General features: G+C 42.9%; 2 protein-coding genes across 3 annotated transcripts; both read right to left on the bottom strand.

Moving 5' to 3' along the window:
• Positions 1–123926: 123926 nt before the first annotated feature.
• On the bottom strand, positions 123927–284185 carry LOC142759794 (A-kinase anchor protein 7-like). The gene is given in 8 exon segments (XM_075862384.1): positions 123927–125106; positions 266164–266311; positions 270380–270492; positions 272009–272169; positions 277157–277293; positions 278988–279121; positions 280509–280658; positions 283970–284185. Coding segments are annotated over 8 exon segments (1116 nt in total). The 5' UTR covers positions 284055–284185; the 3' UTR covers positions 123927–124918.
• Positions 125101–209883, bottom strand: LOC142759793 (A-kinase anchor protein 7-like). Of its 2 annotated transcripts, XM_075862382.1 has the most exons (3): positions 209746–209883; positions 209489–209527; positions 125101–126010 (listed from the first exon to the last, which is right to left on the bottom strand). In XM_075862382.1, the coding sequence occupies exons 1-3, from the start codon at positions 209792–209794 to the stop codon at positions 125823–125825; spliced, it is 276 nt and encodes a 91-aa protein (XP_075718497.1). In that variant the 5' UTR covers positions 209795–209883; the 3' UTR covers positions 125101–125822. The 2 variants fall into 2 exon arrangements, with proteins under 2 accessions (XP_075718497.1, XP_075718498.1); XM_075862383.1 differs by lacking the exon at positions 209489–209527 and having other exon boundaries at positions 209746–209875.
• Positions 284186–288358: the final 4173 nt, after the last annotated feature.

The following is a 288358-nucleotide window of genomic DNA, read 5'->3' as shown; positions in this document are numbered from 1 at the left end:
GGGCATTCTTTAATGAAATAATATATACTTACCCTCCTCATGTCTGGGCGCAGCGCTGGTTCGGACATCTTTCAGTGTCATGACATCACAACGCTTACAACGTCATGACGCCGTATGGAGTCAGTACCAGCGATGTGCCCGGAGCCGAACAGGGATAAGTAGAAGATTACACTGTCTGCTTGGACCCTGTATCTAAGCCTCGTGGTAGGCTTATCTACAGGGCCCAGCAGACAGTATCACACATGGGCATTGTAGCTAAGCCTACCATATGGTAGGTATAGCTACAGGGCCCAGCAGACAGCATTCCACATAGGCCCTGTATCTAAGCCTACCATGTGGTACGCTTAAATACAGGGCCCATCAGACAGGATTACACATGGTGTGATCCTGTCCGCTGGGCCCTGTATCTAAGCCTACCCTGTGGTAGGCTAAGATAGAGGGTACAACAGACAGTATCCCACATGGGCACTGTGTCTAAGCCTACCATGTATGGCACCCGTCACAGGTATATGTTAAATGTATACCCCATGGACAGTGACGTCGGGAGCAGAGCTGGGGCCCACGGGCAGAGAGCTACTGCCCAGTGGCAAATACAGGCCTGGATACAGGGCCGAACAAACAGTATCACACCATGTGTGATACTGACTGATGGGCCCTGTATCTAAGCCTACCACATGATGGGCTTAGATACAGGGCCCATGTGTGTTACTGTCTGCTGGACCCTGTATCTAAGCCTACCACATGGTAGGCTTAGATACAGAGCCTATGTGCGATACTGTCTGCTTTGCCCTGTATCAACGCCTACCACATGGTAGACTTAGACACAGGGCCCTTATGTGATACTGTCTGCTGGGCCCTGTATCTAAACCTACCACATGGTAGGCTTAAATACATGGCCCATGTGTGATACTGTCTGCTCGCCCTGTATCTATGCCTACCACATGTGGGCTTAGATACAGGGCTCATGTGTGATACTGTCTGTTGGGGCATGTAGCTAAGCCTTCCACATGGAGTCAGGACCAGCATGTCTTAAAAGCTTTGGTTGCCTCTTAGGGTATGTTCACACGTAGAGTCAAAAACGTCCCAAAATACGGAGCTGTTTTCAAGGGAAAACAGCCCCTGATTTTCAGACGTTTTTTGAGCAACTCGCGTTTTTCCATGTGTCACTCCTAAAACCTGTGGTCCTGAACAGTTACAGTAAATCTCCTGGTTCTACAGTTACTTCCAGCAGTTTTTCTGACGTCTTTGAGGTGAAGGAGATCCTGGACTATAAGAGGGTAGGAGGAAAGACGTTCTATCTGGAAGGGGTTTGGTCCTGAGGAGAGGTCTTGGGAGCCAGAAGGGAACATTGATGCCCCAGCTCTCAAGAGGTTCCTCCTACGCTCCTACGGACCTAACAAGAGGGGGCTTAAGGGGGGTACTGTTGTGCCCGCACGTCTGACTCCCCGGCATCAATTCCTGTAGGGTGTGTGCGCTCGTTCCCGGCCTCCTTAAAGGGCCAGCGCCAATGTAGTTGTCCCTAACCAATCCCTTCCTCCTTGCCTGAGCGTTGTTGTGTCTACCCATGTTTGTCTAGCAAATGGTTTCATAGCTGTATCCTGTGTTCCCATATTCTGTATCCCGTATCCAGTATCTGTGTCCGAGTCAAGTCGTGTCCGAGACGACCGCATTAACCGTGTTCCGTGTCCATGCCAAGTCAAGTGTCTGTGTCAAGTCAAGTGTCTGTGCCAAGTATCATCTGTGCCAAGTGTCTGCCACGCCAAGTGTCTGTCATGACAAGTGTTTGCCACGCCAAGTGTCTGCCATGTCAAGTGTCTGCCACGCCAATTGTTTGCCACGTCAATTCTTCTATCCAGGTACTCTAACCCTGAAACTTTCATTTACTCTTGTTTGGCCAGCTGCTACTCCGCAATGGCGGAGCATTCTATTGGGTCCACATACCCCACAGCCGTGACAGCAATTTTATACTTACCCCTCTTCGGCTCCGGGCGAATCGCTGGTCCTGACTACATAATAAAGTCCGGACGAGTGCTGTGCCCGGATGTGAGAAGGGTAAGTATTAATATTTAATCAAAGAATGCACTAGACTTGCGCCATCCCCCTTGTCGACCCAGCAGAAGAACCTGCACAATTTACTTCAGTGTCTTTTTACTGTCTGAATGCTTTATTTTGTGCTGCTTCCGGTTGGGATCCCTGTATTGTATTACTGCTAATTGTCCTGGTGTCAAGCTAGTGCTATTTCAAGCAGTGACCAAAATACATGGGCGGTCACCGTGACTCTATCTTGACTCGTCAGCAACCATGTGAGTGCTGGGAGATCTTAATGGAATCTGCCATGACAGAGCCCTTTGGCCATATGAGCCGACAGAGCAGTTTCTTTTACTAAAAAAAAATACAGGGTGTGGGGGGGGGGGCATCTTTTCAGAGCGCTATAGCAGCCAAAAAAAGTGCAGGAGCGGCGTTCTGGCTTTACTATACCGCAAGCCTATATCTATGACAGCACAAAAGCTAGATTATTGCCTAAAACAGAAAGCTGTGTTAGAAAGGCAGCTGTTAGACAAAGATGTAATTAGATGATTCACTGATATAATTTCATATCTGAAACACAGCTAATATAACATCTGTCCCATCATTGTACATTATGTAAGGAGGGTATGGTGACAAATAAAGAATTAAGATGGTTTTTACAAATGTTTAGGGTTGAGATTGAAGGAGAATGTATTACATTTTAACAGCATAATTGAGGAATACTTGTAATTGAAGTAAATTTACAAAAGAGCAACGTGTCAACGACTATTATCAAGCACATGATGGTGGATTATATCAGACTACTGTGACACTAGCGATTTTTATGTCGGGTATCGGCGGGGGGGCTGCTAGCGTCGCATCGGTGGCCGGTAGTGGCGCGGGCGGGCGCGATGGCGCGGGTCTGGCAGACTTAGTGGGTTGCTTGAGAGAGCTGGTCGGGCGCCTAGATAGGGCGGTGGCGCCGGTAGTCACGGAAGTGTCCCCGGCGGTAGTTTGGGAGGGTCCCAGGGAAGTGGGATTGTTACAAGCGCGGCCCGTAACGGCGGTTAGAGAGGCGGTCGCGGTGTCGGTACAGACCGAGGCGCAAAAAGATGGCGATCGGGTGCGTATTGATGATCGCGCTCGTGGGGAGGTGTATGTTTGTTTCGAAGGTCCGTTGGGGGCGCATTTAAAGCAGGAGGTGCGTGAGCGGATCTGGAAGGACGAATATGTTGAGATTTTTTCTCTCTTGCCGCTCGCTAAATTTAATTTGGATAAGAGCAAGCGGGACGAGAGTAAAAAGGACGAGGAGGAACGGCGGCGGTATAGGCTTATCCCGCAGACGTTCGTTAATTGGTCGCAGGCGTTCGCCATATTAGCCAGTGTGATAGGGGAAAAGGCGCCGGAAAATTGTTCGGCGTTGTTTTGTTATTTTGATGCTATTGGGGAGGCTCATAGGGCGTATGGGGGCCAGGCGTGGCTGCGATACGACGAGCAATTCCGTCAGCGTAAAGCGGTTCGGCCGGCGATTCGGTGGGACCAGAAAGATATTGCTCTCTGGTTACGGGTTACGGCTCCGGTTAGGCAGTCCTTTCCCGGGAGCGCCGGCCAAGGAGGCCAGTCTAGTCAGGTTGGACAAGGCGGCGGGGGAAAGGCAGGGTTTTGCTGGCAATTTAATGAAGGCCAGTGTAAGTTCGGGGCCACGTGCAAGTTCAAGCACGTGTGTTCCGAGTGTAATGGTGCATCACACGGGGCGGCGAAATGTATGCGAAAAAGGAGGTCAGAGAACCAGTCCTCCGCGGCTGGTCAAGGGGGTGTCACCGGTGAGGGTGGAAAAGATGGCCCCTTATCTAAATGAGTATCCGGACAGGGCGGCGGCTAAGTTGCTTTACGAGGGTTTTCGTGTTGGTTTCGTTATTCCCCCGCCTCCTTATGAGGTGCCGGTTACGCGGAGGAATTTAAAATCGGCTTACTTGCATGCCAAGGTCGTGTCGGACAAATTGTTAAAAGAAGTTTCGTTGGGTCGCATGTCAGGGCCTTTTGTTGATTCGCCAGTAAAAGATTTAGTTGTGTCCCCGTTGGGTATTGTTCCTAAGCGCGAGCCCGGAAAATTTCGTTTAATTCAACACTTATCGTATCCCAAGGGTTCGTCGGTAAATGACGGGATAGATCACGAGTTGTGCTCCGTAGTCTATACCTCATTCGATAAGGCGGTGGGTTTAGTGCGGGCTGCGGGTCCGGGCGCGCTGCTAGCCAAAACCGACATCGAGGCGGCGTTCAGGTTGTTGCCAGTGCATCCAGAAAGCCAACGGCTGTTGGGCTGTTTTTGGAATGGGGCTTTTTATGTGGATCGGTGCCTTCCGATGGGGTGTTCCCTTTCTTGTGCATACTTCGAGGCGTTTAGTAGCTTCGTGGAGTGGGTAGCGAGGGGAGTATCCGGGGTCGACTCGTTGATCCATTACTTAGATGATTTCTTGTGCGTTGGCCCGGGGGGTTCGCCGGTTTGCGGTAATTTGCTTTATGCACTACAGAAGGTGGCGAGGGATTTTGGGATCCCTTTGGCGACAGAAAAAACGGAGGGCCCAGTAGCGACGATTTGTTTTTTGGGAATTGAAATAGATTCGGTGGCAATGGAGTGTCGTCTCCCTGCGGATAAGCTGGGTGCTTTGAGGCTGGAGGTACGGCGGGCTTGTAGACTGAAGAAAATGACGCTGCGGGAGCTTCAGTCGCTGCTGGGGAAGTTGAATTTCGCCTGCCGGATTATGCCAATGGGGAGGGTGTTTGGTAGACGGTTGGCAGCGGCAACGGCGGGAGTGCGTGCACCGCAGCATTTTGTGCGGCTCAAGGAGGAGCACCGAGCTGATCTTCAGGTTTGGGATGACTTCTTTGGCCAGTACAATGGTCGCTCGCTGTGGATGGCCCCAGCGCAGGATACGAGTGATTTGAATATTTTTATGGATGCGGCTGGGGCGGGCGGTTTTGGAGCTTACGGGGGAGGTCCGTGGTGCGCAGGTCAATGGCCGGCTAGTTGGGTGTCCAGCGGACTCACGCGGAATCTGGCCCTGCTCGAGCTGTTCCCCATCGTGGTGGCGGCAACCATTTGGGGGGACAGGCTCAGGGATAAGAAGGTTCGTTGGCCATTAATAACATCACGGCGTCCTCTCCTCCGGTAGTTCAATTGTTGCGACATTTAGTGTTGGTATGTTTGTCGTTGAACGCGTGGGTGGTGGCGGTGCATGTGCCGGGGGTACGGAATTGTATCGCTGATGCTCTTTCTCGCTCGCAGTGGGATCGGTTTCGGCAATTGGCACCGGGAGCGGAACGTCTCGGTTTGGCTTGTCCGGAACATCTTTGGGATCTGGTCTCGGTCCCGTAGAACAACTGGTACAAAGGTCTTTGGCGCGCACGACGTGGAGTGCTTATTCTGCTTGTTGGAGGCAGTGGGAGGAGTGGGTAAGAGAGTTGGGTGACGTCAATACGGATAGAGACAGGTTGGTGGCACTTTTGTACTGGTTAGGGGACGCCTGGGAGGCGGGGTTTTCAGTGGCAAAGGTGAACCGGTTCATATCTGCGGTGGCGTTTGGTTTTAAGTTACGAGGCTTGCAGGATGTATCTAAGGAATTTTTGGTGCTACAGGCTTTGAAGGGGTTGCGCCGAGGTAGAGTGGAGGCAGATAGTAGAAGGCCTGTGTCGTTTGCGTTGCTTAGCTCGTTGGGCGGTTCATTAGCATCGGTTTGTCGTTCTTCAGACGAAAGGGATTTGTTTCGGTTGGCTTTTTCGTTAGCGTTTTTTGGGGCATTTAGAGTAGGTGAGTTGGTGTCGCCAAGTACAAAACAGGCAGGGGGGCTGAGATCTGGGGAAGTGAGCTTATTCGCAGATCGGCTGGAGGTATGGTTGCGTCGGTCAAAAACTGACCAATTAGGGAAGGGTAAGCTGATAGTTTTGTTCGCCCTTCCGGGGTCGGTTATGTGCCCCGTAGAGTGCATGCAGGGTTTTAAGCCGCGAGCGGGGTCTCCAGATTTGCCTCTGTTACGTCATATGGACGGGTCGTTTTTGTCAAGGTTTCAGTTTGGAGCTGTATTTAAAAAATGTCTGACGGCGGTTGGTGTCGCGGCGGGCTCATATTCATCTCATTCCTTCAGGATTGGCGCAGCAACTGAAGCGGGGCGCTGGGGGTTGGATGACGAAGGGGTGCGGCGCATTGGTCGTTGGGAGTCCAACAGATTCAAGTCCTATGTCCGCCCCCATTTGTTATGAGGTTTGTTGTTAACGCTTAAGAAATGTTATATGGTGGTGTCTAATTGTTTTTTCCGTTTCAGATTCGCCTCCGTGTTTGGTGTGGTTGCTGGGTCATTCTTACGTGCACTGGGGGGCTTTGAGGGCGGACGTCCGCCCAGACGGTCGCCAGTTGCGCATTCCGCGACAGGATGCGGTTGTGCATTGGCTGGGATTTAGAGGTATGTCATGGAGCAGGGTGTTGGCGGAATTCCAGACATATGCCCGGCTTGATAGGGTTCCGGAGGTCTTAGTGTTGCACGTGGGTGGGAATGACTTAGGAGTCCGCCCCTTTCGTGAGTTGGTGCGGGATATCAAACACGATATGTTGTGTTTGTGGGTTTCTTATCCCAAGTTGGTGATAGTGTGGTCGGACATAGTCCCGAGGAAACATTGGCGGTTGGCTAGGTCAGTGGAGAGAGTCAATAAGGCTTGCATTAAAGTTAATAGGGCGGTGTCCCGTTTTGTAGCAAGAAACGGGGGCATTTGTGTGCGGCACAGGGATTTGGAGTCAGGAGTGGGGAACTTCTGGAGGAGTGATGGGGTTCATCTGACCGAGGTTGGCATTGATCTTTGGAGTTTGGCGATAGCAGAAGGAATAGAAAGGGCGGTGGTGGTGTGGCGGAACTCACAGGCTTAAGGTGGTCAAGGCCTGTTTCGCTGTGGCGGGGGGAGTCCTTGAGGCCAGTCAGTACAAAATGGTGGGGGGGTCGCATCAGGGGTATGCGTCCCCCAAAAAAGGTACATGGTTGAAGACTTCATCGGGTGTTATCCCTTTGAAGTGGTCTTCTGGTGGAAGGTATATCACTTGAAGGCTTCATCGGGTGTTATCCCTTTGAAGTGGACTTCTAGTGGTCGGTATATCACTTGAGGGCTTCATCGGGTGTTATCCCTTTGAAGTGGACTTCTAGTGGTTGGAGCGATCTGCAGAGGTGAACGGTGCTTCCGAGCTGGTTTACGGCTGGAGGTAATTGGTGGTTTGCAGATGGCTAACTCGGTGTGTTCTTAAATAAAAGGAATAGATGAAAGGGCTTCAAGGACTTCCTCTGCTCGGGTTAATGTTAACGTTAAATTGTTATTTACGATTCTGACCCATGTTGGGTCATGTGAATTATTAGAAGGAATTCTCTGGTGGATTCCTAACTAGTTATCCGAAGGTTTCGGATTTAAATTGTTTTTATAAAACTGTGAAATTAATAAACGGCTGCTGTGGCCATTTCACATCCAACCTCGGTGTCATGTGTCTTTTCTAAAGGTGGGGGTGGAGGGATAGGATGGGTAAGGGAAGGTTCATTAATACACGACTCTACTTAGGCAGGTCAAGACGAGGCTGGACGCAGCCTGCAGGGCTTAGGGGGAAGCCTCCATGACCTCCCTGGTAGGGAAAGGGTTAAGAGGTGAGGGAGAGTTGAAGGGGAGGGACAAGGAGGAGTCAGGGGGCCGTTGCGGAGCTTCCCGCTGTTATCGGCATTGAGCCGGAAGCAGCGGGAGGAGTGACATAGGAAAATACAAGCTCCCACCCTCCCGCCCTTGGTTTGTTACCCTGGGGGGTCTTTATGTACGTCCGTCTATGAGTGTTGTGTTTTATTTGTGTGCTTATTTAACATGTTTTTCCTTTTTCCGGAGTAGGTTCTGTTGTCATGGCAGCTGGCGGGGGGAGTCCTTGAGGCCAGTCAGTACAAAATGGTGGGGGGGTCGAATCTTGGGTATGCGTCCCCCAAAAAAGGTACATGGTTGAAGACTTCATCGGGTGTTATCCCTTTGAAGTGGTCTTCTGGTGGAAGGTATATCACTTGAAGGCTTCATCGGGTGTTATCCCTTTGAAGTGGACTTCTAGTGGTCGGTATATCACTTGAGGGCTTCATCGGGTGTTATCCCTTTGAAGTGGACTTCTAGTGGTTGGAGCCATCTGCAGAGGTGAACGGTGCTTCCGAGCTGGTTTACGGCTGGAGGTAATTGGTGGTTTGCAGATGGCTAACTCGGTGTGTTCTTAAATAAAAGGAATAGCTGAAAGGGCTTCAAGGACTTCCTCTGCTCGGGTTAATGTTAACGTTAAATTGTTATTTACGATTCTGACCCATGTTGGGTCATGTGAATTATTAGAAGGAATTCTCTGGTGGATTCCTAACTAGTTATCCGAAGGTTTCGGATTTAAATTGTTTTTATAAAACTGTGAAATTAATAAACGGCTGCTGTGGCCATTTCACATCCAACCTCGGTGTCATGTGTCTTTTCTAAAGGTGGGGGTGGAGGGATAGGATGGGTAAGGGAAGGTTCATTAATACACGACTCTACTTAGGCAGGTCATGGATTTTATGCTCTTATTAAGTAGAAACATCCATTGTTTTATCATGCTTAAGTTGGTTTTGGTTTAAATCGTGTCGTGTAGTAAGTTTATACCCTCTGGTAACAAAATGTCTAGAAATAACAGGAGACCAATATGGCTGAATAGGTAAGTGCTGAATATAGGAAGACAAAAACAAGAAGCATTTAAAACATTGAAGGCTGAGGGTTTAGAAAAAACATTCCAGGCTTACAAATATCTCAATAGAAAATTTTAAAAATCAAATTAAGTTAGCAAAGTTATCTACAGAAAAACAAATTGCTAACGACATTAAAATGAATCCCCAAAAAATGTTCTAAATATGTAAGTGCCAAAAAATAATAATCTGATAATAGATGACCATGGGAATATAATTGTAAAGGTCAAAAGGAGAGCTGAGATATCATCAGGGTACAGTAATAATGGTTCTTCACGCAACATTACCTACTTTACACAGGAAGAAGTACAGCTGTATCTAAGCTGTATTTTAATCATATCCTCTTATTAATGAGCACAACAGATTGAACAAGTTTGTCATTTCCACTATAAGAATCATTTATAGAAACGATCTTACACTACATCTGTTTACCTTTTGCATCCAACATATTTATCAGTTTATCGTGGACCCTTTTTTTTGTTTGCCAGGGTGTAGCTTCAGAGAACTATTTTTGCTTTTTTTAGGCAGGAATATGTTGTAGTACAGGGCTCAGCAACCTTCGGCACTTCAGTTGTTGTCAAACTACAACTCCCGACATACCCTGACAGCCATAGGCTTTAGTTTCCAGTCAAAGGCTGTCAGGGCATGCTGGGAAATGTAATTTCACAAGTAGTATACTGGTATACTTGCCTAGAGCTGTCATACTGGTCTGGATTGCAACAATGTTCTGCTGAATGCAGAAGGTTAAAAACAAATGACTATATTTTTACAATTATTTAAAATTTCATTGTAAGAATTATTGTTTTGCATTAGGGTATGTGCACACACAAAATTAAAAATGTCAGAAAATACGGAGCTGTTTTCAAAGGAAAACAGCTCCTGATTTTCAGCCGTTTTTTAATCATACTCGCGATTTTTGATGCATTTTTTACGGACGTTTACGGTCCCGAAAAACTTCTGAAAACACTGCATGTGCACATACCCTTGATGTTTTGTATTAGGGTATGTTCACACGTAGAGTCAAAAACATCTCAAAATACGGAGCTGTTTTCAAGGGAAAACAGCCAGATTTTCAGACGTTTTTTGAGCAACTCGCGTTTTTCACTGCGCTTTTTATGGCCGTTTTTGGAGCTGTTTTCATTGGAGTCTATGAGAAAACGGCTCCAAAAACGTCCTAAGAAGTGTCCTGCACTTCTTTTGACGAGGCTGTAATTTTACGAGCCGTCTTTTGACAGCGACGCGTAAAAAGACAGGTCGTCAGCACAGTACATCGTAAGACCCATTGAAAGTAATGGGCAGATGTTTGCCGACGTATTGGAGCTGTTTTTTCAGACGTAATTCGAGGCGTAAAACGCCTCCAATACGTCTGAAAATAGGTCGTGTGAACCCAGCCTTACTGTTTTGTTAAAGGGATTGTCCATTTAGGAATACTCTAGCCAAATAAGAGGTTCCCTGATGCCAAGACATTCTGCTATCAACTGTTATCACCGGGAAAGCTTCCGACGAGTCCTCATTTACCCTACAGCGAACTACAGGAGAAATTATACTTGCACAGTGTCCATTGAAATAAATTGGCTGTCTCGATAATGCCAATTTTTGCATCTCCATTCTGACTAATAGAGGAGAGATCTGTTCTATTACATCCACATGTTCTAATAGGGCATTTGGATAGAAGTCTAAAACAGGGAGCCCTTTAAGAATTATACATTTTGACTATAGACGGGAATAAGTCTGGCTTGTGTTATTACTTTCTGCAAGCCAGAAGGTGACAGAATTTTCCAATGTTAATTTAATGTGCAAACAATACATTATTATTATAAATGAAAGGTTTGTCAGCTGTGCTTATTGGCATTACAAAATGCTGAACAATCCAGAGCAAACATCATAAAGGAGGAAGAGAACATGCAAATACTGGTATAAATATAGTGATGATTAAAGGCAGATTGCATTGTTTGTGCTATATTCTGGGAAAGTGTTATTTTAATAATATCCTTTGGTGTATTGCAGCAATACTAAACAATATTTTTCTATAACCTCTTGGCGTTAACATAAATATACGGTGCTGGGAGCTAGTACTTACTGCCCACCGATGTACATTTACGGCACTATAGTCACGGGACACATTAGTTGTGCTTACACGATCACCCGCTGGAAGGCGGCTGTAATTGACAGACACCATTGACGGGACAATGACCAGGATCACAGGAAACTTATATCCTGGCCATTTAACCCTTGTGATGTCACAAACAATCGTGGGAGAACTTAATGTGTTCGCTTATTGCCAGCCCTCTGCGATAGCGATCGATGGGGATGACTGTTTTAAGCAACAGACCTGGGCTTAACAGCTGCCTGTGCATATTATACAGGGCCCCCACCACCTTGCTGGATCTAAGGTGCATGAACAGCACTCCCTTCCCAGGCCACTTCACCCAACCGAATCCAATCTCCCAGCATACCCTTACCCAGGCCATAGTGGAAGTTGTACAGTTTTACACTGCCTTTCAAAAGTTTGCTTCGGGGACCAGCATTTTCTAGTTATGCCACTGACAATTACCATTTATATGTGTAGTGTGTACACTGTTCAACTCTGGAATCTCCTCCTCTCAGGAAAACAGGAGTCCCCTAATGGCCTATCCAGTCTATAAGATGTGGAGAGGTGGCCATGTATACATGTGGCTCTCTCCATTGAAGTGTAAGGCCGGGTTCCCACATAGAATAAACGCTGCGGAATTTCCACAACGGAATTCTGTGGGGAAATTCTGCAGCATTTACAGTAGCAGCAAAATGGATGAGATTCAGAAAATCTCATGCTCACGCTGCGGAAATAAAAACAAACGTAAACGTTAATAAATTAACCTGTGGTGCAGAATTTAATTCTGCAGCCTGTAAATTTATGCTGCATTTTTGTTGATTTTCCATTGCAGGTTTTCCCCATTGCAACAGAAAGCCCAGTGTTGCGACTTTTCGGCGTATTCGCAACTATGGAAAATTAAAAAAAACGTACTTACCCAGAACGCCCTCCTCCTTCCTACAGTCTGGTCTCCTGGGAAGATGTTGAATCCCATGTGACCGCTGCAGCCAATCAGAGGCTGAAGCGCTAGTCACATGGGATGATACGTCATCCCAGGAGGTCGGCCTAGATGACGTCTGAGGCCGGCCTCCTGGGACAACGTTACATCCCATGTGACCGCCACTGCAGCCAATCTCAGGCTGCAGCGATCACATGGGCTGCAGCATCATCCAAGGAGGCTGGACCGGACTTCGATGGAGGGATGCGTCGCCATAACAACGACCTACGTAAGTATGAGTGGTTTTTACCGCTGCTTTCCGCAGCGGAAATTCTGTCCGAAAAAACACACCACAATGGGGTGCAGTTTTTGGACAGAATGTACTGCGGGTTCTATGTCGAATACGCTGCGTGGGTTTTATGCAGCGTATCCGTCTAGTGGGAACCCGGCCTAAGGGAGTCACTTACTAGACTCTCTCCAATATGTGGCAGCAATAAGGAGTCAAGTGGGGTCTGAACCCCCACCAAACCTTGTGCCCCCACCAACCTTAATCCAATCCTTTATAGGTATTACAATGCATTATAATAAAAAAATTAAGTTGAAAAGTAAAAGTTCCCTTGTTGGAAAAGAAAAAAATAAATAAAGATGCACAAATAAAACAGTTTTGTTAAATAAGTTTTCAAACTTGAAAAATTTAATAATTTTATATCATCTTAACCGATACAACCCGCACAAGAAATTTAAAACAGAATTCAAGGTGTTCGAGTAACAAAGAAAAACAAAGGCGTATGTACATGTTTTGCACATTCTGATTAAAAAAAATTTAAGCAAATGAAAGGGTACATTTTATATACTGAAATATTATATAAAAAAAACAACGCAATAAACAAAACCTCACACAGCAATATTAGCGAAAAACAGAAATATATGCTGCATCCTTAAGGCTACAATGAACCAAGTCATTACAGTTTAATGCTCTTGATTAAATGCATTTCAGCCTGACATACTGTATTATATGTGTATATAATTCCATTTCTAAAATGCCTCCTGTCAGTTAGAGCCATTAGTAAGCGTATCATGTCTGTTCATGGACATATTAAATGGCAACTCATGTAATTAAGATTGCATGGCAACGTGGTTACAGATGTTCATTAGAGAAGTTAAAGGGCAGATTAAGTTTAAATGACTAATGTTGAATAGCTGATAAATCTAAAGATACAGAAATTTGATATATACTTTCATTAGCTTTTGAGCTCTGTTTATCTGTAGCATCCGTGATTTAAAACAAAATAAAATGTTAAAAAACGATCTCATATAATAAGAAAGGGCAGTAATGGTAGTAATGGTCAGTCTTTATCTGCTCCCTCTCATTTGCGTTGTACCCGAATTTGGTTGAAAATATGCTAATTAGACAGCAATAATTGTATAGGGTACCCATTCTTATATGTAAATTAGTCTGTAGGAAGCACCATTTAGACGAATACGAGGGTGGGCACGGTAGGGATCCAGATTACAGAGCCGGACTGCTGTTATAGGAGTTCAGTCAAAATTATACAGCATGACAGTCATTATTGGGGGAGTATTAGACTACAAAGTAAGATGGATGTTAAAGGAAGGTGATCTAGATCGGTGCGTATTAACTCAATTTTACAAGTACCCCCAACAAATAAAGTTTTCAGGGTTTTCTTATTAATAATCCGGAGATCTAATTATGGCCAGTTGATCTGGAATTACCACAGGTATTCTCTCTATGGAATTTCCTCAAACTCTGACTTGGTTGATTAGAGTTGAGAAACACTGGTCTAGAATACACAGCCAAGTGTCATAGGGTGGTGGTGTAAGCACGTGTTATAAGATCAGCCAAGTGTTTTGTTTTTTTTGTTTTTTTTAATTCATAGCTCTCAATCTAACAAGGGACTCTGAACAACAGGAAAATGCTTATTTTTATCCACACCATGTTACATATGCTGATGGTAATATTTGAATATTCATGACTAAGGCCCGGCATGCCCTTCCCACATTTGAATATATTAAAGGATATGTACACTTTTTGTAACTTCAATGCATGTAAAATGCTCTGAGCTGGAAATATCAGGCTATTGTTGCATTGCTTCTGACTTCACATTCCCCGATGACCGATGTCAGACATGATCGTTCAGATTCAGAATGCCTTTTTCAGAGCTTTCGTTATGTGTGAGCGTCTTTGTAAATACAATTATTATTATTTATTTGCCCTGTCCAACCTCCATCCCCCAACTTGTTCCTGATCAGTGAACATAGCCGCCTCTTTAGCCCCTCAATAAATGTATTATAAAATGTAGGGTTGATTCACACACTAGCCAATGGTTTCCATCATTCCACACAGTTACTTTTTACATATAAAAAATATCTCAGATGCATTCCCGGTGTATATGGCAAAAGTAGACTGCAAATGTGATATAAACAGAGTCTTATGGCAACTGTCACATGATAGCCACTTGGAGAAGTTTAGTGTATGTATGGAACACAATATTTACACATATGTTGAAAAAACATAATGTCTATCACAAGTTTAATTCACGACAGAAGAAGGTCCGTTTTAATCATAGGGCAAATGGAGCAGCTGCATTGGGCCCCCATTAGGCTTTGGCCCTGTGATGTCAGAGACCATATTTTTCTTCACCCCCTACTCAGTAGAAGGACTGCAGACAGACCTGTGAGGGACCAACAGAGAAAGTGTCCCTCACTTAACCCTTGCCTACAGAGCAGCCCAGTGCAATGCTGGACATTACTTTTAATGTTTGAATATAGTGTGTGTGTGCTTGTTTTACATCCCATTCCAAAACCATGGTTGTTAACAGTGGCGTAACTATAGGGGTCGCAGCGGTCGCAGTTGCGACCGGGCCTCTAAGCATGGGGGGCCCACGGGGCCCCCATTGCCATACAGATACATAACATACATTTTCTGTGCCGTGGAGCCGACACTTCCTGGTTACGGTCACATGGTACACTTAGTGTACCATGTGACCGTGACATCACGTGAGGGGCATTCCAGCCAGCGTGGAAGAGGACTACAGGTGAGCTACAGAGTCTGTACGGTATGGTACTGTACTGTATTGTGTTGTAATGTATTGTGTTGTGTTGTATTGGATTGTCTTGTAATGTATTGTGTTGTATTGTGCTCTCTCTGTTTGCGGTGGAGAGGGGGGGGACCTTAAATTATAGCCCCCATTCCTCTCGCCACCGCAAACTGCACAATACAAAACAATACATAACAAACTGTGGGTCGCGTCCCCCTGGGGGGCCGTGTGAAGACTTCCGGGGGGGGGGGTCGCAAGTCACTTACCGAGGTCCCGGTTCTATTCAATGCCGGAGCAAAGAACTGACAGCTGATCGCTTGCTCCAACATTCACTGTGCCCTGAGCGGCTTGATGCAGGCAGGCGGGATGTAGCAACATCTTCGCGCCTGTCTGCGCCGAGTCACTCATAGCACACACCGGAGGAGGCGAAGGATCCTCCACCCGGCGAGGGAACGGGGATAGGTAAGTAATTTATGTTATTTTTGTATTATTCACATATGGGGGCATTATACTGTATGGGGGGATTATATGGCAGGGGGCATTATATTGAATGGGGGGCTGATATAGTGGCGTGTATTATACTGTATGGGGGGCTCAAATGGCAGGGGTTATATACTGTATGGTGGGCTGATATGGCATGGGGGCTGATGAGGTGGGGGCATTATACTGCATGGGGGGCTGATATGGGGGCCATTATACTGTATGGTAGGCATTATACTGTATGGGGAGCTGATATGGGGGGCATTATACTGTATGGGGAGCTGATAGGGAGGGGCATTATACTGTATGAGGAGCTGATATGAGGGGCATTATACTGTATTGGCAGCTGATATGGGGCATTTTACTGTATGGGGGAGCTGATATGGGGGCATTATACTGTATGGGGGCTGATATGGGGGTATTATAGTGTATGGGGAGCTCATATGGGGGGCATTATACTGTATGGGAAGCTCATATGAGGTTCATTATACTTTATGGGAATCTCATATGGGGACATTATACTGTATGGATGAGCGGATATGGGGGGTATTATACTGTATGGGGAGCGAATATGGGGGGCATTATACTAAATGGGGAGCTGATATGGGGGCATTATACTGTATGGGGAGCTGATATGGGGGCATTATACTGTATGGGGGCTGATATGGGGGGCACTACTGTATGGGGGCAGCTATGTGGGGCATTATACTGTGGGAGCTGATATGGGGAGCATTATACGGTATGGGGCAGTTATGGGGGGGCATTATACTGTATGGGGCATTATACTGTGTGGGGGCAGATATGGGAGCATTATACTGTGTGGGGGCCTTATACTATGGGGCTGTTGGGCAAGGCGGATAGAGCATAGGCGCGCGCAGGGGTCTGGTGATCATGGTGTTGGGGAGGGGTAGGGGGGCCCAAACTGAATTCTTGCACCCGGGCCCATGAGCCTTTAGCTACGCCCCTGGTTGTTAATATGGTATTGGGCCCCTTTTGCAGCTATAACAGCTTCCACTTTTCTGGGAAGGCTTTCCATAAGACTTTGGAGTTCGTCAATGGGAATTTTTGCCCTCTAGCAATATTCAGCTTGGCAGAAGCTAAACGATCTACCTGTGTGGCTGTTAGCTATGCATTCCACTTCTATTCAGGTGAAACAATCACTCCAGTTTGGCTTGCCACTGCTTTTGCCAGCTCTGAAGCACTTGCTTGGCGATTCAGCATCTTTTTTGAATTTCTGTACTACTTTTGCTACTGTGTTTTGCTAATCTTCATGTACCCTTGTCCTTTTTTGTGCAGTAAAATAATTTTCTTTCTCATGTCTCGAGACAATTCTCTTCAATGTGGTGCCACTGTTATCTAGTCTGCATTAAGTGGGTTAAGTGCCACTTCTAATTGTCATATAATTACACTAGTTTCGAAGTGATGGCTAAACAGACTTATCTACTGATGTATTAATCTTGTCACGTAGGGTACGTGGACCCACTGGACCGTACCACCTTGACAGTATGGCAGCTGGCCAACAGGATGCAGGTCACAGTCTTTAGTTTGTGTAGTGTACCTGTGGCAGCTCGGACAGTGGCAAGACAGGCTCGGCTTGGACTAGGCACAGGCAGACGTCAGGCGTGGTGTAGCAGGACAGGCGTGGTATACAGCATAGCACGACTTCAGCTCAGCATGGCACTTGACCAGGATAGCACGGGATACGAGTACAGGAACGGGGAACACTGGGAACTGGAAAACACTAGGAGACCATTTGCTTAGACAAACTTTGGGTATGACAACAACACTCAGGCATTACAGGAAGGGGCTGGGCCCTTCTTTTAGTCCAGTGTGCTCGGAGAAGCGGAACTGAGCGCTGGCGTCTCCACGAGAGAGACACTTCTTCAGGAGGGTAGGAGCAATGAGGTTCTCTTCTGGCTCCCAGGACCTCTCTTCAGGAACAAACCCCATCCAATCCACCAAATAAAAGGTTCCTCCACCCACTCTCTTGGTCTCCAGGATCTCCTTTACCTCAAAAGCCTTAGATGAACTGCTGGGAGCCACTGCAGGAATGGAAGTCTTGGAGTAGCGGTTCAAGATCACCGGCTTCAGCAGGGAGACATGGAAGGAGTTGGGGATCTTCAGGGTATTGACCATAGACAGAATGGAATCTTAGCGGTGGACTCACTAGTATGGTTGTTGTAGGAGAACTCAGCCCAGGGAAGCAGCTGCACCCAGTCATCATGCTGCCCAGAGATAAAGTGTCGTAGATAGTACTCCATAATCTGGTTTATTCTCTCGACTTGACCATTGGACTGGGGATGGTAGGCAGAGGAAAAGTCCAACTTCACACCCAGGAGTATGCAGAGGGCACTCCAGAACGAGGTGAACTGAACCCCCCCCTCCCCGATCCGACACAATATGTAGAGGCAAGCCATGCAGGCGGAAGATTTGTTGGACGAAGAGCTTGGCCAGTCGGGAAGCAGACGGTAGGCCAGTCAGTGGAACAAATGAGCCATTTTGGAGAATCGGTCCACTACCACCCAGACCGTACTACAACCAGCAGAGAGAGGCAGGTCCGTGACAAAGTCCATAGCAATATGTTGCCAGGGAGCATCGGGCACCTGCAACGACTGGAGCAGGCCCGCCGGTTTGGAGTGAGCAACCATATTTGCTGCACACACCGTGCAGGAGGAGACAAAGTCCGTGATGTCTTTGGGCAGCGTGGGCCACCAGAACTGATGAGCGATCAGGTCTCGGGTCTTACGGACACCCGCGTGACCTGCCAATTTGGAACTGTGTCCCCAGCGGAGGATTCTTCTTCTGTCCGCCAGACGCACAAAAGTCCTCTCCGGGGAATGTCTCTAACTTGCAGAGGGTTGACAGGGATGATGCAGGATGAGTTAATGATACTCTGTGGAGACTCCATAGTGTCCTCTGTCTCGATTGACCTGGACAAGGCATTGGCCCTCACATTCTTGTCGGCGGACGGTAGTGGAGCTCAAACTGGAACTGGGCAAAGAACAGCGACCACCTGGCCTAACGAGGATTCAGTCGCTGGGCCGTTTGGAGATAAGTGAGGTTCTTTTGGTCCGTAAATAACAAGATGGGATGAATTGCGCCCTCTAATAGAAGTCTCCACTCCTCCAGAGCCAATTTGATGGCCAGTAGCCCCCGATCCCCAATCGAGTAGTTGCGTTCTGCGGAAGAGAAGAGCTTAGAGTAAAAGCCACATACCATTGACTTGCCCTTGGAACCTCTCTGGAACAGGAGTGTACCAGCACCGACAGATGAGGCGTCCACCTCCAACGAGAACTGTCGAGAAACATCTGGATGATGGAGGAGTGAAGGCACTCTTTAGGCTATTAAATGCGGACTCTGCTTCTGGAGTCCACACCTTGGCGTTCATGCTTTTCTTGGTGAGGTTAGAGATAGGAGATGTCAGTAAGGAGAAGTTTGGAATGAACTGTCTGTAGAAATTGGCGAATCTGAGGAAGCGCTGTATGGCCCTAAAGCCTTGAAGGCGTGGCCATTCCAGGATGGACTTTACCTTTTCAGGATCCATCTTGAGACCTTGATTCGAGATGATGTAGCCCAGGAAGTGTAGAGCATCTTTCTCAAATACGCACTTCTCCAACTTGGCGTACAGACGATTCTCCCTTAACCACAGCAAAACATGTCTCTGATGAGTCATTGGATCTGGAGAAAAAAATCAAGATGTCATGAAGATAGACCACAACACAAACATAGAGGAAGTCGTGGAAGATGTAATTAACGAACTCCTGGAAAACCGCGGGAGCATTACTCAGGCCGAAGGGCATTACTAGATATTCATAGTGTCCATCACGGGTGTTAAATGCAGTCTTCCATTGGTCACCCCGGCGAATACGGATTAGGTTGTACGCCCCACGCAGGTCTAGTTTAGAAAAAAATCTTGGCACCACGTATATGATCAAACAATGATCAATCAATGGCAATGGATACCTTTTTTTCACCAGGATCTGGTTGAGACTCCGGTAGTCGATGCAAGGACACAGAGAACTATCCTTTTTCTTGAGAAGAAGAACCCGGCTCCTGCCGGGGAGGAAGACCTCCGCATGAAGTCCCTCTCTAAGTTCTCTTTAACATAGGTGGACATGGACAGAGTCTCTGGCAAGGAGAGAGAGGATATACCCTACCACGGGGAAGGGAAGCACCAGGAACTAGGTCGAAAGGACAGTCATTCGCCCGGTGTGGGGGCAGCATCTCCGTCTCTTTCTTGCTGAAGACGGTCGAAAATACAGAATAATGACCAGGCAATCCTGCCAAGGACCGAAGCAGAGGAGGCTGAGCCGAACAAATCTGTACCAGGCAACGGTTGAGACACTCGGAGCCCCACTGGACAACCTCTCTAGAATTCCAGTCCAGGACTGGGGCATGTAGTCGGAGCCAAGGCAGACCCAGCAGCACGGGGTTGATGGCCTTGGGCAGGACAAAGAATGAGAGGAGCTCGGAGTGGAGGGCTCCCACTTGGAGCCTCAGCGGCTTGGTCACAGCTATAATTGGGTCTGGCAGAGGTAGTCCATTTACAGATACAACTATCAACGTCCTCTCCAGAGGGGTAGTGGGCAATTGGAGAAGATCCACCAGGTCTCTACGAATTAAATTAGCAGCGGTACCAGAGTCCAGATATGCAGAGACCTGATGCGTTTTCTCGCCGGACACTATGGTCACTGGAATGGACAATTTAGATGAAAGTCCTTCTTTACCCAAGGTTGTCTCTCCCGCCAACCCTAGGCTCTGGGGCTTTTGGGGACACAGACGCACAAGATGGCCTCCGATGCTGCAATATAGACAGAGTCCAGAGATGCGTCTGCGTTGTCTCTCCTGGGCAGATAGCTTAAACTGGTCTGTCCTCACCGACTCCTTAGGAGAATCGGCATCTGAGGACAGCAGGGGTTGCTGCAAAGTAGGGACAGGTCTAGGGAGTCCTTTCTCCCAACGAGCTTCTTGGAGCCGTTCTCGAATCCTTATATCAATCCGGGCGGCCAGACGGATGAGATTATCCAGGGTAGATGGTAGATCTCGGGCGGCAAGCTCATCCTTAATCTTAGGAGACAGTCTAAAGTGGATCTGGCACTGGTTAAAAAATCCACGGCGGGTGCTTGCGTCTCCATAATATCGGTCTGGAAGTGGCAAAGATCAGCACTGCCAGGAGGTGTAGTCAGAGGATCAGTACTGCCAGGAGGTGTAGTAGGAGGGTCGGCAGTTTGCACCTCCAGCCGACGTGCAATAATGTCCAAGGTCTGGAGAAGTTGGTCCTGTTGAGACCGGAAGTCTAGCATATCAGCCCGCGTCTCTTGTGACGTCATCATGGTCTTGGATTGACCAGCTGGGTCCATGGCCTGAGCATACTGTCACATAGGGTATGTGGAGCCACTGGACCGTACTGCCTTGATGGTATGGCAGCTGGCCAACAGGACGCAGGTCACAGTCTATAGTTCGTATAGTGTACCTGTGGCAGCTCAGACAGTGGCAAGACAGGCTAGGCTGTGACTAGGCAGCAGGCATACGTCAGGCGTGGTGTAGCAGGACAGGCGTGGTATACAGCACAGCACGACTTCAGCTCAGTATGGCACTTGACCAGGATAGAACGGGACACGGGTACAGGAACAGGGAACACTGGGAACTGGAAAACACTTGAAGACCATTTGCTTAGACAAACTTTGGGTACGACAACAATGTTCAGGCATTGCAGAAAAGGGCTGGCCCCTTCGTATAGTGCATGGTGCTCATAGGCTAATTTAGTACTAATTTCAGGTGCGCGCACGCTCGTGCCCGCTCTTAAAGGGATCCCGGCTTGGAGAAGCGGAAGTGAGCGCTGGCGTCTCCTGAGGAAGAGATGGGGACCAGCGCTCACAGTTCCATGGCTGCGGGCATGAGCCTGATGGCCAGCGGCCATGGGCATGACAAATCTTACCTAGCCCCAGGGAACATTCTTTTAAGTTGTATGATGTGATATATTTGGATTTTACAAAAGCATTTGATACTGTTCCCCACAACAGTCTTGTTCTGAAGCTACAGAGGCAGGGACTGGGGGACCATGTATGCACATGGGTAAAGAATTGGTTAAGGTACAGAAAACATAGGGTGGCAGAGCGACGGCATTACATAGTAACGTCACACCGTTTGCTCTTCCTCCTGCCCTGACTCTCCCCGGGCACCATGTTAGCAAGGCTGCCGCTTGCTCCATGTGATGGAGCGCTGTGTGGGGGATGCCGGCATGACTAACCATGAACCTGCGCCTCTCCTGACGTTTAGAAACTCGAACGCTGATCATACTGCAGATATTACTGCTGACTGTTAATGCTGCTGAGACTGCCGCTGCCACTGATGTTTGATATTTCTGCTGATACTCTTGTGGCCACTGTTGTTTGTTGCCTGATGTAGCTGCTAGCTTTGCAAGTGCTCCTGATTCCTGGTACTGCTCGATATTGCCTGGCCGCAGAGCCCTGAGTCCTGCCTAATATCATCTGATACCGCTGCTGTTATGGCTGCTGGCCTCCGGAGCTTAGTTTCAATCTTTATTTATCCATCCTTTATAATGGTGTATAAAGCTCTGGGGAGACACTACTGAGTGAGAACCTTGTGTTATGGGGCCTACCCCACTTTATAAAGTCTGTGTCTGCTGTGTTGCTGGAGAGTTGCTGGGGATATAAGCTTGCCCTATTTATTTTACCTGTTGAATGTTATGCAATTTGGTACGTTTGCCCGCCATGCAGTTCTGTGCTAGGCTAAAGTAATCATGTTAGCTACATCCCACATCCGCTTCTGTAAACTAGTGCATTCTGATCCGGTTATTTTGGAAGAGGAGTTTTCGAGATATTGCAGAGTTTGGGACAGCAAAGTTTCAATATGGCCCCTAAACCTGCCAGCAGAAAATCATTGAGAGGCAGATCTCCTAAAGATAAATTCACTAAGTCAGACTCTCAGGTTAGAACGGACAAATTTTGGAAATCCCCGCAGGGTAAAACCCGACTTTCTCAGAAAAAACATATTTTTGAGACCACACAGGAGCCCCCACAATGCAATGTTACAGGCTCTAGATATGCAGCGTTGGAGGTGGAGGAGGGTGAGCAGGGTGATCAGCCCAATTATATTCTTGGTGAAGGTCAAAAAAAGTAACTCTGCCCTGGATGATTTAATTGCACAAGTTGGAGTAGTTCGGAGTGATATCTCTTTAATTTGAGACTACTTAAATAAAATGCGTGACCGACTCAAAGACGTAGAAGGAAAAAATTTAGTGCTGGTCAAGGAATCAGAAAAGAAAGTTAATAAAGTAATGGAAGAAAATAAAGAACTTAAAAATAAAATTACCAACCTAGAGGACAGGTCAAGAAGATGCAATATCCATATGCTGGGTTTTGCGGAAGGCTCTGAGGGGGAAGATGTTGTTGACTTTGTCTCAAAATGGCTGCTTGAATTGGTCGGCAGAGAGGTGTTATCTTCGTTATTTGGTGTGGAACGCGCTCATCGTATTCCTGGTAGAAGACCGCTGCCAGGTTTTTCTCCAAGAGCTATTCTCGTAAAATATTATGCTCAAATGATCGGGACACAATTTTTAGGATAATGCGCAAGTCCGATGAGATTCAATATAATGGGTGTAAGATTGCTTTATACCCAGACTTTTCTAGGGCTACCCAACAAAAAGAGACGTAATTTCTCTGAGAATAAGAAGAGGCTAGCTCAGTCCCAAATTTTGTATACTTTACTGTTTCCACCTAAGTTGAGAGTGACAAGTGCGATTTTTTTTTTCTCTCTCCTGAAGAGGCTATGACTTGGTTGGATGGTCTTGGCCTGTGAAGGGGATGATATTTTTTGTTATTCTTTTTTTCTCCTGTTATGGCAAAGTTAATATGTTAAGCACCTTCGTAAGGGGCAGGGGTTGGGCCAGGTGGTCTGGTGGTTTGAGATTTGTTAATTTTCTTGGCAGGTCATGAAGGGGATTGGGTAGGGTTGGTTGGTGTGGATCTAAATCCAGGTTTTTTTGTTGTTTTTTTTGCCTTCACTTCATACTCTTCCAGATGTTCCTCCAATGCTTTTCTCCATTCAGCTGTATCTTCTCTATAATTAATACATGTCCACTAGAATAGTTTTTTGTAATGTAAGAGGGTTAGGGGAACGTTTTAAGAGATGTACTGTTTTTGACATGAACAGACATCTTTCTGTAATTATCTGTCTTATGGAGACACACCTTACATAAGAGAGCATTCCATGTGCCAGAAGGAAGTGGGCGCAGAAAGAGTTCCATGCTGTGTTCTCCTCATATATCCAGAGGGTGAGTGTGTATATTCACAGAAGTGTCAATTTTTTATATCACAAACCCCAGGGTTGATGTGGAGGGAAAATATTCTTCATGGTAAACTGGAGGAAGGGGGTCTATATTTTAGCATTTGCTTATATCTCCCCTGCATTCTCCATCAGCATCCTAAATCATTTGCTGAAATTTGTCGATCAAAAAGAATATTGCCTTCTTTTGATATTAGGTGATTTTAATTGTACTGTAGATGAGCGGTTAAACAGGGTGAGAATGAATGTAAATGACCAAAACAGAAGCGTGAAGGATAGGGGCTCCTCAGCTCTGTCTCAGTTTTGCACTGAAATGTGATTATTGGATGTTTGGAGAATTAAGTATGGGGATAAACAAATTTCCTCTTGCTTTAGTCGTACACATAAAATCGATGCCCAGAATCGACACAGCATTTATTAACAATGGCTTTGTTGATCACATTCAAAGAATGACATATGAACCCAATGGCATTTCCGATCGCTCGATTGTTATGGTAGTTTTGAAATCCATTGGGAATATGGGGGTATAAAATCTTTGTTTAGATTAAATCCGTACCGGTTTACCATATTGGATATAGGCATACTTGATAATATCCGCAGGGAAACCGCAATGTTCTAGAAGGTTAAGCTGAACTCTACTGATATCTATTTTTAGAAAGTAATTCCGGGAGCTGGAAATCAATTTGCTAAATCAGGTCTTGGATGTGGAGAGGGCCTTTCTGTCAGATCAATCTGAGGCATCCTGGGGGATATTGAATGGTAAACAGAAAGAGCAGGAGTCTTTCTTATTTAATAAAACTCAACACAAAATATTCTTTGCTATTCAAAATTATCATAGTAAGGCAGGTAAACCAGGTAAACTGCTTTCTCAAACGCTAGTCAATAATCATAGATCATCAAATAATATTATATGTATTAGACGTCAGTCGGGAGAATTGGTCTTTGATAAAGAGGATATTAAGGGGGAGCTTCAGGAATATTTCTCATGTTTGTATGGGTCCTCTGTTGGGACAGACCTCACTGCTCTGGATAGTTATCTTGATCAAATTCCATTCCCCACCCTCAGTACGGAGGGAAGGGAGATGCTCAATGCCCCTATAGTGATGGAAAATCTGAAAGAAGCATTACTCTCCTTTAGGGGTAATTCTTCCCCTGGAGCGGATGGATTGCCTGTTAAAATCTAAAGAAAATTTGAGGATGCCATTTTACCTCTGCTATTGGAAGTTTTCAAGATAGCAATAGGTGGGAGGGGGGACCTTTCAAAATGAATGTCGGAAGCCATTATAGTTCTCATTCCAAATAAAGATGTAAAGTTACATGCAAAAAATTGGCATATAGGCTTAAAAAGGTCATCAATACTTTCATCTATAAGGATCAATATGGTATTATCCCAGGCAGAAATGGGAGCAATAATATCCACAGATTGTTTACTAATATACAACTGGCCCGGGTGGAACCCGCTTTATCCTGTCTTTAGACGCTACTAAGGCATTTGACAGGGTGGAGTGGGTATTTCTCTGGAAGGTAATGGCAGAATTCAGGATTGGAAACAATTTTATAGATATGGTGAAGGCTATATATAGTTCCCCTACTGCTAGAGTCAGTGTAGGCGGGGATCTATCAAACCCTTTTGACCTCTCTAAAGTAACACGGAGGGGTGTCCCTTCTCTCTGCTCCTATTCGCTTAGTAATTCCAATAAGAGAGGATGTGTCCATATCTGGATTTGGCTGTGGCGGGATGAGGGATAAAATCCTTTTATATGCGGGTGATGCGTTTTTATGCTAGAACGATGCAGTGAGGTCTGTCCCGAGGGCTATTCATGTAATAGAAGAATTTGGTTCTTTCTCTGGATTAGCTATTAATTGGAATAAATCGACTCTGCTACCATTGGATGCAATAGATTTTGATTCATATGGAAAATTATCTGTCTTGAATCCCTCACAACATTTTGAATATCTGGAAATTAATATTGATGGAAATCTGGAAAATAATATTTCTTTGAATATTATGCCATTGATCTCGAAAAATAGAGTGAAGATACATATGTGGGCTAAACTCCCCCTATCAAGGAGTCACAGAATATTTTTTGTTAAAATGATCTTGCTAACTCAATTTTTATATGTATTATCATCTTGTCAGGTATGGATCAATAGTAAGATATTTAAGTTGATAGAAGTAATTATTAATGATCTTATTTGGGGCAGGAAAAGGGTCAGGATCAAACAGAAATACTTATGGATTAAGGTAAGAGTGGGAGGTTTAACCCTTCTTTGATTGCAGGGCTAATGTTTGGCCGCTCAACATAAATTTTTGGTCAGCTGGCAGGACTTTTTCTAAAAGCTGATGGATTTTAAGAGGCTGTGTGGGATTAGGGGCGATTGTATCTTTCACTCCGATTTGCAATAACAATAACTACAAACAGTTTATAACAATTCCTGACTATAATTTTTGGGAAAGTTTAGGTATTACACTGGTGGGACACATTAAGGAAGGGCAACTAAATTCTTTTGAGGATTTACAATCCGTGGATGGAATAAATAATAAATTAGGATGTGCTTGCCCTAAAACCGTGGAAAAAAACTTGTTCAAGATTCAAAAGCACTGTGCTTTAGAAGGTATTCTTAAAGGAACAGTGTCATCACAAATTATTTTTTTATATGTTAAAGATGTTAGTGCTTTATTAAAAACGTTTATATTCATTTGTTTGTTTGTGTTTTACTTTTTCTTATTTTTACACTTTTTCTTCCCTATGGGGGCTGCCATTTTTTGTTCCATTTCTGTCTGTGTCGATTAACGACACATACAGACATGGAATACGGCAGCCACAGTCCCATAGGGACTGCGAACGGCTCCCGTCCCATTGACTTCAGTGTACGGCGTCTGTGTGGGAACTGCGCATGCGCCGCTCCCACACAGTCCAATTCGAAATTGGCGCCGTCCGGCGCCATTTTCCTGTGGACCGGAAGTCGCGGCCGGACAGTAATATTACTACTTCCGGTCGCGGCTTCCGGATTTGTGCACTTGGACCAGCGGCAGCAAACGGAGCGGACGGGCCGGAGGGAGCCGCGGCGGCAGGAGCAGGTAAGAGATTTCAATGTATGTTCGTGTTTGTGTGTGTTTACTACTGTATGTAAACCTACTACACTGTGTGTTAGCTCAAAAAATGGCGACACACAGCGTAGGAGGTTACACCGTTCAAACCCCTCGTTTATCCCGGCACTAGCCAGGATAAAGGAGGGGGGGATGCTGAGAGCTCACTAGAGCGAGGGCCCATTGTTGCAATGCTGCAATTTTGGGAATAGCTCCATCTAGTGACCAAAAATGGGTAGTATTATAAATTAGAATTAATTTATAATATTTCCTGACTATTTCCTGACTCGTGAAAAAAATAAAAATGTTTAATCACCCACACACTAAATGTTTAATTTTTAAAAAAAAAACATGTTTTTCTGGCAACACATTCCCTTTAAGATGAATGCAGGTAATACTTCACTTTCAAGTGTATATATAAAATAATAAGTTTACATTCACGTAACACTTTTTACACAAGTCAAAGGTTTTGGAATAGGGATTTAGGCCCAATAAGTCAGGAGAAATGGGTGAATATTTATAAGTATGGGAAGGAGATCTCGGATAGTTCAAACCATCAAATGGTTTAGTTTAAAGGGAATGTGTTGCCAGCAAAACATGTTTTTTTTTTTTTTAGTTAAACAGTTAGTGTATAGGTGATTAAACATTGTTTTTTTTCACGAGTCAGGAAATATTATAAATTGGATTCAATTTATAATATTTCCCAGCACTGGCCACTAGATGGAGCCATTCCCAAAATTGCAGCATTGCATGTGGTAAAGCAACCACATTGCTTTATGCTGCAAAATTGGGTAAAAATCCCTCGCTCTAGTGAGCTCTCAGAATCCCCCCCTCCTTTATCCTGGCTAGTGCCAGGAGAAACGAGGGGTTTGAACGGTCTAACCTCCTACACTGTGTGTCGCCATTTTTTGAGCTAACACACAGTGTAGTAGGTTTACATACAGTAGTAAACACACACTGAAACACGAACATACATAGAAATAACTTACCTGCTCCAGTCGCCGCCGCTCCCTCCGGTCTATCCGCTCCGTCTGCTGCCGCTGCTCCATGTGCACAAGTCCGGAAGCCGCGACCGGAAGTAGTAATCTTAATGTCCGGCCGCGACTTCCGGTCCACAGGAAAATGGCGCCGGACGGCGCGCATTTCAAATTGAACTGTGTGGGAGCGGCGCATGCGCCGTTCCAACACAGCGGTGTACACGATAGTGGATGGAACGGGCCCCGTTCGCAGTCCCTATGGGACTGGAGCTGCCGTATTCCATGTCTGTATGTGTCGTTAATCGACACATATAGAAATGGAAAAAAAAATGGCAGCCCCCATAGGGAAGAAAAAGTGTAAAAATAAAAAAAAGTAACACACAAATACACAAATTAATCCAAACGTTTTTAATAAAGCACTAACATCTTTAACATATTAAAAAAATGTTTTGGGTGACACTGTTCCTTTAATATTAAGCATCGTCTGTATTAACTGGTTCCCGACCGCTGGCTGTGTTTTTGCGGCCAGCGGTCAGGGTCCTTAAAACCCGAGCAATAGACTTTTACGGCTCAGATTTTAACTTGCTGCCTGAGCGATTGGGCAGCTGAATGTCGGGTCTCCGGCTGTCAGTGACTGCCGGGGACACAGAGGAGAGGATAGAAGCAGCTTTCACACGGGCCGCGCTGCTGTCTCTATTCCTTCCGGTGTTCATGTGACTGGTCACATGATCGCCGGGTGCCGTTACTGACAGACTGCTGCTGGGTCTTACTAGACCCAGCACAGCCCTATTAGTGACAATCGTCACTATGAGAGGGCTGATTTCCCCTGTAACTGGGGCTGCTGTGCTCCAGTTACAGTGGAAAAACATAGTGTAAAAGAAAGAAAAAAAATATATAAAGTTCCCCAAAGGCTTTTTTGACCTTTGAGGGACAGACCATAGCAATAAAAAAATAGTAAAGTAAAGTGCAAAAAAAAATAAAAATAAATACACATAAAATACCCATGCCAAAAAAAAACGCTCCCCCCCCCCCCGCCAATCATTGTTGTAACGCTAGCACTGACCCAATTACCCTAATATAGACATGTAATATATTCAAATTTACAGTAGACAATGACGATCACAAATAAAAGGTCTATTTTAGCGTAAAACTATGTTATTACAAAAAAAATAGCTGAAACGTAAAAAAGCTTATTTTTTTTACTATTATTTTCAAACTTTAAGAATAAAAATTCTAAAATTGCAAAAAGGATGTGTATAGAAACGATAAAAAAAAGAAACCTGCATTGTCTACAGAAAAAAACAAAAATCACGTAGTTAGCCCAACAAATAAAAAAGTTAGAGCCATTTAACTAATGCGTGCTAAAAAGGGCTAAACGGTGTCTAGTTAAACTCCATCTTCACTTTATAAAATGGGCTTATCTGAGGATGCAAAATGCTATAGATGTCAATGCCCTGTGGCTGAGTTTTATCATGTAGTATGGGAATGCCCAACTATTAATTCATACTGATCTTTGATATTTAAAGAGGTCGCGATCAATCTTGATTGCTAGATTCCGAAATCTGTATAGTTCGCACTTCTGAATTGTACGGACGTGTTGTCAATGGCAGAGTTTCCGCAAACGCAAATTCGGCTCATGTTGTTTTTACTCACTAAATTAGTTAGAACACAAGAGAAGGAAGCAGTCAAAAACTATTGAAAAATATAAATTGCCAAATGCATAGAAAAATACAAATTTTATTGGACAATACAAATAACATGATTAAAAATTAGACTACAAATCAGAAGAACTGTATATCTCCAATGGTATAGGAGGGGAACTAGGGTCACAGTAGTTGAACAAATGACAGTACAGAGAACAACTTCTATCAGTCGCTTTAGGTAGTTGCAATGTAGTTAATACAAAAGGAACGAAGGTTGTCTACAGACATACACAGTGTTACTACATATCATCAAAAACGATACTTCTAATAACAGGTAGTGAGGAAGAAACACAGTGGTAAACAGAGAAAATCTCCATATAATCACACCTGTTATCTAAATAGACATAGGGTATTTAGACTGAGCCTGTCTTGAGCACAATCAGAAAATAAGTGTATCGATAGATATGTAGATAGTATTACAGGTATTGAGTTTGCAGTAAAACCAGCGCTAGTACTAACCCATATAGTTCCACGGATGTAGTGACTCCCAGGTGTGGAGAGACCCCAACGCGCGTTTCGCGTGGATGGCTTTTTCAAGGGGTGTTCTTAATCATTTAAATTACACCTCTTATGTACGATAGGTCGCGGAGTCAGCTGATCGCATCAGCCAATGGAAAGGTGGATTTGGCCGTGCGTGTCAAAAACAAGTATCGCGAGACTCATGCATCTGAGCCGTCAAGACCCGACCACGCATGCGCGGCTCCGGAAACCGCGCACGCGCAGACGCGTACAATCGACAGTCCAGGCAAGGTCCAGCGATGACAGGATCGACACGCAAGTACACCTCTTATGTACGATAGGTCGCGGAGTCAGCTGATCGCATCAGCCAATGGAAAGGTGGACTTTAGTGGACTTTAGTGATGAATTTAGCCTCCTTTTCCCTACCTTAGCTTGTTTTCATCCTTGCGTGTATATCCTGTCATCGCTGGACCTTGCCTGGACTGTCGATTGTACGCGTCTGCGCGTGCGCAGTTTCCGGAGCCGCGCATGCGTGGTCGGGTCTTGACGGCTCAGATGCATGAGTCTTGCGATACTTGTTTTTGACACGCACGGCCGAATCCACCTTTCCATTGGCTGATGCGATCAGCTGACTCCGCGACCTATCGTACATAAGAGGTGTAATTTAAATGATTAAAAACACCCCTTGAAAAAGCCATCCACGCGAAACGCGCGTTGGGGTCTCTCCACACCTGGGAGTCACTACATCCGTGGAACTATATGGGTTAGTACTAGCGCTGGTTTTACTGCAAACTCAATACCTGTAATACTATCTACATATCTATCGATACATTTATTTTCTGATTGTGCTCAAGACAGGCTCAGTCTAAATACCCTATGTCTATTTAGATAACAGGTGTGATTATATGGAGATTTTCTCTGTTTACCACTGTGTTTCTTCCTCACTACCTGTTATTAGAAGTATCGTTTTTGATGATATGTAGTAACACTGTGTATGTCTGTAGACAACCTTCGTTCCTTTTGTATTAACTACATTGCAACTACCTAAAGCGACTGATAGAAGTTGTTCTCTGTACTGTCATTTGTTCAACTACTGTGACCCTAGTTCCCCTCCTATACCATTGGAGATATACAGTTCTTCTGATTTGTAGTTTAATTTTTAATCATGTTATTTGTATTGTCCAATAAAATTTGTATTTTTCTATGCCTTTGGCAATTTATATTTTTCAATAGTTTTTGACTCCTTCTTTCTCTTGTGTTCTACTTAATATTGATTGAAGTTTCTATTGTTACTGGGGAGCTCAATAATCCGCACTTGCTGGTGACCTAGCCCACATATTTTATAGTCCCATGAGACATATGTTGACATTATTGTGTTGCTGTGTATTTTTCACAGCTGCTGGCTCTGGGCCAAAAATGGACTTCAGGACACGAGATCAGTCCTGGATCTCACAGTTAAATGAGGTTTTTAAGGATGACTCAAATCTGTTTTTAACCACAAATGGCAGAGATCATAAGGAATCTATTTTTAGGTTCAAAGATTTACACAAAAAGAGAACCAAAACTTGGTGGAATAGGGCCTTCTTGGAAAGATATCTTTCCAAGGGCCTAATACCAAGGGGCCTAAAGGTTCAAATTTTTCCCTCTTTCCTGATAGATGATTAGGCCTTTAAAACCAAATGGGAGGGTTTTGCTACTGATTGCTCTAGAGGTTTTATGCACCTGTTATCTCAGGCAAATCAAGTTACTCTGTGTGATTTGGAAAAAGAGATTGAGGAAATACAAACCATTTTGAAAAATGACCTCTCTAATACAGAGCTTGAGAAATTAAATGATGACCTTGACAGGGATTTTTCAAAGTGGGAGCAGGAAATTCTTTCTGTTAAATCTCCCAAGTTCCAGAGAGATAATAATGATTTCCAGGAGGGTAGAATGTACAGATGGCGCAGTGGGAGATCTAGATCCATTTCAAGATCAAGATCTACATCCTTCTCATCTGTGATATCCAGTGATAATCTTGGAAGATCAAAACGTAACAATGAGACAACCATCCCTCAAGAAACCACCTACCCCCGTAGAAACAGGGAGAGACAGGTGGCAAGACGTAAGGACAACCCGACATACCAACAGGGGAAGAAACCTAGGAACACACTAGAGGTGATTAATCTATCTGAGCATTCCCTCTCGGAGACACAATGTGATGTATTGAGCAAGGGACTGACATTCTCACCCTGTAATTCTTTTAACTTCTTTGCAGCTATGAAGGACCTATATCTATTCTCGCGAAAACTAATTCTTAAAAAGCTGCATAGTAGATCTGGAGTAGATGTGGGACTAAATAGTGCTCTGGAGAAAGAAGCACTTAAGGCCCTTGAGGACCTGTTACAAGAGCAAATTTCTACTGACCAAGGTAGGTTCCCAAAATCAGTGATACCCAGATCACTGAGGTTCCCACCCTTGTCCATATGCCCACAAGTCGAGATTTTTACCAAGATGGTAATAAACGACTTTAAATGCATCTCCTCGAATAGAAAATATGATAATTTAACCAAAAATCAACGTGATGCACTAAACGAACTAAAAGGATACGAGGATGTGGTATTCAAGGCGGCGGACAAGGGTGGGAACATCGTGATCTGGCCAATTGATAAATATGAAAAGGAGGCCTATAGGCAACTTAGAGATAAAAATACCTATCAAAAACTTGCCTATAACCCATTGGGGACTTTTTCAGTAGAACTATGCAAGATCCTTATTTTGGCCCATAAGCAGGGTATTATTCCAAAAAAATATACTGTCCGGATTAATGACACAATACCCAAAAATTCCGACTCTGTATTTTTTGCCCAAGGTTCATAAAGACATGACAGACCCCCCGGGACGCCCCATAGTGTCAGGGATAGGAGGACTTTGCGATCCCATCTGCAGGTTTATTGACCATTATTTAAAACCACTGGTCGAATGCTTACCATCTCACGTCAAAGATACAACGGACGTTCTAAAAAGGATTGATGGTGTCAATTTAGATGCTGATATGTTCCTGGTGACAGCGGACATTGAGTCGTTGTACACCAGCATACGACATAGTGACGGTTTAAATGCAGTGCGCTTCTTTTTGGGGACGAGCAGTTGGGACGGTCCCACCTGTCGACTGGTTGTGGAATTATTGGAATACATCCTTACACATAACTTTTTTGTCTTTAAGGATGTATTCTATGTACAAAAACAAGGCACGGCCATGGGGGCGGCGTGTGCGCCGTCATACGCAAACCTGTTTCTCGGTTTTTGGGAGAGGCAGGTTTTCCATGATGACGGTGCCCACGCCGGCGACCATGTGCTGTGCTGGATGAGATATATTGATGATGTCTTGTTTGTCTGGCAGGGGACGGAGATACAACTTACACACTTCATGCAGTGTCTTAACACCAATGATATGAACATAAAGCTAACCTATGTACATGATCAACATAGGGTTGACTTTTTGGACATTAGCATTGAGGTGGACAATACAGGATATCTCCAAACCGATGTGTTTAGGAAAAAGACGTCGGTTAATTCCCTACTCCATGCCACCTCTGCCCACAGCCAGTCGACGATTGGTGCCGTCCCCACTGGCCAGTTCCTGAGAATGCGACGTATTTGCTAATCAGAAGCAAATTTCGAGAAGCAGTCTTCAGATTTGAAAGAAAGATTCTTGGATAGGGGGTACAGCCATAGAAGCATTAAGAAGGGCTATAGACGGGCACAATCTACGAGCCGGAACTCGATTTTACACTCTTTGGGAACGAATAAAAAGAAAAGTGATGACATTAGTATCCGATATATTACTACATATAACAACCAATGGCATATGATGAGATCTGTGTTAGAAAAACATTGGCCAATTGTAATGGTGGGGGGGGGGTAGGGAAACGGACAAGTGAGCCCTAATCTACCCGCCACTCTGTCCCTGCCTACTTGCAACAACCCGCCCTAGGCGACGGGGTACAACTGGGCGGCGGTCCCTGCGCTCAGTAAGTGCATGACAAACACGACAAACAAACAAGGGAATACAAGCAAGGGAAATGGGCAGTTGCTCGCGGAAACACCGTGAGCAACAGAGTAGTGAACGAGCCGAGTCAAGCCAGGAGAGTGCGAGGTACAAAGCGAAAAGCAGAAGAGTAGTCGGTAAGCCGGGGTCTGTATGGAGCAGGATCAAAAAGTAGCAGGAGCTGTAGCTGGGCCAGGAAACCTCAAGGAAAGAATTCACAAGCACAGATGGACAGGAAGAGCAGGCTTAAATAGACCGAGGGCGGGAGCTAGCTGAGTCTGGCCAGGTTGCGATAGGCTCTCCCACTCCTAAGCCTGCCAGCCTGAGTGGAGGAAGCTGGTGTCTGTCTCAGGGATGTACACTCAGGTGTTGACTGATTAATTCTGGGAATTAACCCCGAAGCAGTGCCTGGCAGATCCTTTACAGTACCCCCCCTTTTATGAGGGGCCACCGGACCCTTTCTAAGTGGACCTGGCTTACTGGGGAAACGCAGGTGGAACCTCCTGACCAATACCCCAGCGTGAACATCCCGGGCGGGTACCCAAGTCCTCTCCTCGGGCCCGTATCCTCTCCAATGGACCAGGTACTGGAGGGAGCCTTGGACCATCTTGCTGTCCACGATCCTGGCCACCTCAAATTCCACCCCCTCAGGGGTGAGGACGGGAACAGGAGGTTTCCTCGAGGGGGCCAAGGACGGGGAGCAGCGTTTCAGGAGGGAGGCATGAAACACGTTGTGTATACGAAAAGACGGGGGTAACTCCAGCCGGAAAGAGACAGGACTGAGGACCTCAATGACCTTATACGGCCCAATAAACCGGGGAGCAAACTTTTTGGACGGAACCTTGAGACGCAAGTTCCTGGATGACAACCACACCAGATCCCCGACCACAAACAGGGGGTTAGCAGAACGTCTTCTATCGGCCTGAGCCTTCTGTATGCTCTGGGACGCCTCTAGGTTCTTCTGAACCTGGGCCCAGACTGTGCACAGATCCCGATGAACGACCTCCACCTCGGGATTGTTGGAACAACCAGGTGAAACGGAGGAGAACCGTGGATTAAACCCAAAATTACAGAAAAAGGGAGAGACCCCTGACGAGTTACTGACCCGGTTATTAAGGGAAAATTCGGCGAGGGGAATGAAAGAAACCCAATCAAATTGACAGTCAGAGACAAAACATCTTAAGTATTGTTCTAGAGACTGATTAGTCCTCTCCGTTTGGCCATTGGTTTCAGGATGGAAAGCAGAGGAGAAGGACAGATCAATCCCCAACTTATTACAGAAGGCTCTCCAAAACAATGAAACAAATTGTACCCCCCTGTCAGAAACAATATTGACGGGGACCCCATGGAGACGCAGGATGTGTTTGATAAACAAGGTAGCCAACGTCTTGGCGTTGGGTAGTTTCTTGAGGGGCACAAAGTGGCACATTTTACTGAAGCGGTCTACCACCACCCACACCACCGACTTGCCTTGGGATGGAGGCAAATCGGTGATAAAATCCATGGAGATATGTGTCCAAGGTCTCTGGGGAATGGGCAACGAACGCAGTAAGCCCGCTGGTCGGGACCTGGGAGTCTTGGACCTGGCACAAACCTCACAGGCGGCGACGTAGGCCTTAACGTCTTTAGGCAAACCAGGCCACCAATAATTTCTGGTAATGAGGTGTTTGGTACCCAGGATGCCTGGATGGCCAGATAGTGCGGAGTCGTGATTTTCCCTAAGTACCCTTAGCCGGAATTGCAGGGGAACAAACAGCTTGTTCTCAGGAAGGTTCCCAGGAGCTGAACCTTGATCAGCAGCAATTTCAGAGACTAAATCGGACTCGATAGAGGAAATGACTATACCTGGAGGCAAAATACAAACAGGATCTTCCTCCGAAGGAGGGCTGGCCATGAAGCTACGCGACAGTGCATCCGCCTTAATATTTTTAGACCCGGCCCTATAGGTAACCAAAAAATTGAATCTGGTAAAAAACAACGCCCATCGAGCTTGTCTCGGGTTTAGCCTCCGGGCAGATTCTAGGAAAACCAGATTCTTGTGGTCGGTAAGGACCGTTACCTGGTGCCTAGCCCCCTCCAGGAAGTGGCGCCACTCTTCAAATGCCCATTTAATGGCTAAAAGTTCGCGGTTGCCAATATCATAGTTACACTCCGTGGGCGAAAACTTCCTAGAAAAGTAAGCACAGGGGCGGAGATGGGTGAGGGAGCTGGTACCCTGGGACAAGACGGCCCCGACTCCCACCTCGGACGCGTCAACCTCCACAATAAATGGCTCCCTTTGGTTGGGCTGAACCAGCACGGGGCCGAGATAAAGCACTTCTTGAGGGTCTCAAAAGCCTGGACGGCCTCAGGGGGCCAATGGAGGACATCAGCACCCTTGCGAGTGAGGTCCGTAAGAGGCTTAGCGACGACCGAGAAGTTAGCAATAAATCTCCTGTAATAGTTAGCGAACCCCAAAAAACACTGTAGCGCTTTCAGGGAGGCAGGTTGGACCCATTCAGCCACAGCCTGAACCTTGGCAGGGTCCATGCGGAATTCATGAGGAGTGAGGATTTGACCTAAAAATGGTATCTCCTGTACCCCAAATACACATTTTTCGATTTTGGCAAACAGTTTGTTTTCTCGAAGGACCTGGAGCACTTTCCTGACATGCTCTATGTGGGAGGACCAGTCCCTGGAAAACACCAATATGTCATCAAGGTACACTACAAGAAATATCCCCAGGTAATTTCTCAAAATCTCATTTATGAAGTTCTGGAAGACCGCAGGGGCATTGCACAACCCAAAGGGCATGACGAGGTATTCGAAATGGCCTTCGGGCGTGTTAAACGCAGTCTTCCACTCATCCCCCTCTTTGATGCGAATAAGGTTATACGCCCCCCGTAGATCCAATTTAGAGAACCATTGGGCCCCCTGAACCTGATTAAAGAGATCAGGAATCAAAGGAAGGGGATACTGGTTCCTTACCGTGACCTTATTCAGGCCACGGTAGTCAATGCATGGCCTAAGACCCCCATCCTTCTTCCCTACGAAGAAGAAGCCAGCACCTACCGGAGAAGAAGAGGGACGAATGTAACCCTTGGCCAGGGATTCCTGGATATACTCCCTCATGGCTTCACGTTCGGGACAAGAAAGGTTAAATATCCTACCCTTAGGAAGCTTAGCTCCTGGTACCAATTCGATAGCGCAATCGTATTCTCTATGAGGCGGTAATACTTCGGAGGCCTCTTTAGAGAAAACATCAGCGAAGTCCTGAACAAACTCGGGTAGCGTATTCACCTCCTTAGGGGGAGAAATAGAATTAACAGAAAAACATGACGTACAACATTCATTACCCCATTTGGTTAGCTCCCCAGTATTCCAGTCAAACGTAGGATTATGCAACTGCAACCAGGGAAGACCTAGAACCAAATCGTACGATAATCCCTGCATCAATAGTACAGAGCATTGCTCCAAATGCATGGAGCCAACAAGGAGTTCAAAAACAGGGGTATGCTGTGTAAAATAACCATTAGCAAGAGGAGTGGAGTCGATACCTACTACCGGAACAGGTTTAGGCAAATCAATCAGAGGCATAGCGAGAGACATAGCAAATTCCACAGACATGATATTAGTAGAGGACCCTGAATCCACGAAGGCACTGCCGGTAGCAGACCTACCACCAAAAAAGACCTGAAAGGGAAGCAATATCTTAGTACGTTTCATATTTACGGGAAATACCTGTGCGCCCAAGTGACCTCCCCGATGATCACTTAGACGCGGGAGCTCTCTGACAGCATTCTTACGCTTGGGACAGTTGTTTACTTGATGCTTGACATCCCCACAGTAGAAGCAGAGACCATTCTTCCTGCGGAATTCTCTACGTTGTTGAGGGGACACGGAGGCCCCGAGTTGCATAGGTATTTCTGAGTCTTTAGGGGAGAAACGAAGCAACGGGACTTCGGGAGGCATCATGGGGGAGTCGGAGGAAAAAACACATAAACGTTCACGTTGTCGTTCCCTGAGACGTCGGTCAAGTCGTACCACTAAAGCCATAACCTGGTCTAAGGAGTCAGAAGAGGGATAACTAACTAGCAGGTCTTTCAGGGCATTCGACAGACCCAACCTAAACTGGCACCTTAAGGCAGGGTCATTCCACCGAGAAGCTACGCACCACTTCCTAAAGTCAGAGCAATACTCCTCAACAGGTCTCTTACCCTGACGTAAGGTCACCAGCTGACTCTCGGCAAAGGCAGTTCTGTCAGTCTCGTCATAAATAAGTCCGAGGGCAGAAAAGAAACAATCAACGGAGGAAAGTTCAGGGGCGCCAGGAGCCAAGGAGAAGGCCCACTCTTGGGGCCCTTCCTGGAGCCGGGACATAATTATACCCACCCGCTGGCTCTCAGAACCTGAGGAGTGAGGCTTTAAGCGAAAGTAAAGCCTACAACTCTCCCGAAAGGAGAGAAAAGCCCTCCGGTCACCTGAGAACCGGTCGGGCAACTTGAGGTGGGGTTCAAGGGGTGCGGTGAGGGGAACTACCAAGGTAGCATCAGGCTGGTTGACCCTCTGAGCCAGGGCCTGGACCTGTAGGGAGAGACCCTGCATTTGCTGAGCCAGGGTTTCACGGGGTTCCATAATGGTGTCAGGGACCAGGGTAGACTAGGTATAGGGCTTGTGAATTTGTAATGGTGGGGGGGGTAGGGAAACGGACAAGTGAGCCCTAATCTACCCGCCACTCTGTCCCTGCCTACTTGCAACAACCCGCCCTAGGCGACGGGGTACAACTGGGCGGCGGTCCCTGCGCTCAGTAAGTGCATGACAAACACGACAAACAAACAAGGGAATACAAGCAAGGGAAATGGGCAGTTGCTCGCGGAAACACCGTGAGCAACAGAGTAGTGAACGAGCCGAGTCAAGCCAGGAGAGTGCGAGGTACAAAGCGAAAAGCAGAAGAGTAGTCGGTAAGCCGGGGTCTGTATGGAGCAGGATCAAAAAGTAGCAGGAGCTGTAGCTGGGCCAGGAAACCTCAAGGAAAGAATTCACAAGCACAGATGGACAGGAAGAGCAGGCTTAAATAGACCGAGGGCGGGAGCTAGCTGAGTCTGGCCAGGTTGCGATAGGCTCTCCCACTCCTAAGCCTGCCAGCCTGAGTGGAGGAAGCTGGTGTCTGTCTCAGGGATGTACACTCAGGTGTTGACTGATTAATTCTGGGAATTAACCCCGAAGCAGTGCCTGGCAGATCCTTTACACCAATTCTGCATTTAGAACCCGCGTTGGCAGGAAATCTCTCAAAAAAACCTCTAATGACAGCTCGAAGGAGTATGAATTTGAAAGATATGCTAGTGAAAAGTCATTACGTACCAAGACAGTGCAACCCATTTACATCAAGCACCCCTAGACATGGCTGTTACCCTTGCGGTGACTGCTTGTCCTGTAAAAATTTCGTCCGCACAACTAAATTTGTGTCAATGATTGATAACAGGGAGTTCAAGATTCGATATTATATCTCTTGCAGTACAATGAATGTTATATATTACGCTACCTGTGCCTGCCAAAAAGTATACGTGGGTCTGAGTTCAAGACAATTACGTGTGAGAATACGAGAACACGTGCGTGACATAGTAGCTGCGAGAGACGTAGACGACCTTACACTCCTTAAAACCATCCCCTACGAACTTCGATCGCTGCACGGATGTGTTCATCATATCTCCTATTGTGAGATATAGGAGGTTAGCTTAGAGTGGGTTGTGGCAGGCGAGGCACAGTGTGGCCGGCAGCCAAGTCTTTGCATGAACTTAGATTGTTCGTGTGAAGCTGGCTGGCGGTCGCGGGGTGGATCGCCGCGTCACAACAGATACACGCCCCTCCAGACACGTCACAGGGAGGTGTGGGAGGTGGGTTGATCCCATGGGGGTGTGTCAGGAAATATAAAAAGCAGGGAATCCCTCAGTGCAGTGACGGCACACGCCAGGAACAGGCGTCTTTTTGTTTACCTCCAACTCGGAAGGACTAAACTTCTTGCCACTGCAAGAATGTTTTAAACAGGATACCCCTTGCCACTGCAAGCAGGCTCAGACTTATGAGCTTTTGTCTGATACTAATTGACAGCAATACTGATCTCTAGGCAGTTAAACCTCAAATCTGGATACAGCTGCTGCTTTGACCCATCTCCCCTGAGGAACTGCTTGGTCAGCAGGGAAACGCGTTGGGAGAAATACTTACCATCTATCACTTCAGGAGAAGCCATATAACCATCCTCGGACACATTGACCAAAAGGACTACCAACTGAAAATAAGGGGTAGGAGGGCAACTGCCCCAGGTCTTTTTACTCTAATCTATACATGTGGTCCTTGCAAGAGGATAAGATATTGGCTAAAACCTCCTGATGAAAGTGATTATAATACATTATAATACGAAGAAACCTTATTTAAGGCGGACTGATATTTTCTTGCTGTCTTCAGAAATTTTGTTTGATTTTTATATAAATCATTGAATACGAATTGGCATGCAGTATTGGCATTTGATATCCTTACTCATTGACACAGTTTTGTTATCTATTTTTAACAAGTTCAGTAAAAGTTATATTTTATTACTCCGGATCTATTTTCATTTCTTTCAATATTACGGAGAACTTATTTATCTCTATCCAGGTGGGGGATATACAATACCACGAATATATTATTGAAAATTACTAAAAGGATATGGCAAATTTCATTGTAAACGCTATTAACACAGAAGCATGGCTACATCAAGCTAAAGATGTCTTTTCCGAAAAAGAATTCTCTCAGAAAAAATATACACCATCTCTAAGATCGGCATTCTCCGAATTGACCAAATGCTACAAGGAACAAGCAACCTCATGGTGGGAAGTCCAGTCCTTTGAAAATTACCTGAAGAGTAATATAGTTCCAAGAGGCCTTAGAATTATGCTCTTGCCCGCAGCAAGACTACAGACTCCGGAATTGATGCACAAGTGGGAAATTGAGGCAACGAACAGTTCCTTGAGATTGATACAAATTTTGCTAGACGAAGAAAAAAGAGTTCTGGACATAACAACTAAAAATCTGAAAGAACAAATTGAGATAGTTTTGAAGTTCAAATCTGAACCGGAATACGCTGCAAAGGAGGTCATTTTGCAAAACACCTTTGAGAAATTTCAATTCAATCTTACAGAAAGAAAACACAACCAATTTGTTCGTGATCTACAAGACTTCAAAGATAATAAAATATATACTTTTGAAGCAAAGAAAGGGAGATCCAAAATTGAAACAGATCAATCGTCATCAGACACTGACCACACAGATCAGGAATCTAACTACCAAAATTGGTCCAGAAGTAGCAGAGGGAGAAATCCAACTAGATGGAATAGGGGGAGAAGTTCCCAGTCTAGCAGAAATCCTCAAAAACGATGGGACTTTCTACAAAATTCTGGTATCTCCAGTTTTGCAGGAAACAGTCAAAATTTGGGACAGAATACAGAAACAGCATCCTTTTTAGACCGCGAAGACGCACGAACTCCCTACCAACTACGGAACAAAACAAACAACCGGAAGTAGGAAAGAAGGAACTCACGGTCATCAATCTGTCTGAAAGGACACTAACCAACACAGAGATTTCCATTCTTAGTAGAGGACTTTCATTTGTACCGACTACAGGCTTCGATATCTTTAATTGGGTGAAGGACATTCATTTATTCACGAGGAAATTAAAATGGCATAAATTATACAGCATGAAGGATAAAAAAGAGTGTCTTGAGTTGGGAATAACACTTGAGGAACTACCACATGCAAGGGATTTAGCATGCTTGTTAGCTACAAATGACAAGCAAAGAGGGACAGGTCCCTTCACAAATTGCAAACTTAAGAGCCAGAAAATGCCACCTATTGGAGAGACATCAGTCATTGATGTGTTTCAAGAGTTGGTCATAAATGATCTGAAGAAGATCAATATACAAAGAAAATTTACCAACATAACTAGAAATGAGAATAACGCATTAACCTCCTTAGAAAAAGATGAAAACATAATAATTAAGTCATCAGATAAAGGGGGTAATGTGGTGATACTTGATAAAAAACGTTATGTAGAAATGTGTTCTAATATCCTAAATGACTCCGCTGGCTATGAGATCTTAACAGATGACCCTACTTCAAAATATAAGAAGGATCTCTCTGTAATACTAAACGATGCAATAAAAAATAACCTTATCAGTGAACATGAGTACAAATTCATGTTGATTGACAAACCAAGAACCCCCACATTCTATGCTCTTCCTAAGATACATAAGGGCATCAATCCCTTGAAAGGACGTCCAATAGTGTCCGGTATCTTGGGATTGACACAGAATGTGGGGGTTTATATTGATAAGGTCTTGAGAGGATTTGTTGAAACTCTGCCCTCATACACTAGAGATACTATGGATTTGCTGTCCAAAATTGACGGCTTACCAATTGAAAGAAATACCACCCTGTGTAGCATAGATGTAGAAGCCCTTTACTCGTCAATCCCCCATGAAATGGGACTTAAAGCCGTACGTCATTTTTTGGACACCAGAGGAACACACTTTGGGGACCATGGCGCGCTCACATTGAAGCTGCTGGAGTTTGTTTTAACGAGAAACTATTTCTTGTTCAACGGACGCATTTACCACCAGCTCAGAGGTACTGCTATGGGCAATTCATGTGCTCCTACATACGCAAATCTATTCCTGGGCTGGTGGGAAGAAACCATTGTGTTCACCGATGAACGACATCTTCTAAATCTACCAGCTTCAATGTGGGCGCGTTATATTGACGACATTTTCGTCCTGTGGACAGGATCCACTGAACAACTCAAGGAATTTGTTCAATCCATAAATCAAAACTATATAGGATTGAAATTTACCTTTGAGTTTCATGAGAATTCTCTTCCTTTTCTAGACATGCTAATATCCACAGACAACGATTGCAAATTAAAAACCTCAATTTACAGAAAACCCACCGCCACAAACAGCCTTCTGAGGTGGGAAAGTTATCATCCACCCCCACTCAAGAGAGGTATACCTAAGGGGCAATACCTCCGCCTCAGAAGGAACTGTTCTGACACACATGATTTTGAGGTGAAAGCCAAGGATTTGAAGGCAAGAATTGTTGAAAGAGGTTACCCGTCTAGAATTCTGAGCGAATCCTATAGACATGCACAGTCCCAAAAAAGAGAGGAATTGCTTATTCCAAAAAAGAGTGAAGTCATACAACAACCTATACGACTAATAGGAACATATGACATGGCGGACCACACAATTAAGAATATATTGGAAAAACACTGGAAAATTCTCCAGATGGATGCAGATCTAAGAGGGATAGTGACACCAAGGGCACAAGTCACTTATAGAAAGGGAAGAAGCATTGGGGATCAACTCATGCATAGTCACCTTAATACCACACAAAAAGAAGGGTGTTGGCTAAATCGTAAAATAAATGGGTGTTTCAGATGTGGACACTGCAGGGCATGCACATATATACAAACAGCGAAAGTGTTTAATAGTGCCCACACAGGAATACAATATCCAATTAAAAGTTTCTCCAATTGCAGTACCAATAATGTAGTGTACAAAATTACTTGTCCATGTCCTTTGGATTATATTGGGAAAACAACGAGGGATTTTAAGAAAATAATTTTGGAGCACATAGGTGATGTGCGACATAAAAGAGACAAACCAGTATCCCGTCATGTCCACCTTAAACACAAAGGTAACCCAGACTGTCTTAAATTCATAATAATAGAATGGCTAAGACCATCTATAAGAGGTGGAGATATAGATAGAAGTCTATTACAGAGAGAATCGAGGTGGATTTTTAAATTGGGCTCGATGGTACCAAACGGGTTAAATGAACAACTCGATTTTGGATGTTTCATTTAATCCACCACATATCCACTCCATAAAACAATTTGGATAATTAATCTATACAATATGAATCTTGTTATACAGTAACAGTGGAATATAATCTTAAATTAGTCTTGAAAGCCTATTTCAATTTCTTAGCTTACTTGATTGTCAATCTACATTTTGCTACTTAAATATCCTCATTTGTTAAGTCACATGACTACCTAAATAAGGTTTTTTCCTTAAAATAAACAAGCTTTTTTCCGTTTGCCCCTTGAGCATTTGTTGCGGTTCTTGGTTACTCTGTGTGCCGATGTATTTCATCTAGATCGGCGCCTTAGTACCGTTCGCGCAGCTAATGCCCTGTATCAGGGCCCCCCCTTATTTCCCCTAATCCAATCACCACTACTTGGTGTTATCCTCCTATTAATACATGGACACAGGGTCCATGTACTCTCTTGCTCACAGACCCGTGACGTCGTAATGGCGGCACGGATCTGTTTTGCGAGAGAGTTACCATGGTTACGTCACAGCCGAGCAGTGGCTGTCACGTTGCCTAAAGAGGGGTTATGTGTTCCCCTACATACATCCTGGCAGCGAACTTCGATCGCTGCACGGATGTGTTCATCATATCTCCTATTGTGAGATATAGGAGGTTAGCTTAGAGTGGGTTGTGGCAGGCGAGGCACAGTGTGGCCGGCAGCCAAGTCTTTGCATGAACTTAGATTGTTCGTGTGAAGCTGGCTGGCGGTCGCGGGGTGGATTGCCGCGTCACAACAGATACACGCCCCTCCAGACACGTCACAGGGAGGTGTGGGAGGTGGGTTGATCCCATGGGGGTGTGTCAGGAAATATAAAAAGCAGGGAATCCCTCAGTGCAGTGACGGCACACGCCAGGAACAGGCGTCTTTTTGTTTACCTCCAACTCGGAAGGACTAAACTTCTTGCCACTGCAAGAATGTTTTAAACAGGATACCCCTTGCCACTGCAAGCAGGCTCAGACTTATGAGCTTTCGTCTGATACTAATTGACAGCAATACTGATCTCTAGGCAGTTAAACCTCAAATCTGGATACAGCTGCTGCTTTGACCCATCTCCCCTGAGGAACTGCTTGGTCAGCAGGGAAACGCGTTGGGAGAAATACTTACCATCTATCACTTCAGGAGAAGCCATATAACCATCCTCGGACACATTGACCAAAAGGACTACCAACTGAAAATAAGGGGTAGGAGGGCAACTGCCCCAGGTCTTTTTACTCTAATCTATACATGTGGTCCTTGCAAGAGGATAAGATATTGGATAAAACCTCCTGATGAAAGTGATTATAATACATTATAATACGAAGAAACCTTATTTAAGGCGGACTGATATTTTCTTGCTGTCTTCAGAAATTTTGTTTGATTTTGATATAAATCATTGAATACGAATTGGCATGCAGTATTGGCATTTGATATCCTTACTCATTGACACAGTTTTGTTATCTAATTTTAACAAGTTCAGTAAAAGTTATATTTTATTACTCCGGATCTATTTTCATTTCTTTCAATATTACGGAGAACTTATTTATCTCTATCCAGGTGGGGGATATACAATACCACGAATATATTACTTCAGATTTGAAAGAAAGATTCTTGGATAGGGGGTACAGCCATAGAAGCATTAAGAAGGGCTATAGACGGGCACAATCTACGAGCCGGAACTCGATTTTACACTCTTTGGGAACGAATAAAAAGAAAAGTGATGACATTAGTATCCGATATATTACTACATATAACAACCAATGGCATATGATGAGATCTGTGTTAGAAAAACATTTAGAACATCTGCATTTAGAACCCGCGTTGGCAGGAAATCTCTCAAAAAAACCTCTAATGACAGCTCGAAGGAGTATGAATTTGAAAGATATGCTAGTGAAAAGTCATTACGTACCAAGACAGTGCAACCCATTTACATCAAGCACCCCTAGACATGGCTGTTACCCTTGCGGTGACTGCTTGTCCTGTAAAAATTTGGTCCGCACAACTAAATTTGTGTCAATGATTGATAACAGGGAGTTCAAGATTCGATATTATATCTCTTGCAGTACAATGAATGTTATATATTACGCTACCTGTGCCTGCCAAAAAGTATACGTGGGTCTGACTTCAAGACAATTACGTGTGAGAATACGAGAACACGTGCGTGACATAGTAGCTGCGAGAGACGTAGACGACCTTACACTCCTTAAAACCATCCCCAGACACTTTAAAATGCACCATGCCTGTGACCCAAAATCATTCAAGGCATGGGGTATTGATAGAGTTTTTTCTGGTATCAGAGGCGGAGATATCAAAAAACTGTTGGCTCAGAGGGAATGCAAGTGGATAGTCACCCTAGGTACTATGGCCCCTGTTGGTCTGAACGAGACACTAAGTTTTGTCTCATTCTTATAAACTTCCTGCCTATGTGTATTTTTAATTTGTTTTAACTGTATGTCTACTAATATATGTTCTTGTTCTGTTTAGTTATTTCCTGTATTTGCTGATCGCGCATGCCCTAGACCATCTGTGACTGCCCTTTCGGGATTCTGAGAGACTGGATTCATATTCAAGAGATTCTTCACTATTTTTATTCTGCAAATTTTTTTATTTCTTATTTTTGGTATCTCATTAATTGCTGCTATTTCTCAAATTGGTAGCATCTTACTACTGTTATTTTTGTTTGATACCATGATTATGTTTTTCTTTTCTTTTATTTTTTAATTTTAATTTTATTTATTTTTTATTATTTTTTATTTTTTATTGTTTATTCTTTTTTTCATTTTTATATTGTCACATTTATTAATACTTATCACCATTAATATTTTTTAGCTCATTTATTATGAGTTTATTATATGTCTATATAACACTTGTAATTGTATTAATTTTTCATGTTGGAGCACTTGGTTCTCTTTGAATCGACTATATTACTGTTCATTGTAGTATGGATTTGTCTAATTACAGTATTTGTTTCGATTATATCTGAATGATGTGTCTAAATATCTATATGGTAGATCACGGCCGGTATTTGAGTCGCTGCGATATCCTTACTATTTGTTTATAACGTAATTAGCACCTATTTGGGTACAGTTATCTCTTTAGTGATGAATTTAGCCTCCTTTTCCCTACCTTAGCTTGTTTTCATCCTTGCGTGTCGATCCTGTCATCGCTGGACCTTGCCTGGACTGTCGATTGTACACGTCTGCGCGTGCGCGGTTTCCAGAGCCGCGCATGCGTGGTCGGGTCTTGACGGCTCAGATGCATGAGTCTCGCGATACTTGTTTTTGAGACGCACGGCCGAATCCACCTTTCCATTGGCTGATGCGATCAGCTGACTCCGCGACCTATCGTACATAAGAGGTGTAATTTAAATGATTAAGAACACCCCTTGAAAAAGCCATCCACGCGAAACGCGCGTTGGGGTCTCTCCACACCTGGGAGTCACTACATCCGTGGAACTATATGGGTTAGTACTAACGCTGGTTTTACTGCAAACTCAATACCTGTAATACTATCTACATATCTATCGATACACTTATTTTCTGATTGTGCTCAAGACAGGCTCAGTCTAAATACCCTATGTCTATTTAGATAACAGGTGTGATTATATGGAGATTTTCTCTGTTTACCACTGTGTTTCTTCCTCACTATCTGTTATTAGAAGTATCGTTTTTGATGATATGTAGTAACACTGTGTATGTCTGTAGACAACCTTCGTTCCTTTTGTATTAACTACATTGCAACTACCTAAAGCGACTGATAGAAGTTGTTCTCTGTACTGTCATTTGTTCAACTACTGTGACCCTAGTTCCCCTCCTATACCATTGGAGATATACAGTTCTTCTGATTTGTAGTCTAATTTTTAATCATGTTATTTGTATTGTCCAATAAAATTTTTATTTTTTTATGCCTTTGGCAATTTATATTTTTCAATAGTTTTTGACTCCTTCTTTCTCTTGTGTTCTACTTAATATTGATTGGAGTTTCTATTGTTACTGGGGAGCTCAATAATCCGCACTTTCTGGTGACCTAGCCCACATATTTTATAGTCCCATGAGACATATGTTGACATCACTAAATTAGTTATTGCAAGGAAATGGAAGGCAGCGTCATCCCCCCTCTATTTTGGAGTGGAAAAGTATTGTTCTTAACCCCTTCCCGCACCTTGGCGTAAATGCAGGTCCAGGTGAGCAGTAACTTCGCGCACCTGGGCGTGCAGTTACGTCCGCGCTTTAACAGTTAACCGCCGCGCGGCGCTACACCGCAGCGGCGGTTAACTGTGCAGGGTGTCAGCCCTGCTCTCCCCGTTGCCTATCAGCGGCCTGTCGCCGCTGAAATCGGCAATTAACCCCTTCGATGCGGTGGTCGATTGCGATCACCACATCGAAGAGGTTTACAGCGGATCGGCAGCCCCCCACATGCATTTGCGGGGGCTGGCGATCTTTATCATGGCAACCAGAGGCCAGACAATGACCTCCGGGTTGCCATGTATGAAAGCCTCGGAGGAGTAGCCTCCGTCCGGCCCTCCGATGCTTCCTGTCAGTGTGACAGTTACGTCACAATGACAGTTAGAACACATTACACTACGTGTGTAGTGTAATGTGTTCCAGCAGCGATCAAAGCTGCAAGTCTAAGTGTCCCCTAGTGGGACAAGTAAAAGAAAGTTTAAAAAAAGATAATAAAAATGTTTTGAAAAAGTGTAAAAATAAAAGTTAGAAGTGACATAAACAAAGAATGCTTTTTTTCCTATTATAGGAAAAAAATTAACACGTTAAAAAAAGTACACATATTTGGTATCACCGCGTTCGTAATGACCCCATCTATAAAACGGTAGTATTATTATACCCGCACGGTGAACACCGCGAAAAAAATAAACGAAAAATAGTGCCCGAATCACAATTTTTTGGTCACTAACCCTCCCAAAATATACAATAAAAAGTGATCAAAAAGTCGCATGTATGCCAAAATGGTACCAATACAAACTACAACCCGTCCCGCAAAAACCAAGCCCTTACACCGCTTTTTTGACTGAAAAATAAAAAAGTTATCGCTCTCAGAATATGGTGACACAAAAAATAATTTATTTTATAAATAAGTGATTTTATTGCATAAACGCTGCAAAACATAAAAAAATTATATACATATGGTATCGCCGTAATCGTATCAACCCGCAGAATAAAGTAAAATGGTCATTTATAGCCTAGGATGAAGGCCATATAAAACATAGTCAGAATTGATGGTTTTTTGTCACCTTGCTTGCCAAAAAATGGAATGAAACGTGATCAAAAAAATTTCTGGTACCCAAAAATGGTACCAATGAAAAGTACAGATTGTCCCGCAACAAATAAGCCCTCACACAGCTCCGGTGGAGAAAAAATAAAAAAAGTTCTGGCTCTCAGAATATGGCGATGCAAAATGTGCAGAGTGTTCCAAAAGCAGATAAGATTGGGTGCAATTTATCAGTGCGACACCGGCCACATATCTGCGGATTATTATTTATTTACTGCATTATTATACCCTCTTATTATACCCTGATGTACCCCGCACAGATAACATATGCCCCCACATTATAAACCGAAACACCAGTAAAACCCCAAACAGAACAACTACCAAGCTACATCTGCGCCCCAAAAGCCAAATGGCGCTCTTTCCCTTCTGAGCCCTGCAGCATGCCTAAACACCAGTTTACGTTCACAGATATGGCATCGCCATACCCGGGAGAACCCGGTTAATATTTTATGAGGTATTTGTCTTCAGTGGCACAAACTGGGCATAACATGTAGTGCACTAAAATGGCATATGAGTGGAAAATTTTAATTTTCACTCTGCACCATCCGCTGCACATTAACCCCTTCACGCACCACGACATAGCATGTCGTAGTGTGGGGGTGATGTATGGAGCGTCTCACGTGAAAAATAAAGAATTTAAAACGGCAAAATCGCAGTTTTTTTGTCACCTTCGCTCTACCCAAAAATGTAATAAAAAGTGCTCAAAAAGTTGTATGTACCAAAAAATGGTACCAAAAAAAACGACCGCTCGTCCCTCAATAAATAAGCCCTCATACCGCTCTATTGACTGAAAAATAAAAAAGTTATGGCTCTTGGAACGCGGGGAGGAAAAAACTAAAAAGGAAAAGAAAAAAATGGATCAGTCCAGAAAGGGTTAATTACTTTCTAATGAAAAACCATTTATGACCACACGTGGGGTATTGCCGTACTCGGGAGAAATTGCTTTACAAATATTGGGCAGCTTTTTCCCCCTTTATCCTTTGTGAAATTGAAAAAATGCATCATTTTAGTGGAAGAAATGTTGATATTCATTTTCACGGCCTAATTCTAATAAATCCTGCAAAAGACTTGTGGGGTCTAAATGCCCACTATATCCCTAGATAGATTCTTTAAGTGGTGTAATTTCCACTTTTGGGGGGTTTCCACTGTTTTGGCCTCTCAGGGGCTTTGCAAATGCGACATGGCACCCAGAAACCATTTCAGCTAAATTTGAGCTCCAAAAGCCAAATAGCGCTCCTTCCCTTCTGAGCCTTGCTGTGGGTCCAAACAGCAGTTTATTACCACATATGGCATATTTCCGTAATCGGGAGAAATTGTTTTACAAATGTTGGGGTGCTTTTTCTCCTTTATTCCTTGTAAAAATTAAAAATGGCTACCTTTTTTTCAGAAAAAAAGTAGATTTTTACCTTTACAGAATAATTCCAATGAATTCAGCAAAACAACTGTGGGGTCAAAATGCTAAATTTACCCCTAGAAAAATTCCTTGATGAGTGTAGTTTCCAAAATGGGGTAACTTTTTGGGGGTTTCCACTATTTTGCTCCCTCCAGTACATTTCAAATGCGACACGGCACTGAAAACTATTCCAGCAAAATCAGAATTTCAAAATCCAAATGGGGCTCCTTCCCTTCTGAGTCCTGCTGTGGGTCCAAACAGCAGTTTATTACCACATATTGGGTATTGCTATAATCGGGATAAATTGCTTTACATATGTTGGGGTGTTTTTTCTCTTCTATTCCTTGAAAAAAATTAAAAATTTTTACGTTTTTTCAGAAAAAAGTAGATTTTCATCTTCACATACTAATTCAAATAAATTTAGCAAAAAAACTGTGGGTTCAAAATGCTAACTATACCCCTAGATACATTTCCTGAGGGGTGTAGTTTCCAAAATGAGGTCACTTTTGGGGGTCTTTATTGTTTTGGCCCCACAAGACCTCTTCAAACCTGACATGGTACCTAAAATATATGCTTAAAAAAAAGGAGGCCCCAAAATCCACTATGTGCTCCTTTGTTTCTGAGGCCGGTGTTTCAGTAAATTAGCGCACTAGGGCCACATGTGGGATATTTCTAAAAACTGCAGAATCTGGGCAATAAATAATAAGTTACATTTCTCGGGTAAACCCTTCTGTGGTGTAGAATTTTTTTTATTACAAATGAATTTTGTAAAAGAAAAATGAAATTTGTAACTTTCACCTCTACATTGCTTTAATTCCTGTGAAACGCCTAAAGGGTTAAAACACTTTCTGAATGCTGTTTTGAATACTTTGAGGGGTGAAGTTTTCAAAATGGGGTGATTTATGGGGACTTTCTAATATATAAGGCCCTCAAAGCCACTTCAGAACTGAACTGTTCCTTGTAAAAATCGCCTTTTGAAATTTTCTTGAAAATATGAGAAATCGCTGCTAAAGTTGTAAGTCTTGTAACGTCCTAGAAAAATAAAAGAATGTTCAAAAAACGATGCCAAACTAAAGTAGACATATGGGAAACATTAACTAGTAACTATTTTGTGTGGTATTACTATCTGTTTTACAAGCAGATACATTTAAATTTAGAAAAATGTTCATTTTTGCAAATTTTCTCCAAATCTTGGTGTTTTTTACAAATAAATATTGAATTTATCAACCACATTTTTTCACTAACATAAAGTACAATATGTCACGAGAAAACATTCTCAGAATCGCTTGGATAGGTAAAAGCATTCCGGAGTTATTACCACATAAAGTGACACATGTCAGATTTGAAATATCAGCTTCGTCCTGAATGCCAAAACAGGCTCAGTCCTGAAGGGGTTAAAATTAAAATGTATGAAAAAATAACAAAATAATTGCATAAATGGGATGAGCTTTGGGGTCTCTGGAACTGATGTGAAGGGGAGAGGTTGTTCTTTTTTGTTTTGTTTTTTTATTTTTTGGTTCTAGAGAATCTGGTGGGATTCTGCAGGACATTGTTTTAATTGTTATTTTGTATTGAATTCCATTGTGGCTGTACTGCACAAATTTGTTGAATAAAACAAAAACAAAGTGTCGTTATAAATGGTACTTATTCAAAATGGGCTGAAGTCAGCAGCGGGGTACCACAAGAATCGGTGTTAGGCACAATTCTTTTTCATCTCTTGATTAATGACCTTTTGGATGGGATTGATAGGAAGGTGTCCGTTTTTGCTGATGATACAAAGCTTTGTATGATACATAAAACTCAGCTTGATTATAAAATGTTATAAAATGACCAAGATAAGCTGGCAGCATGAGCAGATGAAATTTTATCCCTACCCACTTTGGCCACTTTTGACCTTCCTGACAGAGCCTCATTTTTCAAATCTGACATGTTTCACTTTATGTGGTAATAACTCTGGAATGCTTTTACCTATCCAAGCGATTCTGAGATCGATTTCTCGTGACACATTGGACTTTAAGCTAGTGGTAAAATTTGGTCCATACATTCAGTATTTAGTTGTGAAAAACACCAAAATTTTGCGAAAAATTGCAAAAATTAGCATTTTTCTACATTTAAATGTATCTGCTTGTAAGACAGGCAGTTACACCACACAAAATTGTTGCTAATTAACATCCCCATATGTCTACTTTAGAGTGTCATTGTTTTTTGAACATCCTTTTATTTTTCGGGGACGTTACAAGGCTTAGAACTTTAGCAACAATTTCTCACATTTTCAAGAAAAAAAGGCTATTTTTACAGGGGTCAGTTCAGTTGTGAAGTGGTTTTGAGGGGCCTATACAATACAAATCCCCCTGAGTCACCCCAATTTAAAAACGTCACCCCACAAAGTATTCGAAACAGCATTTAGAAAGTTTCTTCACCCTTTAGACTATTCACAAGAATTAAAGCAACGTAGAGGTGAAGTTTACAAATGTCACTTTTTTTTCAGAAATTCATTTTTAATCAATTTTTTTGTAACATAGGAAGTTTTACCAGAGAAACGCAACTCAATATTTATTGCCCAGGGTCTGCAGTTTTAGGAAATATCCCACATGTGGCCCTTGTGTGCTAATGGACTGAAGCACAGTCCTCCAAAGCAAGGGATCGCTTAAAGAATTTTGGGGCCTCCTTTTTATTAGAAAATATTTTAGGCACCACGTCAGGTTTGAAGGGCTCTTGTGGTGCCAAAACAGTGGAAATCCCCCAAAAGTGACACCGTTTGGGAACCTACACCCCTTAAGGAAATTATCTAGGGGTATAGTGAGCATTTTGATCCCACAGGTTTTTTTTGCAGAAATTATTGGATTTAGCCCGTGAAAATTAAAATCTAAAGTTTTTTAAAGAAAATGTAGGTTTAGCTAATTTTTTCTCATTTCCACAAGGACTAAAGGAAAAAAAGCACTGCTACATTTGTAAAGCAATTTCTCCCGAGTAAAACAGTACCCCACATGTGATCATAGACAGCTGTTTGGACACACAGCAGGGCTTAGAAGGGAAAGAGCGCCATTTGGCTTTTGGAGCTCAAATTTAGCAGGAATGGTTTGCGGAGGCCATGTCGCATTTGCAAAGCCCCTGAGGGGACAAAACAGTGGAAGCCCCCCACAAGTGACCCCATTTTGGAAACTTCACTGACCAATTCCATATCTTGAATATGGAATTTAGTTTTGGGCTCCACATAGTAAAAAGGATATAGGTGAACTTGAGGCGGGCGACTAGATTATTAAATGGGATGGGAGGTGTCACTTACAATCAAAGGCTAGAAAAATTGGGCTATTTCAGCTTGGAAAAAAGACGCTTTAGAGGTGATCTTATTAACCTGCATAACTATATGTGTAGTCAATACAGAGAACTAGCACATGATCTGTTTTTCCAAGGACTCTACTAAGGACTAGGGACCATTCATTGTGTGTGGAAGAAAGATGTTTCAGACATCAATATAGGAAAGGGTTCTTTAGGGTATGTTCACACGGCCTATTTTCAGACGTAATTCGGGCTCCATTACGCCTGCAAACATCTGCCCATTGCTTGCAATGGGTTTTACAATGTTTTTTTCAGACAAGGTGTAATTTTGCTCGTCGCTGTCAAAAGACGGCGCATAAAAAGACGCCCGCGTCAAAGAAGTGCATGTCACTTCTTTGGACGTTTTTGGAGCCGTTTTTCATTGACTTCATTGAAAAACGTCTGAAATTCAGGAGCTGTTTTCGCCTGAAAATAGCTCCGTAATTCCAGACGTAATTTGTTAAGGCGTGTGAACATTCCCTTACAGTTAGAGTAGTCAAACTTTGGAACGCCCTACCCCAAGAGGTAGTAATGGCCGATACTATGTTAGAATTTAAAAAAAGGCTACATGATTATTTACTGACAAATGGCATTGAGGGTTATAACTAATCTAGCAATGTTAGACGAGTAATTGATGGACAAAGGTTGAACTTCATGATCCGGTGTCTTTTTTTTCAACCTATGTAACTATGCAACTATGTATAGCTTTGTTGAAGGTGTACTCAGTTTTTTTGCAACTTGGCCCTATACCATTTTGATCAGAAAACCCTATTTTGTTTGTTTAGTATTGACATATTTCGGTTGCTAGAACATTATATCAAATAGGGACCACAAATATGTCTTATTTGTAAATAGAAATTGCTAAATTTATTAGGTTTCAGAGTAGATACTGCAGCACTGATTCTATATGCTAACAAAATGGATGTGTACAGTGAAGGAAATAAGTATTTGATCCCTTGCTGATTTTGTAAGTTTGCCCACTGTCAAAGACATGAACAGTCTAGAATTTTTAGGCTAGGTTAATTTTACCAGTGAGAGATGGATTATATATATAAAAAAAAAAAGAAAATCACATAGTCAAAATTATATATATTTATTTGCATTGTGCACTGAGAAATAAGTATTTGATCCCTTTGGCAAACAAGACTTAATACTTGGTGGCAAAACCCTTGTTGGCAAGCACAGCAGTCAGACGTTTTTTGTAGTTTATGATGAGGTTTGCACACATGTTAGATGGAATTTTAGCCCACTCCTCTTTGCAGATCATCTGTAAATCATTAAGATTTCGAGGCTGACGCTTGGCAACTCAGATCTTCAGCTCCCTCCATAAGTTTTCGATGGGATTAAGGTCTGGAGACTAGCTAGGCCACTCCATGACCTTAATGTGCTTCTTTTTGAGCCACTCCTTTGTTGCCTTGGCTGTATGTTTCGGGTCATTGTCGTGCTGGAAGACCCAGCCACGAGCCATTTTTAATGTCCTGGTGGAGGGAAGGAGGTTGTCACTCAGGATTTGACGGTACATGGCTCTATCCATTCTCCCATTGATGCGGTGAAATAGTCCTGTGCCCTTAGCAGAGAAACACCCCCAAAACATAATGTTTCCACCTCCATGCTTGACAGTGGGGACAGTGTTCTTTGGGTCATAGGCAGCATTTCTCTTCCTCCAAACACGACGAGTTGAGTTAATGCCAAAGAGCTCAATTTTAGTCTCATCTGACCACAGCACCTTCTCCCAATCACTCTCAGAATCATCCAGATGTTCATTTGCAAACTTCAGACGGGCTTGTACATGTGCCTTCTTGAGCAGGGGGAACTTGCGGGCACTGCAGGATTTTAATCCATTATGGCGTAATGTGTTACCAATGGTTTTCTTGGTGACTGTGGTCCCAGCTGCCTTGAGATCATTAACAAGTTCCCCCTGTGTAGTTTTCGGCTGAGCTCTCACCTTCCTCAGGATCAAGGATACCCCACGAGGTGAGATTTTGCATGGAGCCCCAGATCAATGTCGATTGACAGTAATTTTGTATGTCTTCCATTTTCTTACTATTGCACCAACAGTTGTCTCCTTCTCACCCAGCGTCTTACTTATGGTTTTGGAGCTCATTCCAGCCTTGTGCAGGTCTATGATCTTGTCCCTGACATCCTTAGAAAGCTCTTTGGTCTTGCCCATGTTGTAGAGGTTAGAGTCAGACTGATTAATTGAGTCTGTGGACAGGAGTCTTTTATACAGGTGACCATTTAAGACAGCTGTCTTTAATGCAGGCACCAAGTTGATTTGGAGCGTGTAACTGGTCTGGAGGAGGCTGAACTCTTAATGGTTGGTAGGGGATCAAATACTTATTTCTCTGTGCACAATGCAAATAAATATATATAATTTTGACTATGTGATTTTCTTTTTGTTTTTTTATATAATCTATCTCTCACTGGTAAAATTAACCTAGCCTAAAAATTCTAGACTGTTCATGTCTTTGACAGTGGGCAAACTTACAAAATCAGCAAGGGATCAAATACTTATTACCTTCACTGTATATGAACTTTTTGATGCGATTGTCAAGCATGACCTGAAACTATATCAAATAGTCCCATCCTTATACCCATTTGAAACAATATTGCATAGCAGTTCAGACCTCCCCACTCTCTTATTGGTAGTTGGATATGCCATACTCATTTTAAAATGTTAATGGTATGAAAATAATAGTATGAAAATAATCAGGAAAGGGGCCCCAATCTTTAAATCTTTTCACTGGGTACCCCAATGTATTAAAAAAAAACCTGGAGGCACGGTACTGAATAGCTTTACAATGTGGTAATCAATAGATTTATGGCTCCAGCTGATTGGCATATTACTGCTCCATAAATGACCTACATATCTAGATCCAATGACATGATTGGATCCTTTCTTTGGAAAAAACCTTTCTTGATCTCCAGGCACGAAATCCGATCCAGTCCTTGGCAGTAAATAAATGGCTCCTGCACATGTTATAATATGACCAGGTGCATGAGCTGGTTGATTGATTTTAAATGTCAGAATTTGGATAGGTTTTATTTTCTATTCAGAGCTTGAGTAGCTTAGAAAAACGAAAGATCTGTCAGGTTTAATAACATCCCTTCATTTTATACAGCTGCTGGAACTGACTGTGCTATGCTTGACTAGAATTCATTTCATTTGTTTTATTATAATTTCAATATCTATGCAAAATGTCTTGATGGAAATATGACTTTTAGGACCCCTTTTGTTAGATGAATCTGCAGTATATAAAGGCCAACCATACATCAGGGAAGAAAACTAGCAATAATTTATTTTTTTTTAGCAATTTACATGGTGGCTTTGCATCTACCATATTAGATTTCCTCCCTCATGTGTGCTTTGTACTTGAACCAGGGACCCTTCCCTCCAACCCTTCCCTGCGTTGGGTTTCCCATTGATTAGGAAGCAACATTTATGGACTGACGGAACATATTGGTACAAAATTGCTTTTTGTTTAGAACTTACTTCTAAATTGGGTTTAAAGGAGACTTGGACCAGCAGCTTCAAATCAGTTGAAGGGCATTTGTATAATGCTTCCATCTGTGCAGATTGGACTATTAGGAGGAGACAATTTAGGTCAGTTCACACTGACTTTATTGGCGCTGATAATGACACGGAATCAGGGCCAAAAGACTGCCAAACTTGCTACCCATTTATTTCAATGGTCGGCAGAGGTGTTTTTTTTCTCGGGATGCTTTTGGCCACTCTTGGGGAAAAAAAGAGGAATGCTCTTTCTTTGAGTGGACTCCGCATCTGACCTCCCATTAAAATCAATGTGCTTGTTTCTGGGTATTTTTGGTGGTGTTTTTTGCCTGCGGTCCTTGCATTAGATTTAACGGCCTCGAACAAAAAACACTGCAAAAAAGCGGGGAAAAAAAGTAAAACAACGCTGGCAGTTCAAAATCTGTCCAAAATTTCTAAAGAGAAAAAGCTTTTATTTGTATGTTTTATTTTGTTACTGTAGTTGAGAATATGAAAACTTAAATGGGTGTTCTGGCCAAAAAACATTTATCACCTATCCGAATTGTTGTGGATAATTTAACAGTGAAGCAGCAGCTCCATAGTCATGTATATTTATTTGCTTAAAGAGGCTCTGTCACCACATTATAAGTTCCCTATCTCTTACAGAATGTGATCGGCGCTGTAATGTATGTAATATCAGTGTTTTTTATTTAGAAAAACTATCTATTTTCACCAAGTTATGAGCGATTTTAGCTTAATGCTAATGACTTTCTTAATGCCCAACTGGGTGTGTTTTTACTTTTGACCAAGTGGGCGTTGTCACGATGCGGGTGTGGACCCACTGGGCCGTACCGCTTAGTGGGATAGCAGCTGGCCAACTAGGTACAAAACAATGTCTATAGTCCAGAAAGGGTACCTGAGGCAATGTGTACAGTAGCGGTGACACAACTTGACTTTCACTGTAGATGGCACAGTAGATGCAGCGGAAGACGCGACTTGACTTTCACTGTAGATGGCACAGTAGATGCAGCGGAAGACACGACTTGACTTTCACTGTAGATGGCACAGAGATACAGGGTACAGGCAAGAGGAACGGGTAAGACTGGGAACTGGAAAACACTGGGAGACCATTTGCAAGACAAACATTAGGAAGACAACAACGTTCAGCCAAGGATAAAGTGGGCAGAGCCCTTTTTATAGTCCAGCAGCATTCTGGGCTAATTACAGATTATTAACAACTGGATGGGTACTGGCCATTTAAGGCCGTGCACGCGCGGGCGTGCGCGCCATACGGGAAACAGTCTCAGAGAGTGCCCGCATCTCCCAGGAGGGAGATGCCGCCGAGAACATAGACGTCCATGGCTGGGGCCGTCAGTGGGTAAGTCTAAATGACGGTCCACGGCCATAGACGTTAGAGGCGTTATAAAAGCGTTTGTGCGGGACTTACAGCACAGCAAGCGTAATCTCGCGAGATCACGCTGTAAATGGCTGATTACAATTGCTGTGCTATAAGTCCCACACAAACGTTACCAAAGTGTCGGGATTGTGAATAGACATCCCGTCCTGGCTAGAGGTGATGTCTATTCGCTATCGAGACACTTCAGTAACGTTAATGTGGGTGTATGTGACAGCACATAGTGAACAACGCAGGATCACTATGTGTTGAATACATGAATGGAGAGAAGTGTAAGACGCTGATTGGTCAGCGTCATGCAATTCTCTTTTAAACGCCCCTTGGTCAAAAGTAAAAACACGCCCAGTTGGGCATTAAGAAAGTCATTATAATAAAGCTAAAATCGCTCATGACTTGGTGAAAATAGATTGTTTTTCTAAATAAAAAACACTGCTGTTACCTACATTACAGCGCCGATCTCATTATGTAAGAGATAGGGCAATTATAATGTGGTGACAGAGCCTCTTTAAGCAAGAGGGTTTACAGAGAAGTGACATATGTGTCATTTTGCATGTAAGTATATGGCTATTGCTCCTCAGAATAGGAGGGGTTTATATGGACTGAACATTTACATAATAGTTACAATATTTTCTTTTGAGCTTGCTAAAGAGAAAATGACATTATATACACAATATTTTTATGTGCTTGCAATTTCAAATGATATTCGTTAAATGTAGTCACCATCTTCTTATCTTTTGTTACAGAAGGGAATGGAGGGTGTGGAAGCCCACGACCCCCCCCCCCCTCCCCCGGCAGTCTTACAAAAGCAGCAGCTCTAACATGTAATTTACACGAGGAGGCCTGACGGACCTCCCAGTGGGACTCTGTAGAATCTTTTCACTCTTCTCCTGAGGGTCCCCAGTCTCTGCACTATTCCAAGAACTCAATCCTAACATCACTGCAGAGCGCAAAGAAATAGACATGGTGCAACAATCCATGACAGCCATGAAATTCAGGGGCCCTCCCCGGGATGTCATCACCAACCACCACTTCTATTGTACTAGAGAGGATCTATTGCAGGCTCCCTGCAATGCCACCTCCCCGACCTTACAGGGACATGCCTATCAGCTATTCTGAGACCCGGCCCCCACTATAATACGAAACCGACAGGCGCTTAAAGGAACAGTGTCATCACAAATAATTTTTTTATATGTTAAAGATGTTAGTGCTTTAATAAAAACGTTTATTTTCATTTGTGTGTTTGTGTTTTACTGTTTCTTATTTTTACACTTTTTCTTCCCTATGGGGGCTGCCATTTTTTGTTCCATTTCTGTGTGTGTCGATTAACGACACACACAGACATGGAATATGGCAGCCACAGTCCCATAGGGACTGCGAACGGCTCCCGTCCCATTGACTGCCGTGTACGGCGTCTGTGTGGGAACTGCGCATGCGCCGCTCCCACACAGTCCTATTCGAAATTGGCGCCGTCCGGCGCCATTTTCCTGTGGACCGGAAGTCGCGGCCGGACAGTAATATTACTACTTCCGGTCGCGGCTTCCGGACTTGTGCACATGGAACAGCGGCAGCAAAGGGAGCGGACGGGCCAGAGGGAGCCGCGGCGGCAGGAGCAGGTAAGAGATTTCAATGTATGTTAGTGTTTGTGTGTGTTTACTACTGTATGTAAACCTACTACACTGTGGGTTACCTCAAAAAATGGCGACACACAGTGTAGGAGGTTAAACCTTTCAAACCCCTCGTTTATCCCGGCACTAGCCAGGATAAAGGAGGGGGGGATGCTGAGAGCTCACTAGAGCGAGGGCTTTTAACCCAATGTTGCAATGCTGCAATTTTGGGAACTAGCTCCATCTAGTGACCAAAAATGGGTAGTATTATAAATTAGAAAAAATTTATAATATTTCCTGACTCTCGAAAAAAATAAAAAAAATTTGAACAATGTTTAATCACCCACACACTAAATGTTTAATTTTTAAAAAAAAAACATGTTTTTCTGGCAACACATTCCCTTTAAACCTTTCCTTGGAATCCTGCAAGAGAAAAACACAGACTTTTGCTTATAAGCATACGGCCCACACTATCCTCTCCCTTAGGTGAGCTAAAAATGGTTTGCCCAAATCTGACTACATACTGCCTGGGCGGCCTCTCCTTTATGGTCCCACACTTTGGATGACCCAGGCTGTGATTGATCTGCTGCTTCCCGACATGATGGACTGCTGAGCCCTGGATCCAGCGGCAGAAATTTTACTTCAGCCAGACATATCCCCTGATCTTTCTACAGATCGCCATCTCGATCCGGCTTAAATGGGTTCACCCAGCTGTCCGGCTGCAGATAAGCATTGACTTTTCTCTGTATTTTCAAAGTACCAGCACTTGAAGACATTGTTCTGGACTGTTTTTGCCTATTTATATGTTTTTTTCTGTATTATTCTTATGTCACCCGTCAGCCACATTTCACATGACTTATTTTAGACTTTAGTCCTTCTTCCTTGATATATTAGTGGGCTTATATCTCATACTGCATTTCATTTGCATTATAATTTAAATAAATCTGTACTAGTCATTACACCCTTGGTGTATTTTACAGCTGATCAGTGCCAGTTTTGCAATGCCATGGTTACGTTGCTTTACTGTGTTACTAATTTCTACCTATGTTATTTATGTTTTACTTAGTCTAGGTTGTTTACCTTAATCTACCTTTTCCCCTCCCCTGGGCCACTTAACTTTCACTGCTCAACAGTCTCCTAGTATATCTGGACCTACACTCCAATATACGGCCCACAATTACCAATTTTTCAGTATCCTCCTCACCTCGTTGTGCCCTATTACAATCAATAGGATTTAATGATTTATTGATTTATGGTGGTTTGTTTGAACTTACTGGATTTGCTTGTTTGTTTTTTCTAGGCCAGAAATTTATTTCCTGCGCAATATTATCTAGATGTGTGAATAACAGTCTCCTATAAGCCTTCATACATTTTCATATTAAATTTCTGCATAATCTAAAAAAAAAAAAAGGAAAAACTGAAAAGAAAAATATCCTCTTCTTTTTGGAATTTAGATGATTTTTTGATATACTGTACTGACCAGGGCCAGCGTCAGCACCCGGCATATCCGTGCAAGTTCCTGGGGCCCACTGCCCTTGGGGAGGGCCCACTTTGCTGCTCGGTGCTTTACGCTCCTGTTTTACATAGTGCTGGGCATTGTAGCAGACTGACCCACCAGAGGACCAAAGCATCTTCTAGTGGGTTAGGCCGCAGAACTGCATCAGTAAGCTTTGTTTACTAATGCAGAGCAGACGATCTGCCCCGCCGCTCATGCAAGGGTCATCAGCATCGCAACGCAAGTAACGTAATTACATCAGCATGATGTGATTACGTCACTGTGCTGGGTCACAGAAGACACAGACAGGGGTGACAGGACCCATCAGCTCATCTTGGGAATGGGTAAGGTGAGTTGTTGTTTTTTTTATTATTATTGGCGCAAAGGCGGCCTAACTTCTATATGGGGGCACAAACTGGGGGCGTAACTTCTATATGGGGACACAAACTGGGGGCCTAACTTCTATATGGGGCAAAAACTGGGGGGGCCTAACTTCTATATGGGGCACAAACTGGGGGCCTAACTTCTATATGGGGCAAAAACTGGGGGGCCTAAATTCTATATAGGGACATAAAGGGGGCCTAAATTTTATTTGGGGGCATAAAGGGGGCCTAGCTTCCATATGGGGGCACAAACTTGGTGCCTAACTTCTATATGGGGGCCGAACTTCTATATGGGGCACAAACTGCAGTTTTACTGCCACCGTGAGTTCCGCCACAATGGGGCCTACTAAGGCTCTGTCGCTAAAGGGTAAACCTGAAGCCAGCCCTGGTACTAACACATCCCTGGACCAATCTGATAAATTACTGTACATGTAAAGGGAAGTGTTTTATATATTTATATCTATGTACATGTGAATGTATATATATATATATATTTGTCCCTCCAGAAAGGTGTATATTCATCTCCCTACCGTGTAATCAGACACCCTGGGGGATGGAAGCCATAAACCGTGAACTAATCCAGGAAGCAGGAAGTTCCAACTGCCCTTCCGTCCCCCTACTAGATAATGGTATTCCATGAGGTAGCCATGAGGCCCAGGCCCCCCCCCTTCACGTACATGAGTTGTGATGTCACACAGATGTGCACGGACAGGGTATAAGAGGTCAAAGGCCTCACACTCTGTCTCTTGTTCCTGCTCCCTGGCTCCACTAAGGGTCTCCTCTTCCCTCCTGGCCTGCTCTTGCCTCATGGCCCTTCCTGAGAGACCACACCAACTTGTGCCACATGAAGCGCTAAGTATCTTCTCCCCTATACACCCTAAGTTAACCCTTGCTGTCCCTATTAGCTGATTAACCCTTAGTGCACAGGGATAGTTATTGCTAGTTGGAGGTGGGACAGAAACAGTGAGCATGTACATGTGTATTGTGTTGTAACGTAACTGTATTCATATGTATGTTTAGGTAAGTGGGTGGCGGTATAATTAGGACTGTGATACCGTCTTTATACTGTACTACGTATCATGTGAGTATACTCAGTATATATTAACGTGTTATATGTATTGGGCTATGCTGATACTATTCTGTGATCAGTTACTGTGTTCTGTGTTTAGTTGGTGTATTTTAGATGTAAGTGTGATTATTATTAGTAATAAATATTACCCTTTATTTACTATACATAACCCTAGTGTCCCTGATTATAAAGGAGGTAGTAATGGTGGGGGACACAAGTAGGTGAAACCCGCTATTATACCATGCCTTTTACACACGTGTGTGTGGTTGTGTTGTATATATATAGTCCTTTTTCAGTACAAATGATGTTTTTTTCTAAAACAATATGTTAAATAGCCTTGTATTAATAGTAGCTTAGTTGTTCTGTATTGGTCCTATCGGTATTGTCCCCAGTATTCCACTCATGCTTTTTAATTTCTATCATACAAATACATATATATATATACAGTGAAGGAAATAAGTATTTGATCCCTTGCTGATTTTGTAAGTTTGCCCACTGTCAAAGTCATGAACAGTCTAGAATTTTTAGGCTAGGTTAATTTTACCAATGAGAGATGGATTATATTTAAAAAAAAAAAACAGAAAATCACATAGTCAAAATTATATATATTTATTTGCATTGTGCACAGAGAAATAAGTATTTGATCCCCTACCAACCATTAAGAGTTCAGCCTCCTCCAGACCAGTTACACGCTCCAAATCAACTTGGTGCCTGCATTAAAGACAGCTGTCTTAAATGGTCACCTGTATAAAAGACTCCTGTCCACAGTCTCAATTAATCAGTCTGACTCTAACCTCTACAACATGGGCAAGACCAACGAGCTTTCTAAGGCTGTCAGGGACAAGATCATAGTCCTACACAAGGCTGGAATGGGCTACAAAACCATAAGTAAGACGCTTGGTGAGAAGGAGACAACTGTTGGTGCAATAGTAAAAAAAATGGAAGACATACAAAATGACTGTCAATCGACATTGATCTGGGGCTCCTTTCAAAATCTCACCTCGTGGGGTATCCTTGATCCTGAGAGCTCAGCCGAAAACTATACGGAGGGAACTTGTTAATGATCTCAAGGCAGCTGGGACCACAGTCACCAAGTAAACCATTGGTAACACATTACTCCGTAATGGATTAAAATCCTGCAGTGCCCGCAAGGTCCCCCTGCTCAGGAAGGCACATGTACAGGCCCATCTGAAGTTTGCAAATGAACATCTGGATGATTCTAAGAGTGATTGGGAGAAGGTGCTGTGGTCAGATGAGACTAAAATTGAGCTCTTTGGCATTAACTCAACTCGCCGTGTTTGGAGGAAGAGAAATGCTGCCTATGACCCAAAGAACACCGTCCCCACTGTCAAGCATGGAGGTGGAAACATTATGTTTTGGGGGTGTTTCTCTGCTAAGGGCACAGGACTGCTTCACCGCATCAATGGGAGAATGGATGGAGCCATGTACCGTCAAATCCTGAGTGACAACCTCCTTCCCTCCCTAGGACATTAAAAATGGCTCGTGGCTGGGTCTTCCAGCACGACAATGACCCGAAACATACAGCCAAGGCAACAAAGGAGTGGCTCAAAAAGAAGCACATTAAGGTCATGGAGTGGCCTAGCCAGTCTCCAGATCTTAATCCCATCGAAAACTTATGGAGGGAGCTAAAGATCCGAGTTGCCAAACGACAGCCTCGAAATCTTAATGATTTACAGATGATCTGCAAAGAGGAGTGGGCCAAAATTCAATCTAACATGTGTACAAACCTCATCATCAACTACAAAAAATGTCTGACTGCTGTGCTTGCCAACAAGGGTTTTTCCACCAAGTATTAAGTCTTGTTTGCCAAAGGGATCAAATACTTATTTCTCTGTGCACAATGCAAATAAATATATATAATTTTGACTATGTGATTTTCTGTTTTTTTCTTTATATAATCTATCTCTCACTGGTAAAATTAACCTAGCCTAAAAATTCTAGACTGTTCATGTCTTTGACAGTGGGCAAACTTACAAAATCAGCAAGGGATCAAATACTTATTTCCTTCACTGTGTATATATATATTGATGGCTTGAGAAAGGTTCCTGTTGAACCGAAACGTTGCTGTATTGAGGTGAATAAAATCCACTTTTTGCTTTCATCTACTCTGAAGCCCTGGTGCCGTTGCTGTGTTCTATGCTTCTATATATATATATATATATATATATATATATATATAAACCAAATGCAATGTCAGCCGCACAGCCTTGTAAATCGTATGTGGGTGCCGACCTGCCCAGGTCAGGGCTAACAGACCTGCCGCAGTAGAGTCCAAAAATCAGGCAGCACTCCAAGGTATAAGCAAAATAGAAAAAGGTGCTTTATTGGTCCATACAAACACGACGTTTCAGCTCAACACAGGAGCCTTGAGAAAGGCTCCTGTGATGAGCTGAAACGTCGTGTTTGTATGGACCAATAAAGCACCTTTTTCTATTTTGCTTATACCTTGGTGTGCTGCCTGATTTTTGGATTATATATATATATATATATATATATATATATATATATATATATATATATATATATATATATTCGTCCAATAAGAGACAGCACTCCAATTTGTGATAGAAAAACTGCTTTTTATTAGCCCATGTGCGACATTTCGGCTCTTTACATGGAGCCTTGCTCAATGCTTGAGAAAGGCTCCATGTAAAGAGCCAAAACGTTGCACAGGGGCTAATAAAAAGCCGTTTTTTCTATCACAAATTGGAGTGCTGTCTCTTATTGGACGAATATTGAGGATCTGGGAGCAGTGATCGGGCTCCTGGGACGTGCACCCACCTATATTCCTGACTGGTGCTGCTGGATGGTGGACATTCTATATATATATATATATATATATATATACATATATATATATATATATATATATATATAAAGGAAATCAGGTCAGCACCAAAATATTAATGGTCAATGGTGGGTGCAGAGCCCACAACTTGCAGCCCGCAATCCTTAGGTGTACAATAATAGGAATATAGGCAGTACTCCAAAAAAATAAGTGAAACTTTTGGACTTTATTATCCCACGTCCAGGACCTTTCTCAAGCTCTATATATTAGGAAATAGCACTAAAAAAATAATTTAGGGTGCTATGCTGACTTGACCTTGATCCAGGGTCCACCTGGTACACATATACAAAAAAAATCGCAGCACTCCAGTAGCGGTTTAAAGTACAAAAAGGGGTTTATTCATCCATGTAAATGCTACGTTTCAGTACCCTCCTAGGACCTTTTCTCAAGGCCTGCGATTTTTTTAGTGTATATATATCCATTTGTCCATCTATATATATGGAAGATATTTATTTATTTACGGAATACATTGCACTTCATTATGGTCGGGATGAGAATTTACTTTTGGATAAGCACTGCACTTTAATTATGTGTTTTTCATCCGTGAAATTGTAGGTTAATAGATATGTTTACTTTTATCATAGACGATGGGATAATGCGCTTCGATCCGTGTCTCCTGCATATATATATATTTGTAGATATTTTTGTTAGATAAGTACTGATCTTTGCATTAATTGTATATATGGGGAGATATATGCAAAGTCTTAAGATGTTATTGTTGTTAAATTATGGTATTATTCATCATTTTAATAATTTATATATATATATATATATATATATATATATATATATATATATATATATACACCGTATTTAATGAATTTCTTGACTGGAGCAACTTTGGGGGGACGTCGACAATTGCTTCTATGATTATACTTTTCAGCGTTGATATATCATAGCGACTAGAGTAATCCTTTTTATGGTGGGGTTGTTTACGTTTTTTTTACGCAGCTTACATGATTTGTTCCGCTAATACATTTGTTTGGCGTTTACATCCTATGTTGTGTGAATGCTCAGGAACTTTGACAATTTTTAATGGTACTGAATACACCTACACCACTATTGGGGAACACAAGTGCACCATTGTTTCCTCCAATGCACAGAGACAGTGGAATTCCGGGGATGCCGCAGTTATAACATGTAAGCCTTTTTTGTTTATTTATAATTATTATTGTTATTAGTGACTATTGGTATTAATATATGCAGTTGAATCTATTTGAGGGCTTTTTCACATATGTATCTTATAACGGAGCACTATTGTTTTTTCGTATACAGTGTTTTCAGTTATGTTTTGGTTCTAATTATCTCGATGTACATGCGCTTTAAATTTTGCCTAAACATTGTGTTGTTTTCGGTTTTATTGTATTTTGGGGCAAAGGCTTTGCACTCCTGGGGTTGTTAGTGTGCACCAGGGCCAATTCTAGCTCTTCTGCTGCCTGAGGCGAAAATTTAAATGGCATTCCCCAGATCTTGATTGACATCCCCCTGGCTGTTCTACATCACTACCAGACTCTTCTAACGCTTGCAGATGCATCGTTGCCTTCTACTCTCCTGGCATGCACGATGCAGCGATGAAGACAAACAGAGTATACCTTGCTGCAGCCCATGGAGTACAAGGCAATGGCACATTCAAGAAAATTGGAGGAGACTCTTAGTGATGTAGAACAGCAAGTAAGATGTCAAAGATGTCAATCAATCATGGAAAGATGGGTTGTCAGGACTAGGCGACTCTTCATGACCCTTTTAAGAGTAATTAGCATGCAGTGCGCCATTTTAAAAGTTTATTTGATAGATTTTGCTGCATCTGAAAAAAATATACAGGGGAATGTTTGGAAATATTGTCCACCTATAGACGAAGAAAATTATCATGGTGCCACACACTACGCCCCTAAATAGCGCCATACACTGCACCTCTAATTATAATAGCACCATACACTGTGTCCCTGATACTAATAGCACCATATACTGTGTCCCACAGACACAGTTCCCCCTGTACATAGAGCCCCTGTAGATAGGGCCCCTCATAGAGCCCCCTGTTGATAGTGCCCCCTGTAGATAATGTCCCTTATAGAGCCCCCTCTGGATAGTGCCCCTCATAAAGCCCCCTGTAGATAGTGCCCCTGTAGATAATGACCCTATACATAGTGCCTCCTGTACATACTGCTACCCATAGAACCCCTGTAAACAGTGCCCCCCATGGAGACCCTGTAGATAGTGACCCCCATAGAGCACCCTGTAGATAGTGCCCCCATAGAGCCCACCTGGAGATAGTGCCTTACATAGATTCCCTGTAGATAGTGGCCTCCATAGATCCCCTGTAGATAATGGCCCACATACAGTCCCCTGTAAATAGGGCCCCACCATAGAACCTTCTATTGTTACTGCCCCCAACGATATTTATACGGTCTCTCATGTATATAGGGCCCCATGTAGAGCCCCCTTTATATAACGCCACTCACACTTTTAACTGGGGAAAAAAAACTTTACATACTCACCTAATTCTGTTCCTGTGCCGTCCTCTAGCAACCCAGGTCTGGTCTCTTCTTACCAAATCTGCTAGAGCTGAACGACGCAAGGGTTGTAATTACATCATTGCGCTGCTTGAGTCATTGAAAGGCGTTGAATGGCAGGGCAACTAACTAATGTTCCTTGCCTTGCCAGTGTTAGTAATCCATTTAATTATATCTGCATCCTTTAGATGCAGATACAATTATAGTGCAGGAGGCGAGAAGCTCACCTCACCTCATGGATGGTGTACATACCTGTTTCTTGTTTGGTCCTTATTACAATCAATTCTTCTTGGCCAATGCCCCTAATAAAATCAGAGGGGTAGCCATTTCTTTAAAAAATGTGGTCCCATTTGTGAGAACCACAAAAAATAAAGACCGAGAGGACTACTTAGGATGATCATACATGGACAAAATACTGTGAATCCACCATGGTTTCTTGGGTTTAGTTTACACAGCGTTAACCGTGCGGTAAAAACAGCATATTAACTTTATTCTATGGGTCAATACGATTATGGCAATACCAACATGCAACTTTTTATTATGTTTTTTGTGGATCTAAGGTGACCACTAAATGCATTTCTGCATTTTTTTAAATTATTTTTTTTAAAAGCGTTCACCGTGCAGGTTAAATATTGTTATATTGTAATAGTTCGTACTTTTACAGATGCAGCGATACTAGTTATGTTAATTTTATTTAACACTCTGCAAAAAACTGGAAAAAGTAATTTTATTGAACCTTTAACATTATTATTTTTAATGTCCATTTTTTATGGACATTAAAAATAAAGTAATTTAACTATAATTTTAGTATTAGTCCCCCTAGGGGACTTGAACCAGTGATTATTGGATCGCTTGCATGATATACTGCAATACCAATGTATTGCAGTATATTGTGATTTTTACAGGCTCCTGTTAAGCCCTGCCTCGGGGCTTAAAAGGATACTAAGATGGCAGACCTGTGGCCACTGTTAGGCCTCCAGGCTGCCATGACAACCATCGGCACCCCGCGATCGCATTGCGGGGAGTTGACGGGCTCTTGAATGGTTCCATCCCCTGTTTTTAGCTGCTTAGATGCCGCCATTGCTATTGACTACAGCATCTAAGTGGTTAAACGGGCCTTAAACGCCCGTGAAAAATGGCTAAAAATGCAGGGGGGCTGAACACCTCCAAACATCTGCCAATTGATTTTAAAAAAACATTCCGTTCTCACAGGGCGTTTTTTACATGGCTGTTTTTAAAAACGAACGCATAAAAAAAGCCTTGTAGAAAGAAGTGCATGTCACTTCTTGAGACGTTTTTGGAGCCATTTTTCATTGACTCAATAGAAAAACAGCTCCAAAAACGTCTGTAAAAAATGCTGCAAAAAAACGCGAGTTGCTTAAAAAACGGCTGAAAATCAAGGGCTATTTTCCCTTGAAAACAGCTCCGTATGTAGAGCCGTTTTTTGTTAAGCATGTGAACATAGCCTAACATGTAGAGCCATTCATTTGCAAACTTAGAGCTGGTTGCTAATTCACCCAGCAAAATTAGCAGCTCCGATATTAACAGGTTCCCAACCACTGGCTGTGTTTTTACAGCCAGCGGTCAGGGTCTCTGAAGTCCGCCGTATAGACTAATTACGGCGGCACTTCAGAGACTGTGCACGCGCGATTGCTAACAGCCATGGGCACTGGGCAGAGTGTCAGGGGCCAATCTTTTAGTCCTTGAACATGTGATCACTGTGACAACCAATCACAGCGATCACATGCATTTCTATGCTAATTTTGTGTGCACGCGAGCCCTGTGCCTACGCTGTTACCAACAGCTCTGGGCACTGGGCAGAGTATCAGGGACCAATCTGATGGTCATTGAACATGTGATCACAGCGATCACATTTGTTTTTATTTTGGAATTTCTGGCAGCAAATCTCCTGCCTTTTTTCTTCTCCAAACACATTGTTTCAGTGTGAGGAGAAGAAGAGACTTGAGAGAATTGCTGCCAGAAGAATACTGTGGGGAAAAAAAATACTGTGTTACACTTCAATACACTATTTGTATAGATAGATTCCTATCTATCTATACAATCTATCCATCTATATTTTTTTCTATCTATCTACCTTTCTTTCTTTTATTCTATTAGAATAGGCAGGAAGGGAATATATAATTATATATATATATATATATATCCACATATATATATATAAAGAAACTTTGCAGCACTCCAATATGAAAAGAGTGGTGGTTTATTCACTCCAGATACATTGCTGTTGTATCTGGAGTGAATAAACCACCACTTTTTTCATATTGGAGTGCTGCAAAGTTTCTTTTTCTATACATTACATTACGTCCGAGGATCGGGACGTTTTGCTGGGCACCTGATCAACAATTTCTGTGTGAGTGCTGCTGCTTTCTTTTTTGCTATATATATATATATATATATATATATATATAGCAATAGCGGTTTATTTTTTTTGTTGGCGGTAGTGTAGATAGATATATAGACCAGTTAGTTTGTGTGTTTATAAAAAAAAAAAAAAAATTGTTTGATTAGTTAGTGTTAGTGACGTTATGGCGAGGAAGTTATTTAGCGCTGAGGAGGCATACGCCATGCTGTGGTCTAAGTCTGAGACCGCATCAGAGATGGCGTCGGAAATAGAACCTGTTGTAGGCAGTGACAATGATAGCGTCACTTCAGGTTCATCTTCAGGGGTCGTTATCCCTGACGCAGTTGAAACTGCAGAACATGAAAGCGCAGGGTCTAGTAGCGCAGTAGCACGGGACAGCCTGGTCCCTCCAGTTCAGGCTCTTGTATGGGCACTTGCTTCATCTTTTGGGCCTAGAATCCACGGATTTACTGGCACTCCCGGCACAACTGTGGACAATACAAATTTTGTCCAAATGGATTACTTCCATTTATTTATTACAGATGACCTCCTAAATATGATTGTCCACGAAACTTATTTATATGCCGCCCAGTATATAAGGCAGAAACCTTCATCCACCCATGCCAGAGATTGGATGGCCACCAATTTGCAAGAATGAAAAAAATTTTTGGGGCTCATCCTAAATGTGGGTATTGTCAAAAAGCCCTCCATAAGATCGTACTGGTCAACAAGACCCGACCCAAGCCACCCCAGTGTATTCTGCAGTAATGCCCAAGTCTCGTTACGAGACAATAATGAGGTTCCTCCACTTCAATGACAACGCACAGGCCCCCCCAAGTACCGATGCAAACCGTGATCAGTTGTTCAAAATAAGACCGCTATTAAATTCCCTCAATAATTTATTTCTGCAACTCTAAACCCCTGAGCAGAATGTAAGCGTGGACGAATCCCACCTCAACTTCCATGGAAGACAGCTTTCGCCAATATCTTCCCTCCAAAAGGGCAAGATATGGCGTTAAGCTCTACAAATTGTGTGGAAGCGGGTCAGGATATACCACCACCTTCAGGATTTATGACGGGCGGGAACGCACAATAAATGTTCCTGGATGCCCCCCTGATCTTTCCACCAGCAGTAAGATCGTGTGGGAGATAATGCAGCCTCTGCTTCACAAGCAGATAATTTTTATTCGAGTGTGCCCCTGTTTAGGCATTTGCATGCTGCAAGGACTGGGGCATGTGGTACGATGTGCAAACACCGAATTGGTTTTCTTCAGCAATTAGTGGGGAAGCGCATGGTAAAGGGGGACTCCTGTGCTTATGCATCTGAGGAATTGCTGGCGGTCAAGTTCAGGGATCGCAAAGATGTGTATGTGCTAAGCACGATTCATACCGCAGGAACAGTGGCAGTGAGGGAAAGAGGGGCAACATCGGACAAGCACAAACCGGTGAGCGTGTCCGAATATAACAAGTACATGGGGGGTGGATTTAAGCGACCAGGTTTTACAGCCCTATTTAGTAAAACGCTAAACTAAAATCTGGTACAAAAAAAGTGGCCATTTATCTGTTACAGGTGGCAATCCACAATTCATTTGTGCTCTATAAAAAAAAACAGAGGCAGAGACACATATCTGGATTTCCAGGAGAAAATTATTGAAGGCCACATTTTTGATGTTCAGGACACCAGAGAATGCCCCCAGTCTGAGGATATCATGCGACTGACTGAAAGACATTTCATCACTCGGATTCCTCCAAGACCAGCTAGAAGCAACCCTCAGAAAAAGAGCCGTGTCTGCAGAAAAGACGGGCACCGCAAAGATTAATTCTCATTACACCCCTAGATTAATATTTTGGGATTTCTGCTTCAAGGCCAGACCTGTTCGACTGACACCTTCTCCCACCAACCAGGGTGGCAGGCTCAGGAGTGGGAGAGCCTATCGCGGCCTGGTCTCTCGGAGTTAGCTCCGCCCCCTGCCCTTTATTACCTGCCCTGTGCTCTCCCTCAGTGCTTGTAATTCTTTTGGATTCCTGGCCCCACTGCTGCTTGCTCCAGCCTGCTTCTGCCGTGCTTCTGCCTTGCTGCAGTTCTGCTTGACCTGCTTTGCTTGCCCTGGCTTGCTTCTGTCTCCGTGTCCGCTCGGGTGTACTCACTTCGTCCTGGTCCTGACTGTTCGTTCGCCGCCCCGTTTCCTCGTGGCGTTCCGTGGCTACTGCCCCTTCCCTTGCGTGTTCCCTGTTTGTCTTCCTGTGCACTTAGCCAGCGTAGGGACCGCCGCCCAGTTGTACCTCGTCGCCTAGGGCGGGTCGTTGCAAGTAGGCAGGGACAGGGCGGTGGGTAGATTAGGGCTCACTTTCCCTTCACCTCCTTCCTGCCATTACATAATTACAAGCCCTTACCTAGTCTACCATTTCTCCTACGCTGACGCTTTCATGGACCCCCTTGAGACCCTGACCCAGCAGATGCAGGGCCTCTCCCTACAGGTCCAGGCCCTGGCCCAAAGGGTCAATCAGGGTGACGCTGCTTTAGTAGTACCCCTCACCTCACCTCTAAAACCCGACCTCAAGTTACCTGACCGGTTTTCAGGGGACCGTAAGACGTTTCTCTCCTTCCGGGAGAGTTGCAGACTGTATTTCCGCCTAAAGCCCCACTCCTCAGGTTCCGAGAACCAGCGGGTGGGTATCATCATATCCCGACTCCAGGAAGGGCCCCAAGAGTGGGCCTTCTCCTTGGCTCCTGACGCCCCTGAACTTTCCTCTGTTGATCGTTTTTTCTCTGCCCTCGGACTCATTTACGACGAGACTGACAGGACTGCTTTAGCCGAGAGTCAGCTGGTGACCTTACGTCAGGGTAGAAGACCGGTTGAGGAATACTGTTCTGATTTTAGGAAGTGGTGCGTAGCTTCTCAGTGGAACGATCCGGCCCTAAGGTGCCAGTTTAGGTTAGGATTATCTGACGCCCTGAAGGATCTGCTGGTTAGCTACCCCTCGCCTGACTCCCTTGACCAGGTTATGGCCCTAGCAGTACGACTTGACCGACGTCTCAGGGAACGTCAGCTAGAACGCTTCAGTGTGCTCCCCTCTGACTTTTCTGCGATTCCCCCCGAGGTCCCGTCTCCTCGCCCCTCCACGGAGGACTCGGAGGTACCTATGCAACTCGGGGCCTCCATGTCCCCTCGACAACGTAGGGAGTTTCGCAGAATGAATGGTCTCTGCTTCTACTGTGGGGACGACAAGCATCTACTGAACACCTGTCCCAGGCGCAAGAATAAGAAGCCGGAAAACTTCCGCGCCTAAGTGATCATCGGGGAGGTCACTTGGGCGCACAGGTATTTCCCGTTAATGTGAAACGCAATAAAATTTTGCTTCCCTTTCAGGTCTCGTTTGCTGGCCGGTCTGCCACGGGCAGTGCTTTCGTGGATTCTGGCTCATCTGCTAATATCATGTCTGTGGAATTTGCTATGTCTCTAAAGATGCCTTGTATTGATTTACCTTATCCTATCCCTGTAGTAGGAATCGACTCAACACCCCTTGCTAATGGTTATTTTACTCAGCATACTCCTGTTTTTGAACTCCTGGTTGGCTCCATGCATTTGGAGCAGTGCTCTGTACTGGTGATGCAGGGATTATCGTCTGATCTGGTTTTAGGCCTTCCCTGGTTGCAGTTGCATAATCCCACATTTGATTGGAATACTGGGGATCTCACCAAATGGGGTAATGAATGTCTGATGTCATGTCTTTCTGTTAACTCTATTTCTCCCCGGGAGGAGGTAAACACACTTCCTGAGTTTGTTCAGGACTTCGCCGATGTGTTTTCTAAGGAGGCCTCCGAGGTGTTGCCCCCCCATAGAGATTACGATTGCGCTATCGATTTGGTGCCTGGTGCCAAGCTTCCTAAGGGTAGGATATTTAATCTTTCATGTCCTGAACGTGAAGCGATGAGGGTGTATATCCAAGAATGCCTGGCCAAGGGTTTCATTCGCCCCTCGACTTCTCCTGTAGGTGCTGGCTTCTTCTTCGTGGGGAAGAAGGATGGTGGTCTTAGGCCGTGCATTGATTATCGTAACCTGAATAAGGTCACCGTAAGGAACCAGTACCCACTTCCTTTGATTCCGGATCTTTTTAATCAGGTTCAGGGAGCCCAATGGTTTTCTAAGTTCGATCTACGGGGGGCATATAACCTTATCCGCATCAAAGAGGGGGATGAGTGGAAAACTGCGTTCAACACACCCGAGGGTCATTTCGAATACCTGGTCATGCCCTTTGGGTTGTGTAATGCCCCTGCTGTCTTCCAGAATTTTATTAATGAAATCCTGAGAGAGTACCTGGGTAATTTTCTTGTTGTGTACCTTGATGACATACTGGTGTTTTCCAAGGACTGGTCCTCCCACGTGGAGCATGTCAGGAAGGTGCTCCAGGTCCTTCGGGAGAATAATCTGTTTGCTAAGACTGAAAAATGTGTCTTTGGGGTACAGGAGATACCATTTTTAGGGCAAATCCTCACTCCTCATGAATTCCGCATGGACCCTGCCAAGGTTCAAGCTGTGGCGGAATGGGTCCAACCTGCCTCCCTTAAGGCGTTACAGTGTTTTTTAGGGTTCGCCAACTATTACAGGAGATTTATTGCCAACTTCTCGGTCGTCGCTAAGCCTCTTACGGACCTTACCCGCAAGGGTGCCGATGTCCTCCATTGGCCCCCTGAGGCCGTCCAGGCCTTTGAGACTCTCAAGAAGTGCTTTATCTCGGCCCCCGTGCTGATTCAGCCCAACCAAGAGGAGCCATTTATTGTGGAGGTTGACGCTTCCGAGGTGGGAGTGGGGGCCGTCCTGTCCCAGGGTACCAGCTCCCTCACCCATCTCCGCCCCTGTGCTTACTTCTCTAGGAAGTTTTCGCCCACGGAGAGTAACTATGATATTGGCAACCGCGAACTTCTAGCCATTAAATGGGCTTTTGAGGAGTGGCGGCACTTCCTGGAGGGGGCCAGACACCAGGTAACGGTCCTTACGGATCACAAGAATCTGGTTTTCCTAGAATCGGCCCGGAGGCTTAATCCTAGACAAGCTCGGTGGGCACTATTCTTTACCAGATTTAATTTCTTGGTTACCTATAGGGCTGGGTCCAAGAATATTAAGGCTGACGCTCTGTCACGTAGTTTCATGGCCAATCCTCCTTCCGAGAAGGATCCCGCTTGTATTTTACCCCCTGGTATAATCGTCTCTGCCACGGATTCTGATTTAGCTTCTGATATCGCGGCTGATCAGGGTGCAGCTCCCGGGAACGTCCCTGGGGACAAACTGTTTGTTCCCCTGCAATACCGGCTGAGGGTACTCAGGGAAAACCATGACTCCGCTCTATCCGGTCATCCTGGCATCTTGGGCACCAAACACCTCATTACCAGAAACTATTGGTGGCCTGGGTTGCCTAAAGATGTTAGGGCTTACGTCGCCGCTTGTGAGGTTTGCGCTAGGTCCAAAACCCCTAGGTCCCGACCTGCGGGCCTACTACGTTCCTTGCCCATTCCCCAGAGACCTTGGACCCATATCTCCATGGATTTTATCACCAATTTGCCTCCATCTCAGGGCAAGTCGGTGGTGTGGGTGGTAGTCGACCGCTTCAGCAAGATGTGCCACTTTGTGCCCCTTAAGAAGCTACCTAACGCCAAGACGTTAGCTTCTTTGTTTGTGAAACACATCCTGCGTCTCCATGGGGCCCCAGTCAATATCGTTTCTGACAGAGGGGTACAATTTGTTTCCTTATTTTGGAGAGCTTTTTGTAAAAAGTTGGAGATTGATCTGTCCTTCTCCTCCGCCTTCCATCCCGAAACCAATGGCCAAACGGAAAGGACCAACCAATCCCTGGAACAATATTTAAGGTGTTTCATCTCTGACTGTCAATTCGATTGGGTCTCATTCCTTCCCCTTGCTGAATTTTCCCTGAATAACCGGGTCAGTAACTCGTCAGGGGTCTCCCCGTTTTTCTGTAATTTCGGGTTTAACCCTAGGTTCTCCTCCGTCTCCCCTGGTTGTTCCAATAATCCTGAGGTAGAGGAGGTTCATCGGGAACTGTGCACTGTCTGGGCCCAGGTTCAGAAGAACCTAGAGGCGTCCCAGAGCGCACAAAAGATTCAGGCGGATAGTAGACGTTCTGCTAACCCCCGGTTTGTCGTCGGGGATTTGGTCTGGTTGTCGTCCAGGAACTTGCGCCTTAAGGTCCCGTCCAGGAAGTTTGCTCCCCGATTTATTGGACCTTATAAGATCATTGAAGTCCTCAACCCTGTATCCTTCCGTCTGGAGCTCCCCCCATCCTTTCGCATACATGACGTCTTCCATGCCTCCCTCCTTAAACGCTGCTCCCCGTCCTGGTCCCCCTCGAGGATACCTCCTGTTCCCGTTCTCACCCCTGAGGGGGTGGAATTCGAGGTGGCCAAGATTATGGACAGTAGGATGGTCCAGGGCTCCCTCCAGTACCTGGTCCATTGGAGAGGATACGGGCCGGAGGAGAGGACTTGGGTACCTGCCCGTGATGTTCACGCTGGGGTATTGATCAGGAGGTTCCACCTCCTCTTCCCCACTAAACCGGGTCCCCTTAGTAAGGGTCCGGTGGCCCCTCATAAAAGGGGGAGTACTGTTAGGGATCTGCCAGGTACTTCATCTAGCTACACTCCTGGGATTAATCAATCCACACCTGAGGCCAGACCTGTTCGACTGACACCTTCTCCCACCAACCAGGGTGGCAGGCTCAGGAGTGGGAGAGCCTATCGCGGCCTGGTCTCTCGGAGTTAGCTCCGCCCCCTGCCCTTTATTACCTGCCCTGTGCTCTCCCTCAGTGCTTGTAATTCTTTTGGATTCCTGGCCCCACTGCTGCTTGCTCCAGCCTGCTTCTGCCGTGCTTCTGCCTTGCTGCAGTTCTGCTTGACCTGCTTTGCTTGCCCTGGCTTGCTTCTGTCTCCGTGTCCGCTCGGGTGTACTCACTTCGTCCTGGTCCTGACTGTTCGTTCGCCGCCCCGTTTCCTCGTGGCGTTCCGTGGCTACTGCCCCTTCCCTTGCGTGTTCCCTGTTTGTCTTCCTGTGCACTTAGCCAGCGTAGGGACCGCCGCCCAGTTGTACCTCGTCGCCTAGGGTGGGTCGTTGCAAGTAGGCAGGGACAGGGCGGTGGGTAGATTAGGGCTCACTTTCCCTTCACCTCCTTCCTGCCATTACAGTTATAGAAACTCTGTTGAGTTTTGTAAAACCAGATTTGAAAAAAGGTGATTTGTGAAATAAGCTTCTTCTATCGTAAGCCCTTCTACATCTCTGTGTGATAAATAAGGCCCACATATTTGGTATCCCCATGCACAGGAGAAGTGGCAGAATGTGAAAGAAGATGAATTTTGTCCGTGGTCTATACTGTGTGTGAAAAATGCTAGTCTAAACTGATGCATTTGCTAAAAAATTGCTAATTTTATTTTGTTTCATCTTATTCAAGAAACTTTCAGAAGAAAACTGGACTGTCTAAAAATATGATAAACCCCTTGAAGAAAACCTTGTGGGGTCTACTTGTGTGAATGAAGTCATTTATGGGGTGTTTCTAATGTTTCAGCAGCATTAGGCCCCCCAGAAAACAGTATACTGCTATAAAATCAAATGCAGAATTCCTGGACCGAACAGGCCAAAAAGCCTCCTTTTATGCCAAGCCTTGGCACATGCCCGCACAGTGAATAAAGCACACATATTTGGTATCCCCATGCACGGGAGAAGATTAATTTTGTCCGTGGTCTATACCGTGTGTGAAAAATGCTATCATAAACTGATGCAATTGCTAAATTCTTTAGAGAAAAAAATAAAAATGATATATACTGACAAATGACACTAAAATAAAGCCCTATCTGTCCTTTAAAAAGAGTGTAAAATTCAAAGATGAACTTTATTCACCTGCAGAGTTATAGTCATCTAAAGAAGCGCAAAGCAAAATTGTGACATTTGCTCTGGTCATTTAGCTGTAAAACAGCCTGGTCCTTAACCGGTTAAAGGAGTTTTCTGTGATGATAAAGCCCATTTAAGGGTCAGTTCACATGTTGCGAAAATACTGCGGGTTTTTCCACTATGGAATTTGATGCAGAAAATCAAACAAAGTGGATTAGTTAAAACAAATGTCATCCACACACTACGTAAATACTGAACGGAAAAAAGGCTCAGAAATTGACCTGCGGTGCGGAATTTCATTCCGCAGCATGTCAATTGCATTTGTGTAAATGCTGCTTATTTGTTGCGCTTTTTCCCCATTGAATTCAATAGGGAGATAAAACCCGCAACAAATAGCAGTTGCGGCAAGTTCGCCGCAATCCCACCACAAAAAAACGCAACTCAGAGAAAAAAAATCTCATACTTACCCAGAAGTCTGTGTTCCTCCCTCCAGCGTGGCCTCCCTGCATTACGTTTCATCCCATATGACCGCTGCAGCCAATCACAGGCTGTAGCGGCGGTCACATGGGATAAAACATCATCCCAGGACGCCAGCCTGGGTGACGTCAGAGGGCCGGCCTCCTGGGATGACGCTTCATCCCATGTGACCGCCGCTGCAGCCAATCACTGGCTGCAACAGTCTCCTGGGATGAAGCATCATCCCTGGAGACCAGCCTGCTAGCAAGCCGGCTAAGTGCTGCAACTTTCCACAGCGGACATTCCGGCCGAAAAACTGCACCAGTTTAGTACGCTTTTTCGCCTGGAATTCCCTGCGGCGCACAGGGCAGATACACTGCGTGCTATTACGCAGCGTATCTGCCCCTTGTGAGCACAGCCTGTGTGCTGTCTTTTCTTTTGTAATCAAGGCCAGCGCCCACCTACCCAGATGGGACAGGGTCGGGGCTCCCCCGTTCTGGAGATAGGTGCAGGTCCCATAGGTGGGTCCCATATTTATCAGATATTTATGGCAGGTGCAGTAGATATGTCATAAATGTATAAGATGCGTATACCCCTTTAAGCCATCCATGTATTTCATGGATGGTCATTCACTTGAATGCCTGGTATGGAATCCTACAGCCACTACAGGGAATATGAACATCCAGCAGCAACTTGGAAAAATCAGTTGTTTGCCTGGTGTGAGAAGCTGGACCCACAGCAATCAGCCATGACAACTTTAATCTGAAATGGAAAAAAAATAAAATCCGATTAGCATTTTAGGTGTCAATATTTTACTAAATTATATTAGTAAAGTTATTCATTACCCAAAGAATTATATCACTGTATTGAGGCTTTTTCACACGAACGTTGTATACGTCTGTGTGACGGCCGTTAAAACGTATTTCAATAGGGTCGTTCACACCGTGTGAAGGGTCCGTTGAGAAATAGAACATGTCCTATTTTCTTCCGTTTTAACGGATCCCTCCATATACTCGGACGGTTCCCGCATGGGTGAAACTCGGACGTGAAAAACTTCCACTTTTCATATCCAAGTTTCCCCACACTCGTGTGAATAAGCCCTTACAGACTACAATTTTTATGCCATTTTGTCTAACCTCTGCATGATTTAAACCATTGCATATCTAAATACTAAAACTGTATCTCTTATTTCATTTAAAGTAAACTAGTAGAATGGGAATTTTTTTTCTGAAAACCATGACATACAGTTTATTTTAAAATTGCACAAGCCAAATTCTAAATGTGCTGGATTCTCTTATAAAGTTATCAATAGCCGAGGTTTCCATAGTGATTCTCATTCGAGCAGGCAGTTGTGTTACTTTTTCTTTCTCCTTGAAATCGTCTGAGTTAAACTTATCTATCCTATCTGGTGCCAGTTGTTAAATAAATGATCCAATTGCTGAGGATCATACAATTATACATACTCAAGAGCCCCTTTCAAGAACCCAATGGTATTATAAATGGAAGGTAGTGATTTAGCAGTGGTCCCAAGAGCTTTAGGGCATGCCCCCACGTGGCGGATTTCCTCCGCAACTGTCCGCATCAATGCCACACAGAATCTGCGTTGCAGATTCTGCGGCGGATTTGCCCAAAATGTGCAGTAAATTGATGTGGACTAGCTGCTGCGGACTGCGGGAAAAGTGCTTCCCTTCTCCCTATTCAGTGCAGGATAGAGAGAAGGGCCAGCACTTTCCCTAGTGAAAGTAAACAAATTTCATACTTACCGGCCATTGTCTTGGTGACGCGTCCCTCTTTCGGCATCCAGCCCGACCTCCCTGGATGACGCGGCAGTCCATGTGACCGCTGCAGCCTGTGATTGGCTGCAGCCGTCACTTAGACTGAAACGTCATCCTGGGAAGCCGGACTGGAGACAGAAGCAGGGAGTTCTCGGTAAGTATGAACTTCTATTTTTTTGACAGGTTGCTGTATATTGGGATCGGTAGTCACTGTCCAGGGTGCAGAAACAGTTACTGCCGATCGCTTAACTCTTTCAGCACCCTGGACAGTGACTATTTACTGACGTCTCCTAGCAACGCTCCCGTAATTACGGGAGCCCCATTGACTTCCTCAGTCTGGCTGTAGACCTAGAAATACATAGGTCCAGCCAGAATGAAGAAATGTCATGTCAAAAAAGCAAGACGCATCCGCAGCACACATAACATGTGCATGACAGCTGCGGACTTCATTGGGGAATTTAGAATCTCCATTGAACTCAATGGAGAAATTCCGCCATGAGTCCGCAACCAGTCCGCCACTGGTCCGCAACAGACAGAGCATGCTGTGGACACCAAATTCCGCTCCGCAGCCTATGCTCCTCAGCGGAATTTTACGCCTCGTCTAAACGAACACTTCTAAATAGAAGTGGAAGTCAATGGAGAAACGGCTCCGCTGCGAATTAACGCTGCGGAGTGTCCGCAGCGGAATTCAAGTGAAATTCCGACACGTGTGAACCCAGCCTTAGGGTGTATTCAGATGTTGCAGTTGAGGTGCAGTCAGAACCAAATAGAAAAATCAAAAAACGCATCAATAACTATATCTGTTTTTACCTCATTGAAAAACGCATCAAATCACGGTGAAAACGCATGCAGTTTTGGATGTTTTTCTATGTGTTTTTTACAGCACCTCAACCGCAACATCTGAATACACCCTTAAAGGTGTTGGCTCATCAGGACCACCCCTGTCCATATGCCCATTAGGGAGGTCAGAAGCGAAGACTGCTTGAAGAAAGAGCACACCGCTTTTTTTTTCCGTGAGCGACTAAAAGCTACCCGGGAAAAAAAAAATGGCTCTGCCTCCATTTGAAATCAATGGGTTTCAGCCCCCCTTCACAGTAAAATGACCATCAGCCCCCCCCCCCCCACTCACAATAAAATGACCATCAGCACCACTCACAGTAAAATGACCAACAGACCCACTCACAATAAAATGACCATCAGCCCTCCACTGTGGACCCTTGGCGGTAAGGCAGCTGGCCAATAGGGAGCAGGTGAAAGTCTATAGTTCGTATAGGTACCTGTGGCAGCTCAGACAGCAGCAGGGCAGGCTCGGCTGGGACTAGGCAACAGGTAGACGTCAGGCGAGGTGAAGCTGGTCAGACGTGGATACAGCACGAAACGACTTTGGCACAGCACAGTGCTAGAAAAGGATGGTATGGAATGCAAGGAACAGGAATTGGAACTGGAATAGGTACAGGAACAGGAACTGGAACAGGTACAGGAACAGGAAACACACTAGGAGGCCATCACATAGACAAACTAGGAAACATCAACAACGTTCAGGCATAGAAGCAGGCTGCTGGACCCCTCTTATAGTCCAGGGTACTCACGGGTCAAAGTTCATCAAAAGGTCCGGTGCTCATGCTGCCCCTTTAAGTGCGGGCACGAGCGTGCGTGCGCACCCTATGGAATCCGACTGAGGTGAATGGACGCGACCGCGCTTGCCGACTCATGGCTGTGGCTGTCAGGAGGGGATTGGAGCTGACAGCTCGCAGCCACGGACATTACACACCCCCATTAAAGTGATTATCAGCCTCACCACTAAAGTGACCATCAGCCCTCAAGTAAAATGCACATCAGCCCCCCCAATAAAGTGAACATCAACCCCCTGTAAAGGGACCATCAACCCCTCCCAGTAAAGTGAACATCAGCTCCCCCCAGTAAAGTAGCCATCAGCCTCCCCCCACAGTAAAATAACCATCAACATGAACAACACCATCCCCCCACCCAACCTCACCTTTCGAGCACATGGCTTAGGGTAGGCCAAAAAAAGATCTCCACACCGGCGGCTCACCATTCAGCTTCACCTGGTCAACAGACAGAAGTTGATTCCTTCCCCCTCAGTAAGCACACTATAACATCGCTGCAATCACATCATGGAGATGTGATTGTAACAGTATAAAAGTGTGCTTGCTGCGGGGGAAGGATTTACATACTTACACTGCCCAGGACTACAGCGTTAATGGCCCCCGCACTCCTCTTCATCAGACTGGGGGGAAGAGGTGGGCGGTACTTGTAGCACACGTGCGTGCATCACATCTGCTACGAGCAAAGGATGAAAAAAAAATTGTACTACTTCATTCTGGTGGCAGTGGATTAGAGGAGGGATCACTGCTTTACATGGACGGCCATTCAATTGAATGGCCAGAATTAGTGGCGTAAATACCGCTATAGCAGCCGTAGCGGCTGCTACGGGGCCCGCCGGCACGGGCCCCCAGCATGGCCGGAGTCTCCGCTAGCAGCCGATACGGCTGCTACAGCGCGACGCCACTGAACACTACGGCGCAGCAGGGAGGTATCTCCCCGCTCTGCCATTAAACAAGAGACATGTATCCCCTATCCACAGGATCTCCACAGGATAGGGGATACATGTGTGATCGCTGGCATTGATAGGGAGAACGGGGGACTGAAAGTCCCCTGAAGTTCTCCATCACAAACTTCGGACTTCCGGGGTCTGTGTCGGCAGCTCTGAAGAAATGAATGGAGCGCCGGTCGTGCCTGTGCGCATGCGTGACCAGCGCTCCTTTAATTTTTATTGAGCTGCGCAGACGCCGGAAGTCAGAGGTTAGTCATGGAGAACTTCAGGGGACTTTCAGTCCCCCGTTCTCCCTATCAATGCCAGCGATCACACATGTATCCCCTATCCTGTGGAGAGGGGATACATGTCTTTTCTCTTTTTACACTGTAGGTCGCATTTTTTTGGGGGGTTGGAGACGCTGTATGGCGTTCCCTACAGGGGGGGGCTGTATAGCGTTCCCTACAGGGGGGGCTGTATAGCGTTCCCTACAGGGGGGACTGTATGGCGTTCCCTACAGGGGGGGCTGTATGGCATTCCCTACGGGGGGCTGTATGGCGTTCCCTACAGGGGGGCTGTATGGCGTTCCCTACAGGGGGGGCTGTATGGCGTTCCCTACAGGGGGGGCTGTATGGCGTTCCCTACAGGGGGGGCTGTATGGCGTTCCCTACAGGGGGTGGCTGTATGGTGTTCCCTACAGGGGGGGCTGTATGGTGCTATTTACAGGGGGGCTGTATGGCGTTATCTACAGGGGGGCTGTATGGCGTTCCCTACAGGGGGGGCTGTATGGCGTTCCCTACAGACCCCCCTGTAGGGAACACCATACAGTCCCCCCTGTAGATAACGCCATGCAGTCCCCCCTGTAGATAACGCCATACAGTCCCCCCTGTAGATAACACCATACAGTCCCCCCTGTAGATAACGCCATACAGCCCCCCTGTAGATAGCACCATACAGCCCCCTCTGTAGATAACGCCATACGCCTGTGGATAGCGCCATACAGCCCCCTGTAGAGAACGCCATACAGCCCCCTCTGTAGAGAACGCCATACAGCCCCCCTGTAGGGAACGCCATACAGCCCCCTGTAGAGAATGCCATACAGCCCACCTGTAGAGAACGCCATACTGCCCCCCTGTAGAGAACGCCATACAGCCCCCCTGTAGAGAACGCCATATAGCTCCCCTGTAGAGAACGCCATACAGCCCCCTTTGTAGAGAACGCCATACAGCCCCCCTGTAGATAGCACCATACAGCCCCCTCTGTAGATAACGCCATACAGTCCCCCTGTGGATAGCGCCATACAGCCCCCCTGTAGAGAACGCCATACAGCCCCCTCTGTAGAGAACGCCATACAGCCCCCTCTCTAGAGAACGCCATACAGCCCCCTCTGTAGAGAACGCCATACAGCCCCCCTGTAGAGAACGCCATACAGCCCCCTGTAGAGAACGCCATACAGCCCCCCTGTAGAGAACACCATACAGCCCCCTCTGTAGAGAACGCCATACAGCCCCCCTGTAGATAGCGCCATACAGCCCCCTCTGTAGATGGCGCCATACAGCCCCCCCTGTAGATAACGCCATACAGCCCCCTTTGTAGATATCTACAGAGGGGGCTGTATGGCGTTATCTACAGGGGGGGACTGCAATGAGCAAACCGGCAGCGGCTGGATGAGGAGCGGCTGATAGGCCATCATATGGCTCCAGAGACTCTGTGCTGGGAGAGGATTCGGTGAGTGAGGAAGAGGCTCAGGACATGAGTGGGACCGCACCACGTGGACAGACTGCTCATAATGGCGGACTATGTGTGGAAGAAGACAACCTTAATTGACTGACATATTGGATGCTGTGAATTAGAATGCTACAGTACTTTCTCTGCTTACTGGTAAGATGGGGAACTGAAAGAAGACATTTTGTTGCTGTGTAATGATTTGCAAAAGGTTGCAGAAAGAACTACTGTAGTGGAGGGGAGAGTGTCAGATTTGGAGAACGCTCTTCCGACTATGCAGCAGGAATGTACAAACACACTCTCAGGCTGTGGCGGTGCTGCATGCAAAGGCTGATGACTTGGAGAATCGGTTGCGCAAAAACAATGTCCGTCTGGTGGGAGTTCAAGAAAAAGTAGAGGGAAATAATCCTGATGATTTCTTTGAGAAATGGTTGCTGGACACATTTGGGAATGACGAATTGACTTCCTTGTTCGCTGTGGATGGCGCACAGGGTGCCCACAAGACCAGGCCCTCCAGGCAGACCACCAAGATCAGTTCTTATTAAAATATTGCATTACAAGGACAGAGACTGGATCCTGCGGAAGGCGAGGGATCGACAGGATATTTCCATGAACAGTGTGAAGATTTCCTTTTTTCCCCGACTTTTCTGTAGAGGTGCAGAAGAAGAGGGTGCAATTTGTGGATATTAAAACACCCCTCAAAAGTTTGAACGTTCAATACTCCAGGATGTATCCGACGAAACTCCGGGTGGTGGCCATGGGGTCTACTTCATTCTTCGATACACCTAGAGAGGCGGTGAGATGACTTGACAGCCATGAAGCTTAGCTAAGGAGACCTGCAGAAGCGGTGGGGGAGGGCACTCCATGCGGAAACGAGCTTTGGGAGAGATGCCGTTGCAGTGAGAATTTGATATCTGATGTGATTCAATGCATTACCTGTACCAGTAATTGTTTATTCCTGTTCTGTTCGGGACCTCGGTGGGTAACTCGCGACCCACAGTTTTTAATGTATTGTGCTGTATTGTGCAGTTTCCAGTGGAGAGCGGAGGGGGAGGCTGTAATTTAACGATCCCCTTTCTCCTCTCTCCACCACAAACACAGACAGCACAACACAACACAATACATTATAAGACAACACAATACATTACAAGACAACACAATACATTACAATACAGACTCTGCAGCTCACCTGAAGTCCTCTGCACCGGCTCTTCCACGCTCGCTGGAATGCCCCTCACGTGACGTCACGGTCACATGGTACACTACATGTACCATGTGACCGTAACCAGGAAGTGCCAGTTTCACGGCACAGAAAATTTATTTCATTAGCCCTTAGGGGCCCGGTCGTAACTTCAACCTCTGCGACCCTTATAGCTACGTGACTGGTCCTGACCCTTCTAGAAGGGGAGGTTTATTGGGTGTTGAGGGATGGGTAAGAGAGGGATGTGGAGCACAGTCTGGTGTTTCAGGTCCTTTGGTTATTGCTGATGTATCTGATATGTCTATTCTGAACTGTGATGAAGTAGGTTAACTGTCTGTCCTGGCATGCCAAGGGTCTGAGGGAGCCGAGGAAACGTCATGCTGTGTTTAACTATATTCAGCAACAACATTCTCTAGTAATAGGGTTGCAAGAGACGCACCTGACCAGAGATTCAGTGACTCTGTTACATAAGGTTTGGATAGCTCACGGATTTCACTCGTTTCATTCTACCTACTCTAGTGGGGTGAGTCTTCTAATAAAGAAGAATATGCCTTTTATCTGTCATTCCTCCTTTTAAGATGGGGAGGGGAGATTTGTAGGAATGTATTGTACTCTTTACCATTGGGAGTGTGTGGTGGTGGTGGTGGTGGTGGTGGTATATGTTCTCCCTCCATATTCCATGTTCCAATTATGGAACAAATTACTAATTTGCCTGATGTGCCACTAATTCTGATCAGAGGCTTTAACGCTGAGATGCAAGAGGGATTGGACAGATTTCACACGGGATGGGTATTCGCGGGTGGGAACGACAGCGTTTGGACAGCTTATTAAGGAATTAGGGCTTTGTGACATATGGAGAGATAAACATGCAACAATACGCCAGTATTCGTGTGCTTCTTCTATATATAGGTCTTTATCTCGCATTGATCTGGTTTTGTGCTCCCGTAATGCAGTGCCTTATATTACCCAAGTTAAGTATTTACAAAGGGCTATGTCGGACTACCCCCCTATGGTAATAAACTTAGTAGTGGGTGAACAACCGTATAGAAGTCCGGGGAACTGGAAGCTGAATGCATTCTGGCTAAGTTTAATGGATAAGACTGTTATGTGTGGAGAGAAAGCGGAGTATTTTCAGTTTAATGCAGATATTGTCCCTCATGTGGTGCTTTGGGACACCATGAAAGCATGGATGAGTGTGGGGGGGTGTTCATAGCAAATATACAGAGAATCAAAACAAAACCTCGGCAGCTGGAAGAAAGTCTGTTATCACGAGTGGCGGATACTGAAAGGCAACATGTGGAGAAGGACTCTCCTGGGTTTCTTGCAAATTAGGTGGAAGCTCAGAAACTACTGAGATCCCATCAATTAGAGAGGGCTGACAATAAAAGAATGTTCCTTAGGCAACAATATTATGAAGAGGGAGAAATCACTGGTAGACTGTTAGCAAGAATGGCACAGGCCCAGAGGGGAAATAATTATATACAACATATTAGAGGGACAGGGGGGGGGCAGTTAGTAACGACTACGAGATAGATTTTACAAATTTTTGAGAGATTTTATGCTGACCTGCATACTTCCAGAGCACAGCTTACCATTCGACAACTGAAAGATTACTTGACTGATATACGGCTTCCTGTTATAGATCAAGAGGTACGGGGAGTATTGGAAGCGTCTATCACTTTGGAAGAGATTGAAATGCTATACGGATTATGGCAAAAGAAAAGGTTCCGGGACCGGGTGGCCTCCCAATTGAAACTTTTAAGGAGTATGGGGAGGTGCTTCGGCCATGACTATTGGACACTTTCATGGATATCTTTGAGAGGGGGAGACTACCTGATTCCTTGTATGAGGCGACGATAGTGGTCCTACCCAAGGTAGGGAAAGATGTGCAGTTACCGGAGTCCTATAGGCCGGTCTCTTTACTGTCCTCTGACATAAAAATTTTAGCAAAAGTATTGGCCTTGCGACTAACTGGGGTGGTGATATCTGTGATACATTGGGACCAGGCTTTATGCCCTCAAAATCTACCGCAGTTAACCTAAGATGGCTGTTTCTCCATTTACAATCGATGCCGGAGGAACATATGGGAAGAGCAGTTTTAACACTGGATGCGGACAAAGCATTCGATTGTGTTGAGTGGGATTTTTTAAGGCATGTACTGAGTAAAATGGGATTTGGGCCTAATTATATCAAGTGGGTGAAGTTACTTTATATAGCCCCTACAGCTAGAATTCGGGCGAATGGAGTGTTGTCTGGAAGATTTTCTTTGGGTAGAGGTATGCGTCAGGGCTGCCCGTCATCGCCTCTGCTCTTTGCTTTGGCGGTGGAACCATTAGCATAAGGGTTTCACATATGGTACAGTAGAGGAGAGAATAGCTCTGTATGCGGATGACATATTGTTGTTTCTGTCTGATGCTGAAAGAATTTTTCCTGAGGTCATGGCGGTTATAAAAATTGTCGGAGCATTCTCTGGACTGCCCATAAATTGGACAAAATCAGCTATTCTGCCAATAGATCCAATAGATATTCCGGCTGATGATGATGGGATCTGTATAACAGTAGTGTCGGAGATTACATATTTGGGAGTTAAAGTAACTACTGCGGTTTCGGACTATATGTCCCTTAATGTAATGCCGCTATTATCCAGGGTTAAGGATAGGGTGGAGGCGTGGAGCAGGCTCCCTCTTTCGGCACTGGGACGCACCAATCTAATTAAAATGATCATCATGCCACAGGTGTTGTACGCTATTCATAACTACCCGGTCTGGATTCCGAAACATTGGTTCAGGCGACTGCATAACCTTTTTAGAAACTTGGTGTGGAAACATGGGGTTCCTAGGATTAAGTTGGAGAAACGTCAACTTCCAAAACACGAGGGGGGGTTTGGCCCTGTCGAATGCGTGGGTTTATTTTCTGGCTGCGCAATGTCAACATTTTAAGGGATGGCATGACACTGAAAATTGGGGGAACAGTACTCATATCTTGTCGTATGTGGGGGGTGGGGGAAACCCGGTGGAGCGGCTAGAGGCTCATACATATAGGAGAGTGGCTAGACATAGGCCAACTTTGCTCCTGGTACATAAAGTGTGGCAGCGATGCAAGTAGCTGCTAGGGGTAGGAGAGTGCACTAAATATACTCCTTTATGGAATAACCCGGTTTTGTGGGAATTGTACAGCCTAGAGGGCATGCACGGGTGGGATCGTAAGAGCATATCAAAACTCAGTCACCTACAGTGAAGGAAATAAGTATTTGATCCCTTGCTGATTTTGTAAGTTTGCCCACTGTCAAAGACATGAACAGTCTAGAATTTTTAGGCTAGGTTAATTTTACCAGTGAGAGATATATTATATAAAAAAAAAAAACAGAAAATCACATAGTCAAAATTATATATATTTATTTGCATTGTGCACAGAGAAATAAGTATTTGATCCCTTTGGCAAACAAGACTTAATACTTGGTGGCAAAACCCTTGTTGGCAAGCACAGCAGTCAGACGTTTTTTGTAGTTGATGATGATGTTTGCACACATGTTAGATGGAATTTTGGCCCCCTCCTCTTTGCAGATCATCTGTAAATCATTAAGATTTCGAGGCTGTCGCTTGGCAACTCGGATCTTCAGCTCCCTCCATAAGTTTTCGATGGGATTAAGGTCTGGAGACTGGCTAGGCCACTCCATGACCTTAATGTGCTTCTTTTTGAGCTACTCCTTTGTTGCCTTGGCTGTATGTTTCGGGTCATTGTCGTGCTGGAAGACCCAGCCACGAGCCATTTTTAATGTCCTGGTGGAGGGAAGGAGGTTGTCACTCAGGATTTGACGGTACATGGCTCCATCCATTCTCCCATTGATGCGGTGAAGTAGTCCTGTGCCCTTAGCAGAGAAACACCCCCAAAACATAATGTTTCCACCTCCATGCTTGAGAGTGGGGACGGTGTTCTTTGGGCCATAGGCAGCATTTCCCTTCCTCCAAACACGGCGAGTTGAGTTAATGCCAAAGAGCTCAATTTTAGTCTCATCTGACCACAGCACCTTGCGGGCACTGCAGGATTTTAATCCATTACGGCGTAATGTTTTACCAATGGTTTTCTTGGTGACTGTGGTCCCAGCTGCCTTGAGATCATTAACAAGTTCCCCCCGTGTAGTTTTCGGCTGAGCTCTCACCTTCCTCAGGATCAAGGATACCCCACAAGGTGAGATTTTGCATGGAGCCCCAGATCGATGTCGATTGACAGTCATTTTGTATCTCTTCCATTTTCTTACTATTGCACCAACAGTTGTCTCCTTCTCACCCAGCGTCTTACTTATGGTTTTGTAGCCCATTCCAGCCTTGTGCAGGTCTATGATCTTGTCCCTGACATCCTTAGAAAGCTCTTTGGTCTTACCCATGTTGTAGAGGTTAGAGTCAGACTGATTAATTGAGTGTGTGGACAGGGGTCTTTTATACAGGTGACCATTTAAGACAGCTGTCTTTAATGCAGGCACCAAGTTGATTTGGAGCATGTAACTGGTCTGGAGGAGGCTGAACTCTTAATGGTTGGTAGGGGATCAAATACTTATTTCTCTGTGCACAATGCAAATAAATATATATAATTTTGACTATGTAATTTTCTGGTTTTTTTTTTTAATATATAATCTATCTCTCACTGGTAAAATTAACCTAGCCTAAAAATTTTAGACTGTTCATGACCTTGACAGTGGGCAAATTTACAAAATCAGCAAGGGATCAAATACTTATTTCCTTCACTGTATATGAGGAAGACACAATGACATCCTTTCAACAACTGAAAGATGAGTTTTAACTGGAGCAAACTATGTTTTACCAATATCTGCAGATCCGTCATGCTTTATAGATGCAATCTAACTCGGTTGATCTGAAGATTCGTGCATTGGGAGTGCTGGAACATGTGGCGCGAGCGAATGGATCTAAGGGATTGATCTCCCTGGAATACAAAGTTCTATTGTCAAAACATCTGGGGACCTCATGGAACCATTAAGGCTGGGTTCACACAGAGTTTTTTTGCAGGCAGAAAATATGCCTCAAAATTCCGTTTGGAATTTTGAGACAGATTTTGCTCTGCCTGCACTCTGATTTTCTCTGCGTTTTTTGCGACGTTTTTCGCCTGCGGCCATTGAGCGCCGCGTGCGAAAAACTCTGCCTCCCATTGATGTCAATGGGAGGTCAGAGGCGTACATGCCCGAAGATAGGGCTCGTCCCTTCTCTTTCCCGCAAGCCAGTTTTTCCGCACGGGAGGCATTTTCGGCCGTTTTTTGGCGCGTTTTATGACGTGGTTTCCGCGTCAAAAATCGTGTAAAAACACTATGTGTGAACTGGCCCTTTGGGTATGTGCACACGCAGAGTCAAAAACGTCTCAAAATACGGAGCTGTTTTCAAAGGAAAACCCCCTGATTTTCAGACGTTTTTTGAGCAACTCGCATTTTTCGCTGCGTTTTTCGTGGCGTTTTCGCTGCGTTTTTCCGCCCGTTTTTGGAGCTGTTTTCATTGGAGTCTATGAGAAAATGGCTCCAAAAACGTCCCAAGAAGTGTCCTGCACTTCTTTTGACGAGGCTGTAATTTTACGAGTTGTCTTTTGACAGCGATGCGTAAAATGACAGGTCGTCGGCACAGTACATTGGCAAACCCATTGAAATGAATGGGCAGATGTTTGCCGACGTATTTGAGCCATGTTTTCAGGAGTAATTCGAGGCGTAAAACGCCTCGTTTACGCCTGAAAATAGGTAGTGTCAACCCAGCCATAGAGTTAAATGGGAGCAAGACGTGGGCCCTATACTGAAAGAGCAGTGGGGAGATATTCTGGAGTCATCTAGTACCATGTCCATAAATTTTGCGCATTTTTATTAGAACCAATAATATAAAAACACATATCTCAATATAAAATTCAGAGATGACTAAACACAGTGTGGTAGTAGACACCAAATAGCGGCAATCAATAATACACAAAGGTACAAAACCTACATATATCACAACATGGGTAAAAAATAGGAGGTTTAAATGTAATTTAAATAACCTTTAGTAAACTACAACCATGTATAGATGACAAATGTAGTTACATAATAGTAAATTTCCCATGAAAGTAGAGAAATTTGACCCGTGAGTACCCTGGACTATTAGAGGGGTCCAGCCCCCTAATTCGATGCCTGAGCGTTGTTGTGTTCCCTAGTTTGTCTATGTGATGGCCTCCTAGTGTGTTACCTGTTCCAGTCCCTGTACCAGTTCCTGTTCCTAGCATTCCATACATTCCTGGTCTAGTACTGAGCTGTGCCAAAGTCGTGCCGTGCTGCATCCATGTCTTATCTGCTTCACCTCGCCTGATGTCCGCCTGCTACCTAGTCTGAGCCGAGCCTGCCCTGCTGCTGTCTGAACTGCCACAGGTACCTATAGAACTATAGACTCTCACCTGCTCCCTGTTGGCCAGCTGCCTTACCGCCAAGGCGGTATGGCCCAGTGGGTCCACAGACCCTTCGTGACATCCGCCTTCCACTTCATGCGGTCGACTGCCAGCAGGATGGAGGATCGAGTCTGGTGACAGATCTGCAGAAAGTCCCCAAAAGCCGTGTCAGCAGCTGGCACCTCGGACGTAACAGAGACTGGGAGAGGAATTCGTGGGTGTTGGCCAAAGACAATAAAAGAACGGTGTCTTCTGTGTGGACTTGCTGGTGTGATTATTGTAAGAGAACTCCACCCACGGAAGCAACTGCACCCAGTCATCATGCTGCTTGGAGATGAAGTGGCGTAGGTAGTTCTCCAAGATCTGATTGATCCTCTCGACCTGACCATTGGACTGAGGATGGTAGGCCGAGGAAAAGTCCAACTTTATACCTAGGAGTCCGCAGAGGGCTCTCCAGAACTTCGAGGTGAACTGAACCCCCCGATCAGACACAATATGCTGCGGCAAGCCGTGCAGGCGGAAGATGTGTTGGATGAATAGCTTGGCCAGCAGAGGAGCAAAAGGAAGACCGGTCAGAGTAACAAAACGGGCCATCTTTGAAAATCGATCCACCACCACCCAGACAGTAATGCATCCGGTAGGGAGAGGCCGGTCCGTAATAAAGTCCATAGCAATATGCTGCCAGGGAGCATTGGGCACAGGCAATGGCTGGAGCAGACCCGCAGGTATGGAGTGAGCGACCTTGTTGACTGCACATAAATGGCCACCAGAAACTACGAGCAATCAGATCCCGGATCTTATGGGTCCCCGCGTGACCTGCCAGTTTAGAGGAGTGTCCCCAGTGGAGGATTCTTCCACGGCCAGCCAGGCGCACAAAAGTCCTCCCTGGAGGAATGTCCCCAACTTACAGGGGATTGACAGAGACAATGCAAGACTGATCAATAATGTTCTGTGGAACCTCCATGGTGTCTTCTGTCTCGAAAGACCTGGACAAGGCATCGGCCCTCACATTCTTGTCAGCCGGGCGATGATGGAGCTCAAACTGGAACCTGGTAAAGAACAGTGGGTTAGAACTGGAGGGTGAAGACATGGGTGAGCAGGATCAGGCAAGTAACTGGGTTAATGTAGTTAGGGGCAGTAGAAAGGGGTCCAAGAAAAGGAAGGCCAAACCTGTTTCTGACATTGCAAGCAAAATTGCCAAGTTGGGTGATGATGCGAGGGTGTCGGTCTCAGAAATGGCAGCCCTAGTGGATACTGATCTCCCTAACAGCCAGGAGAACAGCCCAGCTAGTAGTCGGCGGGATGGTAATGCAGGTAAGGCAAGACAATTGATAGTTGTAGGGGATTCTATAATCAGGAAGACGGAGAGAATAATTTGTCGCCAAGACCGCCGCAATCGTATGGTTTGCTGTCTCCCTGGTGCCAGGGTTCGGCATGTGGTGGAACGGGTGGACAAATTGCTGGGAGGGGCTGGTGATGATCCAGCTGTTGTGGTCCATGTAGGTACCAATGACAGAATAAGTGGTAGGTGGAGGAGCCTTAAGAATAATATTAAAGAACTAGGCTACAAGCTGAAGGGAAGGACCTCCAAGGTAGTATCACAGGAAAGACCGTGGGAGCTCAGGGAGTTAAATGCATGGCATAAGTCTTGGTGTGGAGGAGAAGGCTTTGGGTTCCTAGAGCATTGGGCTGACTTTTCATTGGGGTACAAACTGTATTCTGCAGATGATTTGAACCTAAATGGAAGGGGGTCCGCTGTGCTCAGGGAGAGAATTCTAGTTGGGGTGGCGGAGTATTTAAACTAGGGCTGAGAAGGGAGGCCAATGTAGAAAATAAAGAGATAGTTAGGTTAGAGAGGGGTCAGACTATATTAGTGGGGGGGGGACAGACTGTTGGGAGAGGACTAGACAACAAGATAAGGAGATCCTTTCGTTACAAAACAGCAGTGAAAATAAAAATGCCGAAATAATGTCAAATAATCACATTTCTGATACTGAAAGTGAAACATTTAAAGGCAAGTTAAAGTGTATGTTCACACATGCCAGAAGTCTAGTAAGCAAAATGGGGGAGCTGGAGGCCTTGGTACTGGAAGGAAATATAGATATAGTTGGTGTTGCTGAAACATGGCTGGACCCTTCACATGACTGGGCTGTAAATCTACAGGGTTCTACACTGTTTAGGAAAGACAGGGCGAATAGGAAAGGTGGTGGTGTATGTCTGTATGTGAGAAGCGATATGAAGGCGAGTGTGAATGAGACATTAGAGGGTGAAGATTGTGAGGAGGTTGAAACCTTGTGGGTGGAATTACAAAGGGAGGTAAACACTGAAAAAATTACATTTGGTGTAATCTATAGACCCCCCCCCCCCCCCCAATATAACTGAGGAGATGGAATGTCAGATATATAAACAGATGGAGCAGGCTGCACAGGCGGGTACTGTAGTGATAATGGGAGATTTTAATTACCGGGATATTAATTGCCGTCATGGTTCGGTTTCAACTGCAAAGGGGAGACATTTTCTCAACCTGTTGCAGGAAAATTTTATGGGCCAGTTTGTGGAAGACCTGACTAGAGGTGAAGCTCTGTTGGATCGGGTCATTTCTAATAATGCAGAACTTGTTGCTAATGTCAATGTTCGTGAAAACCTCGGTAACAGTGTTCATAATATAGTTATATTTTACATATACTGTAAAAAACAAACACAGGCTGGGAGGGCAAAAGCACTTAATTTTAAGAAGGACAATTTCCCCAGGATGAGGGCTGCAATTCAAGATATAGACTGGGAAAAACTAATGTTAAATAATGGGACAAATGGGAGATTTTCAAATCTACTTTGGGTAAGTAAAGTGCAAAATCTATTCCTGTAGGTAACAAGTATAAACTACTAAAATTAAACCCCACATGGCTTACACTTTCTGTAAAAAGGGCAATACATGACAAAAAAAAAGGGCATTTGAAAAATACAAATCAGAGGGTACAGCTGTAGCCTTTATAAAATATAAAGAGCTCAATAAAATCTGTAAAAAGGTAATCAAATCAGCAAAAATACAAAGTGAAAGGCAGGTGGCCAAGGATAGTAAAACAAATCCCCAAAAAATCTTCAAGTATATGAATGCAAAAAAGCCAAGGTCTGAACATGTAGGACCCCTAGATAGTGGTAATGGGGAGTTGGTCACAGGCGATCAAGAGAAGGCAGAGTTACTAAATGGGTTCTTCAGCTCTGTATATACAACCGAAGAAAGAGCAGCTGATGTAGCTGGTGCCAGTGCTGTTAATATATCAGTTGATATACTAGATATGGTGCAAGCTAAATTAAATAAAATAAACGTACACAAGGCCCCAGGACCAGATGGGTTACACCCTAGAGTTCTTAAGGAGCTTAGTTCAGTTATTTCTGTCCCCCTCTTCATAATATTTAGAGATTCTCTAGTGACTGGTATAGTGCCAAGGGACTGGCGCAGGGCAAATGGGGTGCCTATTTTCAAAAAGGGCTCTAGGTCTTCCCAGGGTCATTATAGACCAGTAAGCTTAGCATCCATTGTGGGGAAAATGTTTGAGGGGCTATTGAGGAACTATATACAGGATTATGTGACAAAAAAATAGTATCATAAGTGACAGCCAGCACGGTTTTACTAAGGACAGAAGCTGATTTGTTTTTATGAAGAGGTGAGCAGAAGCCTAGACAGAGGGGCCGCTGTGGATGTAGTGTTTTTGGACACTTGCAAAGGCATTTGACACTGTCCCTCATAGACATCTAATGGGTAAATTAAGGACTATAGGTTTAGAAAGTATAGTTTGTAATTGGATTGAGAATTGGCTCAAGGACCGTATCCAGAGAGTTGTGGTAAATGATTCCTACTCTGAATGGTCCCCGGTGGTGTACCAGAGGGTTCAGTGCTGGGACCACTATTATTCAACTTATTTATTAATGATATAGAGGATGGGATTAATAGTACTATTTCTATTTTTGCAGATGACACCAAGCTATGTAATATAGTTCAGACTATGGAAGATGTTCGTGAATTGCAAGCTGATTTGAACACACTAAGTGTTTGGGCGTCCACTTGGCAAATGAGGTTTAATGTAGACAAATGTAAAGTTATGCACCTGGGTACGAACAACCTGCATGCATCATATGTCCTAGAGGGAGCTACACTGGGGGAGACACTTGTTGAGAAGGATCTGGGTGTGCTTGTAAATCATAAACTAAATAACAGCATGCAATGTCAACCAGCTCCTTCAAGGGCCAGCAAGATATTGTCGTGTATTAAAAGAGGTATGGACTCGTGGGATAGGGATGTAATATTACCACTTTACAAAGCATTAGTAAGGCCTCATCTAGAATATGCAGTTCAGTTCTGGGCTCCAGTTCATAGAAAGGATGCCCTGGAGTTGGAAAAAAAACAAAGAAGAGCAACGAAACTAATAAGGGGCATGGAGAATCTAAGTTATGAGGAAAGATTAAAAGAATTAAACCTATTTAGCCTTGAAAAAAGAAGACTAAGGGGGACATGATTAACTTATATAAATATATGAATGGCACATACAAAAAATATGGTGAAATCCTGTTCCATGTAAAATCCCCTCAAAAAACAAGGGGCACTCCCTCCGTCTGGTAAAAGAAAGGTTCAACCTGCAGAGGCGACAAGCCTTCTTTACTGTGAGAACAGTAAATTTATGGAAAAGTCTACCGCAGGAGCTGGTCACAGCAGGGACAGTAGATGGCTTTAAAAAAGGCTTAGATCATTTCCTAGAACAAAAAAATATTAGCTCCTATGTGTAGAAATTTTTTATTTCCCGTTTCCCATCCCTTGGTTGAACTTGATGGACATGTGTCTTTTTTCAACCATACTAACTATGTATGTAACTATGTATGTAACAGTGACCACCTGATCTGATGAGGGTTCAGCCGTTGGGCTATCAGGAGATAAGTGAGGCTCTTATTGTCCGTAAAAATCAGGATGGGATGAGCTGCGCCCTCTAGTAGATGTCTCCACTCCTCCAGAGCCAATTTGTTGGCCAGTAACTCCCGATCCCCAATCAAGTATTTGCGTTCTGCGGAAGAGAAGAGCTTAGAAAAATATCCACATGCCATTGACTTGCCCTTGGAGCCTCTCTGGAACAGGAGTGCACCAGCGCCGACAGAGGATGCATCCACCTCCAACGAGAACTGTAAAGAGTGGATGATGGAGGATAGAGGCTGACGTGAAGGCACTCTTCAGGCTATTGAATGCGGACTCTGCCTCAGGAGTCCACACCTTGGCGTTCATGCTCTTCTTAGTGAGGTTAAAGATAGGAGAAATCAGTGAGGAGAAGTTTGGAATAAACTGTCTGCAGAAATTGGCGAATCCCAGAAAGCGCTGTATGGCCCTCAAGCCTTGAGGACGTGGCCATTCCAGGACAGACTTTACCTTTTCAGGATCCATCTCGAGACCTCTATTCGAGACAATGTAGCCCAGGAAGGGTAGAGCATCTTTTTCAAACACGTACTTCTCCAACTTATTGTACAGACGATTCTCCCTTAACTGCAGCAAAACTTGACAGAAATGTCTCTGATGCGTCATAGGATCTGGAAAAAAAAATCAAGATATCATCAAGATACACTACTACACAAACATAGAGGTGGTCACGGAATAAGTCATTAACGTACTCCTAGAAGACCGCAGGAGCATTACACAGGCCGAAGGGCTGTAATGTCCGTGGCTGCGGGCTGTCAGCTCCAGCTTCCCGCTGACAGCCGCAGCCACGAGTCGGCAAGCGGTGGCCACAGCCTCCTCCTCAGGAGACGCCAGCTCTCGCATCCAGTCACCTCCGCCGGAGCCCGCAGGGTGCGCACGCACGCTCGTCCCCGCTCTTAAAGGGGCAGCGCGCGCACCGGACATCTTGAACGACCTTTGACCCGTGAGTACCCTGGGCTATAAGAGGGGTCCAGCCCCCTAGTTCGATGCCTGAGCGTTGTTAGTTTTCCCAGTCTGTCTTGCAAATGGTCCCTTAGTGTTTCCCGTTCCTGTTGTTACCCGTACCTTGTTCCCCGTTCCTGTTTCCCGTGCTTTGCCCTAGTATCAAGTCGTGCCACGTCCTGTGTCATCTGCCACGTCTGGAGGAATCCGCCACGTCCTGTGTCATCTGCCACGTCCAGAGGAATCCGCCACGTCCTGTGTTATCTGCCACGTCTGGAGGAATCCGCCACGTCTGCGCAACTTGCGGCTCCTGTGTCATCCGCCACGTTTGGCGCCATCTGCTGCACCCATCTCATCTGTGCCAGAGCTGCGGCCACCATCTGGACTATTCAGGTACCCTTGTGCGGGACATTGTATTTCTGGGGTGTCCTGTTGTTTGGCCAGCTGCCTCCTCGCTGTGGCGGTACGGCCTAGTGGGTCCACTAACCCGCTCCGTGACAGTACGCTCAGGCCATGGACCCCGCTGGTCAACCTGAGACGTTGACTACACAAGCCATGCTGGCTGGCTGAGATGGAGGATCTCCAGTCACGACAAGACCAGCTCCTCCTGTCGGTGAACGCCATAGCCCATCGGCTGCTTGCTTCGTCCACAGTCATCACCGCACCTGTTCCTGAGGTTCCGCCTGCTACACTTCCTGTCTGTACCGGTACCAACCCCCTGTGTTTCTTGCCGCTACCTCCACGCTATGACGGAGATCCAAGGTCCTTCAGGGAATTTTTGAATCAGTGCCTGATCCATTTCAGACTACATGCCAGGTCCTTCTGTTCGGATGATGTCAGGATCGCCTTCATCATCTCTCTCCTTACTGGCAAAGCCCTGGCATGGGCCAATCCTCTGTGGGAACATCAGGGACCAGAGACCCGGGACTTGCAGTGCTTCTTGCAGACCTTCCGCTCGATCTTTGAGGAACCTAGGAGAGTTTCTTCGGCTGCTGCATCCTTGCTGACCCTACACCAGGGAGACCTCTCCGTGGGCGAGTATGCCATTCAGTTCCGTATCCTGGCTGCTGAATTGACCTGGAACAACGAGGCTTTGGTGGCTACATTCTGGCAGGGACTGTCTTCAGGGATCAAGGACAAGCTGGCTGCTCGCGATCTGCCATCTACCCTGGACGACCTTATCCTACTCGCCTCCCGTGTCGACATGAGGATCCGGGAACGTTCCCAAGAGGTTCTCCGGGGGAGAGAACTTCCCAGGCTGGATTCTGCTGTCCCGCAATCCTCCTCAGTCGTCCCACCAGAGGACCCGATGCAGACTAATTATGTTAAATTGTCTACCCAGGAGAAACAACGCAGACGCACTTCCGGACTTTGTTTGTATTGCGGCCATGGTGGCCATATTGTGCGTCTGTGCCCCCAGAGGCCGGAGAGACCCCATTGCCTAGGATTGGTTGGAGAGACAACACTAGGTGGAAAAGAATCTAACAGAGGATTCGCTTCCAAATTGACTATTCCTGTGACCCTGGTATCCGGTGACAGGACGCATCAAGTCTCTGCCTATCTTGACTCTGGCTCTGCTGCAAATTTCATCCAGAAGGAGCTTGTGGATCATCTTCAGCTGCCCACAGTTCCCCTGGAGACATCTTTGGCTGTTGCCTCAGTTAATGGACTGCCTCTGCCTGATCCCATTATCTCTAAAACCAAGCCGTTGAAGCTCCAGGTTGGAGTATTTCATTCTGAATTTATTTTGTTCCTTGTTTTGCCCAAGGCCATCAATCCTGTTCTGCTGGGCCTGCCTTGGCTTCGACTACATGCCCCAGTCCTGGACTTGAATTCTGGAGAGGTTCTCCAATGGGGCTCCAAGTGCCATGGTCGTTGTCTGTTGCAGATCCATCCTGTCAAGCCTTCTCTGCCTCAGTCGCTGTCGGGACTGCCTCCCCATTTTGCTCAGTATGCAGATGTTTTCAGCAAAAAGGAGGCTGAGACGCTGCCTTCACATCGCACCTATGACTGCCCCAATTGAATTGGTTCCTAATGCCTCTCTTCCCCGTGGACGGGTATATCCTCTCTCCTTGCCTGAGTCTCTATCCATGTCGGCCTATATCAAGGAGAATCTGGAAAGGTTTTTTATACGAAAATCTTCCTCCCCGGCCGGGGCTGGATTCTTCTTCGTTAAAAAGAAGGATGGATCCCTTCGTCCCTGCATTGACTACAGGGGCCTCAACCTGATCACAGTCAAGAACAAATACCTGTTGGAACTCATCTCTGAGCATTTGATCGCATACGAGGGGCCAACATTTTTTCTAAGCTAGACCTGCGTGGGGCTTACAATCTAGTCCGGATTCGCCGGGGTGACGAATGGAAGACGGCATTTAACACCCGGGACGGGCACTACGAATATCTGGTGATGCCCTTCGGACTGTGTAACGCTCCCGCAGTGTTTCAGGAGTTCGTTAACGACATCTTCCGAGATCTACTCTATGTCTGTGTTGTTGTTTATCTCGATGATATTATGATTTTCTCCCCCGATCAGACGACTCATCGGAGGCATGTTCGTCAGGTTCTACTACGATTGAGGGAGAATCATTTATACGCCAAGCTGGAGAAATGCGTCTTTGAGAAGAGTTCTCTGCCCTTCCTGGGCTACATCATCTCGGATCAAGGCCTCAAGATGGATCCTGAGAAAGTGAAGGCTGTCCTGGAGTGGCCACGTCCCCAAGGCTTAAGGGCCATACAGCGGTTCCTGGGATTCGTCAATTTCTACCGGCAGTTTATTCCTAACTTCTCTTCTCTGACGTCTCCCATCTCGACCCTTACCAAGAAGGGTGTGAACGCCAAAGTGTGGACTCAAGAGGCAGAGTCTGCATTTAATAGCCTGAAGAGTGCCTTCACTTCAGCCTCGATCCTCCATCATCCTGACGTATCTCGGCAGTTCTCACTGGAAGTGGACGCTTCCTCTGTCGGTGCAGGTGCACTTCTGTTCCAGAGGAGCTCCAAAGGAAAGGCAGTAGTATGCGGCTACTACTCTAGACTGTTTTCTTCTGCTGAGATTGGGAGCTACTGGCCATCAAATTGGCTCTGGAGGAGTGGAGACATCTTCTGGAGGGCGCTGCTCACCCCATCCTGATCTTCACCGACCACAAGAACCTCACTTACCTTCAGTCCGCTCAAAGACTTAATCCTCGTCAAGCCAGGTGGTCACTGTTCTTCAACCGTTTTTTGTTTGTGCTCCACTACCGTCCCGCGGACAAGAATGTGAGGGCCGATGCCCTGTCCAGATCGTTTGAGACAGAAGACACGGTGGAGTCCCTCCAGACCATCATAGACCCGTCCTTCATCGTCACTGCTAATCCTCTGCAGGTTAGAGACATCCCTCCTGGGAGGACTTTTGTTTGGTTGGCGGACAGGAGAAGAATTCTCCGCTGGGGACATAGTTCTAAACTGGCTGGGCACGCCGGTGTCCGTAAAACCCGAGAACTGATTGCTCGTCACTTTTGGTGGTCCACGATACCTAAGGATGTTCTGGACTTTGTCTCTTCTTGCACGGTGTGTGCCTCTAACAAAGTGACTCACAGCAAGCCTGCCTGCCTGCTTCAACCTCTGCCTGTACCCAATGCCCCCTGGCAGCACATTGCGATGGACTTCGTCACAGACCTTCCCCCCTCAGCAGGATGTAACACTGTCTGGGAGGTGGTGGACCGGTTCTCTAAGATGGCTCATTTTATCCCGCTGACCGGCCTACCTTCTGCTCCTCGTCTGGCAAGTCTCTTCATCCAGCACATCTTCCGCTTGCATGGCTTGCCTCTTCACATTGTGTCCGACCGGGGGGTTCAGTTTACCTCTAAGTTCTTGAGAGCCCTCTGTAAACTCCTGGATGTGAGATTGGACTTTTCCTCTGCCTATCACCCCCAGTCCAATGGGCAAGTTGAGAGGATCAACCAGATCATGGAAAATTATCTCCGCCACTTCATCTCCTCACAGCACGATAACTGGGTACAGCTTCTACCATGGGCCGAATTTACTTACAACAACCACACAAGTGAGTCCACCACTTCCACTCCGTTTCACATCGTGTACAGTCAACATCCCAGAGTCCCTCTTCCTGTGTCGACTTCATCTCAGGTTCCCGCGCGCACGCTCGTCCCCGCTCTTAAAGGGGCAGCGTGCGCACCGGACATCTTGAACGACCTTTGACCCGTGAGTACCCTGGGCTATAAGAGGGGTCCAGCCCCCTAGTTCGATGCCTGAGCCTTGTTAGTTTTCCCAGTCTGTCTTGCAAATGGTCCCTTAGTGTTTCCCGTTCCTGTTGTTACCCGTACCTTGTTCCCCATTCCTGTTTCCCGTGCTTTGCCCTAGTATCAAGTCGTGCCACGTCCTGTGTCATCTGCCACGTCTGGAGGAATCCGCCACGTCCTGTGTCATCTGCCACGTCTGGAGGAATCCGCCACGTCCTGTGTAATCTGCCACGTCTGGAGGAATCCGCCACGTCCTGTGTCATCTGCTACGTCCGGAGGAATCCGCCACGTCCTGTGTTATCTGCCACGTCCGGAGGAATCCGCCACGTCTGCTCAACTTGCGGCTCCTGTGTCATCCGCCACGTTTGGCGCCATCTGCTGCACCCATCTCATCTGTGCCAGAGCTGCGGCCACCATCTGGACTATTCATGTACCCTTGTGCGGGACATTGTATTTCTGGGGTGTCCTGTTGTTTGGCCAGCAGCCTCCCCGCTGCGGCGGTACGACCTAGTGGGTCCACTAACCCGCTCCGTGACAAGGGCATTACTAGATATTCATAGTGTCCATCACGGGTGTTAAATGCAGTCTTCCATTCGTCACCCTGGCGAATCCGGACTAGGTTGTAAGCCCCACGCAGGTCTAGTTTGGAAATAATCTTGGCACCAAGTATACGATCGAACAGTTCTGAGCTGGTTTAGACCTCAGTAGTCAATACAAGGACGAAGAGAACCATCCTTCTTTTTGACGATGAAGAACCCGGCTCCTTCCGGGGAGGAAGACTTCCGTATGAAGCCCCTCTCCAAGTTCTCTTTCACATAGGTGGACATGGACAGAGTCTCTGGCAAGGAGAGATGATATACCCTACCACGGTGAAGGGATGCACCAGGAATCAGCTCGATAGGGCAGTCATACGTCGGGTGTGGAGGCAATGTCTCCGCCTCCCTCTTGCTGAAGACGTTCGAAAATGCAGAATAATGACCCGGCAATCCTGCCAATGACCGATGCAGCAAAGGCTGAGCCGAATGAATCTGCACCAGGCATCAGCTTTGACACTCAGGGCCCCACTGGAGTACCTCTCCAGAATTCCAGTCCAGGACTGGGGCATGTAGTCAGAGCCAAGGCAGGCTCAGCAACACACGGTTAACAGCTTTGGATAGGACATAGAACTACAGTAGTTTGGAGTCAAGAGCTCCCACTTGGAGCCTCAGCGGCTTGGTCACAGCTATAACTGGGTCTGGCAGAGTTAGTCCATTTACAGATGCAACCGTCAACGGCATCTCCAGGGGGTGGTGGGTAATTGAAGAAGATCCACCAGGTCTCTATGGATGAAATTAGAAGTGGATCCAGAGTCCAGATACGCAGAGACCCTATTCCGGGGCATACTGTGGGGATGACTGCGAATTGCTGGGGAGAACCAATATGTTATGGCTATTTCCTTGTCTTTTACGATTTTATGGTACTAGCTGAGGGTATAGGTTATTGGTACGGGACTGTGCTGGGAGGGCGGGAAGTTTGGGTAGGGGGGGTTTGATATGTTTTGATTATTGATATGTCCAATATGTGTTATCTCACAGATTGCTACTGTTCTTATTTGATGAATAAGAATTTATTTGCCAAAAACAGTGTGGTCAAAATGCTCACTATACAGCTAAATAAATTCCATGAGGGGTGTACTTTCCCAAATGGAGTTTGAACTGTTTTGGCCACTCAATGGCTTTGCAAATGTGACATGGCGCCGCAAACCATTCCAGCAAAACTTAAGCTGCAAAAGCCAAATGGCGCTTCTTCCTTTCTAAGCCTTGCCATGTGTCCACTCAGAATGGCAGGAGTGCTACTTGGCATGCAGATTTTACTTGATTGGTTTTTTGGGCACCATGTTGCATTCACAGAGAAGTGACTTAATTTTGGAAACTATACCCCCCAGGGCATTCATCAAGGAGTGTAGTGAGCATTTTGATCCCACAGGCGTTTCATAGATTGTATTAGAATTAGGTAATGAAAATGAAAGAAAAAAAAATTTCCCAAAAATATGTAGTTTTGCTCCCAATTTTTTATTTTCACAAGGAGTAGTAGGGGAAAAAACAACACACAATTTGTTACCCAGTTTCTCCCGAGTACGGCAATACCTCATGTGTGGCCCTAAACTGCTGTTTGGGCACCTGGCAGAGCTCAAAGTGGAAGGAGCGCCATTTGGCTTTTAGAGAGCAGATTTTGCTGCCCTGGTGTACAGGTGCCATGTCACATTTGCCTGAGCTCCCTTAGGTACCAGAGTAGAGTGTAAAACCCTGAGAATTGACCCCATTTTGTAAACTACACTCCTCAAGGCATTTATCATTTGCCTGGACATATGACAGGGCTTAGTAGTGAAAGAGCAAATGCGCATGTGAGGTCTATTTTGGTGATTTTCGCAGCATTAGCCCACAATGGCAGGGCTCTGGGGTCAAATAGTAAAACAAACCCCCAAGTAGCGACCCCCATTTTGGAAGCTGCACCCCTCAAGGCATTTTTTGAGCATTATGTTGTGCCCAGTTTAAGACAAATACCTCAAACTGTTGAGCTGGTTCTCCCGGGTATGGCGATGCCATATATGTAGACGTAAACTGCTGTTTGGGCACGCTGTAGGGTTCAGATGGTGAGGTAGCATCATTTGGCTTTTAGAGAGCAGATTTTGCTTAGTGGCAGTTATTCTATTTGGGGTTTTGCTGGTAATTCAGTTCATGATGTGGGGGTATATGTAAGCTGTGCGGAGGACATCAGGGCATAATAAGAGGGTATAATAATGCGGTAAATAAATAATAATCCACTCATGTGTGGCCAGTGTCGCACTGATAAATAAGAATTCTTGAGCGCTTTTGGAACGCTCTGCACATTTTGCATCGCCATATTCTGAGAGCCAGAACTTTTTTATTTTTTCTCCACCGGAGCTGTGTGAGGGCTTATTTGTTGCGGGACAATCTGTAGTTTTCATTGGTAGCATTTTGGGGAACATGCAATTTTTTTATCACTTCTTATTTTATTTTTTTGTCAAGCAAGGTGACCAAAAACCAGCAATTCTGATAATGTTTTTTATTCTATTTTTTATGCCGTTCACCATACGCTATAAATAACAATTTTACTTTATTCGGTCGATACGATTCGGCGATACCATATGTATATCTATGGTCCTGTTGGAGTTGAATTTCCAATTTACAAAAAAATTTGCATTAGGGCCATAAACATTGTAAATACGGATTGTTTCCCCTGCATGTTCCACTACTAGATGGATCCAACAGCCCTCATTGTCATACTCCTGACTCCCGCCTTTCCGTCTCTAGCAGCTGAACCAAAAACCTGGCCCACCCAAAATTTTTGTAAATATTTAAATTCTGGTTCAGTAAGGTGAGTCTCCTGTAAAAGGACTACATCCGGTCGGAATCTTTTCAAGTGTCTCAAGAGTTTGGTCCTTTTATGTGGGGATCCAAGCCCTTTTACGTTCCATAAGACTATTTTCAAGTAATTGGACTATGCATATAGTGATCTAAGCTGCAAGACAGCCGTGATTGGGTCGGGAAGTTGTATCCACCGTTACAGAAAAGCCATGCATGAACATTAAATACATAACCAAAACCGGACATAAAAAACAAAAACCTGAGCAAAATCAACAGACATTGAAAAAGAGAAAAAGAAAGAAAAGAAAAAGAAAAAACGCCCGTGCTAAGGGTATACGGAACGCCAGTACCCATTGGCGTAATGGACTTCACTTTTTTATGGCGTGCTGAACATATCTCTCCCTCCCCCTCCCTCCCTGACCAGTAGAACAAGATATACAATATATAAATATATATATAGCGAACCATTGGCCCCGTACAGGAAAGATAAGACATTGTGTCGTAAAGCAGACATTATAAAATTAGAGAATTCGAAAATTGAAAAATTGCACCGCAAATCCATCACCACACTTTGCAAGGTAATCCTGGAACACTCTTAAAATCATGTACTATAGAGAGGAAGGGAAAAGTCGACCAAATGATAACTTTCAAAAGAACTACCGATTAACTGGCCTACAGCGTTCGCAAAAGCTATCCAGTAGGATGAAATGGCATTGTAAATCCTTCAATCCGGAGACGGAGACCAAGTTCGGTCTCTCGACCGTCTCTGTGGTTTAGGAGAGTCCGCTCTTCTCCTTGACATTTCACGGGTATTGCCAGGTGTGGAAAGGAAAGTCTCCGACCAGGTCCGACCCAGTTCAGATCGGCTCCGTCTGGTATCGCTTGCAATGCGACGTGGACTGTGCTGCGGACTGTGCCGCATGGCGGGGTGAGGGCGCCCCCTACACAATTTCCGCGAGTGCCTCCTCTGCTTCACTCGCTGACGTAAATGCCTTGGTTTGTCCGTTCGCTTGAAACACCTGTAGGATGGCGGAATATTGTAGAGTAAAGCATTGTTTAGCCTAGAATAAGGCAGTACAAATCTTGCTAAAAGATCGGCAACGTTTCGCAAACCTCCATGGAATAGTCCTCAAAAAGCAGAACCCTCAGACCCTTAATCGCCGAGGGTCTGGATCGACAACGGTATGCCTTCATGAGTGCCACTTTGTCGTTATAATCAAGTAACTTCAGTATGACTTGTCTGGGACGTGGTGGTCTATTGGTATCAGATGGCGGGTGATTTCTCAGGTCCGGCCCCACCCTGTGCGCCCTTTCCACCCGGCACGGATGTTGTAAACCTAGGGCTTCCGGCAAGGCCCTCTCACATAGACGTTGTAAATCAGGAACAAGGAACAACCATCTCTTTCAGCCCGACAATTCTTAAATTACTCCTCCTGGATCGATTTTCCAGATCCTCCACCTTGTCCCCCAACTGAGTAGTAGTAGACAAAACCGCTTTTAGCGTAGTTTGCAAGCGCTCATTTTCATCCTCTAACAACGTTATACGATGTTCTAATTCACCTGTTCTGGAGGTGATTTGTGCCAGCTCCGCACGCATGCGGTTAAGGGAAGTTTGTACCGTGTTTTCTAGCGCTTTTTCGAGGTCAGGAGCTATCCTTTTAGCTACTTTATGTGCCAGGGCCACATAATCAACAGGTACAGGGGCAGGCATAAGCTCTGCACTAAATACAGATGGGGATTGTGGTTGTTGCAGATCATCCTCCTGCGAGTACAGCGGGGAAGAAGTGGCGGGAAGCACCGCCATCTTACCTCCCTTCTCAGTGGCTGGCTCTGTGTCTTGCAAGGCTGGTTTCTGTGCACTACGGAGGAGATACCTCTCCATGCTGGCAGTGCTGGAGACGTCCCGGTGTGCGGGGCCGGTGTCTATGACACGATGTTTGCCGCCGGAGCAACTATTGCAGGCCTTCAGGCCGGTCGGCAGCGGGAGCTCAGTCACAGGCGTCCTGTATCGTCAGCGCCAGAACCAGAAGTCAATGATTAATTTTTTGTGTCGCCATAAACTTTTTTCTATCCTGTTTTGGGAGGGGTAGTGACTAACATACAGCGATTCTGGAATTGTTTTTTATTTTTATTTTTTACGGTATTCACCGGGCGGGTAAAATAGCATGATATTTTTATAGCTCGGGTTGTTACGGACGCAGTGATACCACATATGTGTACTTTTTTATTCTGTTTTCTGTTTTTTTCCTATAATAAAAGACTTATAATGGGAAAAAAGGTGGTTATTGTTTTTTTAACGTGAAACTTTTTTTTTTTGTCCCACTAGGGGACTTGAAGGCATGAAGCCCTGATAGCTATTCTAATACACTGCACTACCTACATAGTGCAGTGTAATAGAGCTGTCAGCTATTCACTGACAGCAAGCCTATTAGGCTTCGCCTCCCGGCGGGGGCCTAACAGGCTTCTGTACTGGGAGACCATTGTTTGGCCTCCGGTTGCCATAGCAACCATCAGCACCCCCGCGGGTGATCTCACCACCTAGATGCAGCGATCGCTTTTGATCGCTGCATCTAAGGGGTTTCGGAGCCCAGCTACAGTCCCGGCTGTTACAGCGGGGTATCGGCTGTAACATACAGCCGACATCCGGCGGTGATGGCACTGGCTCAGCTTCTGAACCAGCTCAATCACATTCACGTTTCCAAGGAGCTGTGATTGGTCAGTCTGCTGTGACTGGCCAATCACAGCGATCGCCGGCAGGAGACCACTAGGATTGGTCCTCTGCTGTCTTACTGTGCCGATCAACTGTCATAAACAGTTGATGGCACAGTTCTGTCATCTTGTACTTTGACAGGGTGACAGTTGTTAGCCAGGACGCACCGGTATGTCTCGGTGCCTTAAAGCACTGCAATACTGGACGTAACGGTGCGTCCTGGTGCGCTAAGGGGTTAATAGTGTTTGTCGCAGTATTGTTTATTTTTATTCCTCATATGTGTTCCATTTTTATGATTTCGCAATGACCAGTGTCTTTATTTATAAGCTGTGCTCTATTTTAATTAGATCACAATAGCCTAGGTTTAAATATATCAGCTTAATTTTCTTGTAATGATGTAACCAGGAGAATCCTACAGTGGGCTTAAGATCTGATACAATAATAGGCCAGCAGTGTTCAACACCATTTGAAATGCTGCTAATGACTAGTTTTTTATTGGTTTATTTAAGAAAAATCCATTAGACATTATTAACTATATGACTTTTGTGTGCACACTGGTAACAGAAAAGCAATTCAAAGTCGACATGCCCATAATTCTGTATAGATTGACAACAGACAGGACAGTTTCCTCTCGTGGGCCTTATGCATTACCCCGATGCTGGGCCATATACATTACCATTCTTCCCTACCATTCAGGGCTGGTAATGAGCTCTACCATTATGATTACTCTTTATTAGTCTGGCCTTGTTGTCACATAAGACCAAATCTTCTGTAGTTAAATTGGCAGAAGCTTATGAGTTGATAAATTTAGAAACATTACCTTAAATGCAAATATTCAAAAAATGTAAAGTTTTCATTTTTTAACATGATTTTTATAAAATATGCACTACTGCCCTGGCACGACAACGTAGCACCTTATTGAAATACCTCTAAAATGTTTCTGTATAAAAAAAGCGATCAACTTAAACATGATTCTACTGATCATTCCTAGGTTATAATGGTGATTAAAATACGTGCTTACCAGTAGTCAAATTCATTAAAAAAAGTCATATAGTTGAAAACAGGCTCACCTCCATAGATTTTTATGGTTTGGCATGCAGATTAACCTGTGAGGTTTCTCAATCCTTGAACTCCCGGCCAATGTTACCAATGTGCAACAGTACATGTGCAAGCAATAGCACTAGCAAATATCCAGTAGGTGATGTATTTCGCAACAGAGCATGTATCTTTTGTTCAAAAGTAGCAGTCTAAGTGCCACATTATTATTTTAGATGTGTGCTAACCGATTGAACAGTGTATATAAATGTGATTAAAACAAAATAGCAGACACAGAGGTATTTTAAGGGTATGTGCACACACACTAATTACGTCCGTAATTTACGGACGTATTTCGGCCGCAAGTACCGGACCGAACTTAGTGCAGGGAGCCGGGCTCCTAGCATCATAGTTATATACGATGCTAGGAGTCCCTGCCTCTCTGCAGGACAACTGTCCCGTACTGTAATCATGTTTTCAGTACGGGACAGTAGTTCCACGGAGAGGCAGGGGCTCCTAGCATCGTACATAACTATGATGCTAGGAGCCCGGCTCCCTGCACTGAGTTCGGTCCGGGACTTGCGGCCGAAATACGTCCGTCAATTACGGACGTAATTAGTGTGTGTGCACATACCCTAATAGTGATATTGTACTTTTAGGCCAGGATCACAAACTCCGTTTTGATGCAGTTTTTGGCCCCAGTTTTTTTTAGCGAAACACCAGAGTGGACACAAAAGAAAGAGATCCATCAATTGTTTTCTTATACCTTTCCTTCCTTTCAGATCCACTTCTGGCTTTGGCTGAAAAAAACTGAGCCAAAAACTGACTGTTATCCTGGCCATAGAGGAGTGCCAGGGTCCTATCTTCTTTATTTCTGGTTCACTTTGGAGATATATTAGTAGTTCTACAGTTGTGTCCTTCCCTACCATTCCTCATATCCTGAGATGTGTGCTCTAGAGGACTAGCTTTAAAAAAAACAACAACAAAAAAACACAAAGCATGATTTTGCGATACATCATCTTAAGATGTCTATGCTATATGTGGCCATCCAGTGGTTGTGATCTGTATTGCAGCATTTCAAGAGCATGCTCGCGATATTGTATTGAATTTGTTTAAAAAGAAATTTGAGTTCTTAACCAAATTCAAGGAAAATAAAGAGTGGATACATGTGTAACTGTGTGTCACTTAGCAGCCCCACATTACTGAGGCTGTAGCTCATGCTTACCATGGGTGCTTTATTTCCACATTCATAAATGCCCTTCTATAGCACAGAAATTAATAATATAATATTATATACGTCAATGGAAATTGTATAATACAGTACAAAAATTTAACTTAAAGCCCCTGGGCCCTAATGCAAAATCTGAGACAGGGCCCCCACCTACCTTGTGCCTGTCACAGCTCCGGGGTATGTGGACCCACTAGGCCGCTCCGCCGAAGCGGAGTAGCAGCTGGCCAAACAACAGTCAATGAAAAGTCTTTAGTACAAGAGTATCTGTATAAGAGTTCTGACAGACACGTGGCGTAGCAGACACATTGGTGTAGCAGATGACACTTGTCGTGGCACATGACAAGTGGCACAGTGGATGAACTCGACTCCAACACTAGACTTCGCTCAAGAACAAACACAATTACTGGATACGGGATATGGGAACACAGGATAATGGATACAACTAAGGGAAAATTTGCAATAACGAACATGGGCAGACGCAACAACGCTCAGGTAAGGAGAGAGGGGGCAGAGTCCTTTTTATAGTCCAGGGTGATCTGGGAATTGGGTAGGGAACAATATACAGGTGCGCGCTGGCCCTTTAAGAAACAGTAACAGCACAATGCAGCCGCGTGTGCTTGCGTCTCCTGGGATGGAGATGCCGGCAAGACTTCATTGTCCTGCGGTCACGGCTGCCGGTGAGAACAGCATGCCTTTGTAACATAGGGGCCTTTAGGACCCCTCAGACACCATTGTGACTGCTACCTCTGCACCCCCTATAGCTCTTCATACAAAGTCAGCTGGGGTGGAGAGCTGCAAGGATGAGCAAGAAAAGAGTTTAAAGAGGAGTGAGGTCAGAAGACTGTTTTTTTAGGGTGTACCCGATTAAGTGTGGTATGGTTAGAGAAAAAAATATATATTTCCAAAATATTATATACATTAATCAGTCTAGCTGAACTTCAAAAACTCTAAGCAATTTACTGCCGTATTTGTGTAATTTGTCGTATTTGTGTTGTACCTGTTATATTTGCTCCAAGAAAATATATTGTAAACAAAAGGTATTTGCATAGCTTAATCCCTTCATGCATCCCCAAAACAAACCCCACATTAAAGCCAATAGAAAAACACAGGCAAATTATGTCCCTGTGCTCAACTATGCATCTAGAAGAACTATGTAGCCAGTGTATAGCAAAGATCAACTATGCAGCTAGTGTATGGCACAGATACAGTCCGAGATCCCAGAGTCCTATACTTTGGCTTGAATGTGTCGTTTTCCAACTCCTTAGACCTCATCAGTACAAGATATGGATACCATGGATCTTTGGCGTAGGGCTTTGTTGGTTCCATTCCAGTAAAGTCTGCAAAGTCATGGTGATAATATTCAAAGGAACCAAAATACCCTTCAAACATTATCACTGCACAATACTGCCTACCAAAAAACAGCTAAATCCCATTGTGCAATGACTAAAGGTGATTATAAAATTTCAAGTGAATGCATCCCGAAGGATTGAGAACGCATTGAAACTCAGCTCACTTGTGACTGACAGCTGCTCACCAGTATTGTCTGGTTCTGCAGACAGAGGTAACATCAGGACAGCAAAGAGCCAGAGAAATGTAGACAATCTGCCAACATTGTGATATTCCTATAGACATATAATTTAGCATGTCCATTTCATTGACGACTCTTTATTGATAAAGTAGTCAGGTCTGCTGTATAATGATGTGGACCGTCACTCATAGGAATGATAAAAACAGAATAGTTACTGACACAGAGCTGTCAGTGTTTATTTTCAGTCTTTATGTCTGTGACCTACTTTGCCCCAGGGAAGAACAAATGCAAGATGCTTTTTAAAGCTTACAAAAATAGACTCCAACTACAGAAGCAGCCTTGATGTTCCAATGTTAAAACGGTAACAAATGCAAATAGATTTTTACTACAAAGCACAGAATTTAATGTATGCACCCGTATGGTAATGGTACAAGTCTAGACACTAATGTTATATTCAAATCCAAAGAATAATTGTATTGATTGAAGAAACGCGTCAGACCTGTATGCTTTGTGACTAAGGATGAACAATTCCTAATAAACTGTTCCCATTGGTATCAAATCTATTAATTTTAATTAATTGCATAAAATGAGCACCATCTCATCAGTGGACACCGTATGGGAGCCGCACATCACATTCATCCAGGGCCCAATATCAACAAATATAGGGCTTATTTATATGTCTATATTTGCAGCCTGTGTCACCGCCACATATGCTTTGTCAAAGATGGACAGGAGCAGATGATAAAATGGAAACATTTTCCCCAAGATCTGTTCTATTTTTAACTAATTTTTCAGATGTTATAATTCCACTGCTGCCCTCCAGCTGCAAGAGAACCAAAAACGGACAAATCTTAGCTCTTTATGGTTGGGCAGAGTACTGCACATCATTATGCTATGTGCTGACTTCGCCTGTGCACCGGGCCGCACAATATACAAACGAGGGCCTTAGTGGGGCACTACTTGATAGGGACTCCGCTCCAATATCAAAAACAGCCATAAAACAGCAGTTCTACTATTTCTGGAGAAGAAACAGTTAATCCCCTTAAAAAAATGAAACACCAACAAACTTGGAGAATTTTAATGTAGTTTTTGGGGTAATACAAAAATACTTTTTCTTTATGGTACTGATTTAAAGAGGCTCTGTCATCACATTATAAGTGGCCTATCTTGTACATAATGTGATCGGCGCTGTAATGTAGATAACAACAGTTTTTTTTATTTAGAAAAACTATAATTTTTGACGGAGTTATGACCTATATTAGCTTTATGCTTATGAGTTTTTTAATGGACAACTGGACGTGTTTTACTTTTTGACCAAGTGGGCGTTATGGAGAGAAGTGTATGACGCTGACCAATCAGCGTCATACACTTCTCCCCATTATCTTAACTAGATCACTATGTGCTGTCACAAACACACACATTAACGTTACTCAAGTGTCCTGACAGTGAATAAACAATACCTCCAGCCAGGACGTGATGTCTATTCAGAATCCTGACACTTCGCTAACATTTGTGTGAGATTTACAGCAAGGCAAGTGTAATCTCGTTTTAAATGACAGCTTGCAGCGTAAGTGTCAGGATTCTGAATAGACATCACGTCCTGGCTGGAGGTAATGTATTTTCACTGTCAGGAGACTTGAGTAACGTTAGTGTGTGTGTATGCGGCTGCACATAGTGATCTAGTTAAGATTACTATGTGCTGAGTAAATGAATGCAGAGAAGTGTATGACGCTGATTGGTCAGCGTCATACACTTCTCTTCACAATGCCCACTTGGTCAAAAAGTAAAACACGCCCAGTTGTCCATTAAGAAACTCATTAGCATAAAGCTAATATAGGTCATAACTCCGTCAAAAATGCGTTTTTCTAAATAAAAAACACTGCTGTAATCTACAGCTATATTATGTACAAGATAGGCCACTTATTATTTGGTGACAGAGCCTCTTTAAAACCATGATGCAAGGTTATTTACCCAAACTTTTGTGGAGAAAACGGGAAGAGAAGTAAGGAGCTCTCTGGAAACCACATAATTCAGATTCAGACTGGTTGATTTTTTTTCTAGCCATCTAAATCTGGTCCAGCAAAGTGGCATTCACGGAGATCATGCAGTATGAATTATAATTATAGTATATTTTTTTTAAATATCTCTTTATTGTTTTACTAAGAAAAAAAAATAATTCTTAGGGAATGTGTTCTAGCTCTAGTGGAACTATCTAAAGATGATATTAAGAAAGAAGTCTAGAAAAATAAAGTAAATGAAATACAAATTTTGGACATAAATACAGGGTAATAGGGTTACAGGGGTGTACCTGGTTTAAGATTCTTGGTGAGAGTGAACAAGCCGCCTCGATGCGCGTTTCACCAGGTATTCTTCAGGAGGCGTGATGATTAGGGAGGGCAGGGAGCTAATAAATGGGGTGGCAACCAATAAGAATGTTTCCAAAGAAACATGTGATCTGCCTCCTTACTGGAGACTATCCACACCTGCCTTTACGTAGAACGGGTGACCAGGACAACCATACTAGCGTCCTTAGCAGAGGCGCTGAATTGAATAGTAACTCGTGCCGCGATCACCTGACCGTGAGAGAACTGGTGGCGCATTGGGCAGATGTCTGCCCTTGTTGGAAACAGCATATCACCGCTATGCAAAGAAGTAATGCAGAGGGGCAAGTCCCAAGTCTCTGCAGGAAGCAGAGAGGAGGGACCACACCCACCCACACGCCCCGCATATTGCGAAGACGGAGCAGTGTACGATGGCAAGGAAAATCTACGCATGCTATCTGTCTATCACGGGAAGGTGATCGCGTGCCGGAATAAAGGATGGAAAAATACCAAGTATGAAGGAATTATGAACAGGGGAAAGAATGATATACGTAGTGAAAATGATCTACGAAAAAAAACAAAAAACCCACAGGTGCATTACTAGTGAAATAAATAAATTCAATTACTGTGCAAAATGTAAAACACAAATGAACGACATTAACCATAAGAAAAATGTGCAAATATACTATTAGGTGACATGTGTACATGACATATTTAGAAATAGGACCTAGAAGCCTAGGAATAGAAACTAGATCATCCTATACAGTATAATAAAGTGCCTAGTGCAATATATAAAAGATTAGATGCACAATACTACCAGTGATGTGCCACAACTACTATATAAATTACAAGTACAATATATTAACTTAAATGACATCAATTTCACATCTTTTTACTTTCTAAAAAATCTTGATAGTCTAATAGAAGTGCAGTGTCTTGACAGCTTGATGGCTGCCAATCTGTCCCGAACATACGACAATAAGCTCGACCCAGTCACCTCCTCGTATCAGCTTTTTGTTGTTTTCATTTTTGTATATTTTCTGTTGTGTCCTTTTTTTAAATTCTTTATAATAAAAGTATATTTTATATCCATATCATTGGCTTTCTAGTTTACATTACTCAGTTATAATCTGCTGACAGAGCCTCTTTAAGTGCCCTATCTCTTACATAATCTGATCGGCGCTGTAATGTAGATAACAGTGGTTTTTATTTTGAAAAACGATCATTTTTGGGCAAGCTATGAACAATTTTAGATTTATGCTAATTAGTTTCTTAATAGACAACTGGGCGTTTTTATTTCCCTTTTTACAAACTGGGTGTTGTGAAGAGAAGTGTATAACGCTGACCAATCAGCGTCATACACTTCTCTTCATTCATTTTTAGATGTACTCGCTCACAGCATGATCTCGCGAGATCACACTGTGCTGTCACATACTCCCACATTAACTTTACCGAAGTGTCTTGAGAGTGAATAGACATCGCCTCCAGCCAGGTTGCGATGTCTATTCACACTCCCGACACTTCGGTAAAGTTTCTGTGGGACTCAATCACAGCACCAGCGTGATCTCGCGAGATCACGCTGTGAATGACAGCACAGCGAGATCTCTCGAGATCATGCTGTGCTGTGAGTATGTCCCACAGAAACTTTACAGAAGTGTCAGGAGTGTGAATAGACATCGCATCCTGACTGGAGGCGATGTCTATTCACTCTCAAGACACTTCGGTAAAGTTAATGTGGGAGTATTTGACAGCACAGCGTGATCTCGCGAGATTAAAAAGTCATTAAAAAAATCGCATCTACTCTCAAATGGTACCAATAAAAACTACAAGTCGTCCTGCAAAAAAAAAGTCCTCATGCAACTGCATCGGCGGAACAATAAAATAGTTATGGCTCTTCAAATATGGAGACACAAGAACAAATAATTTTGAAAAAGAAATGTTTTTACTGTAAGTAGTAAAACATACAAAATCTATACAAATTTGCTATCTTTGCAATCGTAACAACCCGTTGAATAAAGTTATTGTGTTATTTATACCACACGGTAATCGACGTAGATTTAGGGCGCAAAAAAACAGTGCTGAAATTTCAGGTTTTCTTCTATCCCCCCCCCAAAAAAAGTTAATGAATAAATGATATGTACCCCAAAATGGTGCTATTAAAAAGTACAACTTGTCCCGCAAAAAAAAAAGACCTTATACAGCTATGTCGACGCAAAAATAAATAAGTTATAGCTCTTCGAATGTGACAATGGAAAAACGTAAAAAATGGCTTGGTCATTAGGGCCCAGAATGCAAGCAGGGGGAAGGGGTTAAGATCATTTTACATATATCTGCCACTTGAATGCGGAGCACCACTGAACAATGGATATGGAAACACTGGCCACATAAATCTGGCTGCAAACCCAATTTTTCTCTTGCAGTAGTGCCAACTAGCTCTCCTCGCCCCCATTGTGATTCTTAGGTTAAACATTTGCATCATATGCATCTTGTCCAGATAGCATAAGAACATTTTATTGATACATGAGTCAAAGACACCTCGCAGGGTGCATAAAGTAATGCAAGAAATTAGACAATTTGCATAAAACAATGTAAATGTAAAGATACATCAGCTGGAAACCGCTTCTCATGCAAATATAAAGGCTCTTGAACGTATACAAAGTAGATTTATTATCTTAAGGAATAAAAAACTGCTGCGACTTAGATCAGCTACAGGTGTGTTTGAACCCTTAATTTGTTCTGGAAGTACTGTGAAGGCGTCTTTTGTTGGCAGACCATAAACTCCATATCGGTTTGTACTCATGATGCAATCTAAGTTCCCAGTCAGACAGTTCTTCATCCTATGAAATTTGTTCCACTTTAATTATTCAATGGCCAATGGGTGGTGTTTCCAGTGAAATTGTATTCTGATGCGTGCAGATGTTAGGACAGTTTTTGACACTTGTTTGACACTTTTTTGACGTAGAAACCGCGTTGGAAAACGCGCCAAAAACACCTCCCTTTGATTTCAATGGGAGGCGGAGACATTTTTTTTTCCCGCGAGCGGGAAAAAGAAGGGACATGCCCTATCTTCGGGTGTTTACGTCTCTGACCTCCCATTGACATCAATGGGAGGCAGAGAAAGAGTATTTCACAGCGTTTTTTTTGCTCGCGGCGCTCAATGGCCGCGGGCAAAAAACGCAGCAGAAAACGGCGTGCAGGAAGAGCAAAATCTGCCTCAAAATTTCATATGGAATTTTGAGGCAGATTTTCTGCCTGCAAAAAACTCTGTGTGAACCCAGCCTTAGGGCTAGTAGGTGTTTGGAGATTTTGTTGCTGGTAACAGGGAAAAAAATGCTACTGTATTTGAGGAGAGGTAGAGATTTTTGGTTGCAGATGATGTTGATGCAGTCAAAGACTTGTTTCCAGGATGAATAGATCCTGGGACCACCAAAATATGTAAAGACTTCCAGGATTTCTAAGTAACCCTTACCGCCGCAGCCAGTTTTGTCCTTCCTGACAGAGCCACATTTTTCAAATCTGACATGTCACTTTATGTGATTATAACTTTATAAAGCATTTACTTATCCAAGTGATTCTGTTTTCTTGTGACACATTGTACTTTATGTTAGTGGTAAGTTTTGGTCGATATTTTTTTTATTTGTAAAAACTATAATTTTTTTTAAATTAGATTTTCCCTGCTAAATGGTGTTCATTCTGATCCCCTTTTGTTAACACTGCAACTTTGCAGTTTTGTGCCCTTCACTGGAAAAGTGTTGTCCCAGCACAATACAGGGACCCCTTGCTTCCAAGAAATGTGGTTTAACCCTCCCCTTCCTGGTTCACAAAAATTAGAGCCTTGGTAACCACCTCTTGAAACAGAACGAATGTTCTAGCATTGTTCTTTAATTATTTTTAATCTGGCATTCACTGTGCGGTATAAATAAAAATTGTACTTTTTTCTGAAGGTCCGTACGATTATGGTGAAACCAAATTCATATATTTTTAAATGTTTTACTACTTTTACACAGTTAAAACACCTTTAAAACAAAAACAAACAGGTTTTTTGTCATATTCTGAGAGCCATAACTTTTTAATTTTTCCCTCAATTAGGCGGTTTGCGGGCTTATTTTTTGTGGAATGTAGTTTTCATTGGTACCCTTTTGGGGTACATGTGACTTTTTAAACACTTTTTATTCCATTTTTTGGAGGCCAAAATTAAGCAATTCTGATTTTACGACGTTCCCAGCGCGGGGTGCATAATGTGATATTTTTATAGTTCAGGTCATTATGGATGCGGCGATACCAATTATGTATAGCTTATTACATTTTTCATTTTTTTTCCAATAAAGAAGGACTTGATAAGGAAAAAAAAAAAGATTTTTATTACTTGAAACATATTTTTTTCTTTTTCTAAAACATTTATTATCTTTCTAAAACATTTAACATTGGCTGTTGCAGGGCTTAATAGGCTTCTGTAAACGGTGGACCAGAAATCCATTGTTAGGCATACTGGTTGCAGCTCACAGATTCTAACCTGTGATTAGGAAAATATAAAATTATGCTGTAACAGCATTCCCCAAAAAATGACAACTAATTGTACAAATGTGTTTTATTGATAAAATTCTTATTAACAGCTGGTTTTAAAAGAATGTTTATTCATTACAACACTGTTGCAATTACAGATATATAGGTATTATTACTGAAAAAGAACAAAACTTTTAAATCCCATGCATATTGTACAAACAGGGCAGTGTTTTCTCATTTCCATGAAAAAGTATGAAATTGGTTAATAGCGGAGTTCATAAAACCAGACCAACCACAATCACTTAGAAATGCTTTTGAAGTATATAACTATGTATATAACTATGACAAGCCCATTACCTGTTTCAAACTATTTCCTTTTTTGGCTAAAAAATGGTCAACAGTGATTTCTGTTGTAGATCTGAATCCGTTGGGAGACTCTCAGTCAAATAAGAAAATGACCAAATTACCAAAACAGTTATGCATGTGTTTACTACATTCCTTCAATGTGAACATAAAATTCAAAACTGCAAACTACTATAAATGTACTACTAATTTGTAAAAATGTTTACCAACATCATCATTCCAAAACATTTTTGGAAAATTATGGATAATATACCTCCTTATTGTAAATAGTATATTTCAGTTGAAGCCCAGAACTCGTCTTAATGGAACACTAAACATAGAAGATACACAAAAACAAAATCCCAGCAATTACTCCCTTAATCTCCTTTCATTTGATCCTATTTTGTCTCATTTTCCAATCTAAACTGGGAAATTTATATAGAATTCCTTTTTATGTATCTCAGCAGTTCAGCCATTTCACCCTCCTCCTTCTCACAATCCTGTGTCTGGCTGTAAGACCACTGGCTGCAGTAAGAGCCTCCCTCCACAGCTTTATCTGCAATAGGTGACAAAGAATTAAGCCCCGCTGAAAGTGGAGATTAGAAGGAAATTAACCCCTCTGTTCCCCAGATTTCCACAAGACTGTTAAATCCTGCAGGGTGACAAATACTGTAGCCAAGTTTATCCCGTGTATACTTTTATCGTTCATTTCCTTGTTCGTGAAATGTGTTTAATATGTATTGCAGCCACAAGACTTTAATTATATAAAATGTTAAGCATTTTGCTTTTCATGGGTTGGTGACTCCCAAAATCAGATTAGCAAGGCACATTATGCGCTGTCCCTTTTCTGCATGACCAAGTAATATGGTACCATGCTGTGAAATATCAATATATTTGTCATTTGATCACATGAAAGTCAATGCTATTTAAAGAAATATTACATAGCTTGCATACTATATGTATAGACAAGAGAAGACGTTACACTATTGCCTATGTGGCGCCTACTCTCTTTCCAAATGCTGACCAGGGATTGTGGCTGCATAGAAGATAGTAGGCTTTCCTACTCTTTGCCATAGAGGTCTATGGATATGTTACCCATTTAGGGGCTATGTAAACAAGCAATGTAATTATATATTACAAAATGCTTCTGTATTTAAAGCTCTGGCCTCATACTACAGTAGTTGCACATGAACTCCTGGAAAAATGGCGGTCTCAACGTTACATCAATCAGAAATTTTGCAATAATCACAAGGTCGCTTGTGACTTTTTTTCAAAGTCAAAGCTGTTATTATGAAACAAAACTACTTAGTGTAATGTAGTTTACTGTACATAAGACAGTCGTGCTGTTAATGTGTACAGTGAGGGATAATCCAATACCTCATATAAAAAGACAAAATCTGCATAGCAGAGAATATATTTTAAGTACAAATAAAGCGAACTGCCATTATTATCATTAAACAATGACTCACTACACATGTTACTGAATATGACTCGCAGAAATTTATATAATATATCCAGAAGAACTAAAGCCTACAAGAAAAAATTCTTTCACCTATCTGTGCCAACATACACTTGTACTGGACTGTAGAAATTATTATTCTAATAGTATAGATTATTAAAACAATTTAAACAGAATCATAGAAATTTCGGAACGGCTCAAGCATGCACACATATGACGTTTTGTACGGAGCCATTTCTGGTCCCTCTGTTATTTCATATTAATCAATGTACTGTATACATTTAGTTTTTCCACTGATGTCTGAGGTCACAGCAACATTCACAACCAACAGTAATCCATACTGCATAGAGTGGCACCTGTGATATCATTTACACGGCCATAGGACTGCAGAAAAGTGAGAACCGTAGCTAACCAGTTTTGTCAATACATTTGTATAACAAGGTTAAAGGGTTAAAGTGGTTGTCTGAGATTAGAAAAAAAAAGTTTGCTTTTTTTCCCTGAAACAGCGCCAATCTTGTCCATGGTCTGTGTCTGGTATTGCAGCTAAGACTGAATCACTTGAATAGAGCAGAGTTGCAATACCAGAGACAGCCCATGGACAAGGATGACATGGTTTCTGGGGCGAAAAAAACCCCACCTTTTTATTTCAGCCTGGACAACCCCTTTAAGCTAAACATAGACCTAAAATAAATGTCAGCCAAACAATCGTTTGGCACACATCTATCGTCTTTTAACTGTATTAAAAAGCCCAATAGGCTCAGGCAAATAGGCTTGCTACATCTCTGGCACCTCTTATCTTGGGGAAACAAAGTATTGGAGGGTGTAAAATCGAACCATTTAGATCATTGTTTCATCAGAGGATAGTCAGGACATTCCTAAAATCCCAAAAATTTGGGATGATCAGTGAATCCCGGCCTAATTGGCACAATCAGTAAATGAAAATTCCATGTTCTGTAGTCGTCCCCCTGATTATCATAACAGGTAACAAAATGTAGTCATTAGTGATATAACACTCGACGTGTAATATGCAGTAATTACAGACACAGCTGCTATACAAGGCCTGTAAACTTCACATTATAAATGTAAAAAAAAATAAATGTAGACTCATTCAGAGAAAGGTCAGTGTTGCCCAAAGCAATTAACTGAATTCACGAAGGCTCAACATTTCACTGTAGCAACTATGATTGATTTGTACAGCCACAAAAAAATGATTACATTTAGTATAGGTAGGTAAACTTTACATCATTCATTACTTGCTTTAATTTATTACTGCTTTGCAAGCAGCACATTTACCTTAAAGGGGTTTTCCCATGAAGGACATTTATGATATATCCACAGGATATGTCGTAAATGTCAGATAGATGCGAGTCCCACCTCTAGGACCTGCACCTATCTCCAGAACGGGGCCCCCTAAAACCAGATCAGCCGCTCTGTGTTGCGGCTGAATGAGGTCAATTCCGACCATGAAAAATGTTATATGGTCGTGAGTTACGAAAACAGCATAACACGCTGAGCTAGGCTGTTTCCATAAGTCTCATAGAACTTAAAGAGGCTCTGTCACCAGATTTTGCAACCCCTATCTGCTATTGCAGCAGATAGGCGCTGCAATGTAGATTACAGTAACGTTTTTATTTTTAAAAAACGAGCATTTTTGGCCAAGTTATGACCATTTTTGTAATTATGCAAATGAGGCTTGCAAAAGTCCAAGTGGGTGTGTTTAAAAGTAAAAGTCCAAGTGGGCGTGTATTAGGTGCGTACATCGGGGCGTTTTTAATACTTTTACTAGCTGGGCGCTGTGAAGAGAAGTAACATCCTCTTCTCTTCAGAACGCCCAGCTTGTGACAGTGCAGATCTGTGACGTCACTCACAGGTCCTGCATCGTGACGGCCACATCGGCAGCAGAGGCTACAGTTGATTCTGCAGCAGCATCAGCGTTTGCAGGTAAGATCGACTTACCTGCAAACGCTGATGCTGCTGCAGAATCAACTGTAGCCTCTGCTGCCGATGTGGCCGTCACGATGCAGGACCTGTGAGTGACGTCACAGATCTGCACTGTCACAAGCTGGGCGTTCTGAAGAGAAGAGGATGTTACTTCTCATCAGAGCGCCCAGCTAGTGAAAGTATTAAAAACGCCCCGATGTACGCACATAATACACACCCACTTGGACTTTTACTTTTAAACACACCCACTTGGACTTTTGCAAGCCTCATTTGCATAACTACAAAAATGGTCATAACTTGGCCAAAAATGCTCGTTTTTTTAAAATAAAAACGTTACTGTAATCTACATTGCAGCGCCTATCTGCTGCAATAGCAGATAGGGGTTGCAAAATCTGGTGACAGAGCCTCTTTAATGGTAGTTACGGAAACAGTGTAGCCCGCATTCTATGCTGCTTCCGTAACCGCTATTCACTACTATGGGAGTTACGGAAACAGCGTAGCTCAGCAAGTTACGCTGTTTTCGTAATTCCCGACCGTATAACCAGGAAGTGGCCGGGAGTCAGCGAGATCACACAAAGCTAGAACAAGGTTTAGGGGGTCCCGTTCTAGAGATAGGTGTGGGTCTCAGAGGAGGGACCCGCATCTATCTGACATTTATGACATATGCTGTGGGTCTCAGAGGAGGGACCCGCATCTATCTGACATTTATGACATATCCTGTGGCTCTCAGAGGAGGGACCCGCATCTATCTGACATTTATGACTTAGCCTGTTTTGCGGATGTCTTGACAATAAAACCTATTTGAAGACTTGGAGACGTGTGCTGTTGTCCTACTACTTTTTTGAAGATATCCTGTGGATATGTCATAAATGTATGCCATGGGAAAACCTCTTTAACAGAACACTTTTTTCATTATGCTACTTTCCAAAAAGGTTTACCAATTTTTAGTTTGAAGCTGAAAATAGTTATTTGAGGCCCTATGAGGTCACTGATCCTTCTACTATTTTCAACATTGGCAACAGTGCAAACCCCCAGTGTCTCAAGTTGTTGCCAGCATAAATATGGGTAAAGCTGTGGTTGTGCAGCTCTTATTTATATAATACAGTGTAGACTTTTAGATGAATTCTGTCAATAGCTCCTCAACGATTAGAGAGGCCCCTCAATCTTCTGCAGGACTGGACAATGGTTCACATGATGCATACAAACTGTGGTATTACTTAAACTTTAAATAACCTATTAAAACGTGTTTAACCTCAACATTTTGAAGGAATACATGTGGCAATATCTTAAAAACAATTGTTACCAGCATAAGGTGTGGTTCAGAATACACAGTATACATAACTTAATTACACAAAGCATAACTCATAATAATGCTAATGTCTCATCCCAAAATATCCATGTCGGTACTTAAGTCTCTGTGGCCAAGACCGGCCTGTTGTTTCCCGTAATCAATCTTGTACCAAACACCTCCTTGTGTATTTTTGCACGAATCTCCGGAAGAGCCAGTAATTTCTGTATGTCCTTCACTTTATCCAATAGAGGCTTTAACTCTTTTTGCAAAGCAAAGTCTTTGTTGGTATCTCTGTCATTCTTGCCTGAAGAAAAGGACATCATTAATTTACAGTGAACATATAGAAAAAGCATGTGAGAAAAGTTATAACAATAATAAAAAAAAACACACATTCTGATTTTTGGCCAGAATTGTATTAAAAAAACAAAAGGACAATTATTTTTGTCAAAAATATATAATTTTTCTTTCATGATTAACGGGCATTGAGAAGATAATGCATAGTGTCACATTATATTGAAGGAAACCAGTACAATAATGGATAGTGAGTATATGTTCTCCAAGGAGTATCCAGCATTGAAATTAGCATAGCTTTTAAAGGGTTGCCATTGCAACAGTAGTAATCTAGTAAGAACCTTCTGCTTCTGTTTGAAGCGACAAAGTCATGCATCTCCATTAAACCAGGATGACATGGCTTCATCTTGTGGTAAGGCCTCTTAGTTGGCTGCTCATTGCGACTCAACAAGGCGTAGACAAAAGGCTCCCATTCTTCTTCCTAAACAATTCATTCATTGTAGTTCACCTCATGGGAATCTTGCCATTTCCTTTATGCTTTGGCTTTTCCGCTATGCAAACGAGTTTATCAAGAAAAGTCCTTGAATGTATCCATCTGTGTGAATGTTGCAATAAAAGAATATTGTCCTTAAATCCCCAGAAAAAAATGCACCTGAGTAGCAAACTAGGCGTCTCTTGAATGCAACAGTCCGCTCCAAGTTTAAATGTATATTTATATGTGAAGACTGTTCATTGTTTAAGGTTATTCTCAGTTTTCTCTTTATTGCCAGGCTCCACTGAGATCCCATCAGTCTGTCTGGTTTTGGTCTGTGTCTCCTCTATATACTGCTGTACAGCCTTGAGTACTGCATTTTCCACCAGCCTTTTGCTTAAGCTCACCAGCTCTGCATCATCAAGCTCTCTTCCATTCTTATGACCTACACACCATAACAAAGAAAAGTTCCTAATAAATAAGGGAACAGAATACTAGACAGCATTCACACATAGTAGTCTTCTATATAGTACAGATATTGCATTTTAAGAAATACATAAGTTCTATATAGGAAGCTAGATTGTAATACACATTTCTTATGTTTACAAAATCCAGCAGAGAAAAACCAAGGTTAATTATTAGATCAAGATTATTTTAACCCCTTAGTGTCCAAGCCATTTTTTTTTTTCATTTTCGTTTTACACTCCCCGCCTTCTATGAGCCATAAGTTTTTTTTTCCAGTCAATGGAGTGGTATGAGGGCTTGTTTTTTGCGGGAGGAGTTTTAGTTTCTACTGGCACCGTTTAAAGTACCATATAATGTACTGGGAAACTGAAAAAAAAAAAGCGGTGGAGAATTGGAAAAACTGCGATTCCTCCATTTTCTTTTGGGTTTCGTTTTTACGTCTTTCACCAAGCGGTAAAAACGATAAATTTATTTTATTCTACTGCTCAATACAAATCTGTTAGAAAAAATATATATATTTTTTTCCATATTCTGATAGCCATAACTTATTTTTTGCGGTACAAGCTGTGGTGTTTATTGGTATAATCTTTCTGTACGTACGACTTTTGATTACTTTTTATTCAAAAAAATGTCATCGCTAAGTTAACAAAAAGCAAAGTTTTTTTTATTTTTTTTGGCATTTACCGTTTTTTTTTTTTAAGTAATGGTATATTGTAATAGTTCAGACTTTTACTGACGCAGCGATACCAATTTAGTTAATTTTTACATTACTTAAATGGGAAAAGGTTTTTTTTTTTTAAGTTTGAATTTAAAAAGAAAACGAAAATCTCACTACTAAAAACGTTGTTTCACTTTTTTTACACATTCTATTAGTGCCCCTTTCGTCATCTTTACAGGCATCTGTTAAGCCCTACCACAGGAAGGGCTTAACAGAGGCAGGGTGAAGGCAGCCCTGGGGGCCTTCATTAGGCCCGTAGGCTGCCATGACAACCATTGGCGACCAACATTGCCGCCGATGAGCTGTCAGAGGGGGGTGCCCCCTTCTCTATAACGCCTCAGATTCTACGATTGACCGCAGCATTTGAGGGGCTAACCGACCAGGAACAGCGCGATCGGCATTCCCAGCCGTTAGTCTTGGGTGTCGGCTGTAAAACAAAGTCGGCACCCGCAGGTTATGGCGTGCGCTCCATACTTCTCCCCCTGCACCTTGACGTAAGTGCACATCAAGGTGCGTTAAGGGGTTAAAAATCTAATTATAATATACAGTCTATGCTAGAGGTCGGCAACCTGTGGCACGTGTGGCATGGTTTCCATGCACGCTCCTCTCTCCCGGTGTCCAGGGCCGTTGTGTGCTTGGTGGCACTAAATACAGGTAGAGAGAGCAGCGCTGCATTATGTGCTTGGCAGGGCTGAACCCTAGAAGAGAACGTGGCACTGCATAGTGTGTTTGTTAGCACTGAATACTGGGCGTCGCTGTGTTGTGTCCTGGATAACAACACAATGCAGCACCAATCTCTCTCCTGGTGTTCAGTGATGCCTAGAGAAAACCACACCCCATGTGCCAGCTGTTTTACTGGGTTCAGGAAACTAAATTTTAAGATAAACTGGGGTAATTTTGCTAAAATTGTGGAATGGACTACGTCTAATGTATGTTGTATGCCTGAGGAAACAGGGGCATATAGTAAAGAAATGGACTAGTGTCGTTTTATCAAATATAAGGAAAATGTTCCAACTCATGTATGCTACTGGCTCAGTAATTTTATAGACATGTTAAATTTACAGGGTCTGTTTCTATTTACATGGGTGACTTGGCTGATAGGTAACTTTGACATATAACTAATTAAATATTATGGTAAGACACAGGATTTTTAACAAACCAATGTAGACAGCTATTCTTAAGAGTACAACTGTAAAAATGTTTGCATCACTAGTCAATGTCTTATTTTAATAATTTCAGCATTCTACTGCTATACCATGCAAAGACATACTGAAGCAGATGTAAATCCTATTTAGATAGCAGACTGATGAGTATACTAGACCATAAACATTCAGCTGCTAAAGTTCGGAGGTAATGAATCCGAGGCTCACATGCCAGCGCGTCTAGCTGCCCAATGATTTTTCCATTGACTTTTACCAATGCAGGCTTAGATTAATAACTGCTTAGCAGCTAATATGTCAGGCAGGAAATGGGTGTTGAATTCTAGCAGAAAGATAAATAATGCTGATGTATGTCTGCATATGCTTGTCATCTTAGCAAACTGTCTGAGCCTGTTATAATATGAACCATTACGTAGGTACAATCTTGTGGTAAAGGTTTTTCTAAAATACATAAAAAATAACCAAAAAAGCAAAACAACATAAACTATGTGGAGCAAATGTCATTCAACTTTTCTCAGAATAAAAAAAAAAATCATATACAGTATAGTGTCAGGATCTGTCTTTATCTCATGCTGCTGGCAATAAGACGACCAACACAACACTATAAGTCCAGACTTGGCATTATTTCTTCCCCCAAAAAAACACAAAGGTACATTAACCCCTTCCCGCTTTGGCCACTTTTGACATTCCTGACAGAGCCTCATTTTTCAAATCCGACATGTTTCACTTTATGTAGTAATAACTTCGGAATGCTTTCACCTATCCAATCGATTCTGAGATTGTTTTCTCGTGACACATTGGACTTTATGTTACTGGCAAAACTTGCTGGATACATTCAGTATTTAATTGTGAAAAAAAACCACCAAAATGTAGTGAAAAATTACAAAAATTTGCATTTTCCTAAATGTAAATGCATCTGCTTGTAAGACAGGCAGTCATACCACACAAAATTGTTGCTAATTAACATCCCCCATATGTCTATTTTAGATCGGCATCGTTTTTTTGAATATCGGTTTATTTTTCTAGGACGTTACAAGGCTTAGAACATTAGCTGCAATTTCTCACATTTTCAAGAAAATTTCAAAAGGCTATTTTTAATGGGGGGCAGTTCAGTTGTGAAGTGGCTTTGAGAGCTTTATATATTAGAAACTCCGAATAAGTCACCCCATTTAAAAAAATTCACCCCTCAAAGTATTCAAAACAGCATTAAGAAAGTTTCTTAACCCTTTACGTTTCACAGTCATTAAGGCAAAGTAGAGGTGAAATTTAAATTTGTCCTTTTTTTTTTGCAGAAATTCATTTTTAATCAATTTTTTTTGTAACACAGAAGGTTTTACCAGAGAAATGCAACTCAATATTTATTGCCCAGAGTCTGCAGTTTTTAGAAATATCCCACATGTGGCCCTAGTGTGCTAATGGACTGAAGCACCGGCCTCAGAAGAAAAGGAGTACCTAGTGAGTCTTGGGGCCTCCTTTTTATTAGAAAATATTTTAGGCACCATGTCAGGTTTGAAGGGCTCTTGCGGTGCCAAAACAGTGGAAATCCCCTAAAAGTGACAAAATTTTGGAAACTAGACCCCTCATGGAAATTATCTAGGGGTATAGTGAGCATTTTGACCCCACAGGTTTATTGCAGAAATTATTGGAAGTAGGCCGTGAAAATTAAAATCGACATTCTTTCAAAGAAAATGTAGGTTTAACTAATTTTTTTTCATTTCCACAAGGACTAAAGGAGAAAAAGCACTGCCACATTTATAAAGCAATTTCCCCCGATTAAAACAACACCCCAAATGTAGTCCTAAATGGTTGTTTGGAAACACGGCAGGGCTTAGAAGGGAAAGAGTGCCATTTGGCTTTTGGAGCTAAAATTTAGCAGGAATGGTTTGCGGAGACCATGTCACATTTGCAAAGCCCCCAAAGGGACAAAAAAGTGGAAACCTCCCACAAGTGACCCCATTTTGGAAACTACACCCCTTGAGGAATACATCAACGGGTGCAGTGAGCATTTTGACCCCACAGGGGTTTTATAGATTTTATTAGGATTAGGCAGTGAAGATAAAAAAAAACAACTTTTTCTTCAATAAGACGTAGCTTTAGCTCAAAATGTTTCATTTTCTCAATAAATAAAAGAAAAAAAGAACCACAACCTTTGTAAAGCAATTTCTCCTGAGTACGGCAATACTTGATATGTGGTCATAAACTGCTGTTTGGGCACACAGTAGGGCTCAGAAGGGAAGGAGTGCCATTTGGCTTTTGGAGTACAGATTTTGCTGGATTGGTTTCTGGTTGCTATGTCGCATTTGCAAAGCCCCTGTGGGACTAAAACAGTGAAAACCCCCCACAAGTGACCCCATTTTGGAAACTAGACCCCTCAAGGTATTCACCTAGGGGTGTAGTGAGTATTTTGACATCACAGGTGTTTCATAGATTTTATTAGGATTGGGCAGTGAAAATAAAAAAACACTTTTTCTTCAATAAGACGTAGCTTTAGCTCGAATTTCTTTTCATTTTTTCAATAAATAAAGGAAAAAAAGAACCATAACATTTGTAAAGCAATTTCTTCTGAGTACGGGAATACCCGTTATGTGGTCATAAACTTCTGTTTGGGCACACGGTAGGTCTTAGAAGCGAAGGAGCGCCATTTGGAGTGCAGATTTTTCTGGATTGGTTTCTGGGCACTATGTCGCATTTGCAAAGCCCCTATGGGACCAAAACAGTGGAAACCCCACACAAGTGACCCCATTTTGGAAACTACACCCCTCAAGGTATTCACGTAGGGGTGTAGCGAACATTTTAACCCTGCAGGTGTTTTGCAGAAACTAGTGTGCACTCGATGTTGCAGAGTGAAAATTTTATTTTTTCCATAGATATGCCAATATGTGGTGCTCAGCTTGTGCCACCATAACAAGACAGCTCTCTAATTATTATGCTGTGTTTTCCGGTTTTATAAACACCCTACATGTCACCCTAATCTTTTGCCTGGACTATTGACAGGGCCCAGGAGTGAGAGTGTACCATGCGAAATTGAGGCCTAATTTGGCAACTTACACAGTGTATTGGTTCACAATTGCAGAGGCTCTGATGTGAAATAATAAATGAAACCGCTGAGAAGTGACCCCATTTTGGAAACTACGCCCCTCAAGGCATTTATTAAGGGGTGTAATGATCATTTTCACCCCACAGGTCTTTTCCATAAATGATTGCGCTGCGGATTGTGCAAAGTAAAAATTTAAATTTTTCCCTAGATGTGACATTTCAGTGGAAAATATGTAGTGTCCAAATTGTGCCACTGGAGACACACACCCCAAAAATTGTTAAAAGGGTTCTCCCAGGTATGGCGATGCCATATATGTGGAAGTAAACTACGCTATAGGGGTACGCTATAGGGCTCAGAAGGGAAGGAGCGCCATTTAGCTTTTGGAGCGTGGATTTTGCTTGGTAGTAGATTTGTTTGGAGTTTTACTGGTGTTTCAGTTTATAATGTGGGGCATATGTAAGCTGGGCAGAGTACATCAGAGGCATTGTCAGGTGGTATAATAATGGGGTAAACAATAAAATAATCCATAGATGTGTGTTACGCTGTGAAGCAATCCTTTCTGCACAGGCCGGTGTCGCACTGATAAATGGTGTACTTCCTTATCCCCCTTTTGGTCCACACTCCGCACCTCCTCAGTTTGAGGAAGTTTGCTGGGAAGTGTTGTCCTGGTATAATATGGGCACCCTCGTTTCTAGCAGATATGTTTGGTCCCTCCCCTTCCTGGTTCCCTAATTTTAGTGCCTTGATTATTTGCATCTTGAAACAGAAGAAATGTTCCTCTCTGATCTATACAACTGCATATTTTTTCTTTCCTGACTTATTGGAGCCATAACTAATTTTATCTTTTCATAGACGTAGTGGTACGAGGGCTGTTTTTTTGTGGGACAAGCTGTAGTTATTATTGGTACCATTTTGGGGTACATGCAAATTTTTGATCATTTATACTTTTTTGTGTGAGGCAAGGTAATAAAAAAATAGCAATTCTGCCGTAGTTTTTGTTTTTTTGATACAGTATTCACCATGCGTTATAAATTACATGTCACCTTCATTCTGCGGGTCAGTACGATTCCGGCGAATGTATTTTTTCTGTCGCCAAGTCGCAAGAGCCATAACTTTTTATTTTTTTCTGTCTGAGGGCTTGTTTTTTGCGAGACAATTAATAGTTTTTATAGGTACCATTTTTGGATACATGCGACTTTTTGATCACTTTTTATTAAAATTTTTGTAAGACAAAGTGACCAAAAAAAAAAGAAATTCTGGCATTATTCTTTAGATTGTTTTTTACGGGGACAACTAACAATTATTTTTATAGTTCAAGTCGTTACTACGCGGCGATACCAAATATATATGGTTTTAATATTTTTTTTCAATAATGAATTACTTGATAAGGGAAAAAGGGCGATCGTGTTTTATGCTATTACTTGAAACTTATATTTTATTTTTACTTTTTTTACACTTTTCTTTAGTCCCACTAGGGGACTTGAAGGTCCAACAGTTTGATGTTCTAATACATTGCACTACCTATGTAGGTAAATGTATTAGAACTGTCAGTTATTCACTGACAGCAAGCCGATCAGTCTCCGGCTCTGGGCCTAATTGGCTTCCGTAATGACAGACAGGAGGCCATTGTTAGGCCTCCTGTTGGCATAGTAGCAGTTTGCAGCCTTGCCATCGCATGGCAGACAGCCGATTTGCTACAAACCACTTTGATGCAGCGATCGCATTGGATTGCCGCATCGAAGGGGTTAATGACAGGAATCGGAGCTAGCTCCGGTTCCTGCCGATACATCGGGATGTCCGCTGTAACATACAGCGGACACCCACTGCTGATGACGCCGGTTCAGCTTCTGAGCCGGAAGCTGAGCCGGCGCCATCTTGCCGATGGTACCGGAAGCCTTTTAGGCCCCGCCGCTGAGCGAGGCATAGGAGGCTTCCGTTGCTGGCAGACCGGGAGATAAGTATTAGGCCTCCGATCGCCTTTGCAGCGACCGGCAACCCAGCGATCACGTTACTGGGGTGCCGGTGGCTAAAAACTCCTCACATGCTGCGATCTCTATTGAACGCAGCATCTGGGGGGTTAAGCGGCCGGATCGGATGCTAGCTCCAAGCCTGGCCGATACCTCAGAGTGCCAGCTGTAACATACAGCTGGCACCCGGCGGTAATGGTGCGGGCTCAGCTCCTGAGCCCGCACTATCACCGCGACGTAATGGTATTGCGCTTTGCGGGAAGCCCTTCTTGATTGCGCCGTATCTATACGGCGGATGTCGGAAAGGGGTTAAAAACATAGGTGTCCTTTTGTATTCAACTGATTTACAGACATCCGTCCACAATCCTTTCCTCAGCTATCAGTACTGGAGGGAGAAGGATTGGCAGGCTCACTCTAACCTTTCCAAAACAAAACCTGCTAATGAGGCAGTTAAAAATTTGAATGTGTTTTAAAAATATAACAAATCCAAAAGTACTAGCAGCGTATGGGTGCCTTGGGGAACCGACCAATGTCCAATATAAGCATAGACTAAAATTCAGGCAGCACTCTGTAGAACATGGTGAAAAAAAGGTGGAGTGCTTTATTTACACTAAGTGCAACGTATCAGCTCCTATTGATGGAGCCTGTCTCAAGCTTGAAAAAGGCTCCAGCAATAGGAGCTGAAACATTGCATTTAGAATAAATAAAGTACCCCACCTTTTTTTCACCATATTCTACGGAGTGCTGCCTGAATTTTTGTCTATATATACATATATATATATATACATATATATATATATATATATATATATATACACACATATATATATATATATATATATATATATATATAGGTAGAGATAAGCAGCACTCTGCGACAGATTCCAACACGGTAATGGGTGCAAGCAGGTAATCCAGATCCGTGGATTATAAAACATAAACGAAAGAAATCCCACAGCACTCCGATGGTTCCAATAAGTATGTGATTTATTCAGTCAACAGCTGAAACGTTTCCGTCCTGCTATAGGACCTTTTTCAAGCACATATATATATACACATATATACACCGCGTTCCAAATTATAATTGTTGTTTTTCGCTGATTTTCCTGAATAGTCGATGCAAATGACAGTCAGTATAATCTTCAAGCCATCAACCGTTGGAGTATAATGCAAATTTCATTGAACAAATCTCCTAATGATAACAGTTTTTTTTTTAGAAGTAAAAAACTCAAAATGCACTGTTTCAAATTATTATGCACAACAGAGATCAAAACATTTTAAAGGTTGTAAAGAGAACTAAAATGGTAATTTGTTGAATTTGCAGCATCAGGAGGTCATATTTACAGAAATCAAAAGCTCTTTCAATAAAAAAAAACTTAACAGGCCAAATTACATGTTAACATAGGACCCCTTCTTTGATATCACCTTCACAATTCTTGCATCCATTGAATTTGTGAGTATTTGGACAGTTTCTGCATGAATATCTTTGCAGGATGTCAGAATAGCCTCCCAGAGCTTCTATTTTGATGTGAACTGCCTCATAGTTATTTTGCTTGAGGATGCTCCAAAGGTTCTCAATAGGGTTGAGGTCAGGGGAACATGGGGGCCACACCATGAGTTTCTCTCCTTTTATGCCCATAGCAGCCAATGACACAGAGGTATTCTTTGCAGCATGAGATGGTGCATTGTCATGCATGAAGATAATTTTGCTACGGAAGGCACGGTTCTTCTTTTTGTACCACGGAAGAAAGTGGTCAGTCATAAACTCTACGAACTTTGCAGAGGTTATTTTCACACCGTCGGGGACCCTAAAGGGACCTACCAGCTCTCTCCCTATGATTCCAGCCCAAAACATGACTCTGTCACCTCCTTGCTGACGTCGCAGCCTTGTTGGGACATGGTGGCCATTCACCAACCATCCATCTGGACCATCCATTGTTGCACGGCACTCATCAGTAAACAACACGGTTTGAAAATTAGTCTTCATGTATTTCGGAGCCCACTGCAACCGTTTCTGCTTGTGAGCATTGTTTAGGGGTGGCCGAATAATAGCTTTATGCATACTTGCAAATCTCTGAAGGATCCTACACCTTGAGGTTCGCGGGACTCCAGAGGCACCAGCGGCTTCAAATACCTGTTTGCTGCGTTGCAATGGCATTTTAGCAGCTGCTCTCCTAATCCTATTAATTTGTATGGCAGAAACCTTCCTCATTATGCCTTTATCTGACCGAACCCGTCTGTGCTCTGAATCAGCCACAAATCTTTTCACAGTACGAAGATCACGCCTAAGTTTTCTTGAAATATCCAATGTTTTCATACCTTGTCCAAGGTATTGCACTATTTCACGCTTTTCGGCAGCAGAGAGATCCTTTTTCTTTCCCATATTGCTTGAAACGTGTAGCCTGCTTAATAATGTGTAACGTCCCTCTTAAGTAGTTTTCCTTTGATTGGGCACACCTGGCAAACTAATTATCACAGGTGTCTGAGATTGATTACAATGATCCAAAGAGCCCTAAGACACAATACCATCCATGAGTTTAATTGAAAAACGAATAATTAAATGTTTATGACACTTAAAGAGGCTCTGTCACCAGAATAAAAATGCTCTATCTCCTACATCAGTTTATCGGCGCTGGAATGTAGTTACTAGCAATGTGTTTTTATTTTGAAAACGATGTTTTTTAACAAAGTTATGGCATTTAAAACATTTATGCAAATTAGGTCCTTAATGCCCAAGTGGGCGTTTTTTAATTTTCAACCAAGTGGGCGTATGAAAAAGAGGTGTATGACGCTGGCCAATACGCATCATACACCTCTCTGCCTTACACCCAAGCTAGATTCACTGAGCAGCGTGATCTCGCGAGATCGCGCTGTGACGTCACTTCTGCCCACAGGTCCTTCATCCCTGCGTCTGAAGACAACATCTTTCGTCTCCCTCCAGGCCGATGAGAAGTCCCAGTCGTCGGATCGGTAGTAGCAGCAGCAGCCTGGAGGGAGACGAAAGAAGTTGTCTTCAGACGCAGGGATGAAGGACCTGTGGGCAGAAGTGACGTCACAGCGCGGTCTCGCGAGATCACGCTGCTCAGTGAATCTAGCTTGGGTGTAAGGCAGAGAGGTGTATGATGCGTATTGGCCAGCGTCATACACCTCTTTGTCATACGCCCACTTGGTTGAAAATTAAAAAACGCCCAGTTGGGCATTAAAGGACCTCATTTGCATAAATGTTCTAAACGGCATAACTTTGTTAAAAAACATCGCTTTTAAAATAAAAACACATTGCTAGTAACTACATTCCAGCGCCGATAAACTGATGTAGGAGATAGAGAATTTTTATTCTGGTGAAAGAGCCTCTTTAAATCCAATGTGCGTGATAATTTGGAACACGGTGTATATACAGTGGATATAAAACGTCTACACACACCCTTTTTCCACCTTTAGGCTATGTTCACACTGAGTTTTTTGCAGGTGGAATTTCTGCCTCAAAATTCAGTTTGGAAGTTTGAGGCAGATTTTCCTCTCACTGCACGTCGATTTTCGCCTATGGGAGGTCAGAGGCGTAGACGCCCGAAGATAGGGCATGTCCCTTCTTTCTCCCGCAAGGCGGTTTTACCGCTCGTGGGAGGAAACCGCCCTCGCCTCCCATTGAAATCAACGGGAGGCATTTTAAGGCCGTTTTTGACGCGCGGTTTCCACGTCAAAAACCTCCGTGTGAACATAGCCTTAATGTCACCTTTAATCTGTACAATTGTATTGAAAAACAAACTGAAAGCTTTTAGGGTGGAAAAATAAACAACAAAAATAATGTGGGTGCATAAATATGCGCACCCTTAAACTAATACTTTGTTGCATTACCCTTTTACTTTATGACAGCATTGAGTCTTTTTGGGTAGAAGTCTATCAGCATGGCACATCTGCAATTTGTTGCCCACTCTTCCTTGCAAAAGCGATCCAAATCTGTCACACAACCAGTACCTGCCAGAAAGTCCTGCAGTTTCTTTAATGTTGCTGTAGGCATCTTGGTAGACTCCCGGACCAATTTTCGTCTTGTCTTTTCATCAAGATTTGAGGAACGTCCAGTTCTTGGTAATGTCACTGTTGTGCCTAATGTAATACACTTCTTTATGACAATCTTCACTGTTGTCACGGCGCGGGGTGTGGACCCACTGGGCCGTACCGCGTAGCGGAGTAGCAGCTGGCCAACAAGGTACAAAACAAGGTCTATAGTTCAGAACGGGTACCTGAGGCAATGTAGACAGTAGCGGGAGCACGACTTGACTTTCACAGCAGGTGACACCGCGGATGCAGCAGAAAGACACCACTTGACTGTATCAGCAGGTGGGACCGTGGATGCAGCGGAAGACATGACTTGACTTTCACTTGTCGATACGATAGCACGGGATACAGGGTACAGGCAGCAGGAATGGATAACACTGGGAACTGGAAAACACTGGGAGACCATTTGCAAGACAAACTTAGGTATACAACAACGCTCAGGCAAAGAACCAGTTGGCAGAGCCCCTTTTTATAGTCCAGCAGTCATTTGGGCTAATAATTGATGGGTGACAGTTGGACGTGTACTGGCCCTTTAAGGCCGGGCGCGCACGCCCTGCGGGAATCAGTACGAGAACCTGGAAATGAGTGCCGGCGTCTCCCTGGTGGGAGCAGACGCCGTGAAGAGAGATGTCCATGGCCGGGACTGTCAAGAGGTAAGTCTGAACGAAGACCCCCGGCCATAGACGTAACAACTGTGTTCCATGGCATATCTAATGCCTTGGAAATTCTTTGGTACCCTGCTCCTGACCGATGCCTTTCAACAATCAGTTCCCTTTGATGTGTTGTAAGCTCTTTACGGACCATGTCTTTTGCGGTCACATGCAACAAAGAAAATGTCAGGAAGACTATCTTTGAGAGGACCCCCTCCATATAGACCAGATTGTCCTGTAACACGTTCGCATCTACATTATAGCACTCTTTAAAAAAAACAAACAAAAAAAACAAAAAAAAAAAAACACCTCTCAATCTGACCGATGGCCACCATGCTTAAACTTTTTTTTTTTTGCTTGGACCCCCTTTGTAAAGACCAAATGTGTCACTTACTTTAACTGCCCCCATGCTATTTTAAATCTGTCCTCTTGCTACCTTCTCCCCTGCACCGATGCATCCCGATTAAAGGCAGTGCAGGGAAGCAAGGCACTGCTTACTGGGGAATAAGAGGGAGATGGAGAGGGGGAGTTGCAAAATTCTGTACAGCAGACGACATGCGGTACATAAAAAGAGCTAGGCCTGCTGCATAAACTGCAGCACAGATTGTCACTAGGAGTAAAACAATTAAACCATGCTGGATATGAGAATGGGAGGCTATGCTAGGAACTGAGGAGAGGGAAGTCATGCTGGGGACTGACAAGTTGGTGGTGTCATCTTGAAGACTGACAAGAAGTAGGTTTTATTGGGGACTGAGAAGGATACAGTACTGTACGGTACTATGTTGCAGTGTTCTTCAACCTGTGACTCATGTGCTACAAGTTTTTGTAAACTGGGAAGCCCCGGGTAGAAGACTGCAGTATACTGTTTGGATATTGAATTAACATGTTAACCTAAGTTACAAGGCTAGATATAGAGCAGGACAACACTTCCTAGGATTTGGAGAAAAAATGGAAAATTTAATAATACACCACTGTAATGCAAACTGTGATTGATAACATGCTTTTGTGGTGTTTAGTCATTGTGCTTGTTTATTCCTGTACTGTGCATGTTTGAGCAGTTTTGAGTGAACCGTCTCAAAGAGTTTTCACTGTGTGTGTAATATATAGATATACACACACACACACACACACACACACACACACACACACACACACACACACACGCAAAAGTTTTGAGTCACTAAGAAATTCTTTTGTTTATAGGTTGTGAGGGTTTAGCATCAGGAGAGGTTGGTACAGCGGTTTCTTTGTAGCCAGAGACAGGGACACCGTGCATTAAAAGTCATAATAGGGCTTTGCCTGTGTTTTTATTCTTGTCAAAGAAACAGCCTCTTGTACAACAAGGCAAAATACAAAATAAATCCTGCTCGTCTGAGCACTAACTAAACAAGATATTATCTAACTATACAGAGTGCCTTCCTACCAGGCACTGGACACAAAGTAACACAGGTCTTTACTCACATAGAATACAGGATACTCCAGCCTTAGTAGTCTCCAGTCTGAGTCAGGGGTGAGACCCACACACACGGTGTCTGCACCTTTTTATACACAGGCTACAGGTGCAGCTAATTGAGCAGCAGCCTTGTCCTACAAACTGAGATGGACTAGGGATTGAGGAACCCGCCCTGCTCTTCTCCAATCCAACTCCAGGCCCTTTTTCCGGCTTTTCCTTAAGCCGAGATTGGAAAGCTAGAGCTTTCTCTTGCAAGAACTACTCATTCCCTGGAGCCTAGGATACATATGACAGGATTCTAGGGGAAATGTATCTTCCCTCAATGACTTTACCTGTCACTGTCTCACATACCCTCTTCCTCTGTTCGAGCCCATGGGATCGGACACATTTAGCTACAAGGCAGTGTGTCCTAGACAAAGCGTCAGCATTGCCCTGCAGTTTTCCTGCTCTGTGTTCCACAGTATATTTGAAGTTCTGCAAAGTAAAAAACCACCGTGTAACTCTGGCATTTCTCTCTTTAGCTTGACACATCCACGTAAGAGGAGAGTGGTCTGTGACCAACCTAAACCGACGACCCAATAAATAATATCTCAGGGACTCAAGTGCCCACTTAATTGCCAAGCACTCCCGTTCAACTATGCTATAGTTTTTCTCAGCCGGGGTAAGCTTTCTGCTCAAATAGGTCACAGGATGTTCCTCACCACCCACCTCTTGTGACAGAACTGCTCCGAGCCCCACATTAGAAGCATCCGTTTGGACAACAAACTCCTTTTTGAAGTCAGGAGTGACTAAGACTGGTTGGTTACACAGGGCCAGTTTCAACTCTTGAAAGGCGCTTTCAGCCTTCGTGTCCCACTTGACCATGACAGACTTACATTCCTTGGTAAGATCTGTCAGGGGCGCTGCTGTGCTGGCAAAGTTTGGAATGAACCTGCGGTAATAACCTACAATTCCTAGAAAAGCTCTGACCTGCTTTTTGGTAGAGGGCTGGGGCCAGTTTTGGATAGCCTCAACTTTGTTGACCTGTGGCTTTATCACCCCTCTCCCAATTATGTACCCCAGACACCGTGCTTCCTCCAAGCCTAAGGAACATTTCTTTAGGTTTGCTGTTAACCCCGCGGCTCTGAGGGAGTTTAGTACTGCTTGTACTTTTGGTAAGTGGCTTTCCCAGTCATCACTAAAGATTATAATGTCGTCCAGATATGCCGAAGCATACCGACGATGGGGTTTGAGGACTATGTCCATTAACCTTTGAAAGGTCGCTGGAGCCCCATGTAGCCCAAATGGTAAACAAATATATTGAAACAGACCATCCGGGGTGATGAACGCAGTTTTCTCTTTGGCGCTCTCCGTGAGGGGTACTTGCCAATAGCCTTTGGTTAAATCAAGTGTTGAAAAATACCTTGAATGGCCCAGTCTCTCTATTAACTCGTCAACTCTTGGCATTGGGTATGCGTCAAACTTTGACATCTCATTTAACTTGCGGAAGTCGTTACAGAAACATAATGACCCATCTGGTTTCGGAATCAATACAATGGGGCTTGACCATTCACTTTTTGACTCTTCAATAATCCCAAGGTCTAGCATTTTCTTGACCTCCTCAGATATGGCTTGTCTACGAGCTTCAGGGACTCTGTAGGGTTTCAAGAGGACCCGTACCTGAGGCTCGGTCACAATGTCATGTTTTATTATACTGGTCTGTCCTGGCAGTTCTGAAAACACGTCTGTGTTTCTCTGCACAAACTCTTTTGTCTCCTGTTTCTGTGGCTTTGCGAGGGATTCTAACACATACACATCTGGGTTAGGACTATAGGGGGTCCTTACTGCCACGAGGGTCTTTCTTTCTTTCCATGGCTTAATTAAGTTTACATGGTATAACTGAACTGTCTTCCTTTTACCTGGTTGGTAAACTTTATAATTTACATCCCCCACCTTTTCAATTATCTCATACGGCCCTTGCCATCTAGCAAGAAATTTGCTTTCTACGGTTGGTACTAAGACCAACACTCGATCACCAGAGTTAAAATTTCTAACTTTAGCAGTTCGGTTATACACCCTGCTCTGAGCATCCTGAGCTTGCTCCAAGTGTTCCTTAACTATCGGCATGACCGCAGCGATTCGGTCTTGCATCAACGTGGCATGCTCAATTACACTCCTATAAGGTGTGGACTCTTGCTCCCAGGTTTCCTTGGCTATGTCCAGGAAACCACGGGGTTGTCTGCCGTATACAAGTTCGAAAGGAGAAAACCCTGTGGATGATTGAGGAACTTAACGTACAGCGAACATCAAATAGGGCAGAAGACAGTCCCAATCCTTCCCATCCTTACTAACCACCCTCCTCAACATGCCTTTTAATGTCTTATTGAATCTTTCGACAAGACCATCAGTTTGAGGGTGCTATATAGAGGTACGCAGGTGTTTAATTTTCAGCAGTTTACATAATTCCTTGGTGATTTTGGACATAAAGGGAGTTCCCTGATCGGTAAGGATTTCCTTAGGTAAACTAGTACGGGAAAACATGTAAAACAACTCTCTTGCAATGGCTTTTGAAGAGGAATTTCGCAAAGGGACTGCCTCAGGGTAGCGTGTGGCATAGTCCAACACCACTAGGATATATTAGGGTCCTCTAGAGGATTTGACTAAAGGGCCGACCAGATCCATGGCAATTCTTTCAAAAGGGATCCCAATGATAGGCAAAGGCACCAGCGGACTCCTAAAATGTGGCATAGGAGCCGTTATCTGACACTTCGGGCAGGACTCGCAATACCTCTGAACTTCCGTATATACCCCCGGCCAGAAGAATCGTTGTAAGATACGCTCTCTGGTCTTTTCGCAACCTAGATGTCCACCCAGCACGTGTTTATGAGCCAGGTCCAACACCGTTCTACGATACGGTTGGGGTATCACCAGCTGTTCAACAACCTCCCCACGTACGTTATCTATCCGATACAGCAAATCCTGGTTAACCGCTATGTGTGGAAACACCTTATCAGCCCCTGGATGTTGAGGCACTCCATTTAATACCTTAGTATTTTCCCTGGCTTTTACCAATGTGGGATCGCTAAGTTGAGCGGTCCCAAAATTGTTACGTGATACATTTAACTCTGGTATCTCAGAAATTTCCTCCTGCTCATCTGTTTCACCAGGAAAAACAGCCAGAGGAAATTTATCAGGCTCAGTGGTCACCCCTACTGAAGGCACCTCAGCATCTTCGTTAAAGGGTTCTGGGCTAATCACAGCGCACACATTAATACCATCATTAACATTTACAATGGAGGTTACATCTTTCTTCCTCCACAAGTCCCAGAACACTGGGAAGTCTCTCCCCAGGATCACACTGTGCATCAGGGACTTGACCACACCCACTTCATGGCAAGCGGTTCCACAGGAAGTCTCTAGAGTGACCAAAGCGGTGGGGTATTCTTTAGTGTCCCCATGAATGCACAGGACCCCTATACTATGTCCGCTGAATGTTCCAGGGTCTATCAGGCTGGCATGCACCAGGGTAACCAGACTCCCAGAATCCAGCAAGGCACTCACAGTACACCCTTCCACTTTTATGACACACATTTGTTGCTCAGTCTCGTAAACAGTCTCAGCAGAACAAACAGGACGTGCAAACAAGGATATTCGCCTTGCTGCATCACACTCCATTGGCTCAGTAGTCAGGGGACAATTGGCAGCAATATGCCCAGGTCCATAACACCGCCAGCACTGTATGCGGCCCCGGTCCCCAACTTGAGACCCTGGTCTGGCCTTCAGTGTCTCTCTGGGATTTCTTCCCTCCGTCTGCTCCCCTTCTGAGCCACCTCCCTTAAAGACATTTCTCACCCCTCTAGTAAATGGAACAGTCTTACCGGGTGCTCCGCACGATTTGCTATTCCAAGGGGTTAGAACATCCAGGCGGTACTTGTTGGAGTAGATCCTGAGTAGCTCTGTACCTTTCAATCAGGTTCACCAGCTGTTCCGCATCTGTAGGATCTCCTTCACCGACCCAACGCTGAACCTTCGGTGGTAAGGAGCGGATGTATTTGTCAAGCACCAATCTCTCCACGATCTGCGCAGGGGTTGATTCCTCTGGCTGTAGCCATTTCCTTGCAAGATGGACAAGATCATACATTTGTGATCGCGCAGGTAGGTGTTCCACGAAAGTCCAGTTGTGCACCCGTCGAGCACACACATTCATATTAACACCCAGACGGGCAAGGATCTCACCCTTCAGCTTGGACTAATCCTTGGCATCCTGCTCATTGAGATCAAAGTACGCCTTTTGCGGCTCTCCAGTTAGGAAAGGTGCCACCACTGCTGCCCACTGATCTGATGGTAACTTCTCTCGTTCTGCCACTCGCTCAAACACCATGAGATAGGCCTCAACGTCGTCGGTGGATGTCATCTTCTGCAGAGATGTCTGTACCGCTGCACGAGTGGTTTGGCGCAAACCATGAGGCCCCGCTGACCTCTCCACTGAGGCCTGAATTTAGTCTTGCAAATAGCGATTAATTTGCTGCTGTTCTTTTAAGGCCAGTCTGTGGGCTTCACCCAGCAGAATATTGGTTTCAGCCTGTGCACGCATGGCTTCCTCATGCACCATTCGCTGAGTCGCGCTGGCTTCTTGCAGAGCTGTGCTTATCTTCCCCTGGTTGATATTAGCCTGAATCAGCTGTTTAAGTATTTCATCCATTTTAACAGTCTCTTTTAGCCCTGTTGCCGCCTTCACCCAAGACATACACTTCCAAGCACTCTCGGGGAGAAAAAATTGTGTTGTTGCCCCTAGCAACGATTTTCCACTTGGAGGAGCAAAAGTCCTTTTAAATAGGTGTATGTCTCTTTAAGACCATGCCCGCATCGGCCACCATATGTGAGGGTTTAGCATCAGGAGAGGTTGGTACAGCGGTTTCTTTGTAGCCAGAGACAGGGACACCGTGCATTAATAGTCATAACAGGGCTTTGCCTGTGTTTTTATTCTTGTCAAAGAAACAGCCTCTTGTACAACAAGGCAAAATACAAAATAAATCCTGCTCGTCTGAGCACTAACTAAACAAGATATTATCTAACTATACCGAGTGCCTTCCTACCAGGCATTGGACACAAAGTAACACAGGTCTTTACTCACATAGAATACAGGCTACTCCAGCCTTAGTAGTCTCCAGTCTGAGTCAGGGGTGAGGCCCACACACACTGTGTCTGCACCTTTTTATACACAGGCTACAGGTGCAGCTAATTGAGCAGCAGCCTTGTCCTACAAACAGAGATGGACTAGGGATTGGGGAACCTGCCCTGCTCTTCTCCAATCCAACTCCAGGCCCTTTTTCCGGCTTTTCCTTAAGCCGAGATTGGAAAGCTAGAGCTTTCTATTGCAAGAACTACTCATTCCCTGGAGCCTAGGATACATATGACAGGATTCTAGGGGAAATGTACCTTCCCTCAATGACTTTACCTGTCACCGTCTCACAAGGTATATAAGATACTTATACACTTATACGTCACCATACTAGATAATTATATACTTATACACTACCGTTCAAAAGTTTGGGGTCACCCAGACAATTTTGTGTTTTCCATGAAAACTCACACTTATATTTATCAAATGAGTTGCAAAATTACTAGAAAATATAGTCAAGACATTGACAAGGTTAGAAACAATAATTTTTATTTCAAATAATAATTTTCTCCTTCAAACTTTGCTTTCATCAAAGAATGCTTCATTTGCAGCAATTACAGCATTGCAGACCTTTGGCATTCTAGCTGTTAATTTGATGAGGTAATCAGGAGAAATTTCACCCCATGCTTCCAGAAGGCCCTCCCACAAGTTGGATTGGCTTGATGGGCACTTCTTGTGTACCATACGGTCAAGCTGCTCCCACAACAGCTCTATGGGGTTGAGATCTGGTGACTGTGCTGGCCACTCCATTACAGATAGAATACCAGCTGCCTGCTTCTTCCCTAAATAGTTCTTGCATAATTTGGAGTTGTGCTTTGGGTCATTGTCCTGTTGTAGGATGAAATTGACTCCAATCAAGCGCTGTCCACAGGGTATGGCATGGCGTTGCAAAATGGAGTGATAGCCTTCCTTATTCAAAATGCCTTTTACCTTGTACAAATCTCCCACTTTACCAGCACCAAAGCAACCCCAGACCATCACATTTCCTCCACCATGCTTGACAGATGGCATCAGGCACTCTTCCAGCATCTTTTCAGTTGTTCTGCGTCTCACAAATGTTCTTCTGTGTGATCTAAACACCTCAAACTTCGATTCGTCTGTCCATAACACTTTTTTCCAATCTTCTTCTGTCCAATGTCTGTGTGCTTTTGCCCATATTAATCTTTTCCTTTTATTAGCCAGTCTCAGATATGGCTTTTTCTTTGCTACTCTGTCCTGAAGGCCAGCATCCTGTAGTCGCCTCTTCACTGTAGACGTTGACACTGGCGTTTTGCAAGTACTATTTAATGAAGCTGCCAGTTGAGGACCTGTGAGGCGTCTATTTCTCAAACTAGAGACTCTAATGTACTTGTCTTGTTGCTCAGTTGTGCAGCAGGGCCTCCCACTTCTCTTTCTACTCTGGTTAGAGCCTGTTTGTACTGTCCTCTGAAGGGAGTAGTACACACCGTTGTAGGAAATCTTCAGTTTCGTGGTAATTTCTCACATGGAATAGCCTTCATTTCTAAGAACAAGAATAGACTGTCGAGTTTCACATGAAAGCTCTCTTTTTCTAGCCATTTTGAGAGTTTAATCGAACCCACAAATGTAATGCTCCAGATTCTCAACTAGCTCATACGAAGGTCAGTTTTATAGCTCCTCTAAACAGCAAAACTGTTTACAGCGGTGCTAACATAATTGCAAAGGGTTTTCAAGTGTTTTCTAATCATCCATTAGCCTTCTAACACAGTTAGCAAACCCAATATACCATTAAAACACTGGAGTGATGGTTGCTGGAAATGGGCCTCTATACACCTATGTAGATATTGCATTAAAAACCAGACGTTTGCAGCTAGAATAGTCATTTAGCACATTAACAATGTATAGAGTGTATTTCTGATTAATTTAATGTTATCTTCATTGAAAAAAACTGTGCTTTTCTTGCAAAAATAAGGAAATTTCTAAGTGACCCTAAACTTTTGAACGGTAGTGTACGTCTCCGTCTGGATGTGGCGGCCATCAGCTACTTCACCAGGCAAGGTCAGGGGAGCCCCGTTCTCGGGATAAGTGCCAGTACCAGAGCTGGGACCCGCACCTATCAGACATTGTATATCCTGTGGACATGAGTAGTTTCTGAGTTGGAAGCTTACTTGAATAGTACAATGCCATACTATAGCTTCACTATAAAGTTAGAGAATGCCATATAAACATCTCGTAAAAGGTACAAGAGTGTTCTATGTATATAAAAACAAATAATATCTAGAAAGTGTCAAAAATCGGAAAAACTTATAATTTCTGCAGATGGACGATTCTTTGATGAATTAACATAGTCAATAGATAGACTATAATTTCTTCTCAATTTAAAGGTATATTTAAGTAAGCCACCAACTCAGAAACTCCACATATCCACAGGATATGCCATAAATGTCTGATAGGTGCGGGTCCCAGCTCTGGGGCTGGCACTTATCCTGAGAACGGGGCTCCCCTGACCCTGCCTGGTGAAGTACGTAGATGACGGCCGCCACATCCAGGCGGAGACTGTTTGGAGACGTGGCCAGGCTTACGGAAACAGCCAAGCTCGCAGTGCTATACTGTTTCTGTAACTCCCACTCCGCATCTATCAGACATTTATCCTGTGGATATGCCATTTACATCTAAAATGGGAGTACATCTTTAAATGCAATATATGTAATTTGAAACATGCACCATATTTATTATTATATTGCACCATTTTTACTCTCAAATAAGGATAGCTGAAACTGGTTGTTATTTTTAAAGGGGGCATGACAAGTTGCTGCAATATTATACAGACTTCCACTTCTTTTCAAATTTCTGCAACTGCAAAGTTTTGTTTTCCTCAAAATATCATAGATACAGGTATTCACGAAGACAAACCCTTTTGGTACATGACATTCTTTATATCTGTTTGCTTTTCAATGATACCCAGAAGTTGATTCTTATGGGTTTTGCTAGAATTTAATAGAAGGATGAAGCACAGGCTTTACAAAGTGGCAAAATGTTAAAATGTCTCATCACTATGTGTCTAGAGAACACTAAAATGGCAATACTTTTATGTGAAATGGTATGTTCTATGATTTATCTCTAAGCGGCCAAGGTTTATAAAAAAAGAAAAAATAAGATTAAGAAGTTTTGAGAACATATTACATATAAGGTATATGACACGTGATTCTATTTTCATCTTAATTCATTTCTCAAATAATAGATGATGACTGGCAGAAAAGGTTGTATGATTAGACAGTAAGGGATAAAAGCAGAAAAGGCACAGAGCAAATGCTATGAACATTATCTCTGACATCTGCAGTACGCAGTTAGTTTCACTGTGGCATTCTGGGAAATGTCACAGACATAATTACCTACCTAGTTAAAGCAATAAAAATGATCCTAGACTAAATGGACGAGATTTACTAATTTGAACACTCCGGAATTCTGTTTCAATTTGTACCCAAAACCAAAATGTACATTGTCTGCGGCAAATACTAAATATAATGAAGTGTTTTTTGTACTCCTACCTCGTTAGAAAAAGGTGCGTAGCTAAGACGCATAGTAAAATGAGCTAATTGTATTCAAGATGGCGCCATTTTTGTGGCAAATTATTCATGCACATCAGTCATAAGGTGGCATAAAGGAAGAAAAATGTGCCTTGATAAATGTATTTTTTTTTTATTTGCAATAATTACATAGAAAATAAAATGTTGTTTTTAGGAGGGGTATCGAACTGAAATGCAATTGTTTTGTTTTTTTTATTTAGTTCTTTTTCGCTGCTTATATAGTACATATTCCACCACACCACCGACGGTTTCCATGTGTTTCAATTCCTCTCAGGTATACTGACAGATGGATCCTAATCATACTGAAAGTTCGATTCATTATTCATGTCCCTTTAAAAGGGTGTTTTTAAAAATGGAAGACTGTGAAACAAAATTTCTGGGAAGATTAAAACTTACATGCGTTCGGCTTCGTTCACATCTGCGTCGGGACTCCGTTCATGGGTTTCGTCTGACCTTTCCGTCAGGGGAACCCATGAACGGAATTCAAACTGAAATCATAGGTTTCCGTTTGCATCACCATTGATTTCAATGATGACGGATCCAGTTGCAAATGGTTTCCGTTTGTCACCGTTGTTTAAGGATTCCATCATTTTAACAGAGTGAATAGCGCAGTCAGTATTGATTCCATCAAAATAACGGAACCCTTAAACAACGGTGACAATGGTTATGCAATGGTTATGGTTTCCATTTGTTTCAGTCAGGGTTCTGTTCATGGGTTCCCCTGACTGAAAGCTCAGACAGAACCCATGAATGGAGTCCCAACGCACATGTGAACGAAACCTAACGTGTCATCGTGCTTCCCATTTTTAGTGCATTCTTTGCTTAAAAAAAAAAGTGTAGTGGAATTGTATCATTTCGAGTATTTCTATTTATCCTGCTGTATATTTTCCAAGCTCTACCATAGCCATGCATGCCCTCCTATTCTCCGGTCTCTTAATAGGATTACAAAATCGGATGAAACCTATGGCTGTGCCTTTATAGTAGCATGTTATCTTTTAAAATACTCAAATGGGCACAGAATCAATTTTAAAGGAATTATTTACATTCTTAAAAGATAAAGCAACATCGACTAGTCAGTTCCAGGCAGATTTAGGCCCCATGCACACGAACGTAAAAACGCCCATAATTACGGGCAATAGACTTCTATTGGCCACGGGTACCTCCCCGTATGCTTACGGGAAGGTGCCCGTGCCGTTGAAAAATATAGAACATGTCCTATTTCAGGCCGTAGTTACGGCACGGGCAGGCCCATAGAAGTCTATGGGGCTCCCGTAATTACGGGTGACTACTAGGGATGTCACGATACCAGAATTTGGACTTCGATACCGATACTTCGTTTAGTATTGCGATTTCGATACCAATTCGATACTTTGCCAACAGTAATGAAAAAAAAAAAGTTCTTCCATTTTCTGATGTGAGGCGTGTGGTGTGATGATGAATTTAACTTTCACGTGCCTCACATTAATAGTAATTAATCCCATCATGTTTCTCAGTTATAATGGGTTAATGTGTGAGGTACATGATGGGGTTAATTACTATTAATGTGAGGCACATGGAGGTTAATTTCATCCCACCCCGTGCCCCACAATAAGTGATAGAAAGCAGTTTTTATTTAATTTTTTTACAGCGTACATATCATAAATGATGCAAAAAAATTGTTGTGCAGGTTATTACGGCCGCGCCAATACCAAATATGTGAATATTTTATGTATTGAGACTTATTTTAATGTTTATTGTAAGAAAGGTGTATGTATATATTTTTTTTATTTAACATTACTTTATGTTTTTACTTTATTTTTTAAACTTTAATGTACTGGCATATATCTATATACTGATAGTACACAGGCGGTTGTTAGGACATACCTCAGTATGCCCTAACAGGAAATATGATCGGACAGCCCTGGGCTCCTTCAATGGACCCTGGGCTGTTTGCCCATATATGTTATGTCCCTCAATCGCGTCACAGGAATTCCCTGTGACGCGATCCAAGGGGCATCCCCCCTTCTCATTTTCCCCTGAATGCTGCAGTCCGCTGTGATCGCAGCATTCAGAGGAATAGCGGCGAAGATGAGAGATTTCTCTGATCTCCGCCAGCGGAGCTGCAGCTGTGTAATAGCCATTGCCCCGCTCCTGACATGAAGTGCGTGCGCGGTCAGCATGAGGTGATGCGACCGGCGCTGCACTAATGAGCGGCGGTTCAGGCACTAAAGACAGAACATGGGGGAGTTTTGCAGTGCGCCCGCCATGTTCGGTCTTCAGTGCCGCTGCTCATTAGTGCAGCGCCGGCCGCATCGCATTATCCTGACCCCGCGCTGTGCACTTGTCAGGACTCCGGAGCGGGGCAATGACTGTATTACACAGCCGCAGCCCCGCTCTCATACATTCATGTGTTACAATACTGAGCTGTGCGGCTGCACAGCTAAGTATCGAAACACATGAAACAACGGTATCGAACCGTTTGGGTATGCAGAGTTTCGAAACAGTATCGAAGTTTCGATGCATCGTGCATCCCTAGTGACTACGTGTGCACCCGTAATTACGGGAACGTTGCTAGGTGACGTCAGGGATAGTCACTGTCCAAGGTGCTGGAAGAGTTAAACGATGTGCAGTAACTCTTTCAGAACCCTGGACAGTGACTTCCGATCACAACATAAATCAACGTGTAAAAAAAATAGAAGTTCATACTTACCCAGAACTCTCTGCTTCCTCCTTCAGTCCGGCCTCCCGGGATGACGCTTCATTCCATGTGACTGCTGCAGCCAATCACTGGCTGCAGCGGTCACAAGGACTGCCGCGTCATCCAGGGAGGTCGGCCTGGATGTCAAGAGAGGGACGCGTCACCAAGACAACGGCCCGGTAAGTATGAATTTCTTTTACTTTTACTACGGAAAGGGCTGCCCCTTCTCTTTATCATGCACTGATAGAGAGAAGGGGCTGCAGATTAGTGCAGTGCAATTTTGCAGCGAAAACGTGCCCGTAAATACGGGTGGAATACTTGTGACACCAGACCTGTATTTACGGGCACAGGTCTGTAAATACTGGTGCAATACGGGTCGAATACGTGTGACCAAGGACCCGTATTTACGCCAGTGTTTACAGGAGGAAAAAAATACGTTTGTGTGCATGAGGCCTTAATGAAAGACCTCTGTATGTTACTCAGAAATTGCAACATAGCCTATCGTCACACAGTGTAATTTGGAGGCTGAAAAAAAAATCACTTCTAAAAAACACTTCAAATACACTTTTTTAATGCCGTTTTTCAATTAATATGTGTATTTTGATGTAGACTTAAAGCATTTTTTTATGCGCTTTTTGCTTCCCATTCGATTCAAATAAATACACAACGCATAAAATGCTCCAAGAATTAACATGATGCTACTTTTTTACACAACGCATAATTTAATTTTACCGGTTTTAAAAAAAAAGTGCTGTAGGCCATAACGACTTGTATTTCCATGAAAGTTATTAGGAAGCTTAGACCAAGGGATTTTTGACGCGCATTTCAGCACGTAAAACGTGTCAAAATACAAATTGAAAATACGCCGTGTGAACAAAGCTCTATTCTGAAAACAATTTACTTTAAAGAGGACATGTCACCAGATTCTAACATTCAAATTCCATACATTACCTTTAGCCAGCTTCCTCGCTGTTTCCAGCGCTGTCTTTTTTGGCAATTCAATGTAGTTAATCAACGAGGCGTGAACTACAGTGAATCTCCCTCGGTGGAGTGTCTTCACTGCCTCTGACGTTGTCCAATTAGCGTGAGACAGCTTATAACAAATGTGTTTGATTAGAAGTCTTGCCCAGCGTGGTCTCGCTTCCTCGCTCTCTGTTGGCTAGCTACCAGCATAACTATTAGCATAACTATTAGCATGTTGGGCGCCTAAAGTATGGATCATCATTACTCAGGAATGGGGGGAGCAAAAAGAAAAAAAAACAGCGCTGGAAACAGCGAGGATGCGGGCTAAAGATAATATATGTAAATTGGATGTTAGGACCTGGTGACAGGTCCTCTTTAAATGGGTTGCATGGAAATAGGTCCATAACGGGAGTTCCTTTCTCACTATTATTCCTGTAGTTTTTCTCTCTGCAGTAGACACTCCAGCATGAGATACTGTATGTACAGAATTAAAAATGCATCAAAAGGAGGTAAACGATGTAAACGATGAGATACTGACTGTTCAGGGAATATATTTTCACACCTGATAAAAATATCACAGGACACGTACAATAATTACAGCTACTGCTTGCAGACAGTGATTTTCACAATCAGGATGGCAGACAGAAGGCGGACTATTTTATTCAAAAAAGCACTAAGATAAAAAGTCATGACCTAAACACTGAATACATTTTAGCTCCTCAATATTTCGAGATGAAAATAAGCTTTCAGAAATAACAGGCTATATGAATGTCATCAGCTGTATCCCAGTATGCTAAAGTGAGAGATGGGTTCCCGAAGGTAAATCACACATTACAAATTGCAATCAGAGGCGATGGTTGTACAAGAAATAAAACTGTGTTCTATATTAAAGTAGAACCTTGTGATATTGGCTTGGAAGAAAGGAGAACGTGTTCAACGAGCAAGCCTTTTCAACTATATGTTATGATATTCACTGACAAGGGTTCTTTGTAAAGTGCAGAATGTGATCGAACACCCAGGCAGACATTGTGATTTGTACGTTTCATCAACATGAAAAATCCACTCATATTATAAATGCATAAATGCTATGTTGCAACAGATCAGGTGAAGTGGTGATAAGAGAGAAATGGTGCTAGTGCATTAAATGTGTTTGCACAATTATAATACTACATTTGTGTTTTTAAAAAAAATCTCATATCATTCCATGTTTTTACAGGCATTTCTCAGAGGTTGGGCCATTCATTAAAATGAATGAAAAGTTTTAAAAGAAAAGTTTATGTTGCCAGCACTTCTGTCTACAATGTAAAGCAACATGCCCTTCAGTAGTACTATGCTGTTGATATGAACACTGCAATCTTTATACTACTGAGCATTTAAATGATAAATCCAACATTCCAATATTATGAGCGGTGCTGCTAAATATTATGGGGCAAAGAGGGATTATGGACTACAACTACCCCATCCATGAAACACTGATGGCATATCAAAGAGATATGCCATTAATGTTAAATCCCAGAAATCCCTTTAACCTTCTCCCTGCCAAGGACATATGTAAAGGATCTGCCAGGCGCAGCTTCTGTATCAACACCCATAGGTAATCAGTCTGCACCTGCTTCTATGTCTGTGAGACTGACTCCATCTTCCACCACTCAGGATGGCAGGCTTAGGAGTGGGAGAGCCTATCACAGCCTGGCCAGACGGAGCTAGCTCCCGCCCTCCGTCTATTTATACCTGCCTTTCCTGTTCCTCCTTGCTTGTGATTCTTCTCGTTTGGTTTCCTGGCCCTGCTGCAGCTTCTTGAACTATTTGTCCCTGCTTCGTATTGACCCTGGCTTGCTGACTACTCTCCTGCTCTGCGTTTGGCACCTCGTACTCTCCTGGTTTAACTCGGCTAGTTTACTTCTCTTTTGCTCACGGTGTTACCGTGGGCAACTGCCCCGTTTCCCTTAGGTTCTGTGTACCCTTGTCTGTTTGTCTGTCATGCACTTATTGAGTGTAGGGACCGTCGCCCAGTTGTACCCCGTCGCCTAGGGCGGGTCGTTGCAAGTAGGCAGGGACTGAGTGGCGGGTAGATTAGGGCTCACTTGTCTGTTTCCCTACCCCCATCATTACACATATCTCATACATCCTGGCAGGAAGGCACTTCAGAAGCCAAGGACATGTAAAGAAGGAGAGGGAGGTGGGCAAATGGAGACGTGCAGGCAGAATGCAGGGAGGGGAGGAGAATATGTGATCCTTTTCATGTCCCTGTAGGGCTGTAGACGACCTCAGGTGAGGGGTAACATGAACTTTTGTTCATGACATGAACTTCTGTTTATGTTGTCACACCCCCATATCCATCAGAGAGCATAGTGATTGTCAAATATAGGGTTTTTTATTTATTCAAAAAAGAAGTGGAAAAAAATGAGCAGTAGCTTATCTAATCAACCTCTGCATATTATTAGGCCATTTATTAACTCGGATGTTCACCAACATTCGAAACGCGACATCAAATAAGTTGCACCAAGCACCTTCACCACACACACATCAATAAAGTTTGTACATTTTACACTGTGCCTTTCCTGTTCATTCACAATCTTTAGCATAAAATTTGCTGACCACTTCTCTAGCGATACCCGTTACATGCTACAGTAATAGCGATAATGATCAACAGAGAGGAATGTCTAATACATCAGTCAGAAAAAACATTTTTATCCACTGACGAGTCACCATAAACTATAGTTTCCTACTATTTCCACTATAAAAAACAAAATCAGTATTAGTAAACGCATCAGATTAAAGAGAACCTTTCACCTGCCCATACATGTGCGGCATGTAATGGGCAGGACTGCACAAACCCTGGGGCACTTTAAATATCGGAGGAGGGTAGGAGAAAAATGTAAATATTGGTGCCGTTACATTTTGCACCTGATATTTAAATAAAGAATTGCACTATTTGCTGATAAAGAGTATTCGTTCAGTTTGATTAGAGTAACTGCCTGTCAGAACGATTAGAAACTGAAAATATTTTTTTTTTATTATTGAATATAGTTTAAAACGGGCTGTATGCCAAAAGACTCAGGAAATAGGCATAAGTAGTTCTCATCAGGTTGATTTGGGAGCGTAACTGACACTAAGCACCTGCTCAGTTAACAATAACATATAATACACTCTCCTCAAGTACAGCAATTCTGACGTAGACTACCACTAAAGATAGCACCTGCCCTATATAAAGTGTCCCTACGCGTTTCTACACTCTAAGTTACCAAGAGTGCGTCCTCAGAGGTCACAAGCATTATTATGTATTCACCAGGCCGTCCACCAGTGTGTTAAAGTACTCAACCCAGTGTGCTTATCAGATCTACTTTTGTACTGCCGGACAGCACTTGAAAGTGCTGTATCGTTTCTCCTGGCGAGCGAACGACACTGATATTTGGCCGCTCTCGCGCCGGGAGAACGGCGAGATTAAATGGACTTCGTACCGCCCACCACATCGGCATCATAGGTGACCGCAACCACTCACCATACAAGACGTCATGCATGACGTCCGTGAGTAGGGGCGGCCCCCCTGTCAGTGAGCCACCAATGGGATACATGGTACGTCAGAGCGTCCCCTGTTTCCAAGGAAACCCAAGTGGCTTGTTATCAAAACTGGTGAACAAAGCAGACTACTTTGATAACAAGCCACTTGGGTTTCCGTAGAAACGGGGGACGCCCTGACGTCCCATTGACGGCTCACTGACAGGGGGGCAGCCCCTACTCACGGACGTCATGCATGTTGTCTTGTATGGTGAGTGGTTGCGGTCCCCTATGACGCCGATGTGGTGTGCGGTACTAAGTCCATTTAATCTCTGCGTTCTCCCGGCGCGAGAGCGGCCAAATATCAGTGTCGTTCGCTCACCAGGAGACACGATACAGCACTTTCAAGTGCTGTCCGGCAGTACAAAAGTAGATCTGATAAGCACACTGGGTTGAGTCCTTTAACACACTGGTGGACTGCCTGGTGAATACATAATAATGCTTGTGACCCCTGAGGACGCAGTCTTGGTACCTTAGAGTGTAGAAACGTGTAAGGACACTTTATATAGGGCAGGTGCTATCTTTAGTGGTAGTCTACGTCAGAATTGCTGTACATGAGGAGAGTATATTATATGTTATTGTTAACTGAGCAGGTGCTTAGTGTCAGTTACGCTCCCAAATCAGCCTGATGAGAACTACCTATGACTGTTTACCGATATTTAAATGACCCCCTGAACGGTCAATGGGGTGTGTTTGTCCTTGTCTGCCGAGAGCTGAAGAGTGAGAGCATGTGCTCTCATGTGCGCACAGCTCCGATCTGCGTGTGCGCGCACATGCTCTCCTCTCTCCAGCTCTTGGCAGACAAGGACAAGACAGATCTCTTCAGTGAGCTGAAGAGTGAGTGGGAGCGCATGCGCGCAAAGCTCCGAGCTGCGTGCACACGCTCTCTACTCTCAAGCTCTTGCTGTGGCTATGTCCGTACCTGATTGTACAGTGTCAAAGCGATGTCTAAACACGCCGCATTGGCAGTTCTGGGGGTTATTTAAATATCGTGCGCCAAATATAACGGCACCGATATCTAAATAACGGAGGAGGGTAGGGTGTCAGATCATGTATTACTGCATGGTGGCAGTTCAAGGGGTTAAAACTACCAGACAGTTACCCATTAAATATACAATGAATTGAAAACACCATCTGCCCTGCAATTTTGTTATTATAAATATATATCATATAATTACAGCATCAGAACCAAGCTCTGACATATACGGTTCCAGAACCAAGCTCAACACATATATACAGCACCGGAACCAAGCTCAGTACATAAATACAACACCAGCAGAAATACAGCTTAATTTAGTGCAACCCTTTTGTACGGCGTAAAACTATAGCTCCCAGAATGGCCTGAGCAATGGTAAGGATATGCTGGGAGTTGCTGTTTCACAAAAAAACAAAAACAAAACATTCCACCCATCACCTCACTGCAGATCATACAGTGACTTCAGTACTGATTAGAGGCATAACAAACATTGCCATTAAGTGACTCACCGATGACGTCTTTTCAGATTATAGTTGTCCTTTTTTCTTTTCTTCTCCATCCGGTCCAGACCTCTATGATGACTTCGCCCGGCCACAGCCAATTTCTACAGTTTGCCGCTCAGATGTCTTCAGCTTCTCACTTTTCAAACCTATAAACGAAGATAAAATTCTCATGGTGCCACACACTATGCCCCTAAATATAATAGTTCCATACACTCCACCTCTAATTATAATAGTGCCATACACTGTCCCTGATTATAATAGCACCATACACTGCATCCCGGATTATAATAGCACCATATACTGTGTACCACACACACACACACACACACACACACACACACACACGGCGCGACCTGTAGATAGTACCCCCATAAAGCCCCATGTAGATAGTGCCCTACATAGATCCCCTGTAGATAGTGCCCTACATATAGCCCCCCGGTAGATAGTGCCCTACATACAGCCCCCTGTATAGTGCCCCACATATAGCCGTCCCCTGTAGATAGCGCGCTACATAAAGCCCCCCTGTGGATAGTGCTCTACAAATAGACCCCCTGTAGAGTGACCCACATAAAGCCTCCCTTGTAGATAGTGCCCCACATATAGCACCCCTGTATATAGTGCCCTACATACAGCCCCCCTCATATAGCCCCCTGTAGATAGTGCCTCACATAAAGCCCCCTGTAGAAAGGGCCCCACATTTAGCCCTCTATAGATAGCTATCTACATATAGTATCCCCTGTAGATAGCACTCTACATATAGCCCCCCCTGTAGAGTGACCCACATATAGCCCACCTGTATATAGTGTCATACATATAGCCCCCCTGTAAATAGTACCCCACATATAGCCTCCCCTGTAGATAGTGCCCCACATATAGCTTCCCTCGTAGATAATGCCACTCACACTTTTAAGTGAAAAAAAACAAGACTATACATACTCACCTTAAACCCGTTCCCGCTCCGTCCTATGTTAATGCAGGCCTGCTCTTTTCTAAACAGGTCTGCTGGGGCTGAACGACACAAGCAACGCGATTACTTAATCAAGCTGCTGGCGTCGGTAAAATGCACCGATTGGCAGGGCAGAATGACTTACCTCGCCAATCAGCATCTTTCAACAACGGAAGTGGCGCGATTAAGTCATTCTGCCCTGCCAATCAGCGTCACTGTAAGGTGCTAAATGGTCGGACACGGAACTTGCCCGGCCATTCAGCGCTTATGCATGTAATTGTATCTGCGTCCTATAGACACAGGTAAAATTCGTGCAGGAGGGTGTGTCAGCGGCTGGCTTCAGTGGCACCGCCGCCACCCCCTCCGACAGGCAGCAGGCCGCAGCCTGAGGTGAGAAGCTCATCTCGCCTCATGGACGGTGTGGCCCTGCATCTAGGGATGTAGTGAGCATTTTGACCCCACATGTGTTGAGGTCAAAATTTTATTTGAATTTGGACGTGAAAAATAAAAAATTAAAATAAGATGTCGTTTTAGCTAAAAAAAACATACAATGTCCACAAGGAAAAATGAAGAAAAATCCCCCTAACATTTGTAAAGCAACTTCTCTGGAATACTGAAATACCCCATATGTGGGAATAAACTGCTGTTTGGGCACACGGCGGGGCTCAGTAGAGAAGGAGCGCCATTTGTCTGTTAGGAGTACAGATTTTGCTGGATTGGTTTCTTGGCACCATGTCGCTTTTTCAAAGTCCCTAAGGTACCAGTACAGTGGAAACTACCCAAAAGTGACTCCATTTGGGATACCACACCCCTTGAGGAATTAATCTAGGGGTGTAGTGAGCATTTTGACCCCACAGGTGTTTCATAGGTTTTATTAGAATTGGGCAGTGAAAATGAAAAAAATAATTTTTCTTCAATAAGTCGTAGATTTATCTCAAAATTTTTCATTTTCTCAACAAATAAAGGAGAAAAAGCACCCCAACATTTGTAAAGCAATTTCTCCTGAGTACAGCAATACCCCATATGTGGTCATAAACTGCTGTTTGGGCACATAGGAGGGCTCAGAAGGAAAGGAGCGCCATTTGGCTTTTGAAGTGCAGATTTTGCTGGATTGGTTTCTGGGCGTTATGTCGCATTTGCACAGCCCCTGTGGGACCAAAACAGTGGAAACCCCCCAGAAGCAACTCTATTTTGGAAACGACACCCCTCAAGGTATTCCCCTAGGGGTGTAGTGAGCATGTTAACACCGCAGGTATTTTCCAGAAATTAGTGTGCCCTCGATGTTGCAGAGTGAAAATGGCAATTATTTTCATAGATATGCCAATATGTGGTGTCCAGATTGTACCACCGTGAAAAAGCAGCTCTATAATTATTATGCTGTGTTTCCCGGTTTTAGAAACACCCTACATGTGGCCCTAAACTTTTGTCTGGACATTCGACGAGGCTCAGGAGTGAAAGAGTACCATGCAAAATTGAGGCCTAATTTCTCGATTTACAAAGTATTGGTTCACAATTGCAGAGGCTCTGATGTGAAATAATACAAGAAACCCCTGAGAAGTGACCCCATTTTGGAAACGACACCCCTCAAGGCATTTAAGGGGTGTAGCGAGCATTTTCACCACACAGGTCTTTTCCATAAATGAATGCGCTGATTGCAATTTTTCGCTAGGTATGCCATTATAATGGCAAATATGTCATGCCCGGCTTGTGCCACTGAAGAAACACCCCCCAAAAATAGTTAAAAGGTTTCTCCCAGATATGGCGATTCCATATATGTAGAAGTAAACATGCAAGTAAACAGCTGTTTGGGCACAGTGTAGGGCTCAGAGGGGAGGGAGCGCCATTTGGCTTTTGGAGCATGGATTTTGCTCGGTAGTGGTTTTGTTTGAGTATTGCAGGTGTATTCAATTATAATGTGGGGGTACATGTAAGCTGGGCAGAGTACATCAGGGCCATAGTCAGGTGGTATAATAATGGGGTAAAAAAACAATAAAATTATCCATAGATGTGAGTTACGCTGTGAAGCAATCCTTTCTGCACAGGCCAGTGTCACACTGATAAATGGTGTTCTTTCTTATCCTCCTTTTGGTCCACACTCTGCACCTTTGCAATTTGGGGAATTTTGCTGGGAAAGTGATGTCCTGGTTACATTTGGGCGTCCTCGCATCCAGCAGATGTTTGGGCCCTCCCTTTCCTGGTTCCCTAGTTTTAGGGCCTAGATGAATCGCCCCTAGAAACAGAAGAAATGTTCCCCTAGGGCCTGCAAAACTGCATATTTTTGTTTCCTGACTTATTGGAGCCTTAACTAATTACATTTTTTCATAGATGTTGTGTTAGGAGGGCTGTTTTTTGTGGGACGAGCTGTAGTTATTATTGGTCCCATTTTGGAGTTCATGCAACTTTTTATCCTATTTTTTGGGAGGCCATGTGACCAAAACAATAGCAATTCTGGCATTGATTTTTTAGTTTTTTTTTTTATACAGCGTTCACCATGCGTTATAAATTACATGTCAACTTTACTCTGCGGGCCAGTACGATTCCGGCGATATCAAATTTATAACATTTTTTTATGTTCTACAACTTTTTGCACAATAAAATAACTTTTGTAAAAAAGAATGTATTTTTTCTGTCGCAATCCCCATAGACTTTAAAGAGGCTCTGTCACCAGATTTTCCAACCCCTATCTCCTATTGCAGCAGATCGGCGCTGCAATGTAGATAAGAGTAACGTTTTTTTATTTATTTTTTAAACGAGCATTTTTGGCCAAGTTATGACCATTTTTATATTTATGCAAATCAGGCTTTCTTAAGTACAACTGGGTGTGTTTAAAGTTAAGTCCAAGTGGGCGTGTATTGTGTGTGTACATCTGGGCGTTTTTACTTCTTTTAGTAGCTGGGCGTTGTGAATGGAAGTGTATGATGCTGACGAATCAGCATCATCCACTTCTCTTCGTTAACGCCCAGCTTCTGTCAGTGCACAGACACACAGCGTGTTCTCGAGAGATCATGCTGTGACGTCACTTCCTGCCCCAGGTCCTGCATCGTGTCGGACGAGCGAGGACACATCGGCACCAGGCGACAGAGGCTACAGTTGATTCTGCAGCAGCATCGGCGTTTGCAGGTAAGTCGATGTAGCCTCTGTTGCCTGGTGCCGACGTGTCCTCGCTCGTCCGACACGATGCAGGACCTGGGGCAGGAAGTGACGTCACAGCGTGATCTCTCGAGAACACGCTGTGTGTCTGTGCACTGCCAGAAGCTGGGTGTTAACTAAGAGAAGTGGATGATGCTGATTCGTCAGCATCATACACTTCCATTCACAATGCCCAGCTAGTAAAAGAAGTAAAAATGCCCAGATGTACATACACAATACACGGCTGCGTGAAATATGGCCATTATAATTGCCATAGGTGTTGTCGTCCAGATTCCTCAGGTCCTGAATGGAAAAGATGTCTAGTTCTCCAGCTGCATAACTACTCAGATTTGCTATTCACAAGATTGGGGAAGCTGGATAACTGTAATAAGACCATATTGGCTGTTAACTAGCTTTCCCTTGAAACAGACAAATAGAATGTATAACAACTTTAGAGATGTCCTACTCCAAATTCAACCTTTCAGCTTCAGAGTGCAGTGTGACTTTTGTCCATGACCTCACTACTAGAATTTAAATATCTGATTTGTATGAGTTTCTGTAGTTTTAACACAAATAAATATTATTTGTAGAGCAATCTGACAAAGACTGCCAAAATTCACAGCCAGAGCTTAGAGATGAGTGTAAAGAGCATAGATTGCATTGTTTTGTTATGTGAATGAAGGAATGTTTCTATTCTTGTCACATTCCTACAGTCATTCTTTGGCTGTTTATCTTTAAGGATTTTAAGTAGGATACATTTATCTCTAACTCAAACCACTGCTATTTTTCTCCATCCCTGGAAATAATCCAATGGTACTGGCTAAATATAGTTAGTTGCAAGGTTCGGATAGCACTAGGTAATGGTGTGGGTGCATGAGTAGGGGCCCAACCCGATCTAGTAGAGAAAAGAAGTACTATGCACACCAATATGGAATTATTTATCGAAGCAAATAATTTATTTATTTGTAGCCAGTGATAGTGCGACGTTTCGGTCAACACCTTGACCTTCCTCAGGCACTTTAGTCAATGCTGGTCTTGCGTGGATGGCGCTGTAAGATTGGCGGGTAACCGCTGTGTGTGACGCCTTTGGCAGGGCTTCAAAGGAGACTGTGAGTATGACAATCATGCAAGCGATTCAATAATAGGCTTGTTCAGGTCCCCTAGGGAGACTAATAAAAAAAAAAGTTAAAAATATTTAAATAAAGTTGTTTTTTTAACACCTTAAGGACGCAGCCTAGTTTTGGCCTTAAGGCTCAGAGCCCATTTTTCAAATCTGACATGTTTCACTTTATACGGTAATAACTTCGGAATGCTTTTACCTATCCAAGCGATTCTAGAATACATTTGGCTTTATGGTAGTGGTCAAATTTGGTCAACACATTCAGTGTTTATATGTGAAAAATAGAAAAATGTACAGAAAATTTGTCAAAATTGTAATTTTCCTGAATTTAAATGTGTCTGCTTGTAAGGCAGATGGTTATACCACACAAAATAGTTACTAATTAACATTTCCCATATGTCTACTTTAGATTGGCATAGTTTTTTTCTTGGACGTTACAAGGCTTAGAACGTAAATACCAATTTCTCATATTGTTAAGAAAAGGCCTTTTTTTTTTTAAAGTACCTGTTCAGTTCTGAAGTGGTTTTGAGGGGCCTATGCATTAGAAACCACCATAAAATACCCCATTTTAAAAACTAGACTCCTCAAAGTATTCAAAACAGCATTTAGAAAGTTTCTTAAAGATGCTCTTTTACCAGATTATAAATGCCCTATCTCCTACATAATCTGATCGGCGCTGTAATGTATATAACAGTGGTTTTTATTTGGAAAAACGATCATTTTTGAGCAAGTTATGAACAATTTTAGATTTATGCTAATTAGTTTCTTAATGCCCAACTGGGCGTTTTTTAACTTTTTATGAAGTGGGCGTTGTAAAGAGAAGTGTATGACCCTGACCAATTAGCGTCATACACTTCTCTCCATTCATTTCCATCTGTACTCACATCACAGCGTATAACATGTCTGTGCTCCAGTAGGTCCTAATGGATGGCTTTTTCAGAAGCCCCAAGTTCAAGAGCAGTCCCCAGAACTTGCCCAACTCTGCTGCGTGTACAGGAATCCCACCTGTGGGATTGGGCATAAAATAACGTGGGGTTCTTTGTTATATACTGTTGGGCATATAAATTTGTCTGGGACACCATAAGCTCTATAAACTCATCAGTGATAAAGAACTTGAAAAAGTCCATCTCACTGAGCCATGCTGTGTTAAATTTGATCCCTGGGCTGCCCGTGTACTCAGTGATTTGGGGTTCATAAATGTCTGGTGTGGGGGTCCATATAGGGTCACTTTGCTAGGGGGTATCAATTCTTGTGGGGTCACTTCTCTCAGGGGTTTTAACTATGGTAGTGGTCCTGGGGCGTCTCCCAGGGGGTCCCTCCTCTTCATCACTGGATGAGGAGGTCGACAAATAAAACAGTCTCTTACCATCTGACGAGACTGTGTCGGAGGCAAGAAATTAATGTGCCTCTTCGGCAGTAAATGTCCGTTAGGACATGTTTGTTGTGCTTAGACACGTACAAACTGTATATATAGCAAAAAAATAATAATTCCATAACTGGGAGCAATAGGCTACTACCCAAACTAGCACAAAAGCGTGTTTTTTTTGTTTTGTTTTTAGAGAGCAGGTGGACTTCCCTGACACCAAAACTAACTAGGGCGAGGGTTTCTAACACTAAACCTAACTAGATTTTATGCGAACTTCCCTAATGCTAAACCTTACTACAGCGACGTTTCGCTGACACTAAACCTATCCAGATTATTCCGAGCTTCCCTGACACTAAACCTAACTACGGTGACAGATGCCTGACGCTAAACCTAACTAGATTTTATGTGAACTTCCTGACGCTAAACCTAACTACGGTGACGGATTCCTGACGCTATACCTAACTACACTTTTTGACGGTTCCCTGATACTAACTAACCCTAACACTAAACTAACCAGTTACATTGTCAAAATTGACTAAACTAACTATTTTTTGTTTTGTTTTATATATTTTATATAGAAAATAAAGGAAAAAATAATCCCCAGGCACCAAGAAATTTGGTCCTGAAGATTGAGAAGTGGTCAGCGATAGGAGATCACAGACCAAATACGTGGGGGGAACGCAAGTAGGAAGGGAACAGGAGTGGGTAGTGGATGGGGGAGGTGGGAAGCAAAAAAAAGTGTTTTTTGTAACTTTGTTTTACCTTTCTTCACTTCTGTCTGCTCACAACCGCTGCGAACGCCTCACTAACTCCAAAAGAGACGTTCAGGGCGGTTACAGTAGGAACTGATGTCAGGGAGCAGACGTGAAGAAAGCGTTCACCGCTATTGGCCACTTAGTCACTGACTAGCCAATAGCGGTGATCGCAGAGGCGGGACCATCGCGACTGGTCCCGACACATTGAGCTGTGATAGCCTGCTGTCGGAAACAGCAGCTATCGCTGCTCATGTACGTGTCCGGCGCGAGCGGCGCTGTGATGAATGCAGGACGTACTATTAGGTCATGGAGCGTGAATGATGCAGTTACCATGACCTAACAGTACATCCAGGAGCGGGAAGGGGTTAATGTTCCAAAACATTTTAAAAAAATGTAAAGTTAAAAAAAAAAACTTTTCCCATTTTTTGTCTAAAGTAATGTAAAAAATAAAAAAGTAAACAAAAACGGTACCGCTGCGTTCGTAAAAGTCTGAACTATTACAATATCGCGTTATTTATTGCGCATGGTGAATGCCGTAAAAAAATAAACCGTTTAAAACACCAAAATCGCTGTTTTTTAGTCAACTTCGTTCTAAAATTTTTTTAATAAAAAGTGATCAAAAAAATGTATGTACCAAAAATGGTGCCGATAATAACTACAGCTCGTCCCGCAAAAAATCAGCCCCCACACCACTCAATCCACGGAAAAATAAGAATGATATGGAATATTATGAAACAAAACAATTTTTTTATATTTTACTACTTTAAAAAAAAAAAACTATTAAAAAATTGGTCTCACCGAAATCGTATCGAGCCACAGAATAAAGTTAAGTTGTCGTTTATACTGCGCCGTGAAAGCGTAAAAACAAAACACCAAAAAACAATGGAGGAATCACAGTTTTTTCCAATTTTAGCCCGCAAATAATTTTTTTTTTAGTTTCCCAGCACATTACATGGTACTTTAAATGCTAGCAATAGAAACTACAACTCCTCTTGCAAAAAATAAGATCTAACACCACTCTATTGTTGGAAAAATAAAAGAGTTATGGCACATGGAAGGCAGGGAGTGAAAAACTAAAATAAAAAAAAAATAAAATAAAAAAATCGAAAAATGGCCTGGTCCTTAAGGGGTTAATCAGTAAAAAAAAAAAAACCCTGTGTTTGTCTGTTATTGGCCAGGAATTTGATAATAATGTTCACCCTTCTGGCACCATCCAAACCACATAAATATTAAAATAAATATCTGGATCAAGTGTGGAGTCTTAGCTGCCATCTTTTTCTCCCTGACTGCTGGGAACAGGTAACTGTGCTCTTCTAAGGAAGGCCTTATTCACATGAACGTGTTATACGTCCGTGCTACGCGCGTGATTTTCACGCGCGTCGCACGGACCTATGTTAATGAATGGGGCCGTTCAGACTGTCAGTGAATTTTACGCAGCTTATGCGCGCTGCGTGAAACTCATGACATGTCCAATATTTGCCCATGTTTCGCGCTGCATGCACCCGTTGAAGTCAATAGGTGCGTGCAAATCGCGCTCGGCACACGGAAGCACCTCCGGGTGCCGCGCGTTATTCGCGCAACAGCAGTAAAAGAGACGAATGAAAACAGAAAAGCACCAGAGTGTCATCATGCCGCGAACCATATGCTGATGACACACGGACCTTTTGCGTGCGCAAAACGCGTTTTTTGCACGCGCAAAACGGACACGTCCGTGTGAATAAGGCCTTAGTGACAAAGCCAAGAGAGTTCACATCTGGCTTTAATCACACGAATGATGCATCTGCTATTACTGACCAGTGGCCCAAACATTTTCAGCCTTCAACTTATCAATCATCGATTATGGAAAGTGGACTATCCCTTTAAAGGTTACCGTCACCAGAAGATAAAACATTTCCTTCCTCTCTCTGTTTAGAATGTAATCTTTCCAAGTAAGCCTCAAAACCAAGCAGAAGTTAGACAAGGCTTTGGCTCAATAATAAAAAAAAGTGGTTGTCATGGAAAATAGCTGCAATACCGGTTGTTGCAGCACTACATGTAAGATCTAACGAACACTTGGCAAAACTGCAGAAAGGTTTCACAAGTGCACCAGGAACAATAGAGAAATAATGTTTCTCAGGTGAGTTTTAAAAGGCAATAAAGTAAATAATAAAATATGTATGAAAAAAACCTAAACAAGGTACAGAAACTGTAAATTCAATATCTCTGGCCTTTCTGGTTTTAAAGGGAATGTATCGCCTTGTTTTTTTTAACGAAACATTTTGTAATCTGTTTTTATTTTTTGACCGTATATTTTTTCTATTTTATTTTCTGTACATGATTGCAGAGGCAGCCATGTTGCTTGAGCGGTCACTCTGAGCTGTGCACAACAGTTCAGGGATTTGCATTATAGAAGCCATATGGCATAAGAAACCTCAAGGGTCTTTTACAGGGGGCGATTAACATGTAAAAAAAAAAAATCGTAAAAGTTTGCAATCATTTGCAAGTGTAAACGTGTGAGGCAATTGCAGCATCAGAGAGACAGTGCTCGTTTGTCATTGGTCAAATATTTTAGGATGGCCTAAAAATGATCGCTTGTTGGCAGTAGATGCCCTTGGGTAAACAGGTGTCTGCCTGTCATTAGCAGATGAGACAGGAGGTGTGGAATTGTTGGCCCGAAAAAAAAGCAAACTCAAAAGTGATTGATTAATGAAAAAACATACAAATATTGTTAAATACAAAGTAACGTCTTTCAAATGTTAAAGGGGTGACTTACTTAGTTGCTAAAGATGAAAAAAGAAACAGGTCCATTAAGCACAAACTTTTATTGATAATAACAGGGAAAAGGGAATGGGAGGAAACCTCCAGCTCACCAGCTCCACACTCCTGTGTCCAATATCGCCCGGATCAACCGCGACGGCACGCGGCAGGTAATAGTAGCAAAGAAGAGGAAGGATCCAGCGATGCGTGGTATAAGTGGGGGAAACTCCGTTCCCACTTTATTGGAAAATAATCACACAAAGTAAGAAGAAACACCAGGAGGATGACAAGGTGGTCAGAATGGCAAACCTACGCGTTTCAAGCACTGGCTGTGCTCTTAATCATGGTCTTAGCCATGATTAAGAGCACAGCCAGTGCTTGAAACGCGTAGGCTTTGTTTTGCCATTCTGACCACCTTGTCATCCTCCTGGTGTTTCTTCTTACTTTGTGTGATTATTTTCCAATAAAGTGGGAACGGAGTTTCCCCCACTTATACCACGCATCGCTGGATCCTTCCTCTTCTTTGCTACACAAACTTTTATCCTACCATGTTGATCCAGAGAAAGAAAAAAAAAACCCTTATGAGGTTGATGCCAATTGCCCCAAAAGAGGGGGAACAATTCCTACCCAACTGCAAATATGGCAATCAGAGTAAGTCTCTAGATCAACGTCCCAACCCACTAATCTATTATATAACCGAGAAGGACATGGTGTCTGAAGTTCACATAGAGCTCCGCCCACAGCCCAATCACCAGTTAGCTCCGCCCACAGCCAGAAGACTGAGGAAGGAGATGTGAGTGATTAGTGGCGTATAATGCCCCCCTCCCTCCCATACACAGTATAATGCCCCCCTCCCTCCCATACACAGTATAATGCCCCCCCCTCCCATACACAGTATAATGACCCCCCTCCCTCCCATACACCATATAATGCCCCCTCCCTCCCATACACCGTGTAATGCCCCCTCCCTCCCATACACCGTGTAATGCCCCCCTCCCTCCCATACACCGTGTAATGCCCCCCTCCCTCCCATACACCGTGTAATGCCCCCTCCCTCCCATACACCGTGTAATGCCCCCCTCCCTCCCATACACTGTGTAATGCCCCCCTCCCTCCCATACACCGTATAATGCTCCCCTCACTCCCATACACCGTATAATGCCCCCCTCACTCTCATACACCGTATAATGCCCCCTCCCAAACACCGTATAATGCCCCCCTCCCTCCCATACACCGTATAATGCCCCCTCCCAAACACCGTATAATGCCCCCCTCCCTCCCATACACCGTATAATGCCCCCCTCCCTCCCATACACCGTATAATGCCCCCCTCCCTCCCATACACCGTATAATGCCCCCCTCCCTCCCATACACCGTATAATGCCCCCCTCCCTCCCATACACCGTATAATGCCCCCCTCCCTCCCATACACCGTATAATGCCCCCATCTCCCTCCCATACACTGTATAATGCCCCCATCTGCCTCCCATACACAGTATAATGCCCCCATATGTACGGACCTAATAAAAAAATAATAACATACATACTTACCTATCCCCGTTCCCCCGTTGGGTGGAGGATCCTTCTCCTCCTCCGGTCTGTGCAATGTGAGTTACTCAGTGCAGACAGGCTCAATGACGTCACTATATAGCGCCTGCCTTCGCCGAGCCACTCACAGCACACTGAGCACAGTGCACAGGAGGAAAAAGATCCTCCACCCGTCGTGGGAACGGGGATAGGTAAGTATGTATGTTATTATTTTTCTATTTAGTCTGTACATATGGGAGCATTATACGGTGTATTGGAGGGAGGGGGCATTATACTGTGTATGAGAGGGAGGGGGAATTATACGGTGTATGGTAGGGAGGGGGGAATTATACGGTGTATGGGAGGGAGGGGGGAATTATACGGTGTATGGGAGGGAGGGGGGAATTATACGGTGTATGGGAGGGGGGAATTGTACGTGTATGGGAGGGAGGGGAGAGAATTATACGGTGTATGGGAGGGAGGGGGGGAATTATACGGTGTATGGGAGGGAGGGGGGAAAATATATGGTGTATGGGAGGGAGAGGGGGAATTATATGGTGTATGGGAGGGAGGGGGGGAATTATATGGTGTATGGGAGGGAGGGGGGGAATTATACGGTGTATGGGAGGGAGGGGGGAATTATACTGTGGGGTCAGCTATGGGGAGCATTATGCTGTGTGGGGGCAGCTATGAGGGCATTATACTGTGTGGGGGAAGCTATGAGGGCATTATACTGTGTGGGGGAATCTATGAGGGCATTATACTGTGTGGGGGAAGCTATGGGGGGCATTATACTATGTGGGGGAAGCTATGGGGGGCATTATACTGTGTGGGGCAGCTATGAGGGGCATTATACTGTGTGGGCAGCTATGAGGGGTATTATACTGTGGGAGCAGATATGAGCGGCATAATACTGTGGGAGGAGCTGATATGGGGGCATTATACTGTGTGGGGGCAGCTATGGTGGGCATTATACTGTGTGGGGGCATGTATGGGTGGCATTATACTGTGTGGGGGCAACTATAGGAAGCATTATACTGTGTGGGGGCAGCTATGGGGGCTATTATATGGTGTGGGGGCAGCTATGGGGCGCATTTATATTTATATTAACAGACCACTGCATTAATTTTGCTAGCAAACCCGTGTAACAGGTTTTCTATACTAGTATAGTTATATCTCATTAAAAATAATCATATATTGTAGGCCATTTAAATCAATCTTAGAAAATGCACCATTAAAGGAATAGTGGCGCCAAAAATTTTTTTTTATATCAGTTTGATGTTAGTGTTTTATAAAAAACTTTTGTATTTATTTGTGTGTTTGTATTTTGTATTTATTTGTGTGTTTGTGTGTTACTTTTTTTTATTTTTTCACTTTTTCTTCCCTTCGATTAACGACACATACAGACATGGAATACGGCAGCTACAGTCCCATAGTGAATGCGAACGTGGCCCGTTCCATCCACTATGGTGTACGCCGTCTGTGTGTGAACTCCCACACAGTCCAAGTTGAACTGAGCGCCGTCCGGCGCCATTTTCCTGTAGACCGGAAGTCGCGGCCGGACAGTAAGATTACTACTTCCGGTCGCGGCTTCCGGACTTGTGCACTTGGAGCAGCGGCAGCAGACGGAGCGGACGGACCGGAGGGAGCGGCGGCGACAGGAGCAGGTAAGTGATTTCTATGTATGTTCGTGTTTCAGTGTGTTTACTACTGTATGTTAACCTTCTACACTGTGTTAGCTCAAAAAATGGCGACACACAGTGTAGGAGGTTAGACCGTTCAATCCCCTCGTTTCTCCCGCCACTAGCCAGGATAAAGGAGGGGGGGATTCTGAGAGCTCACTAGAGCGAGGGATTTTTTCCCAATTTTGCAGCATAAAGCAATGTGGTTGCTTTACCACATGCAATGCTGCAATTTTGGGAATTGCTCCATCTAGTGACAAGTGCTGGGAAATATTATAAATTAGAATCTAATTTATAATATTTCCTGACTCGTGAAAAAAATAAAAAAAATTAGAACAATGTTTAATCACCTACACACTAATTGTTTAACTAAAAAAAAATATACATTTTTTGCTAACAACACATTCCCTTTAAGTTAAGGAATTACTTGTGCCTGATGTCGTTTTTTTAAAGCAGCTGACCAAGGTAACATCTGCCCGCGTCACTGTAATTCGGTGGTCACACCTGCACAGTACACCTCTCCTTGAAGCCCGCTTGGTGCGAACATGCTCCTCTGAGCATGCGCAGAGATGTAGATCTTTTCTATGATTGACTGTTGCATGAAGGGTTGCAGTGAATTGCGAGATCGGCATCACGGCATAATGCACATAGCCCGCCCAGACTCTGGAGGTTTGGAACAGATGTTGGAGAGTCCCAGCGGGTTTAGCAACAGGTGGCAGTAGAATTGCAGCAAGTTTTGACAGTGGGAAAACTCCTTTAACAACTCTCTATATGGTCAATCGGCAATTGTTTTTTTGAAATTTATCTTCACGTGTAAAAGAACCAGAAAATTACCCATAGACTTTGATGGAAAAACTGTGGCCATGCTCTGTGACATGTGCAGAGGTCACTGTACAGGGACGGGGCACTGAGCTGTACCCATCAACTATTGTCAGTGGTGGGATCTTGTGTTATTTACCTCCAGCTTAACCCCTTAGGGACACGGCCCATTTTGACCTATTTCAGTTAAAACTTAACTTTTAATTAGTATAGTTGCAAAAAGTAGAGATCAATCAAGGTGGGGGTAAGCACTACATATAACCACCCTGTACTAAAAGGCAATTCGCATACATTTTTGCATCGCAGTTACAAATTACTGTATATTGTATAATGAATGACACATCAGTCGACTGTATGAAAAAACTATATGTAGTCCTTACCCCCACTGTTTCTTGCATATCTTTGTGTGTATTGTTTGACTACAACTTGTTTGGTCTATACTTTTTGCAACTATACTATTAAAAGTAAAGTTTTAACTAAAATACATTCACCCTCTTGATACTATATTTAACAATGTAGTTCCCCTGGAGCGGGGAGTCTAACCAATAACCTCTAAGGGCCCCATAGTAGCTGCAATGTCTGCCTCTGTGCTACGTATACCCTTTGCTATAACACAATCCTTAGAACATACAAAGACTAAAACAGTCGCAGAACCTATATTATAAATAATAACCATTCTCTCCAGGAAGAAATATCCACCCAGAGCAGGATATTAGTAATTAGGAGCAGTCATTTATTACAATGTTTCATACATGTGACACTGGAAAGTCTCTGCTTTCATTCTTGTAGTGAATTGAAAGTCGAAGTTTAACCGTTTGAATTTCCATTTCCGCACATATTTTGCTGTATCTGGCTGAACCTTGTAAAAAGCTATGACTAATGAGGAAGTGTAAGTGGGAAATAGCGTGTAATTGGTCTAGTGGTATAGTGAAGGCAGCATGATAATGATCAGAATATAATAAAGGTCAATTTATTTATGGTCATGATAACAAAAAATAATTTATGCTTGGTACATAACATAACCATCACCAGTGATCGGAGGTCAGGTATATATTTAGGTAAAAGGAAAAGAGAAAAAAAAAACCCACAAACAAACCTGAAAAACAATCAATACTATTTTCCATTGCTAGCATACTGTATACTAATCTTCTTTTTCTGATATGCAAAAACTACTCTACTTGACTCTTATGAACTGTGGGCTATAATGTCAAGACCTTAGAATTCACAACTTTATTAGAGAAAGGGAAGGGGGATCCGCTTTGGTCAATAACATTCCATATACACTATTAGGGCATGTTTAAATCAAACACCAAGAAAATACTAAAAAGCTTTTCTCTAGACTTATGAAGCTTGTTCCCAAAGTTTCATTCACAGGAATGGTGCCTTTTTGTCCTCTACATGACTGCAGCTGAAGCCAGAGTTGGCCGTAACAAATGGGCAATGCCGTATTGAGCCAATTGGCAGTCAGCATAGAAAACGCTACAACTATCAACTGTATCACAAACGATAACTGATCAGCACTGTAATAAGTTACGCAAGCGTCTGCATAAAAAATACTGACTAACTACAAGGATATTATATTACATGTGAAGTAGTTCGCAACTGAGAAGGTGGCCACAACAAATGCAGCCAGGGCATCTGAAGGGTAAATACACCGCAGTAGGGTGCAAGGCATTTTATTATAAGATTCCACTTGGTTGTCATACGATTTTCCCAGACACCAAAATGGGACATATCATTACATGTATAGGAATATTTACTATTCAGAGGTGTGAAAAAGGTGTCAAAACCTAGAGGTTGTGTAGTGGTGGCCACATAGATGTCTTTATTTAAGGCATATTTTAGAAGATTTGAATAAACACGCCATAGGTTAGTACGGGCTGCACGTAAAGTAGAGCACTCTTTCATATGATTGGCCGAGAGGTATCATCTGATGAGCTCTATCACACATTTCTTCTAAATGAGTCATGAAGTCAGTTGGGTTTACCCCTTCAGCCAATCAAGTACGTGGGAAGTATTGATCCTTATGGTACCCAGTTTGTAAGTTTAGGGGGTTGTTTGTTCGTTCTAGTGTACCCTCTAGATTAGAACTATTAAGATATTTAATAGATGCTATTATTTAAAAACATCAGTAACTCGAATATCGATTTATTTAATTGACAATTCCCAAACTTACATTACAGTACAGGAGCCTGGATTCTGTGTCCTTTGGATTATTTCTCATTGCACTTGGAGGTTAAGATGTGGATTTGAACGTTATACAAATTGTCTTTCTTCAAGACATGACAGTTGTGGACTTTGTTTCCTATTTATGAACCAGCTCTAGGTATTTCTAAGCCGGGACGATATTATTAATAGAAGTTATACTAGCAGCATGCAAGGTAAACAATTTTATGGGTACCTAGATGAGAGGAAAACCAGTTTTCCCTGCTTTCTCAGTCTATTTAACAATAAAATAGTTTCAATATACTTTATGCCAGGAGGTCAGGTCTGCTAACACCTGGGCAGCAGTAAACACAATATAAGTTTTAATATGATATGAAATAAAATGGTAAAATGTGGAGCTGCAAAAACCTGGAATTTAAAAAAAAGAAAAGTTCAGTCAACTAAGTGAAAAACGTAGTCTTGTAAACTGGTATTGCATAGAAAATGGGAAACGATAATGATAGCAAACCAATAGGGCTAAATAGTAAAGTCTTAGATATAGTAACTTAAAAATGTAGATAATTTGATCCATTGAAGGGTGAAGATACTAAAAATGAGAAAAAGGATATCAACGGGAAATGTGAAAATTAAATCAAGTTAGCGAACGCTCTGTGCACACTATATTATAGCCCTACGTTTAGCACATACATCGGGAAAGCTCTCTACACGTGTTCATAGATCACCATTAGACAGAGACCAAAAGAGTGTCCTTTGGGCTTGTATATATCAGTATTAGAGTTGCATGATGCATTGAAATATTGACACTATTTCGATGCCGTGCACCCTCAAACGGTTCAATACCATTAATTCATGTACTTCGATGCTAAGCTGTGCAGCCATACAGCTTAGCATTGTAATATATGAATTTAGTCAGTAGCAAGGTATGATGTGGCTGGCGCTGCACTAATGAGTCGCGCCGCTGGCCCTGAAGACAGAGAACATGGCAGGTGTACTGCAAAACACCCCCACGTTCTGTCTTCAGTGCTTACTGCTCATTAGTGCAGCGCCGGCCGCATCACATCATGATGACCGTGCGGGCACAAGTGTGCGTGCACGATCAGGAGCGAGCAATGACTGTATTACACAGCTGCAGCCTCGCTCTTCTGCAGCTATTCTCTTGAATGCCGCGATCAAAGCAGAATTCAATGGGAAAATGAGAAAGTGGGATACCCCTTTGATCGCGTCAAACGGAATCCCTCTGACGCGATCGAGGGACATACCATATATGGGCAGACAGCCCAGAGTCCATTGAAGGACCCCAGGGCTGACTGACCATATTTCTTGTTGTTAGAGCATATTTAGGTATGTCCTAACAACTGCCTGTGTACTATCAGCTCACAGGCTAATGTATTGGCATATAGATATATACCAGAACATTAAAATTTAAAAAAAGTCTCAATACAAAAAATATACACATGTTTGGTATAGTCACGACCGTAATAATCTGCACAAGAAATTTATAGCATAATTTATGATGTGTATGCTGTAAAACAAATTAAATAAAAACAGTTTTCTTTCACTTATTAATGTGAGGCACATGGTATTATGAATTTTGAACCTCCATGCACCTCACATTAATAGTAATTAATACCATCATGTCTCTCACACATTAACCCAATGTTGTCCATTATGACTATGAGAAACATGATCGGGTAAGTTACTATTAATGTGAGGCACATGGAGGTTCAAAATTCATCACACCGTGTGCCTCACATCAGGAAATGTAAGAACTTTCTTTTTTTTTTATTGTTGGCAATGCATCCTTTTTGTATCGAGAATCGCAATTCTACACAAAGCATCGGTATTGAAGTCCAAATTCTGGTATCGTGACAACCCTAATCAGTATACCATTTTTTTGGGACTACACTTTTCCATCCGTGGGATTCGGTACGATATAGATTTTTTTTAACATGGAAATCTATTGGTGACGTTTGTCACTATATGGCATGCCTCACAGGTATATGTTTAATGTATATGTCATGTGCTTTTCAATAGCCTTTTATGATGTACACGTTAAACTGATAGAATTATACCCTGTGGACGATGAATGTGTTAAACGGACGCCTAACAATGGCATTTGTCACCCATAGACTGTAATGGTATCTGTGTAATGCATACGTCATGCACATGGTCATGAGTGTTCATGACATACGTTTAACGAAAACCATTAAATTCTATGGTGAAGGATGCTACTGTCTTAGTTTAAGGTATATGTCGGGAGCTGTTCCCGGCAAATACATTAAACGTAGACCAAAAATGTGATGCGCTCAGACCCTAAATTGGGCACAGAAATATGAATTGCTGACATTCAAAAAGTTACCAAAATTATTTAAGCACATAGATCCTAAAAAAATCTGATAATGTTTTCTCTCTAAAAGATAACTACACAAGTAGAGAACAAAGATAAAGATGAGAAAGGGGTTCTCTGGGACAAAAACTGATGGCCAATGCTCAGGATAGGCCATAAATGTTTGATCAATTGGTGCTGACTTCCAAGTGAATGGGATGAACTGCAGCACTAGCCATAGCCACACGTACAGATGTGTAGCTACACCAGTGTAAACAATGGAGACCGCTTCAAGTGCTGATCGGCAGGAGTCCCAGAGTTTGGACCCTTACCATCAAACATTAATGGTTTGTTGAGTAAATTAAATATTGATAAAGCCAGGTGACAATGTAAGCTATTTTTATTTTTTTTTAAATTAATTGAGTTTGATAATTGAGATCTTATTTTCTTAGATTCACTTTTAACAGGATCAGTTCCGCAGGATTAGCATGTGACAAATATTGTACCATTATTTAGGATGGGTAAAGGGTAGAACCAGGTTACTATCAATTGGTAAGCCTGATCTCTGCCAGATATTTGAGGGTATTTTAACTAGTTCCTGACAGTCTACTGTATTTATAAGGCCGGCGGGCGAGATACTTAAAACTCACGCCATAGTAGGTCTATTGCACGCGTTTTCACTGCTTCTATCTTCTCTGATCGCTTGTACACACAGCGCTCAATGAGTGCTATGTATAGAATAGAGGCAGCGGCGCTGTCTCTATAGGTCCCGGTGATCATGTCACTGGTCACATGATCACCGGGATGCCCTTAGTGGGACACTGCTGCTGGGTCTAACTAGACCCTGCACAGCCTTATTAGTGACAAGTCATTATAAGAGGGCTGATTTCCCCTGTAACTGGGACTGCTGTACAGCCCCAGTTACAGTGGAAAAACAAGGTCTATTCTGAACTTTGAGGTACAGATCATAATAATAAAAATAAAATAAAGTGCAAATAAACAAAATAATAAATACACATAAAATACCAACCCCAAAAAAAGAAATCCCCCACGCTAATCATTGTCGTAACGATAGCCCTGAACCATTTACCCTAAAATAGACATGTAATATATCAAAATTTACGGTAGACAATGACAATCACAAATAAAAGGTCTATTTAAGGGTAAAATTATAATATTACCAGAAAAAATATTTTTTTACTATTATTTTCAAACTCTAAGGCTTCATGCACACGAACGTGGTTTTGCGGCCGCAATTCCCCCGAAAATCCACGGGAGAATTGCGGCCCCATTCATTTCTATGTGGCCATGAACACGACCGTAGTTTTTACAGTCCGTGCATGGCCTGGGAGCCCGTACTGCAGAAAGAACGGACATGTCTTATTACGGCCATGTTCTGCAGTCCGGGCTCATTGAAAATAATGGCCGCGGCCATGTGCATTGCCCGTGATTTGCGGGCGGCTCGCGGGTGACATTCCGCTGCCGGCCGACCCGAAAATCACGGCCGTGCACATAGCCACGGTCGTGTGCATGAGGCCTACGCCTAAAAATTCTACAATAGTAAAAGGATGTGTAAAAAAAAAAAAAGAAACCTGCATTGTCTATGAAAAATGTCGCAAAAATCACGTGGCTAGCCCAAATAAAAAAGTTATAGCCGTTTAACTCCAGCTAAAAATGGCTAAATGGTGTCTGGTCCTCAAAGTGCAAAATAGCCCGGTACTGAAATAACCTTCTAAAATATTCATAATTTTTCATCCTTTAATAATGACCTTGTAAACTAATTAAAAATAAAGTGGGAACTTATCAACCGGTTTGGCGTAGAAAAGTCCCAAAAGGGCCTAAAAGACGCAATTTGCAACAGCGGCCCGACAATCTTATTGTAATTTTTGCCAGAAAACTGGCATAAATTAGAATGGAAATTTACACCAGCTCCTAGCTGTGGGGCGTAGCCAGGGAGTGGCATGTGCTGGGCCCCATACCTTGCTCCCCCAATCAGACTACCCCCCTAGGAAAAAAAAAAGCTCACCTAACCGATGCTTTTCTCCCCTCCGGGTCCCCTCAACATAACGCGGCTCATACAACGTACTGAGGCCGGGAAGCATCAGGACATTGTCTGTGACTCAGTACTGATGACGTAAGTGCTGCGTCGCATGCCTTATGCTGAAGAAGTCTGAAGGGTCCTAGATGGGAGAAGAGGTGAGTATACTTCATTTTTCTTATTACCGATGGGAAAGGAGGGGAATGGATGGTGCACAGCCGGCCGAAAGATGCCACACATCTCTTAAAAAGCGTTTGCCACTTCATATAAAGAAAAGTTGGACTAAGAGGCAACATATTTATTAAGACAAATTGATAGTTTTTTACCGCTCAGACGGTTGTGGATGTAAAGTCTGAAGTGTCCATCAAGGGTTTGACCTTCCCCAGCTAGCATGCAGAAAAGACGATCCAAATTTCCACTGGTGAGTGTATCTCGCTGTTATTTGTGGTTCCACACAGCAACGCAGCTGCTTGCTGTGTATATCCTCGTACTTGATGTTCTAGATCTCCAGCAAGGCATAAAAATCATGATGCCCCAGGGGAATCAGGGTTGCATTATTTGGCGTAATGCAAGAGCTTATCTTATGCTTTTACCTATATCTGTTTTTGCAAGTATGGAATAAACTCGTGGAATTTCTAGTTTCCCAAAGGTAGTGCACTATCTCCCTTTTTTCTCCCTTGCTGGAGATCTAGAGCATCAAGTACGAGGATATACACAGCAAGCAGCTGCATTGCTGTGTGGAACCACAAGGCATGACGTAATAGGCTAACTGTCAGATGAAGAATGACAGTTACAATACACTGCACTACATAAGTAGTGCAGTGTATTGTACCGGGGATCAGAAGACCAGATCTTCCAGTCCCCAGGTAAGTGTAATAAAAAAATGTGAAAAAAGTAAATAAAAATGTTATGGAAAAATAAATAAATAAAAGTTTTAACTAATAAAAACAACACTTGCCCTGATTCCCTGATCAACTCCTTTATTATTAGAAAAAAAATGAAAACCTGAAAAAAAATATATACATAATAGGTATCTCCACGTTCGGAACGGCGTGATCTATAAAAAAATATCACATTATTTTTACCGCACGGTGAACACCGTAAACATTTTTAATATTTATTTTTTGGTCATCTTGTCTAAAAAAAAATGTAATAAAAAGTGATCAAAAAGTTGCAAGTAACGCAAAATGGTACCAATAGAAACTACAGTTCGTCACGCATAAAACTAGCCCTCCCGCAGCGATATCAACTAAAAATTAAAAAAGTTATGGCTGTCAGGAAATGGTGACACTAAAACATGATTTTTTTTTTAGAAAAGAGTATTTTTATTGTGGGAACGTAGTGAAACGTAAAAAAAAAATATATAAATTTGGTGTCGCTGTAATCGTATCGCCCCGCAGAATGAAGTTAACATGTTGTTTATACTGCACGGTGAACACGTGCTAGAATTGCTGTTTTTGGGTTTCCTCATCTCCCAAAAAATGGAATAAATAGTGATAAAAAAAAAACGCATGTACCCCAAAATGGAACCAATAAAAATGACAGCTCGTTCCACAAAAAACAAGCCCTCACACAGCTCCGTCAACGGAAAAATAACATGTTATGACTCTCAAAACGCAATGATGCAAAATGATGCTAAATGACGGCCCAGACTAATTTTTTAGGTCCAGTGGAATTTCACTAAATACCCCACATCGTCATTTGCTGGACCCCACAGGTGGACCCTGTAGATGCAGCGGAGATGACGAAACTTTAGGGCCTTGTGCAGTTTATAGGGCTAGTGAAGAAGTCAAAGATTTAGGCAATACTGGAGCGCAGATATTTTGTATAATACCCCAAAAACCCGGCCAGTGAATAAAGGATTGGTTCAAAGCGTACCGCACCAATCCATGGATTATTCATTCACCCAATTATTAAATCATCCTATTATGCCCTGATGCACTCCGCCCAGCTTACATATACCCTGATGTACTCCGCCCAGCTTACATATACCCTGATGTACTCCGCCCAGCTTACATATACCCTGATGTACTCCACCCAGCTTACATATACCCTGATGTACTCCGCCCAGCTTATATATACCCTGATGTACTCCGCCCAGCTTACATATGCCCCCACATTATAAGCTGAAATACCAGTAAAACACCAAGCAAAATCTGCGCTTCAAAAGCCAAATGGTGGTCCAACTGAGCCTGGCAGTGTGCACAAACGGCAATTTATGACCACATATTGGGTATTGCTGTATTCTGGAGAACCCACTTAACAATTTATGGGATGTGTGTCTACGGTGTTACAAGCTGGGCACAACACATTGGGCACGGAAATGGCATATCTGAGGAAAACAGCAATTTCAATCTGCAACATCTATTGTTTACTCATTTTTGCAAAACACTTGCGCGGTCAAAATGCTCACTACACCCCTAGATAAATTCTTTGAGGGATCTAGTTTCCAAAATGGGGTAATTTTTCGGGGGTACCACTGTACTGGCATATATAGCTTAATGCAACATGGTGTCAAAAAACGAGTCTTGGAAAATCTCCACTCCAAATACTAAATAGCGCTCCTTCCCCTTAGAGCCTTTCTGTGTGTCCAAATATCAGTTTATGACCACGTGTGGGGTATTTCCCTACTCTGAAGAAGAAGTTGCTTTACAAATGTTACGGTGCTTTTTCTCCTTTATTTGTTGAGAAAATGAAAATTTTTTAACTAATGCTACGTCTTATTGGAAAATAATGTAATTTTTCATTTTCACTGCCCATTTCTAATAAAATCTACGAGACACCTGTGGGGTCAAAATGCTCACTACCCCCCTAGATGAATTCCTCAATGGGTGTAGTTTGCCAAATGGAATCACTTTTGGGTAGTTTCCACTGTACTGGTACCTAAGGGGCTTTGCAAAAGTGACATGGTGCACAAAAACCAATCCAGCAAAATCTGCTCTCCAAAAGCCAAATGGCGCTCCTTCTATTCTGAGCCCTGATGTGTATTCATACATTAATTACCACATATGGGGTATTTCCATATTCTGGAGAAGTTGCTTTACAAATGTTATGGTGCTTTTTCTCCTTTATTTGATGAGAAAATGAAACATTTTGACCTAAAGCTACGTCTTCGTGGGAATTTTTTTTTTTAATTTTCTATTTTTACTGCCCAATTCTAATGTAATCTATGAAACACCTGGGGGGGGGTCAAAATGCTCACTACACCCCTAGTTGAATTCCTCTAGGGGTGTAGTTTTTCAAATGGAGTCACTTTTGGGGGGTTTCCACTGTACTGGTACCTTAGGAGCTTTACAAATGCGACATGGTGCCGAGAAATCAAACCAGCAAAATCTGTACTCCAAAAGCTAAATGGTGTGCCTTCCCTTCTGAGTCCTGCCGCTTGCCCAAACAGCAGTTCATGACCACATGTTGGGTATTTCCGTACTCTGGAGAAGTTGCTTTACAAATGTTGGGGTGCTTTTCCTCATTTATTTGTTGAAAAAATTAAAAATTCTGAGGTAAAGCTACATCTTATTGGATAAAATGTAATTTTTCCATTTTCACTGCCAAATTCTAATTAAATACCTGTGTGGTCAAAATGCTCACTACACCCCTAGATGAATTCCTCTAGGGGTGTAGCTTCCCAAATGGAGTCACTTTTGGGGGGTTTCCTTTGTTTTTGCACCACAAGACCTCTTCTAACCTGACATGGTGCCTGAAATATAATTTAAGAAAAGGAAGGCCGAAAAATCCACTAGGTGCTCCTTTGCTACTGGGGCCTTTGTTTCAGGCCCGTAGCACACTAGGGCCACATGTGGGATATTTCTAAAAACTGCAGAATCAGGGCAATAAATATTAAGTTGTGTTTCTCTGGTAAAAACCTTCAGTATTACAGGAAAAATGGATTAAAATGGAATTTCTGCAAAAAAAAAATGAAATTTGCAAATTTCCCTTCCACCTTGCTTTAATTCCTGTGAAACGCATAAAGGGTTAAGAAACTTTCTAAATGCTGTTTTGAATACTTTAAGGGGTGCAGTTTTTAAAATGGGGTGATTTGTCGGGGTTCCTAATATATAAGACCCTCAAAGTTACTTCAGATCTGAACTAGTCCCTAAAAAAATAGCCTTTCGAAATTTTCTTGAAAATGTGAGAAATTGCTGTTAAACTTATAAGCCTTGTAACGTCCTAGAAAACTAAAAGGATGTTCAAAAAATGATGCAAACATAAAGTAGACATATGGGAAATGCTAACTAGTCACTATTTTGTGTGGTAGAACGATCTCTCTTACAAGCAGATACATTTAAATTTAGAAAAATGTTAATTTTTGCAAAATTTCTCAAAATTTGGGTGTTTTTCACAAAAAATATTGAATTTATCGACCACATTTTTTACTAACATAAAGTACAATATGTCACGAGAAAACATTCTCAGAATCGCTGGCATAGGTAAAAGCATTCCGGAGTTATTATCACATAAAATGACACGTCAGATTTAAAAAATGAGGCTGTGTCATTTGGTCCAAAAGTGGCTGCGTCCTTAAAGAGGCTCTGTCACCAGATTTTGCAACCCCTATCTGCTATTGCAGCAGATAGGCGCTGCAATGTAGATTACAGTAACGTTTTTATTTTTAAAAAACGAGCATTTTTGGCCAAGTTATGACCATTTTCGTATTTATGCAAATGAGGCTTGCAAAAGTACAACTGGGCGTGTTGAAAAGTAAAAGTACAACTGGGCGTGTATTATGTGCGTACATCGGGGCGTGTTTACTACTTTTACTAGCTGGGCTTTCTGACGAGAAGTATCATCCACTTCTCTTCAGAACGCCCAGCTTCTGGCAGTGCAGATCTGTGACGTCACTCACAGGTCCTGCATCGTGTCGGCACCAGAGGCTACAGTTGATTCTGCAGCAGCATCAGCATTTGCAGGTAAGTAGCTACATCGACTTACCTGCAAACGCCGATGCTGCTGCAGAATCATCTGTAGCCTCTGTAGCCTCTGGTGCCGATGTGTCCTCGCTCGTCTGACACGATGCAGGACCTGTGAGTGACGACACAGCGTGATCTCTGGAGAACACGGCTGTGTCTGCACTGCCAGAAGCTGGGCGTTCTGAAGAGAAGTGGATGATACTTCTATACACAACGCCCAGCTAGTAAAAGTAGTAAACACGCCCCGATGTACGCACATAATACACGCCCAGTTGTACTTTTACTTTTCAACACGCCCAGTTGTACTTTTGCAAGCCTCATTTGCATAAATACGAAAATGGTCATAACTTGGCCAAAAATGCTCGTTTTTTAAAAATAAAAACGTTACTGTAATCTACATTGCAGCGCCGATCTGCTGCAATAGCAGATAGGGGTTGCAAAATCTGGTGACAGAGCCTCTTTAAGGGGTTAAAGCCAGACCGTAATCAGGAATTTTACAAAAAATTGTACACAATATTCCATGTGTGGTCTGGCTAGTGATTTGTATAGAGGCAAAACTATGTTCTTGTCACGAGCATCTATGCCTCTTTTGATGCATCCCATCAAACAATCATATAAGCCCTAGAGATGTATTGCAGATCAGTATTATCTATCATACATCAATCGTTTATAAACGAATCATAGGATGATGGATTTTCTAATCAAGCTAAGACTATGTCGGTTTGGATCTGATAATATGTGTGCACAGCAGGAATCTGCTAAAAAAAACAACCCGTGGTATTATTTTTTAAGCTTTTGTGTAAGAACATGTAGTTTATAACGGCATGATTTGACTGTTGAGTTGCAGTAACAGAAATGGAATTAGAGAAAAGAGCAGAAATGAGTAATAGATTTAAGTGCTTGAAGTTAATCTAGTTTCTCCTCAAGCCATTCTATTGGTCAGCTAAGGCTCTATTCACAACCGTGTAAATGAAGTTTGTAACCACGGTTGCAGATTCCATCAGATTTTATTTTATATTGTATGACTTTCACATGATAACACGACATACCCCATTATAAGATAATGGGATCTGACGTACAACATATCCAGCAGTGTGTCGTGGTTTCCGCTTTAGGCCTCATTCACATCCACGCTATTATTTTCGGTAAAACCACAGATACCCCGCCGGAACCCTGGGTTTCATTGGCCGCCGGTGGTGTCCGTGGTGCACGGTATCGGTGTGTCTGGTATTTTTGTTGCTTTGCTACTATGACGCAGCAGAGAAACGGAAATACCGAATGCACATTTAAACATAGCCTTACCATGACACAGGTGTAAACAGTTCTAAAGCTGCATTGTAAACAAGTAATTCATTAGTAAATACTAATGAATACCGTCATTTTGATTATATGATGATCAAATGCTGGTGCCTTTCAATTACCTGCAACTTACCAGGCGATGCACTGACTGAACAATACAAATGTTGATAATTAAAGGGACAGGATATGTCATAAATGTCAGATAGACGCGGGTCCCACCTGTGGCCACTTACTGATTACATGGTCGGGAGTTATGGAAAAAACGTAACTCGCTGAGCTATATTGCTTCCGTAACTGCCATTCACTACTATAGAAGTTACGGAAACAGCATAGCTCAGCGAGTTATGCTGTTTCCGTAACTCCCAACCATGTAATTAGGAAGTGTCCGGAAGTCAGCGTGAGCACAAAAATCTAGAACGGTGATTAGGGGACCCCGTTTTAGAGATAGGTGCGGGTCCCAGAGGTGGGACCCGCATCTATATGACATTTATGACATATCCTGTGGATATGTCATAAATGTCCCTCATGGGAAAACCCCTTTAATGTATGGGCTGCTTAGTCCCTCAGTCTCCTGCTAACACCCCTGCTCACAACTCCCCTTTCTCTGGCAGTTTTTTTTTGACTCTCACTCCCTAGAGCAAAATAACAGCTAAAGTGTAGCATCACTGTGGGAAAGGTCCTAGTGTCTGAAGAAATGGCTGCAACACAAGTCCTTGAGCAACTTCACTTAGCTATGGAAAAACAGATTTGATTGAGGATTTTCACCAATCATTCATTATATACACTGAGGAACATATCCTAGTGTTTTTGGAGACCGTAAATACTAAAAGAAAATGTAAAAAAAAAATGAAATAAAACAGTTACATGAATGCTTTTTATAAATGGGTATGTGTGATGTACTAAAATATTTATAAAAATCTGTATAAGACACGTTTAACTTATTTCTAGTAGGTCCAAAATCTGGTTGTCGGATTATTGTTTTCTGCCCTTGTGCAGACAGAACAACTGTCTGCACTAAACGGCCTCTATCTGATCAGATACTTGAATCTGGATATATATCTAATTTAGCCATACATGTAGTGCCAAATTCAATTAAATTACAATCAAATATCGTCCCTTCTTTCATTAAAGGGGATGTCCAGTCCCTAAAAATTTATGGCAATAGCTGATGGGTCGGGGGCCGAGTCCCGAGACATCTGCCGATCAGCTGTTTTGAAGGGGGTGCAGAACTTGTACGAGCGTTGTTTCCCATTTATTTCTACCTGCTCACTGTGAATCGTCGACACGGATGTAGTGGCGATTCACAGGTATTGCAGCCTTCTTCTCCGAGCGTTCAATTCTAACAATAAAAAAACAAAACCTGTGGGGTCAAAATTCTCACTACACCCCTTAAAAAATGCAATTTCTAAAATAGGGGTCACTACTTGGGGTTTGTTTTACTATTTGACCCCGGAACCCTGCAATTGTGGGCAAATACTGTGAAAATCACCAAAATAGGACCCAAATGCGCATTATGCTCTTTCACTCCTAAGCCCTGTCATATGGCCATGCAAATGATAAATGCCTTGATGGTTGTACAAAATAGAGTCACCTCTCAGGTGATTCTACTGTACTGGTACCTCGGCGGCTCTGCAAATGCGATATGGCGCCTATGTACCAATCCAGCAAAATCTGCGCTCTAAAAGCCAAATGGCGCTCCTTCTATTTTTAGCTCTGCCATGTGCCCAAACAGCAGTTTAGGGCCACATATCGGGTATTGCCATACTCGGGAGAAATGGAGTAAGAAATTGTGCTGTGTTTTTACTTCTATTAACCACAGTGAAAGTTGAAAATTGGGAGTTAAAACTACATATTTTTGGAAAAAACTAAATTTTTGCATTTTCACTGCCTAATTCTAATAAAATCTATGAAACACCTGTGGGGTCAAAATGCTCACTACACGCCTAGATAAATGCCCTGAGACATGTAGTTTCCAAAATGGAGTCACTTCTCAGAGATTTCTACTGTACTGGTACCTCTGGGGCTCTGCAAATGTGACATGGCCCTAAAAACCAATCAAGCAAAATCTGCATGCCAAGAAGCGCTCCTGCCTTTCTAAGCCCTGTCGTGTGTCCAAACAGCAGTTTATGACCACTTATGCGGTATTGCCATTCTCCAGAAAAATTGCTTTACAAATTTTTTGGGTGCTTTTTCTCCTTTATTCCTTGTGAAAACTAAAAAATGCAACATTTTAGTGGCAAAAAATTTAATTTTCATTCTTACTGCTTAATGCCAATAAATTTAGCAAAAAAAAACAGTGGAGTCTAAATGCTCACTGTATACTGCTATATAGTAAAATACATAAAAGCATTCCAAAGTTATCACCGCATAAAATGAAACGTCATATTTGAAAAAATTGGCCTGGTCTTTAAGGCCAAAACAGGCTGTGTCCTTAAGGGATATTATCACTGAAATCAATATGTGGGTTCCTCATAGAAACAAGTAGTATCACAGAGTGGGAACTCTCCATAAAACATAACCTTTATTCATTATTGAGATTAAAATACTCTGGGTAATTCTTTTGAAGGCAAAAGCCCCTGACACAACCAGGGTTGAATCAAATAAACAATAATCACCCGCAGAATCCAGAAAATGATATCTAGATGACGTGGTACCATACACCACCTATGGACAAATCCCAGGGGTAAAAATAAAATAAAAAATGCTATCACACACAATTAGTGTAATTTGTAAGCACCAAATATTGCATAAAATAATCATAACACTGACACTTCATAACCGAACCAACGCATTTCCCCAACCTAGTTGGTTCATCACGTGACAATACTAGACAATTTGTGTGTAATTGGAGACCTATAATGGTATAGATAAATATATAACAAATATTTGCTTGTATCGGCACATATGTGCCAGATTACAACTCACGACTCCTGGGAGTAAAGGTGATTATTGTGTATTGTTTATTGATTCAACTCTGGTTGTGTTAGGGGTATTTGCATTCAAAAGAATTACCCAGAGTATTTTAATCTCAATAAAGAATAAAGGTTATGTTTTATGAAGAGTTCCCGCTCTGTGATACTGCGTCCTTAAGGAGTTAAACTATTTAAATTCCAATCTTGCACTGGATTGTTTATAAACCTATAATTGACATCACACACATTATATGGTATATCATTGCTGGTTAAATATAGAAATGTCTTTGAACCACAGTTAGATTTGTAAAACGGAGCATGGAAGGTTTTACACCCACTAGTATGATATAGTAACATACAGATCGAGTAAATTACATAAATATAACAGTCTGTACTATTTGACGCAGTGGCATCATTGGTATGTTATTGCGTCGCTTGCAATGGCACCAAGATCAGTACATTATAATTTGCTATTGTGGTCAACACTGAAAGACAAAAGATGGAACAATAATCTTTAAAGCAGATCTGTTAGTTTAATATGTTGCCCTATATAAGGCGCAGATACAGTTGAATCCAATGGTCAGACAGGGAGCCGCGAGCTCCCCGCTCCACCATTGACACGGACAGCTTCAGTGAGTGGCTTGGTGCAAACTGGTGCGATGCAGTGACATCATCACACCTGTCTGCGCCGAGCCACACACATTACAGACCAGAGGAGACCTGCGTTTGTCGTGGGAACGGTACTAGTATCTACGTTATGGAATTTAGGAGACACTATGGTTTATACTGTGAGTGGGGTGAACTATAGGGGCGTTATACTGTGTGGGGGGCACTATGGGCGCATTATACTTTTGTGGTGAGTGGCACAATGGGGGCATTATACTGTGTGTGGGGGCACAGTGGAGGCATTATACTGTTTGTGGGGGCACTATGGGGGCATTATACTGTGGATGAGCGCACTATACTGTGAGGGCACAAGTCTGTGTGTAAGGACAATATGGGAGGCATTATACTGTGTGTGGGGGTGCTATGGGTGCATTGTACTTTGTGTGGGGGCAATATGGGGGCATTATACTGTGGGGAGGCACTATGGGGGCATTATACTGTGGGGGGGCATTATACTCTGGGGAGGAACTATGGGGAAATTATACTGTGGGTATGGGCTATAGGGGAATGACACAGTGTGGGTGCACCATGGGGGAATGATATTGTGTGAGGGTCATTCTGAAGGCAGGATACTGTATAAGGGCATGATACTGTGCGGTGGGCACTACTGCGCATTATACTGTTTGAGAGGAACTATTCTGGGGAGGCCCTATGGGGGAATAATACTGTGTGGGTGGCATTATGAAGGCAGGGTACTGTATGGGGGCACAATACTGTGTAGGAGGCACTACTGGGGCATGATAATGTGGGGGGGCACAAAGGGAACTGTGTGTCTATGGACAAAGTGGAAAGGTTTTTGGCTGGGTAAGATGTGGTTTTTAATGATCAGAATGAATGTTTTGTCTATGGTACTAAACATGAATATCAGAAAGATGGAATTCTGCCATATTGATCAGAACATCGTTCAGGCTTCAAAATTGTTCTCGGTTATTAGTGGTAAACACTACAATTGTATGGTTTACGCTACCATCACTCGAACAAAATACTTAGATCAAAACCGTTGTGGAAAATACCTATTCATGCATACGCTCCTTTCCCAACAGCATTCTGTTTGCTGACAAAAATATCTGAATGCTTGTTATATTGAAGGAAAACTTTAATGTTTATGACCAGCCTAAGTTTTGCAGTACTATCAACAAAGTATGCATCAGCCACTGTATAAAATCTTGATTCCAGCGTGATTATACTATTAAAATATGCAAATATAAAAATAGTCCTTTCAACAGATGATCGCTATAATTATGTTTTACATTAACACTAATTTTCACTCCAGATTTGGATTAAATATAGAAAACAGAGTTTTTAGAATCTAAAATTCTGTAATATTCCAGTGAGTTTAGCAATACATTCTACTGACTATGACATTGAACGAATAGTGATCCCCATTGAATATATAGAACATTCCAATAACTACAATACAGTATTTGAATTATCAATATTTGTCAGAGAAATCATTTTAGTAACTTATACCAGACAGAACAATCTGTAAAAACGAATACACAAAAAAAACAATAATATATATATACACTACCGTTCAAAAGTTTGGGGTCACCCAGACAATTTTGTGTTTTCCATGAAAACTCACACTTATATTTATCAAATGAGTTGCAAAATGACTAGAAAATATAGTCAAGACATTGACAAGGTTAGAAATAATGATTTTAATTTGAAATAATAATTTTCTCCTTCAGACTTTGCTTTGGTCTTGGAATTCTCCATTTGCAGCAATTACAGCATTGCAGACCTTTGGCATTCTAGCTGTTAATTTGCTGCGGTAATCGGGAGATATTTCACCCCATGCTTCCAGAAGCCCCTCCCACAAGTTGGATTGGCTTGATGGGCACTTCTTGCGCACCATACAGTCAAGCTGCTCCCACAACAGCTCTATGGGGTTGAGATCTGGTGACTGCGCTGGCCACTCCATTACAGATAGAATACCAGCTGCCGGCTTCTTCCCTAAATAGTTCTTGCATCATTTGGAGGTGCTTTGGGTCATTGTCCTGTTGTAGGATGAAATTGGCTCCAATCAAGCACTGTCCACAGGGTATGGCATGGCGTTGCAAAATGGAGTGATAGCCTTCCTTATTCAAAATCCCTTTTACCCTGTACAAATCTCCCACTTTACCAGCACCAAAGCAACCCCAGACCATCACATTACCTCCACCATGCTTGACAGATGGCGTCAGGCACTCTTCCAGCATCTTTTCAGTTGCTCTGCGTCTCACAAATGTTCTTCTGTGTGATCCAAACACCTCAAACTTCGATTCGTGCATAACACTTTTTTCCAATCTTCCTCTGTCCAATGTCTGTGTGCTTTTGCCCATATTAATCTTTTCCTTTTATTAGCCAGTCTCAGATATGGCTTTTTCTTTGCCACTCTGCCCTGAAGGCCAGCATCCCGGAATCGCCTCTTCACTGTAGACGTTGACACTGGCGTTTTGCGGGTACTATTTAATGAGCTGCCAGTTGAGGACCTGTGAGGCGTTTATTTCTCAAACTAGAGACTCTAATGTACTTGTCTTGTTGTTCAGTTGTGCAGCGGGGCCTCCCACTTCTATTTCTACTCTGGTTAGAGCCTGTGTGTGCTGTCCTCTGAAGAGAGTAGTACACACCGTTGTAGGAAATCTTCAGTTTCTTGGCAATTTCTCGCATGGAATAGCCTTCATTTCTAAGAACAAGAATAGACTGTGGAGTTTCACATGAAAGCTCTCTTTTTCTAGCCATTTTGAGAGTTTAATCGAACCCACAAATGTAATGCTCCAGATTCTCAACTAGCTCAAAGGAAGGTCAGTTGTATAGCTCCTCTAAACAGCAAAACTGTTTACAGCGGTGCTAACACAATTGCACAAGGGTTTTCAAGTGTTTTCTAATCATCCATTAGCCTTCTAACACAGTTAGCAAACACAATGTACCATTAGAACACTGGAGTGATGGTTGCTGGAAATGGGCCTCTATACACCTATGTAGATATTGCATTAAAAACCAGACGTTTGCAGCTAGAATAGTCATTTAGCACATTAACTATGTATAGAGTGTATTTCTGATTAATTTAATGTTATGTTCATTGAAAAAAACTGTGCTTTTCTTGCAAAAATAAGGACATTTCTAAGTGACCCTAAACTTTTGAACGGTAGTGTATATATATATATACACATATATCCATACATACATACAGACACACACACACACATATGTGTGTGTGTGCGCAGCATATTCAACATACATCAAAGAATATTGGTGTGTGTGTGTGTATATATATATATATATATATATATATATATATATATATATATACACACAAGCCGTTTTTACCTTGACTTTTAACGCATTAAATAAACAATGGCTAGATCTCTTATCTTAATCTTATCTTTTTCTGTTTCAATATGTCTTTATTAAACAGTTGAGACATCAGAAAATATATGCGTAACAAAGTTCTACTCGCAGGTAGAAGTAAATAGTTAGTCTCAAATAATAATTAAAATCTTATCTTTTTCAATGGCTTTTGCTGTGTGATGTCAGAGCCAGCAAGCTATCTGAGTCAAGTTAAAGATGCCTACATATACACATATATATATATATATATATATATATATATATATATATATATAAAAGCAAAAGGAGCTGCACAGCAAGAGGTAATGGGTGCTGAACCTCGGGAGATGTGGACCATGGATCCAATCAGACATAGCCAAACAGAGTTCCCCAGGAGTCACCCAAAGGAAAGGAGGCAGCACACCAGCATAAATTCCGTGGTGTTTACTCACCCAGTTTTTGAGCGGCAACATTTCACCTTCTTTATGCTGGTGTGCTGCCTCCTTTGGGTGACTCCTGGAGAACTCTGTTTGGCTTTGTGTTTATATATATATTTACATACATATATATATATATATACATACATACATACACACACACACACACACACACACACACATATATATATATATATATATACACACACATACATACATATACAAGAAACAAGCAGAGTTTGATCAGCACATTCCAGCAAAATGAAAAAAAAAACATGTATACAGGTGCAAGAACGCCTGTGACTGCAAAACAATTTCTTGTGTATTGTGTATATTATATATATTTGTTGACTTAAATATAATCAGAACTGACCTACTATGCGGGTACAACCCTAGACAAGACCGTACGTTATTGTATACTGTGAGCACTTTCCATTCGTAGACTAGACTTTCCATGTTATATGTGACATTGAAAACTATGTTATCTACAGAACTGTAAGGCAGTAGCTATCAATCCTGATGAAGGGCAAACCAACAAACTGCAATCAAGTGACAAATCAGGGCTATGACATTGACTGTGGGAAAGGGAGGCTTTCTGTGAAAACACTGCGAAGCTATTGTACCTGTTAACATAAGCAAATCGGTGTTCTCTAATTTTATGATTGGCCGCAATAAATCTCACAATCTAGAATGTTTGAGAGTAAATCATCCATTTGAAATGCACTGAGAATTCCCACATATGGGTTAATTATTCATACTGTACGCATGAAAATTGTATTAATATTTGATCTCTGTAGCATTTTTAATTTCCTTTATCAGTAACGGAAGAGTTGAAGTAAATAGTTCTTCACGTTTTTTTTACAACATAATATTTAAGGGGAAATTCTTGACAAAAATTAAAAATCTTCTATTGCATATTGTCTGTATTGATAACTGAAAATTGTTTCGTTTTTATTCTCTGCTATAATATGGTTTCCGCATTATTGTAATTTGTGTCTGCTGTCTAAGGCTGGGTTCACACAGAGTTTTTTGCAGGTGGAAAATCTGCCTCAAAATTCTGTTTGGAAGTTTGAACCATTGAGCGCCGCGGGCATAAAACACTGCGGAATACGCTTTCTCTGCCTCCCGTTGATGTCAATGGGAAGTCAGAGGTGTAATCGCGCGAAGATAGGGCATGTCCCTTCTTTCTCCCACGAGCCAGTTTTACCGCTCGCGGGAGAAAACCGCCCCGCCTCACATTGAAATCAATGGAAGGCATTTTCGGCCGTTTTTTGGCGAGTTTGGCAGAGCGATTTCCGCGCCAAAAAACTCATCAAAAAACTCTGTGTGAACCCAGCCTTACAGGCGTCTGTCCTGTGCACACAGCCATGTGGGAGTTAAAGAGGCTCTGTCACCAGATTTTGCAACCCCTATCTGCTATTGCAGCAGATAGGCGCTGCAATGTAGATTACAGTAACGTTTTTATTTTTAAAAAACGAGCATTTTTGGCCAAGTTATGGCCATTTTTGTAGTTATGCAAATGAGGCTTGCAAAAGTCCAAGTGGGTGTGTTTAAAAGTAAAAGTCCAAGTGGGCGTGTATTATGTGCGTACATCGGGGCGTTTTTACTACTTTTACTAGCTGGGCGTTCTGAAGAGAAGTATCATCCACTTCTCTTCAGAACGCCCACCTTCTGCCAGATCACGCTGTGACATCACTCACAGGTCCTGCATCGTGTCAGACGAGCGAGGACACATCGGCACCAGAGGCTTCAGTTGATTCTGCAGCAGCATCGGCGTTAGCAGGTAAGTCGATGTAGCTACTTACCTGCAAACGCTGATGCTGCTGCAGAATCAACTGTAGCCTCTGGTGCCGATGTGTCCTCGCTCGTCTGACACGATGCAGGACCTGTGAGTGACGTCACAGCGTGATCTGGCAGAAGCTGGGCGTTCTGAAGAGAAGTGGATGATACTTCTCTTCAGAATGCCCAGCTAGTAAAAGTAGTAAAAACGCCCCGATGTACGCACATAATACACGCCCACTTGGACTTTTACTTTTAAACACACCCACTTGGACTTTTGCAAGCCTCATTTGCATAACTACAAAAATGGTCATAACGTTTGTAGTTTGTGTGGGACTTACAGCAGAGCAAGCGTAATCTTGCGAGATCTCGCTGTAAATGACAGGTTACAGCAAGATTACGCTTTGCTCTGCTGAAAGTCCCAAACAAACGTTACCGAAGTATCGAGATTGTGAATAGACGTCCCGTCCTGGCTGGAAGTGATGTCTATTCACTAAGACACTTCAGTAACGTTAATGTGTCAGTATAAGACAGCACATAGTGAACAATGCAGTGTCACTATGCGCTGAGTGAATGAATGGAGAGAAGTGTATGACGCTGATTGGTCACTGATTGGTCAGCGTCATCCACTCCTCTGTTCAACGCCCACTTGGTCAATAGTAAAAACACGCCCAGTTGTCCATTAAGAAACTAATTAGCATAAAGCTAAAATCGCTAATAACGTGGTAAAAATAGATAATTTTTCTTAATAAAAAGCACTACTGTCATCTACATTATAGCGCCCATTTCCTTATGTAGGAGATAGGGCACTTATAATGTGGTGACAGAGCCTCTTAAGTAGCATTTATCTTTTTTTTTTTCTTTCATGCTAAAATACCACATTGGATGCAAATCTGAATGGCCAGTTGCAAGCTCTTGAACACTGATCGAGTATCCAAATGTAGTATAAAACAGGCAAAGAATGGCAGCACTCCAGTTGGTCTAGTGAAAGAGCAAGTGGACTTTATTTACCCCTGCAGAGTTCCAGCCCAGCTCACTGGGGCCTTTCTCAAGCGAACAGTGAACTGGCCACAGTGAGTCGGGCTGAAACGTTGCATAGGTAAATAAAGACAACCTGCTTTTTCACTAGACTTACCGGACTGCTACCATTCTTTGCCTATATATATATATATATATATATATACACACACATGCTGTATACGTACAAACATACATGCACATGGGGGCGCATAAATAGGTATACAGGGGGAGATTTTTCAAACAGTCTAAAAGTATTTAATTTCTGAAGAGCACTATCAGAAGTGAAAGCTGTGCTGTGATTGGATGCCATTGGCAAATTTGACAGAACTGGATCCATTTGTAAATGCACCAAAAAGTGGTCAGTGAGTCTAACTACTGATGAAAATAAATTTTTTGTGGCACTGGCATTCACTCAAAGCCCTAAAAAAAAAATCTAAAAAAGTGAGCTTCTAAATAGTTGGACGTTTCCCGTAGATCTTTGGGTTGTCTAATGAAAAGCTTAAGGCTGAAAATTTATCGGTCAAGATTAATCCATGGATTATTAGATGATGATCCAGATTGGCATTTACAAATTTGTAGGTCAACTTTGAATGAAGAAACACAAGGAGATGGCATTATTAGAAAAATAACTTCGTCCGATGAAGCCAACTTCAAACTTTCCGGTGCATTTAGGCACAACTGTGATTATTACTCAACAGAAAACCCCCTTGCAACAATTGAAGAACATTTTAATCACCCTGGGGTTACAGTTTGGGCAGTCCTTTCCTGTAAAAGGGTAATTGGACCTATCTTCTACAATACAACGGTTACCTTAGACCAGTACAGAACATGCTCCAAGAAAATGCAATACCACTATTGCAGTTGGAGCATGAAAATTAAGACTTCTATTTTCAGAAAGATAGAGCTTGTCCTCACTATACTTTAGCCGTGCGTAATTTTTCTTGACCAAAAATTACCCAATAGATGGCTAGGTAGATTAGGCCCGGCTGATAGTATGAACATACCGGGACAACAGAAGGGCGGGAACTCATGCCCGCAAGGATATTGGAACGCTCCTGAGTGACCTGCAAAGAATGAGGGCCGGCAGACCACTAGAGGAGGGACATGCTAACTACTATGGAGTCGACAGAGAAAAGTGGTGCAGGCAAAATGGGAGGAATAATAGGTGATATCGAAAACGGAAAAGAAAAAAATATGTAGCTTTACCGTTCAAAGTATACCTAGCAAAGCTTCCTATGCATTTTTCACAGATTTCTGTGAAAACTCAGGTACACTTGTCTATAAAGGAGATTTGTAGCTCTATATCGGAAAAACAGAGCTCCGACCATCTCTCTGACTTTTCACTTTTTATATGAGGAGAGGTTGTGCAGATAGAACAACCCCTTTAAATTAAGTACTTGCTGTAGTAAAATAACCATTTTCTTAGTCAAGAATACATGTTAGGTCCCATGCACACGACTGTAGATTACGTCCGTAATAATTATGGACCCATTAATTTCTATTGACCACGGAAACCTTCCCGTATATTTGCGGGAAGGTGTCCGGGCCGTAGAAAGCCTCCAAAAAAGATAGGACATGTCCTATCTTTTGCTTTTTACGGACCGTGCTCCCATACTTTATATAGGAGAACCGGCCGAAGATGCGGGTGTCTGTCTGCGGCTGCCAGCCGTGCCTGTAATCGCGGACCGTGATTATGGGCCCAGACGTCTGCATGAGGCATTAGGGTCACAAAAGCTATTGAAATCTAAAAATATAAAAGCTAGGTTTTCCAGTTTCCAGTCTTCCTTCTCCTAGCTTACTAACTGACACACATATGACAACATTTCTTAGAAGCCAACCTAACATACAGTAATACTCTTGGTATTGTGTTTAAAGTGCTCATTAATGACAGAGGGGACTCTGCTGATGTTTTTCTTTTTTCAGCTTTTCACCAAATTGTACGAAGCGTCTTGTGTGTTGCCAGGCAATTCTGTTTTGCTAAAGTGTTGGTTCATAAAAAATAAATTGTAAACAGCAAGAGTCTTATGAAAAGGCAATGCAAACGGCTACAACTTCATTTAATGTTTTGTACAATATCGCATACTTCAAAACATCTTCAATCTGTTCTTTTATATTTGCTTTGACAAGCTTTCAGACGTGACTATAAGATGAATCCAAAAGGTTGCTGGTGGCATAGTGAAATTTTTATACTGCAGTATAATTGTTCTTGGCCAGTTAATAAGGATAGATTTCCTGTTATATCTCTTGCGTTAAAGAGGCTCTGTCACCAGATTATAAGTGCCCTATCTCCTACATAATCTGATAGGCGCGGTAATGTAGATAACAGTGGTTTTTGTTTCGTAAAACTATCATTTTTGAGCAAGTTATGAGCAATTTTAGATTTATACTAATGACTTTCTTGATAGACAACTGGGCGTGTTTTTACTTTTTACCAACTGGGTGTTGTAAAGAGGAGTGTATGACGCTAACCAATCAGCGTCATACACTTCTCATTGTTCCAGCCCAGCTTCTTTCACTGCACAATCAAACTGGGATGGAACAATGAGAAGTGTATGATGCTGATTGGTCTGATTAGTCAGCGTCATACACTCCTCTGTACAACGCCCAGTTGGTAAAAAGTAAAAAAACACACCCACTTGACTATTAAGAAACGAATTAGCATAAATCTAAAATTGCTCATAACTTGCTAAAAATGATTGGTTTTCAAAATAAAAACCACTGTTGTTATCTACATTACAGCGCCGATCAGATTATGTAGGAGGCACTTATAATCTGGTGACAGAGCCTCTTTAAGTGCCACCTGAATAAGTGGGCGAAATAAGGGTCTGTGTATACAAATAAATAAATAGAGCGGCTTCTACAGACAATCCTTTATCATATGCTCTAATAGGGAAAGTAAGCCAATGCAGGATGGTCCATAGTTGCTTTCAGACCTGGAGGTGTACATAATGCTCTCTGATGTCCATGAACAGCAACGAGCATCCTGTAATGCGTTATTTTACTTGCAGGGTTGTGTTACAGAAATACAGAATGTACATTGTGGCGCTTATGCTGTAACGTCTATGGCCATGGCCCGTCGTTCTGACTTACCCCTCGACGGCCGTGGCCATGGACATCCGAGTTGCTTGCAGCGTCGCCCTCCTGTGAGGCGCCGGCACTCATTTCCGGATATCAAGACGGTCTCCGGAGGGCGCGCGTGCCCGTGCGTGCACGGCCTTAAATGGCCAGTGCGCGCATAATTGCAGGATGTCTGAAATCTAGCCCAGAGTGCTCTGGGCTATAAAAGGGGCTCTGTCCTCTTGTTCCTTGCCAGAGCGTTGTTTGTTACCCAAACTTTGTCGTGCTAATGGTCCCCTAGTGTCTTCCAGCTCCCTAGTGTTCCCTGTTCCTGCTCCCATGCTATCCTGATCTACTGCCGTTAAGCTGTTGTGCTGCGTTCCACGGCTGTTCTGCTACACCACGCCTGACGTCTACCTGCCGACTGGTCCCAGCCGTGCCTGCCTTGCTACTGTCTACATTGCTTCAGGTATCCTCTCTGAACTATAGACTCTGTACTTTACCTGTTTGGCCAGCTGCCATCCCGCTACGCGGTACGGCCCAGTGGGTCCACACCCCGCACTGTGAGATATGCAAGCTGACGGCTAATCACAGTAGCCCCCGGCGGTAAGACTCCTGCAATCAGCTACATAAAACAATATAGGACAAGAGCTGGACAGCAAGAAAACCTTGAGATACATTCATAAGAAATAAATATGTTTTCACCAAATTTAAGGTATGAGGAGGTAAAATTCCCCAAACCATTTTAAATCAATTCGGTTTGGGCAATTACAAATGTAGCAAAGCTGAGTTTGTCATTTTGGATAACTGATATTGATATGACAATGTCTTCTTCACGATTTCTACAGAAATACTTGGCTAGATCAAAATATACAAGTTCAAAAGAACAATAAAGAAGATTGTCACATCTGCTTTGAAGGCTGTTAGAGGACCGTCATTTGCAGATTCCTAGAAAACATGATGAAAAAAATAGCGTAGCATGCTGCACTATTTTTCTAAAAAAATGACGGAAAACCGACGGAACCCACAAAAGTCAATGGTGTTCACCATGTGACGGATCCATCACAGCATTGAATTTCGTTTTTCTGATCCTATGACCGAACATAAAAACGGAAATCATAGCACACATGTGAACAGAGCCTTAGGGTATGCTCCCACAGACCGGAAACACTGGAGATTTTCTGAAACAGATTAATGTGCCGAAAATCTGTAGCGTTTACAGTAGCAGCAAAGTGGATAAGACTTCAACAAATCTCACCCTCACGCTGCGGCTAAAATTCGCACATAATGCTATGCGGAAATTCAGCTACGGTGCAACTTTGAAATCTCTGGTCAGTAGGAACACGTCCTAATAATGTTCAATTGTTTTGAACGAACCAGTTTTGAAACTTACCTTGCAGAACAGAACTAAGCCAAGGGCCCTTTTAATAGCTGATATATTAATTGCACACATCTGCTCCAGCCGTGCATGTAAATGGAGATGAAGAACGGCAGGCAATTAATACACTGTTTCTTATGTCCTACCTCACGAGCTGCCACCCCCTGTTCACATTTCAGATGTCATCTAGTACAGATTCAGTTTGACGCCTTAATTATGACTGCTACATTTTCTTCCTACTCCTCCAGAACATATATTATAGTAACTGCAGGCTCGTGTTAACGTGAGCTCTCTTGCATGGCTAGCTGTTTTCTTCACATTGCTTTATTTGTGCAGTTAAACAAAACCCAGGTCTTATTATTCTTTTCTCTGATAAAAAAAAAAAGTTATTGTCATTGTGTTTTGAGTGTTATTACATGTTGTTTTACCAAGCAGGCTCTGTTCTATTAGAAAATACATGTGTAAAAACATCTCATGTAATTATTGCGTTTACAGGCAAATGAAAATACCACTAAATAAAAGGATCTCTTGCAAGTTCAGAACCACGAGGAGGTGTGGAAAGAGATTCAGACTAGCTACTACAGCTCAAAAATATGCAGCATTCCCAAACCCTTTAAGATCTTTGGCGCTAGAGCTCACATAGTGTTGATGTAGAAACTGTAAAGCAACCTAAACTATCTGGAACACATGGGACAAACTTGATACACTGTGTTATGCCTAGTGCAGGACCTGATGGTGTGATACACAACAAAATTATTCTCTCTTCTGTGTTTTTTGAGCCGCTGTGTCATATACCACACCCTCAGTCGCTGCACTAGGTATAACAAAGTATATAGGTTTTGCCAGGAGTATTCCTTTCATAGTGAGGAAAACCACTTTTTCACCACCACTTTCATCAGATGTGGGCCAATCCCCACCAAAGTTGCTTCCTTTTATGGATCCACTCTTTCCGATTCAGAAAAGATACAGATTAATGGGAACTGACTGTCGTCGGTGACAATTGGTTTATCTAATATGGTAGGCGGTAGCCTGCATTTTTTTACTACAGGGTGGGCCATTTATATGGATACACCTAAATAAAATGGGAATGGTTGGTGATATTAACTTCCTGTTTGTGGCACATTAGTATATGGAAGGGGGGAAACTTTTCAAGCTGGGTGTTGACCATGGCGGCCATTTTGAAGTCGGCCATTTTGTATCCAACTTTCGTTTTTTCAATGGGAAGAGGGTCATGTGACATCAAACTTATCGAGAATTTCACAAGAAAAACAATGGTGTGCTTGGTTTTAACGTTACTTTATTCTTTCATGAGTTATTTACAAGTTTCTGACCACTTATAAAATGTGTTCAAAGTGCTGCCCATTGTGTTGGATTGTCAATGCAACCCTCTTCTCCCACTCTTCACACACTGATAGCAACACCGCAGAAGAAATGCTAGCACAGGCTTCCAGTATCCGTAGTTTCAGTTGCTGCACATCTCGTATCTTCACAGCATAGACAATTGCCTTCAGATGACCCCAAAGATAAAAGTTTAAGGGGGTCAGATCGGGAGACCTAGGGGGCCATTCAACTGGCCCACGACGACTAATCCACTTTCCAGGAAACTGTTCATCTAGGAATGCTCGGACCTGACACCCATAATGTGGTGGTGCACCATCTTGCTGGAAAAACGCAGGGAACGTACCAGCTTCAGTGCATAAAGAGGGAAACACATCATCATGTAGCAATTTCAGATATCCCGTGGCCTTGAGGTTTCCATTGATGAAGAATGGCCCCACTATCTTTATCAGAAACTTGTAAATAACTCATGAAAGAATAAAATAACGTTAAAACTAAGAACACCATTGTTTTTCTTGTGAAATTCTCGATAAGTTTGATGTGTCACATGACGCTCTTCCCATTGAAAAAACGAAAGTTGGATACAAAATGGTCGACTTCAAAATGGCCGCCATGGTCAACACCCAGCTTGAAATGTTTCCCCCCTCCCATATACTAATGTGCCACAAACAGGAAGTTAATATCATCAACCATTCCCATTTTATTTAGGTGTATCCATATAAATGGCCCACCCTGTATATCGTTTTACAGGGAAACTCCCATAAAAATGAAGGTTCCCATTGTAATTATTCATTAGAGTCTTTCCTGAATATTTTAAGTCCACTTCTTAGGAATGAGCCGCCGGGTTGGATCGCTGAATCTGTGTGGTTTTGAATAGGTGAAGTGTTTCTTGTATTGGGAAGGGCTGGAGATGGATATTCATATGTGCTTCCCACACTTCTAGACCCGGCTGCCAGGTAGAGGAATACGATGGCTGGGACACAGTGCTGGATTCTGGATTGCAGTTAGGTCTAGTATATTTACACCATTATAGAAGAGAAGAGAGGGATTGTCTGGCAGGGGACATTTGGCCTCTGAATATTAGTCAAGAAAATATTTACAGCATATGCATAAAATATAATAAACTGTGAAAGCTCTATAAAATTAGAAACAGCTTCGTATTCTCTGAGAGGAAAGATATCAGTACCACCTGATAAAACAGTGTGCTTGTCCTACTGACTGAAGTCTGAGTTTGACGCAATCACTAACAACTAGGTAAGAACAAGAGAAAGTTTTCAACTTGTATTCATCACGACTTTTTCTCGCATGCCAAAATACACTGGATGAAAATGTATAAGCAACATGTCCTGGAGCCCCACTTAAAGGAAATCGGTCAGTAGATTTGAGGCCTCAAAACTGCTGACAGAGAGATAAAGGGGAGGGGGGGGGAGGGCATTTAAAACATACCTTTTGCTTCGGTCATATGAGAAATTGATGTTTAATTCACAACCTATCCTCTCAAAAATACGCAATGTATAGGGTATACAGCTAAATCTGCAGCGAATTCTAAAATCGTCACATTTTTACAGAAAATTGGGAAGGTCCTTCTGAAATTAGCACAAATGTATTCAGAAAAAAATTCAGTTTATTCCTCCAAATTATACCCATGGGAATTGAAGGATACAGGTCCCCCCATTAAGAATTGACCTGGATGCCCATAACTACTACTTTAAGCAAAACCATAGCTGCTGATCAGGTTTGTGTTAACATGTAGGGCTCACACTGCTTTGTGCCAACTATAAACAAGACAACGATCTACAAGACAGAGACTGTTTAACACAAGGGCTGTCTTTCATTTGTTATATTCAGTATATTTAGTTATTCGTCACCATTCATTACCATCCTACCTCCACCCTAGACCTAAGAATATCCATACCAACCTATCAACCGCGTAGCTCTTTAGGTCGGTTTCAGATGGCTGTAAAAGGGACACATTTTATGGGCTGTATTTTGGCAGCAAGGCCCAGATACCCCTTGGTTTGACCTAACTGAACTTAGATCACCATAATATTTTAGGGTGGCCTAACTTTGGTTTATCAGAACTGTGAGGGGTTTGGGTCTTGTGGATGTTATACCGACATTGAAATGTGGCCCTATTATGGCCGTCTGAAACCAACCTAAGGCACGGACAGAACACAAACTATGAACCATGCTGCTCTCAAATGAAGTATTACCTGGGTTACAATACAGATATTGAGGTTGATTTAATAATAAGACGGCCATACACACAGTAACGCTAGCGGGACCGGCTTACCGTTTTATGTGTATTACATGTTCAACCGACATTTATTCAGCAAATGACGGGGAAAAATAGGATCGGGCATGTTGAGTTTAAATATGACCAATCCTTGTTCTCACAGGAGATAAGCCGCTGCCAGAGGTGTCTGTAAGTGGCTTATTCCCCTCTTCCCGTATAGAATAAATGCACGCTCAGCTGAACACGAGCGTGGTTGTGTATGGGAAGGTGGGGAGGAGTATCTGTTCAACGAAAGCTGTGGCCACCTTAAGCCTAGGCCTGACCTTCATGTCATTAACAAAACTATCAACTTACATGTATAGTGTATAACCTGCTTATGTAAAACAGGTGTAGGTGTAAGAAAAATGCGATTTTATAGTAACCTGTAGCCCAGACATGAAAGATCACTCTACAAGAAGAAACTTTTCTGGTACAATTCACCAGTGCAATACATTTACAACCCCCCCCCCCCCCCCCCCCTTTAAAATGCAAAATGGCTCTGAATGGCCCTTTGTTTTGAATGATAGATAGGTTGAAAAAAGACACAAGTCCATATCTGATTAAATTACACCCCTTTCGTTGATAGATTAATTATAACTCTCAATGTTATTCTTAAAGAAACAGCTAGACTTTTTTTTTAAATGCTGACATAGTTTCTGCCAGTACTACCTCTTGGGGAAGGGCATACCATAGTTTCACCACTCTAACTGTAAGGAACCCTTTCCTATATTGATGTCTGAAACATCTTTCTTCCACACGCAATTAATGCTCCCTGATCCTTTGTAGAGTCCTTGGAAAGAACAAATCATGTGCTGGTTTTCGGAATTGGCCACACATATACTTATACATGTTAATGAGATAAACTCTAAGGCGTCTTTTTTTCCAAGCTGAACAAGCCCAATTTTTTTAGCCCTTTTATGAGAGACCTCCCATCCCATTTAATAATCTAATTGTCTGAATTTTAACCCACTTCTCCATACATCCTTTTTACGATGTGGAGGTAAAAACTGATTCAAGATGTGGCCTCACCAGGGATCATAGAGGGGTAATATTATATTTGAATCCCTGTTGTGTCAGAGATTTACACTGTCTATCACCCAGTTCACACTGCATATTTTGAAAGCAGCTCTTTTTGTCACAGGCAGGAATGAAGCCTAATGCCTCATGCACACGACCGTGTGCGCCGGCCGAGTCCCGTCAATGATCCGAGGAAAGATAGAACATGTCCTAGCTTTCCTCGGATCCGAGACTCGGATAATTTTTCATGGACTCGATTCACCCGCTAAAGTGAATCAGGTGCCAGTCGGATGTCATCAAAAATGCCCCGAGTCGCACAACGGTCGTGTGCATGAAGCGTAATTGGAGAAGTATAATTCAAAGCCTTATGCTTATCTATTTTTAATAAATTCCCAGTTTTTCTAAAAAAAAAAGCTACATCAAAATGTTAAGTGTTAACTGGGGAATTTAAATGGACACTAACTTGTAAATCAACTTATGCTGATCTAATAGTATACTTGACATATCAACTTTGTAACTTACTGTGAAAATTGAGTTGTTTTTACCAAGAAAATTCTGTTTTAAGTTACTGCCATTAGGTGTCTCCCTGTAATCTGCTGTAAACCCCCTCTGCAAATTCATCTCTAGTAACAGAGCAGACCAGACTGACTAGAGAAAGTGGAGGAGTAGTCTCTTTACAGCCTGCCATATAAGTCTATAAAGAGGGGAGGGGGAAGCAGGAGAAGAGACACAGACACATAAAGATAGAATAGATAAACTATAGGATAGCAGGATTCTCTTCTCTGATAGACATGATAATCGTTAGGCTCCACCACCAGCTCCGAAAAAACTGAGAATTAGAAATAGAGCTGGCAGAGGGGAAAACTGATGTATAAAAAAAAATGCCATGTACAAGTCATATAAGGGCCAGAAATAATCTTATTTTTCATGTACACACATATGACAGCTTATTCTGAAAAGTTAGGTACGCTTTAAAAAGGGTTGTCTCACAGCAGAAACTGATGGCATATTGCTAGGTCATGCCATCAATGTCTAGCTGATGGAATGATCGGGGCGTGACCAGGTTCTGAGTGTTGTAAAAAATCATCGTGAAACTGGAGGAGACAGTAACGCATTGCTTTCCTTGCCACTTTGTTCTGGCGATAGCGGAGGGTCATAGAGGTCAGACCCCCACCATTCGGACATTTAAGGCATTTCCTAGCGATATGTCATCAATGTCTGCCATTAGACAACCCTTTTAAAACACATCTTCTGGTTGTTCTCTTTTAACTACTATTTGTTATAAGTTATTAGTTAAAGTGTGCATTGCTGGTATAGTGTTTGCCTTCCATAGAGTAAAAAGAAGGAGATTAACTGTAAACATTTTTCTGTTTTTGCTTATTACAAACCCATTTGAACGATTCTCTTTTGGAAGTGACTTTTTTTTTTTTGAAGAACAAATTAAATAGCTCATTTACTAAGGATCAGAAAAACAGCTTATGTATTAATGCTCTGTTAGTTTTAGGAATACGTAAAACCTTCCTTAAAAAACACAAATTGCAACTTTTCTACATTATAAATAAGGCTTGAAAGGTGACAAACAACTTAAATGTGACCTAGATAAAACTTTCTGCTAGAACTTTATGATGCAAAGTTTTGTGTTATGTCTCAACAATACACAAACAACACCATACAATTGTGCACGTGTATACATACAACTCCGGGAAAATATGGGATTAGTACTTCCTGGAGGAAGGAAGAGTAATTGGTCAGTCTATTATCTTAGAATTTTCTATTGTGGATTTCATGTGCCCAAGGCAGCATAAGGGTCAGCTCTTCAAGAATACGCCCTTTCCTACAGATATTCTGTATAAACAACCTTCAATACAATAAATAAATGTAATTCTCCCATCAGATCTGGAGATTATTGTCTAGTAACTGCATCCTATTCAAGGGTGACAAAGCCAACCCATACCAAACATTTTTAGCTTTCCATAAAAAACACTAAAAATAGAGGAGTAACTTGAAGCTCCTGGACCCCAATGCAAAATCTGTAACAGGACCTCCCTCCTATCATGTGCAATTTATGATTCTGGTGTCTTCTTATGAGGCAGATTAGCCTTTGGGCCACCTCAGGCACCAGAGCCCAAGTGTGACTGCTACGACCCTGATTAGAAACGCATTAGATTATCTGTGGATTCCTTCAAAAACATCAGGATCACCTGACAAATATTTAATGTGTAGTACCAGCTTTAGTTTTACCTACATTTCATTACAACAGTGATTCATTTAAAGACTGCTCTTATCAAAACGCAAAATCACCAGAGATCAGTGTTGTTGCAGACACTGAGCCAGCAAGGAATGTTGTGTTCTATAGCCTTCGGAGTTGTTAATGCTGCTATGCACTATGAAACAGACTGGAACTCAGGATCAGTAAAAGACTAGCAATGTAATGTATTTATAAAGTTACTCAACTTTTTATGTAGACTGCATATTAAGTGAAGTTTAAGATCAGAAGTAGACTTTCCTTCAAACTCGATTAAAAGGGGTCCCAAAATCCTGTCCATTACTATAATATTATTATTATTACTACCAGCACAAAACCAATTGTTGGTTCCAGCCTAAAATCTGAGATATTCGAGATTAAAAAGCAGAATTTGAAGTACAGGTACCACAATTTTTCCCATAAAGAGCTCCAGGGACATTTCCTACAGCATTTACTTTAAATACATTCTGCTTTAACAATTAAATTAAAAAAACACACCAGTTTTTCAGCTCTTTTTGGTGCATGAGTGGGGTCGTTCTCAACTTAACCACACCAACTTTGGGTGAATGAAGCCTACAAATAAAGAATCCAAAAATATATTAACATTACCTTTTTTTCTTTCATAAAACAAAATCAAACAAGCATATAACACATAAGGGTATGTTCACACACAGTGTTTTCAGATGTAATTCGGGGCATTTTACGTCTCTAATTACGCCTGAAAAAACGCCTCTAATACACCTACAAACATCTGCCCATTGCTTTCAATGGGTTTTATGGTGTTCTGTGCCCACGAGCCTTAATTTTACGCGTCGCTGTCAAAAAACGGTGCGTAAATAGACGCCCGCGAAAAAGAAGTGCTTGTCACTTCTTGGGACGTTTTTGGGGGAGGTGTTTTTCATTGACTCCATTGAAAAACAGCTCAAATAACGGCCGTACAATACGCAGCGAAAAACACGAGTTGCTACAAAAACGTCTGAAAATCAGGAGCTGTATGGAGCTCCGTATTTTCAGCCATTTTTGGTCACTGCGTCTGCACATACCCTAAATGACATATATAATTGTCTGACAAAAGCTCACGCAAGACCTGTATACTGCGTATCTATATGAAATTAGAAAATACTGTATAAAGATGTATTTTCTACATTTCCTGTCAATTACAGTCCAACATTTCAAAATCCAAGTTTTTATCCGGTATTATGTGCCCTGGAGGAAGTAATTTATGCTCTTGTAACAAGTGTATCTCAACATGTCCTTGCCTAAACACACAAAGCAGTAAATCTCAGATTAGGCTGTGTTAATAACTGCGTTAACGCTTCTATTTCTGATGGATATATTTTTAATGGATTAAAAAGAAAGAATTATGTAATGTCGGGGTAGGGAAACAGACAAGTGAGCCCTAATCTACCCGCCACTCAGTCCCTGCCTACTTGCAACGACCCGCCCTAGGCGACGGGGTACAACTGGGCGACGGTCCCTACACTCAATAGGTGCACGACAGACAAACAGACAAGGGTACAAAGAAGCCAGGGAAATGGGGAAGTTGCCCACGGGAACACCGTGAGCAACAAGCAAGGTGAACGAGCCGAGTCAAACCAGGAGATGAGCGAGGTACAAAAACGCAGAGCAGAAGAGTGGTCAGTAAAGCCAAGGTCAATAACAAGCAGAGGATCAGTACTTCAAGAAGCTGCAGCAGGGCCAGGAAACCAACAGAGAAGAATCACAAGCAAAGGAGGAACAGGAAAGGCAGGTATAAATAGACAGAGGGTGGGAGCTAGCTCCGTCTGGCCAGGCTGTGATAGGCTCTCCCACTCCTAAGCCTGCCATCCTGGGTGGTGGAAGATGGAGTCAGTCTCACAGACATAGAAGCAGGTGCAGACTGATTACCTATGGGCGTCGACACAGAAGTTGTGTCTGGCAGATCCTTTACACATAACAGATCTTAGCAGATCCGAGTAACTTAAAGGGATGCTCCAGTTTAAGAAAATAAAAAAGTTATTCATTGTATAATAAAAAGTTATACTTTTTTTAATATATTTTATGTATCAATTACTCATGATTTTCAAGACTTTGCTTGTAGTCATTGAAGGCACCTTCATTGCTTAGTTCCACTGGATAAAAATTTGTCCTGGTCATGTGATGGACACACAAGTGTACTGCTTGCTACAAGACAAGCTTGACAATTTCACAAGGTAATAACTGGATGTTTCTTATATATAACATAATGCCTTGTTCACACGTATTTGATGCGTTTTTGCCGCATCTTACGTGCCGAAAAACGCGTCAAAAACGCATGCTTTAAGCTTCCTATTGACATCAATAGGGAAACGCATTGTAGTGCATACAAACCGTTTTTTTTTTACGCTCGGGTGTTTAAAAACTGCGTTGTGTAAAAAAAGAAGCGTCAGGTCTAATTCACATACCAAATGGGAGTCCTAATTACACGACCAAAAAATTCGGCAAAAACGCCTGTTTTACACATCGCTAGGGCAACAGCCCCAAGGAAACAATATTTTGCCAGAACCCCCCCCCCCCCCATTATTTGTCAGCAGCAGACTGTTCCACAACACACAGGGAATCTCTCCCAAACTGACTACATCACGGTGGAACAGACCACTGAACAAAGAAAATAGAGGGGTTTTGACTGCACTAAGGGAAGTCGGTCTCCTAAGGTTTTTTTTATTTCTGAGTTTCTGCAAGTACAAAGAAAGGCAATTAAAATAATAAGATAAATTAATAAATCTAAAATATTACAGAATCCTCTGTCTTAAACTGTTCTGTATAATCACTCAATGTTGTATAATGTGCAAATGTCTAGACATCTACTTAGTGAATGCAATAGCATTCATTGAAGTGCCCATAGAAATCACAATGGGAGGGGGGCACAAAAAAAGCATGATTTGCTACTTTCATTGACTACTATACCACTTACTATTAATATAACATGTAACAGATTGTTATATTATTGTATGTTAACAAGTTACATTCTATGGTTGCGATAACATATTTTGGAGCAGCTCATAACTCAATCCCTGCTATATTATGTCATGTAAACCTAAGCTACAAAAATCACAGATTTTTAGCGCAGATCACAGTCCACTTATTTAGCCAGTATAATGAAATCCACGGCACACTTTGTAAATAGTAACAATAGTAAATTGCTTTTAATTTGTCACCAAAAAAATCTTTGTACTGTCTCAATACCCAGGTAGAATTACATCCAAAAGTAAGTAAAACGATGTTGGCAATGGCCAACCGCAGCTGTTACAGACACGGCTTGAGAAAGGTCCGCAATGTTGTTTTATGGTCTTTTAGATGCAATATTACTTGGATATTGAAACAGTGTAAAACTATTCTTTTTGGTGACAAATATAACAAATTTACTTTTGCCACAAAACAAAAAGTGCCGTGGATTTCATTATACTGATATATGGATTAAAGAATTCTTCCAAAGTGGCACCAACGTATTATAAGGAGCGCTATCCCACTTTATTCTGCACATATTTCGCCAGTCACAGAAACTTTAAGGCCTGTCAATCCCTTGTCTAGACACTAGAAATATACTGTTCCAATAATTTTTACATTATTAAAAAGTTGTAAAATAAACTCAAGTCAAGTGGTCTAATGTGTTAAAGCTTTTGTGTGTCTCCAGGGAGGGACGTGAATTCCTAGTGGTAATTGAGAAATCAATCCCAGACTTGTTAATCAATGGATGCCACAGTGTGCAGACCAAATATATTCTGACAGGCTTGTTATTGGTTGGTAGACTAAATCCACCAGAGGCATATGGAAACATGCTTTGTAAGAGCATCACAGGTTATACTGTATTCCATGCCTATGTGAAACGCACCCAGATTTAATGATTGCAGTCATCGAAAGGTACCGCCGCACATACTGCTAGGGGTGCGACAGGAAGTAACGTCAGAAAAATCATGCATTAAATATATCAAAATTTATTTTGACAAAATGATTCTCCAAGGGGCAGTGCTGGGAAATGTTCATAAAGACGCGTGTTTGAATAAACTTCATTAAACAGTCAAAAAGATAAGGCATGATGCGATGGTTAAAAAGAAACAAAAAAAAAACAAAAAAAACTTTCGGCCGCACGGTGTAATTTCTAAAATTCCATTCACTACAATACTACTGCATCAGGCAAAAAGGCTATAAATCTGGACGTAGCCTTAGAGTAAATCTATGAAACCAAATCTTAATAAAAAAACAAAAATATATACTAATTTTACAATGCAGAATGTGAAATATGTAAACCACACGCCGAAATCATTTGGCCTAGATATTTAGCATTCAAAAGGCGGTTGTTATCCCTGAACCTGGAAGAGAATATTCTGAACAATATATCATGTTATACAGTATGCAGCATATACATTTTTCACTGCATGATCAAGTGTGTTAGAAAGGAAAAGTCAGCCCATTAACCGGCTAACCAACCATAGAAATCTCCACAATAGCCGTAAATGTGGAAATTATACCGTATGCTTTACTCTCCTCCACCTACTCTATCATTTTACAAAGAAATGCATTATTGCAGTTGCCTATTGGACAGGAATCAGATGAGTATACGACTCGGTAATAATATTATAGTAATTAAAATAGCGGTATATAAGCTTTATTACATGGGAACGCAGAGTGGGAGCTGCACTATGAACAATTACTACTAGGCAGATGAAAGTCAATAATACAGACAGGCAAGATAGGGACTACACATTCACATACTACACAACTAAGTTAAAAATGATTCCATCACAGCAAAAGTGCACAAAATATTACCTTGTCGGCATCTGTTAATAGAAAGAAGCTGCCAGAAAACTGAGGGAAGGAAAGCAGACACACATTTTTAATATCTTTATTTATAGAAGAGGCAGTCAGCAATGAAGCTTTCAATGCCAACTCCCACTATCAGTGTCTATTCTAGCAGGGACACTACAATTTCATTCCCTTCCCCACTGATGGGCTGAAAACACTGTTTCTAACCCAGCGGTTATAACATTTACTCTGCAGAGAGTGCTATGCATAGAGATACTTACTGATTTTCTCATCACCTCGAGAAAAAGGAAAGCAGCAGAGCTGGCCCATGGCAACGTGTTATTCTACTGATCCTCTTCCCTCCGAACACCTTAAAGTGCAGATTAGTGCAGAGGCTGGCAGAACGCTGCTTATTCCACAGACAAGGGAGGGGAGCAGAGGAGGAATGGAAGGGAAGGGAACCAGAGGCTATAGTGAAGGAAAGCTCCTCCTCCCTGTCCTGCTGTTCCATGCAATTGCTTTCGGACTGACAGCGCAGGAGACAACACCGCACAGAATGACACTTTCTGATTAGCCTAATTATTGGCCTGTCAGTCATACTGGACACCACTCACAATAGACAATAACTTCCCTTTTTCTATGACGTACATTCTTCCATAGTGGCCTTACCATGACACAATGACATAGTGCTGAGGAATTGAGCTTGTAAACCAGATTAGAAAAATATTACCAATATGCATTTTTAGATTATGGAGGCCATTTACAGCACATAGAAAACTGGGTGACTCTACTGTGTGCTCCAATCTTGACATTTCCAGCATAGTCCACCCCACAGTTGCTTGCAGTGTCCAGTGGCAGATTGTAATATGGGCATGTTTGGTGGCCTCCCAGGGGACCCATGGCCGCCAAAAGTGCCTATCATTATATTTGCCATTGTGTAGCCATTTATTTTTTATCGTTCGTCGGATAATGTTGGGCTGGGGCTACACTTTTTGTAGTGCTACTAATAGAATTTAACTAAGGCGATACAGCTGCAGTCCAAATGGATACATTGAGTTGCATTCAATCTTGTGGACTGCAGCTGTCACTCAATAGTTAAAATCAATTATTAGCACTACAGAAAGTCTAAGGGTATGTTGACACAGGGCGGATACGCTGCGTGAAAGCACACAGCGTATCTGCCCTGGTCCCCACAGGGAATTTCGGACGGAAAAAACTAACCAATTTATGGCACCGTTTTTCGGGAGGAAGGTCCGCTGCGAAAAACAGCACTTAAAAAAAAAAAGTTTACACTTACCCATAGCCATGGCGACGTGCCCCTCTGACATCCTGCAGCCATGCCTCCTGTTATCCCTGAAGGCCAGACTGGACGCAGAAGCAGAGTGTTCTGGGTAAGTATCATTTTTTTTCTGCGTTGCGATTTTTGCGGCAGAATTGCAGTTTTTCCACCACAAATCGTAACATCTGATATTTGTTATGGGTTTTCTCCGCAACAGAAAACCATTGATCCCGCAGCATAAATTGGCAAGCGGTAGATTGAAAAACTGCACCGCAGGTCAATTTATAAACTGCTTTTCGGCTGTTTTTTTATGCTGCGTGTGGATGAGATTTATTCAAATCTCATCCGCTTTGAATACCACTTGCTATCACAAAAAGGTGGTATTTACTAGACATGCCGGGTGGCTATGGGAAAGGGGACGGCAAGTTTGGGGAACAGCTGAAGGCCTATGGGCTACTTAATCTGCCACTGTCCGTGTCATAACTTCAGGTTCTCTTCTGTATGCTAACATGCACCGGTCCATAATCAATCTCAATTGTAGAATGGCAACTAATTGGCAAAATTTAAAGTGTAGCTAAACGTTTGACGAACTGTCTGTTAAATAAATGTATCCGTGTACGGACTCAATAGAAAGCCTATGAGCTCGTACACCGGCTTTTTCCGGAAATAAATGTATCGAACAGAAACAAAGCAGCTGAGCGCTCACACAAACTACTTCGTCCTAGCGATTGGTGGTGGTCTCCGTGCTCGGACCCTCCCCCCCAATACAAACTTCTGACATGTAACTATGACATGCAGGGGCGTAACTAGGAAAGACTGGGCCCCATATCAAACTTTTGACAGGGGCCCCCCCTCCCCTGGGTGTCACACAACCCCCCCCCCCCTTGTAGATAGTGCCTTTTTTACCGCCCCCCTGTAGATAGCGCCATACAGTCCCCCCTGTAGATAACGCCATACAGCCCCCTCTGTAGATATCTACAAAGGGGGCTGTATGGCGTTATCTAGAGGGGGGGCTGTATGGCGCTATCTACAGAGGGGGCTGTATGGCGCTATCTACAGAGGGGGATGTATGGCGCTATCTACAGAGGGGGCTGTATGGCGCTATCTACAGAGGGGGCTGTATGGCGCTATCTACAGAGGGGGCTGTATGGCGCTATCTACAGGGGGGCTGTATGGCGTTATCTACAGAGGGGGCTGTATGGCGTTCTCTACAGGGGGACTGTATGGCGTTCTCTACAGGGGGGACTGTATGGCGTTCCCTACAGGGGGGTCTGTAGGGAACGCCATACAGCCCCCCCTGTAGGGAACACCATACAGCCCGCCCCCTGTAGGGAACACCTTACAGCCCCCCCTGTAGGGAATGCCATACATCCCCCCTGTAGGGAACGCCATACAGTCCCCCCTGTAGGGAACGCTATACAGCCCCCCCCTGTAGGGAACGCCATACAGCCCCCCCCTGTAGGGAACGCCATACAGCACCCCCCCTGTAGGGAACGCTATACAGCCCCCTCCTGTAGGGAACGCCATACAGCGTCCCCAACCCCCCAAAAAAATGCGACCTACAGTGTGAAAAGACAAAATACATGTATCCCCTATCCACAGGATAGGGGATACATGTGTGATCGCTGGCAGCGATAGGGAGAACGGGGGACCGAAAGTCCCCCAAGTTCTCCATGATTAACCTCTGACTTCCGGCGTCTGCGCAGCTCAATAAAATTTAAAGGAGCGCTGGTCACGCATGCGCACAAACGCGACCAGCGCTCCATTAATTTCTGCGGAGCTGCTGACACAGACCCCGGAAGTCTGAGGTTTGTGATGGAGAACTTCAGGGGACTTTCAGTCCCCCGTTCTCCCTATCAATGCCAGCGATCACACATGTATCCCCTATCCTGTGGAGAGGGGATACATGTCTTTTGTTTAATGGCAGAGCGGGGAGATACCTCCCTGCTCTGCCGTAGTGTTCAGTGGCATAGCGCTGTAGCAGCCATAGAGGCTGCTAGCGGAGCCTCCGGCCATGGTGGGAGCCAGTGCCGGCGGGCGACACGGGCCCCCTCATGCCGCGGGCCCTGTAGCAGCCGCTACGGCTGCTATAGCGGTAGTTACGCCACTGATGACATGTCAGAAGTTTGTCAAACATTTAGCTACACTTTAAGGGAATGTCTCGTTTAGAAAACCCATTTTCAAACACCCTGTTTAAGGAATTCTGAGTTAATAGGGGGGTGGATCCTCAATTCAGGACCCACATCTATTAGCCAGAGCAGAGAGCAGCTACAAAGAGCACCTTTTGCTCTGGGGGACCAAGCACATCTGTGCATCACATAAACAGTTCAATAAATTCAATTGTAATTATTAATTTACCCTGTGGTGACACTACAGACTAAATAAATACTTACTGTCTGTTTCCCTTATACAGCTAATCGGGGTCCAAACTGCAAGGCACCCTGTAATCCAGTTTATCGATGGAAAATCTTAATAAATGTTAAAAGATAACTCCACCCAATGTTTGAAATTCAGGGCTCACTGTGTTTAAACAGAATCCCTACCTCCTCAATTAATCAGAACTACAGTAGTCCAGAAAACTGTTGTTATCTTAAAAACGACCTTGTGCCTTCCGTAACAGTTCAGCAGAAAAAGATTCAGCTAAAACAGCTTCCCCATTTGAGGAACCAACCAAACCCAAAGATTATAGATCTCTTTTAAAAATAACCACAAAAGATCTTCCTTTGATTAATGTGACAAATGATGTCACAGAGGGTTAATTTTATATATACAATCACACTCCTATATACTCACACTTGAAATGTTCCTATTTCCCAGTAAAGCTTCCCCTTCCACTGCATATATTTACACATTCACACCAGAAACTTTTACACATATGGAAGGACATCCTTACTTGCTAAATTTGCATGCAATAGTACAACACAATTTCAGATCACCTAGCATTATCTTTCATTGCTTAAGCGGAGACTATACTTTAAATTAGACTGATCCTATTAATTAAAGAGGCTCTGTCACCAGATTTTGCAACCCCTATCTGCTATTGCAGCAGATAGGCGCTGCAATGTAGATTACAGTAACGTTTTTATTTTTAAAAACGAGCATTTTTGGCCAAGTTATGACCATTTTTGTAGTTATGCAAATGAGGCTTGCAAAAGTCCAAGTGGGTGTGTTTAAAAGTAAAAGTCCAAGTGGGCGTGTATTATGTGCGTACATCGGGGTGTCTTTAATACTTTCACTAGCTGGGCGCTCTGAAGAGAAGTAACATCCTCTTCTCTTCAGAACGCCCAGCTTCTGACAGTGCAGATCTGTGACGTCACTCACAGGTCCTGCATCGTGACGGCCACATCGGCACCAGAGGCTACAGTTGATTCTGCAGCAGCATCAGCGTTTGCAGGTAAGATCGACTTACCTGCAAACGCTGATGCTGCTGCAGAATCAACTGTAGCCTCTGGTGCCGATGTGGCCGTAACGATGCAGGACCTGTGAATGACGTCACAGATCTGCACTGTCAGAAGCTGGGCGTTCTGAAGAGAAGAGGATGTTACTTCTCTTCAGAGCGCCCAGCTAGTGAAAGTATTAAAAACGCCCCGATGTACGCACATAATACACGCCCACTTGGACTTTTAAACACACCCACTTGGACTTTTGCAAGCCTCATTTGCATAACTACAAAAATGGTCATAACTTGGCCAAAAATGCTCGTTTTTAAAAAATAAAAACGTTACTGTAATCTACATTGCAGCGCCTATCTGCTGCAATAGCAGATAGGGGTTGCAAGATCTGGTGACAGAGCCTCTTTAAGTCTGGTTTTATATTACGAAGATTTTTAGCAAACTCCATCTTCTCCCCGTAGTTTCCTCTCTTGGGGCAAAACATATGGCTAATCACCGGCCCCTTTTATTGGCCATAACGTATGTATGTGTATTGTGCAGAAACAGAGCCATTATTTGTTAATGGCTTCCATAGATGTACTGATATTTCACATATACATGTACTTAGGGCTCATGAAGGCTGTGACCATAATGCAGACTTTCAGTCTGATATTCATTTCTTAAGAAAAAATAAAAAACCCATATCAAAATGTATAGCAATAGCCAGACAAATTGACAACCATTGATCAGCTTTACAGATCCATAAGGATCAAATTATACATGTAAACCTTTCTATGTATATCTTGTGCTGTATTTAGAATAAGGTTAGAGTAACATCACGTTGGAGAAATCTGTTCTCCCATATATCTTTTTTAGATCAAAAGGAGGATCATATTGCAGCACAAGGGTAATAGGAAATATTCCTTAACCCCTTAGCATTTTTAAAAAATGTTTAGTTCTCTGCTTGTAAGACAGATAATCATACCACATCAAATAGTTAATAATTAACATTTACCATATGCCTACTTTATGATGTCATACATTTTTAAAGGTCCTTTTTAAGACATTAAAAGGGTTACAAGTTTAGAAGCTATTTTTCATATTTTATAAGAAAATGTCAGAAAATTATATTTTTCACAGTAATATGTAGTTTTAGTTCATAATTTGTCATTTTCACAAGGAATAATATGAGAAAAAACACCCCATGATTTGTTACACAATTTCTCCAGAAATACAGCTCTCGTTCATCGGCTGATTGTATCATTTTAAATTCTAAAAATATTATCGTTGTCGGCAGCACATCTCCCTGTGTAAACATAGAGACATGCTGCCTGTAACGTCCCCAGCCGCGGACTGTCGTTCTCACTTACACCCCCCCCCCCCAACGGCCGCGGCCATGGACGAGTGAGTGCTGGGCGGCAGCTCCCTCCTGAGACACACCGGCACTCATTTCTGCATCACTGTACTGGCTCCCGTAGGATGAGCGCGCACGCTCGCGCCTGGCCTTAATGGGCCGGCACACACACACACGTCAGAAATCTGTAATTAACCCATGATTCTCCTGGACAGGACCAACTCCTCCGGGCAGTGATCGCAATTGCACATCGGCTAGATGCGCAAGCTGCAGTCTCCACAGCTCCTGTTCCTGTTCCCCCGGCTGTTCCTCCTGTTACACCTCCTGTCATTACCAGTGCTGAGCCCCGATTCTCGCTGCCACTATCGCCTCGTTACAACAGAGATGCGAGTACCCGTAGGGGATTTCTGAACCAGTGCCAGATCCACTTCAAGCTACACACCAGAGCATTCCCTTCTGATGGCGTAAGGATCGCTTTTATTATCTCTCTGCTTACTGGCAAGGCCCTAGCATGGGCAAATCCCATCTGAGAACATCAGGCCCCAGAGACCTGTGACTTCCAGGGTTTCCTGCGGACATTTCGCACAGTATTTGAGGAGCTTGGACGAGTATCGTCAGCAGCTGCCTCCTTGTTGGCACTTCGCCAGAGAGACACCTCCGTGGGCGAATACGCCATTCAGTTCCGCACACTGGCGGGAGAGCTGTCTTGGAACAACAAGGCTTTGGTGGCTACATTCTGGCAGGGACTGTCTTCCGAGATCAAAGACGAAATTACCACTCTGCCATCTACCCTGGGTGACCTCATCCAGAGGGAGCGATCCCAAGAGATTAGTCGGGAAATAAGATTCCCTAGACTGGCTCCTACTTTCCAGCAATTCCTGTCGCCCTCACCAGTGGTTCCACCAGAGGAGCCTATGCAAGTGGACCGGCTCAATTGTCGAACCAGGAGAAACAACGCAGACGCACTTTGGGACTTTGTCTGTATTGCGGCCTCGGAGGCCATGTTGTGCGTTTGTGCCCTCAAAAGCCCAAAACAGCCATTGCCTAGGATTGGTTGGAGAGACAACCCTAGGCGATACAGCGCTGGATAAAAAAAACTCTCCTCAAAACTATACATCCCCGTTACCATAGTGTATGGCGAGAAGACGAATCAGGTCTCTGCTTATCTGGACTCTGGATCCGCAGCTAATTTTATCCAAAAAGACCTAGTGGATCTTCTCCAGTTGCCTACAGTCCCCCTGGAGACGTCTTTGGCAGTTGCATCAGTAACTGGAATGCCTCTGCCCAATCCTATTGGTAACCAAACCGCTTAAACTCCAGGTTTACGCCCTTAATTCGGAGCTAATTTCTTTCCTTGTCCTGCCCAAAGCCGTCAACGCTGTGCTGCTGGGCCTGCCTTGGCTTCGACTACATGCCCCAGTTTTGGATTGGAATTTCGGCGAGGTTCTCCAGTGGGGTCCCAAGTGGCTCAACCGCTGTCTAGGGCAGTTCCATCTGGCCCAGCCTCCTCTACCTCGGTCGTTGGCAGGATTGCCCCCTCAGTACTCAGTTTGTGGATGTCTTCAGCAAGAAGGAGACTGAGATGCTGCCCCCACATCGGGCGTATGACTGCCCTATTGAACTGGTTCCTGATCCATCCCTCCCTCGTGGACGGATATACCCTCTCTCCAGAGACTCAGTCTGTGTCTGCTTACATCAGGGAGAATTTGGAGACAGAATTCATACAAAAATCCTCCTCCCCGGCCGGGGCCGTGTCCTCCTTTGTCAAAAAGAAAGACGGATCTCTTCGACCTTGCATTGACTACCGGTGCCTCAATCAAATTACGGTCAATTACATGTATCCATTGCTGCTAATTTCCGAACTGTTTGACCTGCTTACAACTTAATCCAGATCCGCCAGGGTGATTAATGGGAGACGGCATTCAACACCCAAGACAGGGAATAATAAAAATACCTGGTAATGCCCTTCGGTCTGTGTAACACTCCCACGGTCTTCCAAGAGTTCGTTAATGACATCTTCCGAGATCTCCTCTATGTCTGCGTTGCGGTCTATCTCGATGAAATCTTGATTTTTTTTCCCAGATCCGACGACTCATCAGAGACATGTCCGTCAAGTTCTACTGCGATTAAGGGAGAATCGCCTGTATGCCAAGCTGGAGAAGTGCGTGTTTGAGAAAAATTCTCTACCCTACCAGGGTTACATCATCTCGGATCAAGGCCTCAAGATGAATCTTGAGAAGGCAAAGTCCGTCCTGTAGTGGCCACGCCCCCAAGGCTTAAGGACCATACAGAAGTTTTTGGGGTTTCGCCAACTTCTACCGGCAGTTCATCCCAAACTTCTCTTCACTGACAGTTCCCAACTCTACCCTTACAAAAAAAGGCATGAACGCCAAGGTGTGGACTCCATAGGCAAATGTGCATGTAATAGCCTTCAAAGTGCCCTCACGTCACACTCAACCCTCCACAATCCTGATGTATCTCGACAGTTTTCATTGGAGGTAGACACCTCCTCTGTTGGTGCAGGCGCACTTCTGTTCCAGAGAGGTCTCAAAGAGAGAGCAGTGGTATGTGGCTATTATTCTAAACTTTTTTCTTCATAGAATACAATTACTCGATTGGGGATTGAGAGTTACTGGCCATCAAATTGGCCCTGGAGGAGCGGAGACATCTACTAGAGGGCGCAGCTCACCCCATCCTGATATTTACCGACCACAAGAACCTCACCTATCTCCAGTCGGCCCAACGGCTGAACCCCCGTCAAGCCAGGTGGTCGCTGTTTTACCACCCTGCCGACAAAAATGTGAGGGACGATGCCCTGTCCAGGTCCTTCGAGACAGAGGACACCATGGAGTCTCTACAAAAAATCACTCATCCATCCTGCGTTACTTCTGTCAATCCTCTGCACGTTAGAGACATCCCTTCGGGAAGGACTTTGTGCGCCTGGCAGACAGAAGGAGAAGTGCTTGTAAGACCCGAGATCTGGTTGCCCGTCATTTCTGGTGGACCACGCTGCCCAAAGACATCGTGGACTTTTTCTACTCCTGCACGGTGTGCGCTGCGAACAAGGCTGCTCACTTCAAGCCTGCTGGTCTGCTCCAACCACTGCCTGTGCCCATGCTCCCTGGCAGCACATAGCAATGGGCTTTGTCACAGACCTGCCTGCCTCCCTCTGCTGGATGCAGTACAGTCTGGGTGGTGGTGGACCGATTCTAGAAAATGGCTCATTTTGTTCCGCTGACCAACCTACCGATCCCAAACTCCTTTCATGTTTCCCTCCTAAAGGCTGTGGTCCTGAACCGCTACACCAAGATGCCTAGACCTACAGTTGCCCCCAGGGGTTCATCAGAGGTATTCGAGGTCAAGGAGATCTTGGACTTCAAGAGGCTAATAGGAAAAGTCTTTTAATTGGTGGATTGGAAGGGGTTTGGTCCAGAAGAGAGGTCCTGGGAGCCAGAAGAGAATCTCAATGCTCCTACCCTCATTAAGAAGTTTCTCTCTCGCTCCGTCCCCAAGAAGAGGGGGCATAAGAGGGGGGATACTGTAACGTCCACAGTCGCGGACTGTCGTTCTACCTTACCCCCCCCGGACTGCCGCGGCCATGGAAGAGTGAGTACTGGGCGGCATCTCCCTCCTGAGAGACGCCGGCACTCACTTCTGCATCATTGCACTAGCTCCCGTAGGCAGCGCTCGCACGCTCGCGCCCAGCCTTGACCCCTTCGCACAATTTCACGTACAGTTACATGATGGGAGCTGGTGTTTTCCCGCAATTCCACGTAACTGTACGTGAAACAGATGGAGCTGGCTCAGGAGCTGAGCCAGCGACATCACCGCCGGGTGCCACCTGTATGTTACAGCTGGCACCCTGAGGATTTCGGGCAGGACCGGAGCTAGCCTCCGATCCGACCAATTAACCCCTCACATGCTGCGTTCAATAGAGATCGCAGCATGTGAGGAGTTTATAGCCACCGGCACCCCAGCAACGTGATCGCTGGGTTGCCGGTGGCTGCAAAGGCGATCGGAGGGCTAATACTTACCTACCGGTCAGCCTGTAACGGAATCCTCCTATGTCCCGTCGTCGGCGTGGCCCAGGAGGCTTCCGGTACCATTGGCAAGATGGCGCCGGCTCAGCTTCTGGTTCATAATCTGAGCCGGCGTCATCAGCAGTGGGTGTCCGCTGTATGTTACAGCGGACACCCCGATCTATCGCCAAGAACAGGAGCTAGCTCCGATTCCTGGCATTAACCCCTTCGATGCAGCGATCCATTGTGATTGCTGCATCCTAGAGGTTTGTAGCAAATCGGCAGCCTTGCCATGCGATGGCAAGGCTGGCGACTGTTACTATGGCAACAGGAGACCTAACAATGGACTCCTGTCTGCCATTACGTAAGCTGATTAGGCCCCGCCCAGAGGCGGAGCCTGATCGGCTTGCTGTCAGTGAACAACTGACCGTTCCAATACATTGCACTACATAGGTAGTGCAATGTATTAGAACATCAAACAAACAGTTGGACATTCAAGTCCCCTAGTGGGACTAAATAAGTGTGTAAAAAAAAAAAGTGTAAAAAAAGTAAAAATAAAAGTTGTAAAACATACACTAAAAGTTTCAAGTAATAAAATAAAACACAATCACCCTTTTTCCTTTATCAAGTCATTTATTATTGAAAAAAATAATAAAGCCATACATATTTGGTATCGCTGCGACTGTAACGACCTTAACTATAAAAATATTATGTTATTTATTCCGCACAGTGAACGTCGTAAAAAAAATACTGACATAGTTGCTATTTTTTGGTCACTTTGTCTTCCAAAAATTGAACTAAAAAGTGATCAAAAAGTCGCATGTACCCAAAAATGGTACCTATAAAAACTATAACTCGTCTCGCTAAAAACAAGCCCTCATACAGCTCCATCGACGAAAAAAATTAAAACCGTTATGGCTCTCACAACTTGGCGACAGAAAAAATCCATTCTCTTTACCAAAGTTATTTTATTGTGCAAAAAGTTGTAAAACATAAAAAAGTGCTATAAATTAGGTATCGCCGGAATCGGACTGACCCACAGAATAAAGCTAACATGTAATTTATAATGCGTGGTGAACGCTGTATAAAAAGAACTAAAAAAATATGCCAGAATTGCTGTTTTTTGGTCACCTTGCCTCCCAAAAAAAAAAGGATAACAAGTGATCAAAAAGTCGCATGTACCCCAAAATGGTTACCAATAAAAACTACAGCTCGTCCCACAAAAAAAAACAGCCCTTATACCACTACGTCTATGAAAAAATAAAATTAGTCAAGGCACCAATAAGCCAGGAAATAAAAATATGCAGTTGTGCCGGCCCGAGGGGAACGTTTCTTCTGTTTCAAGTAGCGAATTATCAAGGCCCCTAAAATTAGGGAACCAGGAAGGGGAGGGCCCAAACATATCTGCTGGAAGTGAGGGCGCCCGTATTATACCAGGACAACACTTTCCCAGCAAAATTCCCCAAGCTTCAAAGGTGCCGAGTGTGGACCAAAAGGGGAAAGTAAAGACCATTTATTAGTGCGACACCGGCCTGTGCAGAAAGGATTGTGTCACAGCATAACACACATCTATGAATTATTTTATTGTTTTTTTTTACCCCACTATACCACCTGACTATACCCCTTATATATTCCGCCCGCCTTACATGTACCCCCACATTATAAACGGAAACACCAGTAAGACTCAAAACAAAACTACTACAAGCAAAATCCACGCTCCAAAAGCCAAATGGCGCTACCTCCCTTCTGAACCCTACAGTGTGCCCAAACAGCAGTTTACTTCCACATATATGGCATTGCCATACCCGGGAGAACCCTTTTAACAATTTTTGGGGTGTGTGTCTCCAGTGGCACAAGCTGGGCGCCACATATTGGCATATCTATTGAAAAACCATTTTCACTCTGCAACATCGAGTGCACACCAATTTCTGCCAATCCCCTGTGGGGTTAATATGATCACTACACCTTGAGGGGTGTAGTTTCCAAAATGGGGTCACTTCTGGGGGGTTTCCACTGTTTTGGTCCCACAGGGACTTTGCAAATGTGACATAGCGACCAGAATCTCTACTCTGTGCCCAAACAGCAGTTTATGACCACATATGTGGTATTGCCGTACACAGGAGAAGTTGCTTTACATTTGTTGGGGTGCTTTTTTTCATTTATTTGTTGAGAATATGAAACATTTTCAGCTAAAACTATGTCTTATTGAAGAAAAAGGATTTTTTTTATTTTCACTGCCCAATTCTAATAAAATCTATGAAACACCTGTGGCGTCAAAATGCTCACTACACCCCTAGATGAATTCCTCAAGGGGTGTAGTTTCGTGAATTGTCATTTTTGGGGAGTTTCCACTATACTGGTACCTTAGGAGCTTTGCAAAAGTGACATGCTGTCAAGAAACCGATCCAGCAAAATCTGTGCTCCAAAAGCCAAATGGCGCTCCTTCTCTTCTGATCCTTGCCGTGTGCCCAAACAGCAGTTTATGACCACAAATGGGGTATTGCCGTACTCCAGAGAAGTTGCTTTACAAATGTTGGGGTTCTTTTATTCCTTTATTTGTTGAGAAAATGAAAAATTTTGAGCTAAAGCTACGTCTTATTGGAAAAAAATGATTTTTTTTTATCTTCACTGCCCAATTCTAATAAAATCTATGAAACCCCTGTGGGTTCAAAATGCTCACTACACCCCTAGATGGATTCTTCAAGGGGTGTAGTCACTTTTTTGGTGTTTTCACTGTTTTGGTCCCTTAGGGGCTTTGCAAATGCGACGTGGTCTCCGCAAACCATTCCTGCTAAATTTGAGCTCCAAAAGCTAAATTGCGCTCTTTCCCTTCTAAGCTCCGCCGTGTGTCCAAACAGTCATTTATGACCACATGCAGGGTATTGTTTTACTCGGGAGAAATTGCTTTACAAAAGTAGTGGTGCATTTTCTCCTTTTAGTCCTTGTGGAAATTAGAAAAAATTAGCTAAACCTACATTTTCTTTGAAAGAATGTAGATTTTAATTTTCACGGCCTACTTCCAATAATTTCTGCAAAAAACTTGCGGGGTCAAAATGCTCACTATACCCCTAGATAATTTCCTCAAGGGGTATAGTTTCCAAAATGGGGTCACTTTTGGGGGATTTCCACTGTTTTGGTGCCTGCAAGAGCCTTTCAGACCTGACATGGAGCCTAAAATATTTTCTAAAAAAAATGAGGCCCCAAAATCCTTTAGGTGCTCCTTTGCTTCTAAGGCTGGTGCTTCAGTTAATAAGTGCACTAGGGCCACATGTGGGGTATTTCTAAAAAGTGCAGAATCTGGGCAATGGATATTGAGTTGCATTTCTTTGGTAAAACTTTCTGTGTTACAAAAAAAATAATAGATGAAAAATGAATTTCTGCAAAAAAAAAAAAGAAATTTAAAAATGTCACATCTACTTTGCCTTAATTCCTGTGAAACATCTAAAGGGTTAAGAAACTTTCTAAATGCTGTTTTGAATACTTTGAGGGGTGAAGTTTTTAAAATGGGGTGACTTATCGAGGGTTTCTAATATATAACACCCTAAAATCCACTTCACAACTGAACTGGCCCCTGTAAAAATAGCCTTTTGACATTTTCTTGAAAATGTGAGAAATTGCTGCTAAAGTTCTAAGCCTTGTGATGTCATAGAAAAATAAAAGGATGTTCAAAAAACGATGCCAATCTAAAGTAGACATATGGGTGATGTTAATTAGCAACAATTTTGTGTGGTATTACTATCTGTCTTACAAGCAGATACATATAAATTTAGAAAAATGCTAATTTTTACCTAAATTTTGGTGTTTTTCACAATTAAATACTTAATCTATCGAGCAAATTTTGCCAGTAACATCAAGTCCAATGTGTCACGAGAAAACATTCTCAGAATCGCTTGGATAGGTAAAAGCATTCCAAAGTTATTACCACATAAAGTGAAACATGTCAGATTTGAAAAAATTGGATGTGTCCTGAAGGCCAAAACAGGCTGTGTCTTGAAAGGGTTAAAGGGCCAGTACGTGCACGTCAGAAATCTGTAAATAAACCCATAAGTACCTTGGACTATAAAAAGGGTTCTGCCCTTTCACTCATTGCCTGAGCGTTGCTGTTTACCCGTGTTAGTCTTGCAAATGGTCTCTTAGTGTTTTCCTGTTCCCAGTGTTCCTGTGCCCTGCTACCTGTATTCCGTGCTATACCTGGTTTTGTGTCCTTAGAGAGTTGGAGTCGAGTGCTGCTTGCATCCACGCCTGCTGCGTTACATCGTGCCTGGTGTCTGCTGCCAATGTCCCATCGGAGCCTAGCCATTACTACAGTCTGAACTACCACAGGTACCCTTGTCCTCAGACTATAGACTTTGTCGTGGTACCCTGTTTGGCCAGCTGCTATCCCACTACGGCGGTACGGCCCAGTGGGTCCACAAACCCACAGATCATGACACTGCCGACATAATAGAACTGTATGGGGACGAGCGATTTTAGTAACAAGTGCTAGTCCCCATACATAGCTCCTTGTGACAGGGGGAAACGAGCACAGATCAACAAGCTGTCTTTAATTAGGATCCACCTGTAATCTATCACATCTAGTTATAAACTTAGATGTTATAGTTTACATGTGGATTCTGGGTATCCACCGACACTGAACCCGTCAGGTCCGTGGAACTGACGGATTCAGTGAAAAGCGAATGATACAGCTGCTCTTTATAGAGAATACAGAACAGCTGTATCTCAAAAAGTTAAATTCATTTTTAATAAAAAACTAATTAAGAAGTTCTACTAATCACACAGACTGATCTATTTAGAAACAAAAAAAGCCCTCAAGGGTGTACATAGCCTTTAAATTATACAATTCTAGATGATTGTAGAACTTACGGATTGATACACTGAGCTCAATAAAAAAAAAAAAAGTATGAGATCGCGCTCAGGACTCCCCGAGTATGGATTTAATTTAATCAATTCTAAGTAAGGGTGGTTTCAGATGGCCGTAATGTGGCTGAATTTTATAGCTCACCATAGAAACCTCTGGTAATCTAAGCTTGAATCAATACAACGGGGGTGAATTCCAGGTGTTGCGAATGTCACAAAGTACAAATGTCACAGTATTAGAAATGTTTGAAGGCGGTTTTACACTGAATCTCTTCAATCAAAACTGCTTAGCTCCTTCAGCTCTATACCATACTGCCCACATATAGAACAATTCAACGACGGGTTTGCTTTAAGCATGTTTCCCTTACCTTTTTTTTGTAGTTTCAGCACCTAAAGCATCTATGTACAGAAATTTCTTGGCAGGCATAAGGACATACAGGGAAGGGGCTTTGATTAAAATTATGGAGAAGGATGTGTGGGTTTGGGGGTCAATTTTTTAAATAGTAAATAATTTTTTAAGGTTTTTATGATTCAAGAAAAAAACAACAACAACAACAAACGGAAATAGGTAGTGGGACTCAAGGTAAGGATATCCTGGTACAACACATAACAGGATATTACATAGAAATTACACTGGTTATACAAGATCAATATAAGTAAAGTCTGTCTGTACAGTGAGAGAGAAAATACACAAAAATCTTAAAAAAGGTTATGAATAAATGTTGTAAAAAAATTAAATGAAGCAACCGGAGGGGCTATGGGACATTTTACACATTTATTAATCTGATGTTTTTGATTAGCTTTTTTCCACTGAGGCTCTAGGTTGCAAATATAACAAGACACCTATGCAGATCACAAGTAGCAGTGACTAGCTATTGGGCATTAAATAACTCTTATCTTTGTGATCTCTATATAAAGGAATGCATGCAACCCACATTTTATGCCTCCCCAACGTGAAAAACAACTTAAACACCTCTACCAGCCTATACATGTCGTTATTAACCATTCTGTGTGACAATGAGGCATTGTGCATGGGCATAATATGTAACATGCTTATGTAATAATTCATCCACATATGTAGAGTAATGTTAATTCAAAGAAGGAAACCTATGACATCATCACAAAGTCATGTTTATAAAGTAACCATCTGAAATTGGAAAACAACTGATCTTTCAATCATGTAGACAGCATTAAAACGAGTGTATGGTTTAGTGATTTTATTTTAGATCATTTAAATTCTCTGTCACATTACAAAGACTGGACTGTCAATACGACAGCCAAATCCAGGTAAAGGCAAGGTGCTATACAGAACAATCTGCTATCAAAATCAAGAAAGTGAAACCCGACATGTGGTTACATAAGGACCAATGGAAAGATGGTACGAACACAGGAGAATTCTTGCAACTTAACGTTACTAAGCCGGTTTTCACGGCACACCCGGCCATAGCACAAAAATACCAACACTTCTCAATATAGTAGGCATAGTTCTTAGACATGGCTCAGGCTTGCGGATGATGGCTGGCTCACTTGGTCACGGACAGAGCCAAGGGTGCTCCTCCCTGATACAGGGGTTGTTCCGGCAATTTCAGCAACTGGATCTAACACCACACACTTCGGCACAACCAAGTGTTGTTGCACCCACAACTTGTCACACAGCAGCTCGCTCTCTCGCAGCACTCTATCATAGACCGTTCTTCCTCTTCCACCAAAAAACACTGAACACAGCTTGGCGGAAAGACCTTTTATTACAAAAAGTGCCGTCCCCAGCCTCAGGACATATCGTAGCAATTCTGCAACATCCCGTCGCTGTTATGACACAGCAGAAATCTAGAAAAGATGGCATCTGGATCGTAATTATGGCACCAAACAATTAAGCCTGCCAGCAATCTAACTATCATACTGCTTGTAAAAAAGCAGGCACAACATTACAGTGCACTACACACATCAGCACAACATAGGTGCACCAGCAACATTACACATATTGACAGCTCTACTGTATACACTGGGTATAAAACATGTTTTTTTAGAATGGAATGTGGAGTACTGTACTGCGAATACGTTTTTTACATACATTTTTCTATTGAAGATTAATTGAAGACTATAGTCTAGCTAATGAACTATGCCAAAAACTGAACTATATCGGAGTATCATGTGTCAACATTTTGGATGTTGGAACAGGATAGTTAAATATATATATCTCAAGTACAATATACTACTATGCATTCATGTAGGCAGATTGTGCAAAAGAAGATGGTCAATCTTATTTTTCTTTTACTTAGCTGTGGAGTAAGAGAGCTTTAGAGGATCTGACCAGCAGAAAAAGCATTGTCTACATGCTGGAGGAAACCAAATAAGTTGCATATTTGCCCACTTTTCACTAGGTGGGATTATACAATATAGATAAAACAAACAAATTGAACAATTTTTTTAAAATTAACCTGTCGCCACAATTAACACAAGTAAGAAAGTTATACTTGATGTTTGTCTCGTGTAAAGGAAAATTCCATTTAATATATAAACCTATAAACAAATAAATGTAATGCCTATATGCAAATGTCAAAACCTGGGGTACTGACATGAGATACATAATGGCCCAAAAACAGTGATTAAAAAAATAAATACAGTAATGACATCTAATAATCTGGGCATTCTGTAGTAAAAAAATAATAATAATCTTGCATGGCTTTCTACTTGTTTGTGAGAACATTCATGAGTCTCCTCAAATTAAGGAAAAACAAAATGATCGCATCATGTGTTGGGTCATCATTTTATCTTAAGTCTTCCTATGTGGAGGGTCTCTTTATATACATGTTTATGACTGTCCGATTAGTGTAATTAAACTTTCAGAAAACTTCTGGCATGTCACAGTTTACATAAAGCGTAAGGAAGACGACATTAGAAAATGTATGGGGTTCATGGATAGATATGACGGGTCTGTCTTTAGATTTACATAGAGAAACCTATTTGGGTGTCTCTTTTCTTTGAAGAGTGGTATTTTGGATGTCCAAGATTAGGAGTCACTACCTGGAGGGACTCACTCCTTTATTATCAGGCGCTTTGATGCACTGTAAGGATATGTTCACACACTAGACTAAAAACTGCTGTAAATTACTGAGCTGTTTTCAAGGGAAAACAGCCTCTGATTTTCAGCTGTTTTTTAAGCATCAAGTGTTTTTTGATGCGTGTTTTATGGTAGTTTTTGGAGCTGTTCTTCTATTGAGACAATGAAAAACGGCTCCAAAAACGTCTCAAGAAGTGACATGCACTTCTTTTTATGAGGCTTTTTTACGGGGCGTTTTAAAAATGGCCGCGTAAAAAAAACACCCCGTCAGGACGGAACACCATTTTTCCCATTGAAATCAATGGGCAGATAGTTACATAGTTAGGCCTCATGCACACGACCGTAAAAACACCCGTTATTGCGGGTCGTTATTACGACCCGCAATAACGGGCTCATAGGCTTCTGTTAGCCACGGGTACCTTCCCGTTTGCTCACGGGAAGGTACCCGTGCCGTTAAAAAAGATAGAACATGCCCTATTTCATGCCGTAATAACGGCACGGGCATCCCATAGAAGTCTATGGGGCTCCCGTAATCATGGGTGGCTCCGTGTGTTCACCCGTGATTACGGGAGCGTTGCGAGGTGAGGCGAGGTCAGGGGACTACCCGGTCTGCAGGCCACAGCCCAGTGGCGTAACTACCGCCGGGACTACAATGAAAACTATGGCAGAGCGGGGAGGTATCTCCCCGCTCTGCCATAAACAAAAGACATGTATCCCCTATCCTGTAAAAAATAAAAATAAAAGACGTTCATACTTACCGACAACTTCCTGCTTCTCCAGTCCGGTCTCCCGCCCGTTGCCTTGGTGACGCGTCCCTCTCGACATCCGGGCCGACGTCCTGGATGACGTTTCAGGCCATGTGACCGCTGCAGCCAATCACAGGTCAATCACAGGCTGCAGCGGTCACATGGACTGCCGCGTCATCCAGGGATGTCGGGCTGGATGTGAAGAGAGGGACGCGTCACCAAGACAACGGCCGGTAAGTATGAATTTCTTTAACTTTTATTACAGAAAAGGCTGTCCCTTCTCTCTATCCTGCACTGATAGAGAGAAGGGGCTGCCGATTAGTGCAGTGCTATTTTGCTGCCAAAAACGTGCTCGTAAATACGGGTGGAATACGTGTGACACCGGACCCATATTTACGAGCACGGGTTCGTAAATACTGGTGCAAAACGGGTGGAATACGTGTGACACCGTACCCGTATTTACGCCAGTATTTACGGGTGTGAAAAAATACGGTCGTGTGCATGAGGCCTTACATAGTTAGTACGGCTGAAAAAAGACACATGTCCATCAAGTTCAACCAAGGGAAGGGAAAAGGGAAGGAAAAATTTCTACACATAGGAGCTAATATTTTTTTGTTCTAGGAAATTATCTAACCCTTTTTTAAAGCCATCTACTGTCCCTGCTGTGACCAGCTCCTGCGGTAGGCTATTCCATAAATTCACCGTTCTTACTGTAAAGAAGCCTTATCGCCTCTGCAGCTTGAACCTTTTTTTCTCCAGACGGAGGGAGTGCCCCCTTGTTTTTTGAGGGGGTTTTACAAGGAACAGGATTTCACCATATTTTTTGTATGTGCCATTAATATATTTATATAAGTTAATCATGTCCCCCCTTAGTCGTCTTTTTTCAAGGCTAAATAGGTTTAATTCTTTCAATCTTTCCTCATAACTTAAATTCTCCATGCCCCTAATTAGCTTTGTTGCTCTTCTTTGTATTTTTTCCAACTCCAGGGCATCCTTTCTATGAACTGGAGCCCAGAACTGGACTGCATATTCTAGATGAGGCCTCACTAATGCTTTGTAAAGTGGTAATATTACATCCCTGTCCCGTGAGTCCATGCCTCTTTTAATACACGACAATATCCTGCTGGCCTTTGAAGCAGCTGATTGACACTGCATGCTGTTATTGAGTTTATGATTTACAAGTACACCCAGATCCTTCTCAACAAGTGAATCCGCCAGTGTAGCTCCCCCTAGGACATATGATGCATGCAGGTTGTTGGTACCCAGATGCATAACTTTACATTTATCTACATTAAACTTCATCTGCCAAGTGGACGCCCAAACACTTAGTTTGTTTAAATCTGCCTGCAATTCATGAACATCTTCCATAGTCTGAACTATATTGCATAGCTTGGTGTCATCTGCAAAAATAGAAATAGTGCTATTAATCCCATCCTCTATATCATTAATAAATAAGTTGAATAATAGGGGTCCCAGCACTGAACCCTGGGGTACACCACTTATAACCGGTGACCATTCAGAGTAGGAATCATTGACCACAACTCTCTGGATACGGTCCTTGAGCCAATTCTCAATCCAATTACAAACTATACTTTCTAAACCTATAGTCCTTAATTTACCCATTAGGCGTCTATGGGGGACAGTGTCAAATGCCTTTGCAAAGTCCAAAAACACTAAATCCACAGCGGCCCCTCTGTCTAGACTTCTGCTCACCTCTTCATAAAAACAGATTAGGTTAGTTTGACAACTTCTGTCCTTAGTAAAACCGTGCTGGCTGTCACTTATAATGCTATTTATTGTCACATAATCCTGTATATAGTCCCTCAATAGCCCCTCAAACATTTTCCCCACGATGGATGTTAAGCTTACTGGTCTATAATTACCCGGGGAAGACCTAGAGCCCTTTTTGAAAATAGGCACCACATTTGCCCTGCGCCAGTCCCTTGGCACTATACCAGTCACTAGAGATTCTCTGAATATTATGAAAAGGGGGACAGAAATAACTGAACTAAGCTCTTTAAGAATTCTAGGGTGTAACCCATCTGGTCCCGGGGCCTTGTGCACATTTATTTTATTTAATTTAGCTTGGACCATCTCTACATTCATCCAATTCAGTATATCAACTGATATATTAACAGCACTGGCACCGGCTACATCAGCTGCTCCTTCTTCTTTGGAGGCGTTCAGCCTCCGTATTTTCAGCCATTTTTCGGGGAGGTTTACGGCCCAGAAAGCTGATGAAAATAAGCCGTGTGAACATACCCTTGGTCAATGTACTCTTGGTGGGAAATGTTCTGTATGTCCTTCAGATGTATTACTTAGTTTGTGTATACTTTGCTACCTGTACTATGCATACTTGTGCTCTGGATATTACGGTCTCAAGGGAGGGTTGGGGGATTTTGTCTGAAAATGAAGATCTGAGTAGATAAACCATTTGGTTACATTCTAGCCTACATTTGTTACAAAATGTTCTGTGATGGAGGGCACATTAAAAATCTTTACTGCTAACAAATGAAGTTGTTTTGCTCGCAGACCTCATGTACATGCAACGAATATAAGGCAGCTCACGTGGGAGAGCTGCTGGATTAAACCATTATGATATATATATTATTTTCAGAATATACATTGATATAAAATAGGAAGAGCCCCCTCCTGTCATTTATTTATTTGCAATCAAACCAGTTAGTAAGTTCAATTTATTTATTCTTTAGGCTCTGTTCACACAGAGGTTTTTTTTTTGCAGGCCCAAAAATGTGGCTCAAAATTTCTTCAGGAATTTGGAGGCAGATTTTGACCTGCCTGCAAAGTATTGCCACGTTTTTCGCCCGCATCCATTGAGTTTCACAGGCAAACAACGCAGCGAAAAACACTTTCTCTGCCTCTCATTGATTTCAATGGAAGGTCAGAGGCGGGACTGTGGCAAGAAAGAGCATGCCATTTGTTTTTTTACTGTGAGCGGCTAAAAACTGCTGCGGGAAAAAACACACCTCTGCTTCCTATTGAAATCATTGGGAGGCGGTTTTGGACATTTTTTTTGGCGCTTATTCCGACACGGTTTCCGCATCAAAATCAGCGTAAAAAAAATTGTGTGAACTGGGCCTTAGTTTTAGCAGAAGACATACAAGCATTTAACAGAAAAATGTACACAAGCCAACTAAACATAATAACTAAAACAACTAAATATAGTAATCACATTTTCAGTATTTATTCTCCAACTTTCCTTTATTATAGCTTCCATTATTATCTATTGTAACTGCCAAAGACCTCACAATAAATTCCCATAAACACGGCCAAAACCGGGATCCATGCCCCACAGATTATAGAATGCTATGGGCCTATCAGTGAAAAAAGAAATTGTGCCATTTTCCAATGCATGCTGTATTGTAGAGATATTTTCTACTGGTATCTCATGGAGGAGCAACAAGGCGGAAACACAACTTCTTACTGCAGATCGATCTATAAAATCATCAACCCATAAAAAAAACTTAGATGCCTCTTTCGTTTTGCACATACTGTATATCATAGCATCTGTGGTTGCACGTTTAAGTCGGGCTAGCTCATATGTTTGTGACAATGAGAAATTAGGGAAATCTCCAAATAAAACTTTTGATGCCTGGAGGTCGACCGAGGTAGGTGTGTGTGATCCGACACCACTAGATCATTGGGAAACCGCTGAAGTGGTTTTGCATGGACGCCTTCTGGTGTAACTATAGCTAGAGTGAGCAGCTCTTACAAGTTATAGTAAGATAGAAGGGAACGCTTCATAGATCCCAATTTGAGGCGGATAAGTTCAGTTTTGGAAATAAATGTGGCAGATTATTGGCACAATTGCCTAAAGGGCGTTTACATTGATCCCATATCACCTCTCTTAAAAATTCCATGGGCAACATTCATTTTAACCCAAAACAAGTGAATGACATTCTGAAGGACTATTATAGTGCTTTAAATTCCTAGTCACTGCCCTTCCTAACGCAAGAACATAGAGTTTATCTTAACGCTAAGGTCACTGATGGCAAAATACTCATCAATATTTCCGTGACAATAAGGCCGGGGCGGTTATTCTGGGGAATTTTAATAAAGTATTAGTTGATCAAATCTCCCCAATAATTTCCGATTATTTTAGTAATATAATGTATACAGGAAACTTTTCATCTGAAGCGAAAATAGCATACATTAGGGTACTTAAAAAAAAACAGGTAAAGATCTACTGGACGCAGGGTCCTTTTGCCCCATTTTGCTGATAAACCAGGATGTTAAAGTTGTGCAAAAAAAAAAATATGGCGGACCAATTATCTGCCAGATTTGGTGGGGGTTTTTCAGGTAGGGTTCGTAAAAGGGAGTTCTGCAATGACAAACTCAAGGAAGGTCTTTTACGGTGCAGAACCATCCTTAGCCAGAGGGACGTTCAGTTTTATAAGCATTAAACATGGAAAATGTCAAGTGGAACTGGATGGGGACGGTGCTGGACAAGATCACCACTAGTCATTTCCGTACCTTTCTCAGTGGGCTTTACCACTCGTCAATGGCCAGAATACATCCCCAGGCTTCCTCTCTCAGCCATTCCCACTCACTAAAGTATGTCCCCCAATCACTACTTCTGTTTGATATGGCACTAGAACCTATGGCATAATACCTGGAAGATTTAGATTTATAGGGTGGAATCTCGGTGGCAAACGATGTTATGCTCTATAAGGCAAACCCGATGGTGGATCTCCCTTGGGTGGTATATTTTATAAAGTGTTCTTACCTTCTCCGGAATCCGAATAAACTTGACGAAGAGTGAGCTATTAGAATTGGGCCATCCTGATAAAGTGACAGAATGGGATGCACTTGGGATTAAATATTAGACCTGTATCCTCTCATTTAATATCAAAATAATAAAATCTTCACATACTTTGTATTTGTTAAATTACCCCCATAGGCAAAATACTAACCAAGTTAGTTAAAGAGCAGCCCTTGCCTTTATCATTATATGAAGATGCCATCTTGTCAAGATAAATAGTTTCCCCAAGATTGCTATAACCTATACAGATCCGACCACTATTGTTGAAACATTCAGATATTTCCCAGCTTAAATCTACTTTGGTCGGGCAAAAGTCCACATATTGCTCTACTAAAATTAATACTGTGGAGAGCTGAGGGAGGCGTAAATTTCCCTAATGTAAGGGGATGCAATGTACGGGGATATAATTTAACAAGCATTTTTCGACATGTAGTGGACTGGCTACATGGCTCTAGTCATTATTCAAATCTAGGTTTGGAATATAATTTGACTGTTCCATGGGAAATAACCGGAAACTAGCAGGAGAAGGACATCACGGGGGCTTAAGACCTAATGCATTTTTAAGATGGACACCCGTTATGCCCTGGACCTATTAAGATCAAGTTCTCATCAGAGCATGACCAGTACTTCGTTATGCTACAGATGCACAATTTCTGTTAATCACAAACCCTCAATTTGGATCACAAAGCTCAGGGCATGCCTTAGATAATATGATTCCCATTGTCGTCACTTTATAATAGTTTTAGAAAACGGTTTCCTCAAAGTAGACCCTAAAGAACGGTTTAAGCTGTAGCAGAGATGGACAAATGACCAGGACATTGCTGACATTTTGCAGTTATGGGAGAAAGTGCGCAAATGCATCATAAACAAGCAATGAAGTGAAACCTACTTCAAACTAATGCACTCGGTTTATAATGTTTCAAAATTTTATTTTTGACGAATTTCCCTGATAGCACCACAGCTTGCCCATACTCCTCTAACTAACCTGTGGCATGGGGACTGGGACAGCAACCAATCCAGAAACACACTGGCATATCAAATTGCTGCTATCTCCACAATACATGCTTTTTCACCAAAGTATGCCCCAGATTGTGATACGGAAGAGAGAGTAACGGTTTTACAATGATCCATGTCATTCCAGTGGTAGCCCTCAGATGCTTGTTTGCTCAATTGTTAAACCAAGATACCTTTAGATGTATAAAACATGATTTCCCTAAGTTTTTATTGGGGATAGGCCACAAATACTGAGACACAAAGAAACACTCTCAACCAAGTTTTTCAATAATGGAAAGTTCATTATTTCAGGCAGGAAATAGAAGATCTGGTAAAACCCTTCCGATACATTCAGTGGTACAGTAAGGAGGATCTAAAGGGCAAGCTAGGGAAACAAACTCCCCACATGAATGGGAACAGGAGGGATCAGAGGAAGTTTATTGAACTAGCAAATTTTGCTGTAAACATTTTTGTTACACACATGTAACAGCCCCCCCCCCCCCCCCCCCAATCTCTGGAACACATGGTCAAAATGCCTACTGGCTTAAGATTTTATTGTTGCTCGTCATCATTTCTAGTCACTAAGGAGTTGTAGCAAAGAACAGGAATGATGGGAAACCGAGTGGATTATTGCATAGAGCTAAAGATGCAGAGTTTTGCCCACAAAATCACACAGTCAATGTTGAAGCCAATCTTAATTTTTTATTTACATTTAACAACAATCCTACAATAAAATGAATAGTCAGAAAATTATCACAATTATTATTTCAATGTTAAAGTCTATTACTCAAATGAAATATGAGTGCAGTGATGACAGATATCGGATCACCTTCTTATTATACTCATTCCAGCAAAAAATGACTTATTATGCGTCCCCTAGTGTGAAAGTGAAGGTTTTTTCCTAATTATTAGCCAAACTATGGATCAAAAGTTCAGAAAGATGATGCAAAGAGCAAAGGTAATATAAACAAAAACAACATAAATACAAGGTATAAAAACTGTGTATATATATCAAAGTGTAGTAATGCCGTTGTCATTAAAAAAAACGTTAAAAATTATTTCCTCATTGGACAAGCACAATAGAAATTAAGGGGTGGATTACTATAGAGCATGCAATGAACAAAGCAAGATCATATTCAGTTCCATATGACTGTCCACTTAAAAGCACAATGCTATTGAAGAATATCTGGCTTTAAAAAAATAGGTGCAGTATGTTTGTAATATTTAATTAAAAAAATCAACGAAATTTTCGTCCAAATTTATCATTTTCAAAACGCTAAAAAATAGGTATTGAACACTTAGTGAAATAAGTATTACAGAACGCAAGCACAAAATTTCTTGAGAACGCTTTACCCTTAGGGTATATTCATGCAAAGCAAATTTGCAGCGGAATCCGCTGCAAATTTCTGCCTTGTATTCATTTTAATGGGAGTCGGACACTTCTGTTTCCCACTAGCTGATTTTCTCAGCTAGTGGGAAAAAGAAGCGTTCTGCTTGATCTTCGGGCGGATTCCGCCCGAACCTCCCATTGAAGTCAATGGGAGGGAGGAATCTTCCTGCCAACAGCAGGAATAGATCTGCGGCGGATTTTGCGGCGGGACCTGCCACGCAAAATTCCCCGTGTGAACAGGGCCTACTGTAAACACTATTAAAAGCCACTTCAATGTTTATATAAATGTATTATGTAAATCATAAAATAATTGCATGCATAAATTACTCTGTACAATGGCAACACATTGCAATGCATGGGCATTACAGTCCCATTGCTTGGAAACAAAGAAATCTAATTCTGGCAATTGGTGGGGGCACTCAGCCCTTTGACCTCCATCTATCCTACCTTCCAACTTGTCTCAGTGACATATCTGAAGACAGAATTCCTATAGACATGTATATAGACATATCTGTGTCCAGAAAACAAAATAACTGATAGTACACAATTTGCAAATCATAGATTTTCCGCCGCAGAAATCTGAAAATTTGCTTTTTGTATTGGGTTTTACCTCCCCAATGAATTCAATGGGGAAAAACCCACAACAGAAAAACAGTGATTGTGCAGCATAAATTAACATGCTGCGGATTAAAAAAACGCACTGCAGGTCAATATATGACCGTCTTTTTCGGCTGTTTTACAAAGCGTCTGGATGAGATTTGTTCAAATCTCATCCACTTTGCTGCTACTGTAATTCACTGCAGGTTTTCCACAATTAAATCTGTTGCGTAAAATCTGCAGTATTTACGCTACGTGTGAACCCGGCCTAAGAATGACATGGTAGCATTGCATACATAACATGGTATGTATGAACGTCACTTGGAGAGGACAGTTTGGACAACATGGTTTTATATCTGTGACTTTAATTTTTGTGAAAAACAAAAAAATAGGTCAAGCGGGGAAAAACCAATTCCAGCATTTTTTATCAATTCTTCCCTTAATAAAAGACATTTGGCAGCTGCCTTTAACACCCTGCACATTGTGTTACAGTTTTTCTTTGCCATTTTACAGACCTCTGGAGCGTTGCTTTATTATCCCACAGCCTGTCATACTTCTCACTTGTGATATTTTCCTGCATATATTGCTCAACAGCAAAGACAGAACTAAATCGTTATATTTTAACAGTACTTATCAAAGAAGAATTTTCTCTTGTATTTGTACTGATAAAGGACATGGGAGTTTAGGAAATCTTCGTGGCAAAGCATAAGACGCCTAGTCAGGAACACAACAAATCCATAATGTATGATAGAAATCCTTATTATATAAGTTATTTGCTTAGAAGAGAAATGTGATCTATTAAAACTCGCCAAGAATAATGCATAATATTACTTATTTGCATAATTAACACAACTTTCTGAGCTTACCATAGCATACCTCAAAGAAAAAAGTGCAAGGAAGATCTATAGCCTTATAGTCTATAATCTTTTAACCTGACACAGAATTTTTAAAGGGTTTAGCAAGTTTACTAACTTCATCCCCTTACCGGCTGACTGTGGATTAGAGGAGCATAATATCTCCTAGTAAAGCAGCTTGCTTTTTATTGTCTCAATGATAGCCACCTCATTTAAAGGGGTTTACCATGATCAGACAACTAGTGACCTAGCCACCGGAAAGGTCATCAGTATTTGATGGATGGGTGTCCGACGCCCAGACCCCGCACCGATCAGCTGCTCCGGCTGCCCCAAGGCACCGGACGATATTTTCTGAAGCAGATGGCCATGGAATACCAGCCGTGCTGCAGCTCTGCTCCTATTTAAGTGAATACGTTCTGCAGAACGACCGCTATGCGATGTACGGCGTCATCTGCTTCCGGCTCCAACTACTGCATACCGTTCAAAACATCCGGCGCCGGAAGGCAGTCGCAGCAGCTTATCGGTGCGGGGTCCGGACCCGCATCGATGATTTACTGATAACCTATCCGGTGGATAGGTCATCAGATGTCCGATCGTGGAAAACCCCTTTAATCTCATCCACTGCAAAGACCAATGCGGTTAGATAGGTCCAGCAGGCATGAGACCACATTCTTGGAAGAAAAGGATGTAGACACAAAATACCCGGAAACATTTAAAAAGGTATTTAAAAGGCCATAAACGTTTGATAGATGTGGGTACCACACCTATGTCAAGAACGGGTTCACCATGCCGCCTGACAAGATGAGTGGTAGCTGCTTTCGTAAGTTTGCTCGGCTGTTTCATAACTCCCATAGAAGTGATTGGAGAGAGCCGCACACATCTGCAGAAGCCATTTAATTTAATCTTCGCCTGATGACGCTGGCCTGCGGTTGCCTCACCAGGCAAGACATTTATAGCATATCCTGCAGATATACCATAAATGTCTGACTTAGGAATACTACTTTAATTATACATTTTTAGAATAAGAAATACTATGATATTTTAGTATAATACATTTTTTAACTTGACAACATTTTAATTTGCAGTAAAGAGTTAAAACGTCTTTTCCTGCTGTTTAGTTTAATGCTATAACGGTTCTCACCGGTTTGTTTGTGGATCTTCTGTGTCGTCTGGGAGATGGTGCTTGTAACACAGGTTTAGAAGCAGTCAGATGAATAGGCCGGAAGTCAGGACAGGCAGCAGACGTCGTTACAGGTATGGATAGCAATAGGTCAAGGCAGGTGGCAGGCAAGGATAGTACAAGTTCAGGCAGAGGTCACAACGGGAAATCCAGACAAAGGCAGAAGGCAAGGTAACAGGCAAAACTGGGTACAGGAAAGCTCACAGGGATAACTTGGTCGAACAAGCAAGGATCTGAGGGAGGAGGATCCTTAAATAGGAAGTCTTAGGATTTTGGCACACGCCAGCCCTTTAAGAAAGGAAGAGTCAGCGCGTGCGCCCCCAAGTGGCTGCAGCCGCACATCGTGGATGATGGCCGTAGAGGGGGGTGAGAGATGCAGTTACCTGACGACGCCCAGAGCCTGCAGAGCGTCCGGATCGGGTGAGTGGAGCTCGGGACGAGCATGAGGGAATTGAGGGTACAGGAACCGGAGCAGCGGTCGTGGAAGCAGCGGGCAACGGAGTGGATGCCGTTACAGTACCTCCCCTTTATGCCCCCTTTTTTTTTGGCTTGCTTGGGAACCTTCGTTCAAAGTCCTTGATGAGAGCTGAGGCGTTGACATTCCCCACGGGTTCCCATGATCTCTCCTCAGGACCATAATCCTTGCAGTCCACCAGGTACCACATTCCCCCCGTGTTCTTTTGACATCAAGGCTCTCTTTAATCTCAAACTCAGCATCAGCCGCAGGAGCAGGATGGACAGGAACTTTTTTGGAAAATCGGTTGAATATTGTAGGTTTCAGCAGAGAAATGTAGAAAGAATTAGGCTGGGTTCACACAACCTATTTTCAGACGTAAACGAGGCGTTTTATGCCTCGATTTACGGCTGAAAATACGGCTCCAACACGTCGGCAAACATCTGCCCATTCATTTGAATGGGTTTGCCGACGTACTGTGCCGACAACCTGTCATTTACTCGTCACTGTCAAACGACGACGCGTAAAAAAGACGGCTCGTCAAAAGAAGTGCAGGACACTTCTTGAGACGTAATTTGAGCCATTTTTCATTGATTCCAATGAAGAACAGCTACAAATTATGGCCGTAATTGATGCCTCGCAAAACGCGAGTACATGCAATTACGTCTCAAATTACGGAGCGGTTTTCTCCGGAAAACAGCTCCGTAATTTCAGACGTAAATGCAGTTATGTGCACATACCCTTAGAGATTTTCAGAAACTCTGGAAGGCGAAGTCTGAAAGTTACTGGAATAATCTGTTCTGTTATCTCATAAGGACCCAGAAAACGAGGAGCCAGTTTGTAACAAGGGGTATTCAGTCGTATGTATGTACCAGGTGGACAGCCAGACTTTATCCCCAGGAAAGAGCTGCGGTGGTATTGAGAACAGCGAACCTAGTTATATTTAATTTTTTTCTAAGGTATTAACGTTTTTATTGTGATTTGCAGCGTGCTGCTCTACGGTGACAAATCGTCGGGCGATCGAGCAACACATCAGAGTCTTCAGCAGTATCGAAGTCAGTGTCCTTCGTGTGAAATCCAGCTGGTCGGGAAAAAGTGTTCCGGCGTAAAAGGACCTTTTTCATGCAGCAAGGAACAAGGACGACAACACTAACCAAGATGACTTCTGATAGAGTGAGTATGGACTTCTCCACACTCAAACACCTTGCTAAACATAGTTCATTCAACCCAGTAACACCCACTACATATGAGTCAGCAGGAATGCTGTGGTCCACTCTGCTGGACGAGGCTTATGCGCATGATAAGATGTGCATTAGCAAGAGGAGTGTTTTTAACAAGACCTCCAAAAGGCTCCACATGCTTGCTAAACTGATATGTGTGTATGAGGAGACGTCAACGCCTGAGAACTCAGAAATGAAGAGTGATTCCCCAAATCTTCACTGCCAGTGTTGTGTCAACAATGTGAAGCAGGTTTGTGCTTTGCAGACACAACTGGCAGAGAATGCCCATTGTATAATTGATAGAGATAAGCAAATTTGCATGCTGGAATCGCAGGTGATAGATTTGAAAAATCATGGTGATGATATTGATGCACAGCTGACTGGGTCTTATGCTGTGATCAATGCGATTAAGGATAAGGCGGCATCTACGGATGGGATCATTGCCAAGTTGAATGATGGACTTGCTACTAGGTCACAATTGGTTGCCAGTATGCAAAACATCATAAAAGATTTCTCAAAAAGGTTACCAGCCTTGTCTTCTACGAGGCCTGATTCTGCTGTAAGTTTGCCCTCTACAGGGCAAAAAGGGGGGAGTAGAAAGAGTGATGGATCAGATGTCCCAAATCGTGATCCCATCCAGAAACCTGAAGGTAACATTGGTACGAAAGTGTTACGCAAATGTAAGCGTACGAAGTGCGTCCATAGCCATGCAGAACTTTAACAAATCATGCACTGTTGACTGCCCTAAGTCCAGCAGAGCATGTACTGTTAAATGTTTTGAATGTTCCGGCTCAGGCCATATTGCGAAGTACTGCAAGGCTTTGGGTACAAATAAATGTGGACCTATTAAATGTTTTAAATGTGATCAGATGAGACATATTGCTAGGAACTGCCACGGCATAAGCAACCGTGGAAAGCCTAGTAATGAAGCAATAGAAAATGGCCACATTACATCATATGGTGTATTTAGGAAAGGACAAAATGGCTGCATGAGAATCTCCTCCGGACATGTGCTCCACCATGTGCTAAATGACCAAACACAACTGGTGAGGAGTTCAGCTGTGAATTTTAAGTAGGCCATAATTTACAACGTCACAGTTAGGTGTTATCTCTTTGAAGTTGTTTTGTTGTTATTTGTGTTTTCTTTTGTCGTTTCTTCACAGATTCTATAGTGGTATATCCCTGGTTATCAGTTGTTATGTAGTTATTCTATATGGGTGTTGCCTGTATTTATAATACATAAGAAAGCCCCTCCAGGAAAACTACTGGAGAATCAGACAATGATTAGTGATGTATTTGCTTGTTCTGTGAACTAATATTAGATATAGAGGTGCGGACAGGTAACATAAGATCACTTGTAGTGTTATGTTATACTGCGCACCTAGACCTTGAAGTTCAGGATGGTAATGCATTTACATCTATAATCGCAAAATGTTTTAATTGCTCTCTATTTGAGATAATAATGTTGGAATTGTTATTTAACACAATTTCATCTGAGGCCTGATGCGAGTGCAATTAAATACAGCGAATAAAAGTATGGTTGATTCTTTTGTGTTTAACTGGAGTGGTCCTTTAGGAAAGGTTGACAGAGCGAGGTAACCCTGGCATTATACCCATATCTTGATTTTAAGAGAATGGGTTTGGTAAGACGGGGATATAGTTCCACAAACATGAGAATGGTGAAGATCCACAAAATGGTACTTCATCTACAGCTCCCCTCAGATATCCTAACCTATAAGGGCAGCCATCCAGATCTGTCTGTACAGATGGATGTTGAAAGGAGGGGGATATGATCCTCTGCCAAGGTAGTTAGGACCAGGTGCTTAGACACCAGTGTTGAGATACTGAGGGGTCCTGTGAGATAAAGGTCAACCCAATACCCCCTTCAAGCTTAAGATAAATGAGTCAAGGGTACTGGAGTTGGTACAGAGTGCAATATGTTTATTACACCATCTGTGCGACTAATTGCACCTGAAGATTAATACTCCTCCAAGGAGCATTGTACCTTTTTGTATTATCACAGGTATCGATGTAGCAGAATGGAAGAACTCCAGCCACCCCTGTGTAGAGGCTCGATATCCGCCCTGATGCTCCTGTAAGACTCCATATGATCTCTCTTGAGTTCAGTGAAGAAGAGGATATCGTGGAGAAGCTTAAAGAGTCTGAGAATCAAGCCTCCATCCCATTCCCTGAAAAGAGACTCAGAGGTGTCCTGGTGGGAGAGCCTGTTTGGGTACAACCTCAAAGCAATTTTGTTCTTCAACCTGCTCATCCACCCTGTGATAGTACTGATGGGTGAAAGGACTTGCCGACCAAGTAAACTAGGTCAGGCGTAAAAGAATGAATTTGGACTAAGGACATAATACCAATACTGTCCTGCGACCCATTATTGTCGAGTTTATGTATATACCTATATTTGTGTAGTGTAATATGAATCAATGTGTCGTACAAAAACTTTCAAGGTGTACATATAGACATTCTAGGTGTAGATATGTGTCCGCAACAAAGGCATACTCAGTGAGGACATGCCTGTCCCACAGTGAGTGAGTGTGTACGTGTAGGCAGTCATATATTTGCAGCCTGCAGTCACCCCATTTACATGTGTACCTTGCACGTGTTTATGGACGAGTAGTGAGAGATGCTGTTTGAGCATTAATCTCTATATGTACATGTACCTATGGTTTGGGGGGAATATTTTTGTATGTTTGATTATTTTACATTTGGTGTGTATGATTGGGTAGTGTGTAGGAACCCTTAGGGACAGGTAAGGTACACACACACACACACCATTGTAGGCAATTGCCACCACAACTTTAGAACTGGTATGGTTCGTAAGATGATGGATTGAATGTTGGGTAGAGGGGAAATGGAAGGATGTTACGCCCCACAATTAGAAATCGGGTACCGAGACATCACCTAAATCCAAAATTACACTTTATTCCATCTACGACCATTACCAGTAAAAAGTAACAAAGTTGATGGGGTAAATACAGAACAAACACTTCCACAAATTTCATTGTCGTGTTCCCGACAACAGTGGGGAAAGTGTTTTATATATTTATATCTATGTACATGTGAGTGTAGATATATATATTTGTCCCTCCAGAAAGTTTTAGAGAGGGGGAGAGAAGACATTGGACACATCCAATGCATTCACACAAGCTGCCCTCCCCCCACCCCCTCACCAGGTAATGAGACAACATGGGGGGGGGTGGAAGCCATAAGCTGTGAACAAATCCGGGAAACAGGAAGTTCATACTGCCTGCCCTCCCCAACCCTTCGCCAGGTAATGAGCACATGGCCTCCCCCCCACTTGCAAGTGCATGAGCATGTGATGTCACACAGATGTGCACGGACAAGGTATAAGAGGGTCAACTGTCCCACACTCTCACTCTCGTGTTCCTGCCTCCCTCATGAGGGACACCAACCTTGGACCACATAAACCGCTAAGTATCCACGTGTAGCAGCAGCTACACGTGAAGCTATCATTGAGAACAGGCCGGAAGTCAGGACAGGCAGAAGACATCGTTACGGGTATGGATAACAATAGGTCAAGGCAGGTGGCAGGCAAGGATAGTACAAGTTCAGGCAGAGGTCACAACGGGAAATCCAGACAAAGGCAGAAGGCAAGTTAACAGGGAAAACTGGGTACAGGGAAGCTCACAGGGATAACTTGGTCGAACAAGCAAGGATCTGAGGGAGGAGGATCCTTATATAGGAAGTCTTAGAATTTTGGCACACGCCGGCCCTTTAAGAAGGGAAGAGTCAGCGCATGCGCCCTCCAGTGGCTGCAGCCGCACATCGTGGATGATGGCCGTGGAGGGAGGCGAGAGATGCAGTTACCGGACGACGCCCAGAGCCTGCAGAGCGTCCGGATCGGGTGAGTGGAGATCGGGACCAGCATGAGGGAATAGAGGGTACAGGGACCGGAGCAGAGGCCATGGAAGCAGCGGGGAACGGCGCGGCAGCCGCTACAGATGCTACTTGGATACATTACAAAAGCTGTACTTTTCTTAAACTGAAGCCACTGCAGGTCTGGTTTCCCTAACCTGTGTAAATCAGCTGTCATCGCTGGGGAAACTGTGTGGTGAAATGTGATATCACATGGCACCCATTCAAATTAATAGGCAACCATGTGATATATGGTCACATTGAGTTTGCCAAAGCGGCAGCAATTCTTTGCAGTGGCTGTTTGACTTGACTTGACTTGACTTTGAAGTAGTCAGCAAATCAACTTTCTGTATCATCACAACCCACCAAAAAAAAAAAAGTGCAGAAAAAAGGCCTAAAAGATACAGAGACCTATAATACGCCCAAAAGGTCACAGTGACCAATCCCACTTCACTTTCCGATCCATGGATAAACAGAACATGTACTATTTTTCCATGGATCACGGCCGGCACACAAGGTCATGTACAAGGGCCCTAATATAGGTTGTATTCTGTCTGATCGCAGGCTCAGGCTACTGCTCCCCACATACTTTAAAGTGCAGCTCACTGTGGCTGCTCACAAAGGCTGCTGCATAGAAGTGCTACAAGCGTTCCTGGAAGTAAAGCTAATTTCCAGTACATCAAGTGCAGAATGATATAAACAAACAAATAAACCACCAGTAAGAAAATCTATCAGGTAATTGCCACACATTTAATAAGAAAAATAAGACTCTACTGGGGCTGACGTTCCATGAATATATAATGAATTGTGATTATCTTAAACATAGAAAAGTAAGAACAATTTACGTAACTTGTTAAATCAGAAAATATGGAAATACTCTTAAAAGAACACATTTTTAAATAGCCGAAACATCACTAAAGCAGAATATATAACACCACTTCGATCAATCATTACCTTAATGCATGCACACTATAATTATATAACTATAGGCAAGCGGATTCTCATTAGTTCTAAGTATTTGATGCACACTACTATTTTTTCATGCAAATAGATTTTCTAGGTAATTTTAAATTATTTTTATCCAATTTTCCTCTCACCGATGGCGCTGCCTATTTCTTCTCCATAAAGCCGACCTTTGCAGCTGAATCCTAATATAGAACATCACACAGGGATTACTGCATGCCATAAATAAAGATTCTCTCTAATCGTGTAGCACATCATATAAGCTGATCACATCTATGCTACAAGCTATAAAACTTCCATGATGGAAGCAAGCTAAAGCTGAACAGGGCACTTTAATCAATGTCGTCTTTTATCTGTGTGCTTTGAAGTGCCAATTTGTCATGGATTAAAAAAAAAATTTAAAAAAAATGAATTATGTTAGAATCAGATTAAGTAGGCTTCAAGATTCTGTTACAAAATATGATGTACTCAAAGTTTATAAATAGATATTTTTAAATCAATGCAGTCTTTTCATTCATAGTCTTCTATGCAAAGTCACTGCTGCGGACTACAGTGAAATCTTCAAAGGTTATTATGCCAGTCTTCTGCAATACATTCTTTGATGAATGAAGTCAGCATAGGCATGTTTGAGGTCCATGCTCTACATGCAGAATGATGAAGCTAAAGAAAGTCATCAGAATATGTTACTAATCTTGGGATCACAATACTAGGATTTAAACTTTACTGCTGAGAAAAAAAATCCCTAAAAGAGTTGATCAGAGTTGAGGACAAGTATAATGAGTTTTACTTTTTAGGATTAGGCAGACTACAGATTACCCTGATAAAAGTATATATAGAGCTCACCAAAAGTAAATGACTGATCGCAATCTTATGGATGGTTAGGAAGTTTCTCCTGAGAAGATTTTAGCTGTAATCTCGATTACTACTTTTCCTCCGATAGAGTGTCCTCGCAGAAAGACGTGCGTATTCATAGAAGTTGCAGAGTTCACAAATGGAACTAGTACCCCCTTGATACAAGTGTTTAGAAGACAGAAATGCCTGCTGCCAAATCTCAGCCACTGTGGGAAAACCTCTCAGCAGCAGTTACGGATAACCATTTTCTTTCTACTCAGTCCTACACTTAGAACCTTGTTAGACCACTCAGACAGTGATTAAGTCTGATGCCAGTACTTTAGATGTTTTATAGTCTGGAGCTTACTCTGGGCAGTAGGAAGAAGTGGCTTCCACTATGATTGGTCCATATTATCCATAAGCCGACTTACATTATGTAATTGTCAAAACATGCTTGGACCTCAGAGATGACTTTTCTTGGTCTCCTGGAAATAGTATGGAGCCCACTAGTGCGGGTGGAATGGTTCTGGGGTAAGGCACAGAAGTAGTTGTCATGTATACCCGGAGGTAGGGCCACCTGCTATTGGCGTGAAAGTTAACCAGCGTAGACAGTTTTCAGTGTGCCCCGACAACACCACTGGTTAGCAAATTTAGCTATTTTTTATCAAGAAAGGGCATTGATGTTTTCAGAGATCCAGGAAAGCCTTAGCTGAACAGAGATGCAGACTTAATTTACTATTACTTAATGTTAGTAAGCTACTAATGGATATATTTACTTTAAATGTAAGTCAGCTACTTTTTGATATATTTACTTTTGAAAGTACATTTTCAAATAAATCTGTCTACTAAATCTATGCAACAAACTTTTTAATAAGTAAAACAATGAAAAAAAAAGGTCAATCTGACTGGCTCCTTTGATTGTCTATTGGCACTGAGAAATAAAGGTGGTAAAAAAAGAAAAACACAAGCATTGATAGACCAATCGGGTGTCATCTACATTTGTGGACAACCTACGTTTCAATCAAATCATGCACATTATCGCCACAAGTAGGATAATTTTAAGCAAATTTTTCTTGTAGAAGTACAAGTAAAGAAAAAAAAAAAAAAAGTACAAATATACCAGGAAGTGATATTCCACTTTCAAGTGGCAGCATGGACGTTACAAAGTAAGAACTAGTACTATTAATTCATTACATGATCTTTCAGATATTTGAGTTAAAGGGGTTTGCAAATGGCTATACTGAAGTAAGATCAGTAACCTACTAATGTACTGTTTTTAGATGAAATGCCTTTGTAAGCCAGTCTTAAATGTAGTCACTATTAGGCGGGATTCACACGACCGGGTCGTTCCCGAGCCCGAGTGTCGGCCGGTAAAATCGCCCATTTTGCCCGGCCGGTTTGCATTAAGTTTTGCATCCGTGCCGGGCCGGGCAGATCCGGACAGTGACATCAGCGGCAACTCCTGAAGGGGAATCCCCATGTGTTCGGGGATTCCGCTTCAGGAGTTTCCCCTGATGTCACTGCCCAGATATGGACAGACATCTCAAGCGCTCTGTCCAGGTGCGGAATCCCCGAAAACACGGGGATTCCGCTCCTTCAAGGAGCTAAAGTGCGGCTAGCACATAGCAGAGCGGGGAGATACCTCCCCGCTCTGCTATAGTGGCGTCGCTACAGTAGCAGCAGCCGCAGCAGCAGCAGCTGCTAGCGGCACCATCGAAGGTGTCGCCGGGCCAGGGTGCTTTTCAAGCAGGGGAAGGGAGCCAGCGCAGCGCTCCCTTCCACCTGCTGTACACCCCGGCCCTGCCACACAGTGTACAGCGATGCCATTCGTCAGAATGGCATCAACTCCTCCTCCTCACATGCACTCTGCGCTGCGAGGAGGAGGAGATAGAGCGTAAGCTCCGGAAAACCCGGCCATCACTCGGGACACATCCCGGTGATGGCCGTGTATTACCCGGCCCCATAGACTTCTATGGGAGCCGGGCACCCGGGCGAAGATAGAGCATGTCCTTTTTTTTGACGGCCGGTTTTTCCGGCCGTCAAAAAATCGGTCGTGTGAATAGCCCCATTAGGGGTCTATTATTCCTAATGCAGCCGGGTGCCGGCCGATTTATGAACGGCCGGCACCCGGCCGGGAAACTCTGCCATGTGAATGAGGCCTTAGGGCTTATTCAGACGGCCATGTTGGGTCCGTGATATACGGACCGTGTGTCTGCCGTATTTCCCGGACAGAACACAGTTCAGGGAGGCGGGCTCCTAGCTTGGTAGTTATCTGTCCCGTACTGAAAACATGATTACAGTTTGGGACAGTATTCCTGCGGGGAGGCAGGGACACCTAGCATCGTACATAACTATGATTCTAAGAGCCCGGCTCCCTGAACTGTGGAAATAGGACAGACACACGGTCCGTATAGCACGGATCGAACACGGCCGTCTGAAAAAGGCTTAATAGTTCCCCCTGATAATGGGGTGGTGGCTCTTTAAATAAAATAGCAATAAGGCCCAGCAATAGCTATTTGTTAAATAAAAGTGATCTTCTGTGCAAACACTTTTAATAATGAAGGTTGATTCATGTCACACCTTAAATGTTTATTGATGTCTAGTGGATGTCAACGCAGTGTTATAGCCCCCACACATCAGTAATCACATGATCATCCCCTGATGATGATACTCTTGAAGTCGCCCCATAGCATAAGTAGAAGCAAGTATTAGCCAAATATAACCAAACTGGAGGAACACTATAATGCTTTTCAACAACACTCCCTTCATCATGCCAGAGACTCTTTTACATGTGTCTGCCTTTGTTCCATTCTGCTAAGCTTTTGCTAAGACTCCAGACAATGCTCTAGCAGTCTACGCAGCCAATTCTAAACAAGAGAGTTAAGTTCTGTGATGTGGCGTTGGACACTTCAGAATGGTTTATAAAATATAGTTTTAATTATTTGAATAATTAAAGCTAGCATGATCTTAAATTGATATTAATTTAAAATAAATAATTATTATCAATATTAAACATTAAGAAGCCAACAAATTCTGAGCCTTCATATGATATTCTGTTTACAATATTGTAAATACTAATTTGGGAATGAAATCTTTATAGCTGCCACATTCTGTTTGGTTCCCTGTGACAAAGCCAAATGATGCCATCTGTATGTTTCTGAGTCAATCTCTGTAATGAGAATCAATCTTTTGTTACATCTTATTCAAGTGTTTGCCTTCCAGACATGCAAATTAGAATAAGACAAAATCATGGAATTGAATATTAGCACAAGCTGAGTATTTTCTGGCATTTACATCATTTAAGGGCCCTGACAATGTGTGGGTTACGCTTAAGAAAAACAATAGCTTGCGGCAAGGCATTAAATAATTAATAACACAGATGTCCTAAAAGGGGTTGTCCACCTACTGACAACTGATGACCCATCCACCGGATAGGTCATCAGTATGTCATCGGTGCGGGTCCAACACCCGTCCCCGCATTGATAAGCCGCTCCGGTGGCCTGCGAGCACCGGATGTTGAGGCACATAATGCTATGTACGGAGCCAGAAGCAGTTGGCTGTACATTGCATAGCGGCCGTGCTGCAGAACTGCTCCTATTCACTTGAATAGGAGCAGAGCTGCAGTACTGCAGCACAGTCGCTATTCCGTGGTCGGAGCTAACTGCTTCTGGCTTGTACGTCCGGTGCACGGAGGCACCAGACCTGCTGATCTGTACGGGGTGCGGGTGTCGGACCCCCACAGATCATGTACGGATGACCTATCCGGTGGATAGGTCATCAGTTGTCAAAAGCTGGAAAACCCCTTTAAACTCTTTCATCAAACTGGCAACAAGTCAGTAACTGTCATGTGTGTAGCAGATTCGGAGTTCAGTGGTTGAAACGATCTGGCAGGGGGGTTGACAAGAGCAAGAGTAGTCAAGTTCGGTACACAGATAAATGGCAACAGGTTGTAGAATGAGGCAGAGACATGGTAAGGAAACAATCCAAGTTCCGTACGCAAATTTGCAACAACAGTTTGTAGTCCAAGGCAAAAAAGGACTAAACTTCAGGCAGTTTAATTTTTACTGCAATATTACAAGACTAGGGCTCCACAGTGACAGTGAATCACCCTCAGTTCAAGGTAAAATCACGGCATTTCTGTGACTAATGCGCAACTTTCTTAGGGGTAAAAAGATTATGTTGGATTTTTGTGATTTGTGCAAGTTTGAAATTTGAAAGTGTCTCTCCCATAGGAAAACAGCTAAAGGCATTATCCCACTAAAACAACTTATCATCTATCTACAGGATAGGTGATAAGTGTTTGACCACGGGGGTCCAACCGCTAGGACCCCCACCAATTCAGAGAACGGGGTCCCGTATCCCCTATTTGAATCGCAGGTCACAAATGCATGTTGCCACTTCATTAATTCTCTATAGGACTTACAGAAATAAGCGAGTAGATCGCTCAGCTATCTCCAGCAGATCCACAGAGAATGAATGGAGCTGCAGCGCACATGCGTGACCTGACGCTCCGATTATACAGAGGATTCGGTCCCGTGGATAGGCGAAATGTTGTTTTGGTGGGATAACTCCTTTAACCCCTTCCCGCGATTGGGCATAACTGTACGTCCAAATTCCAAGTGATTTCCCGCACTCGGGCGTACAGTTACGCCCGGCAGATAAAGCGAGCACAGGAGCTGTGCGCGCTTTATCTTCAGCGGCTGTCAGCTGTTCTACACAGCTGACATGCCGCTGCAATGGCTGCGATGGCTGTTACCGCCGATCGCAGCCATTTAACCCCTTTAATGCGGCTGTCAATGACGTCCGCCACATTGAAGTGGTTTACAGAGGGAGAGAGCTCCCTCTGTACCCCCCGGGCCTCCCTGCGATGGATCGCGGGTGGTGATTGTTGCTATGGCAACCAGGAAGCCGTTACAAGGCTTCCTGGTTGCCAAGGTACGGTAGCCTATTAGGTCCTGCCCGAGGCAGGACCTAATCGGCTAACTGTCAAATGAAAAATGACAGTTACGATGCACTACACTACATAAGTAGTGCAGTGCATCGTACCGGGGATCAGAAGACCAGATCTTCAAGTCCCCAGGTCAGTGTAAAAGAAAAAGTGAAAAATGTAAAAAAAAATGTGAAAGAAAAATAAATTAATTAATAAATAATAAATAAATAATAAACACAACACTTGCCCTGTGTCCCTGATCAACTCCTTTATTATTAGAAAAAACATGAAAATATGAAAAAAAACTATACATAATAGGTATCGCCGCGTTCAGAACGGCCTGATCTATAAAAATATCACATTATTTTTACAGCACGGTGAACACCGTAAACATTTTTAATAAAAAACAATGACAGTATTTTATTTTTTGGTCATCTTGTCTCAAAAAATTTTAAATAAAAAGTGATCAAAAAGTTGCATGTAACGCAAAATGGTACCAATGTAAACTACAGTTCGTCACGCAGCGATATCAACTAAAAAATAAACAAGTTATGGCTGTCAGGAAATGGCGACACTAAAACATGATTTTTTTAGAAAAGAGTATTTTTATTGTGGGAACGTAGTGAAACGTAAAAAAACGATATAAATTTGGTGTCGCTGTAATCGTATCGCCCCGCAGAATAAAGTTAACATGTTGCTTATACTGCACGGTAAACACCGTAAAAAAAATAAAAAAAAAGAAACGTGCTGGAATGGCTGTTTTTTGGTTTCCACATCTCCCAAAAAATTGAATAAATAGTGATAAAAAAATCTCATGTCCCCCAAAATTGAACCAATAAAAATTACAGCTCGTTCCACAAAAAACGCGCCCTCACACAGCTCCGTCACCGGAAAAATAACACGTTATGACTCTCAAAACGCAATGATGCAAAATGATTCTAAATGACGGCCCAGACTAATTTTTAGGTCCAGTAGAATTTCACTAAACACCTCACACCATCATTTGCTGGACCCCCCAGGTGGACCCCATGGACACAGCGGTGATGAGGAAACTTTAGGGCCTTGTGCGGCTTATAGGGCTGGTGAAGAAGTCAAAGATTAGGCAATAAGTGAGCGCAGATATTTTGTATAATACCCAATAAACCCGGCCTGTGTATAAAGGATTGGTTCAAAGCGCACCACACCAATCCATGGATTATTCATTCACCCCATTATTACATCATCCTATTATGACCTGATGCACTCCGCCCAGTTTATATATACCCTGATGTACTCCGCCCAGTTTTGTACTCCGCACAGATTACATATACCCTGATGTACTCCGCACAGATTACATATACCCTGATGTACTCCGCACAGATTACATATATCCTGATGTACTCCGCACAGCTTACATATACCCTGATGTACTCCGCCCAGCTTACATATACCCTGTTGTACCCGCACATATTACATATACCCTGATGTACTCCACAGTTGACATATATCCTGATGTACTCCTCACAGATTACATATACCCTGATGTACTCAGCCCAGTTTACATATACCCTGATGTTCTCTGCACAGATTATACATATCCTGATGTACTCCGCCCAGCTTACATATACCCTGATGTACTCCGCCCAGCTTACATATACCCTGATATACTCCGCCCAGCTTACATATACCCTGATGTACTCCGCCCAGCTTACATATACCCTGATGTACTCTGCCCAGCTTACATATGCCCCCACATTATAAGATAAAATACCGCTAAAACACCAGGCAAAATCTGCGCTTCAAAAGCCAAATGGTGGTCCAACTGAGCCTGGCCGTGTACACAAACGGCAATTTATGACCACATATGGGGTATTACTGTATTCTGGAGAACCCGCTTAACAATTTATGGGATGTGTGTCTACGGTGATACAAGCTGGGCACAACACATTGGGCACTGAAATGGCATATCTGTGGAAAACAGCAATTTTCAATCTGCAACATCTATTGTTTACTCATTTTTGCAAAACACTTGTGCGGTCAAAATGCTCACTACACCCCTAGATAAATTCTTTGAGGGATCTAGTTTCCAAAACGGGGTAATTTATCGGGGGTACCACTGTACTGATACAATAGCTCAATGCAACATGGGGTCAAAAAACGAATCTTGTAAAATCTCCACTCCAAATACTAAATGGCGCGCCTTCCCTTTAGAGCCTTGCTGTGTGTCCAAATAGCAGTTTATGACCACGTGTGGGGTATTTCCGTACTCTGAAGAAGTTGCTTTACAAATGTTATGGTGCTTTTTCTCCTTTATTTGATGAGAAAATGAAAGATTTTGAACCAATGCTGCGTCTTATTGGAAAATAATGTAATTTTTCATTTTCACTGCCCATTTCTAATAAAATATATGAGACACCTGTGGGGTCAAAATGTTCACTACACCCCTAGATTAATTCCTCAATGGGTGTAGTTTGCCAAATGGAGTCACTTTTTTTGCACTGTACTGGTACCTTAGGAGCTTTACAAATGTGACATGGTGCCGAGAAATCAAACCAGCAAAATCTGTACCCCAAAAGCTAAATGGCGTGCCTTCCCTTCTGAGTCTTGCTGCTTGCCCAAACAGCAGTTTATGACCACATGTTGGGTATTTCCGTACTCTGGAGAAGTTGCTTTACAAATTTTATGGTGCTTTTCATCATTTATTTGTTGAGAAAATGAAAAATTGAGGTAAAGCTACATCTTATTGGAAATTAATGTGATTTTTCATTTTCACTGCCCAATTCTAATGAAATCTATGAAACACCTGTGGGGTCAAAATGCTCACTACACCCCTAGATTAATTCCTCAATGGGTGTAGTTTGCCAAATGGAGTCACTTTTGGGTAGTTTCCACTGTACTGGTACCTAAGGGGCTTTGCAAAAGCGACATGGCGCAGAAAAACCAATCCAGCAAAATCTGCTCTCCAAAAGCCAAATGGCGCTCCTTCCCTTCTGAGCCGTGATGTGTATTCATACAGTACTTTATTACCACACATGGGGTATTTCCGTACTATGGAGAAGTTGCTTTACAAATGTTACAGTGATTTTTCGCCTTTATTTTATGAGAAAATGAAACATTTTTACCTAAAGCTACGTCTTAGTGGAAAAAAATGAAATTTTTCATGTTTACTGCCCAATTCTAAGGAAATCTATGAAACACCTGGGGGGTCAAAATGCTCACTACACCCCTAGTTGAATTCCTTTAGGGGTGTAGTTTCCCAAATGGAGTCACTTTTGGGGGGTTAACACTGTACTGGTACCTTAGGAGCTTTACAAATGCGACATGGTGCAAAGAAATCAAACCAGCAAAATCTGTACTCCAAAAGCTAAATGGCGTGCCTTCCCTTCTGAGACCTGCCGCTTCCCCAAACAGCAGTTTATGACCACATGTTTGGTATTTCTGTACTCTGGAGAAGTTGCTTTACAAATGTTGGGGTGCTTTTCATCATTTATTTGTTGAAAAAAATAAAAATTTTGAGGTAAAGCTACATCTTATTGGAAAATAATGTAATTTTTAATTTTCACTGCCCAATTCTAATGAAATCTATGAAACACCTGTGGGGTCAAAATGCTCACTGCATGCCTAGATTAATTCCTCAAGGGGTGTAGTTTCCTAAATGGGGTCTTTTTTGGGGTGTTTCCGTTATTTTTGCACCACAAGACCTCTTCTAACCTGACATGGTGCCTGAAATATAATTTAAGAAAAGGAAGGCCCAAAAATACTCTAGGTGCTCCTTTGTTCTGGGGCTTTTGTTTCAGGCCCGTAGCACACTAGGGCCACATGTTGGATATTTCTAAAAACGTCAGAATCAGGGCAATAAATATTCAGTTGTGTTTCTCTGGTAAAAACCTTCAGTATTACAGGAAAAATTGATTAAAATGGAATTTCTGCAAAAAAAATGAAATTTGCAAATTTCCCTCCACTTTGTTTTAATTCCTGTGAAACGCATAAAGGGTTAAGAAACTTTCTAAATGCTGTTTTGAATACTTTAAGGGGTGCAGTTTTTAAAATGGGGTGATTTGTGGGGTTCCTAATATATAAGGCCCTCAAAGCCACTTCAGAACTGAACTAATCCCTAAAAAAATAGGCTTTTAAAATTTTCTTGAAAATTTGAGAAATTGCTGCTAAACTTATAAGCCTTGTAACGTCCTAGAAAAATAAAAGTATGTTCAAAAAATGATGCCAATCTAAAGTAGACATATTGGAAAAGTTAGCTAGTAACTATTTTGAGTGGTATAACCATCTGTCTTACAAGCAGATACATTTGAATTTAGAAAATGCTAATTTTTTGCAAATTTTCTCTAAATTTTGGTGTTTTTCACACAAAAATATTGAATATATCGACCACATTTTTTCACTAACTTAAAGTACAATATGTCACGAGAAAACAATGTCAGAATCGCTTGGATAGGTAAAAGCATTCCCAAGTTATTACCACATATAGTAACACACGTCAGATTTAAAAAATGAGGCTGTCATTTGGTCCAAAAGTGGCTGGGTCCTGAAGGGGTTAAAGAGGCTCTGTCACCACATTATAAGTGGCCTATCTCCTACACAATATGATCGGCGCTGTAATGTAGATTACAGCAGTGTTTTTTTTATTTAGAAAAACGATCATTTTTGACAGAGTTATGATCAATATTAGCTTTATGCTAATTCGTTTCTTAATACCCAACTGGGCGTGTTTTACTTTTTGACCAAGTGGGCGTTGTGGAGAGAAGTGTATGACGCTGACCAATCAGCGTCATACACTTCTCCCCTTTCATTTACACTGCACATAGTAATCTTACTTGAACATATGCAGCCACATACACACACACACACACACACACACACACACACACACACACTAACGCTACTCAAGTGTCCTGACAGTGAATATACATTACCTCCAGTCAGGACGGGATGTGTATTCAGAATCCTGATACTTCTGTAGCGTTTGTGGTTGATTTACAGCAGAGAAGGTGTAAATGACAGTTTACAGCGTAATCTCGCGAGACTACACCTGCTCTGCTGGAAATCAACCACAAACGCTAGAGAAGTGTCAGGATTCTGAATACACACCCCGTCCTGGCTGGAGGTAATGTCTATTCATTGTCAGGACACTTGAGTAGCGTTAGATTGTGTGTATGTGGCTGCATATAGTGTTCTAGTAAGAACCCTATCTGGTGTGTAAATGAATGGAGAGAAGTGTATGACGTTGATTGGTCACTGATTGGTCACTGATTGGTCAGCGTCATACACTTCACTCCACAACGCCCACTTGGTCAAAAAGTAAAACACGCCCAGTTGGGCATTAAGAAACTCATTAGCATAAAGCTAAAATAGGTTATAACTCTGTCAAAAATTATCGTTTTTCTAAATAAAAACACTGCTGTTATCTACATTACAGCGCCAATCACATTATATAGAAGATAGGGCACTTATAATGTGGTGACAGAGTCTCTTTAAGTTGCCCAGAAGTTCCGATACTGCTGGAGGAACTCATTTTTGCCATTAAATCCTGGCCTGAAGTTTTGTCTCAGCTGTGTTCCTACAGACCTTAACTTTAATTCATAGCTATCTAAAAACAGGGGTACAATCCCCACTGTGAAAAGCCCAACCGTGTATTTAAAAATGTATTAAACAAAATACTCCAAATCCTAGTTCATTTGCGAACCCTTAATGACTGGGTATATAACAAAGATAACAAATTGTGGAATCAGCGTTTGAACATTGGTGTAGCAGTGGTTTAGACCCTCGTACACACAGGAGCCTGCGATTACCGCGCCTGAATCTCCCAATGCACAGATGCACAACAATGCCACTGCCCCCTACGCAAAATTCCTTCACCTGGGTCGGGTGAAGTGAAGGAATTTTGCGTAGGGGGCAGTGGCATTGTTGTGCATTGGGAGATTCAGGCGCGGTAAACGCAGGCTCCTGTGTGTACGAGGGTCTAAACCACTGCTACACCAATGTTCAAACGCTGATTCCACAATTTGTTATCTTTGTTATATACCCAGTCATTAAGGGTTCGCAAATGAACTAGGATTTGGAGTATTTTGTTTAATACGTTTTTAAATACACGGTTGGGCTTTTCACAGTGGTGATTGTACCCCTGTTTTTAGATAGCTATGAATTAAAGTTATATATTTTACTCATTATCACTTCAGTGAATTTCCAATTGTTCATATTTGTGGGAGCACAATAGATATCGTTAAAAATCAGTGAATTCCTACAGACCTTAACCCCTTAAGAACACAGCTTTTTTTAGGCCTCGAGGACGCAGCAATTTTTTTTGTTTTCCCATCAGTACATTACAAGGGCCATAGCTTAATACATAGCCGCAGATGGGCTTGTTTTCTGCGGGACAAGTTTTAATTTTTTTAATTGTGCCATTGTGGGGTACACAATGTATTAAAAAAACTTATATTTTTTCCCTTTCTTCCCCCCCAAAAAAATTAACAATTCCACCAATGTTTTTTTGGGTTTAGATTTTGCGGAGTTCACGGTTGAGTAAAAATGACATGTTAACTTTATTCTGCGGGTTGTTACGAACACAGTGATATATATATTTTTATTATGTTTTACTGCTTTTGCATAATAATAATAGCACTTTTATCACAAAAAAAAACTACTGCATTCCAAGATCCATTACGCTCAACCGACTGCGTAATGGGGCGTAATGATATACATATTTGCGCGAATGGTTTAAGTAGAAATTCCAGATATTTGATATCAATGCTTGTATTTTGCTATCTTCGACATTTATGACATATACACGGGATAAATTGATATATGAGAAACCAGTATGTTCAGAGTAATTAAATTTGGTGTAATTTCTCTTACCCTCAGAGTATGGACATCATACATGTACTTTCCTAGTTACATAATGTAAGTGTTTTTATATCAAAGTATAAAAGAGAACATGCAGCGATCTGTTTTGTTGAATAAACTAGGGGAGATTTGGTAATCCTATTATTTAATACAGATACAGCTTGACAAATAAATAGTCAAAGAACAGGACTATGCATTTTTATAAAAGGTACAAAGTAGTATGTGTTCTGCATATTGCCGTTTCTAAACCAGGCGCCAAATAGTTAAAGAGGCTCTGTCACCACATTATAAGTGCCCTATCTCCTACATAAGGAGATGGGTGCTATAATGTAGGTGACAGTAATGATTTTTATTTAAAAAAACGATCTATTTTCACAACGTTAGGAGCGATTTTGGTTTATGCTAATTAGCTTCTTAATGCCCAAGTAGGCGTATTTTTACTTTCGACCAAATGGGCGTTGTACAGGGGAGTGCACTCCTCTCCATTCATTTAGACAGCAGAATCGCGTTCTTACTAGAACATGATCTGCAGCCACATACACAGCGATTCTGCTTGATTAACGTTAATCCAGTGTCCTGATAATGAATACACATGACCATCCAGCCTGGACGTCATGTGTATTCAGAATCCTGATACTTCGGAATCTTTTCTGTGAGATTCCAGCAACGGATACGAAATCTCGCGAGATTATGGAGGTAAACGAGATTTGGTTTCACTTGCTGGAATCTCACAAAAAAGAGTCAGAAGTGTCAGGATTCTGAGTACACATGACGTCCAGGCTGGATGGTCATGTGTATTCATTATCAGGACACTAGTAATGTTAGGGCTTGTGTATGAGGCTGCACATAGTGATATAACTATATCGCTAGTGCAGTGTAAATGAATGGAGAGGAGTGCATGATGCCGATTGGTCAGCGTCATACACTCCTGTGTACAACGCCCACTTGGTCGAAAGTAAAAATACGCCCACTTGGGCATTAAGAAACTCATTAGCATAAACCAAAATCGCTCCTAACGTTGTGAAAATAGATCGTTTTTTTAAATAAAAAGCATTACTGTCACCTACATTATAGCGCCGATCTCCTTATATAGGAGACAGGGCACTTATAATGTGGTGACAGAGCCTCTTTAAGTCTACAACACATTCAGTTCCAAATTGTTTTTGGTGTTGTGATATCTTCTCATTCTTTTTATGTGAGGCTGCTGTTCTAGACTGTTCTGCTCACTCTGTATATTATCTTGTACTTTTCTTCATTTATACACTTGTATATTTTGTATTTTTTTTTCTATTTTGTAAAATGTTACTTCTGGATCACAAAATAAAGAATTTTAAAAAAAAATCTACAACTCAATTTAGCTATTTTTACATTAAGAATGTTTCAGAAATGTTGCCTCAGGAAAGCATATAATACAGATATTCCATCTTTTCTTACTAGAAATGAATAGTAAGTGATCCAAAACAGAAGGCAGCTACACTGATTAAAATGACTGGCAATAAAATTATTTTCGGAATATAATGGATAACATTTACCCAACATGACAATAAACAATGCATGTTGTATATTTTTATTGTTTAATGAACTTTCACTTGAATGGATCTCCGTTGCACAACCAGTGGAGTACCTACCACCATATTGCCACTTTTAATTGTAATTAAACAATGTAATTTAATTTTAATTAAATACAATGGTGGAGGGAGTCGTCAGCTCGCTGCTCCACTATTCACTCACTTAGCCCTCATATCAGTACAGTGACATCATCGCACCTGCTTGTGTCGGACCACAAACTGCACAGGCAGCAAGAGGCCTGAAGATTAAACTGCTCAATTCGTCATGGGAAAGGGGCTAGGCAAGTATTACTTTTATTAATTTAAGGGGCAATATTTCTGTGTGAGGAGGTACTAAGGGGACATCAATACTGTGTGGGGGGCAATAAGAGAGCTTTACTACTGTGTGGAGGGCACTAACAGGGCCTCACTACTGTGGAACACTAAGAGAACATTATTTTTGTGTGGGGGCACTAAGGGGGCATTATTAGGCTATGTTCACATGCTTAACAAAAAACAGCTGAAAATACAGAGCTGTTTTCTAGGGAAAACAGCCTCTGATTTTCAGTCGTTTTTTTAAGCAACATGCGTTTTTTACGGCTGTTTTTGGAGCTTTTTATTTATTGTGTCAATGAAAAACGGCTCCAAAAACGTCTCAAGAAGTGACATGCACTTCTTTTTACGCGGTCGTTTTTTTTTTACGCGGTCGTTTTTAAAAACGACCGCGGAAAAAAAGCCCCGTGGGAACGGAACGCGTTTTTCCCATTGAAATCAATGGGAAGATGTTTGGAGGCGTTCAGCGCCCGCATTTTTCGCAGTTTTTCGGGGCGTTTACGGCCTGAAAAACGGCTGAAAATATTTCAGCGTGGATAAGCTGCGTAAAGGTACACAGCGTACTCTACCTGGTCCATGCAGGGAATTCCAGACAAAAAAACGCACCAAATTGTGGTGCAGTTTTTCGGCCAGAATGTCTGCTGCGGAAAACATCACGTAAAAAAAACAAAGGTCTATGCTTACCCGTAGCCATGGCGACGTGTCCCTCGGACGTCCTGCAGCCCGGCCTCCTGGGATGACGCTACATCCCATGTGACCGCTGCAGCAGTCACATGGGATAAAACGTCATGTCTGGAGGCCGGGCTTCACGCAGGAGCATAGAGATTTGGGTAAGTATAGACTTTGCAACATCTGCTTTTTGTTGCGGGTTTTACCTCCCTATTGAATTTAATGGAGAATACCTGCAACAGAAAACCAGCGATTCCGCAGCATAAATTGACATGCTGCGGATTTAAAAACCACACCGCAGTTCGATTTATGAATGTTTTTTTTGGCTGGCTTTTTTACACAGTATGTGGATGAGATTTGTTCAAATCTCATCCACTTTGCTGCTACTGTAATACGTTGCAGATTTTCCGAGATTAAATCTGTTCCGGAAAAGCCCAAGTATTTACACTACGTGTGGACTTACCCCATGTACTGCACAAAGGGGGCACTATTACTGTGTGGGGCACTGTTATAGTATGGGCACTGTCTGTTTGGCGCTATTATTTTTGGGGCCACTGCACTGTATTTGCAGAACGATTATACTCTGCAGAGACGAGCCATGGCAGGCAGAAGTCGCCATGGAGATTTCACCTATGAGTCACTGGACTTATTGCACTGTGTTCACAGTGTGATTATACCTGGTAGAGTGCCAGTGTAGTCCTGGTATGTAACCACTATAAAGGCATTGTATGGTGATATTATTGGTTATATTGGTCTTTGTTGCAGATTTATGTGGTCATGGAGTGGAGGTATTATTTAGCCCTTGTATAGTGGTATTATATGGTGGGTGTATGCCTGTATTATTGAGAGGTAAACTATTTATATATATATATATATATATATAATAGAAGACAGATAGGAAATACGAGGCACTCACCGCAGTGGCAATAATGATGTGGAGGATACCAACGGCTTAGTCGAGCCTTGACAAAGCGCTTGTAGCGTGAAACGGTCGTTGGCATCCTCCACATCATTACTGACCAAGATCAACCTCAATAAATCTTTTTTATTGCCACTGCGGTGAGTGCCTCGTATTTCCTATCAAGTTACACATACGTGCTATTTTCCACCGATGAGCACCCCACCGCCAACATTTTGACAGCTTTATTCCCATGTGTTCTGAGCCACACAGTGTTTATATGTAGCGACTGTGTCTTTCCCTGCATTGGAGCAGTGCCAGCCCCCTTTCTCCTCTTACTACAACATTATATATATATATATATATACACATATATACACACACATACATATGTACACACATACACTGTACATTATGACGGGGCAGGTCTGGCAAATAGAGTGGGCATTTTTTAACGAGAACCCCCCTCCTCTATAATGTCCATATAGCCCTTATAGGACATATGGAGAGAGGTTGTCACCACAAACCTACAATAAATACAGGTCATTAAGGAGGCAAAGATTGCAACAGCAGTTGGTTCAAAGACTGTAACTAAGCTTCACTGTCGTAAGAATGGAGTCTATAAAGGTATATGTCTATGTATATATTTCTTCTCACATAGAATTGCTTAGAGGGGTTCTCCAAGATAGGCAAAAATAAGGGAGGTGGGGGAATGTCATAAAACTATAAAAGACCCATTAATTACCTGACTAATCTCCCAGCGTTCCAGCGCAGCCGTTCCGCTGCTCCCTGCCGAACTTTGTTGACAGTGCTGCAGTAATGACATTCCTGTATACCCAGGTGATCATTGCAGCCAATCACTGGCCTCAGAAGTATACGGCACATAACCACTGAAGCCAGGGATTAGCTGCAGCAGTCACGTCCCGGTGTCTAAACATTATCGCTGCAGCCGGAAGTAGAGACAGACGGGGAATCGGACAGCAGCGGAACATTAAAGAGAAGAACATAGCTTTTTTATGTTTTTACAGCATTGGTTTAGAAGAAAAAAGCCCTGTCATTTGTAAAGATATATTATGAAATCAATGACTGCATAATTTTACATATATACACACACACACACACACACACACACACTATATGCCCAAATGTATGTGGACTCTTGACAGTTACACCTACAGTATATGTGCTTGTTGGACATTCCATTCCAAATCCGTGGGCAATAATTTGGAAATGACCCCCTTTTCTGGCTATAACAGCCTCGATTCTTCTGGGAAGGCTTTCCACAAGATTTTACAAAGGGTCTGTGAAAATTTGTGCCCATTTAGCCAAAATAGCATTTGTGAGGTCAGGCACCGATGTTGGTTGAGAACATTCCAATTCATCCTAAGGCCTTAGTCATACAAATGTTTTACGTGCGTAAAAAATGCAGCGTTTTTCCTGCATCGCAGCTCCGTGTGACATCCGTGTACGGTGCGCGTCTGCGTTTTTTATGCGCGTATGTCATCCGTATCTCACACGTTTTTTACGTCAGCAAAAAAAACTGAAGGAGGTGTTTTTCTTTTTCTCATAATTTCTTTACCAACTGTTGCGTCAATCACGGACAGCACACGGATGTGCGTCCGCGGCTGTATGTGATTTTCACACACCCATTGATTTCAATGGGTATGTGATGCGCAAAAAACTTACAAGTATAGGACATCCAGTGAGTTTCACGCAGTGGACACACGCTGTGTGAAATAGACAATGTCTGAATGGCTCCATTTAATTGCATAGGTCCGTGTGACGTCCGTTGTTTTAACACGCGTAACAGGTGTTGGATGGGGTTAAGGTCAGGGATCTATGCTGGCTACTTTAGTTCCTCCACATCTAACTCATCAAAGCATGTCTTTATAGACCTCGCTTTGTGCACTGGGGCACAGTCATGGTGGAACAAAAAAGTGTCTTCCCTATACGGTTGCCACAAAGTTGGAAATATACACTTTTCTAAAATGTCTTGGTATGATGTATCATTAACATTATCCATCGCTGAAATTAAGAGGCCTAGTCCAATCCCTGAAAAACAGCCCAAGATCATTATTTCTCCTCCATCAAATTTTGCAGTAGACACTATGCATTCCGGTAGGTAGCGTTCGCCTGACATCTGCCAAACCGAGATTCATCCACCAGACTGTTAGATAGTAAAATGTGATTCATTACTCCAGTGAACACATTTCCACTGCTCCAGAGTGCAGTGGTGGTGTGCTTTACAACACTCCAGCCAAAACTTGGCATTGTGAATGGGAATCTTAGGGAAGAGTGCAACTGCTCTACCATAGAAACCCATTTCATGAAGATCCAGATGGACTGTTCTTGTGCCGATGTGAATTTAGAGGCAGGTTGGAACTCTATAGTGAGGATAGGCGATTTTTACGCTAGGCAACCCCACACTGTGATTGCTAACATTTAAATCTTTGCTCTTCTTCTTGTTGCTTTTTTAGCAATGGTGCAGAAAACACCCTTACAAGAATGCTTCAGTGCGTATAGTGATTTAAAACAAATGACCCAGGTTGTGTAGAGAGGGTAGCATCTTCTCTTTGAACAAAAAAACAGCCACTCCAGTTTGGCTTGGATCTTGCTCTGCTTTTCTCATCAATACTCGCTCATCACAAGGTGAAAGCTTACGGGGGCCGCTTGAACATTTCAGGCAGCTTGTCACAAAAACATCTTATTTGAATTTCTGTATTGCATTTGCCACTGTGTTCCAACTCAGTAACACTGATTTGATAATCGTTGTGTACCCTTGTCCTCGTCTTTGAAAATTAAAGAATAATTTTTGATGTGGTGCCATTGTTGTCAGCATTATAGGCTATGGAACCTTTGATTTGACATTATTTTTAATGTATGTATTTTCTGATACTAAGCACTAACTAGTATACTATTATTAAAAGTTTTGTTTCAACTTCCATGTATCCACTGCACAGAGAAGCTACAGAACAACTTTGTCAGCCGAATCAGTGAGCTGGACTGACGGCTAGGCTGACAGTGACTCCTGTGTTCCTCTAACACTTTATCTAATCCAAATACTGCTTGAACAAGGCTGCAAGTCAAAACACTTGACAAAGTTCACTTTTTTGTCAAGACATGGAGTTCGGTCCAGAACGTTATTTATTACTGTTATACAAGAGCCAGTTGGACTTAACACGTATACTATTGCTTTGGTTTTGGAACCGGTCCAAATTTCTTGTTTTTGTACTAACCGAATTACTGATAAAATCTATGTTATCAACTGAGATTTTATTAGTTTTAGGATTAGATGAGATGTCAGAGGCACACAGGAGCACCTGTCAGCCAAGCATTCAGTGCAGCTCACTGACGGATTCGGCTAACTGCTGTGTTCTGCAGCTTCTATGTACAGTTTATATATAGAAGCTGCAGTGCTGAAACAAAGCAACATTTTTAACAAAAGAATATTAGAAAAAAGCTTAGTATTAGAAAATCTATACATTAAAAAAAATATGGCATCAACGGTTTCCATAGTCTGAAAGTGATTTAATGAGTTAAGTACTACTTCCAATTATCCAATAATTACACCGATTTGAGTGTGATAGCTTAACAGACTGATCTACTGATGAATTAACCCTAAACTAGAGGCAGAAAATATTTTATCAAGTTGTATTTTTTAACTTTCAGAAAGGTGCACTCATTTCTGCAAAATGGTTTTTTATCCTTTTGGTAAGAAAATAATATTTTCTTGTTTTGTTTTGACATGTTCCATTTGTAACTGATGAACAAGAGTTGCTGGTACATTACGTCAAATAGGAACTGCAAATTTGTATTATTAGTACAGAGAAATTGCTGAATTTATTAGGATACTAGTCATGGTGACACTGGATTGTAGACTCCCTATGAAAAAAACTAAAATCACTATGTCCTCCACAAATTAGATACATAAGCAGCAGTTGTGACTTCTACCATTGGATGATTTTTGGGCATTAGTATTAAGTATTAGCTACTTTGACTTTGCATACAAGGGATAATTTGTGACAGAGCCAGTACTGCCTTAAGTATGCACCTTCTATATGGTAACAATACATGGTGTGCAACCTCAGATTTTAACATTTAATTGGTTTTATATGGAATGGAGGGACTAGTTGCTCCCGTGATGCGTCTTTATTATAGATAGGGGGTGGGATCAAGGGGTTGGAACATATTAATATTGGCAGGAGAGATCGTGTAAAAGCCAGATAACAACATGGTTCCAATGACCCGAAGTATTTAGGGGAATGCACGTAATAAGAACTTGGTACTGGCATGCCCATATCCAACATGGAGTAAGAGATACTTCCTGTTCCAATTCGGCAGACTACATTATACAGATATACATATAGTTTTCTAATCAAATTATAAAATCTGCAACGCAGGCCCTGTGCAGAAGTAAACAAAATACATTACTGAGGTTATACGATTAAATGTTGCTTGGATGTGCTCACTTGCTGCTGCATCTGTGTGTTTGTTTGCTTTTGCATTGCAGTCAAAGCAGATAAGCATCTGCCAATTTATTTGACTTTGTTAGGAACTGCTGACTATTTTTTGCATTTTAGTATTGGGGTGGTCCTACATCTCGGTCGCGCACTCCTCCCACCTGTCCAAGGCCGTTTTTAATTAGATTCATTACTTCATCATTCAGCAGCCATATTGTTATTCGAGTCCTGATGAAACATTTTATTCTGCACACCCATCCTAAAAATATATATATATATATATATATATATATATATATATATATATATATATAGATAGAATGTCCACCATCCAGCAGCACCAGTCAGGAATATAGGTGGGTGCACGTCCCAGGAGCCTGATCACTGCTCCCAGATCCTCAATATTCGTCCAATAAGAGACAGAACTCCAATTTGTGATAGAGAAAACGGCTTTTTATTAGCCCCTGTGCGACGTTTCGGCTCTTTACATGGAGCCTTTCTCAAGCAGAAAGGCTCCATGTAGAGAGCCGAAACGTCGCACAGGGGCTAATAAAAAGCCGTTTTCTTCATCACAAATTGGAGTGCTGTCTCTTATTGGACGAATATATATATATATATATATATATATATATATATATATATATATATATATATATATATATAGTAGTACTATACAGGGATGAATGAGAACAAAGACCACTTACCTAATTGCCAGTCTACAAAACTTTCTGCAAGCTCCTAAATTTAACAGTCTTGAAAAAATTCTGGTTTTTCTAGCATTTTTATTACATATAAATAAGGTCAAGACAATTACATTTTATTAATAGCAAGAAGAACTAATGAACGCTATATGCCGTAAAACCAACTTCAACTAGTTTAGGAGTCTACTGCCACCTTCTGGCTAAACAAGTATAAATATAGGTGTTACCCTAATATAAAACATTAAAATGAATGAATAACACATGACAAAACTATGTTGCGATAACCAACCATGTACATTAACAGCTGTTTATGTGGTAATTCAGACAATGTCTTAAGAAAATCTAGAGTAACAAATTCCAGGTGTGGGATCATTGAAATACAGAATACCAGCAAAATATGTTGCCATTTTTTATGGCAGGAGATTTGATAACTTCACATTATTGGAAAGCGAGGGAATATTTTTTGGGACTCATTCTTACTTACCAAAAAATACAGATACTTCTGTGTGATAGTAACCACTTGGCTGTTTTTTCTTTAACATAGAGCAAAGATCCAATCTCATCAATGTATCCTCTCCAAAGCAATGCTCTTGGAAATTCTTATACAGATTTGCATCGATCTTTTTAATTCCCTAAAAAAGACAATGTATTTAGGTAGCAAACCAGTAGGTAAATCTAATTTCTTGTGGACCTCATATAGACTATACATTTACCCATACACCTCTTTGCTATACTACTAAATAAGAACACTGTAGTCACCTAGTCCTGAATGCTGCACTGGGTGTGGGTCTTGGGTTTAGCTCATAAAAGAGGGTCACAACTGGGGCCCTACTCTTCTTTTAGCTAACCCCTAGAAGCCAGAATTCTGGCGAAACGTGTGTCGGCTGCATAGTCTCTAACCTAATTTTAGTGGTGCTGCAGTAGGGTCCACCTTCTATTTTCAATAGCCTAGTCTGGTGACTCATACCAAGCATGGTCAGATCTCAATAGCAAAACAGCATTTATAACGTTTCTGTAACACAAAGGTTTTACCAGAGAAACACAACTCCGTTGTTTAGACATAGCCTCCAAAATGCAGGAGCACCTAGTGGATTTTGGGGCCTTCTTTTTCTTAGAGTATTTTTTCAGCACCATGTCAGGTTTGAAGAGGTCTTGTGGTGCCAAAACATAGAAAACACCCCCAAAAAGGCACCATTTTGGAAACTAAACTCCCCAAGGAATTAATCTTAGGGTTTAGTGAGCATTTTAACCTCATAGGTTTTTGGTAGAATTTCTAAAAACAAATTCACACAAAAAGTAATTTTAGCACAGATTTTTTTCACAAGGAATAAAGGAGAAAAAGCACCCCAACATTTTTAAAGCAATTTCTCCTGAGTACAGCAATACCCATATGTGGCCATAAATTGCTGTTTGGACCCACAGCAGGGCTTAGAAGGGAAAGAGTGCCATTTGGCTTTTGGAGTACAGATTCTGGAATGATTTTTGGGTTCCATGTCGCATTTACAAAGCCCTGAGGGACCAAAACAGTGGATACCCCCTCAAGTGACTACATTTGGGAAACTACACCCCTCAAGGAATTCTAACTTGGAATATAGTGAGCATTTAGAACCCCACAGAATTTTTGCAAACTTTATTGGAATTAGGGCTAGAAAACGACAATCTAATTTTTTTTCTACTAAAATATAGATTTTCTTAATTTTCACAAGGGATAACTAGAAAAAGCACCCCAACATTTAAAAAATAATTTCTCCCAATTACGGCAATACCCCATATGTGGTCACAAAATGCTGTTTGGACAAACGGCAGGGCTCAGAATAGCATGAGCGATATTTTGCATGTAGATTTTGGTTGATTGTTTTTTTGGGTGCCATGTCACATTTGCAGAGCCCCTGAGGTACCAGTACAGTGTAAACCCGTAAGAAGTGACTTCCTTTTGGAAACTACACCCATCAGGGCATTCATCTAGGGGTGTACTGAGCATTTTGACCCTACAGGTGTTTCATAGATTTTATTAGAATTAGGCAGTGAAAATGTAAAATTACATTTTCTCTAATATGTCGTTTTGGCTCCTAATTTTTCATTTTCACTAGGAGAAAAACACTACATAATTTGTTATTTCAATTCTCCAGAGTATGGCAATAAGCTATTTGTGGACCTAAACTGCTGTTTGGGCAAATGGCAGGGCTTAGAAGGGAAGGAGTGGCAATACGCTTTTGGAGTGCAGATTTTGCATGTTGCATTTGCAGAGCTCCCTGAGGTACCAGAGTACAGTGGAAGCCCTCGATAAGTGACAAAATTTTTCGAAACTACGGCCCTCAAAAAAAACAAAACATTTTCCTGGACATACGACAAGGCTCAGGAGTGAAAGAGCACCATGCACATTTGTGGCATATGTTGGTGATTTTCACAGCAATGGCCCACAATTGCAGGGCTAATAGTAAATAGTCAAATAGTTAAACAAACCCAAAAATAGTGTCCCCGATTTTGGAATCTACACCCCTTCAAGGAATTTAAGGTGTGCAGTGAGTACTTTGAACTCTGGTGTTTTTTGCTAGAAATGAATGCGCAGTGGATGGGGCAAAAATTGCAATTTTCCACTGATATGCCATTTAAGTGCACAATATGCTGTGCCCAGTTTCTGCCACTGAAAACAAAAACCTCATAAACTGTTAAGCGGGTTCTCCCAGGTATTGGAATGACATATATCAGGACGTAAACTGCTGTTTGGGTACGCTATAGGGTTCAGAAGGAAAGGTGCGCCATTTGGCCTTTGGAGCACAGATTTTGCTTGCTGATAGTTCTGTTTAAAATGTGGGGGCATATGTAAGCTGTGCGGAGTATATCAGGGCATTATAAAGTGGTATAATAATGCGGTAAATTAATAATAATTCATAGATGTGTGGCCAGTGTCACACTGATAAATGGTGTCCAATAGTTTCCTTTTTTGGAACACTCCAGCACCTCGTATGTCGCCATATTCTGCGAGCCATAACTTTTTTATTTGTTCGTTGATGTAGCTGTGTGAAGGCTTATTTTTTGCGGGACACTCGGAAGTTTTTATTGGTACCATTTAGGGTTACATGCTATTTTTGAATAGGTATTTTTATTTTTTGAGAGGTGTGGTGACCAAAAAACAGTAATTCTGGTATTGTTTTTTAATTATTCTTTTTACAGCTTTCACTGTGCGCTATGAATGACATATTTACTTTATTCTACAGGTCGATATGATTACGGCAATACCAAATGTATAGTTTTTTTATGTTTTACAGCTCAATAAAATCACTTTTTTTTAAAAAAAATTTATTGGTATAATTTTGGGGTAAAAGCTACTTTTTGATCCTTTTTATTAAATTTTTAGGGAGGTTTTTTTCAATCTATGGCGTTTACCATGTGTGATAAATAACATAGCAGTTTTATAGTTCGGGTCGTTAAGGATGCAACGATACCAAATATGTATAGTTTTTTAATTTTTTACTTTATTTTTTATTTTTCTGCAACATATTTTCTTTTACTCTTTTTTTATGTCCCACTTGGGGACTTGAAGGTCCTACTGTCTAATCGCTGTTAGAATACACTGCAATACTCATGTATTGCAGTGTATTATACCTGTCAAGTTTCATACTGACAGGAAGCCTATTACGTCCTGCCTTTGGCAGTTTCTGAGTTCCGTAGATGGCAGACCTCTGCACCCTACAGCAACCATCGGCACCCTGCAATCGCGTGACAGTGGGGCGCTGATTGACCACGGCATCAATGGGTTAATCGGCGGGGACCACCACGATTGATCCCTGGGGAATGAATTGTGATAGGCTGTTATCTCAGTCATCACAGCTCATATTTTTGGCGGGGAGGAATGGTGCAGGGTAATGCTGCAGCATAATATTACTGATCTGAGCAAGAGCGATGCGCTCAACTCGACGTAATAGTACTGAGCATAGCGTTAAGGGGTTTGAAGGCTATAGACATCTTTGCAGACATTTGTTTTTCACTATTGCATTTACGTATTTTATAAAATAAGATATATTCACAATTGGTTTTAATAAAAAAATTAGCACTGTCTTCTGCAGCTTTTATGCCTTACAGTACAATACAAGCTGCTACAAGCTGTTTAGTGCTCAGTACGATAGACCAGCTTATTGCCGACTCGTCACTAACCTCTCTCTGCTCTCCTGAACACTATTGTAAGCTGGAATCTTTACATCCATAAAAAAAGACATTTACATCAAATAAGAGGTCACCTTAGAATAGCATACAGTAGAGCATAAAGAGACAAACTAGAGATAAGAAAAAACATCTGCAAAAGGTGTCCTTAGCCTTTAGTATCCTTTTATGCATGAGGGCACCTGGGAGCCAGAAGGATACACAGCATAATCGTATCAGTGTATTTTGAATCCGTACACGTAAGCCAAAATTAGGAGTGTGTCCAAATCCCTGAAAAGGTACAAATCTTTTTGTTATTTTGGTTTTGGCTTACAAATACTGATGCAAATTACGGCTCTAAATATTTCTGTGTGAATTGGTTTTCTTTGTAAAATTTCAACTATATCCCAAAAGAGGCAGAAAAAAGGTGCATAGCATTTGTCCATTTTTCTGTACATTGTAGTATATATTATTTATAACTGGCAACTTAAATGACACTATTTTCTTAGAAAGGCTGGTATTCTAGTAACACAGTTCTGAAACATTTAATAAGAGCTCACCTGCTTGCGCAGCTTTGGTGCTCTTGATAACTTCATGAAGGTCAAATGGGGTACAAAATCTTTACATCCAGTTACAGAAATGCCCTTATCCATAAATATTTTCCCTGTGGCTTCTGTAAAGACAGAAAAACATATTTTTCAAAAGGAGTTTTTATTTTTCCATTTAATACACTCATTATGGTGTATAGTAAATTAAACTTTGTAAACCCTAACATCTGACGACGTGATCGTTGGTTTAAAACACTACTGCAGTATAGTAACTGCAGTAAGGCTATAAAAGAGACATACAAGGCAACTCACAGATTCTGTTGCTATGTTATTCCAGAGTTAGGAAAAAAATAGTTTTTCGAAATGGAAAATTTTAATTAAAAAAAACTATCCTTCACCAAATTCTGCTGCCCATTTATTTAGAATTGAAGGCAGACCAAACTACAATTGCAACCAATGAATATTCTGCAGTGAAACACCATCCCATCTGGCTTGTATTGAGTTGGTCAATCATCTAATTTTTAACAAAAAATGGATCGAAACACAGAAATAGTGTAAGGGCTATTTGACAAAGGAGGAGAATGCCTGAGTACTGCATCAGATGACCTGGACTTCACAGTCACCGGATCTAAAATCAAGAGATATGCTTTGGAATGAATTGGACCAGAGAGTGAATGAAAAGCGCAAAGTTCTAAACGTATATAGGAACTTCTTCAAACCTGTTAGAAAACATTCAAGGTGGCTTCCTCATGATGTTATTTACTTATACAGTGGCCAAATAATCCGATCACTTGGTTCAGGACAAATAACAGCCTAGCAACTGAAACATCTATACAGTCAGAGGTCTGTCACTTGACACAAGGACTTCTCACCTGCATTTATGTTGACTGATGCCACTGCAGTTCTTTTTTTTTAGGTTTCTACGTGCCTGGGACATTGCATAGCAACAATCCAAGAATTCCCTGGGCAATCTGTTTAGTCCGGTGTGTACTGTTATCACACTAAAGCTATTGCTATTGCCAAGAGTTCAAGAGTTTGCACACTGCCTATGACATGAATGCTGCTGCACAGGGCACAGTATGCAGCCTCTCCTGTTCTTTTTCTGCATCCTAAACCTGGATCTGTAGCTCTCTAGAATCCTGCTAAAAAAATTTAATAATCTATGGAATTCTAGCTTCTAATAGATTCGATGATGTGACTGGACACATCACATTGAACGACTCATAGGAATGCATAGAGAAAGAGACTTCCGGTCCACACAGCAGACGCTGTATGAATTGGCTGGTCACAGTGTGGCAACGTGACCGCATTGCGGCCGGGATATTTTTAAAACAAAGCGCCCGGTAAGAGAATAGCCTGCCCATCCTTTTACCAGGTGTACTGTACAAACTGTAGCAATAATAATAATAATAATACAAAAGTTTGCTGACTGACTATGGTGGTAGCTCCTTTTGCCTCTAATACTGATCCCCATCATGTTAAGATATTACCAATACCCATTAAACACTGTTTAATATTAAAATACAGAAACCCTATTTAAAAAAGTTAATGTTAATTATAAATTATAAACTAGGCTCAAATTTAGGGAACAAACCATTTATGGAAGTTGAATCCCAACAAGAAAAATTTTATATTTCTCACCAGTTATTTATTTTAAAGCAGCTATAGAGGCTTCATTTGTCATCTTTACATATACAACTTCATGCTTAAAGTCAGAGATTCCATAAAATGACAGACCCAAAATATTTCCCTGAAGCAATTCTTCAATTGGCTTTTTGCTGTCCAAAAGTGCACTTGTTGCTCTGCAAAGTCAAGAAAAAGTCAACTTTGAATAGATTAATTAATTCAGTAAATATCTATACTTTAACTATTGTCAGGAAGATACATTTAAAGCTAGTTTTGAATTTTGAATGTATGTATTAAATGAAAGTTATGGACTTAGATGTGATCGGTAACAGCTCGATCCTGCGTGTCAGAACCCACAGAATCTGCTGAAACTGAAACCGTCAGTGCAGCTGAATCAGCGCTAGATACAGCTGCTCTGTATACAGGATACAAAGTAATAAAAAGTAATTACAAAACTGCATCAAACACACTGCAAAAAAAATAAAAATAATTTCAAAAGGTGTAGATAGCTTTTAATCAAAAAAAAAAAATTGCTTACAAAATCTACAAAAGGAATCTGGACAACTGTTTGTAATTTATTTATAAATTTACTAACAACTACAAGAGCACAGAAGAGGTTACTACACAGCAGAGCAGCCAAAAACAAAATAAAATAAAACAGCACTTTATTTGGCAGACAGTACTGACTTAAGAATGGGGATCGAATCAAAACTACTAAGGCCATGCCCTCCCCAGCTCACAAAGCTACATAAATTAGACATCAGAACAAAAATTTGGTTGACAACTCTTAGGCGGAATTCACACGACAGGGTTTCCCGGCCGGATGCCGGCCGTTCATAAATCGGCCGGCACCCGGCTGCATTAGGAACAATAGACCCCTAATGGGGCTATTCACACGACCGATTTTTTGACAAGCCGGGAAAACCGGCCGTCAAAAAATGGAACATACCCTATTTTCGGCCGGGTACCCGGCCGCCCGGCTCCCATAGAAGTCTATGGGGCCGGGTAATACACGGCCATCACCGGAATGTGTCCCGAGTGATGGCCGGGTCTACCGTCGCTCGCGCTCTCCTCATCCTCACAGCGCAGAGTGCATGTGAGGAGGAGGAGGAGGGTCTTTTTTGCTCCCTGTAGGAGTCGGAATCCCGAATACCCGGCCGGGGATTGGGGATTCCGCTACAGGAGAAGTGCGTGACTACACTGTCTATATATGGACACAGCGAAGTCACTCACTTCTGCAGCGGAATCCCCGACTCTATGGCCGGGGATTCCGCTACAGGAGAAGTGCGTGACTACACTGTCCATATATGGACACAGCGATGTCACTCACTTCTGCAGCGGAATCCCCGACTCTATGGCCGGGGATTCCGCTACAGGAGAAGTGCGTGACTACACTGTCCATATATGGACACAGCGATGTCACTCACTTCTGCAGCGGAATCCCCGACTCTATGGCCGGGGATTCCGCTACAGGAGTAGTGAGTGACTACACTGTCCATATATGGACACAGCGATGTCACTCACTTCTGCAGCGGAATCCCCGACGCTATGGCCGGGGATTCCGCTACAGGAGAAGTGAGTGACTACACTGTCCATATATGGACACAGCGATGTCACTCACTTCTGCAGCGGAATTCCCGACTCTATGGCCGGGGATTCCGCTACAGGAGAAGTGAGTGACTACACTGTCCATATATGGACACAGCGATGTCACTCACTTCTGCAGCGGAATCCCCGACGCTATGGCCGGGGATTCCGCTACAGGAGAAGTCAGTGACTACACTGTCCATATATGGACACAGTGACGTCACTCACTTCTGAAGTGGAATTCCCGACCTGTGGCAGGGAATTCCTCTCCAGGAGAAGTCAGTGACTACACTGTCCATATCAGTGACTTCTCCTGGAATGTGGGGGGGGGGGAATGGGTGCAACCTACAGGGGGCTGTGTGGCATCACCTACAGGGGACTTGGTGGCAACCCCTACAGGGGACTTGGTGGCATCACCTACAGGGGGCTGGGTGGCATCACCTACAGGGGGCTGGGTGGCATCACCTACAGGGGGCTGGGTGGCATCACCTACAGGGGGCTGGGTGGCATTACCCACAAGGGGCAGGGTGGCATTACCTACAAGGGGCAGGGTGGCATTACCAACAGGGAGCTGGGTGGCATTACCTACAAGGGGCAGGGTGGCATTACCTACAAGGGGCAGGGTGGCATTATCTGCAGGGGGCTGGGTGGCACTATCTGCAGGGGGCTGGGTGGCATTACCTACAGGGGTCTGGGTGGCATTACCTACAGGGGAATGTGTGGCATTATCTACAGAGAGCTGTGTGTGGCAACAAATTTAAATGAAATTCATCCGATTTTAAAATGGACAGGGAAAAAAACGGATGCAAATCGGGTGCAAATCGGCCGGTAAAAACGGCAACACGGCTCGGAACGGAATCGGAACGGATGCAAACCGGATACAAACCGGCCGGGAAAATCGGCCGATTTTTCCCGGCCGACACTCGCACCCTGTCATGTGAATGAGGCCTTAGTACAAATGTGGAAATATGGAAATGTTTCCAAAAGAGGACACTGAAAAACATTTAGGCCTCATTCACACGGCAGGGTTTCCCGGCCGGGTGCCGGCCGTTCATAAATCGGCCGGCACCCGGCTGCATTAGGAATAATAAACCCCTAATGGGGCTATTCACACGGCCGATTTTTTGACGGCCGGGAAAACCGCCCGTCAAAAAATAGGACATGCTCTATTTTCGCCCGGGTACCCGGCCGCCCGGCTCCCATAGAAGTCTATGGGGCCGGGTAATACCCGGCCATCACCGGGATGTGTCCCGAGTGACGGCCGGGTTTTCCGGCTCTTGCGCTCTATCTCCTCCTCCTCACAGCGCAGAGTGCATGTGAGGAGGAGGAGGAGTTGATGCCATTCTGACGAATGGCATCGCTGTACACGGTGTGGCAGGGCCGGGGTGTACAGCAGGTGGAAGGGAGCGCTGCGCTGGCTCCCTTCCCCTGCTTGTTAAAAGCGCCCTGGCCCGGCGACACCTTTAATGTCGCCGCTAGCAGCTGCAGCAGCTGCTACTGCTGCTACTACTGTAGCGACGCCACTATAGCAGAGCAGGGAGGTATCTCCCCGCTCTGCTATGTGCTAGCCGCACTTTAGCTCCTTGAAGGAGCGGAATCCCCGTGTGTTCGGGGATTCCGCTCCTGGACAGAGCGCTTGATGTCTCTGTCCATATCTGGGCAGTGACATCAGGGGAAACTCCTGAAGCGGAATCCCCGAACACATGGGGATTCCCCTTCAGGAGTTGCCGATGATGTCACTGTCCGGATCTGCCCGGCCCGGCACGGATGCATAACTTTATGCAAACCGGCCGGGCAGAATGGCCGATTTTACCGGCCGGCACTCGGGCTCGGACGCGACCCGGTCGTGTGAATCCCGCCTTAGGAATCCTACAGTACCAAAATACCAAAACAAACTAATTGACAACCATAACCCTAGGAACGTAGATCTCAAAAAAAAATTATTTCCATTATTTAATTTAGCGCTCGAATCAGGGAGACAGCGCTATTCAGGTCGGTAGACCAGTTCATCTTATATGACCTAGTGACAAGTCCTCTTTAAAGAGGCTCTGTCACCACATTATAAGTGCCCTATCTCCTACATAATGAGATGGGTGCTATAATGTAGGTGACAGCAGTGCTTTTTATTTTAAAAAAACTATCTATTTTTACCACTTTATTAGCGTTTTTAGATTTATGCTAATGAGTTGCTTAATGCCGAAGTAGGCGTATTTTCACTTTAGACCAAGTGGGCATTGTACAGGGGAGTGTATGACGCTGACCAATCAGCATCATGCACTCCTCTCCATTCATTATGTGCTGTCTTATATATACACATTAACAATACTGAAGTGTTTAGACAGTGAATAGACATTCCACGGGATGTCTATTCACAATCTCTGCACTTCGTTACTGTTTCTATGGTAGTTACAGCCGAGGAAGCGTGATCTCGTTGTAACCTGTCATTTACCGCGTAATCTCGCGAGATCACGCTTCCTCTGCTGTAACTACCACAGAGTAACGAAGTGCAGAGATTGTGAATAGACATCCCGTGGAATGTCTATTCACTGTCTAAACACTTCAGTATTGTTAATGTGTTAGTATAAGACAGCACATAAGGATCTAGCAGGATCCCTATGCGCTGAGTAAATGAATGGAGAGGAGTGCATGAGGCTGATTTGTCAGCGTCATACACTCCCCTGTACAACGCCCACTTGGTCTAAAGTCAAAATACGCCCACTTGGGCATTAAGCAACTCATTAGCATAAATCTAAAAACGCTAATAAAGTGGTAAAAATAGATCATTTTTTTTAAATAAAAAGCATTACTGTCACCTACATTATAGCGCCGATCTCCTTATCTAGGAGATAGGGCACTTATAATGTGGTGACAGAGCCTCTTTAAGTGTCCAAATAACATACATGGAGTCCAAAAACATATGCACCACACATGTAAATCACTAAAAATACTATAGCTCATCTTATTACCCCACCTCTACTTAAATATCCCACCCAGAGTAGGAAAAATGTATAATGGCAAAAAATAACAAAAACATTTTCCATTGAATTAGAGTATATATCCTTTCTTTCTTATACCAGCTTTTCCAGATCCTTTTAAAATTAGAGAACTTTGAGTGCAAATTAGCAGATGTCTCCCACATAAAAATGTCATTAACTAGGCGCCTCCAAACATTCACATTCAGTGATTCCTTGCCATAAAAAGTAGAAAATTTACCGCTTTTTTCTTTAGTTAGTAGTAATCATACTAACGTTTTGCAAAACACATATCCAAGGATTTAAAATCCAGTTTAATTTTATAAGTATTGCTTATCCTTTCTATTATCTCAAACCATTCTCACTTTACTAGTCAAATTACCTAAAATTTCTAGAGACCTCATACTAACGCCACACTTCTGCTCATCACGTCATAAAACTACACATACCTGCATTTGTAAATTCATGACAAGCCGTTTGAAGTCAAGGATCAATTTGTAAAAACTGAGGCTTTATAGTCTGTAAAAAATAGTAATCTACGCATTGCACTATTAGTGGACAACAAAAGCAACTCTGGCACATGTTCACCTTGGACTCTACTTACACAGTAACTTCTTCTTCACTGGCTAAATGCATCACAAAGAGAGTCAGATGGAATGAACCTGGTGGAATCATGGCCCCGGATAGTCGATCATCTACTTGTAACACAGAATTCTGAATAGTCTGGATGTCATCAAGAATCTGGTAATGAGCAATAAAAACAAATAAATAAATACAACAAAACAATTACAAATGAAACCAACTGACACAAGAAACAGTTTAACCCCTTAATGACCGGGCCTGAAAAGGTCTTAACTTTTTTATTTTTTTTAATTGCTTTTTTTTAAAATCCCATTAAGGGATAACTTTATTTATAACTTTATTTTTTACTTGTAATGTATTAGCATACTCCCTATGACACAGGCTGCTGTTAGGGCAGCACATAGTGTGCCCCAACAGCAGGCAAACTGAACAGACAGCTTTTCTAGGGCCCCAGGGCTGACTGCAGAGGGATTCCCTGCTATTTGATCACATCATCGGGTTTCCAGTGACTCGATCAAAGAGGGGAGTTCCCTTTGACCTTGTCGTGGTCATGGACCGCGACGATCAAAGGGTTAAACAGCTGGGGTTCAAATGTTTTCGGACCCCAGCTGTATCCAGCAGGCTGCTCTAAGATCTACAGCTCCTGCTTAGAGGATGAGCGCTCACAGCCCCTTCTACAGCGACACCAAAAGACGTCGCTGTAGACTAAGTACCTGCACCGCCTGCCGTCAAAAGACGGTGGGCAGTCGTTAAGGGGTTAAAAGAGCAACTTCATCTAAAATACATGAAACATGAATTAAGCATGTTGTATGAGGTGGGAAAATGTTTTAACAGTCTCCAATAAATTCAATGAGGGTACCATAGAGCCTTGAAACTTTCATTACAAGTTTATTGCATGACTGTCTCAAAATCAGAGCAATACATAGTAGAGAGAAGGCAATAGGGTATTTAATTTATTCAACCTTCTGCCAATCCTTTGTAAGACTGTTCACATCTGCGTTTAGAGCCCACGTCCCAGATTTGATCACAATCAATAGATAAATTAAGTGAACACCGTGACAGAGCTCGACTGACACTATTCAAAGTCAATTGGTTCCATAAGACGCCATTCATGTCCATTGTGCGACGGCTACGGCACTGTCAGTGAGGAGTACAGATGTGAACGAGGCAAAAAAGAGAATGGTGGTTTGAGCCTTGGGCCAGTTCCCACTCCCTCTACAGTGAATGTGAAGAGGGGGAGCCCAAAGCATGCTACCAACACCAAACTAAACTTGGGCCACCTTTCCTAAGGCATACCATTGCAGCTAAAGTGGCTGCTTCTAAGGTAAGCATCATGTTACAGTCTCAAAGTGATGTAAAATAATGTACAAGCCAACGGTAATAAAATACATTGTCCAGTCTTAGGTAAATAAAGCCTAATCATCGTACAATCATATAGTGTGGGCACAACTAAGAGTTTGTTACAGTATCTTTGTTCAAGTAAAAACGATCATTCTGGATCCAGAGTAGGAGAAGGATTTGTGCTGCTGCTGTGTTTATTAGGGTTTCTATAAATTATTTGCATGCACAGCGGCTAACCCACTGAATAGAGCTCTGTTGCAGTTCTGTGCCCAGAGCCTTTTCATGAGATGTGCTGTGCAGAGAAAGAGCAATGAGAAGTAACAGGGGATTCGGGACCCCCCATTCTCACGATTAGTGGCAGTTCTAGTGGTGGGGCCCCCAGCCATCAGATTATTAACTCTCCTGCGGATAGGTGATAATTGTCGATTCTGGGAATACCCCTTTAAGACTGGACAATTCTATTAAACATGTAACTGAAAAGAAAATGATCATATCCCCAAAAAATTAATTACCTTTATATTTGTAATGGGCAGGGATACAAAATAATTGGCCCTCTTTTGCGTTTTACTTTTATCATCATCATCAGCACTTTTTAACGGATGCCTTTTCCTTTTCTGTTTCACTTTTTTGTTCACTGTTTTCGTGGCTGAAAGAAATAATGTTAATAATTATATGTGATATTCATTTTTAATGGATCTGAAGGCTCCCAATAGATGCAGAGAGGACAAAAGAGGAAAATGACAAAAAACAATAAGCTCCTATGTAGTCACCTGTCTTCTCCTAGGTGCCCAGTGTTTATGGCACAGGTTTAAAGTCAGGATCACATAATTAACATGTCTAGGACAAAATGTCCTATTAGGGTATTTAGAGGTAATAGAGAGCCCCACCCCCCAGATTAGAACCCCACTCTTTAAGACAGTGCAAAGTGATATTGCAAAGAACAGTTCTAAATCCTGGAGAATCCAATGCACCCACTGAAATCAATAACCTACCCATTAGATTCAATGGGACATCATGTAACGGAGGGCGCACCCTCCATCTGGAGAAAGAAAGGTTCAATCTCCAGAGATGACAAGCCTTCTTTACTGAGAGAACAGTGATCTGTAGAATAGTTTATTTCAAGAGCTGCTCACAGCAGGAAGAGTAGATGGTTTTAAAAAAAGCTAAGTTAGGGCCTGTTCACATCACCGTTGAACTTCCGTTGACTGGTTCTGTCGGAGGTTCGGTCGGGTTAACCCCTCAATGGAAAGGCAAACGGAAACCTGAGCTTCCGTTTCCCTCACCATTGAACTCAATGGTGACGGACACCTAGCTAACGGTTTCCGTCTGTCACCGTGGTGACAGAGTTCCGTTGTTTCGGACGGAATCAATAGCGCAGTCGAGTATTGTGTTATTTTTTTTATTCCCCTTCTGTTGTCCGCAGTGGCAAATCCGGATGAAAATCTGCATTGAATTAAACCCTGATATGGTACAGACTTTCAGCCGTAATTCCCTGCGGAACCTGGCTTGGATCTGCTGCATTTTTTTACAGCAATTCGGACCCATGTGAATATACCCTAAGGATGTGACATAACAGTGGAGTAAAGGTTTTGGTTAGAAAACCATGTATAAAAAAAAATAAAAAACTTTTGAAGCTGCCCTCAGTCCACAATGCAATATACTGTTAATTCTAAACATTTTCTTATATTATACAATCTGTTACAACATAGTGCATTGTGTAAAGTTAATAAATCCTTCTTCCACCCACCTCAGCACCACTGTGAGTGAGGCTGTCAGGAGCGTGGGGATTCAGCCAGGTAACTCACTGGCCGAGGTGAACTTTTGGATTTCCCTAGTAAAACAGCAGCTTGCATGAAGGAATCATTGGAGAGACTGATGGACCAATGAATAATCACTATGAGAAACTTTTTCTTTACCATCGTCAACATCTAATTAAAGTGTTATTGCCAACTCCAATTGGAGAAGAGCGCTCCACCTAGAGTACTGCCTTTTTTCAGAACTGCTGTAGCGTTAACGAAACATACAGTACTTACTTTCAAACACAGACCCAATGTCGGCATTTGCAAATGGTAGCTCTGTTAGCAAGCTTTCCACTGATCCTGGCTTTTTTTTATGGGAAGTTGTTTTCTTTTGCTTGATTTTCCTTTTTCTCTTTTGCCGATTTCCCTTCGTTGCTTCATTTTCTGAGGATAAAAGAAAATAAGTGTAAAAAGTATGTAAAGTCATTATTCAGTATCAATAATGTGTGGTACATACTGCATGCCAAAAATGTGAGAAATCTAATAGGAATGTTTGGACCCAATTTAAGTGCATTTCTTATGCTGGGTTAATATTTTAAATAACAGTGTACAATACAATTCAAGAAAATGGGGTTTTACAAAACACCACTCAAAGGTTGCAAAAAAAAAAAAAAGTCTGCAAGGATTTTCAATATTCTGCGCATTTTCAAATCCACAGAATGTTCTATATTTAGTGACATTTTCTGCCATGTGTCAGCCCAGCCTTATGAGACAGATATACTTTAATGGGGTTGTCTCATAAGAAACTGTTTCATGGCGTCTGGTTCAACTGCACCCCAGGCAAACAGCTGATTTTGCCAAGGGAAGCCACAGCCAGCCAGACATTTGGCAACATGGCAGACATTCAAAGCCATTTAGGCCCATAGAAGGGAGTTCCTCGTAGGGTATTCCCCTCTATGACATCTATATGGCCTATTAGGAAAGTTGTTGTCTACATGAGACAACCCCTTTAACCATTTGAAGACTGAGCCTATTTTGGCCTTCTGGACCACAGTAATTTTTTTTGTCTTAGCCATAACATATTTTTCCATTGACTGACGTGTATGAGGGCTTTTTTTTTTTAAATACAAGGGGGGACACCATTTTACGGTACATATAACGGATTGATCAACTTTTATTAACTCTCGCTATTGTCATTTGTGTTATAAATTTTGCAATCATGCAAGGCAAATAACCTGTTACCTTTATTCTGTGGGTCGACACGGCGATACCAAATATGTAGGTTTTTTAAAAATATTTAATTAATTATGTACAAAAGAACATGTCATAGAAACAAAAATGGTTTACGGTGTCGCCGCATTCCCAGTGCCATAACTTTATCATTTCTTAAACAATGTAGCCATATGTAGGCTGTTAGAACCTTTATAGGGCACATACAAATTATTCATTAAAGAGGCTCTGTCACCACATTATAAGTGCCCTGTCTCCTATATAAGGAGATGGGCGCTGTAATGTAGGTCACAGTAATGCTTTTTATTTAAAAAAACAATCTTTTTTCACAACGTTAGGAGCGATTTTGGTTTCATTCATTATCAGGACACTAGTAATGTTAGGGCTTGTGTATGAGGCTGCACATAGTGATATATCTATATCGCTAGTGCAGTGTAAATGAATGGAGAGGAGTGCATGACGCTGATTGGTCAGCGTCATACACTCCTCTGTACAACGCCCACTTGGTCGAAAGTCAAAATACGCCCACTTGGGCATTAAGAAAGCTCATTAGCATAAACCAAAATCGCTCCTAACGTTGTGAAAATAGATTGTTTTTTTAAATAAAAAGCATTACTGTCACCTACATTACAGCGCCCATCTCCTTATATAGGAGATAGGGCACTTATAATGTGGTGACAGAGTCTCTTTAAGTTGTATTATTTTTTGGGAGCGGAAAAGAAAAAAGAAGTTATTCCACGGTTGTTTTTGCAGGACTTTTTTTTACGTCGCTTCACATGTGGTTTATATAACATGTTAACTTAATTATATGGGTCCTTACGGTTCCAGCGATACCATATAGGTAAAAAAAAAATTAAAACGATTGTCTCAGAATTGACACTTACCACCTATCCACAGGATAGGTGACATTTTGTCTGATTGCTGGGGTCCACCGCAGGGAGCCCCTACCAATAGAGAGAATGGAGGTCCCAAACCCCCAATTCCTCCTCACAGCTTTACCGCAGTGAGAAGGACTTTGAATGGTGTGGCGGTCGTGCATGTGTGCTGCCACTCCATTCAAAGTCTGTAAGAATGACCGAAACAGCCGAGTACAGCGCTCCCAAAAACAGCCCTGAATGGTACAAGGTGGTACAAAAATACCAAATTAAAACCCATTACTTACAAGAACCATTCATGTCTATAGGATTTACTGTGCTCGGCTGTTTCCATAATTCCTGATCACATCTCCATTGATTCTCCGCCTGGATGCAGTCGCCAGCAGCCATCTCACCAGGCAAGCGTTGGGATGGGGTCAGGGACGTCTGTTCTGTAGATAGATGCGGGTCTCGGAGGTAGAACCCGCATCTACCAGACATTTATGGCATATCTTGTGGATATGTATATTGTACACACTCACAACTCGAATAGTAGATTTCACCCTGGTTTCTCTTCCTCTGCGCTATACTATCAATCCCATGATGCCTTAGCACAGAATTACATAAGCAGCTAGAGCCAGTACCAACTCTGCCTGCTGGGAGGAGAGTGCGATTATACTTCCCTCTATAGTCTCCTATATATGAATAAAGCCAGGGTGGCTGAGCTGTGATCTTCCCCAATAAAAGTATCAACGTAAAGCAACATATATAGTACATTGCTCAACACTGCTTAGCTTGCAAGATTGACATTACTCTTCCACACAAGTGTTAGGCCTCGTTCACATTTGCGTTCGCCATTCCGTTGTTCCGCTCCGTCAGAGGAACAGAACAAGAGAATAAACAGAGTGACGATTCCGTTTCACCACCGACACCACAGGTGGCTGACGTAACCCAATAGCGCTATCTGCAGGGGGGAGGGTGTAACGCTATCTACAGAGTGGGGGTGTGTGTGCCACTATCTACAGGGGGCTGTCCGTGTGAATGTAATCTAAACTAAAGAAAGGAGTACGGCTCAATATTGCAACTTATGTATTGTCCAATAATGCCAGCTATGGCTGTGTTCACATCTGCGTTCTGCTACGTCATAGCAGCAAACCGAGAATACCGAAAGCACCGGACCCGTCGCAAGTTGGGAACCGACAGCACCCGACGGAACTCATTGACTTTAATGCGTTGTTATTTTACCGCCCATAATAACGCAGCATCCGCAATATCTTGTTTGACAAAAGCTACAGAATTAACTGAGCCTCCAATGCAGATGTGAACAGAAATTGCGCTAATGCAGGACTAGGTACATCAGTTTGCATTCTTTCTCCAATCTGTTTTCAAACGGACACCACCAATTCCGGACAGGCTCCTTTGAGTTTAATGGGGTCCGGCAAGATTCTGGTATTTTTTATGCCAAGAATATTACTGTAGATTGCACAATTTATTACCCAACAGAAACCTCAAGTGTGAACAGAGCTTGTACAGGTAGTTAGGCTTTAGACTACACTACTGAGCTACAATAGCATTGAGGTCATGTGACGCGCTGCGTCACGATATAGTCACATTTTATTTACAGCTAGAGAAGCCTCGTATCGTATACATGACAGGCGGTAGCGCTCGCACCTGCTTTTGCCCGCGTTGCTGTGACCTCAGGTTCTCCTTCCCACTCCGAGCCTCGCTCACCCGGCAGGAGCTGGACACTTTCCATGGGAGAAGGGGCCCAAAAAGTCACTCTATAGCCGAGTGCTGAGCCTCGGGTGACATAGCTGTGGACCCGGCGCAATGTGATGCGAAAGGTAATGTTAACCAGAGAGACTAGTTGACGGCGCAATGCCCACATGGTAAATAAACAAATAGCTACGGTGCAACCTGAGGGACAAACTTTGTGCCAAAGCGAAGCTAGAACGGCTGAAAGCTGTTTTATCATAGCGCACAAACAATGTCTCCTACATTTGCTTATATGCACAACCATGACGCTGAAGTCTGTTTGCCGTTTGTTATTCAGATTTCATGGTGGTTTTTCATTCACTACATTTTTCTATTATGAAAAGAAAAAAGTGCCCCCAAATCCAGCCACTGCACCCACGTCAGACACAGTGACCCCAGTATAAGGCCACGAGGGGTAAACAAGCACTATGGTCCGGTGACAATAGGGGCATATTTAGGCAGGATCACTTGAATGTAGTCCATGTTCCCAAGTACAAAATATACCATCAATAATGCAAGTTTTGTACACAAAAAAAGCTAGAAATAGATCTGGCAATCCTCTACAAAGAGCCCACTAAGCTCAAATGGGAAAATGAAATGAATGAATTATTTACTAAAACAAACATGTCAGAATAGTTGACAGTTCCTCTGTATTTGTCCCGTACTCTGCTTGTGAATGTTCTGATTAGTGCTCGATTCTCTTGTATAGTCTGCCGTATGATGATACCTTGCAGAGCACGTCTGTAAAAATGGTATCTGACACTATATGAAGACTGTATGGCAGTATTATTGGATATATTGGGGTTGTATAGTGTAGTGTGCACTTGTCTCTGAATGTTTGTCCTTGACCGTGTAATCAGGTGTTTTTTTATGTTCCACTTTCATTTCCCTCTTGTGTTAATGGTACAGTTTAAATATTTTAGGAAGTGGCGAGGGGAGTGACTAAATAAAGCAAAGTTCACACGCAAAACGAAAAACGGCTGTAAAATACGGAGTTGTTTTCAAGGTAAGGGTATGTTCACACGAGGGCGTCCGTTACGGCTGAAATTACGGGGATGTTTCAGCCTGAAAACATCCCCGTAATTTCAGCCGTACCGGCATGTGCAGGCGCTTGAACGCCGCGTTAATTACGGCCGTAATTAGCGCTGCTATTCATTGGAGTCAATGAATAACGGCTCTAATTACGGCCAAAGAAGTGACAGGTCACTTCTTCTACGCGGGCGTCTATTTACGCGCCATCATTTGACAGCGGCGCGTAAATATACGCCTCGTGTGAACAGACAAACGTCTGCCCATTGCTTTCAATGGGCAGATGTTTGTCAGCGCTATTGAGGCGCTATTTTCGGGCGTAATTCGGGGCAAAAACGCCCGATTTACGTCCGTAAATAGGCCGTGTGAACATACCCTAAAACGTTTTTGATGCGTTTTTTACCACCGTTTTTGGAGCTGTTTTTCTATTGACCCAATTAAAAACGGCTACAAAAACGGTTCAATAAGTGACATGCACTTCTTTCTATGGGGCGTTAATTTACGCGCCGTTTTTTCAAACAAAATGCAGTTTTTCCCATTTAAATCAATGGGCGGATGTTTAGAGGCGTTCAGCTTCCGCTTCTTCTGCCGTTTTTCGGGGCGTTTACGGCTTGAAAAACAGCTGAAAAAATGCTGTGTTAACATACCCTGAGGGTCCCAGTTGTCTCTAAACCACGTACAAGTCCTGAAGGGGAATTGCCATGAAGCAACCGTCCAGCCTTGTTTAATTAGAGTGATGTTTTTCAAGTCTTCCAACAGTACCTAATTATGATCGTGCTGCAAACTCCAATGAAAAAAGCTACCAGTAGATGGCAGTAGCTGAACATGAAAAAATGTGGTAGCTTTTAAATCAATGTGCAATAAATGTTTTTCATGAGAAAGGGTAATTTCCATTTTAGACATTTATGGTATATCCATGGGAAATGCCATAAATGATGACAGATGCTGGGACTTGCACCTATCTCGAGAACAGGGTCACCTGAAACCCGTCCTGCCTGGTGAGGCGACGACCATTTGCTTGACTGTTTCCCTAACTCCCATAGGAATTAATGGAGAGAGACTGCACATATGCGGCCACCTCTCCATTCATTCCCCACCCAGATGCAGCGGCCGCCTCATCAGGTGGGCAGGTGTCAGGTGTCCACCTTTCTTGAGATAGGTGTGGATCCCAAAGCTGAGACCCCTAATTTTTCAGACATTTATAGCATATCCTGTTTATATGCCATAAATGAAGCTACGAAAGTGGGCTATCACACTAAACATGTGCCCTATATGATACAACCAAATACCAGCAAAAAGGTAGGGCAAAAAGAATACAAATGCACATCCTGCCAATTCAAAAAAGAGCAACATTTTATTAAAACCAGAAAACCATGAGCAAATTGTATATAAAAAAATACATACATCAATCCATAATGAGAGCCAGCGTAAGGTGTGTACACTTAGGTCCAGAATTATTTGGACAGTGACACAATCTTCCTGATTTGGGCTCTGCATGCCACCACATTGGATTTGAAATGAAACAACTGAGATGCAATTGAAGTGTAGACTTTCAGGTTTAATTCAAGGGGTTGAACAAAAATATCCTGTGAAACGTTTAGGAATTACAACCATTTTTCTACACAGCCTCCTCATGTCAGGGGCTCAAAAGTAATTGGACAAATTATCATTACCAATGACTGCCTGAAGTCTGGAACCCATGGACATCACCAAAGCTGGCTTTCCTCCTTTGTGATATTTGCCAGGCCTTTACTGCAGCTGTCTTCAGTTGTTGCTTGTTTGTGGGTCTTTCTGCCTTAAGTTTTGTCTTAGGCGGAATTCACACGACAGGGATTCCCGGCCGGGTGCCGGCCGTTCATAAATCGGCCGGCACCCGGCTGCATTAGGAATAATAGACCCGTAATGGGGCTATTCACACGACCGATTTTTTGACGGCCGGGAAAACCGCCCGTCAAAAAATAGGACATGCTCTATTTTCAGCCGGGTGCCCGGCCGCCCGGCTCCCATAGAAGTCTATGGGGCCGGGTAATACACGGCCATCACCGGAATGTGTTCCGAGTGATGGCCGGGTCTACCGTCGCTCGCGCACTCTCTCTCCTCCTCCTCACAGTGCAGAGTGCATGTGAGGAGGAGGATCTTTTATTGCTCGCTGTAGGAGTCGGAATCCCCAATCCCCGGCTGGGGATTGGGGATTCCGCTACAGGAGAAGTGAGTGACTACACTGTCCATATATGGACACAGCGAAGTCACTCACTTCTGCAGCGGAATCCCCGACTCTATGGCCGGGGATTCCGCTACAGGAGAAGTGAGTGACTACACTGTCCATATATGGACACAGCGAAGTCACGCACTTCTGCAGCGGAATCCCCGACTCTATGGCCGGGGATTCCGCTACAGGAGAAGTGAGTGACTACACTGTCCATATATGGACACAGCGAAGTCACGCACTTCTGCAGCGGAATCCCCGACTCTATGGCCGGGGATGCCGCTACAGGAGAAGTGAGTGACTACACTGTCCATATATGGACACAGCGAAGTGACTCACTTCTGCAGCGGAATCCCCGACTCTATGGCCGGGGATTCCGCTACAGGAGAAGTGAGTGACTACACTGTCCATATATGGACACAGCGAAGTCACTCACTTCTGCAGCGAAATCCCCGACTCTATGGCCGGGGATTCCGCTACAGGAGAAGTGAGTGACTACACTGTCCATATATGGACACAGTGACGTCACTCACTTCTGAAGCGGAATTCCCGACCTGTGGCAGGGAATTCCTCTTCAGGAGAAGTCAGTGACTACACTGTCCATATATGGACATTGAAGTCAGTGACTTCTCCTGGAAGGGGGGGGGGGATGGGTGCAACCTACAGGGGACTGTGTGGCATCACCTACAGGGGGCAGGGTGGCATCACCTACAGGGGGCAGGGTGGCATCACCTACAGGGGGCAGGGTGGCATCACCTACAGGGGGCAGGGTGGCATCACCTACAGGTGGCAGGGTGGGTGGCATCACCTACAGGGGGCAGGGTGGGTGGCATCACCTACAGGGGGCAGGGTGGGTGGCATCACCTACAGGGGGCAGGGTGGGTGGCATCGCCTACAGGGGCAGGGTGGCATCACCTACAGGGGGCAGGGTGGCATCACCTACAGGTGGCAGGGTGGGTGGCATCACCTACAGGGGGCAGGGTGGGTGGCATCACCTACAGGGGGCAGGGTGGGTGGCATCGCCTACAGGGGGCAGGGTGGCATCGCCTACAGGGGGCAGGGTGGCATCG

Source organism: Rhinoderma darwinii, chromosome 4, assembly GCF_050947455.1.
Source record: "Rhinoderma darwinii isolate aRhiDar2 chromosome 4, aRhiDar2.hap1, whole genome shotgun sequence".
Taxonomy (NCBI): Eukaryota; Metazoa; Chordata; class Amphibia; order Anura; family Rhinodermatidae; genus Rhinoderma; species Rhinoderma darwinii.
The sequence above is the reverse complement of the archived record's forward strand: the minus strand, read 5'-3'. Positions and strand labels throughout refer to the sequence as shown.

Excerpts from the sequence above, each read along its gene's own strand:
- LOC142759793 (XM_075862382.1), bottom strand. The coding sequence starts at position 209,794 with ATGGGCCAGCTCTGCTGCTTTCCTTTTTCTCGAGGTGATGAGAAAATC. Across the intron at positions 209,528-209,745 it reads TCGAGGTGATGAGAAAATCA|TTTTCTGGCAGCTTCTTTCT; the intron begins GTAAGTATCTCT and ends TCCTTCCCTCAG. Across the intron at positions 126,011-209,488 it reads TATTAACAGATGCCGACAAG|GTCATAAGAATGGAAGAGAG; the intron begins GTAATATTTTGT and ends TATGGTGTGTAG.